General features: G+C 40.1%; 1 protein-coding gene and 1 long non-coding RNA gene across 5 annotated transcripts in view; one reads left to right on the top strand and one right to left on the bottom strand.

Moving 5' to 3' along the window:
* LOC102179243 lies at window positions 11,192-169,714 on the bottom strand. Of its 2 annotated transcripts, none has more exons than XR_001919955.1 (5): window positions 169,342-169,714; window positions 100,427-100,712; window positions 81,326-81,459; window positions 81,135-81,213; window positions 11,192-13,226 (listed from the first exon to the last, which is right to left on the bottom strand). It is a non-coding gene; the product is annotated as an uncharacterized LOC102179243 (long non-coding RNA). The 2 variants fall into 2 exon arrangements; XR_001919956.1 differs by lacking the exon at window positions 169,342-169,714 and adding an exon at window positions 101,690-104,780.
* Window positions 191,195-288,358, top strand: part of ADAMTS9 (ADAM metallopeptidase with thrombospondin type 1 motif 9) — a 162,397-nt gene continuing 65,233 nt past the window's right edge. For 2 of the 3 annotated variants that reach the window (XM_005695759.3, XM_005695760.3), the window contains exons 1-28: window positions 191,195-191,640; window positions 192,211-192,611; window positions 198,212-198,374; window positions 218,759-219,048; window positions 221,291-221,374; window positions 221,476-221,591; window positions 222,595-222,635; window positions 222,750-222,855; window positions 227,242-227,388; window positions 228,770-228,911; window positions 232,674-232,781; window positions 238,893-239,038; window positions 247,609-247,790; window positions 247,880-248,016; window positions 249,697-249,814; window positions 250,060-250,155; window positions 260,192-260,358; window positions 260,451-260,580; window positions 261,164-261,290; window positions 266,143-266,353; window positions 266,836-267,000; window positions 268,817-268,981; window positions 271,810-271,929; window positions 274,619-274,723; window positions 274,862-275,029; window positions 277,052-277,321; window positions 281,989-282,150; window positions 284,831-285,007. In XM_005695759.3, coding sequence (XP_005695816.1) covers window positions 191,526-191,640; window positions 192,211-192,611; window positions 198,212-198,374; window positions 218,759-219,048; window positions 221,291-221,374; window positions 221,476-221,591; window positions 222,595-222,635; window positions 222,750-222,855; window positions 227,242-227,388; window positions 228,770-228,911; window positions 232,674-232,781; window positions 238,893-239,038; window positions 247,609-247,790; window positions 247,880-248,016; window positions 249,697-249,814; window positions 250,060-250,155; window positions 260,192-260,358; window positions 260,451-260,580; window positions 261,164-261,290; window positions 266,143-266,353; window positions 266,836-267,000; window positions 268,817-268,981; window positions 271,810-271,929; window positions 274,619-274,723; window positions 274,862-275,029; window positions 277,052-277,321; window positions 281,989-282,150; window positions 284,831-285,007 — 4,359 coding nt within the window. In that variant the 5' untranslated portion in view covers window positions 191,195-191,525. The remainder of the gene's footprint in view (window positions 191,641-192,210; window positions 192,612-198,211; window positions 198,375-218,758; window positions 219,049-221,290; window positions 221,375-221,475; window positions 221,592-222,594; window positions 222,636-222,749; window positions 222,856-227,241; window positions 227,389-228,769; window positions 228,912-232,673; window positions 232,782-238,892; window positions 239,039-247,608; window positions 247,791-247,879; window positions 248,017-249,696; window positions 249,815-250,059; window positions 250,156-260,191; window positions 260,359-260,450; window positions 260,581-261,163; window positions 261,291-266,142; window positions 266,354-266,835; window positions 267,001-268,816; window positions 268,982-271,809; window positions 271,930-274,618; window positions 274,724-274,861; window positions 275,030-277,051; window positions 277,322-281,988; window positions 282,151-284,830; window positions 285,008-288,358) is intronic. The other variant, XM_013973544.2, reaches the window with a different exon arrangement.

Raw genomic sequence — 288,358 nt, forward strand, 5'->3', positions numbered from 1 at the left:
ACACCACAGAAATGGCCCAGAACTGCCACTGACAAACACAAAATGCAGTAAACTGATGGATCTCTCTGAAGCAGCCCATTTCTGGGTCTTCTGAAGGAAGTCCTTCTTTCAGTTTGAACTTGTTGGTAGACTCTTATGTTATCAGCACTAGGACGTGCTCTTCTGAGCCTCATGTTTTAGTGAGAGAGATGGATTTGTGCTGCTTTGTTGATATCTACCACCTGTTTCCCATGGTGACTTGTAGCAGCCTTTCAAGGAAAGCTTCCTGAAGTCTGGAGTCATGGTGAGCAAACTCTTTTGACCTCAATACATAGAAATACATTTTACATCATTATGCAGTACAAACGTGTATGCACACAGACTAAATTACACGAAGTACCAAAGTTTCTCTAGTTATCTCTTGTGTTTAAGCCTATATGCCAGTTCCTTCTGCCCAAGTCACTGTTTCTATTCCAGTCTCTCATCCCGTTACTTGTCTAGATGATGCCCACTTGTCACTCAGGCTGAGAAATGTACCCCACACTGGATTCCATGTCTTTGGTCCCTTTACAACAATAACAAAAAGTATATAAGCACATACAGAAACATGACAATGCCATAAAAGAACTGAAAGTTAAATGGCCTGATTTATCTTGCAGCATCCCAGTTTTTGCAAGCAAAAGGGAACCATAAAAATGATTAAGAACAGCAGTTGCCAACTTACGTTACTTATGCCACAATTTGTGGCTAAGTACTGTGGTTCAGTATTACAGAAAGCTCAGGGGGAAATCTGTCTACTTACTTTTGATTAAGGTTGCATAAGCAAATAAAATCATTTTTATATGACTGATGATAAAAAGTAGGAAGATCATGGATTGTTACTTGAACTAGTGCTGTTTGCTTTTTTAAAGAAAAAGTCTCTTAACTAATAGGAAAACTGATTTTTTTTAAAGTTCTTGGCAATCTAGGACATTTTTTGAGAGTCACTGATTTAGACCAATGCCTTAAGTTTTACAGATCTGGAACTGAGCTCCAGAGAGGGTAAGTGACCTTCCAAAGCCCATCTAGCATATAAGGGCACACTTAGGATCAATGATCACATCCTAAAACATAGGATTTTCCTCTAAAGGTATAAATAACTTATCTTCTCAATATGTTAAGAAGATAACAAATGATCCAGAATTTCAGTCAAAAGTTGAGTATAACATTCTAGCAAACATAAATCTTGTACAGTTTTGAATATATTATGTTCAAAACTGTAAAAGACTTATCAGAAACCACAAAAATGAATTCTACAGAAGCTTTGAATTCAGTTGTTTAGAATTAATAGCACATGCCTTCATTCTCTTGTTTAACCTTCACAAAAATTTTATCTGGGTAAATGCCACATTATTCCCATTTTGTAGATAAGAAAGTCCTATTGCTGCTAACCTGCAGAACAGTGACTCAGAGTCTCTGTTTTTGTTGCTGCCATGTGTTGCACAAGTATTTTGAGAATTCAGAGAAAGACTAATTCTGGTTAGAAGATTTGTGTAAGGCTTCTTGGAAAATCTGGATTTTTTTGTTGTTGTTGCTGTTGAGGTATAATTGATTTATGATGTGTTAGTTTTAGGCTCCTTCATGGATCACAGACTTGTCATAGCAAAAGGGGCTTGTGTAACTCAATGAAGCTGTGAGCCATGCCGTGCAGGGCCACCCAAGACAAACAGGTCATAGGAAAGAGTCTGACAACACGTGGTCCACTGGAGAAGAATATGGCAACCCACTCTAGTGTTCTTGCATGGAGAACCCTATGGATAGTATGAAAAGGCAAAAAAATATGACTCTGGAAGATGACTACCACTGCCTGGCCTCTGTCACCCACGTCAGAAAGTGTTCAGTACTACGGAAGAGTGGAGGGAAATTGCTAATAGATCAAGTAAGAATGAAACAGCTGGGCCAAAGCAGGAATGATGCTCAACTGTCGATGTGTCTGGTGGTAAAAGTTAAGTCTGATGTTGTAAAGCACATATTGTATAGACACCTTGAATGTTAGGTCCATGAATCAAGGTAAATTGGATGTGGTCAAGCAGGAAATGGGAAGACTGATCATTGACATCTTGGGAATCAGTGAACTGAAATGCATGGGAATGGTTGAATTTAATTCTGATGACCATTATATCTACTACTGTTGGCAAGAATTCCTTAGAAGAAATGGAGTAGCCTTCATAGTCAACAAAAGAGTCCAAAATGCAGTACTTGAGTGCAGCCTCAAAAATGACAATGATCACAATTTGTTTCCAAGGCAAACCATTCAACGTCACAGTAATCCACGTCTGTGCTTCAGCACTGATGCCAAAGAAGTTGAACATTCTATGAAGACCTACAACATCTTCTGGAATGAATACGAAAAAAAGATGTCTTTTTCATCAAAGGAGATTAGAATGCAAAAGTAGGGAGTCAAGAGATACCTCGAATAACAGGCAAGTTTATAACAGGCCTTGGAGTACAAAATGAAGCAGTGAAAAGGCTAAGAGTTTGGTCAAGAGAACACACTGGTCATAGCAAATACACTTTTCCCACAACCCAAGAGATGGATCCACACATGGACATTACCAGATAGTGGATGCTGAGATCAGATTCATTCATTATATTTTTTGCAGCGAAAGATGGAGAAGCTCTATATAGTCAGTAAGAAAAAAAAAAAAAAAGGCCTGGATCTGACTGTAGCTCAGATTATGAGCTATTCATTGCAAAATTCTGGCTTAAGTTGAAGAAAATAGGGAAAAACCTCTAGGCCATTCAAGTATGACCTAAATCAAATCCCTTATGATTATACAATGGAGGTGATAAATAGATTCATGGAATTAGATCTCTTAGAGTGCATAAAGAATTATGGACAGAGATTCATAACATTGTACAGAAGGCAGTGACCAAAACTATTCCAAAAAAAAAGAAATGCAAGAAGACAAAGTGGTTGTCTGAGTAGCCCTTACAAATATCTGAGGAAAGAAGAGAAGCAAAAGGCAAGGGAGAAAGGGAAAGATAGACCCAAATGAATGCAGAATTCCAGAGAATAGCAAGGAGAGATAAAAAGGCCTTATTCAATGAACAATGCAAAGAAATAAAGGAAAACAACAGAACGGGAAAGACTAAAGATCTCTTTAAGAAAACTGGAAATATCAAAGGAACATTTCATGCAAGGATGTGCATGATAAAGGACAGCAAAGGTAAGGACCTAACAGACACAGAAGAGATTAAGAAGAGGTGGCAAGAATAGATAGAAGAACTTTACAAAAAAGATCTTAATGACCCAGATAACCACGATGGTGTGATCACTCACCTAAAGCCAGACATCCTGGAGTATGAAGTCAAGTGGGCTTTAAGAAGCATTACTACAAAGGAAGCTAGTAGAGGTGATGGAATTCCAGCTAAGCTATTTCAGATACTAAAAGATGATGCTGTTAAAGTGCTGCACTCAATATGCCAGCAAATTTGGAAAACTCAGTAGTGGTCACAGGACTGGAAAAGGTCAGTTTTCATTCCAATCCCAAAGAAGGTCAATGCCAAAGAACGTACAAACTTCATATAGTTGTGCTAATTTCACATGCTAGCAAAGTTATGCCAAAAGTCCTTCAAGCTAACCTTCAGCAATATGTGAACAGAGAACTTGGAGATGTGTAAACTGGATTTAGAAAAGACAGAGGAACCAGAGATCAAATTGCCAACATTTGTTGGGTCATAGAAAAAGCAAGGAAGTTCAAGAAAAAAAATCTACTGCTTCATTGACTAAGCTAAAGCTTTTGGCTGTGTGGGTCACAACGAACTGTGGAAAATTCTTGAAGACCTGGTAGTATTAGACCACCGTACCTGTCTCCTGAGAAACCTATATGTGGGTCAAGAAGCAACAGTTAAAACCAAACACACACACACAAAAAACCAAACACAAAACAACTGTCTGGTTCAAAATTGGGAAAGGAGTATGACAAGGCTGTATATTGTCACTGTGCTTATTTAATTTATATGCAGAGTACATCATGCTGGGCTGGATGAATCACAAGCTGGAATCAAGATTGCTGGGAGAAATATCAGCCACTTCAGATATGCAGATGATATCCCACTCTAATGGCAGAAAGTGAAGAGGAACTAAAGAGGCTCTTGATAAAAAAAATTGCAAATCAATGCATACTCTAAAAAAATGGAAACAACTAAGGAGTATTGGATACATATTGGGTTTTAGGTGGCTTTAAGGTATTACAGTTAATTTATATCTTATAATAATGGCATGATTATTGCTTCAACAAAAATACCTTTATATGTTAAATACACAGTGAAGTATTTATGGGTGAAATTATTTACTTCAAAAGAATATGGTTTTTACAAAGATTAGATGAAACCAGAATGGCAAGATGTTTATAAATTTGATGAGTTGTATTCTTTTCTTGACTTTTGTGTATATTTGATATTTCGATAATAAAAAGTTAAAAATAAAATGAATGAGAGAGACATTAGGAAGGAATAGTCTTCACCCTCTTAGGTTGGCTTCCCTGGGAAATTGGCTTAGGGATTTGCATGCAGGTCTCTTGAGAGTAAACCCTGTGGGAGATTACAGGAAGTTATGCTGGGCCCAAGAAGATGCTGGAATACACGGTAGGGACAAGGAAGGTTTCAATAACTTCCAAGTAGAATGGCTCCTCAGGTCACCTGATGTCAGGGAGCCATGACTTTATACACCTCTCTCAGCCCTTCCCTTCACATATACATACACATATTGACCTGTCTTTGAATTGTGAGCTGTCTCCAGAGAACAGGTATAACCTTGGAAAAGATATTCTTTATATCACCTCACACTGGTCACAATGGCCATCATCAAAAAGTCTACAAGCCATAAGTGCTGGAGACGGTGTGGAGAAAAGGGAACCCTCCTGCCCTATTTGTGGGAATATAAATTGGTACAGCTGCTATGGAGAACAGTGGAAAAAAAAAAGTTAGTTGCTCAGTCATGTCCGACTCTTTGTGACCCCATAGACTGTAGCCCACCAAGCCTGCCAGGCTCCTCCATCCATGGGATTTTCCAGGCAAGAATACCGAAGTGGTTGCCATTTCCTTCTCCAGGGGATCTTCTTGACCCAGGGATCGAACCCAGGTCTACAGTATTGCAGGCAAACGCTTTACCATCTGAGCCACCAGGGAGGCCACTATAGAGAACAGTAAGAGGTTCCTTAAACTAAAAATACCATATGATCCAGCAATTCCACTCCTGGGCATATATCTGAAGAAAACCATAATTTGAAAAGATATATGCACCCCAGTGTTCATTGCAGCACTGTTTACAATAGCCAAGACATGGAAGCAACCTAAATGTCCATCAGCAGAGGAATGGTTAAAGATTATGTGGTGTGTGTGTGTATATATATATACATGATGGAATATTCAGTTCAGTTCAGTTCAGTCATTCAGTCATGTCTGTCTCTTTGCGACCCCATGAATCGCAGCACGCCAGGCCTCCCTGTCCATCACCAACTCCCGGAGTTCACTCAGACTCACGTCCATCGAGTCAGTGATGCCATCCAGCCATCTCATCCTCTGACGTCCCCTTCTCCTCCTGCCCCCAATCCCTCCCAGCATCAGAGTCTTTTCCAATGAGTCAACTCTTCGCATGAGGTGGCCAAAGGACTGGAGTTTCAACTTTGGATTTCCTTCCAAAGAAATCCCAGGGCTGATCTCCTTCAGAATGGATTGGTTGGATCTCCTTGCAGTCCAAGGGACTCTCAAGAGTCTTCTCCAACACCACAGTTCAAAAGCATCAATTCTTTGGTGCTCAGCCTTCTTCACAGTCCAGCTCTCACATCCATACATGACCACTGGAAAAACCATAGCCTTGACTAGATGGACCTTAGTCGGCAAAGTAATGTCTCTGCTTTTGAATATGCTATCTAGGTAAATTCCATTTACAGTAGCATGGTGGACCTAGAGATGATCATACTAAGTGAACTATGTCAGACAAAGACAAATATCACAGCTTATTTACAAAATAGGAACAAACACACAGATTTCAAGAACAAACTTATTGTTATCAAAGGGGAGATGTGAAGAAGGAGGGATGTTATAAACTAGGGGCTTGGGATTAACATACACAAACTACTACATATAAAATAGATAGCCAACAAGGACCTACTGCTTAGTACAGGAAAGTCTACTCAGTATTCTGTAATAACGTATATGGGGAAAGAATCTGAAAAAGAATAAGCAGATGTATAACTGAATCACTATGCTATACTCGTGAAACACAACATTGTAAATCAATATTGCAATAAAAAATTTTTTGAAAAGATACTACTTGGCTGATAATTCCCAGAGAGAGGGACTCCAACACATGCTGAGCTTTCAGTCATTAGAGTAATAAGAACCTCAGTCTTCATCCTGGGAATCTGGGCAGCTTACCCTGGTACCCATCACACTCTCCCTTTTTTTTAAATCCATAAACATTTACAATGATGACATTTTTCTCCTGTGTCTCATACACTTGATGAGGGTGTCCATGTTTTGTTTTGTTGGCTGTTAGAGAAGTGGTGTATTTGCATAGAGAGAGCATGTGTTGACATGCAATAGATCTATTGCTTTAAATGCATCTTGCAAGTGGTTTTCATTGAAATAGCAGGAAACTAATATCCTTTTAAAACTTTATTAAAATCATGTGGGTATGCTCAGTCTAATAAAAGCAGAGTACATGGCTGCTTGACTTCCTATAGATTTAGATATGGAGCAGAAAGAGGCTTAAGTAATATCCTACATTTGAAATTGTGTAGAAAGATATGTTATTGGCCTCAAAAAAATATGTCCCTTACGAAGTAGATTCACAACTAGCATCCCTGCTCCATTTCTGTTCGCATGACTTTTTTGAATGTCTCTAGCATTCTGTCCTACTTGGTATCTTCATTCTCCGTGTGGGTTCCTACACATCATTGCTATTCTAGAATTGCTGCCTTTCCTTTTTCAGTCTAAGACATTTCACCTCTCTACTCCAGAAAGGTCGTTTCTGAAGTGAACCTTTACAAAGAGCTGTATCACCCTGAGCCTCAGAATCATTTCAACTTTGTCCTCCAAAAATTTGACCCTTCATCATAATTGAATTCTACTTAGTCTAACCGTTTTCATGATTAATTATAGATGGGAACTCTGGGCAGAATGGGGCAGCCATGTTTAATGAAGTCACTCAGGTGGTCAGGATGCTTTCTAGGGCACTGTGATCTTTTACTTACTTTTGGCAAAAAAAAAAAAAAAAAAAAGCATCAAATAATTTATACTGTGTTGTTGAGTTACTTTAGAGAAAATGACACCAGTGTTCATTAAGGATGTAAATGCCTATAAATCCACTTAAACACATGCCATCTACATTGAAAGCCACCCTGGAACCTCGATTATGTTTGATTTTAGGGCTTTGAAATGCAAAGCAACACACTCAACACTGTTGGATGAAACTGTTCTGAAGTAGAGATCTAGGAGTAAGTCTTAAATAACATTACTCCAGCCAACATACACAAACTTAACATTGCTTTTTGAACCTATGGCCATGTGCATTAAAGATGAATATTTTGCCTTTGAAAAATTAATGTCCCAGAGCTCTTGCAACCATTGTTTTTTTGTGAAATGGAGTATGCAAAATGTCTTTTAAAAATGTGACCTTTTGGTGAATAGATTGTCTCTCCTCTATTTTGGCTGTGTTACTCATTGGAAAGGCCCCTAAAGGAGCATTAAGCAAATGAGCAAATAGCTTTAAAAGTCCTGTGACCATACTCAGAGGAACCTGGAGACGGATGGAGTCAGTGAGCGAGACCAGTTTTCGTCCTTGTGTGAAACAAATAAAGTGTCTCTTTCTCCTCTTTTCTTTTCTTGATCTTTTAAAAATGTAAAGGCTCACTGCTTTTTCTTGTTTAACAGATTGAAGTTTAAACAAAGAAGGCTTCTTTGAAAGGTCCAAGTAAGAAATGCCAAGCTAAGGAGAATGGAGCTGGCCTGGGAGCTTTGTGAGTTATCAGGTAAATGTTATGTCTGGAGTAGAGGCTAAGATAACCAAGCCTCATGGGGTCTTGGATCAATTTAATTTTGATAAATGACCAGTTTGGTAAATATTATTTACATTACTCCATAAGTCAGGTCTGTTTCTGATCCACTCATGTTTGAACAACTCGCATCATCGACTGTGGAAATAACTTCTCAAGTAATCCCCATGGGCTGGCTTACCCCACTGTTAGCCCACAATTAGAAGGATAATTAAGAATGAGGGTGCTTGGCTTTTGAACTAAAAATGAAAACATGAGCCAACGGCTTAGTAATCTAGATTTGAAGCAATTTTTGAGCCGCAAGAACTCAATATTCCCAACAATCTACAGAATTTTAAAATTCTGCAACTATTTTAAAAAATGACATTCTTAAATATTACAAGATTTGAAAACAAAAACAGTTTTTAAGCATAGTCCTATCCCTTTAACACTTTTATTTATCTGTATTTTCTACTCTTTATCTATGTAGGTTATATGTTTATTGATTCATTCACTCCTTCATTCTGCAAGTGTTTAAATACTTAGAATGCATCAGTTAGTAGTTTATGCCAGAGATTAACCAACATTTTCTGTAGTGGTCAGCCACATAGTAAAAGATTTAGGTTTTGAGGGCCACCCAATCTTTGTCACAACTGCTCAGGTCAGGTGTTACAGGGCAAAAGCAACTAAAGACAATATGTAAACACACAGATCTGATAGTTTCCCCATAAAACTTTATGTACAAAGCAGGCAGTAGGTTGGATTTGGCCAGCTGGTCACAATTTGCTAAACTGTGGCATAAAACCATGGCATCCAAGAGCCAGACAAAATAGATAAAGTCCCATTGAACATACATTGTAATTGGGGAAGGCAAATAGTAAATAGCAAATAAATGGTTTCAGTGAATAAATAGTATAAATCAAAGAAACTACTAGGTTGGTGCAAAAGTAATTACGTTTATGGATACTAAATTTTAAATCACCGTAACTAGGCTCAAACATATGTTTATTAATCAAAATTAGAACCATTATAATCAATACATTTTTGCCAATGAGAAATTAATTTGTTTATTACTATAGCATAAAAACCTATGCTTTGGAATTCAGCAAACTCTTGGATAGCTTTTTCTGCATCCTGCTGATTGTGGAAGCATTTTCCCTACAAAAAGTTGTCAAGATGTTTGAAGAAGTGGTAGTCAGTTGGACAGAGGTCACATGGATACTGCACCTGAGACAAAAATTGTGGCCCAGATTGTTCTTTTGAAGCATTGGTTGGGTGATATGCAGCCAGGTCACAGAAAAGAATTGGGCCCTTTCTGTTGACCAATACCAGTTGCAGGAGTTGTAGTTTTTTGGTGCATCTCATCGATTTGCTGAGCATACTTCTCAGATGTAATGGTTTCACTAGGATTCAGAGAGCTGTAGTGGATTAAACTAGCAGCAGACCACGAACAATGACCATGACACTTTTATTGGTGCAAGTTTGGCTTTGGGAAGTGCTTTGGAGCTTCTTCTCAGTCCAGCCACTGAACTGGTCATCACTGGTTGTCACATAAAATTCACATTGTTGTTGTACAGAGTAAGAGAAAATGACACTTCTAAAAGACTGTTTGTTTGATTTGCAGTCAGCTCTTGAGACACCCACTTATCGAGCTCCAATTTGCTTCAAATGCCAGATGACCATAGAATGGTCGATGTTGAGTTCTTCAGCAACTTTTCATGTAGTTGAAAGCGAATTAACTTCAATGATCCTCTCAGTTGGTCGTTGTACACTTCCAATGGCTAGCCACGGCACTCCTCATTTTCACGGCTCTAATCTACTTTGCAAAACTTCTTGAACCGCCAATGCACTGTATGTTCATTAAAAGTTTCTGGGCCAAATGCATTGTTGAAGTCACTAGTTGTCTCCACTGCTTTATGACCCATTTTGAGCTCAAATAAGAAAATCATTTGAATTGATTTTTGTCAAACATCATTTCCCTAGTCTAAAATACATATAAAATAAACAGCAAGGAATAATTCACTAGCCAAAAATAGAAGGCAAGAAATGCACATTAAAATAATGTATAACAAAACCACATTTATTTAAGAATGTATTCTAATATCAAATGGCAAAATTCAATAATGCAAAACCAAAATTATTTTTGCACCAACCTAATATTCCATTAAGTGGGAAACTATCCCACATAATCCTTCCTCTGTGTCATACATGCAGCTAAATCTAATTGATGAGCATATATATGAAGGAAAGATATCAAGGTAATAAAAGATATCAAGATAATAGATAATAAATTTTTTCTAAATTCTTTGTTTCTGCTCTGGACAGAGAAACCCAAGAATTTTAGAGTAGAAAAAAAATCACAAGCGAGGAATGTAAATGTAAAGAGTGTTTGCCTTGTGGTAAGAAAATTTTTGTTCGCTTTAGGCACCCAGCTTTCTGGGTAATCCTGAAAGTTGGGGTCTGAAGAAAGGGAGCAGACAAATTGGAACCTCGTACTTCCTGCTCAGGGCCTATGTTTTGCCACTCGACAGCAGCCCTTCATAATTAAGTCAGTTAAGAAGAAAGGTAGCTCAGACATAAAAGCTCATGTTCAAATCCATCACTCACTGATTGTAAATGGCACAGTGCATGCAAAGCATAGTACATGATAAAACATTATAGAGAGGATATACTGATGAATGTGACAGATCCCTGTCTCTGTAGTTGAAGGGAGAGACAGGGACCTGGCAGATAGGACAGATTCAAGGCCAAGGTATCAAGTGATAGAGTAGGGTGTGTGTGTGTGTGTGTGTGTGTGTGTGTGTGTGTGTGTGTGTGTGTGTGTGTGTGTGTGTGTGTGTCAAGGCCAAGGTATCAAGTGATAGAGTAGGGTGTGTGTGTGTGTGTGTGTGTGTGTGTGTGTGTGTGTGTGTCAAGGCCAAGGTATCAAGTGATAGAGTAGGGTGTGTGTGTGTGTGTGTGTGTGTGTGTGTGTGTGTCAAGGCCAAGGTATCAAGTGATAGAGTAGGGTGTGTGTGTGTGTGTGTGTGTGTGTGTGTGTGTGTGTGTGTGTCAAGGCCAAGGTATCAAGTGATAGAGTAGGGTGTGTGTGTGTGTGTGTGTGTGTGTGTTAGTTGCTCAGTAGTGTCTGACTCTTTGTGACCCCACGGGCTGTAGCCCACCAGGCTCCTCTGTCCATGGGATTCTCCAGACAAGAATACTGGAGTGGGTAGCCATTCCTTCTCAGGGGATCTCCCCAACCCAGGGATCAAATCCAGGTGTCCTGCATAGCAACTACCAAGGAAGTCCATGATAGAGTATATGGGAGGTCAGCTCCTACTCTTCCCTGATATTCAGCATAGAGGAAGGGCTTACCCCTCATCCCATGCCTCAGGAAGGCAATGCACTGGAAATATGTATTCCCTTCTCTTTCAGAAATATTTTCTCTTTGTATGCTCTTCCCCTGGGGAAGAACAGTAATCTTTCTGGTAGATGAGATTGGAAAAGTATAGAGTGCAGCGTTTTCTGTATTCTTTTTTTTCAGATGCTGGTCATGGCAAACATATATTTCTACATGCCAGATACCAACATTCTCATTTCTTTAATCCTTACAGCAGTCCTGTGAGGTAGCACTTTATCATCCTCATCTTCTAGGTGAGGAGATTAACTCATAGAAACTTGGAGGCACTTGTATGTCTGCTTGGCTGATGAATGGCACAGCCAGGTTCACTCACTCACTCAAACTCCAGGGTCCTCGCTCTCAATTTCTCCCCTCTCTGGTTCCGTGGAAGAGTGAAAGTGTACTGTTCACTTCTTCCATTACATAAGCACACCTGAATCAGGGCAGGGTCCTGGTCTTGCTCAAACCCTCTGTGTTCCTGATGGAGGCCCAAGAACAATTTTGAGGTGTAGATATGCAGGTTTACTTCAGTTAAGGGTATCCATTGCTAGATTTGGTGCAAGTGGGCAGAAAAGCCAATCATATTCTTAAATTCAGTGATATTGGTGATAAAGCTAATATTTTTATCTCTCTTCATTTAACTGCTGCATCTCTTTCCCAAAATTTTGGTGCCCAGCCAACTCAGAGGAAAAAAGGTGATTAACTCTCACCCCAGACTCCCATCATAAGTATGAATAAAGCAGTAGTAAAAAATACCCAACAACAAATATGGTACAGCAGACATTGTGATGAGTGCTTTAGGTATGTATCATCTCTTTGCATCTTCACCACAATCTCAAACGAGTAGATACTCCATGTTATAGAAGAGAAAAGAGGGATTAAATTTTAGGTTGTCAAATAGATTTCTGATGAAAGAGAGTGTAATGACTATTTTATTGTCATTATGACATATTAATAGGCAAACCCAACACTAGATTTCAATGGTCTTTGATGTTAACTTCAAATAATTCTGCTCTTCACAGAATCACTCACAACAGTTGATGTTTAATACTGTCTAAGAGCATGCAAAGGTCAAAATAATTCACACTAATGGCCAACAAATAGCAGAATGAAGTTAGGGTAATACATTTCAGTAGAAAACCTCTTTTATCTGTCTACTTCTTCCCACCTTTTCTAGCATTGCCCTAGACAAGCCACCATTGTCTCTCACTTGTTCTACTGAAAGAGCCCTCGTATCATCAGCCACATGTATTTATCAGTGTCACGTGTCTTCTCCATAATGCACAAGCATGACCTCACTACAGGGCCCTGGCCCCTGACTCCCTCTCCAGTCCTGTCTCCTCCATTTCCCAGCCACACTTCAATTCCTTGGCTATTCCATATCCTTCGTGATGTGATGTGTTGCTCTTGTTTTTCCTTTCTGAATATCCTTCCCTCTTCCTGAAACATCCTTTGCTAACCCGTTTTCACATCCATAAAGAAAGTTATCCTTTATGCTTCAACTTAAATATTGCTTCCTCTGAATTTCTTTCTTAGTAGCCCTTGTTAGAGGTCCTTGCGTATATCATCCCTATACTTCTACGACTTATCTCAGTTTATATTCATTTGGTTTTTGTAGCTACTCATTTTTTGTCTGACTTCATCTAAAGTAAAGCTTTACAGGGGTAATATCCAAATCTGCCATGCTCACTGCTCTATTCTCAGTGCCAAGCATGTACTCACCCAGTTTATGTTGTTGATCAAACTGAATATGGTTGTGAAGATTGTGTCCTGTACAGCTTCAAGGGCACTATCCACATACATGATGATATCACTGATGCTCCCTGGAAATGTGCAACACATCAACCCTATATTGAATGAAAGAATGAACAAATAAATAAGGGACACCATTATTACAGAATTGCCTTATTGAAGAAAACTATGTCGGATGTCCAGTATTTCCTAGAAACCATAAAATCCCATGTGGTCATATATGCCTGCATGTATGTCACACTGAAGTAGTAATTTTGGCATTTTATGTGTTCCAAGTGAAATCTCTTTTGCCCTTATTGAAATTCTGCATCAATTTTTTAATAATCTTGAACTTAGTCCACAACCCTCCAGGTGCCCATATAAAGTCCCACTTTAGCTTTTTAATTGTACAGGGACCTCATTCTTCACTTGCAGGTGAGAAAAAGCTGAGGCTGCATTCCATGTGTGAATCAAAATACATTTTTAATACAGTATTTTAATTCAGTGGAGCCCCTGAGTAAAACCTGCAGTGTATTATAAAATGCTGGTAAATATATATACAATCATAGAGGGAAGGAATGAGTGACATCCCAAAGAAGGTTATAGATCATAGTGCTGAGAGCTGGGTTACCTGGCACATGGGACTGCTCGTAACTAAGTGTGTATTAGAAATAATACATCTTAACCATGGTGCCCATCTCCAAGTCTTGCCAAATACATGTGTGACTCCAGGCTTTGCTGCAGTAGAAATTGAACTGTGATTACTACTGATACCATTTATTAATAAATTTAAACAAGGCAGCAGTTTAAAAATAGAATGGGAATTTGAATTGAACAAATCGTGGTTTCTTATAGGATATAATTGTTACATCACTTCCAATACTGCCATCATGTCACCTTGTAATTCACATTTGCACATTCCCCCAAGATGCTCTAAGCTCCCCATGGTTCTTTAATCTGTTTTACTATCTAACTTACGCACACTTGCCTTGCACATACAGAGTTTGCAGATCTTGGTATTCATAGGGTGACTGATTAAACAAATTATTAAACAAAACGGTTTCATTAAACCAGACTTAAAATTCTACACCACCTCAGAAACATCACTTTATTGGCTTTTCATACTGAGAACAGAACATTTACTTGGGCAAGTTTCTTACTGGGACTTAACCCATGAGAAGGTAGATGTCTTGATGCACGCCAAGAAACCCCTTCAGGAATGAAGGGCTTACCCATGAACTGCTGGGAGTGCAGTCAGATGGCAACCTTGGTTATTTGGCCCCCTTTGGGAAAAGACTGCTAGGGAGAGCCACCAAGCCCTTCCCAGGCGTTCTCAGCCCATAGGTGGTCAACTCTAGCATGTCAAGTCTGCAGGCTCTTCCTCCAACTCAAGTCAATGCTGCAGAGCCACCTCAGCTCCAGAGCTTTTCTTGGGGTCAGCTGAAGCCTGTCCTGAGAATACAACAGAGCTCAAGTTGTCCCTCTACCCCATCCTCCCTTTTACAGGTGTTGATCCCAAGAGCACACCCTAATAAATCTCCTTAATGCTAGTATTTGTCCCAGAGTTTGTTTCCCACAGAGCATAGTGTATAACCCATGCCTCTATGTTTCAGAGAGTTAAAAGACAAAGGAATCAATTCAAGGAATATTCCTCCTTACTAGAACAATCTCAAAACAAGTGGCATTATTATTTGTGAAAGCGACTGGGTCTCAGTAGCAGCTGCAGCAGAGAGCTGGGTCTGTGCTATTCGTGTCATGAACAGAAACACTCTCAGCAGCATTGGCCTTCATTGCATGGGACCACTGCTCCCAAAACAACACTAGGAATTTAGGAAATTATGGTGGTGGAACAAACAGACACTTAATTAAGGGCAGTGTCAGAGTTCTTGCATTTTTTAACTGACCTCCAGAAAACTATATTCCTCTGATGCTTGGTTATTGTTTGATTATATTTAATTTCCCAAAATGTGCGGTAACAAGACAACATTTGAAGAAATCTGTAAGATCTAGAGGATTAAAAAGTCATACATTTTCCTTAATAACTATTATAACAAATGTAACTCAATGATACTGTAGTATAATTATATTTAATAACATATCGTAATTACTGATGAGGCTTTTGTATAGAGGAGTCAGTGAACTACAGGTTGAGGGAGAAGCCTAGCGCACCATGGGCAGAATTTGGCCACAGCCATTCATTTAGAGATTGTCGCTGGCTGCTTTCATGTCACAGTGGCAGAGTTGAGTAGCTGGCGCAGAAACTGCACAGCCCACAAAATCTAATCCGTTTATCATTTAGCCCTTTGCAGAAAGACTGCTGACCCCTGCTCTCATGTAGTAACATTTAATGATCCCAGTATAGTATTAAATGAAAGGAGAAAAATTTGTTGAAGAAAAATAACATTCCATATGTACATATACACACATGCGTGTGTGCATGCGCACACACGCACACACAATATGTTATCTCTGGTCATTGAGATTAGAGGTGAATTTTTGTATTTTCTTCTTTTTGTTTTTTGTATTTTCCATAGGAAACATGCATTTTTCTAGTAATAAAACTAATAAATGCTATTTAGTGTGTAATTTTTTTCTTCAGAACCATTTAGAATTTTATTAGCTAGCTGTCTGTATAAAAAAAAAGTCATTTATCTAATCCAATTAGAAAGCAGCTCTGAATGTGTGCATACTGAAGGATTTGTACAAAGGATTTCATAATACTACTCTATGTCTAAGGAAAATATGCAAACCATGAAATTGCATATTCATAGAGATGCTTGCCCAGCTACTGGATTAAACATCCAGTTGGCGATCAGAAGCTTAAAAAGAAAAAAAAAAACAACAACAACCCTGGGTTATTTTGTGACAGCTGGCTCCATTTGGTAAGCCTGTACACATTGTGCTAAGAAATACGGTTTATTCAACTTCTGGTTTGTAATGCTTTTTAAACTCTCCCATCAATTTTCTTGTGTGTTTCAAGAAGAAAATGCCAAAAAAGCTTCCATTTTCCAAAACCAGGCCATTTCTAGACTATAAAAATAAGACAGTGGTCATTAAAATAATATAGCTAATCATTCTTGAACCATTTTCTTAATAAATAACAAGACTCGAGTTCAATGCTGTCTACCAGTATCCTGTTTTTTTTTTTTTTAATTGGGATATAGCTGTCTTACAACATTATGTTAGTTTCTGCTGTGAAATGAAGCACATCAGCCACGTGCGTGCGTGCATGCTAAGCTGCTTCAGTTGTGTCCCATTCTTTGTGACTCTATGGACTGTAGCTTGCAGGGATCTTCTGTCCAGGGATTCTCCAGGCAAGAATAGTGGAGCGGGTTACCATATCCTCCTCCAGGCGATCTTCCTGACCCAGGGATTGAACCATGTTTCCTGCGGCCCCTGCACTGCAGGTAGATTCTTTACCGCTGAGCTACTGGGGGAGCCCCTAAGTCAGCCATATGTGTGTGGGTATATGTATCTCCTCGCTCGTAGACCTCCTTCCCATCCTCCCCCATCCCACCCGTCTAGGTCACCGCAGAACAATGAGTTGAGCTCCTTGCCCTGTACCGCAGATGCCCATTAGCTATCTATTTTACACGTGGTAATAGATACACTAACATGTCAACCGCATCCTCTTAACATACAGGAAATACTCTTTCAACCTAGTTTCAGATGGGGAAACTGATCCTCAGTCAGGTTGAGTAGATATCCAAAGGCTCACCAGTCTAATACATGACATAGCCAAATGTCCAGAGGTCAAGCCAGCTCTCTCTGACTCTAGAAATCTGAGTCCTCACTCACCAACCTGTGTGGCCTTCTGACCATCTGCATGTTTCAAAGCATGATATAATCCTAGCACCCATTTCCGTGGGAACATGTAGTTGGTATTCAACAATATCTGTAGAATGACCAAAAGACTGTGCGGTTTAGTCCATTCAGTAAAGCCTGGCACAAAGAAGTAGGAGTTGTAACATTAAGAAATATCAGGAGATCTTGGTTTTTATGTATAAAATTATTTGGGGAGAGTATTTTCAGTGTGGGTATAAAGCACTAGCAGACTGCTGTGTAATATTAGAACACTTCTTATTGGAAGTAACTTCAGGAAACTTTTGTATGCACATTTTTATAAGTCCAAATTGATTTAATTCAAATAAATATTAAATTTTGTATAAAAACCATTTTTGCTTAACCTGATATAATATTACATGTCAGTATCACATAGAAAAATATCAGAATATGGTTTTTATTTCCATTTTCTTCCACTTTCTTAGGCCTTTATAGACTGCTATTCCAGTGCTTTGCTCACTGGAAAACTGAGGTTTTTCTGTTTAAAAAAAAAAAATCTATGAATTAAAGCAAATATTATTGTATTTCTGGCTTAGAAACTGTGGGTCTGTGTAGATGCTGAAAAAGGTATATCTTCATAATGCATCTTTTCCTGTTCCTAAATCAAAACAGAATGAATTTTTAAGATTTGGAAATTAGCATCACTTAATCACACCAAATAAAATTCAGTTGTTGCCAAATATATTTTCTAAATAAAATTATGCATTTTTTATCCTTCCATTGTGTATCAATATAAAGAGAAAGTAAAAGTATGGGCTTGGAACTAATATTTGAAAGTTGGCAATTACCCCCTGCCCAAGTTTTGGCAATTTGTATTTCCATTTGAAATACAGTAATTGGTGAATTGGGGCTTCCCTGTTAGCTCAGCTGCTAAAGAATCCACCTGCAATGCAGGAGACCATGGTTCAATTCCTGGGTCGGGAAGATCCCCTGGAGAAGGGATAGGCTACCCACTCCAGTATTCTTAGGCTTTCCTGGTGGCTCAGCTGGCAAAGAATCTGCCCGCAATGCAAGAGACCTGGCTTCAATCCCTCAGTTGGGAAGATCCCTTGGAGAAGGGAACGGCTACCCACTCCAGTTAAAATATAATATAATGTTTTTAAACCTTTACAAATGCCAGGCTTGACAAAATGCTATCCATGTAGATACTTTATCATTATCTTCATTTGACAGAAGAGAAATTTCTAAGGCTCAAAGAAATCAAGAAACTTACTCAAGATCACACTGCCATAAAAAAGCAGAGCTGGGATGTGAATTCAACTATCGCAGCATCTAGGGTAGAGTTGCTCAACCTCAGCACTACTGACATTTTAGACTGGATAATCCTTTGCATCGGGGTGGGGGCCTGTCCTGGGCATTGTAGGATGTTTAGCAGCATCTTTGGCTTCCACACATCAGATGCCAGCAGTACCTCTTTCTCAACAAGTTGCAACAACCCTAAATGTCTCCAGACATTGTCAGATTTTCACTGGGGAAATAAAATCAGTCCTGGTTTATAACCACTGCCCTAAGACTCCTGTCCTAACTGCTGTGCTTTTCTGCCTGCCTTTCAATTTAGGTCAAGATCACCCTTCCAGAATGAACCCCTAGCAAGCGTGTCATAGTCCATGCATGTCTGGGCCTCAGCCAATTTAGTTTCTCTCTCATTTTACGTAGGAAGGAAATGCCAGGCGCCCACAACCTGGAGTGATTTAGGATATGTACCCAAAGCTAAAATTAATTAAAAAAAATAATGAATTGCCTTGCTCTCATTACCAGAAATTTGAGCCAGAAATGGATCCGTGTGCTTGGGATGAGATTGTAAAAAGGGGAGGGGAATAGGAAGACTTATTCAATCTCAGAGTGCTCACTAATTTCACTCAGATTAATTTGATGAAGAACTAGAATAAGAACTGCAAAGTCATCAAAGATGATGGCTTTTCCTTTATGACCCTTGGCACCAGAACAAAGAGCCTATTTTTGTGGGTTTTGGGGTTTCCAGAGTAAAGGGAATAAAATGTTTAGGTAATGTTTGGATGGTTTAGAGACTGTATGTACATTAGTGATAGGTCAATTAATATCTGCACAGTTCAAAGAGGCAATTATTTTAATTTATAAATCACTTCAGAGGTAGGGAGCTGCCATCCATTAATGTGGTTTTTACAAATAAGAGTGCTCATTGTTATGTGTTTGTGTATGTGCTTTTCTATCCATGTCATTCTATCTGGCCTGAATTTTCCAACCAGATCGCATACCTCTGTGATTATGTATTTGTCTCTAGAGCACTGCCAAATACATAAAGCATTGTATCTGCAATTTGACCCTTGGCTGAGACCACCCTCTTTTTCGAGTTTTCACTGTGCTAAAAGGTACCACCACGCACAATGTTGCTTCCAGAAAAGGACTTCTTATATTACACTCTAAATGGCAGAGTCTGGGACTAAGCCTCCCCAGGGGGTGACAGTGCCTCTTGGTAATCATTCAAAAAGGAGAGAGGGCCAAAGTGATTCTGGGCATGGAGGGCTTATTAGACACTTTGACAACTGGCAAAGAGTTTCCAAGTGTCAACACAGAGATTTCCTTTAAAACCATGCCATAAGCATCCCTTTATTTTGTCTAATTTTTTAAATTACTAAATGACAAGAAGTATCAAGCATAGTGCTCAATTCTAGGGGAATAAGAGTATGTAAGACAAATACACCTGATGGGGGAGGCAAACTAGGAAGCTGGGATAAGAGTGTAGACTGATGGTTGCAGTAATTAGTAAATGGCTACACAGGTGGCTCAGTGGTAAAGAACCCACCTGACAATGCAGGAGATGCAAGAGACCCAGGTTCAATCCCTGGTTGGGAAGATCCCCTAGAGAAGGAAATGGCAACCCACTCTAGTATTCTTCCCTGGAGAATCCCATGGACAGAGGAGCCTGGCAGGCTACAGTCCATAGGGTCTCAAAGAATCTAACACAACTTAACGAATAAGGTGGAGAAGGCGATGGCACCCTCTTCCAGTACTCGTGCCTGGAAAATCCCATGGACAGAGGACCCTGGTAGGCTGTGGTCCATGGGGTCGCGAAGAGTCGGACACGACTGAGCAACTTCCCTTTCACTTTTCACTTTCATGCATTGGAGAAGGAAATGGCAACCCACTCCAGTGTTCTTGCCTGGAGAATCCCAGGGACGGGGGAGCCTGGTGGGCTGCCGTCTATGGGGTCACACAGAGTCAGACACGACTGAAGTGACTTAGCTGCAGTAGCAGCAGCAACGACTAAGGAGCAAGAAAGATACTAGAAAAGGTATTGTGGTTGGCAAAGCTTCCAGAAGGAAGTAACATCTTCTTCAAAACTGAACGATGAGCATGTGTTAGTTTGGTGAATTGGAAGAGGGTGTGTTCCAGGCAGAGGGGTGAAGCATGGAGAAAAGGCCCAAAGGCAAGAGAGAACACGGTGATTTCAGGAAACCAAAGAAAAAATGGAAAGATAGACCAGTGAGGGGCAAGCAGTGAAGCTCAAGATCTGAGCACAGATAGGATTGCAAAATGTTTTCCAAGTCATGTTAGTTGCCTTTATCCTAAGGGCACTGGCATGTAATGGATATGTTTTAAGCTGGAGAATGATATGGTCAGATTAGGAAAACCAACAGGAGGAGACATAAGTGGCAAGGGAATAGTAGAGGGGTTTGGTAGTACATCAGGGAAGATAGTATACCAGTAGGCTCAAGGTCTGGAAAGGAGGGATTTATCAATGATATTTAATGGAAGAGAATTAAATAAAAAAAAAAGATCTTGCTGATAATAAAGTCACTTTGATAACCCTTCCCATTATGTAATACTCCTTCCCCTTTAACGCAGCATACTTCTATTGCAGAAGAATGACAATTATATACTCAATATTTATGACTGGTTTCATAAATAAAAATTACAGATATTATTGAGCATCTCCTACATGCCTGGCATTAGTCTAGTTACTGAAGAAGCTACTATAGACCAGAGGCCATTCCTACCTTCAGTGAGTTTCATTTTAGTGATGGAAACAGACAGTAACCGGCAAGTCTGTTTCTATATCTGAATCTGTTTCTGTTCAGTTCAGTTCAGTGACTCAGTCGTGTTGGACTCTTTGCGACCCCATGAATCGCAACACGCCAGGCCTCCCTGTCCATCACCATCTCACGGAGTTCACTCAGACTCACGTCCATCGAGTCCGTGATGCCATCCAGCCATCTCATCCTCTGTCGTCCCCTTCTCCTCCTGCCCCCAATCCCTCCCAGCATCAGAGTCTTTTCCAATGAGTCAACTCTTCGCATGAGGTGGCCAAAGGACTAGAGTTTCAGCTTTAGCATCATTCCTTCCAAAGAAATTCCAGGGTTGATCTCCTTCAGAATGGACTGGTTGGATCTCTATGCAGTCCAAGGGACTCTCAAGAGTCTTCTCCAACACCACAGTTCAAAAGCATCAATTCTTCAGCGCTCAGCTTTCCTCACAGTCCAACTCTCACATCCATACATGACCACAGGAAAAACCATAGCCTTGACTAGACGGACCTTAGTGGGCAAAGTAATGTCTCTGCTTTTTAATATACTGTCTAGGTTGGTCATGAATTTTTTTCCAAGGAGTAAGCGTCTTTTAATTTCATGGCTGCAGTCACCGTCTGCAGTGATTTTGGAGCCCCCAAAATAAAGTCTGAGACTGTTTCCACTGTTTCTCCATCTATTTGCCATGAAGTGATGGGACCAGATGCCATGATGTTCGTTTTCTGAATGTTGAGCTTTAAGCCAACTTTTTCACTCTCCTCTTTCACGTTCATCAAGAGGCTTTTTAGTTCCTCTTCACTTTCTGCCATAAGGGTGGTGTCATCTGCATAGCTGAGGTTATTGATATTTCTCCCAGCAATCTTGATTCCAGCTTGTGCTTCTTCCAGCCCAGCATTTCTCATGATGTCCTCTGCATATAAGTTAAATACGCAGGGTGACAATATACAGCCTTGGCATACTCCTTTTCCTATTTGGAACCAGTCTGTTGTTCCATGTCCAGTTCTAACTGTTGCTTCCTGACCTGCATACAGATTTCTCAAGAGGCAGGTTAGGTGGTCTGGTATTCCCATCTCTTTCAGAATTTTCCACAGTTTATTGTGATCCACACAGTCAAAGGCTTTGGCATAGTCAATAAAGCAGAAATAGATGTTTTTTTGGAACTCTTGCTTTTTCCATGATCCAGCGGATGTTGGCAATTTGATCTCTGGTTCCTCTGCCTTTTCTAAAACCAGCTTGAACATCAGGGAGTTCACAGTTCATGTATTGCTGAAGCCTGGCTTGGAGAATTTTGAGCATTACTTTACTAGCACGTGAGATGAGTGCAATTGTGCGGTAGTTTGAGCATTCTTTTGCATTGCCTTTCTTTGGAATTGGAATGAAAACTAACCTTTTCCAGTCCTGTGGCCACTGCTGAGTTTTCCAAATATGCTGGCTTATTGAGTACAGCACTTTCATAGCATCATCTTTCAGGATTTGAAAGAGCTCCACTGGAATTCCATCACCTCCACTAGCTTTGTTTGTAGTGATGCTTTCTAAGGCCCACTTGACTTCACATTCCAAGATGTCTGGCTCTAGATTAGTGATCACATCATCATGATTATCTGGGTCGTTCTTCCGTGTATTCTTGCCACCTCTTAATATCTTCTGCTTCTGTTAGGTCCATACCATTTCTGTCCTTTATCGAGCCCATCTTTGCATGAAATGTTCCCGTGTTATCTCTAATTTTCTTGAAGAGATCTCTAGTCGTTCCTATTCTGTTGTTTTCCTCTATTTCTTTGCATTGATCGCTGAAGAAGGCTTTCTTATCTCTTCTTGCTATTCTTTGGAACTCTGCATTCAGATGCTTATATCTTTCCTTTTCTCCTTTGCTTTTCGCCTCTCTTCTTTTCACAGCTATTTGTAAGGCCTCCCCAGATAGCCATTTTGCTTTTTTGCATTTCTTTTCCATGGGGATGATCTTGATCCCTGTCTCCTGTACAACGTCACGAACTTCAGTCCATAGTTCATCAGGCACTCTATCTATTAGATCTAGGCCCTTAAATCTATTTCTCACTTCCACTGTATTTCTGTTACATAGTCATATTTTAGATTCCACATACAAGTGACATTATATGCTATCTGTCTTTTTCTGTCTGACTCAATTCACTTAATGTGATAATCTCTAGGTCCATCCATGGATTAATAATTAATTTATTATTAATAATAAATGGCACTATTCATTCTTATTTATGGCTGAGCAATATTCCATGGTATATATGTACCACATCTCTTTATGTACTCATCTGTTGATGGACATTAGGTTTTTTCCATGTCTTGGCTATTGTAAATAGTGCTTCTTTGAACATTGAGGTACATTTATCTTTTCAATTAGAGTTTTGTATGGATATATGCCAAGGAGTGGGATCACTGGCTCATATGGTAACTCTGTTTTTAGTCTTTTGAGAAACCTCCATATAATTTTCCATAGTGGCTGTACCAATTTACATTCCTACCAACAGTGTAAGAGTGTTCCTTTTTCTTAGAGGCCGTCTACTTTATGACTGGACATTGTTAAATCCATTCCAGTGCTTGGAATAAATAGTCCTTCCTGGAACTATGGCCCCTCCCAGGATTCACTGATGAAAATGTTTTATTTTGAGATTTCTGCTTTCTTCCTTGGGATGATAGCCTTGTCAGTGCAATACACTTTCTGGGGAAAACAGATCAGATGACCTAGGTAGAGCCTTCCCTGGAGAAATGATTATTTATGTCCAAAGACCAGGCTGCTGGACACTGACCAATTGTCAAGCCCTTTCTCAGAGGAAGAGCAAAACAATACTGCATGCTTTCCCAGCGCTCCACTTAGAGGGAACACATCCCACATGAGTGGGATTTTTGGTCTGTGCTGGCCAGCCACCTTGTCAATAATTAATTCAGTTCCTTAATCACAGGAAAAGTGTTTAGGAAACTGAAATAATGAGAGAGGATCATCCTCAGGATCATGAGTGTTCCAAGGACTCCCTGTGCACTGCCAAGTTTCCTTCTGCCTGAGCACAGAATGATGGCAAAGCAGTACCTTCACTAGCAGACGGGTGTGGACGTGTGTGCTCACTGGGTTCCGCTCCCTGTGGATTCTGTGGCCTTAGTTTCCTGAGTTTGTAAAATGGAAATCACACTTGGCTCTTATGTCTGTGATGATAGGGGAATTCATTAGTCTCCATAGAGTAAATTTTCTCTGGTTTATGTGGCAGCTTTGCTTCATCTGGGCTCCACTTAAAAAAAAAAAAAAAAAAAAAAACAGAATATCAGGCTTAATGGCTTCCCAGGTGTCTCCATGGTAAAGAATCCACCTGAAATATAAGGGTTGGAGCCCTGGGTCAGGAAGATCCCCCGGAGGAGGGCATGGCAACCTGCTCCAGTATTCTTGCCTGGAGAATCCCATGGATAGAGAAGCCTGGCAGGCTGCAGTCCTTGGAGTCACAAAGAGTTGCCCACAATCAAGCACACATGCACGTCAGTCTTTATAGCCTTCAAGGGCTGCAGTCCTTGGAGTCGCAAAAAGCTGCACATGACCAAGCGCGCATGCACATCAGTCTTTATTTCTTCTGCAGCCCCTGTCTTCGACTGGCAGTGTGAGCAGAATGTTATTAACATGGCTTCATCTTATCATCACCAAAGAGTGGCAGTGAATCAACATGCTGTTTATAAAGGAAACCTTGAGATTGTCTTTCTGATGAAAGACTTACCTAAAGGCTAAGGTTTGTTATTGAAGTAATATCAGTGCCTAGTAAAATTTAAAAATACAAAACAAGATGAGGGTTGGAGCAAGAGAAGGTAGAGAAGGAGGATTCTGGGAGAGGTTAAATTATACTTGGCTGGTCCTTAACATGTTACATCATATTGTTATGAAAACATCATGGTCTTATAAAACTTTTGTGAATGTACCATTAATTGTTTGTAATCTAATGGCACTATTTCAATCATATTAAAATGAAGAACATTTGCTGCTGTGACAGATATGATAATAGCTTTCTGCTGTGAAAGGCATTCATTTTGAAACTTTTCAAGTAATTATTTCTGAGGAGAGGGTACACGTCAGCATAATACCTTCCACTTTTTACATCTAAAGTTATATTTTATGGCAGCTAATCTCAGTAAACAGAGGCAGTGGGAGGCCATGTAATGTTGAAAGAACTATAGAAAAGGATTTGCTTTGTAATTAACTCTTAACACTTCATGAATGAAAATATAGTTGCACAGATGACATCTGGGCTCTGGAATTAGAAAGGCTGAGATTCCAATCCCAGTTCTAACTCTTACAGCCAGATTGCCTTTTAGGACAGATTGAACATTGTCTCTAAGCCTGTATTTCCTTATCTGTAAAATGGAGATAATAACAATACTATTTACCTTACAAGTTTAATTAAATTTAAATCTATAAGCCTTATAACAACAATTAAAATGGTACCTGATACATAGCAAGAGCTCAAAAAACATTAACCATTGTTGATATTAACTGTGTTACTTTTCGCAGGTTCCTTTAGGAACCTAAGCTTTAAATTTCTCACTTTTAAAATAGGAGATTTGGACTAGCATCAGTGTTTCCCAAAATTAATCATTCAAACATAAGTGTTCAAAGTTTTTGCCTTTTGGGGGAAAATATCATGAAATATAACCTGAAAAGAATAAAGCCGTACACACAGATATTCAGAATACCTGTATAAATCTGTAAATTTAAAATAAATCTGTAATTTAATATAGGTACATTGGTTTTAATTTAATTAGCGTAAGATATCATCATACCCATCCTTCCAATGTGATATGATAGAAGGTGTTGTCACTGAAGGCTTGACTTATTTATGAGCACATTTGGGTATCATATCTATACCAAATGGACTAGCAGCACCTTCTATACTTTACGCTTATCCAGAGTAATAACAGCTTGTTATCTTTTTGTTTCAAATATACATTGATAGATACATGTGAAACTGGTAGGTATGGTAGCTGAGAGCACAGACCTGGGAGCCAGAAAACCTGGGTTCAAATCCCAGCTTTGCGAATTGCTAGCTTTGTGATGATAGGCAAAACATTTAACATCTCTGTGCTCAGATTCCTCTTCTGTAAAATGAAAATAATAAGAGTGTCTAATCCTTAACTGTTATTGTGAAATTTTTAGATAAGTTAGTAATGTAAAGTGCTTGGAACAGTGCCCGATAGCAACGTCTGGTTAAGGAACTTTACCTACCGATATAGGCCAATATTGCACTTCAGTGAACATTGTCGTGTGTTCCCTGTATTTTCCACTGTGGTTCTGAATTCTTCAAGGGGTTCAGAAGGGAAACTGGATCCTCATACTTGGAGTAGACCCCTGATGCTCTGGCTCAGATTTTTCCTTCTATAAGATTATTATAGTATTATCTCTTTCTAGGTTCTTCCTAAAAATGGTAAGGTCTAGGGAGGTAATGAGTTGGCATTTGAATAGTTTTAAATTCCCCAACACTTGATGGTTTCTACCATCCTATTGTTAGCTGGTGGCCTGTGATTCTTTATCCTGAGCAGAGAGGATCAATGTAAGAACCAAATGTTGGTTGGTGACTCTCCACTGCTTCAGATAACCACAAGGGAAAAGAAAGCCATTTCTCTTGCTATGGCTTTCCTGCCAACAACATTGAAGAAAATGAGACATAATGTGAATACCATATGTCTAAATATATTACTCTTCCATTTGGTCATAAAAATATAAGTCTCTCTGGCCTACCATATTTAAAACCCAAATCATTTATATCTCAGACTCCAATCCTTCCTTTAAATCTTCACACACCTGCAACATGATGACATCCAAAATAAGCATGATTCATTGAAAAATGGGAAATTTCCATCTAAAAAGAAGCTCTACAAGGAAAAGGGAATTTCTGTGCCTAGAGATTGGAAGTAAAATGTGCAAATGGGGATAGTGTGGCGTAGATCCCAGCCTCTGTATGTGCTGGGAGAAATTCACAGGGACAAATCAAGTGTCTGAATTACTCAAGTAGAATTATTGTGTTTTTAATTATTATGTCTCAGGTGATAAAGTTTTGGAAAGTCACACTGAACTGGTAATTATGCTCTTAGATGCACTACAACCAGTTTCAGTAGCCCACAGAGACCCCTGTACCTCTCAGCTTGAAGGCACTCAGGTTTCCTCTGAGTAGCAGGCAAGTTCTTGGATCAGAGCTGTAAGCACATGGACAAGTCTAAACTAAGGCAACAAGAAGGGATGATGAGTAGGGAAACCAAGACAACGTATATAGTTAGGTTTCGCTTAATCTATTACCAAGCTGACCACCTTTGGGACAAGAATTACCTCCTCAGAGATTATCTGTATATCCAGAATCCATCTATAGGTTTCCAAGTGTGAACTGACCATGGTTGTGATTTGGTAATTTTTTAGATAGGAAAGTCATAGTATATATTGTCTGCATGCTAAGTCATTTCAGTCGTGTCCAATTCTTTGTGACCCTATGGACTGTAGCCCGCCAGGCTCCTCTGTCCATGGGATTCTCCAGGCAAGAATACTGGGGTGGATTGCCATTCCCTTTTCCAGGGGATCTTCCCAACCCAGGGATCTAACCCATGTCTGTTAAATCTCCTGCATCTGTAGGCAGGTTCTTTACCACTAGCGCCACCTGGGAAGCCCTAGTATACTTTATATGCTGTGAAATTAAAACCCATCCCCTAAATTTGACATCATATTGGTCTGTGACTCATATTGGGAAAGTGTAACACCCTCCTCCAGTACCTGCTTTGGAAACCAAATCTATCTTATAGAACTCTGTCAGATTATTAACTAGAATGACACTGTCTTTCAGTCTCAATGCTTCATCTTTTCACCAATTTCCTTTCTGGGATGACCTTCTCCTTTGCGCTCCCCATCTTTCAAGATCTGGGCAGGTGACACTACGAAGTGTTCTCTGCAGGCATCAGGTTCTCAACTAATTCTGAGAGGTTCTTCAAAGGCACCCTCACCACCCTTCTAATAAAATTCCTATTTTGCTCAACTTAAGGAAAGTTGATTTCTGTTTCTTGTACCCAAAGAAGCCCATCTAATATGATAGTAACCAAAATGACATATATATACATACATATATAATGTATATAGCATAATATATAATATACATTCAATTCAGTTCAGTTCAGTCGCTCAGTCATGTCTGACTCTTTGCGACCCCATGAATTGCAGCACACCAGGCCTCTCTGTCCATCACCATCTCCTGGAGTTCACTCAGACTCACGTCCATCGAGTCCATGATGCCATCCAGCCATCTCATCCTCTGTCGTCCCCTTCTCCTCCTGCCCCCAATCCCTCCCAGCATCAGGGTCTTTTCCAGGGAGTCAACTCTTCACATGAGGTGGCCAAAGTACTGGAGTTTTAGCTTTAGCATCATTCCTTCCAAAGAAATCCCAGGGTTGATCTCCTTCAGAATGGACTGGTTGGATCTCCTTGCAGTCCAAGGGACTCTCAAGAGTCTTCTCCAACACCACAGTTCAAAAGCATCAATTCTTCAGCGCTCAGCTTTCTTCACAGTCCAACTCTCACATCCGTACATGACCACAGGAAAAACCATAGCCTTGACTAGACGGACCTTAGTGGGCAAAGTAATGTCTCTGCTTTTGAATATGCTGTCTAAGCTCTTAACATGTATTAACTCATTTGTATTTACAAGTTTACAAAGGTATCCCTTCTCTACCAGCACTTCAGTACTTCCATTTTTATTCCCTGCTCTAATTTTTTTTCTGTTTTCAGTGTACTTCTCTCTTTGCAACACACATTATCATATTCTTATTAGGTTTATTGTGTATCAGTTTTCCTGCCACGCACTAAAATGTAACCTCACGGATATGTCTTAGGTGCCCAGGACAGTGTCTGATGTATGGTAGGGGCTCAATAAATATGTGTTTCATTAATTAAATAATTAATGAGCTCATGTTACCATATGGTTTATTATGAATATTCTTTTCAATCAGCAACCTCCTCCCACCTACCTGGCAGGACCTGCTTAGGTACAATATCTGTTCTCTTCTGTAAAGTTTTTTAACTTTGGGCTAGATTTTCACATACGTGCTCTGGTCCAGCAACAGGGGACTAGATCAAATGACCTCCTGAGAGCTGTCTGGCTCTTGACAATCAGATTCAATTCCACTTAAATGTTCTAAAAGCAATTTGTGGAGAAATTCTTTTCCTCCTTCTCTCCCCAACTGGAGTGCACATTTATCTAATTATTTTCTTAGGAGGTTGACCTAGCTTTAAAGGAGTCCCATGTCAGCTCTCCTGCATTTTCTCTAAGCACTCACTTTATAAAACTAAGAGACTAAAGACTCAGCTCTCTAGGGAATTAAATTTCATTCAAATAAGATTAAGGATTTTTGACTCACAAAAGCAAGGACAATCAGAGGCTAACTAAAACGAGGCAATTGTTCAGCAAACTAATCCAGACATGTTATTCACAGAGACTCTCACAATTGGCCAGGGAAGAAAAATGCCTGTGAAAGAATGGGTGGGCTGCACTGAGTTAAGGGAGCCTACTTCCTTCTAATGCTTAAAGCCCAGTCCCTCACTTCCTAGCTGGTGAATATGTTTATTTTCTAAATTTAGTTGATTGTAGCCCAAATCCTCCAATTGAACAGGATTAGATTAGAACCTGAGAGGCAGCCTTAGATTAGATCTTGAAAGTCAGGCATGCATGGTGGTTAGCTTCTCTATGGAAGCAGTGGATTGGTGATGTGGTGACGTGGTGTCAGGAGTGGAGAAAAAATGTTGATGTTGATTTACAGAAGTATGTCTGTCACCCCTAGGTTTAGAGCATGGGTTCTTAATCTCTTGTGGGGCATAGACTCTTTCTCAAAATGTTTTTGATTGTGTAAAAATGAGCATGAAATTGCAAAGCAAACTAATTACATTGAAATGCATTTGTCAAAATATTTTTTCAAAACAGCAGTAATTCATGTATTTATTAATATATTAAATATCAGAGCTGCAGTAGGCTTGATAATTACTGTAATTTTAAAGTGGTGATGAGTTTAAATCATATATCTCAATAGCTACAGTGTGATATGAAAACATATACAATTTATATAAGTGATAAAGTCACAGGTACAGCTAATAATTTTGTGGTTGATTCTTTGCAGTCATAATTGAAGGAAATGCTGAATTTCAATTAGAAGTTAATGAAAATAGTGTTATAATTTCTCAGATGCCCCCCACCATCTACCCCAGGTTAAGAACTCCTGGCATCGAGACTAAAGTGAAACAGTCCATGAATCACCATTATTAAATATTGTGCCCAATGTCATGGGCGAATGCCCACATTTGTGGGCATTTGTTTCAACTAATTCCTAGCTTAGGAAAATGTTCTTTCTGGCTCACATTAACAATGAAAAAGATTAAAAAATGGAAAAAAACATTACTATCTGCCACATATATTCTGTACCTAATGAAAAGATCTCTTTAAACTGGTGGGCAAGGGCCCCAAGTTGCCATAACAGAGTATTAGAACTCTGGCATTAGGGTGCCTAACTTGTTCCCATTTGCTCAAGACTGTCCCTGTTTTAAAATGAGAAGTCAGGCTCTAGGAACCCCTTAGTCCTTGGCAAACATGGATGGTTGTTGAGTGCTTTGGAGTCAGAAATAACATAGTAATTTTGATCAACTCGAGAGACGAACAAGTTGTCTATTTGTCAGAAAAGACCCTGATGCTGGGAAAGATTGAAGGAAGGAGAAGAAAGGGACAGCAGAGGATGAGATGATTGGATGGCATCACCAATTCAATGGACATGAGTGTGAGCAAGCTCCGGGAGATGAAGGACAGGGAAGCCTGGCTTGCTGCAGTCCATGTGGTCACAAAGAGTTGGGCACGATTAAGTGACTGAACCACAACAACAAAAATGTCTTTCTCGAGTCTCAGCATCTTCGTTCCCAAATGAAAATGAGAATATCTTTCCTACAAAGTTGTGATAAGTGTTAAATGAGGTTATACATATAAAATGCTTTGCCACATTATAAGCACTCAAAAACCAGTGACGACTATTATTATCATTGCCACTGCTGTTATTATAAAGTTAATTCCCTTCCCTTTACCTGACTCCGTCCTCTCAAAAGAATCTCACCTTCCTCTCTGCCTATGTACATTGTATACAGTCCTCAGACCTCTCCTGAACTCTTACTTTTTCATGAAGAATTAATTTGCTAATATCACATGCAGTGATGAAATGGTGCATTAGGTTGAACTTTTTGAAACTGATAGTTTTGTAAGTCAAAAACAAATACTGATATACAATTCGACCTAATGTGTGTACGTCCTAGGCACGGGGTGTGGCTTACACAAGACTGTCATTCATAAATGTTGTCCTTTCTTCCTCAATGACTCTGATATTCATGGGCCTCTCCTTAATTCTTCCTCCTGTAAGTGTCCTAGGTTTTCAAAGAGATTTGATTCCATGTCATTATATTATTTTAAATTAAGATGATCTATTAAATGCTTAAGTAAAATGATTTTTTAACCTTTCATAAAACTGCGTGTAAAAAATTCACAAATCAGAGGAAAACTTCTATAGTTTTGGAACCTTATATTTGCTCTAGATACAGTTGCTATTATATATCCCTCGCTTTTGGTGATATATAATATACTGCCTTGCCTTTATCTTATGTGCATGTGTCTTGAACCTAACCTTGACCATGTTATATTATCCTTTTATGATATCCAGTATTAGAAAGAAGCACATTAATTACAGATAATTGAAAAGGGGGCTTTAAATATCATCGAAACTAGATGGTAAGTTTACATCAGTAAGGTTTCAGACTCAAAGGAACATCATTAAAGAGAAGGGCCCCAAATAAATTTCTGGAGCAGCTGGTAGTCTCTATGCTTGTGTGGTTATTGAACCCTTGAAATATAGTTGGACCAGATTAAGATGTGATATAAATATGAAATACATACTATAACCCAAAAGCTTAGTAACAAATAAAGAACATAAACTATGCTCTTAATAATTTTACATGTTGAAATGATAAAAAGTTGGATATGCTAGGTTAAATAAAAAATGTAATTAAAATTAACTTCACTTTTTACTTTTAAATGAGACTCCAGAACATTTGAAAATTCATACATAAAATCACCCAAATGCCAGTCAAAAGATGAATGGATAAATTTAATGTGGTATATACATACAATGAAATATTTTTCAGCCTTAAAAGGAAGGAAATTCTGATACATGCAGCAGCATGGATGAAACTTTGAAAATATGCTAAGTAAAATAAAAGTGAAAGTGAAAGTGAAGTCATGTCCGACTCTTTGCGAACCTGTGGACTGTAGCCCGCCCAGCTCCTCCGTCCATGGGATTCTCCAGGCAAGAATACTGGAGTGGGTTGCCATTTCCTTCTCCAGGGGCTCTTCCCAACCCAGGGATGGAACCCAGGTCTCCCGCATTGGAGGCAGATGCTTTAACCTCTGAGCCATCAGGAAAGCCAAATAAGGCAGACATAAAAGGACAGATAGTGCATGCTTCCGTTTACATCAAATACCTAGAATAGGCAAATTCATAGAGACAGAAAGTAGAATTGGAAGTGACCATGGACTAGAAGTAGGGAGAATGGAGACTTGGTGTTTAAAAGGTAAGGAGCTTCTGTTGTGGGTGATGAAACAGTTCTGGCAATGGATAGTGGTGATAGTGACTACTTAGTACCAGTGAATTCTGCCAATTATAAAATGGTACATTTTATGTATATTTTACCACAAATTTTCAGCATTCTCATGTGGTTTACATTTCTTTTGGATAGAGTTTAGAGTTTAAACTGGCTCCAGAGGTTAATGAAAAAGTAAAGCAATACTGGTGGCATTTGAGAGCTGAATCTTTGCAGTTAGATGTAGATGTTAGGATTCAAGTTCCAGCCCTGCCCCTGACCACCTAAGAATCCTTGGTCAGTATCACTGACTACCTTAGTTTCTTCATCTGCAAGTGGGGATTATAAAGTGTACCACATAGGGTTGCTGTAAGTTTAAAAGATGATACATATACATTGAGTAATGTAAACATAAGAGGTAGTTGAATAAATGGTATACCTTGTTGCTATTGATGGAAGCAGGATCTTCCATTTTTATTGTTATCTAGCAATTTTGCTAAATCTGAGGCATAATCCAAAAGGCCAAACAGTATTCCATTCACCTGAGTGAAGCCTAGTCAGTAAATGTGATCCCCTTTCTGGGACTGTGGGAAAAGAAGTTAGTTCTACTCTATACAGTGTTCATTTAGAATGTCTCTTTCCTTATTGTCTCTAGGTATATAACTCAGTGTATAATATGCATTCCTAAAACATCCTCGTGGGCAAAAGTATTCACTGAAAATAGCTAAGACTATGAAGCAAATCGGAGAAGGCAATGGCACCCCACTCCAGTACTCTTGCCTGGAAAATCCCATGGATGGAGGAGCCTGGTAGGCTGCAGTCCACGGGGTCGCTACGAGTCGGACACGGCTGAGCAACTTCACCTTCACTTTTCACTCTCATGCATTGGAGAAGGAAATGGCCACCCACTCCAGTATTCTTGCCTGGAGAATCCCAGGGACGAGGGAGCCTGGCGGGCTGCCGTCTCTGGGGTCGCACAGAGTCGGACACGACTGAAGCGACTTAGCAGCAGCAGCAGCAGCATGAAGCAAATACTGTTAGGGGCAGATCACTCAAAACCTACACACTTTTGCAGCCAGAGCAGTAACAAAAAAAACTGATCCATTGGGAAACAACTTAGCCAGCTGAGGTGGGTAACTCAGCTTGGCTGGAGGTGGCCACAATGGATCTAAAAATTGCACACACACACATGCACACCTGCACAAGTAAGTAGGAATGTTGGCAATGCCTTAGCACTAGAACAGGACTGGAAGGTGTGGAGACGATAGAGATGAAAGCAGATCCCTGAGTAGTGGGGCTGCCATTAAGGGAGGAAGTACAACCTGCCCTGAATTAGGAACTGAGTAAGTCTGGTGGGTGCCCATGGCTGGTGAAGAAACCCAGGCATGGGGCTTACATTAAAGTATTCTTTAAAAATCCCTTAATGTTCTGCTTGAGGACATTTGCCTCTCTTACTGAAGGTTCTCATTGCTCTCCTGCTAGTTCAGTTGCCAGTGCCTAGGGAAAAAAGAAAATCACGTATGAACCAGTATGTCTTCTACATTACATAGGTAGCTGTCCCCTTTTTTAATAACATAGAGCCTAACTCATATTTCAGAACCATACATACCTGCATTCTCTTTGTGCCAGGGAGAGGGCTACATACACTGCCATATTTGGGGTTCACCTGGCATTATTACATCCATTACAAAGTTGATTCCCTTGCTCAAAGATCCCCCAGCAAGTCCATACCACTAGGATTTACATTGGGAGTAGTATCTCAAAGCTCATTCTCCTATCCACTACAGTCTATCACCTCATAATTTTAGGCTATTTGCTCAGTTGTGTCCAACTCTTTGTTGGACTGTAGCCACCAGCCCATAGACTGTAGCCCACCAGCCTCTTCTGTCCATGGGGCTTCTTCAGGCAAGAATACTGGAGTCAGTTGCCATTTCTTTCTCTATTGGCCTTTTAGATGTTGAAAAATGTAACCAGATACCTTAGCAGATTTTAGGCTCAGCCTTGGGTAAGCTCTCCCCTCAGAATACTTCATTTCTGCTTCTTGAAATTCACCTTGTGTAGTATTAGTAAACAGCGAAGAAGTGATCCAGGCATATTTCTTTTCAAAAGTACCTGGGAGAAGTGGAAAGTATAATGTCATTTTCTAAGATCTCTAGCTCTGAGGCTATAATTGTGAGTTTATCTTCTATCAGGTATGAAAATGAAAGTTATAAATGAAAGTTATAGGTTGTAAGTTTTCTTTGTCTTACTAAGGTTTCAAATGGTAAGAGTGTCCAAGAAAAACTGGTTATGCCCAATAGCCAGATCAGATACTGTTGGGATTCTTAGTATCAAAAGTAGTCTTGAAAGCTAGCACAGACTTTGATGGGAAAGATTCTTGGATGCAGCTCAGAACTTGCTTCCCCTCCTGGGACATTCAGTTAGTAAATAACAGAGCAGCCATACTGGTTACTAAGACATAGGTATTTCTGTAATGGGGGTGCTTCCCCTGTGGCTCAGTGGTGAATAATCCGCCTGCAGTGCAGAAGAGGCAGGAGACGCTGGTTCAGTCTATGGGTTGGGAAGATCTCCTGGAAGAGGGCATGGCAACCCACTTCAGTATTCTTGACTGGAGAATCCCATGGACAGAGGAGCCTGGAGGGCTAGAGTCTATAGGGTTGCAAAGAGTCGGACACAACTGAAGCAACTGAGCACTCACACATGCATTTCTGTAGTGGTGGGTAAACAGTCATGCCTGAGCCCTCCACATGCCTCTCTTTACCCTAACTTCCCTCCCCTCACCCCAGGTCCTTCCAAATCTCCTCACATTCCAGAAACTAATTGCCTAGTTTCCTAAGGGGGCTCTGGTTCTTCGACTGGCATCTGTTCTCACTGAAGTGCCTAACCATGCTGCCTCTTAAATATCTCCACATTCTACAGCTAAAGCATTAACTTAATTCCTGAGACTCTATTTGCCCATCTTTGTATTGGTGGAGTAGGAAGTATAGATGGAAATGAGAAACTGGAAAATAACCTGACTCTGCTGAATGATTCATCTATTATTTGAGTAAAAGAATTTCTTTTAAAGAGCTTGAACTCATTTTTAGAAAGTCTCTAAATCAAGAGTTGAAAATTCCTGTGGATTGGCCAAATTTGGACTGCAGATGATTTTTTTTTAATGGCCAGAAGTGTGTAAATATACTGAATTCAAAGATTAAGCCAAAAAAGAACTGTTCATCCAACTACCCTCTTGTCCTATTGCTCAGTTGTACATTTAAAATCCCAGCCTGTTCCCTGACAGCATTCAAATTTGAAACCTCTGGTCTAAATTCATACAACATCATCTCAATTCTACTAGTATTTACTCATCACCCAATCATACAGTCTATCACTTAAGGTGTAATGTTTCTATTTTGTTTAAGAAATGGATGCAAAGCTACTTTCAGAGGTAGCCAATTAAGATTAATTAAACATTTCACCAGACTTAACAGGTCTAATTAGATTTGATTCATCTGTAATTTTATTACCAATGAGATATCTGGATGACTAAATTATATTTTCTTAACTTCATGGGAGCCAAATGCTCATCTCTTCCCCTTGGGCTTTTTTCCTCCCTTTAAGGGATGTGATAGTGAGTCATCATCCATATTCTCCCTGCCTCCTGGTGCCATTAAGTAAAGCCCATCTGAGAGCCGATGATGGAATCTGGGGCTCTGGGGCAGCTTCTGGCTTTGGGCCACCTCCCTGAATTATTCATGTGGAGCCAGGGAGGGTAAATGTCCAGCCACAAAGATCCAGAACCAATGCCAAGGGGGAGATGCTGGCCTAAAATAATTGAGGAAACGACCACTGGCGCCACTGACTTGGAAGCTCCAAGTAGAACCACATGGCTTCAGCTCAGGTCTAGGTGGCCCTTGACCCCCCTCCACATCCCCCTCCTTCCTGCCCCAGCAATCCTGTTTTAACTAAGAAGGAGCTCTGAGGAGCCAAGATGTCTCTCTGACCCGGCATAAACCCTGTCCTTTGAGTTATTGCTCTTAGCAACCCTGCAAGAGGTTTGGGATTTTTCAGGGTAAAGAGCAATCCCCAGCCTCTAATTTTCCCCCGGCAGCACTCTTGTAATTATCCCATTGGTGTTAAGTTGATTGTATGTTTTTAGTATATTTACTGAGTATGTATTATGCACAGAGCATATGGTGGCACTGGTAGGGGGATGCAGAGGGCAACAGGGTACAGATCCTGATCTTTAAGTATAATAAGTAAGTTTCATTTGGAGTCAACTTCATGGTGGCTGTTGGAAGTGATGTCTTTTGAAGAATTCAAAGTCTCCAAGGAGAATCAGTGGGAAAGAGTGCTGTGATCAAGTCATGATGTCTCCTCTAGCAGAGTACAGAACGATTTCATTCCTGACCAGCAGTCTAATAAGAAAAATAATACTGTTTTCTAGTTGTCCATTTATCTATAATGCCTTACATAACAGAAAAAAAAATCACTGCCATTTACTTGGTCCTGAATATAAGCAAGACATTAGGTAGGTGCTTAATATACATTTACTCTCTTTTAAGAATATCTGGTATTGTTTTGTCTTGATCACCAGTGACTACTTTTAGACCTGCGATTTGGCCTACGTGGTCTATGTGGTTATCCCAGCTCTAGAGGCACAGACACAACAATTTACAGTGTGGTGTAGGAAGAGCAGTACATCAGCAGTTGGAAAGCTCAGATGCTACTAAGTGATCTTAAATCTACAGCCCTCGTTTTCCAAAATGTAATATATTGGGGATAACTTGATTTTTCTGGCCCCTTTTCAACACAAGTCTGGGGAAACCTGGCTCACTTCACTGTTGTATGTATGGACTTAAAGTAATTAACAGAAGATAACCCAAACCATACACATTTTTTCTCTTCCATAAACATCCAAAAGGATTGGTGCTTTGCTGTCATCCTGAGAAAGGAAAGAGATGCTGCTGGAGTGAAAGAAAAGTGAAACTGGTAGTTGCTCAGTCATGTCTGACTCTTTGCCACCTTGTGGACTGTAGCCCACCAAGCTCCTCCTGTCCATGGAATTTTCCAGGCAAGAATACTGGAGTGGGTAGACATTCCCTTCTCTAGGGTATCTTCCCAACCCAGGGATCAAACCCGGCTCTCCTACATTTCAAGCAGATTCTTTAACATTTAAGGCCCCAGGGAAGCCCAATAAAGGAAAGGGATGCTGTTGGAGCAAGCCCACACAATTCATCTGGGTAGATTTTGGAGTCTTCCAGATTTGGACATGATATAGTCAAGGAAGTTCCCTAGGGTATAGTGACTTTAGTACATAAAGTAAAACAGGAGATTTGTCTCTAGTAGCTGTGACCAGGTCACTGAAGGTATGCAAGGGGAATATGTTCTGATAAAGGCTACAAAATTGTTAACACTTTTAATTATGTTTGGGGCACACAGCATTATAGAACCAGCTGACTTGGCGTTATTGAAAACCTTGTCAGCTGCCATTCAGTGATTCAGCCAGCCAAGGAAGCTCTAGGGAAAGTTTGCTCATTTCTTTATTCAGGTTGTTTGTCCATCCATGTAATTTTAGAAGTATTCTTTCGAAGAATCCAGCAGCCGTTAATCCTAACAAACAATAGCTTTTGAATTCCAGTCCATCCTTTATCACATAATAGTTAAGGTAGAGAGAGTAGTGGGGAGTCTCCTAGTTATATTTTGCCATCCTGTCCAGAATACAGATGTGAGGAAATATAGAAGTATTTGACACATGGAAGCAGGAAAATAGTCATTTTTTAGATAAATGCCCTAGAGGGTTTTCATTCAAAGTTAAACTGTGTTGAAAAACACATTAAAACTTAAAGACATGGAGGTCATCGTTTGTTTTATTTTGTTGCATATTTTATTTGAGCTCAACTCACAATTCCTTATGTTTAAAAGAAATGGTTTTTAAATCTACGGAATTCCAAGTGCAGTATTAAATTTTGTAGCTAAAGGAAGTAAATGTGTACCGTTACTTATATTCTAACAGAAATAGGAGAGAAAAGCCCCAAAACTCGTCTTGGTAAAGCCACACATTGGTAATTGTGCCAGGGAGTTCATGCTGCAGAATGTCTGGTGTAAGTAGTGGCTGACCTGTGATGAAATGTTTAATTTCATATCACAGAACCCAGTGACAGCCCATTAAAAGATAATCCCTTGGTGTTTAAATCTCAGAAGTTCTCCTTTGCCAGTCAACTTGTGGTCGGGGTTGTTCAAGACAGATGGACCATCATCCCATTTTAACAGTGTATACTGATGTTTGCCACTTGCCAAATCCTTTCCCCTGCACACATCCTTTTCTATGAGATAAAAGAAATTGTAATCTCTGGACTCTCCCCTGCACACATGCTTTTCTGTGAGGTAAAGAAATTGTAATCTCTGGACTCATCTGATAAATTTATAAACCTACTTAGGATAAAGGAAACTTCAGAATTTGGTTCAATCCCTATCGGTCTGCGTTGAGAAAGAGAGAGAGACAGAGATGAAGACAGAGAGACAGAAGGAGGGAGGTGTCCATTCATATGTACCATACCTTCCATGGTCAAGCTAGTCATTTAATTTAAGATGCATGGACCTCTCCTGAAAATTTCCTCATGTGTATAATAATACCAGCAACAAGTTACATCAGTTGAGTGATTGAGTACTCATTGTATGCCAAGGAATGGGGGCTGAGTGCCTTGGGATGTCAGCATAGAAACTGTGTGTCTGGCTAGGTTCATGTTGAACCGTTAGCTCCCCAACGGATGAGGGAAACCTTCAGAGGGAAGTCAGAGCCAATGAGGCAGCCCTTAGGGACAAGGTCAGTGCAAGTCCTACTGCATTGTGGCAAAACAGAAAGAGACGGAGGAGCAATGCGATTTGCAGTGCTTCTCACGCTTGTGGGAGTTTTTCCCCCGGAAAAACATCTCAGTGTACAAAAGTTTGTACATAGTTCCAGGAATTGTTACAGAAACCTTGAAATCTAATCACAGGCAGTTTGGACTCCTGGATTAAGACAAAAAGAGATAGGAGGAGAAAGCATCTGATTCTTACTAGGAGCCTTCTGTATTGCAGACATTTGACATACATATAAACACACCTTGATAATGGCCATGAAAGATATGGCTTGTGGGCCCCATTTGGTAGATCCAGAATCTGAGATTCTCAAAAGTTAAACATCCACAGAGATCATGTGGCTAGCAAGCACTAGGCAGGCATTTAAAACTCTTTCTTCCTGACTTCCCAGTGTTAGCATTTGAGTCAAGCATGAGAGAGAGAGCGAGCCTAAAACACAACAGAGATGAACCTTTTTATAAAAGATTATTGATGTTAGAAACTGTACATATCTCATGATAGGTACATTAAATATACCACAATTCATCCATATAATGGAATATTATGCATCATTACAAGCCATATTTTCACAAATTTTTTAATGATATGAGGAAATGTTCACAGTTGCAAGGTCACAGAAGCAGGATTCAAATATGCATATTTATCATAGCCTATATATGTGTGTGTGTGTGCGTGCACATATATAGATACGAGAAAATTGATGATAAAAAACGGGAGTTTTGTCTTTTTAGTCATTCATGTTTGCATTATAATGATCATTTGTTAATTTTATAATCAAGAAATAGTCAATCTTTCTAACAGTTGAAGTATATTACTTAGATGTTAACTGTCTTAAAATAGAGCATAAAGGAGCTACGAGGGATATAGCACTATCCCTTTTTAAAAATTTTATTTACTTATTTATTTTTTAAATTGAGTAGTTGATATACAATACTATATTAGTTTCAGGTATACAGCATAGTGATTCAATATCCATGCAGATTACTCTCTGTCATAGGTTATTATAAAATAAGAACTATAATCCTCTGTGGTATGCAGTATATAGGGGCTTCCCTTGTAGCTCAGTCGGTAAAGAATCTGCCTGCAATGGAGGAGAACTGGGTTCGATTTCTGGATCAGGAAGATCCCTTGGAGAAGGAAATGGCAATCCACCCCAGGATTCTTGCTTGAAGAATCCCATGGACAAGAGAAGCATGGCAGGCTACAGTCCATGGGGTTGCAAGAGTTGGACACAGCTTAGTGACTAAAGCACCATGCGGTGTATCCTTGTTTCTCAGGTTAGTTTGTATCTCTTGATCTTATACCCCTAATTTGTCCTTCCTGCCTTTCCTTTATGCTTTGGTAACCACAAGTTTATTTTTTATATCTGTGATTTTGTTTCTGTTTTGCATATACCTTCATTTGTGGTTTCATTTTTTTTAGATTTCCACATATAAGTGATTTCATATGGTATTGTTTTTCTCTGACTGACTTAATTTTCTAAGCATAATATTCTCTAGGTCCCTCCGTGTAGCTCCAAATGGCAGAATTTAATTCTTTTTTATGGCTGAGTAATATTTCTGTGTGTATGTGTGTATGTGTGTGTGAGTGTGTGTTACATCTTAATCCAGTCCTCTGTTGATGGACATTTAGGTTGTATCCATGTCTTAGCTATTATAAATAATGCTGCTATGACCATTACAGTGTAGGTATAATTTCAAATTAGTGTTTTTTTACATATATATCCAGGAATAGAAAGCTGGGTCGTAGAGGATCTCTATTTCTAGTTTTTTGAGGACCCTCCACACTGTTTTCCATAGTGGCTGTGAAAGTGAAACTGACTCAATTGTGTCCAACTCTTTGTGCCCCCATGGACTGTACAGTCCATGCAATTCTCCAGGCTAGAATACTGGAGTGGATCCCTCCTCCAGGGGATCTTCCCAACCCAGGGACTGAACCCAGGTTTCCTGCATTGCAGGTGGATTCTTTACCAACTGAACCACAGGGGAAGCCCAAGAATCCTGGATTGGGTAGCCTATCCCTTCTCCAACAGATCTTCCGGACCCAGGAATCCAACCGGGGTCTCCTGCATTGCAGATGGATTCTTTACCAACTGAGCTATCAGGGAAGCCCTAATTGCTCAGTCGTGTCCGACTCTTTGCACCCCATGGACTATACAGTCTATGGAGTTCTCCAGACCGGAATACTGAAGTAGGTAGCCTTTCCCTTCTCCAAGGAATCTTCTCAACCCAGGGATCAAACCCAGGTCTCCCACATTGCAGACAGATTCTTCACCAGCTGAGCCACAAGGCTGTACAAATGTATATTCCCACCAGCTGTGTAGAAGAGTTCCCTTTTCTCCCTTTCCAACATTTGTTATTAGTAGATTTTTTATTTTTGTACAGCCACAAGGCTGTACAAATTTATATTCCCACCAGCTGTGTAGGAGGGTTCCCTTTTCTCTGCATCCTTTTCAACATTTGTTATTAGTAGATTTTTTGTTATTAGTAGATTTTTTTCGACCCAGCTTTCTATTCCTGGGTATATATGCAGAAAAACACTAATTTGAAATTATACATACACCTTAATGGTCATAGCAGCATTATTTATAACCGTTAATAGGTATGAGGTGATATCTCATTCTTGCTTTGATTTGCATTTCTCTATTAACTAGTTGTGTTGAATCTTTTTTCATATGCCTATTACCCATCTGTATATTTTCTTCAGAAAAATGTGTATTTAGATATCCTGCCCGTTTTTTGATTGGGTTGTGTGGGGTTTTTTTATATTGTTATATGAGCTCTTTGTGTATTTTAAATACTAGCCTCTTGTCAGTCCCATCATTTGCAAATATTTGTTCCCATTCCATAGATTGCCTTTTTGTTTTCTCAGTGGTTTCCTTTGCTGTGCAAAACCTTGTAAGTCTGATTAGGCCCCATTTGTTTATTTTTGCATTTGTTTCTTTTGCCTTAGGAGACTTATAAAAAAAATGTTGCTACAATTTGTTAAAGACTGGTCTGCCTATGTTGTCTCCTAGGAGTTTTATGGGCTCCATTCTTACATTTAAGTCTGTAAACCATTTTGTGTTACTTTTATATATGGTGTGAGGGAATGGTGCAATCCCTTTTTAAATGGTGGGAAGACTAAGATTAGATAAACATGGCCTAAAATTAAGTAAGACTTGCATAATATTGGTGGAGATGTTGTAATTCATAGTATAGCCTTTCATTTTTTTTTCTTCTTATGTGCTTTATGAAGAAGTACAACCTTATCTGGAGAAAAATGTTCTCACAGTGAAACAATGCTTTTGATCTCTGGTTACCATGTATATGTGAACTCTGAAGTAGGGCTCTGCTCAGAAAGACAGATTGCCCAGATCCCTGCAAACTGTCTGTCTTCTGTTCCTCAACACCTCTTGCCAAGGGGACATCTAGCCTTACCCCACCCAGGATTTGAAACCATGAGAACAGGGATTCCTACTTCTCTCCTGGAAGGTAATTTACTGAAAATGGCTCCTTCTCCTGGAATCTCCCTCCTCAGCTCATCTCCTAGAGCCTGAGCCAGAAGCCAAGTCGAACACCCCACTTCCTCAGCGGAACCCACCCACCAGAGACTTTCTGCCAAAGGTTTACCATGGAAGGATTTCAGCCTCTGAGGAATATTCAAATATATGTACATTTGTTTCCCTAATTGCCCATAATATTTACATTGTTGTTATCAGTAGATTACATTATATATTTATTTAGAACTATCATTTGCAGTGTTATCCCCTAATTAGGAAAGGAAACAGCTGTTTGGCATGTAAGAGAATATGTCATGTCCCCTTTGACTGATCACTTGAACAGAACAGGGATTATAGGTATTTACTTAAGGATTTCTAAAGTAGGGCTGACCAGATCTAGACAGAATGAAAATGATTTCTCAGGAATCTTCTGCTATAACAGATTATGGAAGGAGGGATGAATGAAAGAGCAGGTCTTTGGGGTTAAATGGTATTTGTCAGCAATTTTAATGGGATTGGACAGTGGTTTGTTTGGTGTTTCAATTTGAATTGTGCTGTTTACTTGATTAGGATCCTTGCTTTTGGGTATGTAATGGTGATGATATAAGTCTCAGAGTCACTCCTTGACTAGTTTGTCAGTGAGCTGCTCAGAGGAAAGCACTGCAAAATTGCCTGTTCATTTTAAAGGGGAAAAAAATATCTCTTTTAAGTCATTTTTTGCCATTAGTTCAAATTATAAAAATGTTTTTAAAAAGTCAATTTTTAAAAAATAACTAATTTTTATTATAATCTTGGATGCAAATGGAAAAGAAAGATTTAAAACTAGGTTTTTAAAAAATTAAACTAGTTGTACAGTCAACATTTCTGCTTATATGTACCTATAGGAACTATAAAATGCATGATAAATTTTGGCTTTTTCTGGCATTGCTCACATAAAATATGTTGCTTATATATGAAAAAATGATTATACTATAGGGGATAAACTTAGAGTTCACCCTAAGTGTAGCTGTGTTAATATAAGAGGAAAGACTGTATTTACTAATACCATTTCTAGTTAATAGTGTGTGAAGTTTAATTATAAAATGCTATACAAGGAACTTATTGAATACAATTGGGGTCAGTTAAAATAACTTTCTTAAAGCACAGCAGATTTAAATAGATTTGTGTCAACATAGCTTTCCAGTCCACTATCATTATCAAATTATTCCATATTATCTTCAAGGGGAAATGGTTTTAGACCCAGTGGTAAACATAGTTTGGTGCTCTACTTTGAAGGCAGGGGTCGTGTGTGAGTGCGGAAATAACTTAGCACTTTAGTTCACTGTAGTAGACATTTTTGAATAATAGCCAAAGGGTTCTTGTCAGTTTCAGGAATTTACTGAGTACACACTTTCACTTTTCAGAAGTGGGCCTGGAATCAAACTCTTAATAGAATGAGATAACAGTCAGTGTCAGAGACTCCAGAAATGACTTGAGGGTTCTTTATAGAATTTTCACATATGAGGAATGTTCAGAAGAGTCAATAAAATTAAACTGGAGCCAAATAGTCATGGTGGGAAATGTCCACTTATTAATTGCCAACAGAAAAGACAAGCATATAGATCTTCAAATAATGATCAAGCAATTAGGCGTGGGTCAAAGCATAGCGGACCCAGGGTTCTCAAGGGGTTCCAAGTCGATAGTTCTCGACCAAAAGCTGGACTTTTCTTCTTACTTCACTTGTGACTTGGAACAGATCACATCATTTCTCTTAAAGTGATTTATCTTTGCAATGAGTACAGTAGCACCAGGTGCTTTCTTTGGATCTGTAGCATTGAATGCAGCTGTAAATGCTACATTTCTTTCTGTGATACTTGCTTAAATATTTGTCTCCTCTTTTAGACATGAAGTTCCTTTGCTCACCCTTATATTCCCAGCATAAATCACATGCCTGGCGCACAGCAAGCGTTCAATGACAATTTGTTGAACAGGACCTTATTTCAATGGAAAATTATGGAGGACATATGAAACAATTCATGCGGAGTAGTTAGCCATGTGCTGACACTGAGTAAGTCTTCAGTGCATTTGAGACACCCTGATTGTTGTTATTATTATTATTTACATTGAATAAATGTTTTTAAATAATAAGTTCTAGGCTCTTTCAGGATAAACCTCAGCAGGTAACTCAAATCAGTGGGCACTGCTGCTACTGCTAAGTCATTTCAGTCATGTCCGACTCTGTGTGACCCCATAGACGGCAGCCCACTAGGCTCCTCCGTCCCTGGGATTCTCCATGCAAGAACACTGGAGTGGGTTGCCATTTTAAGAAACTACATTTTATTAGGTCATGTCATATTGGTCAAGTCTAAGGAAACCTCTAAAATTTGGCTTCTCAGCCAGAAAGGCAATTCATCAATTTACAATAGAAGATATTTTTCCCCCACCCCAGGGGTCAGGACTTCCTGCAATCAGTGTCTTTGGAACACAGAATTAGTTCTAAATGTTGCTTGTAAGCTCTGAATCAAAACAAAAGGAGCTGTCTCTGTGGTCCTGTAGGGTTTGAGATGTGGGCTGGAGACTTAGTTCCACCATTCTGGTACCTTTCTGGTTGCTAGAAAGGTGTGTAAAACATGTCTGTCAGCCTCTGTTTCTCACTGTTTCTCTTCCTTTAGAGAATGAAGGATAAATATGACAGTTCTTCTGTCTGTATCTAATATAATTTTGAAACTGAAAGAAACCTTGGTGGTGGTTTAATTGCTAAATCATGTCCAATTCTTGCGACCCCATGGAATGTAGCCCACCAGGTTCCTCTGTCCTTGGGATTTTCCAGGCAAGAATACTGGAATGGGTTGCCATTTCCTTCTCCAGGGGATCTTTCTGACCCAAGGATCAAGCCTGGGTTTCTTGTGTTATAGGAAGTCTCCTGCATTACAGGCAGGTTCATTACCAACTGAGCCACCAGGCAAGCCCTTAAAAGGAACCTTCAGTTCAGTTCAGTTCAGTTCAGTTCAGTCGCTCAGTCGTGTCCGACTCTTTGCAACCTCATGAATCACATCATGCCAGGCCTCCCTGTCCATCACCAACTCCCAGAGTTCACTCAAACTCATGTCCATCAAGTCGGTGATGCAATTCAGCGATCTCATCCTCTGTCGTCCCCTTCTCCTCCTGCCCCCAGTCCCTCCCATCATCAGGGTCTTTTCCAGTGAGTCAACTCTTCGTATGAGGTGGCCAAAGTGCTGGAGTTTCAGTTTCAGCATCAGTCCTTCCAGTGAAATCCCAGGGCTGATCTCCTTTAGGATGGACTGGTTGGACCTCCTTTGCAGTCCAAGGGACTCTCAAGAGTCTTCTCCAACACCACAGTTCAAAAGCATCAATTCTTCGGTGCTCAGCTTTCTTCACAGTCCAACTCTCACATCCATACATGATCACAGGAAAAACCATAGCCTTGACTAGATGGACCTTTGTTGACAAAGGAATGTCTCTGCTTTTGAATATGCTATCTAGGTTGGTCATAACTTTGCTTCCAAGGAGTAAGCATCTTTTAATTTCATGGCTGCAGTCACCATCTGCAGTGATTTTGGGGCCCAAAACAATAAAGTCTGACACTGTTTCCACTGTTTCCCCACATATTTCCTATGAAGTGATGGGACCAGATGCCATGATCTTCATTTTCTGAATGTTGAGCTTTAAGCCAACTTTTTTACTGTCCTCTTTCACTTTCATCAAGAGGCTTTTTGGTTCTTCTTCACTTTCTGCCATAAGGGTGGTGTCATCTGCATATCTGAGGTTATTGATATTTCTCCCGGCAATCTTGATTCCAGCTTGTGCTTCTTCCAGCCCAGCATTTCTCATGATGTAGTCTGCATAGAAGTTAAATAAGCAGGGTGACAATATACAGCCTTGAAGTCCTCTTTTGCTATTTGGAACCAGTCTTAGGGAGCATCTATTTTCCTAAACCCAACATCTTATTTATCTATATTATAGATGATAAATGTGAGCCTTGAGGAGGTGACTTTCCCTAGGAAATACAGATAGGTTGTAACAAAGCAAAGGCCTGACCCTGGTTTTCTGGAGAATTTTTATTCTTTCCAGTTCCCTATCCTGCTTTATCTAACATTCCCTATTGTTGTGTAGTGTGGGAAAGGACCCTCAAACATTATTCACTCCTGGTCCTGAGTATCTGTACATGTTGCTTTATATAAGAAAGTGATGGGAGATTATCCTGGATTATAATCTAGGAGCAATCACATGTATATTTGAGAACTAGGGAAAGATGAATCAGAAATACACAATGGAAAAGGTGATGTGAAGACCTGGCAAAGAGAGATTTGAAGATGCCGACCTGGAAGACTGGAGTGATGTGGCAACAATTCAAAGAATGCTGGCAGATACCTGGAGCTGGAAGAGGCAAGGAATGGATTCTCCCCTAGAGCCTCTGGAGGAAGAAAGACACTGCCAAGACAGTGCCTTTGATTTTGGCACACTGCTACTAATTTCAAACTTTTGGCCTCTAGAACTATGAGAAGATCAATTTCTGCTATTTTAAAGCACCAAGTTTGTGGTAATTTGTTATAGCAGCCACAGGAAACGAATATACCTATGAAAATAGAAGTCTTATTTTCCTAGTTAAAGATTTGATTTATTTGCTGCCCCAACCCCACCAATAACATTAGCAACAAGGTAGCTTCAGAATTAAAATTTAAGTGAATTCCTGCTTTTTTGGCAGCAGTTTAAACTAGATCCTACTGTTTCCCTAGTTTATTTGAGCAAATAAACTCTGGACTAATATGATTTCATTTCATTTGCAAAAAATTATGAATTTATTATATGACTACAGGGCAGATTACTTCATATATAGACCATCTTGGAAATTACACACACTTTTTTGTCCAAGTCACCTTTTATAACAATGTCTCAGTGTTAATTGGACTACAGTTTATTTTGTATTTCACAGATATTTTGAAGGGATTCATACTGATAAGATTTTTCTTTAGATGGCCTTAGGAAAGACCTATCTCTAGTAAGATGACAATCTGCAGACATAGAGTATCATTTGGTATCTAATTTTTTCAAAAACTAATTTCATGATCCTGTGTTGGTTTGTTTTTTTAGCTTTATGTTCAAAGAATGATACTTTTTTTTTTTTTCACTTTCTCCAAAAGCTAGACATACACCATTTAGGAGAACTGCAATCCCCAGACACTCCCCATAGCAATAACATTTCATTGTCTTCCTATGTATGGATTTACTTGTTGCATAATCTTTCCTTATATGTAATTGTCCTGTGTTTTTGTTTGTTTGTTTGTTTTAACCTTAAAGCCTACATCTCTTTCTAAGCTTAAATCTTCAAAGTGTATAAGATAGCACTGGAAAAGATGGGTTAATATTGACTGTAGATTAGTAGGCTACCCTTTAGTTTTATGAAGAAGCACAATTATTTCATGTAGATGGCAGAATAAAAGGGTACTTATTATTAAGACCAGATGTTATTTTAAATAAATGTTAACCAAAAATAGAATTTTCAACACCAACACAGTATTGGTCTAGAAGCTTTTGTGATCATTAATAGACAAGTATTTCTAGGCATTAGCTTCTAGCGACAGGTGAGTTCTTACCTTCTGGAGTTGGATTAATTTGTGTATGTGTTTATCAAAAATCCCCATCTAGTAAATTTAGTTACAAAGCCGTAACAACTCAATTAATTCAATAATAAAAAATTAAATATGGTGACCAAGTTTGTGTGCACATCTATCAGATATTTAGTTAGAGGAACTAACAGAGAAAATGTCTCATTTACCACTAAGGTAGGAGAAATAGCTCTCAAAGAACCAGGATATAAATGAAGATCATGTTCTCTTAAAAAACAGCAAGACTCATTTATTAGTTGAACCACAGGACAATGCCTTCCATGTGTCAGAAAACGGTGAGATGATAGCAGTTTCTTATGATTCAGCCTAGTTGTTTGCTTGCAGCTGGTTGGTCCTGGATGTTATAAAAGTGACCCAATTCAAAGACACCACTCCTTATGACCTATTTCCTCATTTTGTCCCTTTGAATAATTTTACCTTTTTAAAAAAAAATACTTCCCATCTAAATTTTTACATTGTATTTGTTTATTTTGTTTTTGGCTGCGCTGGGTCGTCATTGCTGCTCAGTCTTCTCTCTAGCTGTGGATGCAGGGGCTACTCTGTAGTTGCGGTGCACTGGCTTCTCATTGTACCGGCTTCTCATTGTAGTTACGGAGCATAGGCTCTAGGGCATGCTGGCTTCAGTAGTTGTAGCACATGGACTTATCTGTTGTGGCTCCTGGACTCTAGAGCACACAATGGTTATGGTACATGGACTTAGTTGCTCCACAGCATGTGGGATCTTTCCAGACCAGGAATCAAACCCATGTCTCCTGCATTGGCAGGTGGATACTTTATCACTGAGCCACCAGGGAAGCCCTCAAGCTTATTCTTGATGCCAGGGTTAGTCAGGGCTTCACGAGGAGAATCACAGTGTCGTCAAATTGGGTAATTTAAAGAGAGATTAACAAAGAAGCCATTAACGAAGATGTGGACAGAGTAGAGAGATTCCACAGGGTGTTTTGCCATACCATTGTGCTAGTGCTATAGACTGAATGTGTGTATCCTGCTAAATTCATATGTTGAAAATCTAATGGTCAATATGATCATACTTGCAGGCAGGGCCTTTAGGTAGTGCTTAGGTTATGAAGGTGAACCCCTCACCAATGGGATTAGGGTCCTAACAAAAGAGGCTCCAGAGAGATCCTTTGCTCCTTCCACCATGTGAGGACATAACCCAAAGATGTCCATCTGTGAACCAGTAAACCCTCACCACATATCAGTTCTGCTGGCATCTTCATTTTGGACTTCCCAGCCTCTAAAACTATGAGAAATATATTCTTTTGTTTATAAGCCATGCAGTCTATAGTACTTTGTTATAGCAGCTCAAATGAACTAAGACAGTAAAGGTCAGGGTGCTATGCACACTTCCCGGCCTGAAGAGCAGAAGAGAAAGAGAGAAAGGAAGCGGAGGAGATAGAATAGGAGGTGGGTAGAGAAGTCTGTTGTCTGTCAAGAGCTGTGACATCTCTACAGGAAGGAAATCTGGGGGAATAAAACTCCAATTTATTTTTTCCCCCCTCCATTTCTTTTTGGTTTATTTTGTTGAGCCTACCATTCCCCAAAAGAAAATCAGTTAATCAAACCTCTATATGCCAGCCTCCTAGAAGACAGGCAGAGTGGAGTGGATCTGGGGAGAGAAAAGGAATTATCCAGCGCAGCTCCTGGATTCTGATGATGTTTGCTTGAACCACTTGGTTTATTTAGCCAGGGCTACTCCGGGCTTTCCAAATATATGAGCTGATAGGTTACGTTTTCAGATACTTGCCATCATAAAAGTAGTCTAACTCTAAGTGCCTCACAGAGCATCTGGTAGACTGGAAGTGCTCAGAAAATATTCATTGAACTAATTAAATGGAATCCTTGCAAACTGAGGTTTGTCCATGTGCCAAAATCCTAAAACTCAAATCAAGAAGATGATCAGGTCTCACACCCTTGCCTTTTGTTTTAAGACAGTCCTTGAAATGTGTTTGCTGAAGACAGAACTTTCCCTTCTTCACCAGCACATAACCCAGTCAGAGGAAGATGCTTTGTGGTTGAATAATGCATGAGATAGCAAGGCCCACGCCTGATGTTTTCAAGGTGTTAAAAACTTACGATGAGCCTGTTGATTTTTTTTTTCAACCCATCTGCTGAGTTGCTCCTGAGGATCATTTGACAGTTTCTTTGGGGAGGGGTACGGGGAATGTTTGGAATATTATTCCCTACTCTGCAGGAAAAATAAGAATTAGACTTTTGCTTTTTCATGCCCTGTTATTTTCCCTTTTCCAAATTCATCTGGCCCTGAGCACTCCTACAATTGTAGATACTTTTTGGAGTTTCTGAGCTGCGATGATCATTCCTTTAGTTTTCATCTGACTTAAAGCAATGGACTGACAGCAGCCATGCTGGAATTTCACAGCCAAAAGGACCAGGAGTGAGAGCCTGAGGTGAACTAGATCAGTTTTTCCTAGGGATTTGGAATTAGAGCAAAGGGCTAGAGAATCAAATTGTTTATGTCCTCCCATCCAGGCATCTATGCCTGGAACTACAACATGTGGCCTTGGGAGCTGTGGGTGGGCATCTTTACTCCACCATGTGGAATGAGGAGCAGAGATGAGTTTTTGCTGAGACCAAATTTTAAAAAAATGAAGCAAATGTGCATATACAAACAAAGATGGAGTGAGTGTACTCCCTGCTTTCTGCTCTCGCTCAAGTTCATTCTTTTTAGTCTTTTCTGAGCCCTCTCTGCATTCCTGCATATCATTCCATTATTACATTGTTGCATCTGTATATTAGATCCTCATCTTCTGAGTAAAGTTACCTAATTTGATTTCTGTTCCAAGCAACCAGAGCAAACAAACAAAAACAGAACATCATACTTAGCCAAAAGCTTCTTAAGATGGGGAATTACCTAGGCTGGAAGGAATATTCCAGTTGAGAGAAACAAAACGAACATTATCAAGAAGAGTTGGAGACAGTCATTCTAAAAGCATTAAAAAGATGTCTCTCTTAACATGGAAACTTACATTACCATATGTAAAATAGATAGCCAACGGGAATTTGCTGTATGGCACAGGAAACTCAAACGGTAGGGATGGGATGGGAGGGAGATGGGAGCGAGCTTCGAAAGGAAGGGGATATATGTATTCCTATGGCTGATTCATGTTGAGGTTTAACAGAAAACAACAAAATTCTGTAAAGCAATTATCCTTTGATTAAAAAAATAATTAATTTTTCTTTTTTTAAAAAACATGTCTCTCAGCTCTGAGATGAGAAAAATAAAGCTTCTCTTTGGGCTTACATGGTGGCTCAAATGGTAAAGAATCTGCCTGCAATGCAGGAGACACAGGAGTTGCTTTTGTTGTTTTGGATTCCCCAAACAGTCCTCCTTTTCTTTGGGGAAATAACAGAACAGTTGACCCCTGAACAATATGGGGTTTGGTCCACTTATATGTGGATATTTTTAATAAAGGTATACTTAAAATACTACATCTATGTGGGCTTCCCAGGTTGTTCAGTGGTAAAGAATCTGCCTGCTACTGCTGGAGACACAAGAGATGCTAGTTTAATCCCTGAGTCAGGAAGATCCCCTGGAAGAGTAAATGGCAACCCACTCCAGTATTCTTGCCTGGAAAATCCCAGGGACAGAGGAGCCTGGTGGGCTACAGTCCCTGGGATTGCAAAGAGTCAGACATAACTGAGCAACGTTCACTTTTCAGCTAGCTATGCAGAAATGAAATAAAATAGCCCTGCTCCATGGAATCACATAATCATTAAAAGTGAATTTCTTTCTGAGGTCTTCAGCATGCAGCTGAACCCTGAAATGTATTCCTAGTTAAAAATTCCTCTTCAAGCCCTATCCCATGACTTCATGAAGTTCTGTGCGCATAAGAGCGACTCTCCAGCTCAGAGATGTCATGTTTGTATCATCACTGACATGGAGACAAGTGTTTAAATGGTCCATTAAGTAAATGCCCCTCACAAGTCTGGGGCATATCTGTAATTTGATAGCCCCGCCCTGCCTCTATTTGGTTGCAGATCCTCAGCTTGGCTTACTAAGAAGAAACAGGCACAATTATTATGTCAAAACACATTAATGTGTTGTATTCTGCCATTGCTTTTGCTTCCTGGTATTTGATGAAGCTAGAAGACTTTAGGTTATAAAATGTGTGTTTCCTCTTGGTCTTTGTTTAGAAAGTATGTGTGGTATAATGTGGATGAGGAACATCACTTAGGCTTCTGGCCAATTCTCACCAACCCGTAAATGGAGTGGCATCCTCAAAAAAAAAAAAGATCTATACCTGCTCCTTTTTTCTTGAGTATTTTCTGATCTTCTGAGCAAAGGAGCTATTGAAGAAAACAACATAAAGCCTGTCCCTTTTCATCCTTTCATTTGTTTTAATTGTAAAGTAATTATCTACGTTATTGGACATCCTTTGGAAATATTAGGACAAAAACACAAACAGCATGTTAATGAAATCTGCAGATGATACTAAATTGGGAAGTACTGTTTTCACTATTAATGACAATGGATCAGGCAGCCAAACTCGACACCAGCATCAGTAAGAGGGGAAGGAGGTAGTGGAGAGAGTTACATCGGTGGAAAAAGCAAAAGAACTATAGAAAATTGAAGTGATTCTAAACCCAGATGCAGTGTGAGTGGTAGACAGGTGAGCCTTGAATATTCATTTGTCAATTCAGCATGGACATGAGTGGAAGGCCAGCTAGAGATCCCTGAACACTGGGAAGTAAGAGCTATTTTTAGCTCCATAAGTAGAGGCATTGTGTTCCAAAACAGATAAGTCTTTTCTTCCCAAACTTTAATAAGACTGCACCTGGAGTAGGGTGTTCAGTTCTGGAACTGCACAAGAATGATTTTTAGGAAATACTCTTATATGTAATTTTTCAGGTGGTGTTTTTTTTTTTTTTTCCAGGAAAGAAATACAGCCACCTCAAATCTTTTTTTAGCAATTCCTAACAATATAGCAACTGTTTTTCCTGATTTGGACCATCCTTGGGTATTATCTAAACAAATCTGGATACCTAATAGGCATCCTAAAAATTAACATATTCAAACCTGATCTCTGTTCTCCCTACTGCTCCCAGCAAACTTGTTCTTTCCTGAGTTGTCTTTGTCTCAGTTATCGAAATTCATCCTAGCAGGTATTCAGGTTTAGAGTGATCCTGAATTCAGTTCTTTTTGTCAAATCACACATCCCATACATCAGCAAATCTTGTTGATTCTAGTTTCAAAATAGATCTGAAATCTTCCCATGTGTTACCACCTCCATGGCTACCCTGTAACCCGAGTCATCAGGCTCTCTTGCCATATTTATTGCAAAAATATCCTAGGTATAGACTCTCTGTGTCTGTCAAAATGAAGGTCAAAGCATTTCACTGATCTTCCCAAAAGTCTTTAATGGCTTTCCAAGTCAGTGTGTAAAGGCCAACAAGACCTTTTGTGGTCTGGCACCCCTTACCTCTCCGATCACATCTTCTCCTCCTGCCTTGCCCACTCAGTTCCAGCTGTACGTGCCTCCTGGCTGTCCCAGTAACATGCCAGGGATATTCCTCTTATGTCTTTGCAGCCGCTACTCCCTCTGTCTGGCATTCTCTTGCCCAGATATCCATATGGATCACTCCCTCAGGTCTTTACTCCAAAATCACCTCTGCAATGAAGCCTTTCCTACCTACCCTCATGAAAATGCAGCCATATTCATGTCACACATCTTTACCTCCCTGTTTTCTCTTCATTGTACTTAGTATCAGCTAACATGCTATATATTTTTATTTATTCATTGTTTGTCTCTTCTCTGATAGACACACCTAAAATACACATTAGTGCCATCATTCACTTTCATCTGTTTCCCATACCGCCACTCCAGTGCCCCAAGAGTCCTGTGGCTCTATTTGCTGAAAAACAGAATGCAACTCGATGCCTATTGGAATGTTGGCAGTGCTAACTTTCATAATCAAAATACTTGATCAGTCAGTCAGTTCTAAAAAAATATTTAATTCAAATCCAAAGAGCATTTCTAAATCTATAGCCGGTCTAGGTATGCTCTTTAAATAACTTCCTTTGTCCAGACAGTGCATTTAACCTACACTCGAAGACTAAGTAGCATGTTTTCTAAGCTGGCATCACTTCTAGCTAGAATGCTGCACTACTATGTTTTTGATCAGCAGGGACTATATTTGCAAAGGCTTGCAATGGGTAAGCTGAGGGACTTAAAAAATAAATATCAGAAATAAGGAAGATGATGCTCAGAAAAGTGTATCTAGTGGGAAGAACACTGGCTCTGGAATCAGACAAGAGCTAATATCTACAGGAAATGTTCTTAGAGTGTATCCTTACTAGCTTGTTTAGCATTCACAAGGAGATAGGAACTATTGTTTTCATCTGCATGATATAGATGGGAAAATAAGGCAGAGAGAGTGGGAATGATTTTCCCCGGATGCTTTATCTCTTACGAGATATTGGTGAGGCCAGGAAGATCTCGTCCTGGAATCTATCTTCTTATACCAAGTGTCCTTTCACTTCTGGACCTCTTTATACTCATAGAAAATATGTTAAGGATCCCAGAGTTCTTTGCTTCTGTGCATTGTGCCTATAGATGTTTACTGTATTCAAAATCAAAACTTAAACTATTTAAAAAATATTTCTTAATTCATTTTAAAATAATATCAATAAATTCATTATATGTTAACAGAAGTAATTATATTTTTCAAAATAGAAAATGTTTGGCAAAAAGAGTAACATTATATGACATTTAATGTCTGACTTAATAGCAGATAGTTTGATGATCATATTTGCTTCTGCCTTCAATCTGCTACATGTTGTTTTGATTGAAGTTCATAAAGGAAACCCAGCTTCACACAGATACACAATTGGGAAAGAAGGGAATAGTTTAACAGCTTTTCCAGATAATTATAGTTGTTCTTCTTTGATAGTACACAAAATTTGACAAGTATTATTTTCATCAATTTAGTTGTAACGTGGAATCTGAAACCGTATTGACTGACTTTTCAGACTTTGTTATAGTAAAATCCACAAGTCCATGTTGTATTTCCAGTGGTTCTTTTACCCATGCATCTAAAACAAACAAAACCACTCTGCACTGGACATTTGGAAGGTACCTAGTGCACTGAGTTTTGCAGATCTTCCAAGATCTTTTGTTTTAAAGGCTCATTAATGTCACAACTCTCATTTAAAAAGGGGGGGTGGTACTTTAGGAATTGGAAAGTTAACAAGCTAATGGCGATAGGTACAAGTTTTCAAAAATTCTAATTTTTCCCTGAAAGCTCAAAAACTATATTACGGGCAAGATATACTATCAGGTTATCATACCAGGGGCCTTTTTGATTATTGACATAGCACATGTTTCTAGACATTAGCTTCCAGTACAGTTACGTTTTGATCTTCTGAAACTTTGTTGATTTATTGTGACTGTATTTATCAGAAGTACTCATACACCTTGAGGAAAAAATGTTACTTAAACTTATACAATTAACATCACTAATAAAAAATTATTTGGAGGCTTTCCCTGGTGGTCCAGTGGTTAAAGTTCTACACTTCACTGTGAAGGGGGCACCAGTTTAATTCCTGGTTGGGGGACTAAGCTCCCTTCATACAGTGAAGCATGGCCCCCAACAGTAAATATAAATATATATATATGTTTTGCTAAGACACCAACAACTTTTTTCACCATTGCTTTTGAATCATTAGTGCAAATGTCAACACAGTATTAAAAGATAGATAACTAATATCTACATGTTAGTTAGTATACAAAGAGTTTTGATCCCCCGAAAAGGCCTTAGACATATGTTCTCCAGAAAACTTTGAGAACCATTGAATGATCTCTCCCATCCCTGGCCTAACTCTTACAAATTTTGACACTTTAACTTCTCCTTCAGTTTCCTCACCTATAAAACGCTGATATTAATACACAACTGTGATCTGACAAAAATTATCCTGAAACTTGGGGATAATCATATGTTCAGCTCTTGGCAGCATCTCAGGCACACAGTAGGTACTTGAAACGCGGCAGCTGTCATGGCTGTTGCCTAAACCCAAAGCCTATTATTGGCAAAGCTAGAATGCCAAATCCTGTTTTCTGATTCCTGCTCAGAACTCTCCCTGTGACATTGTGTCAGCAAGAGCAGAACAGATCTCACTGTGGCTGTTTTTATTTTTTTTTATTTTTTATTTTTGAATTTTATTTTATTTTTTTATTTTTATTTTTTTTTTATAAAATTTTTTATTTTTTTTTAAATTTTAAAATCTTTAATTCTTACATGCGTTCCCAAACATGAACCCCCCTCCCACCTCCCTCCCCACAACATCTCTCTGGGTCATCCCCATGCACCTGCCCCAAGCAAGCTGCACCCTACGTCAGACATGGACTGGCGATTCAATTCTTACATGACAGTATACATGTTAGAATTCCCATTCTCCCAAATCATCCCACCCTCTCCCTCTCCCTCTGAGTCCAAAAGTCCGGTATACACATCTGTGTCTTTTTTCCTGTCTTGCATACAGGGTCGTCATTGCCATCTTCCTAAATTCCATATATATGTGTTAGTATACTGTATTGGTGTTTTTCTTTCTGGCTTACTTCCACTCTGTATAATTGGCTCCAGTTTCATCCATCTCATCAGAACTGATTCAAATGAATTCTTTTTAATGGCTGAGTAATACTCCATTGTGTATATGTACCACAGCTTTCTTATCCATTCATCTGCTGATGGACATCTAGGTTGTTTCCATGTCCTGGCTATTATAAACAGTGCTGCGATGAACATTGGGGTACATGTGTCTCTTTCAATTCTGGTTTCCTTGGTGTGTAAGCCCAGAAGTGGGATTGCTGGGTCATAAGGTAGTTCTATTTGCAATTTTTTAAGGAATCTCCACACTGTTCTCCATAGTGGCTGTACTAGTTTGCATTCCCACCAACAGTGTAGGAGGGTTCCCTTTTCTCCACACCCTCTCCAGCATTTATTGCTTGCAGATTTTTGGATCGCAGCCATTCTGACTGGTGTGAAGTGGTACCTCATTGTGGTTTTGATTTGCATTTCTCTAATAATGAGTGATGTTGAGCATCTTTTCATGTGTTTGTTAGCCATCCGTATGTCTTCTTTGGAGAAATGTCTATTTAGTTCTTTGGCCCATTTTTTGATTGGGTCGTTTATTTTTCTGGAATTGAGCTGCAGAAGTTGCTTGTATATTTTTGAGATTAGTTGTTTGTCAGTTGTTTCATTTGCTATTATTTTCTCCCATTCAGAAGGCTGTCTTTTCACCTTGCTTATATTTTCCTTTGTTGTACAGAAGCTTTTAATTTTAATTAGATCCCATTTGTTTATTTTTGCTTTTATTTCCAGAATTCTGGGAGGTGGATCATAGAGGATCCTGCTGTGATTTATGTCTGAGAGTGTTTTGCCTATGTTCTCCTCTAGGAGTTTTATAGTTTCTGATCTTACATTTAGATCTTTAATCCATTTTGAGTTTATTTTTGTGTACGGTGTTAGAAAGTGATCTAGTTTCATTCTTTTACAAGTGGTTGACCAGTTTTCCCAGCACCACTTGTTAAAGAGATTGTCTTTACTCCATTGTATATTCTTGCCTCCTTTGTCAAAGATAAGGTGTCCATATGTGTGTGGATTTATCTCTGGGCTTTCTATTTTGTTCCATTGATCTATATGTCTGTCTTTGTGCCAGTACCATACTGTCTTGATGACTGTGGCTTTGTAGTAGAGCCTGAAGTCAGGCAAGTTGATTCCTCCAGTTCCATTCTTCTTTCTCAAGATTGCTTTGGCTATTCGAGGTTTTTTGTATTTCCATACAAATCTTGAAATTTTTTGTTCTAGTTCTGTGAAAAATGTGGCTGGTAGCTTGACAGGGATTGCATTAAATTTGTAAATTGCTTTGGGTAGTATACTCATTTTCACTATATTGATTCTTCCGATCCATGAACATGGTATATTTCTCCATCTATTAGTGTCCTCTTTGATTTCTTTCATCAGTGTTTTATAGTTTTCTATATATAGGTCTTTAGTTTCTTTAGGTAGATATATTCCTAAGTATTTTATTCTTTTCGTTGCAATGGTGAATGGAATTGTTTCCTTAATTTCTTTTTCTACTTTCTCATTATTCGTGTATAGGAATGCAAGGGATTTCTGTGTGTTGATTTTATATCCTGCAACTTTACTATATTCATTGATGTGGCTGTTTTTAAATACAACAAAAAGGAAAGAGCCAATTCATTAGATTCAATTGATTCAGTGATCTTCGTAGTTATTGTCCTAGGTGATAAACGGAAGCAGTGGAGTCATTGAGACTATGTATTATCTGCATTGGAGTCATGATTAGCTCTGTTCTAGCTGTGTGACCTCTATAGGTTCTCTGAGCCTCAGGCCTCTCTTCTGTAAATCTGGATAATCATAGCACCTACCTTACAAGGTTGCTGTGAGGATTCAATGAGATAATGCATGGAGATAGTAAGGTACCAGCCCAGTGTAAGTGTTGAGTAATGGGTGACTTCTTTCTGTGATAATAATAATGACTCTTATTATTCATTACTCAACTCAATGTCACTTCCTCAGGGAAGTCTTTTCTGACCCTCTAATAAAGACACCACATTTTAAGATCTTATCACCCCTGTACTTCTCCTTCATTGGACTTAATATAGGTGCAGTATTAAATTTCAGTATGTGATTATCAGATTAATGTTGGTCATATGTACTAGGGTCTTAACAAAGGGATAGTGTCTGTTAGACTCATCATTTTTTCCCCAATACCAGGCACAGACCCCAGCACAGCGCAGTTTTCATTAAATACTGATGGAAGGAATGAGTGAAAGAATTCATTTACTAGCCTAGCAAATCATAGTGTTACTCCACTCTACCATGTATTTGTAATGATGAAGCTTCCTCTAGCACATGTTACTCTAAGTATGATCTGCAGTCTAGGAAAGAAACCCTAATCTGGAAGCTTGTTGGAAATGCAGACTCTCAAACCTCACCCCAGACCTGCAGTATCTAAAGCTGAACAGAATCTCCAGGAGATTCATATGCTCATCAAAGTGTTAGAAATAAAGACCTCTGTCTACTCTTCACCAATCCCTGTGTGTGTGTTGGGGGATGAAGGTGGAGAATAAGGAGGAAGAGTGGGAGAGAGGAGCGAAAATGAGGGAAGAAAAGTGAAAGAGGAGGAGGGGAGTTAAGGAGGGGAGGGGATGAAAGAACAGACAGTCAACTAAATTTCCCGAGTAAAGCTGCACTCCCTTCCACAATCCACATCTCATTACATTCCCAATACAAACATTATTACAAATATTACCATTTCTAAAAACCAGATGCGTTTTCCTTTTTTTTCAGCCTCAGCCAGGTTGTTCTTATTTCCTATTCATATATGATTTTTTCCAGAAGACTATTTTGACCTCAGTTGAATAATTTATTTCAGAGACTTTACATCCTAAAATATTCTCTAGAGGAGACAGAAACACCGACTGTGCCCACTCTTGCAAAAACAGTCCCAAACCATGAAGTAGGGGTGTCATTTTAGTTAGAGTTGCAAAATCCAAATGCCTGCTTGTCCACCACAACCTCAGAAAAAGGAGAGAAAACTACATGTCAAAATTCCTTCTCCTATAACACCAAACCAGTCCCACTCCAACACCCCAGAGATTATAAAAATATGCATGGTACCCATCTGACCCCTAGAAAAATTACAGCCTAGCTTTTTTTTTATGAAGAGGGTATCATTTTTAGAATGTATCCCCATTTTTGAATAGTCAAACCCACGCATCATTTTTTAACAATATGCAAGAACTCAAAGAGATTCAGTGAATGATTCATTTGCCTGTGTTTATTCCTTTACATTTTGTGGGATCCAATTTTGAAATTCCCTTTGCTATGGTGTCGTCTTCTCCCAAGGGAAGAAATGGGCGGGTCAGAAACAACATAGTTTCACTCAGTTGGGTCCCCTCTTCTCCCCTCTCCTATCAGTGGAGTGAGCTTGTCAGGACCTGAGTCCGAGAGCTGATGGTTGCCAAATTGTATTTGAATTTGCTGCTATGTGTTCTCCCATAGCTTCTTACTTGCCCAGGACTTTCCTCTCTCTGTCTCTCTGCCTTCTGACTCCTACAGATATCGGTAAGATACAGATATACCTTGTTTCTCTGCCTCAAGAAATAATGTAGCTGCTAAATCTGTAGACTGAAACCCCAGAGTGAGTCTGTGCCTGTGGTCATTGTGTTCCCTCCCCTAGGGTCACAGGCATTGTTGAGAAAAAGCTGATTAGTTAGGGTATAAGTTAGAGAGCCATGCTTAAATAACAGTTGTCCTGATGGTCTAGTCTAATAAGATGGGCCAAGGGGTCCAAATGGGGTCTTCTTCCCCTTCTGTATATGCACAAAATGTAGTATCATGAGTCACTTGGAAGAAGGCATTTACCAGCCAAGCCCAGTGTAGTACAAATAACCTGGGCTCTAGAATCATCTAGCTCAGAATTTGAATCTTGGTTCTCACACTTGCTAGCTATGCCTCCTTAAGAAAATTGTACTTTACTATTTGATCCTCTTTTCCCATACATTTTTTTATTATTGTTTTTGCTACACCACACAGCTTGCGGAATCTTAGTTTCTCAGGCTCTCGTTAGTAAAAGTGTGGAGTCCTAACCACTAGACCACCAGGGAATTCCCTCATTTTCCTTATTTTTAAAAAATTATATGTAATAGTCCTTCGTGAGGTTTTGTGGGGATTAAAGGAGATTACATTCCATAATGCATGTGGCATGTAGGCAGTGTTTGTATCTGACTTGGTAGATTTGCGTGACCCTGAATATGCTGATAGGAAGACAAAAGAAGAAATGGGGCCCGGGCAAGGGAACATAAGAAAAGGAAAAGAAGGAACTAGGTGACTTAAAAAATTAATTGTCAAAACAGTTGTGGTTCTTGAAGTCCTGGTTAAAAAAAGTCTCCATATAAAGTCTACTGTTTCATTTTTCCCATTCACTATTTTAGCGTTTTTCACCCCTTGAAAGCCATTGGTGCCTCTGCTACACATTTACTATTGAAATAAATTGTCTGCTGTCCAGACACATCATTATTGGCTCCAACCAGAGTTTAGGAAGAGGATTAACGTGGCAATGGGACCCTCTCCCAAGAATCCACCACCATACCATCGTACTTGGGCTGCTTTATCAGAGAAGTGATGTCAGAGAGATTGATGGGGAGTCAGGAAAAGGAGTTTCAATCCACAGAGCTCTTGGTGCCAGGCAGAGACAATCCCTAAATTTTAGGAGAGAGAATAGCAGCCTCAAGATGTCAGTTGAATGTTTGAGCAGTTGAAAGTCTAGACTGATGTGGTGGGTATCTTCCTTTGGTCCTTTGGGGTTTGTGGGTAGATAAAGAGTGAAGACACCAGGAGGGAGCTGTGAAACTAACTTGAAAGCTAAGGGCAGCTCAGCAGCCACAAATGTATTGGATATGCTATTCCTGAAAGTTCTCTGTATCTTTTTGAATATCTGAAACATCTTCCTTAAAGTCAAATGTTTTATGGTGTCAAGTACCCCATGAAGTGTAGACAATAGATCATCCTAGAGCTTTGACCTTTTTCAAATTCTCACATTTATGTTCATGCTTTGTACACCAGGTGCCGTGCAGGTTGTTAGTGATATGATAATGATGATGATGGCGACAATGCTAATGTTGATATTATTATAATTAGCAATAACAACAAACATTCATTAAGTACTTCCTCTGGTCAGGTGCTGTGGCTGAGCACTGTACGCATATTTGTAATTCATTCACCTATTAACACAAAGTGCTACCCATGTTTTCTTACTATGAATGAGATTATGTGTGAAAGTCACTCAGTCGTATCCAATTCTTTGCGACCCTATGGACTGTACAGGCCATGGAATTCTCTAGGCCAGAATATTGAAGTAGGTAACCTTGCCCTTCTCCAAGGGATCTTCCCAACCCAGGGATCAAACCCAAGTCTGATGCACTGTGGGCAGATTCTTGACCAGCTGAGCCACAAGGGAAGCCTGTGAATGAGATTAAATACTGTTAAATAGTTTGTGCACAGTTGTGGGTTACGTAAGTAACGTGTCAGAGGTGAGACTTTAAGCCTGGGATTTGCAGTCTCATGCAAATGGCATGCAAAAATGAGTTGTATAAACGAGGCAGTCTCACTTTTTAATTAAGCTTTTCGTTATTTTATGTTGACATCACCAGAGCTAACACAATGATAAGCTTGTGATACTTTGTATGAACTATTTGCTGAATTAGACATTTTCCTATCCTCTCAGCCTGGTGTGGAAAACACATACAGGATGATTATAATATAATATATTAGTGGCTGTCTGAAGTGTTGTCAGAACACAAATAAGGCAATTGGTTTTGCTTAGTGGAGAAGATGGTGTCAGGAGAGGCTTACAAATAGAGTAGGGTATTTTTTGGAGGCCTTTAAAGACTGACTAGGAGCCTGCCAAGCTGGAAAGAAAGAAGCATATCAAATGAAGGGAACAGGAGGACCAAAGTCACAGGTATAAGAATAGGAATTGTGGAGAAATGATCAGCCTGTATAGTGGTTCTCAAAATTAAGTGTTCATTGGACTGTTGGGTCCAACCCTCAGAGCTTTGAATTCAGTAGGCCTGGGTGAGACCAAGCATTTGCATCTATAATGAGTTTTCAGGTGATGCTGATCCTTTCTGTCCAAAGACCACACTTTGTTGAGAGCCCTGTTCTACAGAGAAAGATCATCTGGAAACCGCCCCCCTCCCCCGCCACAGCGTGTGTGTATATGAGAGGCATGCCAAAGCCTGCAAGATTTACACCAAAAGAAAATTCCCGGAAGAGACGAGGATTTCTTCTTTTCCTGCAAGGAATGGAGGTTAAATTTCACTGTTGGTTTTGGGAGGAATTCATGCTGAAGCTGGCCAGTGGGAGGAAGCAGAGAAACCACAACTCAGGACTGAAATGAGGGCACCTGGGATTTTATTGCATTTCTGCCCCATCAGTGCCCCTATTCACGCGCCAGTGAGGGCCTGCAGCTACAGGAGTTGAAGCACACTGCTTCTTTTGTATTTGGGTCCAATTGGCTGGGAAGATGGCATTTTTTTCAGAGTTCTTCCTCCCGTTTTGTCCTGTGTCTGCTGACCAGAGGTGAGTTTCTGTGTTTATCACCCACGTGCTCTGTTGACCACCAACAGCCTTGAGAGGTGGAGTGGCTGAGTGTCAGGATGCTGTCACAGGCAGAGAACTGTGAGGATCCCAGAATGTCAGGCTCAGCTGATGGAGGTGGGACAGATGGCATCTTTGTGAAATTCTTCCCTTTGCTCCACTTCTAATGCATTACCATGCTTTGCTTCTCTTATTTTCCAGCATGGAAAAACCTATGTTGTATCTGCCCTTCCTTTCCAGCCTCTTCAAATGGGCTGAGTAGCCTTGACAGGCCTTCCTCCATTACTAGAATCACTCTCTCTCAACTCCTGACCTATGCAGGCCAGATACAAGCCAATCTGGAGATTGTATTTGTCCAATAATTAGGGAACATGAGGCACCTAGCTCAACATCCCTGCCTTTTTTTTTTTTTTTAATAGTTTGCTTTGCCAATGGATAGCCAACAGCTGTGTGTGACATTCCTGCCTGAGGCCCTTCCAAACCCCAACATTACTGCCAGGACTAGCAGAGACGAGTGGGAATCCCCAGTTAGAGAAAGAGAAAGGAAACAAGATTGTGTTGTTCAGATCCTGTGTGTTAGCTCTGCTCTTAGTTCTCATTGCAGTTCCCCATTACTCTATTGCAATCTCCTGAGAAACTTGAAATCAACTTAGTAGTCCAGTTAGTTACTGGCCTATGTGGTGCTGGAGATGATGCTCAGTTTTCATTTCAGAATTTTCATTTTCTTGTTCTTGGCGACAGGAAGGAGGAGAATGAGATGATGGTCTAGAAAGCAAATATGACCTGGAACCAATGAATCTGGTGCCAAGGGTGTCACTGGAGGCCTGTGTTCCATTTCTTTGGCTGGGGGTGAGAGCTTTATTATCAGTGTTACTGATGAGACTCGGGCCTCTTTTCCAGAGATGAAGTCTTTTTGTCATCATGTCTATTGTTCCCCACAAATACCCAATTAGGGAAGATTGCCTCAACAGAGGAGGCTGATTAAATTCACAGATTTATTGCAAAACCACTTGGGGAGTTGTGGAAAATGAGTTTCACTGCTGAACTTTTGCGTTAAAAAGGGAAAAAGAAAATCAAGCTGCAAGCCTGCGCCTTGGATGATCCATCTCTTGCAGATCATAAAACATCCACAATCTTGCGTGTACTTTACTCTTCTCCAGAGAGGGTCCAGATGCTTATTCCAGGTTCCCAGCACCTCCCCAAGGGAGGTGAGGTGATGGCTTCTGTGTTCATGGGACACAAGGGGAAACGGACCGAAGCCTGCTGCCCTGGTAGGGATCAAAAGAGAAAACTGCTTTGCAAATCTTGCAACCAGTTTGAACAGGCGGTTCTTATTTTTCACTGGGTCTCAGAAAGCTACTGTTAGTAGGCATGATGGAAATGAAATCTGATTTTCCACAGAAATGAGGGCAGCATGAAGATCTTCCTGACCCCTAACATGATGCCCCAAATGTTACAGAAATAGCCACAAGTACCACTTTAAAACTGTTCAATTTCTAACGAGAACCCACCTATCCAGCCTAAGTCTTCAGTTTGCTTATTTAAGGCAGCTTTTCCACACTGTTTTCTGCAGAACATTAACCTCACTGGATGCACTGGAATAGGAGGTTTCATGGCAGAAAAATGGGGCAACACTGCATGCTATGTGCCCTTTAATTCACACTCCTTATTAACGTATTAAAAATAACTGCCAACTCTTTTAATTCTATGTCTGTCTGAGCCAAGCATTACCAAGCACTTTTATATTTTATCTTAGCAAGTCTTTAAAAGATAATCCTCTGAGATTCATACTAATTCATCCCATCTACACATGAGGAAAGTGAGGTTTGAAGTGTCACCCAGTAAAGGGTAAATGAGCTAGATTTCAAATCCACTCTCATATTTAAGTTTATACTCAACCCCAGCACTTTTCTCCTCCTCCTCACCTTTCTCCCACCTCTCAACTAACTTATCTCAGTTATTAAGATCCCAATAGTGCGATCACTTTCCCACTAACTATATAGATGCGTTCTCACATTTTTTTCATGATTACTTTTTTACACAATTGAGACCATTCTTAACTGAATTAATTGGTCATCTTTTGTTGGTAACTTTAATATTTATTCACATCACCACACCAAGCTGGCTTGGTATCACTTTAGATAATATCTTCCCTAACATCAAGCTTCTGTGCACCAGTCTCATTTGGCCTTTGTCTAACCGCTTCGTTGCACACTTTAGTGGATTTTCATCTGTATCGTTGACAGTTTATGGATAAACAAAGATGTAAAAGAGACAGGATGTGTCTGAGTTTATTTATCCTGCCTTTGGCAAAGGAGTCTTTGTCTGCAAAATGACAGTGGTTAGAAAGTAAAAGTAGGATTAAAAAAAAAAGGATGCCCACAGTATAGATGTAGTAAGCTCTCGTGTTGAATGGGATTGGGATTTCTTGCACCATTAGGACATTAAAAACTATGAGATAAGTTATTGGGTTGAGGGGCAGGAGTGGTGAGAAGGAGAGACAGAAAATGATGCTCTACCCTTCAATTTTACCCGAAAGAAATTGTCCATTAAACCTGGGATCTGGGTTGTTCGCAAACCACCTCTCCAAAGCATGCATTTGCTCAGGAAATGGGCTTTCAGAGAGAAGAGAAGGATGTGAGTTATTAGCTAAGACCCTATCTCTCAACAGGGGCAGAGCCAAAAGGTAGCAGAAGTGATATTCTTGGTTCCATAAGATTGCACAGGGTACCTAATCTGCTCCATCATACTCAATCTCTATTAAGTCGCCTTCCTCCACTGTGTTCTCTGAGAGCTCTCACATGACAGGGTTACCCTCCGTTTACCCTCTTTATCAGTCAGAAATAATTTCATAAGCATCTACTCTGTACTCAGCATTTCCTTTATACACAGGCCAGTTGCCTGATGTGGCTTGGCTGATGTTTCAGGAAGTTTTCTTTGTTGTTGAAACTGCTTATTGCTCTCCCTGGATTATCTGTTTCCATATCCAGAGCAGTCTTACAAGAAAGAGTCTATTATTAATTGTGATTTACAAAAGAAGAAACAGACAGAGAGAGGAGAAATGACTTGTTAAAAAACACACAGCTAATCAAGGGGCAGAGCAGGGATGCTTGCCCCGCTTCCTTAAGTCCTAAAGCCTGTACATCTTATGACTGTCAAATAGCAGAAACATGAATAGGAACTCCACTGCCGCTGTTCTCGTGAACAAAGTGGATTCTATTGAGGAGATGTAAGTAAAGAAGAGAATTGCTTGGTCAAATAAAAATGAATGTCATTGCTTTGTTAAATAAAAAAAAATCTTTTTACTAATCAGGTGAGCAGGATCTCTAATACTGCTGGGGGGGAAAAAAGTCAGGAAATCATCTATTTTCAGAAAAACACTAATTACACACTTATAAATTCTTCTGAGTAAAAATGCCAAGAATACTAGTGTTGTCTGAAGCCTAAATAGTCCTTCTCTAGTTTGGCTGACACTGAAATATTAGAATTTGATCTTCATTCCTCCAGTCTTGAAAAAAAAAAAAGACTGTAATATCATCATTCTGTAATAATTAATTCTTTCAAATAACACATAGACTAAGTCCACTTATAAAAACTTTGGTGAGTACTAGTAATCTCTTAGGTTTATAAAAATGCCAATGAAGGATAAATAAGAGGTAGGACAGCTTTACTCTTGTAGGCTGAAAGCTTTAAATATTAAGCAGGAATTATTTAGCAATTAAAAAAAAAGAGCTCTCAGGCCACGAAAAGACATGGAGGACACTTAAATGCATGTTGCTAAGTGAAATACACCAATTAGAAAAGTTCACGTATTTTGTGAATAATCCCCACTATATGACATTCTGTAAAAGATGAAACTATGGGGACAGTAAAAAGATCTGTGGTTGTCAGGGATTGGAGAGGAGAGAGGGTTGAATAGTCAGAGCACAGAGCGTTTTTAGGGCAGTAAAACAGCCCTGTCTGATGTCGTAATGGTGGATACATGTCTTTATGCATGTCAGAACCCACAGAATGTACATTGCAAAGAGTAAACCCTAATGTAAACTATGGATTTTTGGTTATGATAATGTTGTAATCTTGGCTTATCAATTACAGCCGAAATACCACACTAGATACCAAGATACCACACTAACACACTAATGCAAGGTGTGAATAGGGGAAACTGGGTTGGAGAAAGCAGAGTGAGCGAGCAGATGGTAATTCTACTTTGGATTCATTTTTTCTGTAAATCTAAGACTCCTTTAAAAAAACTTAATTTTTTAAAGCAAGAGACTATCACGCTGTGTTTTAGCATCATAGCATCTCTGTAGATGATAGTCCCTTTGGGGGAATAAAAACAATCCCCTTGATGCATAATACCAACTCAGTGCTTGGATTGTGACAACCAAGGAATATATGAAAGGTCAATTTAAACGTCTCTGGATTGGAAGGACAAAGGGGACTTTGTGTCACAACAGTTCTCATCCCATGGAACCATGGAAATGGCAGGAGATAAAACAATACTCTTTATCACCAGCAGATTAACTAACAGGGGCATATTCTTTCTATTTATCCTATAGGTTCCTAAGGACAATCGGCCTTTTATCCTTACACCTGCTGCAGGGGAACGGAGCCCTTGACTGAGACCGAGTGGGGTTTACCTAAGGCCATGCAGTTCAGATTTCTTGTGTGTCTCTGGCAGGACATCCCATTTGCTAATATGCCTTCCAGCAAAGGAACTTAAAGATGGAGCCCTCAGCATTCAGAGGGAAATAAGCCAGTCTATGGTTACTTGAGAAGAATAGTAGGATATAGAAATCTGTGCTGGAGAGCAATACAATAAGTGTGTGGCATGTTCTGGCTAGGAGCTTCTAGCCAGAACATCCTGCTCTTTCCTGGTCTTTAGGTTCTAACTCAGCACTGGGCACAGAGGGAAGGCTCTATAGAGGTGAGGCTTTGCTGGATGAATGAGCCTCCAAAACGTTGCTGAAGAAAAGGAAACAGCAAAATGATTCATTAACATTAACACCTGATTTTTTTCAGCTCTTTCGCTACAGTGTCCAGATAAACATCTGTGGGCATGTGTGTGTGTGGATGGCTTTCTGTATTCTAAATCCTTGTATGGAGTGGGATCTGTTGAGTTTTTTGATTGCCTTCTTTTGAAAACAACATTCCAGTCTTCTTTGCAACAACCAGCCTTCAGCTTATTCTTAGTGTGTGAAGTTTGAATATTTCTCTTGGCTTGAGAAAATGGTCTGTGGCCGGTGCCCAGTCAGTCAGAGTGTTGTTTCCCTTGGCCTCAGTAAATCCAGAGACAGGCACATAAGTCAAGCTGGACCCGTAAGATTCCTACCTGGGATTTTGTTGGCATGACTGGAAAGAAGTGCTGTTTACCTGCTGGGGTTGAAAAACTGGCAAAACCCAAGCCTAGAGTTACTGGTGGATTAAGGAGTCACCACTTGGGAAAAGTCTCATTGAAAATAAAGCCAGAATAGAAGAAAAACTGAGCTGAAAGATAGACAAAGAACAAGTCTTGGTGGAAATATTTGAGCAACTTGAACCTGAAGCTTGGAGTCAACACGTTTCCTGGACCCTTCAATGAAGTGGGCTCTAAATTCCCCAGATTTCAACCACCTTATCACCAATTAAAATTCACTGATAGATTCATTGGGGGATGGGAGCTTTATTGTCAGTACCGTATATTGAAATTGTGAGTCTTTCCTTTCATATGTCCATGTCCTTCAGATTAGAATGGAGTAGGAAAATCCTATCTGGGAGATGTACTATCCAGAGCCTCCATCATTTCCCTCCACCTAATCAGACTGCCAGATGGAAAAAGATAACATCTGAAAGGAAGAGCCCTTGAAATACCTCTTCCACATCCCAACAAAAGGAAGAATTCTCCTTTGTTAAACATCTCCTTTCACCATAAACTCTAAATCTTTTAGTGGTTTAGCAAAAGTTGGCATGTGGCAGAGTCCTCCTGAACAGATTGAGACATCAGAGACTGGGCCCTTGGCCATGCCTGGAACACGTTCTGAAGACATGGCCCATGTCCCCTCTCCCCCTCACATTCAATGTGCCATTAACACTAGGAGTACAGCTCAAGAACTAAGGCAGCTTGGACTTGAAAAATAACCTTGCAGTTCATGGATGGGTTTGAAGGGTAAATAGGAACACTCCGTAGCTCTTTGCTCCACTCTGGCCATAGTGTAATAAAAAGTAACATCTCTTTGAGTGCTTCTGTACCCAAGCATGATTCTAAATTCTCTTCTTGCATTATCCCTTGTAACCCTCATCTACTGCAATCCTATGTGATAGATTGATTATACTCACCTTTTCACATTTAAAGAAATGGAACCAAGAAAACTTACAGAATAAGCCTGGGATCACTGAGGAAAATTTAACCCAAGTAGTAAGACCCAGGCTGTCAATCACAACACATTATGTTATGTTAAAGAATAAAAACAGTGCCTGGACCATGGCTTGAGAAATAGTGGGAATGAATATTAGGACCAGAAGGAAGCTATCGTGTAACCTGATAGAAAAACAGACTGAAGGAGATAAGCGACTTCCTGAAACTCACATAGTAAGTTAAAGAATCAGGCACTGAAATCCAGCCCTGATGCCCGGGTTCTGTTGGAGTGCACACCTGTCCTTCTACGACGTATACACTGCACCAAATATCAAGTTACTCAACAGACACGGGTTGTTAAAATTCTAAAATATGTCCAGACCAGTGAGCAAGTTGTACCAGCCTGAGGCTGTTTCCCTCTCCCCTCAGTACTCCTGGACCTCCCCTGCAGTTCACTAATTAAAGGGTTAATGTCTGTCTCTGTGACTGGCCTTCATTCTCATTAGCCACCTCATTCCCTTAGTTAGGTAAGTTTTTAAGATTTTTTTTTTTTTTTTTGGATATGGACCAGTTTTAAAGTCTTTGTATTTAATTTCTTGCAATACTGTTTCTGTTTTATGTTTTAGTTTTTCAGCCATGAGACTTGTGGTATCTTAGCTCCCCGTCCAGGGAACAAACCCACACCCCTACAGTGTAGATCAAACCTACATTGGAAGGTGAATTCTTAACCACTGGACTGCCAGGGAAGTCCCTGTTAATAGTTTTTTGTTTTTTTTTTTCTTTTCTGGGCATCAATTTATTTTTTAAATTAATTTATTTCAGTTAGAGGATACTTGCTTTACAATATTGTGATGCTTAAGCCATACATCAACATGAATTGGCCATGGGTATACATGTGTCCCCCCCATCCTGAACCCCCATCCCACATCCCTCCCCACTTGTCCCTCTGTATTGTCCCAGAGCACCAACTTTGGGTGCCCTGCTTCATGCATCAAGCTAACACGTGCTCTTCATGAGCACAGAAACCATCACACAAGCTGTTATCCCTCCACATAACCGAAGCTTCATAGCTGAACTGCAGGTGACATTTGGGATAACATTGCTATCTCAAATAAGTGATGTGAAAGTGTTAGTCACTCAGTCATGTTTGACTCTGCAACTCCGTGGACTGTAGCCTGCCAAGCACTCCTGTCCATGGAATTCTCCAGGCAAGCATACTGGAGTCGGTTGCCATTCCCTTCTCCAGAGAATCTCCCCAACCCAGGGATCAAAATCAGGTCTCCTGCATTACAGGTGGATTCTTTACCATCTGAGCCTAAAAGCTAATCATGCCAAGTATGCCTCAGACAGAATTCAGGGTTCAGAAAGAAGAAAGCTCAGCTGTAGCATTTGAAGTCTCTGTAGAGGTCTTTTCATGCCCTTCTAAGTGTTTGTTAAGAGAAAACTTCCCTGTAGAGATGAGGCATTCAGGCCATCGGAATTGTCAGAGGCAAGAAGAGTCTCACCCCCTCTCTCACTTCCCTTGTTTCCTTTTGGATTGACAGGGGCATCCCTCAAGTCACAGGAGCTCCACTGACAAACAAATGGGAAATACCAGGAAAGCAACGCTTGCCAGCTGCAAAGATGTCAGGCTCAGACTCCTTTTGAAGTCAATAGGAGGTAAGCTGTTCTTTCTCACCCTTCTTACCAGCAGAGATGGAGAAATAAATTGTTAGTGGAAGGGAGGCTCTGATACATAGACTGCCCAGCTGGAGTCAGCCATTGTGTACTGCTAGCCAGTCTAAAAACCATCTAGGTCTCAGTGACCTGCTTCCATGAGATGATGGTTTGCAGGAGACTCACTCAGGCCATTTAAATATCCACACCCCTGTATGCCTTCCCAGGGTTTGCAGATCACCAAGTAATTCTTAAATATTAACTGATATGCATCCAACAACAACATTCTTTTATGGGCCAGAAATTTATTTCAGTGGTAGCCGCAACTTCCTTGTGTAATGTTTGAAGTGAAAGATATTACAGTGGCTGATAGCAAATACAGAAAAAGCCAGAAAACTCCTCATCTGCTGATCTCCTTCTCATTTTCTGAATGTTTGTTTACATACTGTTTCGTATTCCAGGCTCCTTCCCCAGACTAAGCTGTCATTCCGTTAGCACCTTCTGGTTTCCTTTTTGTAGCATTTATTACTTTTATGATGCTTTACTTAATGCCTGTCTTCCCTATTAGACCCTCAGTACCCATGAAAATTGATTGCATTACCCTTATTCATAGATCCCCAGGAACTGGAAAGGTATTACGTGATATAGTGAATATTTACTGAATAATGAATGAACACTGCAGGACTTTGACACCAAGTCCTCACTATATATGGAGGGGGCCTTTTCTTATTGAAGTTGATTTACAATGTTGTGTTCATTTCTGATACATAGCAAAGTGATTCAAGTATACATATATATAAACATTCTTTTTTAAAAATTCTTTTCCTTTATGATTTATCATAGGATACTGAATATAGTTCTCTGTGCTATACAGTAGATCCTTGTTGGTTATCCATTTTCAGTATAGCAGTGTGTACATGTCCATCCCAAACTCCCTAACTATCCCTTTCCTCCACCCTTCCCCTTGACAACCATAAGCTAGTCCTCAAAGTCTGGTTGTTTATAAGTTCATTTCTTTCATTTATTTTTAGATTCCATGTATAAGAGATGTCATATGATATTTCTCCTTCTCTGACTTACTTCATTAAGTATGATACTCTCTAGGTCCATCCATGTTGCTGCAAATGGCATTATTTCATTCTTTTTTATGGCTGAGTAGTATTGCATTGTGGAGAAGGCAATGGTCACCCACTCCAGTACTCTTGCCTGGAAAATCCCATGGACGGAGGAGCCTGGTAGGCTGCAGTCCATGGGGTAGCAAAGAGTTGGACACGATTGAGTGACTTCACTTTCACTTTCATGCATTGGAGAAGGAAATGGCAACCCACTCCAGTGTTCTTGCCTGGAGAATCCCAGGGATGGGGGAGCCTGGTGGGCTGCCATCTATGGGGTCCCACAGAGTTGGACAGGACTGAAGCGACTTAGCAGCAGCAGCAGCAGTATTGCATTGTGTGTATGTGTATACGTGTGTATACGTGCGTGTGTGTATCACTTCTTTATCCATTCATCTGTTGATGGACATTTAGGCCCCAAAAAAGAGGGGGACTCTTAACCATTATTAGAATATGTGGGAAAGGCAGTTAAAAAAAAGAAATAAAGTCATCCTTGCATCCATCAAGTTCTTCAGCTTTACCAGTTTGCATAACACTTTTCAGTGTATCTTGTTTTTCCATTTACTTTTTGAGGAAGAGGGTAACATTTTTTATTGTCTTAACCTTGTTCTATTTTAAAGAAAATTCTTGAGAGCTTGTAAATGCAGATGCACACAATTAATACTATACTTTATAAGTATTCATTATTATTTGTTAATCTTTGAGATAGTAAAACCAAAATAAATGAGTGAACCAAAACTCTGTCAAAAAAGAAAAGATTGAATCTTATGAAGGATGTTTGATGGGCACTCAAAGAAATCAGAAAACTGCCTTGTTACTACCATGGTATGTTTTGTTAATAACTGACGTTTCACACAGAAGTTTGCATTAGTCTAGAGTGTAGAACATTGGATTTTCAAGGGCCATTTTTAAAGATTTCTTAATCTTGGATCAATCACAAAGTGAACTTTAAGATAAAAATTGATTTCATTACCTCAGGTAAATTATACATCTCTTGACTTAAACATTAAAAAATTCTCCCGACTATTTTTTTAATTTTTTTTTCTCTTCCTATTTCTTGAAGTTCATTCTGTCTTACCCCATGAGTTAAGGAAACCTTCATTCCATACTGTAATCTGAGCATAACTTAATTTTCCTCAAACTAGGGTCCACAGACTAGTAGGAAATGATTTACCTTTTATTGGGGTTCTGTGAATTCCCTCTGAAATGTGTAAAGGGATGAAAGCATGCACTGAATCGTGCAGATGAACATTTAAAAATGAAATATGGCCACATGGTGTCCATATCTGGAGGTTTTAAAATATATTGCAAGTTCACTCACACTCCTCCCTTTGAAAAATAAGGTTCTAAGTTTCCTTCCTTTAGATGCAGGAAGTACTTAGTGACTTGCCTCTAATGAGCAGAATGAGGTAAGGTGATCTTACATGACTCCCAAGGCTAGATTGGAAAGAGCAATATGGTTTCCACCTGGCTGGCTGTCTTGGGGCATGCACCCGGGAAAACAGTGAGGCACCATTTAAGAAATACGGCTTTCCCAAGTGGGACCTAATTAAACTTAAAAGCTTTTGCACAGTAAAAGTGAAACAGAGTGAAAAGAAAATCCTCAGAATGGGAGAAAACAATAGCAAATGAGACAACTGACAAAGAATTCATTTTCAAAATATACAAGCAACTCATACGACTCAATACTAGAAAAACAAATAACCCAATCAAAAGTGGACAAAAAACCTAAACAGACATTTCTCCAAAGAAGATATATAGATGTCTAATAAACACATGAATAGATGCTCAACATCATTCATTATTAGAGAAATACATATCAAAACTACAGTGAGATATCACTCACACCAGTAAGAATGGCCATCATCAAAAAATCCACAAACAACAAGTGCTGGAGAGGGTGTGGAGAAAAGGGAACCCACCTGCACTGCTGGTGGAAATGAAAATTGATATAGCCACTGTGGAAGACAGTATGGATATTCCTTAAAAAAACTAGGAATAGAAACAGCATATGACCCAGCAATACCACTTCTAGGAATACACCCTGAGGAAATCAAAACTGAAAAAGATGCATGTGCCCCAGTGTTCATTGCAGCACTGCTTACAATAGCTAGAATACAATAGCTGGAAGCAACCTAGATGTCCATCAACAGATGAATGGATAAAGAAACTGTGGTACATATATGCAGTGGAATATTACTCAGCCATAAAAGGGAACACATCTGAGTCAGTTCTAATGAGGTAAATGAACCTACAGCCTATTATACTGAGTGAGGTAAGTCAGAAAGAGAAAAACAAATATCATTTATTAATGCATAAATATGGAATCTAGAAAGATGGTACTGATGAACCTGTTTGTGGGGCAGCAGTGGAGATGGAGATGTAGAGAACAGATTTATGGACAAGGGCAGGGTGGGGGAGGAAGGAAAGGGTGAGATGAATGGAGAGAGTAGCATGGAAGCAAATACACTACCATATGTAAAGGAGATAGCCAGTGGGAATTCTCTGTATGACTCAGGGAACTCAAACTGGGGCTTCATAACAGCCTAGAGGGGTAGGAGGTGGGAGGGAGGTTCAGAAGGGAGGGCACATACATACATCTATGGCTAATTCATGGCGATGTATGGCAAAAATCAGGCCAATATTGTAAAGCAATTATCCTTCAGTTAAAAATAAATTTAAAAAGAGAAAAAAGAAATGTGGCTTTCCTAAAGCTATCATACCACAGAGATCCAGTGAAGATATTGCATAGAAGCTGGTAGAGGAGCCCCAGCTGTTTGTCTTCCCAGCCCAGCTACTGGGTATGTGAGTGATGAAGACTTCCAACTACAGCCAGCATCTAACTACAACCTCATGAAATACCCGCTAAGTCAGGACTACACAGCTGAGCCCCTGCTGGGTTCCTGACCTAAAGAACCCATGAGAGAGAAATGATTGCTGTTGTGAGCCACTGAGTTTTGTGGTGTTTGTTACAAAGCAAAAGATTAGTACTATGGTGTCTTTCTTTGCAGTTGGGTTTATGATACAAGGGAAACATATATTTATTAGAGAAAAGAGAATAGAGGCAATAAATGCATGTCAAGTGAAGGGTAAAGTAGTTCAAATGGAGGAAAGTGACAGGAAAATTGGTCATCACCCCCAATTTGATGTTTGAGGCGGGTTGAACTCAAAGGAGCCTTTGTTAGGTCAGTATCAGACTTGTGTTGCAAGCAGTTACTGAGCTTGCAGACAGAACAAGCTCAGCAATTCCATTTAACAAATGCAATCAATATTAACTGTATTGGCTTCGCTTCGCTTTTGTTTTTTCCTCTGATTCTATTTAACTTTGCATCTGCTCACATCTAGCTTTATATGTATACATTTTAGTAGTGTTATAATAAAGTCATTGAAAATACCAGAGAACCACAATTTTTCTTTCAAAGGAATCTTAAATTTGAGAATCAATCAGGGAGAAGTATCAGGAAGGCATGTGACACACTTTCATCTCATTAACTGTTGCCAAATGAAGTAATACCTACTACTGTATACCCTGTAACATTCTTCACAATTGTCCATACATGTAATAGTTCAGTTGGAAGGTTAGTGAATCTGCCTATAAGTCTCTCAGTTTAAGTCATGTTTCAAAATGCCTGTTAGTGACGATAATGTTTTTAGTCCTTGTTTCTTAGTATGGCATGACCTGACTTTTTTGATCAGCAATCACTTTTCCTATTTATCCATTTCAGCTTGAAAACTGCCACCTGTCTTTGTTGCTGCTGCTGCTAAGTCGCTTCAGTCGTGTCCGACTCTGTGCGACCCCATAGACGGCAGCCCACCAGGCTCCCCCGTCCCTGGGATTCTCCAGGCAAGAACACTGGAGTGGGTTGCCATTTCCTTCTCCAGTGCATGAAAATGAAAAGTGAAAGTGAAGTCACTCAGTCGTGTCCGACTCTTAGCGACCCCATGGACTGCAGCCCACCAGGCTTTTCCATCCATGGGATTTTCCAGGCAAGAGTACTGGAGTGGGTTGCCATTGCCTTCTCCACCTGTCTTTGTAGTGTCCTTGAATTCATGGGGTCGCAAAGAGTCGGAGACAACTGAGCGACTGAACTGAACTGAACTCCTGAACTTAAATTTTTGAGTGAGTGAGTGAGTGAAAGTCACACAGTCATGTCTGACTCTTTGCAACCCCATGGACTGTAGCCCACCAGCCTCCTTGGTCCATGAGATTCTCCAGGCAAGAATACTGGAGTGAGTTGCCATTTCTTTCTCCAGGGGATCTTCCCAACCCAGGGATCAAACCCAGGTCTCCCACATTGCAGGCTGATTCTTTACTAGTTGAGCCACAATGACATTCTAACCCAGAGCACAGTGAATGTACTTTTGAAATCTGGTACCCACTCATTTTTCTATTATTCTTAAAATATAGAAACTTAATATATAACTTAGGTTAATATATTTAAATGGATATTTTTGTCTTACGGAGGTGATTGATAGATATAATACATAGCTTTCTATTATATGCTGTGACAAATGTCTGAAGTATTTCAAATTTTTAAAAAATAAAACATTATTATTATATTAATAATAGCAATAATATCAGTCATCTGTTGCAGTCTTGAAATATTTGCACAGTACAGTGTTAAACATTTCATCTGTGTAATTTAATTTAATCCACACAATTTACCCAATGATTTACAACTGCCATTTATAAGAGACTTGGAGGAGTGGATGGTCATTTGTCCAAAGTTAACGTAACTGAAAACGGAAGAGCTGAGATTTGAACCCAGATAAAATTTGCCTTAGCACCTCAGTGTTGTAATTTTTCTTAAGTCTTTTGACTGTTCTTACATTGTTTTCCATATTTCAGTAAAGCTAAGTTGTCATAATGGAAGATATTCCATTCTTTATGAGCCAACATAACAAAGACTAGTAGTTAAACTATGACACAGCACTTTATCAATAAAACTTTTCGTTTTATATTTATTTGAAAGTGCTCTATTTAAAAAACAGAGCTAGTTAGACATATATTTTTATTGGACATTACTGTTGTGCATGTATAAAATGAAAAGTGTAAACAAAACAAATGGGAGGAGATCTTTCCTAGAACTTCCCATTCAGAATCTGGCTCTTCTGAATCAGTTTGTGGATGAGCGTCCTTAGGGATATTCTGTGATGTCATCCTCCATGTCAATGAGAACATTGATGATGCAGCGTTTCCAAAAAGAATGTTCCATTATTGGGTCTGGAGTTTTCTTCTAAGCTACTCTCATCCTTTCTAGAAGTTCTGATATGTACATGCAAGTAAAATCAAGACCTCACATTTAAATATTTTAAAATGTGTATGAGAGAGTCAATGGAGTATGATATTAATATGTTTCCTGCAAACTATGTTAAAAAAAATCAGCTATCCACAAATTTAAGCATTATACAGTGTTTTAGTTATACTCAGGCATCTAGATCTGATTTCAAGTCATTAGTCTGCAATGGATCATTACTAGACATTTACATTGCTTTACTTCATTATCTCCTTTTTTTGAAATGCTTTAACATACATCAGTTACCGGTTTAAATTCTTTGCATATGTTAACTCATTAAACCCAAGGAAGTGGCATAATGTCCATTTTATCAATGAAGAAACTAAGACTTAGAGAATTTAAATAATTTGTTCAAAGTCACATTGCTTCTTCAATGGCAAAGCCAGAGTTAGACTTTAATCTCAGCAACAGCAAATTGCATTCTACTAACTGTTTTGTGATATTATATCCACATAAACACACAGCTGCAGTATGAGAATTGTTAACTAATATTAATGATCCTTATTATGTGCTTTGTAAACAATTTCAACTTCACTGAGCCTTCCCTTTACTTGCACATGAGTATATAAAGTACCCTAAATGTAGATTTTTATTGACTACTTTCTTTCCAAGGCCAAATATTAACAGTAACCCTTCAGGGACTGATCTAGTGGTAATGGGCCAACATTTCTTACAGCCTGGCAATGCATCACTCTGTGGCCATCTTGCTTTAAAGATTTCTGAGGGAATTAGCTATAAAATGAACATACTTCTGGCCAGTCACTCTTTACATGGATATAGGTCCATGCATACCTATTTTGCCACTGACTGGAAAATGTCATCTTGACAATCATTCTCTAGGAAACTAATGTTGCATACACCGCATGTTTATGACCCACCATATGAAAGGAAAGAGTATGTGTAGTTGCTTTATGATGTACCTAAAGCAAAATACTATTATTACTAAAATACTATTAGGCACTGCTCAGTGGAGCCATGCTTAGGTAGTTATCTTGCTTTTAAAAAGAAGAAAATACTCACAGAGGAACTCCTACCTCATTTTATAATTGGGGAGTCAATGACAGCAATAGTTAGCCTTGCAAGTAACAAATCCAGGAATGACTTAGAAAATAAAGTGAAGCAGCTTTTGCAATGTTAGGTCATGGAGTTAGGAACTTTTATTTAGGCATTCCTCCTTTGAGGTACCTTGAGACAGCATCTTCACCAGCTCTGTCCAGGTGTTTGGAAACAAAAAGAGGATCTCTGTGTTTCTAGAGTTTGTGAGCCATGCTTTATTGAGAAAATGTCAGCTTCATGTGAAAAGGTTTGTGAAACCCTGTGAACCAATGCTGAGCCAAGGTCTTCTGCATTGTAGGCAGATGCTTTACTGTCTGAGCCACTAGGGAAGTCCGAGCCAAATGAAATGCATTGTAAAAGAAGGTAACTGTGCTTTCTCCCATGTTCTTAAGTCTCAGCATCCAGCACCACCATCCTCCCCACTACCTAAAGTCAAAATCATCATTGATTGGCCTCTCTTATCTGGTCCTTGTATTTAATAAATTTCTGAGTCCTCTTATTTTCCTTCCTCAATAACTCCCTACTCAGCCTACTTCTATCCTAACTGCCATTACTTCCAGTCACCACCATGGCCTGCCTGGACAGCTGCATCAAATATAATTTAACTGAGGTTTTCTGCTTGTGGTTCTGCTGTTTATGAAGCTGATCATGTGATGTCTTGGCTTAAACTCTTCAATGGTTTCTTGTGGCTCTTGAGATAAGGCCCCAAGTCCACAGTGTAGCTCACAAGGCCCCACATGATGAGACCCTTGTTGATTTCCAAAGTACTGTCTCTCTCCTTCCCATGGAGGGCATTGAAAGAAAGCTAAAATATCCTTTCCTTTCCACAGTTAGATTTTACACCTTCTTAAGATGACTTCCTTTATGGCCAGGCTTGTTTCATACCTCCTGCTTTGTGTTATCTTCTTTTTGACGATCCTATCCCTTAGTTAGCTCTGTTATGACTACCTGCTGTTTACCTTTTCTACCAACCATAAATTCATTGAAAGGAGAAACTGGAAGCTGTCTCTTGTTCAAAAGTCAGGGCAGTTGTTACCATACTGCATAGAACACTGATACAAAGGATGACTTGAAGCAGTACACAGATGTTCTCATTTAAACTTTTAAAAACTATCTTACTATATTTTTACATTTATACGCTCTTTGTAACAAATAGTTTGTTTTACTATAAACCTCAGATGCACAGGATTAAATTAACTATAATCTTTATTCTATGACACAGTAATCAGTGGTCTTTTCATAACCCATTTGTATTTATTTTGTTTGTTATTTTATACCTTAATAAGCATCCCCAAATTCATTGTGCAAAACAGAAGCTAAGATCATCACAAAAGGCAGCATCTAGCCATATGATACATGGATTCTTTTCTTCTACATCCTTGTACCTGGCCCTACATACGATGATCACTGTTCTCTCACTTCCTATTTAAATAGTTCACTTTCCTGTATATTTCTAAGCTTTATTTTTTTAATATTGTGGAACATAATTAACAATTCAATTTTTAAATATGTTCTGCTTTTTAAATAAAGTGCATATAATTGCATATCAAAACAATAAAAATATATTTCCTTTTTTAATTGAGATATAATTGATAGAGAGCACTGTATTAGTTCAGGTGTACAACATAATGATTCGATACTTGTATGTATTGTTAAATAGTCACCGGATAAGTCTAGTTAACATCCATCACTAAACATAGTTGCACAATTTTTTGTGTGATAAGGATTTAAAAAATCTACTCTCTAGCAATTTTCAGATTTCTAATATAATATTGTTAACTATAATCATGCTGCTGTATATTCCAAACCTCATTTTCTTATGTTACTTGTTTTTAATTTTATAAAAAGCATACCATGCTTTGGCAATACTGGGAGCTTTCTTCATTTAATAGCATGTTGCTGAGAGTCATCTTATTGTATGCTGTTGTAGTTCACTTGGTTTGACTGCTGTTTTCCACTGATGACTATACCATAGTATAAGCATCCACTTACCCATCAGCGGGCACTTGAGTGGTCATGACGCTTTTGCCACTGTGTACAGCAGTGCTCTGAGCCTTTGAGTACTTGCATCCTGTTGGACATGGACAAACATTTCACTGTAGAACACATATCATAGAGAATGTGAATCCATAACTTTTAGAGAGAATACCAAACTGGAATTTAATAAGATAGCGCCAACTTACCCTCTGACCAGTAATATATATGAAATCCTATGGATCCACGTCCTCTCTGTTTCTTGGTACTGTCAGCCTTCTTCATTTTGGCCACTCAGATATCAGGAAAATGGTGTCTCCTTGTGATCTTCATTTATATTTCCCTGATGAGTAATGATATTGAACATTTCTTTATACATCTGTTGTACGTATGTGTTTTCTCCTCTGTGAGACGTTTACTCCTATTTTCTATACATTTTTCTCTTGGATTGTTTGTGTTACTGGTATGTAGACGTTTTTACATATTTTGATAGCAATTCTTTGAAGACTGTGTACTTATCATAAAATATCTTTTTGAAGTTGGTGACTTATCTCTGTAACATCCTTAAGTTATCCTAATGAATAAAAAGTTCTTAAGATAACATACATATGACATTGAATACTACCAAAGTAGATTTCTGGATAACATGGCAAGGAGTGAAATTACCCAGTTTCATCACTCATGAAGTGAGTTGTGGTATACACTTTGCTCTGTATTTGTGCTGCTTTTGAACTAGAACTTACTGCTTTCCACACATCCATAAGGTATTAGACACATCATAGGCGTTCAGCCAGAATTTACTGGAAAAGGGCACAATAGTAGAACATTCACCCTCTAGGTTGATTAAACAGATGGCTTGCTTTTGAAAGAAGAAAAGAGTTTAAAGAAACTAAAGAACAGGACTGATTTCCAGTTGATTTTCATGGTGTATTTGGCAGACTAGTACATGTAGTTAGATTGGTCAAGTTTCCTCTTTTCCAAGACAGTATTTTGGGGACACACTTGTATAGGTATTTTGTACTGATTCATTGATAGGAGACTTTTGCATATACTATGGAACTTCTCTTTGGAGCTGATGAAAGGGAAGAAATAAGAAAGAAATACTGATCCTCTTACAAGTCATCCATGACCTCAAATTCCCCCAAGTGGACCCACTTATATTTATTTTTCACTCCTTAGCTCTTTCAGGCACAAAGCAGGATGTATCAATATGTACACTTTGATTTGTGCTGATTTTTCATCTTCTTTTTTAACCTACAATATGGTGTCAACCAGTCTCTCTGGGGCTCTTCCTATGACTACCATCCACCGTTTTACTCAGTGTTCCTGCCTCCCATGAAGGCCAAGGCAAAGGCAGGAATACACTGAGTCTGAGAGATGGGGTAAGGATGTCTGTTTTATATTTACATAGCTTTGCAATATGAAAGTTAAGTAGCATGTTTTTATTTTTAAAGAATATTATGTTTTACAATACAGAAAACTGCATCTCACGTATATGTATTATAAGGAACACTATTACTTGTACCCTGGCCAGCTTAAGTACCTGAACTCAACCAATCTGCTGCAACTCCCTCGATGAGCCCCTCGCCCCTCATTTATTTATTTATTCAAGAGCATTTATTTAAATGAGTATTACATATCAAGCACTGTTCTGGGCACTACAAAACAGTAAAATAAAAAAAGATAAAAAGCCCTGACTCATGGAGCTTACATTCTATAAAAGAAAACTACTATTTTGAATTTGGGTTTTACCATAAGATAGCTACAGATCTCTCCAAGCAGTATGTTAGTTTATTATCATGCCATCCAATTTTCTTCTAAGACTTGCTTTTTTTTACTTCATGTATCTATGCATGAAATACTACTTTGTCCATTCTCAATATTTCTAAACTTCTGTTTTATAAGTACTTCACAGCATCTCCATTTTTCTGTTTGTAGATATCAGGATTATCTTTAGATTCTTGCTATTACAAACAATTCTGCTGTGAAATGGTACCCTAAGACACATATCTTTGTGTCTGGATTCTTTTGCTTAACATGATGTTTGTGAGGCTCATTTCTGTTGTGCAAAGCAGTAATTCAGTACCATTTATCGTTGCATGGTTTGTTTGGATGTGTTTACACCAAATTTACTTATACTAATTTATTTCAACAATTTGAATTATTTCTAGTATTTGTTTAACACCATATTTATGTATATGTCTTTTGAAGCATATGTTTGTGTTGGGTATTGCTGGCTCATAAGATACATATAAGTATAATTATAGTAGGTACAGTCACATAATTATCCAAAGGGAAAATACAGTTTGTTCTACCACAGCTATTCTGCTATGTTTCACATTGTGCTTTTAATTTCTATTTGTTTGATGAGTAATGAAAGTGAGCACTTCCATAAAAGTTCATTTGTTGTTTAATATCATATTTATAAAGTACCATCTCTTGAATTGTCTGGCTATTTTTGTTGGTTTGAAAAACTATATACAAGAGTATTCCTGAAGGATAGGAATAAAGGATAAGACCAACTGTATGTCATTAAATAGAAGAGGTAATAATAGGCACATTTGTCTTATTCTCAGTCTGAGGTAAAAGTCAGTATTTCAATTAAATATATTATTGTAAGTTTTGACAAATGATTTATTGGAATAACGATGTTTCCTTTCAATACTGGTTTGCTATAGTTTTTCATGAAAGCATATAGACTTTAAGTGCTTTTCATGCAGCTATTGAGTTACTTATATGCATTTTCTCCTTCATGCTATGATATGTTGATTTATATTGATCAATTTTTGAATGTTAACCCAAGCATGCATCCCTAGAATAAATTCAGCATTTTTGTAGTGTAGTATCCTTTTTGAATATTGCTGAATTCAGGATTCTGATACTTTGCTTAGAATTTTTAAAATCTGTTTTCATGTAAAAGGTTGGCCTATAGGTTTACTTTCTTGGAACATGACTGTCAACTTTTGGTATTAAAGGGTATGCTAGCCTCAAAATCATATTGGGAGATAACACCTCTTCATTCTTGTGATCTGTCTCCCCATACCCTAATTCTCCTTTCACCTGTGTTAACTTCTATTAATCCCATTGATTGGGTTCTTAATTTCAGTTGTTACACTTTTTCCATTCTCCAGTTACCACTTGATCCCATTGTTTTACCGTTGTATTTCATTCATTAATACTTTTACCTATTCATCCTGATTATTTTACTATCCATGTCTGAATATCTGGATGTCCTGTGTGAGTCTATTTTTAATACTTATTATTTGCCCTTGGTTATTAGTTATCTCATCTTTTTGTGTGTTTTGATAATTTTTTGTGCTGAGAATTGACTTTGAAAAACTGTAGAAGTAGTTTGAAACTCTAAACTGTTCCTTTCATATCAGCAAATTTGTTAATGAGAAACGTAATTCAGATTTGAAGCTCCTTTCCTTGGATTTTCACACTCTCTCCAATCCTAGAATTGAAAATTCCTACTGTGTCAATGTTTTCAAGATTTTTTTAAAAATATTGAGTTTCTCTAGTTACTCTTAGAGAGAGAATTTTTCTAAAATTTGTTAGTATGCTATTGCCAGAAGGAGCACTGATTATGTTACTGGATTTTAATTTGTGTTTTCTTTAATTCAAAAGAGTTGAACATTTTTTAATAAGCTTATCAGCCACTGGGGGTTTTCATTTATGCATGTTACTATTAATTCATTTTTTATTGATCTATAGAAATTATATTATCATATAGATGTTTATTCTTGCTGTATTTTAAATTCTTTCTAGTTACAGTTCTTTTTATTCTTAATTTGCTTTGATGAACTTTTAAGTATTTTTAATGTAATCATATTCACCAATCTTTTCTTTTTCAAGCCTTTTATCGTATTTAGAAACTCTTTCCCTATATCAGTATTATAAAGATATTCTTCTATATTTTTCTCTAATAATTAAAATTTTTTTCTTTTAGCTTTTGTCTTAATCTATGTGCATTTCATGTTTGTGTGTAGAGTTAAGTAAAGAGCCAATTTCATTTATTTCCATTTGAATAAATATGTGTCTATCATATGTTTTTCATATGTTATAAACATACCATTTTATATTTTATAATATACCTTTTATTTTTTAATACTTATTATTTATTTGACTGGTCCAGGTCTTAGTTGGGGCACTCAGGATCTTTAGCTGAAGCATGTGAGATTTAGTTCCCTGACCAGGCATGGAAACCAGGCCCCCTGCATTGGGAACAGAGAGCCACTAGACAACAAGGGAAGTCCCTATAATATACCTTTTAATATAACACTGCATAAATATACCTCAGTGTGTTTATCTACTCATCTATTGATGGACGTTTAAATTATTTCCAGTTGTTGCCTATTACAGATAAGGCAGTTGTAATATTCTGGTCCAGATTTTTTCGTGGACCTAAGTCATAATTTCTCTTAGGTAAATGCCTAGGAATGAAATTGCCGAGTCATAGAGAGTTTAATGTTTTAAAAAAGCTGCCAAAGTGTTTTCCCAAGAAGAAGTACCATTTACACGACTGTCTGCAACGTATAAGAGTTCCAGTTGCTCTATATCCTTGCCAATACTTGCAGTTGTTAGAAATTTTAATTTTAGCCGTTTTATTGCTGTCCAGTGGTATCTCATTTGTCTTAATGTGCATTCCCCTGAAGGCTAATATGATGTTAAGTATTTTGTCATGTATTTATTAGCTATATATCTTCTTTTAGAAAGTACCTTTTCAAGTCTGTATTATGTGTTTTGATTGAATTGTCATCTTATTACTGAGTTTAAAAGGACTGACTATATTCCGGATTATATATTCTGGATATAAGGCTTCTGTCAGAGGCATGTGTTGATAATATTTTCCTCTAATATATAGCCTGCCTTTTCATTTTCCTAATGCTGTCCTTTGAAGAGCAAAAAGTTTTAATTTCAATAATGCCCAATGTGTCACTTTTTGATTTACATTTAGTCTTAGAAATCTTTTCCTACTCCAAAGTGACAAAAATTTTATCCTGTATTTTATTCTAAAAATACTGTAGTTTTGGCTTACCTTTAGGCTTTAAGATCTATGAATTCTGGTTTATGGCATGAGGTAAACATAATTTATTTTTTAATATGACTGTCCAGTGTTCCCACCATATTTAATGAAAACAATTCAGTTTACCATAGGTGTGTTAGTTTTTTTCCAGATTATGTTCTGGTCCATTGATCTATATGTCAATACTTTTGTTAGTATTGTATTGTGATTATTGGAGCTTTATAATAGGCTTAAAATCAGCTAGTGTAACTCTTCCAACTTTATTCCTTTTTTAAATCATTGACTAGGATGTCACTAAATCATTAACAAGTGCGAAAGCATTGACATCTTAACGATACTGAATCTACTAATCCATGAGCATGATATAGCTCACCAGCTCTCTTTAAATTTCTCTCAGCAGTGTGTAATAGTTTTCAGTGTAGAGATCCTGCACATCTTTCATGAGATTTATCCTAGATATTGCAGTTGTTTTTAATACAATCACTTAACCTTTTTATAACTTTTAAATTATTTTATAAGAGTTTTAGATTTATAAAAAAATTATAAAACTAGCACAAAGAGTTCCCATAAACCCCACACCCAGTTTGCCCTAATACTAGCTTCTAATCTTAATATGGTACATTTGTCACAATTAGTAAATCAAGACTGATGCATTATTGTTAACTAAAATTTATGCTTCACTCTGGTTTCCTTAGTTTTGAACTAGTGTCTATCTTCTGTCACAGGATCTCATCTAGGTACTATATTATATTTAATTGTCATGTCTCCTTGGACTTCTCTTGGGAATTTACTTTTTACTATGTTCATAATATTATGTTTTCTTTTTTCAAAATGGTTGATGTATTAGATATTCATATGTCAAAGAGTAGAATACATGTATCCTTTCAGACCATGTTTTTCTCTGGGTATATTTCCAGGAGTGGAATTGTAGGGTCATATGGTAGCTCTTGGAGAAGGCAATAGCACCCCACTGCCGTACTCTTGCCTGGAAAATTCCATGGATGGAGGAGCCTGGTAGGCTGCAGTCCATGGGGTCGCTAAGAGTTGGACACGACTGAGTGACTTCACTTTCACTTTTCACTTTCATGCATTGGAGAAGGAAATGGCAACCCACTCCAGTATTCTTGCCTAGAGAATCCCAGGGATGTGGGAGCCTCGTGGGCTGCCGTCTATGGGGTCGCACAGAGTCGGACACGGCTGAAGTGACTTAGCAGCAGCAGCATGGTAGCTCTATTTTTAGTTTTTAAAGGAACTTCCATACTATTGTCCATAGTGGCTATACCAATTTATATTCCCACCAGTAGTGCAGAAGGGTTCCCTTCTCTCTACACCCTCTCCAGCATTTATTGTTTGTGAAATTTTTGATGATAGCCATTTTGACTGATATGACATGGTATCTCATTATAGTTTTGATTTTCATTTCTATAGTAATTATCAATGCTGAGCATCTTTTCATGTGCCTTTTGGCCATCTGAATATCTTCTTTGGAGAAATGTATATCTTCTGCCCATTTTTTAATTGGGTTGTTTTGATGATGGTAAGCTTCATGAGCTGTTTATAAATTTTGAAGACTAATCCCTTGGAGAAGGAAATGGCAATCCACTCCATTGTTCTTGCCTGGAGAATCCCAGGGATGGGGGAGCCTAGTGGGCTGCTGTTTTATGGGGTCGGACAGAGTCAGACACGACTGAAGTGACTTAGCAATCCCTTGTTGGTCACATCATTTGCAAATATTTTCTCCCAATCTGTGGGTTGTATTTTTGTTCTGTTTATTGTTTTCTTTGCTGTGCAAATACTTTTAAATTTCAGTAGGTTCCATTTGTTTATTTTTGTTTTTATTTCCTTTATTCTGAAAGACAGACTGAAAAAGATATTGCTACAATTTATGTCAGAGAGTGTTCTGCCTATGTTTTCCTCTAGGAGCTTTATAATGTCCAGTCTCACATTTAGGTCTTTAAACAATTTTGAGCTTATTTTTGTGTATGGTGTTAAAGAATGATCTAATTTCATGTTTTTACATGTATCTGCCTAGTTTCCCCACACCATTTGTTGAAGAGATGGTCTTTCCAACATTGTATGGATCTTGCCTCCATGTCATAGATTAATTAACCCTAGGTGTGTGGATTCATTTTTAGACTTTCTATCCTATTCCCTTGATCTGTATTTCCATTTTTTGGTGCCAGTACCGTACTGATTGATGACTATAGCTTTGTGATATCGGCTGAAGTCAGGGAGCCTGAATCCTCCAGCTCTAGTTTTCTTTCTCAAAATTGCTTTGGGTATTTGGAGTCTTTTGTGTCTCCATACAGATCTTAAGATTTTTTTTGGTCTAGTTCTGTGAAAAATACCATTGGTAATTTGATACGGATTACATTGAATCTGTAGATTGCCTTGCATAGTATGTAATTGTAATACGTACCATCTTTTGTAACATGGTACCTGATCTAATCTAGGTACCATATTATATTTAGTTGTCTCCTTAGACTCCTTAGTTGTCTCCTTAGACTCCTCTTGGGAATTTACTTTTTAACTATGTTCATAATATTATGTTTCCTTTCTTCAAAATGGTAGATGTATTAGATACTCATTTGTCACAGAGTGGAGTTGGATGCTTACCTCACACCATGTACCCAAAATGCATCAGTGACATAAACACAAGAGCTAAAGTTACAAAATTCGTAGAAGACGACATAGGACTAAATCTCCATAAACTTTAATTTGACACATGGGCTCGTACATGACTCAGCAACGAGAGAAATAGTAGAGAAACTTGACTTCCATAAAATTAAAAGCTTTTGTTCATCAAAGGACATTATCAAGAAAGAGAAAAAGCAACCCACAGAATGGGATAAAGTAATTGCAAATCATATATTTCGTAGGGGTCTATAAAGAACTCTTAACCTCAACAACAAAAAGATTTTTTAAAACTTATTTAAAAATAGGCAAAGGATTTGTACAGACCTTTATCCAAAGAAGTAAAAATGGCCAACAGGCACAAAAAGGATGCTCCACATTGTTAGTCATGAGGGAAAACAAAATTAACAGTGAGGCATTACTTCACACCCACTGGATGGCTGTAATGAAAAATATAAAAAATAACAAGTATAAGAAAAATATGGAGAAATTGAAACCCTCATACATTGCTGGTAGGAACATAAAGAGGTTTAGCCAGTTTGGAAAACAGTTTGACAATTCCTTAAAAAGTTAAACATAGAATTTCTTTATGACCCAGCAGTCCCACTGCAAGGTGTATACCTTGGAGTGTATACCTTCAATTCTTTTCAAAAGAATTGAAAAAATACTCAAATGCATGTACATAGAAGTTCATAGCAGCACTATACACAATAGCCAAAAGGTGGAAAGAACCCAAATGTCCATTAGCAGAAATGGACAAATGCAGTGTGATATATATATATATATATATATGTACAATGGAATGTTATTCGGCCTTTAAAAAGAGGTAAGTACAACACAGTTGAATTTTGAAAACACGGTGCTAACTGAAAAAGGCCAGGCACCAAAGGTCATACATTGTATGACTCCATTTGTAGGAAGAATTCAAAGAGACAGAACCTACATTGGTGGCTTTCAGAGGCAGAGTTTGGGAAAGTAGGAAGCAACTACTTGGCACATACACCTTTTCCTTTTGGATGATAAAAATGTTTTAGAGCTAGACAGAAGTGGTGGTTGCACAACATTGTAAGTGTACTAAATGCCTCTGAGTTTTTCACTTTTATTTATTTATTTTTTTAAGTCTTTATTGAATTTATTACAATATTGCTTTTGTTTTTTTGGCCGCAAGGTATGTGGAATGTTGGCTCCCTGACCAGGGATTGAACTTGCACCCCTTGCAATGGAAGGTACTGGACCACCAGGGAAGTCCTTGAATTTTTCACTTTTAAATGAATAATTTTATGTGTGAATTTCACCTCCATAACAAAAAAAAGGGGGAGACTTTAAAAGTGGTAGGGATATTTATCCATCACTGCTCTATCTCCAGCTACTTTGAAAGAACCAAGCTATGCAATAGGTACCAAATAAATGTCATTGAGTAAATGAAAAACTGCACCTGTCTTTTAAGCACAGCAGTTGTCTCTCATAGCTGGGCTGGAAAAGTATTTAAGTTTACTTTCAAAAAGAGTTTCTGAGCTACAGTCATGGCTATAGTGGAAATACACAAAAGCCACAGTTTCCCCAAAGGACAGAAGACGGGCCCAGGTTTTGAAAGACAACATTCTCCACCATCTTTCATCTTTACTTTTGGTAGAGAGCTGAAATTGCTGACTATGTCTCACTAAGACCCCTGATACTCTTTTGCCTCCCACCTAGCACACTCCAAGAGTAGACTTTATTCATCATATTTACCTGACTAGTTACTATACAAACTCTATGTGCAGCAAAGCTCAGCTATTTGTAAACCACTGTGAGTGGTGTAGATTAACTTTGCCAAGAACCTCATGAATAGAATAAGAACACATAGCAATATAGTTATTCAAAATCCATAGAAAGAAGTATAGTAGGAACTTAATTACCTTCCATTCTTTGTTTTGTTCAGCGTTTATTATGTATCAGGCACTCTAAATGGTGCTTTTAATACATCATATAACTGAATTTTCACCCTGGTAGGCTTATATTTAGATGACGAAGCTGAGGCTTACAGAAGTCATGTAAGAAGAGGCAGAGTGAACATTTGAACTTGGACATTTAAACAATGAATATTGGCTTCATTCTGTTTTTTGCCAGTGTGCTTCTTCGCAGAGTAGAGCTCATAGTAACTAGTGGCCTCACTGCTCTTGTGCTGTCGGTTCCTTGACCAGAGCAAAAAAGATTTCAAGTTTAGACAAACCCAGGGAAGGTCTCTGATAGCATTAGCATGGGTCACATGCCAACTTCCTAGCCAGGTAACAGAATACTAAGATCAGACGTATATTAGATTAGGTTGACCCTTGAACAGTGTCAGGGAGGTTGGGGCTGGGGGTACCAAACCTCTGTGTAGTCAAAAATCTGCATAAAATTTTATAGCCAGTGGCTAGGTGATAAAGAATCCGCCTACCAAGCAGAAGACACAGGTTTGATCTCTGAGTCAGGAATATCCCCTGAAGAAGGAAATGGCAACCTACTCAAGTATTCTTCCCTGAAAAATCCCGTGGACAGAGGAGCCTGGCAGGCCACAGTCCATGGGGTTACACAAGGATCGGACGCAACTTAGCAGCTAAACAACAATTCCATATCCAAGTGTCCACATCTACAGATTGGTTGAATCTGTACTACATAGATGTATTATGAGTGCATGCTCAGTTGTGTCTGACTTTTTGACTCCATGAATTGTAGCCCACCAGGCTCCTCTGTCCTTGGGATTTTCCAGGCAAGAATACTGCAGTTGTTGGTATTTTCTCCTTCAGGGGATATTCCCAACCCAGGGATCAAACCTGTGGCTCCTGTGGCTCCTGCATTGGCAGTCACCTGGAAAGTCCACATAAATGTAGTAGTATAGTGCATATTATTGAAAATATCTGCATATAAGTGGACCAGCATTGTTTAGAGGTCAGATGTACTTTTATTTCCCCAAAGAAGGTGAAGACTGTTTGGGGAATCCAGAACAACAAAGCATGCTACCATCTCACTTCAGTTTCAGGCCATAGTTTAAAAGACATCTGCCAAATAACACCATCTGTTAAAAACACAGTATGATAAGCATAGGAAAAAGGCACTCCGTTTGTTGGTCAATAATGTAATGAAGAGGGCTCCATTCTATCATTAGATAATATGATAGAATGAGCCAAAAGTTAGGATGCAGTGGTTCTAATCTCAGCTCAGTCACTTTCTCTCTCTGCAGCCTCAGGTAAACCCAGTTTGGGCCTTGATTTTCTACTTAAAGTTATAACAATTGTCATAAATAGTTTTCAGAGGCCTTTTCAATGTAGGTAGCTATGATTTTCTTGGTCTAATCAACAAATTCGGAACACTCAGCAGTGGCCACAGGACTGGAAAAGGTCAGTTTTCATTCCAATCCCTAAGAAAGGCAATGCCAAAGAATGCTTAAACTACCACACAATTGCACTCATCTCACACTCTAGGAAAGTAATGCTCAAAATTTTCCAAGCCAGGCTTCAGCAATACATGAACCATGATCTTCCAGATGTTCAAGCTTCTTTTAGAAAAGGCAGAGGAACCAGAGATCAAATTTCCAATATCCGCTGGATCATGGAAAAAGCAAGAGAGTTCCAGAAAAACATCTATTTCTGCTGTGTTGACTATGTCAAAGCCTTTGACTGCGTGGATCACAATAAACAGTGGAAAATTCTGAAAAAGATGGGAATACCAGACCACCTGACCTGCCTCTTGAGAAACCTGTATGCACGTCAGAAAGCAACAGTTAGAACTGGACATGGAACAATAGACTGGTTCCAAATAGGAAAAGGAGTGCGTCAAGGCTGTATACTGTCACCCTGCTTATTTAACTTACATGCAGAGTACATCATGAGAAACGCTGGACTGGATGAAGCACAAGCTGGAATCAAGATTGCCGGGAGAAATATCAATAACCTCAGATAAGCAGATGATACCACCCTTATGGCAGAAAGTGAAGAACTAAAGAGCATCTTGATGAAAGTGAAAGAGGAGAGTGAAAAAGTTAGCCTAAAGCTCAACATTCAGAAAACTAAGATCATGGCATCCATTCCCATTGCTTCTTGGCAAATAGATGGGGAAACAGTGGACACAGTGGCTGACTTTATTTTTCTGAGCTCCAAAATCACTGCAGATGGTGATTGCAGCCATGAAATTAAAAGACACTTACTCCTTGGAAGGAAAGTTATGACCAACCTAGACAGCATATTAAAAAGCAGAGACATTACTTTGCCAACAAAGGTCCATCTAGTCAAGGCTATGGTTTTTCTAGTGGTCATGTATGGATGTGAGAGTTGGACTGTGAAGAAAGCTGAGCACCGAAGAATTGATGCTTTTGAATTGTGGTGTTGGAGAAGACTCTTGAGAGTCCCTTGGACTGCAAGGAGATCCAACCAGTCCATCCTAAAGGAGATCAGTTGTGGGTGTTCATTGGAAGGACTGATGTTGAAGCTGAAACTCTAATACTTTGGCCATCTGATGCGAAGAGCTGACTCATTGGAAAAGACCCTGATGCTGGGAAAGATTGAGGGCAGGAGGAGAAGGGGACGACAGAGGATGAGATGGCTGGATGGCATCACTGACTCGATCGACATGGGTTTGGGTGGACTCCGGGAGTTGGTAATGGAGAGGGAGGCCTGGCATGCTGTGGTTCATGGGGTCACAGAGAGTCAGACATGACTGATTGACAGAACTGAACTGAACTGAACTAAACTGAATCTACCAATTCTGGAGAAAGATTCCTAGATAGCCATGTACGGGAAAGCATTTTATTGCTGTTTTCAGTTCAGATACCTCTTTTCTAATCTTTGTTTGGCCTTACAGTGCTGGTTTTGCTTATAGTACCACAAATTCTTTAGTTTTAAGGTCTGATTTTCACAGTGATCACAGGGAATGTGTGTATTCTGTGCAGTGTCCAGCTTTACCCAGCCCGAACTTCACAGAGGGAAAGTGGAAGACAGAGTCATTGTTCAGTACATTGAATCAGAATAACAGAATGAAAACACAACTTTTAGGTTTTCTGGGTCAACAGAACTTCAAAGTAGTAGAAATTTGGCAATTACTGGCTTCATTAGATGGGAGTTTATTAACCTTTTACAACCCATCCCCTTTGATAAACCTAAGTATCCCACATCAACCCGCAGAGTTCCTGAAACAGAACCTTGGTTGGTCAGGGGAGGTGGGGAGAGCCTCACCTCTTCTTGCCTCTCACCATTCAGAGTCACTGAAGCCCAGAATTTAGACCCTACCTTCTGTAGATGACCACGTGGCAACATTTGTCAAGCTTTACTTTCCCTCAGTTGTATCATAAAATTTGTAATTTGCTTTTCAATTTCCAGTTATTAAACTCCAACATTGACCATGCTTTTATTAACCTCCTCATCCACTCCATCATCCTGCCCACAGAAGGGAGGTTCTGTTACGCCTCCCTAGAGAGAAATGTCTTGCAGTTGAGGACTACAAGTAGATCACACTTATTAGTAGTTTTCAATGATTGCAGCTCTACTTTTTCCTTGAAATGTTACTTTTGTCTAAATTCCTTAAGGTCGCTTCTGAACCTCAGTTCCCTTCATAAATTTGTTATGAAAATTGGGGAATCATTTATAGAAAGGGCTTGGCACAGTGTCTAGAATATAATAAGTATTCAGTGAATATTAGATAAAGTCAATCAAAGCTGCTGTGTACAGTTGTACAGGATGTGCGGTACACAACTCCAGGGGTTGCAAATCAAACCACAAAGTAAAAGACAGTCCCTGGAATTGTGATATGTAGAAAACAATAGATAAGTAGACAAAATACATAGGCATATGGGTTACATTATATATAATATTATGTGTGTGTGTGTGTGTGTGTTCCCAGTGATATCTGTGAATTGGCTAAGCAGAGGGTGTCTGATTTACTAAGACTCCTTCTCTGCTCCTGCTGTATAGTATCATCCGCAGAGCCAGGAAGTCCCAGGCAGCCAAGTATGCAGTCTCAGGCCAGCAGGATCAAATCCAGACGATCTCCCAAGCCAGCTCTTGAAAAGGAGCCGCGTTGGTGACCCAAAACGAAAGGGAGTATAGAACTGAAGCATTCAGGAAGAACCACGTGAGGTCTTCAGCAAACTTCCCAGGCTTCCAAGGAAAGTTTATGTCATTTTAAATATCAGTTGTTTAGGTTGGGATTACCAGAGAGCAGCACGCTGCCGTTATTGTGAAGACCAATGCCCAGAGGAGAGAAGCTCTCTTTCTGTTTGTTTGGACTTGAAGTGAATGCCTGCCTTGCAGCCTGCAGGCTGTAAGTGTTTCATAATCAGTGGATGCTGGATGCTTCAGTTACTGCTGAAGACGCGGGACCACAACAATAGGAAAAGATGGAATAACTTGAGGAAGCAGAGGCTTCATCACAGGCTCCCTGACCATGTGTTTTATGGCATGAAACACTCAAGGCAGAATGTGACATTAAAGGAAATAAAGGGAATCTGTGACCAAATAAATATCAGTGTGAAGGATTCTTATTGAGCTACCTAGTTAGAGAAGCTCACATACCTCCAATTAGTGAGAAGTGTATTTCCCAGATGCGGTACTCTATGCCCAGATGAACCACGTGTGAAATGATATCACTCACTTCCCTTTTCTACTCACCTAATTTGTTGCTACTCAATGGTTGGCAAGATTGGCCTTTCTCAGCAGGAAATACCTAAGCTGTTCAACACCATTGCAAAGGACATGTATTGCTTACCTACTATGTGCTAGATAAACCAGTGTGAATAGGATAAAAATAGAAGTAGATTCCCCACTTCAAGGAGCACACTGTCCAGTCAGAAAAGCAAGAAAAGGAAAAGACTGCAAAATGGGAACTAGGTACTCCAATAGGGATGCTAATATAGTTCTGCCAGAGTGATGGGCAGCAAGCAAGAAAGAGAAAATAAAACACCAAATGTCCAACTTATACTAAATTTAAACTGAAGAACCTGATGACATCAAGAAATTTTGGATTAAAGCAGAATATTTAATCCAGGGTATCTCCAAGGGAGAGGCTCATCTGTTTGAAAAAAAAAAATTGTGTTTTTCACTTACAGAGTAGTTATTTACTGTATCTATAGAGTAAAATCACTTTGTTTCAGTCACTAAACACATGATTAATTAGTCGATGAATTAGAAAATCATGCTTTAGTGGAATCACATTTATCTAATGAGCTCAACTTATTGGGAGACAATGTGTCCAGATAATATCTTTCTAAAAATCTCTACCTGCTCCCCAGCATTATTCTCTATAAGAGGATCCTTTTATCCTTCAAAAGTCATCATCAGCTTCAAATGAGAGTAAGCAAAAATGGTTGAATTGAGTCTAAGTAAATGGCAGGTTATCTACCTGGTTCATTATGCCCTCTATATTTTAAATAAAGATGTAGTTGAAAAGATAAGATTGGAAATTTAAAAATAAAGCTACCAATTCCAGGTTTAGATAAGGATCTGAAAACATAGCTCCTTCTATCCCCCCAGGACACTCATTGGTTTAGCCTGTTTTGCAGACTATCTCTTGTTCTCAACTACTGCTCCAAACAGTTCTAAGAATTCTGCGAACGATATATCCATATGCTCTCAGAACTTGCCACCTTTTGCCTGGACTGAGTGGCAGAACCTGGTTCCTTTCCTATGAACTAAGTTTTATACTTTGGATCTGAGGATGTCAAAGTGACTCAGGAAATCAAACTATTAGCTGGCCACTTTAAATAAAAATGTTAACCTTTATCAAGTACCTACTGTCAAACTAGGTAGTTTTACTCATTTATTTCTCAAAGTATAGCCAGATAAGAGTATCCTTAGGCCCATTTTTCAGATACAGACACTAACTTGTGCAAGTCAGATCGCCAAGAAATAGAGTAGGATTGAAAACCATGTCCGTTCACTTCTTGGAAACAATAAAGCAGGTGAAGGCAACAGAATTGAGATCCTGGTCTTTTTCATCCAAGGCCTGATCCCTAAAGAAAATAAACACTTCAACTGCTTTGAGTCCCTTCGAGATGCTACTTGGGAGAAGGCAATGGCACCTCACTCCAGTACTCTTGCCTAGAAGATCCCACGGATGGAGGAGCCTGGTAGGCTGCAGTCCATGGGGTCGCTAAGAGTCAGACACAACTGAGTGACTTCACTTTGACTTTTCACTTTCATGCATTGGAGAAGGAAATGGCAACCCACTCCAGTATTCTAGCCTGGAGAATCCCAGGGACGGGGGAGCCTGGTGGGCTGCCGTCTATGGGGTCGCACAGAGTCAGACACGACTGAAGCGACTTAGCGGCAGCGGAGGTGCTACTTAATATAAAATATTTGCTTAAACAAAGACTCTTCTATTAAAAGATAACTAAGTCTCTCCACTACCATCTATAGGTTGTCTATTATATACAAGGTCTTATGCTGGAAAACAATGGGTACAGACTTGGGAGCTCCATGATTCATACTCTCAACTAAAATTGAAACAATCATAGGCCAATGACTAGCTATCAACATATACACATGACAGAAGTGGGGCAGATTCATTTATTTAATTCAACAAATTTAATTATGATGTTTCTGAATATCTGAACCTGTATTTACTTACATGAAAAATAAAGACCAAAGTGTCCTTGCTTCCCTAGGCTGTTGCTAGGATTCATTTAAGAAATGTGTAAAATTATTTGGATGTTTATAAATTGCCCCACTACCACATGTTTCTTATTACACTGGGGCAATTCCACACAGAGGTTCAGATCTTCCAGAGTTTGCTTTCCTCTGCTGTGTAACCTAGGGCAATGTGTACTCGGGTAATAAACCACTGTCTCTCCCTAAATTTTTAAAAATTGAAGTGCATTTGATTTACAGTGTTGTAATAGTTTCAAGTATATAGCAAAGTGATTCAGTTATATATATATATATATATATATATATAAAATGTATCTGACTCTTTGTGATCCAGACTCCTTTGTTCATGGGCTTTTCCAGGCAAGAATATTGGAGTGGGTTGCCATTTCCTCCTCCAGGGTATCTTCTTGACCCAGGGATCAAACCTGCATCTGCTGCACTGGCAGGCAGATTCTTTACCACTGAGCCACCTGGGTGTGTATGTATGGTATATATATATATTCTTTATCAGATTCTTTTCCATTATATGTTATTAGAAGATATTGAATATAGTTCCTGTGCTCTACAGTAGGTCACTGTTGTTGATCTGTTTTATATATAGCAGCGTGTGTGCATATGTTAATCCCAAACTCCTAATTTATCCGTTCATTTGTATCATTTTTTTAGATTCCACAGATAAGTGATATCATATGATATTTGTCTTTCTCTCTCTGACTTACTACACTTAGTGTGATAATCTCTGGGTCGATCCATGTTGCTGCAAATGGCATTATTGCATTCTTTTTTATGGCTGAGTAAAAAGCCTCTTGATGAAAGTGAAAGTGAGTGAAAAAGTTGGCTTAAAGCTCAACATTCAGAAAATGAAGATCATGGTATCTGGTCCCATCACTTCATGGGAAATAGATGGGGAAACAGTGGAAACAGTGTCAGACTTTATTTTTGGGGGCTTCAGAATCACTGCAGATGGTGGCTGCAGCCATGAAATTAAAAGATGCTTACTCCTTGGAAGAAAATTTATGACCAACCTAGATAGTATATTGAAAAGCAGAGACATTACTTTGCCAACAAAGGTCTGTCTAGTCAAGGCTATGGTTTTTCCTGTGGTCATGTATGGATGTGAGAGTTGGACTGTGAAGAAGACTGAATGCCAAAGAATTGATGCTTTTGAACTGTGGTGTTGGAGAAGACTCTTGCGAGTCCCTTGGACTGCAAGGAGATCCAACCAGTCCATTCTGAAGGAGATCAGCCCTGGGATTTCTTTGGAAGGAATGGTGCTAAAGCTGAAACTCCAGTCCTTTGGCCACCTCATGTGAAGAGTTGACTCATTGGGAAAGACTTTGATGCTGAAAGGGATTGAGGGCAGGAGGAGAAGGGGACAACCGAGGATGAGATGGCTGGATGGAATCAATGACTCAATGGACGTGAGTCTGAGTGAACTCTGGGAGTTGGTGATGGACAGGGAGGCCTGGCGTGCTGCGATTCATAGGGTCGCAAAGAGTCGGACACGACTGAGCAACTGAAATGAACTGAACTGAACTGAATATCCCATTGGATATGTATACCACGTCTTCTTTATCCGTTTATCTGTCTGTGGACACTCAGGTTGTTTCCATGTCTTGGCTAGTGTAACTAGTGCTTCAGTGAACATTGAAATAAACCCCTGTCTCTTAAGTTAACTTGACTGAATGTTTATTTCTTCACAGCAATAGTATATGTTGCATACTATGGGCTCTGGATACAAATATAGCATCAAAACTATAATTTCTAAGATAAAATTCCCCAAGGTTCAATGAAAAGAGGATGCATTTGAACATCCAATAGACTAAATACTGGCTTTGCCACTCAACTGGCATGAGACCTTGGGTATATCATTCAAACTCTGAACCTTGATTTCTTCATCCATAAAATGGGTATATTAATATCAGTCTCATAGAGTTGTCATAATAAATGACAATATGCTATAGAGCCCTGGTATATTGGAACTTATCAGTTAAATCCTGTAAATGGAAGGTTGGATATGCATGGCTCCCGCCATTAATAAAACCTAGCTCTCCATTTCCACTATCTCTTTAAACTTAATTCAAATTAGTGAAGGTAATCTTAAAGCTGCAGAGCATGGGTAGGGAATGACTAGCTTTTGCCACCTCTTGCCTTCCCTGTCACCTTCTCTTTGTTAACTTCTGTCTCGTAGCAGGATAGAAAGGCTGGTACTTGGCCAGGCAACTTCAGCACTGGCAGAAAAGTAAAGCAATGGCTCTTTCAGATGGTCCCATGTGAATGTGTCCTTAACTGTTAGGCCTCCAGGGGAGTACATCCAAATCTACTTCTTCCTCTTGTCCTTCCCAGGCAGCCAAAAAGGCGGCACTTCCACACCAGTGCTCTCTCACAGGTCCCATATCTTATCCTTAGGAAATGCTCATGCATCCATTCCCCAACATGCAGCACAGCAGCCTTCTCCCAGAGCTTGTACCAGAGCAGCTGGGCGACCCTTCTCTGGCCTTTGGTTTCCCTGGAAGGAGGCAGTCCCTGGGCTACAAGCCATTTTTGTTGGGATTCAGACCTTTTTGTTTGTTGATTCAGCCCTGAATCAGACATCAGTCATCTAAATCTCCCAAACACAGGTGACACATTTCAAAGTTCGTTAACTGTATCATGAAACCTCCTTCCACCAGACTTCTGGTAAAACCAGAGGTCTGCAAACTTCTATAAAGATGAACCCTCCATTGTAGTGCCAAAGCAGCCATAGGTGATGTTATTTAAATATTGGGTGAGTGTCTTCAAGTAGCATTTTACTTATGGACACTGAAATTTGAGTTACAGTGAATTTTCATTGGTCAAAAATTATTTATAATTCCCCAGCACATTTTACATTTGGCAAATGTAAAAGCCATTATGAACTCATGACTGTACCAAACCAGGCAGTAGACCAGATCTGACCTGCAGATTGTAGTTTCTTGACTCTGGGTTAGATGGTAGAATGCCTTCCCTTCCTCCAAAAACAAAAGAAAACCACAAACAAGATGAAGAGTCACACAAGATGCAGGAACTCTCACCCAAAAAGCCTCTTTGTCAATGTGTTCACACAGTCTCATTCTCCATACTCTGGCCTCTGTTGATAACCTCAGAGGATGGGCTGGGGGAGGAACGGAGAGCAAGTCTGTCAAGAGAACTAGATCAGTTTATTGGACATGTTCTTTAAAAATCTTCATATACACATTTGTTTCACTTGCCTTATTCTCTTGAATCTGTCATATTGACACCTCAGTTGAAACAGACAAATGGAGGTCTTTTCTCAAAACTTGTTGCATTTCAGTCATTCTCATCGTTACTGCTCAGAATCTACCATGAAGAGGCAAAGAAAGAAATACATTTGGATAAAATAAATGGTGGAAATTGTTTTCTTATATTTCCGTGCTAAAGTTGTTGATTCATGTTGATCAAGAGGAAGCACATTTATTCTGTTTACCTAGCTAGGCATGTCTTCTCTGTCCTAGCAGTAGGTCTAAAGTGAAAGTCTGGGTATCTTTTTTTTTCCTTTCATCGATTCAGTCATTGTTCAGGAAAGTTGGCTTTGAGGAATAATGGGCTATCTTTCATGTTGTGGTTTTGTCCACAGGAACAGAATCTTGCACTAGCGTCAGTTGTCATAACTATTAATATTTATGGCCCCTAGATATTTCAAGATAATGTTGACTGATTTTTGCACATTTTCAACAGTGAGTTGGTTTTAAGTGTATTGAAGTGGCAGGTGTATATATACTCCTATGGAGGCCATTTTTACCATGCAGATTGCTTCAACACTAAGCATCTTTAAGCTTTGATTGTGTTTTTAACTTTGGAGACTGTAGGATTTACACTAAGGGAAAGGGAAACTCAAAGGGAAAATGATGAAGTCTGGGTTTTATAAACCAATGTCCTTTTCCTTTTGAAAGTGTTACTCTGTTGTAATAAAGTCATAGTATAGCAAATGGATATTAATGTGCATCACATTGAGAGAACATTTTTACATAAATACTTGTCCTTTAGAGTTACATAAGGTCTGCCTTCTAACAAGTTAAAGGTACTGATGAAACATGTCCTTATTCATTGGCTCCATATCTCAGAGGATCAGGAGAGTACAGAAATAATTTTTCTTTCATTTTTCAGGTGACTAAATTGAGGCCCAGAGAGATTTTGGTGAAAATAAGAGCACACAGCAGGTGAGAAAAGATTCAAATGTTACTTCCCTTACAGACCTGCGAACTCTTACGTGGGTGATGGTGAATATTCTTCAAAATAGGGCCATAGAGCAACTTCTCATACGTAAATGTACTTACTGCAAAGCATTTTTAAGAGTCTTATTAACATTCCAAACCTGTGAAGCAGTAATAATATTTTCTAGGTTAGAATCAGAATATTCAGACTCAAAAAGACCTAAGAGATCATAAAGTTCTGCTCATTCATTTTACATTAGAGAAAATGAGGGCCAGAGGGAATAAAAGATGTTCCTACGTTACCCAGCTAATTGGAGGCTGAAACACCATGTCTTCTGACACTCTGTGACCTTTTCACTGGATTCTGGATGGCAAATACATCCCTCATTTGGTGCCAGTAGCAGACATCAATAATCAATCACCCTACTCTGCCAAGCCTAGTCACAGTCATGCTAAACATATTCTAGGCAGTCATAACTAAAAATTAGTTAGAAATTAAACCTGTTTGTCATCCATGATATTAACATGCCTAATATAATTTTTAAAGCTTTTTATTGATAGGTGCATAGAATATAGCAAGCATGGTACCCATAGTATTTAATTGCAACCTCACAACAAGTCTGTGCAGTTGGCACAATTACAGTTATGGAAAATGAAGTTCAAGGAGAGTCACTCAAGGTCAAAGTAGTGACTTGTAGTCACCTAGAAGCTAGTCGGTAGCACAGCAAAGATTTAAATGTAGGTCTTTAAAAAATAGACATGTATATTTAAATATATATATATATATATATACATGTATGAATATCACTTAAAGGTTCTCCATATCCCATTTTACTCCCTTTAATTATTTTTAGTTTTTTAAAGAAAAATTGTAAATATTTCAAGTGTACAATATAATCTAATATAGAAATATATTGTGAAATCATTACTATAGTTGAGATAATTAATGTATCTTCCCATCACAGTTATCACTTTTCTGAGTGAGATGAGTGTACCTGAATCTATTCTCTCAGCATATTACCATTGTTCAGTACAGTATTATTAGGTATGGTCATCATTTTTCTATATTAGATCTCTAGACTTACTCATCTGGCACAATTAACAAGTTTATACTCTTTGACCAACATCTCCCCATTTTCCCTACCCCTCCCAGCCCCTAGTAACCATTGTTTTGCTCTCTGCTTCTGTGATTTTGACCTTGTTTTTGAGTCCACATATAAGTGAGACCATACAGAAATTTCGTTTCTGGGTCTGGCTTATTTCACTTAGCATATTGTCATCTAGGTCCAAGTGGCAGGGTTTCCATCTTGTTCATGGTTGTGTACTATTCCATAATGGATGTGTATGCGTGTTGTTTCCATGTCTTGGCTGTTGTGAATAATGCTGCAGTGAACATGGGGGTAGTATCTCTTTGATATACTGACTTCATAAAGTGTGAGTTTGCTGGATCATATGATAGTTCTATTTATAATTTGGGGGCATATCACCATACTGGTTTCTGTAGCAGCTGTACCAATGTACGTTCCTACCAGTGATATGCAAGGATTCCCTTTTCTCTACATCGTCAAAAACACTGATTATCTTGTGTCTTTTTGATAATAGCCGTTTTTACAGGTGTGATATGACATCTCATTTTGGTGTTGATTTGCATTTTCCTGATGATTAGTGATGTTCCACACCTTTCATGTATCTATTGACCATTTATTTGCCTTCTTGTAAAAAATGTCTATTCAGGTCCTTTGTCCATTTTTAAAATCAGGTTATTTTCTTGCTGTTGAGTTGTTTGAGTTCCTTTTGTATTTTGAGTATTAACCCCATATTATATGGTGGTGGTATTATTCAGTCTCTAAGGTGCATCTGACTCTTTGTGACCCCGTGAACTGCAGCATACCAGGCTTCCCTGTCCTTCATATGTGTGGTTTGCAAATGTGTTCTCCCATCTATAGGTTATCTCCTGACTGTTAATTGTTTCCTTGGCTGTTCAGAAGCTTTTTAATTTGATGCAAGCAATTTGTTTATTTGTTTATTGCCTGTGCCTATGTTATAGCACACCCTTCCCCAAAAAATCATTGCTCAGACGAATATCAAGGAGTTTTTCTGGTCTTACATTTAAGCTCTCCATCCATTTTGACTTGATGTTTATATATGACATGAGATAAAACCTAATTTCTTTCTTCTGCATTATATTACTCCTTTTTGAATACAACCTTTATCATCTTTTTTTTTTTCTCCTTCAGTTATCTTCACTTTGGAGAGATGGGTTACTTTTTCCTTGCTGAATTTAACAGTAAGATCAGATGCTCCAAGTTCAATGAATTGGAAACACAAAACAATTCCCTATCTTTGCAATCTCCATTCAGTTGTTAACTTGCTGCAGGTTAGAAATGGCCTTTTCTTGAAAGGCATATTTGGTGGAACAAATAAACTACCTTTTGTTAGGGATTTGCTGTGGCCCTCCCCCAGGCCCTACCCCCTCACCACATCCATTTCCAACTCCCTTACACAACTTCCTCTGCTTCTCTGTCCTCAAGTGAACATGAACAAATTCAGCCCTGCTGTGTCTGGCATTTTAAATGGAGCTGGGACCAGGCCAAAATAAAGTATTCCAGTTTCTTCTAGCAATTCACCAGCTAAAAGATTAAGAGGATTTATAGCATTTTTCAGTTATATGTAAATGCCACCAGGGTAGCTGAAGAGATGGGGCATACATTCAGGAATCTTTTGCCTTTATCTTGCTATGTCAAATGGGGAAAAAAAAATAAATAAAGACGCAGGAGAATTAAATATTTTACTGCCTATCTAGTTTTTTTAAAAAGCTGTCTCTAAATTAGTTAATGGTACATCCAAGTCTGTGTGAGTAACGCCCATGAAAGATCACAACAGTTTTGCTGGACACATCAGTTTATCTGGACACAGAAATAAATCCACTGAGATGATCTTTCTTCATCAAACATGACCAGCCTCTGCTGACCTAGCTCAGCTCATAGATGAGAACCTGGGAATTCCCTTGAATGCCTCATAATATTAGCACATGGTCTTAAGCCCACTTACTCACAAAAGGAACCCAGTTTTTAAGCATTACTGGTCCTTCTTTGCAACTTCTATTCAAAGTCAAAGGAAATGCTGCTGCTAAGTCGCTTCAGTCGTGTCCGACTTTGTGCGACCCCATAGCCGGAAGCCCACCAGGCTCCCCCGTCCCTGGGATTCTCCAGGCAAGAACACTGCAGTGGATTGACATTTCCTTCTCCAATGCAGGAAAGTGAAAAGTGAAAGTGAAGTCGCTCAGTCTTGCCCGACTTGTAGCGACCCCGTGGACTGCAGCCCACCAGGCTCCTCCGCCCATGGAATTTTCCAGACAAGAGTACTGGAGTGGGTTGCCATTGCTTTCTCCACAAAGGAAATGAATGGCCTTAAAAGATCCTCTTGACAGAGTAAACTACATTTGTCTTCTAAGTAAAGAAGATGAAAACAAACACCCTTAGTGTTTGCAAATTGAGAACCAAGATTCTGATCCCTATGGCAGAAATGAAACACTTGGCCTGTTTCTGGACTGTATTTGAACAGTTTCAGCTGCCTGGTTGTACCTGGCTTCTTAGAAAGATAAACAGTCTCCAGGCCGCCAAGGGTGTTGGCTGTGATGGCTTGCTTTGCCAGTGTAAAAATGTAAGCTACCGAGAAGAATTCATCCTATCCAAAGGCATAGGCTTTGTCAGCAAACAGTTTATCCTGCATCTTGTTAATACTGAGAGGTATTTAATGTAAACTCTGGATTATTCAAGCATTGTGCAGCATTTAGAAACACAGCTGCATCTCCTGGTGTCCTGTTGAAGTTCCTTTGTTGAGTCTCCATCGAAATAATGTAGCAGTAATGTGTTGGGAAGAAAAGGTAAATAGTTCTTCATTTCATAATTTATATACAGCTGTGTTTGTAAGCACATGGTAGTCTGAGTAGGCGAATGTCGCTTTTGATTTTTCGGTTCAACTGTGTGGCTGCCGTGATTCAAGAAGCACTGAGTCATGACAGACATTTTCAAGTGAAATTTGATCAGCATGGACAGCCAATCTAAATAATCAAAGTAGTTCATAGTAAGTGCCATAGGAACCTTATACTGACAATGTATTAACTTAGAGAAGAGAGAGAGCCCTTCTATCTGCCTTCGATGATGCTGAAAGACTTCTCAGAGGATGGAACATGAAAGGTGGATACTAGGTGGCTCTTCACTATGCAGAGATGACAGAGAAGACAGTTTAAGAGCCAGGCCTGATGTCTAACTGCATGTAAAGCATATGCCTGCACTTCCATCTGCATCTCCCCGGTTTTCTCCTGGCTTTTCTTTCTATACCAGAATATCCTTCCTGTACTTTAAAATCTGTCCTAAATCCTAATTATAAGAATTCTGTCCTTGGGGGCAGTAATCATATATGTCTCCCATGACATTTTACACACAATTATCATACCTGGTGTGTGGTTTAAGCTGAGTAAATATTTACTGAATTAAAACTCAGGCCACAGTCTACTACTTGTCCTCTCCACTCACAGCCTACCAGCCACTCATGTTTGCCTCCCATCTGCTGCCATTCACCATCACTTAGACATAAGAAGTGATTCACACATGTTTGATGGAGTGATGGATGGAGCAACTTGGTGATGTTGTTGACAGAACAGTGCCCATAGCTCTAAACATGCTCACCTTATAACAGAGCTGACCCTTACGTGATGGAATCATCTCAACACTGTCAAGTCAGGACTACCACCCTCATCATGCTATAGGTGATAAAACTAAGGCTCAGAAAGGGGAAATCGCTTGCCCACTGTTCAGTGAGATTGTACACAAAGGAATGCGGAGTTGCACGTCTGCACATGTCACTTCAGAACCTGAGTTCTTGAGTCTGTTCAACAATAAAGCCTTTATTTCATTCCATAGCAAACAGCAAATAGCATTCATTCATTCTTCTCCTAAGAACCTTCCTGACCCCATGTTGTGTAGAAAAAGAGGAGCAGAAGGCAAGTTGAGGGAAAAGGGTATAGACAAGGTGTCTCAGTCAAGGGTTGAAATTGGTTCATACATGCATAAATTTTCTCTGGGCTATTTTGTTGTTACCTGAATTGTTTCCCTACACCCCCAGTGGCTTAATGAATGAAACAGTGCAGGAAATGCAAGTTTATTAAGTGAAGTCTAAATGGCAAAGTCAAAGCTTCTAGGTGGTATATTCCAGAATCATTTCAGAAGGACTTTTACTGTTGGATATGGTATTCCTGCCACTGCTTGCCAACTTCTGAGCATATAATTGAGAAGTGTCTAGAAAATACCTTCCATCTCTCAGTGTCTGCTAGGGCTGTAGGGCTGTAGTATTGCCAGCAGCGTGGTGAAGACAGCTTAGTAAATAACAAATCTTGGCCAGGTCAGCAGCCAATTGTGATTCCATCCCCTCTGGATACCCATTTCTTAGAACTGGACCATCTTCTGTTGATATTTTCAGGTGAGGGTTCAGATCCATACTGGCTGGTACCTTTGTTATGACTGAATAATGAATAAGAATTATCAGAACCAGAGAGCTGAATGCAAGGTCTGGCTCATACCTAAGAGAGAGAGAAAAGAGACAGGAAGGTTCAGCTTACCTGTATACACCAGGCTTTGCTGCAGAGTCCTGCCTGGAATGAGAAGTTTAGGTTTTCAAGGTCTCTGTCTAGGGAGATGAGGATTTTAAAAGTCTTAAAGAAGGAATTTTCATAAATTTAAGTTTGGAAAATATTTAGTAACTTTACAAATAGAGGGAGTAAAAAATATGTCTCTATCAAGATTTTTTTAATAAAGAGGAAATAAAGCCCAAAGTATATTAAGGAATTACCTAATTCAGGTTGAAATTAAGAGATAGCTATTAATTATTTTGTAAAGCTGTATCTCACTTCCAAAAACAAACTGCAAACACATATTCTTTCCCTTCTTCCTCCCTCAGACCTCCCCTACCCACTTCTGATCTCTCTCTCTTTTTTTTGCTATATCTCTTTGATAGAATAACTATTAAAATTGCTTCTTGCAGTCTGATCTTCTTGCCAGGCAGAATCAATCCCTTGTGTTTCTCTGCATTTCTGATGGCCTTGCTGCATCACAGTGCATAGCAAGGAAAGTCACTTTGAGTAAAAAAGGACAATGAGATTCCTTGTATTAGGCCCAGTTCTTCTGTTACTATTAAACTGTTTATCCAATCACTGCCACTCACATTTCTGTCTGGAGGCTGAGGGCGTTGCACAAGCCAACTGGGAATATGGCCTCTTAAGCCTTCCATTTCCCATATTCCTTCCTACAAGGCATTGTGGGAGAGGTAGCCTGAGTGAGAAAGGACCAGGTCCTCCCAGAATGAATGGGCCATGAGGTTAGGAGGGTATCCAGGGCCAACAGGGTACAGACTAGATGGCTTTGGACATTTATATTGACTTGCTTCCAAGGGGCTGAATATTTTGAGAAGCGGAGGAAGGGAGACTAGGGGGAAAGGAAGCAGTCCTGTCTCATCCCATTTTTTCTACACTACTGCAGCGTGAGCTTCGAAAAATGGAAACCTGATGAGCCCCTGACCTGCTTATACTTTCTGGACTCCTCTTGACTTCCAAAGAATCTCAGTGTGGCCACAGTGTACTTCTCTGGTCTGGCTGTTCTTGTGGATCCCACATTCCAGCTGTCCCAGGACTCTCTGTGCGCTCTCTTATCTCCTCATCTTGGCATGAGGAGTCCTGCCTTGGCCTCCCCTGACTTCTCAGGCTTGTTTGGTTAACTCCTCTGCATCCCTCCTGTCTCACCTCTGATATTGCCTTCTCAGACCACCTCCTCAGATGCCATCACCACCGTCATATCTGGGACAGTTACTGTGGTCTCTGTCAGGGCTTGGAAAACTTTCTCTGAAGATATGCTCTGTGTTGCTCACTCCCTCAGTCACTCCAACTTTTTGCAGCCCCAAGGGCTCTAGCCTGCCAGGCTCTTCTGTCCGTGAGATTCTCCAGGTAAGAATACTGGAGTGGGTTGCCATTTTCTCCTCAAGGGGATCTTCCTGACCCAGGGATCAAACCCGTGTCTCTTGCATCTCATGCATTGCAGACGGATTCTTTCTCACTGTGCCACCTGGGAAGCTACAGACAGTAAATATTTTAGGCTACTCAATCCTACCATTGATGTAGGAAAATGAGCTACTGTGTGTTCCAGTGAAATTTCATTGACCAAAATAGATGGTGGGCTAGACTTGGCCTGTGAGCTGTGTTTTGCCAATTCCTGATCTCAATTCCTTGAGTTTCTTAAGCTTCAGTCTATGACGACCCCAATCAGAAACCATTACCACCTAGGAGACAAGGACTAAGTCTTTTATCTCTGCCTTCCCAGTGCCTGACACAAGGCCTAGAGCCTGCATGATGTGCAGTGGTCTTTGAGAATAGGTATGATTGGATTCAGGACTGGAGAAGGTCAAATCAGTCTATCATTCAATCTTCTATGACTGCTACGCTTTTTTCACAATCAGTCCTTTCTCACTTAGAGAGAACAGAAAATATTTTTTAAAATGTTTAAAGTTGTCTTTGGATTTTGCTGATGAGGAAGAGAGATTAGTTAGTATAAAGCTTATCTTTCTGTGTCTTTGAATGGGAAACAAGGACACGGGAAATGTCTTCCTCTTAATCTGTAGACCCTGAATAACTGACTCTTCTAAAGATTCCAGATTATAACTGGTAAGCCTTCCAGCTCCCAGGAAGCTGACGGAATCTGTTGAGCCTCATTCCTTGGGCCTGCACACGAGGGCCATCAGTAGTCTGACCCATCTAATATCTCGCTGAGACACATTTCTGTCCATTGCATCCTGCCACATTTCCAGCAAGCCTGGGCAGTTCCAAGGCAAGCATTTCTGGCTGTTTTCTAAAGCAGTGACAACTAGCTGTGTTGTTTGAAAAGCCCTGGATATCTATGGGGAGTGAGGGAATTCCCTTCCCTCCCCTAGTAGTTCATAATCCAATGAACTTTAAAATACTCTAATTCTTCAACAACCATTACAAGAACAAAATCCATATCCTGCAGCTGTTTGAAGATGTAGCAGGATGCAAACATGGGGTTGGCAAAAGAGTGAACTTTTGTTCTTTTTTCTGCCAAGTCCACACCCACTTTCTCCTAGTGTAAGTACCTTTGTTTTCATGGGGAGAAACTCCTCTTACCCTTCCTCAGTTCATATGGTCTGAATGAGAGAAGAGCTCAGAGGTAAAGAATCTGCCTGCAAGGCAGGAGACCTCAGAGGTGTGGGTTCAGTCCCTGGGTCGGGAAGATCTCCTGGAAAAGGAAATGGCTACCCATTCCAGTATACTTGCCTGGAGAATCCCATAGACAGAGAAGCCTGGCAGGCTACAGTCCAAGAGTGAGAGAAGACCAAATACTGTGGTGCATGGGTGGATGCAGTATTCAGGCCCTACCAGTCTCTGTCTTTCATCTCCCAGTCCATAAAGACTGTCTCAGAGGAACGATGCCTCTAACTCAGGCCAGAACCATTCCTGCTCCTTCTTATGGGAATCCTGGGCAGACTCAAGTGAGTTGAGAGGATAATATATAAGTCGGGAGCAACTGACAGCCACTTTGTCAACAGAGAGGGATGCAGAGCTAAGAGAAAGTTCTGATGACTCTGCTTGAGGCCATGACAGAGCCCCAGCCAGAGCTTAATATCCCCCTGAAATTTTCAGGATAGTGAGCCAATAAACTCCCGTTTTTGCATAAGTTTGTTAGAGTCAGGTTTCCATCTCTTGTGACTACAAGAATCCTAGTAGAAAAAATGCTTACACACTCAAATCAAGTATCTCATCCTGATACCTTCTTTTGCGATAAGCAAGCATGTAGGTGATGACCCACTTTCTTGCACTGGGGCCTTTATAGACTTCAAGATGTATTGAAACAATTTAGGTTCATGAATTTAAATGCAGGAGGACTGGCCTCCACTGATGACCAACATCTATTGGTACAAGGTTAGAGATGTCCCTTTCAGGTCATTACGAGTAAAGCTAGAAAAGGCCTCAGACCATATGATCTGGCCTTCTCATTTGATAAAGGATGAGAGTGAGGCCCATAGAGAGGAAACATGTTTACTGACGCTGCATCTGTGGTTCAGAGGCTGAGGCAGCATTAGAATTTGTATCTCCTGACTCCCATCCCTTTATTCTATGAAGTCTCTGGCCCAGCTGTTGTAACCTATACTCTTTCTCCACTGATGAGAGAATATGATGATTTCCTTGAAGAAAGATAGAGCCTGTAACCATGTGCTTTAAGAGGTGCCAAGTGAGGTGAAAAGAAAGCTGAACTTGGAGTTGGAAGAGGTATGCGTGACCTTGGGAAAGTCATTTGGTCCTTTGAAGATCTAGTTTCCCTGTTTCAGAAAATCAGGCGTGGAACGAGCCCTTTTAATGTCTCAGGATGTTATGATGATTGAGTAATAGCATGTGTGTCAAAGTGTTTTCTATGATATCATGTATGGCTGTCTCATTCATTCAGCACATTATTGGAGGCCTAGAGCGTCTAAAGCAACGGCACCCCACCCTAGTACTCTTGCTTGGAAAATCCAGTGGACGGAGGAGCCTGGTGGGCTGCAGTCCGTGGGGTCGCTAAGAGTCGGACTTGACTGAGCAACTTCGCTTTCACTTTTCACTTTCCTGCATTGGAGAAGGAAATGGCAACCCACTCCAGTATTCTTGCCTGGAGAATCCCAGGGATGGGGGAGCCCGGTGGGCTGCCGTCTATGGGGTCGCACAGAGTTGGACACGACTGAAGCGACTTAGCAGCAGCAGCAGCAGACTGTGCTTGGCACACATATGGCAGTTAGCAAATACTAATCCATGCTCAAATGAACCTTATGTTTTACATAGGGAGACAGAACAAACAAAACAGAAATGTAATTTGCACATCAGAGGGGAGAAGCGTTATGGAGGAAAAAAAGCAAGGGAGAGGTGCAGGGATACAGATGTACCTGACTGGACAGGGAAACCTCACTGAGGAGGTGACAGGTGAGCACCAGGCACCTAGCAGAGAAGAAGGACCAATCCTACAAGTGAGGGAAGTCAACTCCTAGCAGAGCCAACAGTAATCATTGAGCCCAGAGATGGAAGCCATCCAACCCTGCTTTGTACAAGCCATCTCCCTTCTGTGAAATCATGGTCTCTTTGAATGCATCCCAACCTCTTGTATCTACTTGGTCAGCTAATAAGCTGTGCTCAAATACATATCTGGTTGCATTTTCTGATGTAGCAAAAGCAATAAATGGAGCAAAGAAAAAGAGACAGTTAAAGGCCCGGGAGGATAATTTGGCATACTCTCTCTTGAAGGAAATCTAGCTATATCATTTCTATCTTTCCCTACACAATTTTTACTTCTAGGATCTCATACTAAGAAAATACTGTAATTAAGGATGTATGCAATGACTTAGCTAAAAAAATATTCATTTATCTCAGCCTATTTATAACAGTTCAACATTTGAAACATCCTAAAAATCCATCTGTGGAAATTGGCAATAAAGTATGGTGTTTCCACCAGAAATTCCAGGAATGGCTCCATTTGGGCTCACTTGGTTTATTAACCTATCCCTGAATGAGTCTCTATTACTAATCATTGTTTAGTAAGGAGCAGTTCTATGGAGCTATTAAAAATGATACTAGATGTTTTTATACATGTTTGTCAAAACACAATGCAGTTAAAGTGGGTGCTTTTTATTTTGTTTGCATTTTATTGTCAGCAAAGCGTATTAAAACAAAACAGAAAAATAGTTGTTCTATTAACGTGATAAATTTTTATTTGGAAAAAAATAAATGACAAAATGACTATATTACATTATCTGACATATGCCATATATGAGCTAAAGTAAAGCCCAGAATACTCCAAAATATTTTAACACATTTTCTGAGTAGTGGGCTTATAGATGATTTTGTTATGTTTTTATTAAGGTTTTTTTTTTTTTTTTCCCTGAAAAAAGTAACACATGCTCCTAGTTTCAAAAGATTACAATATAGAGTATAGCAAATCTTATCTCCTTCAAGTAACTACTTTTTTCACAGCTTCTGAAGTAGTCTTCAAAATTTTTGTTTGCATACACAAGTGTATATATGGGTATCTGGGGTTTTCATAGTATAAATGAGCTTTTTGAGACCACAAATAGAAGCAAACTAAGCTTGCTGTTGTGTACTTTGCTTTTTCCCCTTGAAAGTGAAAGTGAAAGTCGTTCAGTTGTGTCCAACTCTTTGGGACTACATGGGCTATACTGTCCATGGAATTCTCCAGGCCAAAATACTGGAGTGGGTAGCCATTCCCTTCTCCAGGGGATCTTCCCAGCCCATGGATCAAACCCAGGTCTCCCAGATTGCAGGAGGATTCTTTACCAGCTGAGCTACCAGGGAAGCCCCTTTTCCCCTTAATTCATCTTAAATATCACTCAACATCAGCATTTAGAAATCTGTGCCATCCTTTCCAATGATTACAAATTATTCCATTATAGAAATGGCCTGTAAACAAATCTCCCTGTAAATGAACATTGGGATGGTTTTAACTATTTTGCAGATCTCACATGATGACATTTGTCTTTCTTGAATGTGCCTCTTTGGGCACATAGGTAACTGCATTACCATGGTCAATGCCCAAAAATGGAACAGCTAGGTCCCAGGAAATATATATCCTTATCTTCATTGCACATTCTTAGATTTAATATTTTCTAAAATTCATGTTCCCTAAATATTTCCAAAAAGTTTCTTCAAAATGTGTTTAAGAGCCTCCAGTCCTTTCAAAAATCCTCATTAAGTTCAAGTATTGTTCCTTTGACCCTGAGATAGAAAGGGCCATGTGCTGGAGTTATTGCCATGCCCAAAGGACACATTCTTATTAGGTTGCTGAATCTGAGAGGATGGTGCCTGGCATCTGCAACAACAGCCTCAATATGTAGTCCATCTTATCATACCAGAAAATCTCAGGGCTCCTTCCCAATGATGTACACTTGTTTAATAAAGCAGCCAGCAAAGACGAGCTGCTGGCTGAAGCAAATGGAAATGTATGTCTGATATCTTTGGCATCAGAATGCCCAGAGAGAGGCAAAATGGCCAAAAATCCATAAAACTTTCATAGCCTATTAAGAGTGGCATGGCAGGCATGGTATAGGCTAAGAACAGAAGAAGTAAACTTACTCAAAAAAGAAAGGAAAAAAAAAATGGTTGGACTGAAATTCCATTGAGTTTATTGTTGGGATAGGAAAGCTTAAAGTCGTTTTAGAATCTAATTGCCAAGCAGTGTAAGTGAGCCAGAATTGAAGCAACATACAAGTGACAGACAGACAGCTTTCATTGCAGCTGGCATCTCAGTAGAAATCTGTTAATTGCGTGTTCAGGGATAACATCAAGGAAAGGGCATTACAACAACTGTCTAAATAGGGTAAAATGAAAACATATTTGGCAAGTTTCCTCAAAGGACAGAAGGGAAAATATTGGCAACTTTCTCCAAATGACAAGAGTTGAGTCTGCTTAGAACATTCAGACGTGGGATTAAAATAACGTGATCCAACTGATTATTTTCCATTCCTTGGTATGCTTCCTCAGCTGATAACCTTTTCTGGCTTGTTTAAAAATATATTGTTTTGCTTCGTGATTGCACCTCAAAAAATTGCTTGGTTTGCAGTATGTTTACATTTACACCAGAAACTAATCTGAGAAGATTAATTTACATGAGGAAATAACTCAGATATTGGATGAAATACATTTAGAAGCCAAGAAGTAGGGGAGTAGTAAAGGTTTCAAAATAGCTGATAGAAGGAAGAGCTTCATATTTGTGTATGTTTTCTACACTGTATACCGGCTACATGTAACTACATTTAAAGTAATTAAATAAAAATTAAAATTCAGTTCCTCAGTCACACTGGGCTTCCCTGGTGGCTCAGAAGTAAATAATCAGCTTGCAGTGCAGGAAACATGGGTTCATTCACAGGGTCAAGAAGGTCACCTGGAGAAGGAAATGGCAACCCACTTCAGTATTCTTACCCAGAATATCTCATGGACAGAGGAGCCTGGTGGGCTACAGTCCATGGGGTTGCAGAGAGTCAGACAAGACTGAGTGACTAAACAAGAGCAGTCACACTAGTCACACTAAGTGCTCAAGAGCCGTTTGTGGCTGCTGGTTCACATTCTGGACAGTGAAGGTCTCGAACATGTCTTTCATCATAGGAAGTTCTACCGGACAGCACTGGATTAGACCTTGGAGATAATTCTCAGAGACCACTCTTTGCCTGCCCAGTTTCCACTGGTTCCATCAGTCTTTCTGAATGGCACCACTAGTAAACTTTATCTTATTTTCTTGTTTTACATGTTACCTGGTGAAAAATAGGAACAGCAGTCATTTGAATTCCTGGAAGCCCTTGGAGGACAAAGCTATCTTTTATACCTAAAAAATATCTGGAACATAGATGGTGTTCAGTAAATGTTTGTTGACTGACTTAACAAAGAGATGAAGGAAGGAAGGAAGCATCTTGTTTTAGAACAAAGTTTACTTTTATAGACAAAACAGCTTATTGAAGGATACATACCAAATCGTAAATTAAGAGTTCAAGCGAGGAAATTGGACTTAAGAGAGTGTTGCTGTCAAGCCTTAGTATACCTTATTTAATGACACATCTGTTTTCCAAAGTCTTTCCGATATAAAAACTACATCATTTCCCCGCCAAGGAGAGGGAAATATATTGGCCCAGAATACTACTTTGAGTCTACTTTTTCACCATCATCCTATTGATTTTGTTATTGTCAGTCATCTTAACTTCAGCATGCTTTCATAAGAAGATATAATCTCCCTACTTCTAGATTGTAAGGTACCTGCTTCATGGTGTCATCTACGTTCAGTTCAGTTCAGGTCACTCATTCAGTTGTGTCCGACTCTTTGCAACCTCAGAACTGCAGGACGCCACACCTCCCTGTCCATCACCAACTGCCAGAGTCTACCCAGATCCATGTCCATTGAGTCGGTGATACCATCCAACCATCTCATCCTCGGTCATCCCCTTCTCCTGCCTTCAATCTTTCCCAGCATCAGGGTCTTTTCTAATGAGTTGGCTCTTTGCATCAAATGGCCAGAGTATTGGAGCTTCAGCTTCAGCATCAGTCCTTCCAATGAATATTCAGGATTAATTTCCTTTAGGAATGACTGATTTGATCTCCTTGCAGTCCAAGGGACTCTGAAGAGTCTCCTCCAACACCACAGTTCAAAAACATCAATTCTCTGGAGATCAGCCTTCTTTATGGTCCAGTTCTCACATCCATACATGACTACTGGAAAAACCATAGCTTTGACTAGACGGGCCTTTGCCAGCAAAGTAATGTCTCTGCTTTTTTAATATGCTCTCTAGGATTGTCATAGCTTTTCTTCCAACGATCAAGACTGACCCAAAGAAGGTCCTTAATTACTGAAAGCTACTCTTAAAATTGTGATTGATAAATAACTTGGATCAAACAACATGGTCTTCCTCATGTGAACACTTTTTTTCTAACTTTATCCTTAGATTTTAAATGCCAGCTTACTTTGGGATGTACCCATTTCCAACCACTATATGAAACCATCAACTTTATTTGTCCCTTATCCACTGTTTCTCCTTAGACTGAATAGTAGGATGTGGTAGGAAAATTCTGAGGTGGCCACCATGATTCTTACCCCCTAGTGTTACTCCTGTGATTACATAGTAAAAGGGATTTTGTAGATGTGATTAAGGTTACTAATCAGTTGACCTTGAAATAGGGAAATTATATGAAAGGGCCTAACCCAAAGTCAGTGAGTTTTTCAAAAGCAGAGAGTTTTCTTCAGAAAATTCAGTTTCCTAGTTTTCTTCAGAAAATTCAGTTTCCTTCAGGTTTGTCAAATAGATTCAAAGTGTGAACAGGATTGGATGCAAGACAGAAATTCTGTTTCTAGTTTTGAAGTTGGAGTTGATGATATGGAAAAGGGCCTGGGATATGCCTGTAGGAGCTAAGAGCCTATCCCCAGATGACAGTGCACAAGAAAAAGGTGACCTTGGTTCTTCAGCTGCAAAAAACTGGATTTTGCCAACAACTGGAAAACCTTGGAAGTAGGTTCTTCTCAAAGTCTCCAGATAAGACCCCAGTCTGGCTGATACCTTGATTTCAGCCTTGTGAGACCATAAGTAGAGGGCCTCTCTGAGACTTCTGATCTATAGAACTGTGAGCAAACAGACAAGTGGTAAGAAAGTTGCTGGTATTTTGTTAAATAGCAATAGAAAACCAATATATGGGAGGTGGATATGAGACTCTGGGAGAAGGAATCAGATAACAGCAGCCTGGGGCTGGCGTCAGAAGTGAGTTAGGAGAGAAGGGAAGACACTGAGGAAAAGAGGGCATAAAATTGATGTTGTAAACTTTACACGGTAAAAGACATGAAAGTGCCGAGAGGCGAGCATGAGAAGGCCTAATATTGCTTTAGACATCCCTAAGGAGAAAAAGAAAATAAAACAGCATTCCTTGTTTTATAGTATACAAAGGGATAGACATGTAGACACAGTTAAGAACACCTTTTGAACGTGAAGACAACCATTTACAAGCCAAGGACAGAAACCTGGAATAGATCTTTGCCTCTAAGACCCTGGGAGAAAGCAGCCATGCTGATGTACTGATTTTGGACTCCTAGTCTCCAGAACCGTAAGATAGTACACTTCCATTGTCTCAGCCACCCAATCTGTGGCATTTTTTTATGCAGCCCTAGAAGACTAATACCAAAATCTGTTTTTGTTTGCTACGGATGCTATAATAAAGTATCACAGACTCTCTGTGTTGAACAATAAATGTACTATCATACAGTTCTGAAAACAGGAATCCAAAATCAAGGTTGGCAAGGGGAGCTCCTTGTGTGGGCTGGGAGGGAAGAATCTGTTCCTGGCGTCTCCTCTTGGCTTGTAGACAACTGTCTTCTTCCTAGGTCTGTACACATTGTCTTGGCTCCATTCATGTCTGTGTTCAGATTTCTCCTTTTCCTAAGGACACCAGCATAATGGTTTAGGAGTCCTCACAGTGACTTCCTTTTAACTTGATTACCTCTGTAAAGACCCCATATTCAAATAAGGTCATATTTTAAGGGTAATACGTCACCTTTAAAAATATTGTTGGCTATACATGAAGGTTGTGGTGGGCAGAGCCTCATACTGGGATGCTGTGACCTAAAGCCAGCCCTCATAGTTCTGACTCTGTGACCTGAAGTGACACCACCTCTCCATATCTGTGCCCCATCTTTAAAACAATATCCTAACACTTAAATATTTTATCTTATGTTATTCTATACTTACTGTAGTTCTGTGCTTAAAACTATGCAGAAATGGGGCAACTTAATCCAGTGATCCTTGAATATACACCCTCTCTGGGCCAAGCACTCAGTCAGGTCACAAGGACACAGAAATGGGTCTGTAACAGCACTTGACCTCAAGAAGTTCACAATCTAGTGGACTCCAGGTGACATATTTTTTAATTGGCAAATCAAAGAATGCCCACCCGTTAACTGTGGGAACTAGGTGTATATTACATCTCCTTCTCACTCTAAACTCATTGCATGAATTTAGAATGATTTTAAGTCTTCAGAGATGAGGAGAATTGAAAATATAGCTGAACTGTAAGAGTAGAAAGCCAACAAAAATGTATCTTCCCTTTCCTCCTCTTTTCTATCTTCCTCTAATACTGGTGCAGGAAAGTTTAAAGGCAAATCCTAAGCAGACACATAAATAAGAGCCAAATAACCATTGTAGAAGATCAAGATTATATTTAGAGCTAAAAGGGCTGAAATCTGCCTTGGACATTTCTAATGTCTGCTGAACAGAAGGTAAGTGATCTATGTCTTAGTTCCAGACTTGAAGCTATACTGGCTCCATTAAAGGGTAATTTGGGAAATAATAGTGATGATGATAATGTTAATGAAATAGTAACAGCACTCATCTCTGACCTTGGCTAGGTTATGGTTCCAGCCATCTACCTCCAAGCTCAACCATTTAGCTTGCACTAGCTTTCAACTGCTCCTCACCACAGCATCTGTATTCATTCCCAGAGCTGACGGGCAACCTACCTTTGAACTGAGTAAATAAACAAGACAATGAGCCCTTCAGTGAATGCCCACCCAGGGTTATTGTAAAGAGTTTTGGCCATCTGTCCTAAAACTGTAGACAGATTTAAGATGTCTTTGCCATTTAATGGAAATCCATGTTGAACAGGAAAACTTACTGGGACCAGTGATTCTAAAATAATAAATACAAAAGACATGGAAGTCAGGTCCAAAGTCACACCAAATTGCCTGGCAGGTTTCAGAGCAAATCGAAACATACAGCCTTCTATAGGAGCAAATGTTGAGAAAAACCACCAAACTCTTGTCTTCCTAGCCCAACTATTTATAAATACTTGTAGCCAAGGTTTAGTTTTTAGCTCATTCTCATGTTCATGTCTACAGTTATTTGACAGTAAAAACAAAAAATTGTGTGTGTGTGTGCTCAGTGGTGTCCAATTCTTCGCGGTCCCATGGACTTTAGCCCGCCAGACTCCTCCGTCCATGGAATTTTCCAACAAGAATACTGGAGCGGGTTGCCATTTCCTACTCCAAGAGAACCCACATCTTTTGCATCTCCTGCATTGGCAGGTGGATTCTTTACCACTGCACCACCTGGGAAGCCTCCAAACTTTTCACCAATGCATACAGTCAAACCTAGGGTTGATTTTTTTCACTGCCTAAGAAAAAATCTGGGGTTAGAAGTTTAGAAATAATTTGAGGGGCATGAGAAATTTCAGGGATGAGAAATGTGACACAGTCCTGGCTAAGTCTGAGTAGCAGAGAAATGCACCATTCACCCTTTCTTATCTCCCTTCTCTATTCCTGAGTGACTTCATTTTTCCTGTGGTAAGACTTTTTATTTTGAGTTGCATATTCAAACTCCTTACTGTCAACATAACTCCTTACTGTCACATGCTCTTCATCTTCTATCAAAGGTTGGAAAAAGTACCAAACACACCCTGCACAGCTGTATTTGCCAATAATTTCTGGATCCATTTAGGGCTGATCTCATTCTTATCCTCCCTCCAGCACCCATCAAAGTAATGATGGTTACTCTCTGGAGACACTGGTATGAATAGTAATGTGCTACGGTAAGGAGTTTTTGCTTCTCTCTGATTAATAGGTATTCAGGAATCATAGTCCTTTCATTGTTTTCTTTAGATTGGGGAAATCCTGGTGCATAGGATTGGAATCTGGACAGAAAGAAGAGAGCTTCTCAGATCATGGTAGAAAGAATCTCCAGAGTTCACTTTTCTTGTATAGTTTCATCTAACAGACAGTATAATTGGATTGTTGAGAGCTTGGACTTGGGGTCAGACCAAGGGACTGAATTCTTGTTTGGTGAAGAGGGGAAGTCACTTAACCTGTTCTCAGGCTCTGTTCCCTCACCAGAAGATAGGAATAATATTAACACTAATAGGAGTAGGGTGAGGTTTAATTACCATAAAACTGGAAGAGGCATTAGCAATGTGCCAGCAACTTAGCAGCAGCAGCAGCAGCAGCCAAGCTTTAGATAGCTCTGCTCATACAGATACTATCAGAATGATTAGAAGAGAACTTGGTCTGTTCCCAAAGTCAGCTTTTCAATCCACCTGTGGTTAACTGGACACTAAAAGGTGGGGTCAGAGGACAGTTTCTCATTGTTAGAGAAGGAGGGGGAATTTTCTGTTCTAATACAGACAGAATAGGGATTTCCAGGAGGCCCAGTGGTAAAGAACCCACTGGCCAATTCAGGAAACACAGAAGATGAGAGTTTGATCTTTGGGTGAGGAAGATCCCCTGGAGCAGGAAATGGCAACCTGCTTCAGTATTCTTGCCTGGAAATTCCATGGACAGAGGATCCTGACAGGGCTACAGTCCATGGGGCTGCAAAGAGCTGGACACGACTGCGCACACGTGCACAGACACGGTAAAGAAAACAAGTGGGCACATAGATGTAAAAACATTCATGAAACTACTCTCCTGGAGTGAACTGATAGCTGATAATGGTGTTTACAAATTTGGAGTCGTACTTTCAAAAGGGAATGTTGGATAAATTCTAGCTGCTATCTCAAATTTTCAAATGGGATCATGATAGTACACTGCTTCTCAAAGCCTGATGCCTGCAGCAGCAGCAGCAGCAGCACAGAACTTATCAAATAAGCAAATGCCTAGGCCCTGCCTTTGATGTAACAAATCAAAAATTATGAGAGTGGAGGCCAGGAATTTGTGTTTAAGAACCCCATGTGAATATGATACATGTTAGAGAACTCTTATTTTCTCTACATATGTGGATCCCTTTTACTGGTCATCTTTAACAACAGTCCTTACTTTTCTAATCTCATTGTTGGCAGGATGAGATTGAGCCATCTTTGAAAAGTAGTTTTTAAAGTAGGTGTGAGTAAATACATATATACAATGAAATACTTGTTTAGTCACCAAGTCGTATCTGACTCCTCCACGACCCCATGGACTATAGTCCGCCAGGCTCCCTTCTGGATCCTTTACCATTGAGCCATCCAAGAAAGAATCCTCCTGCCAAATAAGAGACTCAGGTTCGATCCCTGGGTTGGGATGGTGCCCTGGAGAAGAGAATGGCTACCCACTCTAGTATTCTTGCGTGGGAAATTCCCTGGACAGGGGAGCCTGGCAGACTACAGTCCGTGGGGTCACAAAGAGTTGGACAAAACTGAGGATGTGAATAAGCACAGTTTCAGATGTCCACAGAGTAGAAGTGATTGGTTCTTAACACATTATTGACCAGGAGATTTTTGTAGAAACGAATTCCTGGTGGCCAGCGATTTGTTATAAAAGTGAATGTTGAAATGTTAAAAGACATTAATACATCTCTGGTCATAAGCTGTTAAAAAAGTAAAAGCATTAGTCAGTCACGTCCGACTCTAATCAGTCATCTTACTGTGGAGAGATCCTCCAGATGTGGTGCTAAATGCAGCTCAATAAACTTAATAATATGTTTACTCACCCAAGGTATCCTTACTTTGTAAGAGATTAGTACCACAAATTAGTGGAGTATAGACTTTTAGTCCCTGCAAACACTGTAGGTGCGAATAAAAAAATCGTGAAGTAAGAGGTGTTAATTTGCCTACTCTCAAGGTCTGAAATAAGCACCAGTGTCAAAGTTGAGAAGTGTGGAGTGCAAACTTCCCCACTAGATTGGAATAGTGGGATGCCTGAGGAAAGCACGGCTGCAGTGAACTTGGTTTTTGCATCTTCAATGTCATTTCTACCTGTGTCCTATCAGGTAGCAGCCATAGCATCAGATTTGCTTCACTCCCAGCTTTAGGGATGGGCCCCAAATGAATGAAAGGCAGGATTATACTCTGCCCCTTACCACAGTGATGGGTTTGGAAACCCAGTCTGGCCAGTTAGAACAGGCATTCCCCTGTTCACAGGGATTGAAGTAGTCCAAGCAGAGGGATTTCTGTTAGGATACAGAAACTTGTCAACAGTGTGTGAGGTTGGGAGCCGTGCTTGATGGTCACCTACAGACAAAGCTGACACATAGGACCTTGAATGTCAGTTGCTATTATTATCAATATTATTCTTCCTGTTACATTTACATGAAGAGAATAAGATGTCTAAAAGAACTTCTGTACAGGGTGACCTAGAAGAAAGAAATAACCTGCGGCAGAGATAGTTTCCAAGAAAAAAAGAATCAAAGAAACATGAGCAGGAAATGACTGTCTCTAGGTCTTATTGTGAAACACGTACACAAACACCTTGAGAGGTTAACTGGTGAGTAACATCCCATTGCCCCCCAAAATGGGAGGATTAGATAAGCCTTCAAGAAGAAATGAAGCTCTTGAGGTGAGATCCAAATAATCTAGATAAAGAGCAGAAGGAAAGAACCCTTTAGACATATGCACAGATGCCATAACAAGTGGAAATGAATATTCAGACGTGAGAAAAAAGCCAGAGAAACTGAAGAAGAGCAAGAATGGTATAACATGGTACAACACCTCGAGGCAGATAGACACTAAAAATGACCATGGAATTGCTCTCGTGGATTGAAGTGGCTCAGGGGGATGAGAATTAGATCACACAGGTCTTTCAGGCCATATTAAATGTTGTGGTCTTAAGAGCAGTGAAATGCTGCAAGTTGGCAGGTACATGTGGTACTAGGATGTCGATGGCAGGTTCTAAATCATAGCTATTAGAAGAGATGTGCCGACTTCACAGCACTCCATCCTCTTAGAGTCCAAGGGTTCCTGCTATGACTGTGGTAACACTACAGGCCAGTGGAGGAAGATAAGAAACAAATTAGCTTCCAGGCGTGGGAAGCAGAAAACAGACCTATACTTCAAAATCTGATGCTTATCCTCCTTGGTACTCAGGCCATGCCATAGGAGTAAGTTGGGAGTGAGTCCCATCTGATGGAAAGAAACTTTCCCCACTGGAAGTTCCCCTCTAAGGCTCTAGTCCATAGGCCTGCAGCTAGCATGCTAACCCAATGTTATGTTGTCTAACAAATCCATGTAATTTACTACCCTCAGTGACTGTTTTCCACAACTGTTAGATAAGCTTTCATTTTTCTTGACATATTCATGTTTCTAAAACTAAGATAGGCCTCAGAATCATTATATACATTTAATATACAATTTCTTTTTTCTCTTTCCCCCATTAAAAAAAAGCTGATGATAAAAGATATCTTATTTCACCAAGGAAATGCCACAGATTTGATGCTCATGATTCTTATTCTCTCTTCATTTTAATAACACTACACTTCTAATTTTTCTCACTGGAACATAATTGCTCACTCGTTTTTTTCCATTTTCCACTAAGCAGTGAGCTCCTTTAAGGACATAAGTTGTTTTATTCATCTTGGTATTTATTATAATTTCTGCCCCTTACAGTAAATGGTACCTACTAGGACCTGGCATGTAGTAGGATTTGAATATTTGTTGAATTAACGAATGAACCAGTAAGTGAAGAAATAAATAATGCCATATATATGATTCAAGGATATCTCTAATGGTCCCTTGGCAGAAAAAAAAAAAATACAGATTTATTTTCTCATCTATAATCTAGGTTGAACCTGGAAAACCCAATATTTTTTTTAGTATATATAATGAACCAGGCTCTGTGTGAGTTTTACATGCAATGTCTCATTTAATTTTGAAATGAACCCTCAGTTGATGGCATTGTTCTCTTAACCACTGAACTAGCATGTAAAGTGAGACAGCAAGCATTTGCCCCGAAGTAACCCATTTGTAAACCGAATGACCATTTCTTAGCTCTGCCAAGCTGATTCCACTGTTTGCCTTCCTAGCCAGTACACTGAAAGGTTTTAAACATACCCTTTCCAGGTTTGAAATTGGGAATAGAGTCCTCTGAAAGTCTACTGTTTGCATTTGCATCCTTTCCAATCCTTTGGTAGTAATGCTGCTATCTGCAGTTGTCAGGAATACTTCAGGATAAGGGAAGAGCATTTCCAATTCCTTTGTTGCAGGAGACTCAGTTCAAGAAAAGATGCTTATGTTAATAGAATCATCTGTATATTTTCCTCTACTAAGGGAATTTCTTTTATCTTATTTCAAGTGGTTGAGGTTTAGCCTCACATTTCAACTTTGAATATAGAAATGCATTCTTGCTAAATCAGACATCTCTTTTTCTTTGGAAAGAAAGGTAGAAAGAATTGCAAGATACCATAATGGGATGATGATGGTGCAAAATACTCAGCTTAGATTAACTTTAGTGAGGAGGTACAGTTGTATATTTAGACATGACAAATCATATTCCTTGAAATATGTTGTATTATGAACTGCTTATTTTTCTCTCATGCTTTTCCTTTTCTCTGTAGATATAAACCTCTGATTTTTAGCTGGGTATTTGACCACCCAAAACAAAGTCTGTACTTATCAGAGTAGGGACTGTTTGTCTAAATTCTGGCCAATACGCTGTAAATGCAAGTTATCATGTGGCAGCTTGAAGAATCTTCATGAAACGTATGCTGCTGTGCTTGCTTTGCTCCATCTTCTTCAATTCTTCTTTGCTGATGGCTGGGGTTTTATTGCGTTTTCTGCTCTGCTTAGTCGCTCAGTATAGGTACTCAATACAAACAAACACCAAAGGCTAAAAGGTTGGACCACAAAAGTAGCAAAAGGATCCTGGGGTCCACAATTCTGATGAACCAGAGGAGCTGGAGGACCAAGCAATGATGGCATTCTCTACAACACACAGACACATAAAGCTTGTATCCCAGAAGAACTGACCCCAATTTAAGTCAAATCCTAATATCAAAAAGCACCAGAACTGACCTTCCTGAGTCCCAGCAAATGATTGTTTCCCCAGCAATGTCCAACAGAACAATAGCCCATGATAAAGGCCATTGGGCACTGTGTTGGCGTTCATTGGAAGAACCAGCCTCTCAGCTTCAGGGAAAGGCTTTTGATAGTGATGCTTTCCATGGGTAAGGAGAGTGAGCCCAGGGTCACTCCAGCTGAGACCCATCTCTGAATGTGACTCCATTTCCCAGCAAAGGCCTCAGGAAGACCAACTGCCCCCATGTCCTCCTGCCAGTCTTTGCTTGTAATGCCATAAAATCCAAACAAACATGTCCTTTCCAGAAAGGTTACCCAGTTCATGCCAGGGAAATGGCCATCATGTGTTTCCTTTCAACTCACCCCTGTTTCTCTCCAAGGGTGGAAATAAAACACTTTGAAAGTCTGAGAACATTCAAAATAAGCCATCATTTAGAAATAACGACTGCTCGTGCTATGCACATAAATAAAAATCCATACTAACCTCAAACATGTTTATAAGGTCATTGTGAAGAGTTTGCCTTTTCTCTATAAATGTCCAGAAGGATTAATTAAGAACAGGGTGACTCATCCATCTAGACTGATTAAATGTATCTTTAAGGGTCAAACTGAAAACGAAGCCTAGATACATTAACATACAATTTGCCCACAGTGATTAGTCTATTTATTTTACTTGCTGACAATATTTCTGGAATTAAGTCATTGTTAATCTTTGTCTGGAGGAAGCGACAGGACCACCCTATTCCCCAGCCATCTTCCCCTACCTCCCAGACTAGCATTCTCTCTCCAAATGTGCAGGGTCCTTTAGAGCTTGGTAAGGGACCACGACAGCACAGAATACAGGGAGTGCTATTAAAGTTTCATCCCAAATTCAGCCCAATGATTCCCTCATTAGCTCTGACCAACATCTCTGCCATTTCAAAATTTCTTCTTTTTTATACCCTTTGCATCAGGACACATTTGCTAAAAAAACCTTTTGGGAAGTACTATCCTCTTTGAAAAAACAAAGCATTAATTATATGGTATTATCTAGGCCTAAAGAGTAATAGCTAACATTGGGTGGTAACCATGTGTGATAATATACTGTATTGCTTGCATTTGTTCTTTATTTCTATTAATATTCACAAAAAGTCTGAAAAGAGTTGAAGATTTAAGTATTCACCTCCCTATCTCACTGGTTAGTGAAACGGGGATACAGAGAAAAGTCTTTGGCTGTGTTCACCACTCCGCTGCTGCTGCTGCTAAGTCACGTCAGTCGTGTCCAACTCTGTGCGACCCCACAGACGGCGGCCCACCAGGCTCCCATCCCTGGGATTCTCCAGGCAAATATACTGGAGTGGGTTGCCATTTCCTTCTCCAGTGCATGAAAGTGAAAAGTGAAAGTGAAGTCGCTCAGTCCTGTCCAACTCTTTGCAACCCCATGGACTGCAGCCTACCAGGCTCCTCCGTCCATGGGATTTCTCAGGCAAGAGTACTGGAATGGGTTGCCATTGCCTTCTCTGTTCACCACTCTAAAAGTGACCAAAAAAACAGACTGAAGTGTGTGAATAGCTCAGTACATTGGATGGCAAACCCTGCTCTTAGCTCTTGGGCCATGTTGTGTCACAAAGGCCATGTTGAATCTGTCACTTCTGCTTAGGACTCTTGACTCCCCATGTACGCAGTTGAAGACTGAGGATAAACTTTCTCCCCTGAGTTGTATTACCATCCACATCTCTGGGAGCAACTAAATCTCATGGTGTGCCCCAGACATTTTTGTTGATAGTTTGAGCAAAAATTATGTTGGTTAACATTCCTTTGGCTGCTCCTTGGTGATGGTGGCCAATTCTCTGGTACTTATCTAAGCCATGTTTATTAATATAACTGCTAGGAGGTTTTTAGAGCCGATCATACTTCTAGACTGACCACATGGTTCTAAAAAGAGTCTACCAACACAGCCATAAAGAAAACAAAGCACTCTGAGTGGAAAGTAAAAGGGACCAGAATGCAGTCTTCCTCATCAAAGTGATGCAAGATTGGGTCTGGTGGGCTCAGCACACCACAACTGTTCTGGAGTGGTTAGATCCCCTCTCTGAGGTAGTTGAGAATATTACATGAAATAATGAAGGCAAAGCATGGTGGCTGTCTAATAAATGCTCAGTCAATAAGAACTATAATTGTTACTGCTCTCTGACTTACATTCTTTTTTTTTTTACTTACATTCTATATAACATAATGATGATGATCATTGCCAGCCATCTCCTTAAGATTATCTGTGTGGCAAGCACCATTCTAAGCACATTATGTAAGTTAGCTTATTCAATGCTCACAATAGTTCTGAGTGCTTTTGTATTCCCATTTTACAGATGGATATGTTGAGGTCCAGAGAGCAGCATTTATTTGCCCAAAGTCACCCTGCCAGTTATTCTCTATTGAAACAGAGACTTTAGCTCCAGAACACACTCTTTTAATCATCCTGCTCCATCAGAAGTGGTTACACAGCCACAAAGCCAGTGGATTACAATATGAACTACTGAAACAGAAGAGGCAGGGTAGTTTAGCCTCCAGGACAGGCGTATATCTCCACTTTTCCAGCTTTTTCCTCCTCCCTCCCCCATTTGCGTATTTAAGCAAACACATAGCTAAGGAGAAAACAGAAGATGTTTGTTCCACCAAAGTTACTGCTCAAGTGGAGCCTCTCAACAGTTCTAAAGATAAAATGATGATGTCATGGTTATTAAGACAACAAGAAAGAAATAGAAAAGTACCATGAAAGTAAAAGTGCTACAGGCAACAAGCAGTGGCTCTGGCTCTGCATTCCTCCAGTTCAGACCATTGCCCAGACTCACTCTCCCCATAAGAGAGGGCTCTCCTACATCCCTGCCCCGCCTCACTTCTAATCACCAACCTCCTACTGACTCTTCCATTCACCCAACTGATTCCTGCTCATCCATCAGGTTCCAGCTTAGACCTCACCTCCTCCAGAAGGCCTTTGTGGATCCCCCTGCCCAGCCCCATCCAACAGGATTAAAGGACTTTGGAGCTCCTGTAGCATCTATCATGATTTAGTAAGTGCTGCTGCTGCTACTGCTGCTAAGTCGCTTCAGTCGTATCTGACTCTGTGCAACCCCATAGATGGCAGCCCACCAGGCTCCCCCATCTGTGGGATTCTCCAGGCAAGAACCCTGGAGTGGGTTGTCATTTCCTTCTCCAGTGCATGAAAGTGAAAAGTGAAGGTGAAGTCGCCCAGTCGTGTCTGACTCTTAGCTACCCCATGGACTGCAGCCTACCAGGCTCCTCCATCCATGGGATTTTCCAGGCAAGAGTACTGGAGTGGGGTGCCAGTGGCCTATAAGCTCTATGTGGGCAGCATCTAACGCCAGCAAATATCTTTTTGCGTCCCCAAAGTCTAGCATTTTGCCTGAGATGTAAGTAGATACCTCAGTAAACATATGTTGTGTGCCTTTGAAAATCACAAAGCATGCCACTTCTTTTAAGGTTTAGAATCAGGTGATACAGTTCCTGAAAATGAATTTTTTTCATGACTCGAAAGGGATATACACAATTGCAGAAAAGTAACAGGCAGTGTCTTTTCCTCGGTCACTCTACTCAATGATTTAGAAACCTAGACAAAGTTTAACAGTACTCATTACTGGAACATTCTTCCCTAAAAGGATGCCTAAACCCTCTTCCTGTCATTTAAATTCATTTCTCTTCATTCGGTTCCCTGTGGAGGTAATTCTCAGGGGGTTCATGATAATTATGATATTTCCATTTAGCTTTGTCTTCTCTGGATTAATAACCTCGGCTGCTTAAATTTTTCCCTATAAAAATCTATTAATAATCTTTATTGCTTTCCCACTTCTCCATACTACTCATATCTTAATGCATATTGTTAAATCTCATAAATAAAGAAAATAACTTTCAGGTTCATATTCTTATCTTTGTTCTCCGAGGGCTTAAATAAAAGAAAAACAGTGATTATATCTACGAAGTAAAGAGTAAGATAGGGATTTAAACAATGGTCATCTAGTCTCAGGCTACCTAGTTTTCCTGTTTTCCTCTTTGAAGCATGCTATGTTTTCTACAAACTTATAGAAGCCAGAAATGAGGTGGCTTAGTATAAGCATACACATTAAGACATTAGAATCATTCCACGTTTCCCAAAATGGTCCCATTTCAAGTATTTGGACCTGTTTTCCCATAAGTAGAACTTGTGTTATATCTGTTTCCTAATTTGAAGATTAAGAAATGTGTTCAACTCACATATGGCATAGAATCTCTAGGTAATGATGTTACTATCAGTAGGAAACATTGATTGCAGCCTCCTTCCATAAAGGTGCTATGCTAGTCATTCAGAATCATTTTCTCTTTTAGTCATTTAAAGCATCTTTATGAGATAGATATTCTTTCATTCCCAATTTACAGATAAGGAAACTGAGGCTCAGAAAAAATATATAAAATCACCCATCAGTAGGTGGCAGGGCAGGGACTCCAAAAGCTGTGTCTGACAGTGCACTCATAAGCTTTAAGCACTTTGCTGAAGGCTCTAAAAGTATTGATTTTGCGGGTTTGTGTGTCTGTTTGTTTTTGTGAATGACCTGATCCACTGTCATGCACACAGTAATTTTAAAATAATTCTTCTATTTTTCTTTTGGCATAGGGAAGCAATACCTTTTGTGGTCTGTTGACAATACTCTTAATTGGTTCAAGTACTTTGGAGCATCTATACATTGGGGCATCTGGCCACACCTAGGAGCAACCACATCTGGCAGCACCCGGGGGTGTTGAAGATGTGTACATTGTAGGGCCCAGCCATGATTCCCTAGGCACTATGGCAAATGTCAATACCACTGGTCAATCCCCTCCACAGCCCTATGTTGTCCAGAAACTTTCCTGTAATTTGCTGACAGATGAACCACATGACCCTGTTCTAGCCAATGGAGTGTAAATGTAAATCACTGAGTAGGGCTTCTTTGAAGGCTTGTTTAAAGGGCTAGACTGCTTTATATTCTTCCTGATTGGAGCATGACACTATCCCTGGAATTGCTGTAACTATGTTGTGGTTATAAAACAGCAAACCTGTGGGTAAAAGTACACTCTAAGAATGACAGAGCAGAGAGATGAAACAAACCTGGATAGCTTTGGCATCAGTCAACCAGCCTGGCAGCCCAGGAATACCTCCCTCCAGGCTTGTTGCTATGTTAGAAACAATAGCCTCCTCTGCCACCCAATTCAGGGATTCCCTGGTGGCTCAGTGATAAGGAATCTACCTGCAATGCAGGAGACTCAGGTTCAATCCCTGGGTCAGGAAGATCCCTGGAGAAGGAAATGGCAACCCACTCCAGTATTGTTACCTAGGAAATCCCATGGACAGAGGAGCCTGGTGGGCTACAGTCCATGGGGTCACAAAAGAGTTGGACATGACTTAGCTACGAAACAACAAACCACCAATTCACTTTACGAGTTCTCTAGAGAAACTCACACATGCACAAGATGACATACATAGACATTTGTAATGTGATAAATCACAAACAAAGCATAATGCCTATCAAAAAAACAATAGATAAATAGCATATTCTTGCAATGATACATGGCGATTAAAAAGGTGTAAACTAGATCTATATATCTCCACATTATTCTTTTTTATTTTATTGAAGTACAGTTGATGGCACTAGTGGTAAAGAACCCACCTGCCAATGCAGGAGACGTGAAAGACATGGGTTCAATCCCTGGGTCAGGAGCTCTCCTGGAGGAGGGCATGTCAGTCCATTCCAATATTCTTGCCTGGAGAATCCCATGGACAGAAGAGCCTGGCACTCTACCCTAGTCCATAGGGTAAGAAAAAGTCAGACACGACTGAAGCAACTCAGCATGTACACATGGTTGAAATACAAATTGTGTTAGTTTCTGGTATACAGAAAAGTGATTCAGTTATACGTGTAAAATGTGTGTGTGTGTGTTACAGTTTGCATCTGTGAATCCCAAACTGTGATGATCAAAGTGGCATCTCCTGCATTGGCAGACAGATTCTTTACCACTGAGCTATGAGGGAAGCCCCATTTCCATATATACTGAAAGTATAAAAACATGGATGTGAAGTAACACACCAACTTTAGGGTGGGAGAAGGAATGAAATTGGGAAAGTGGTGCAGAAGCACTTCGGCAGAACCTGCAGTACTTTATTTCATAAAAGTAATTTGAATCATGTATGACTGTAACATGGCATTTGTTAAATTTGGGTGTGGATCCATAGGTATTTGCTACATGTATATTTTCTATAAATTTTAAATGTTATATATTTTTTAAAACTAGATGAAGCAAAGGAAAGAGATTGTTTCAAGAACCAGTAGTTATATAAAATTACTCTGTCAAGTGTAAGCTGACATGGAAAGCCATGTGCGTTATTATTATATTTACCATCATCCAGGAACGCTGTGTTGAGGAATAAACTTTCCACGAACCCTGAGCAAAGGACAGGATGGGAAGATTTAGGTAGATGGTAGAGGTGAAGAAGTACTACGAACTGAACTGTCTCCCCAAAGTGTATTCATTGAAACCCTAACACGCTCATTATGACTGTATTTAGAGACAGGGCCATTAAAAAGGTAATTAAGCTTAAGTCTGGTCATAAGCCTAGTGGCTCAAATGATAAAGAAGTCTGAATGCCTGCAATGCAGGAGACCCAGGTTTGATCCCTGGGTCATGAAGATGCCCTGGAGAAGGGAATGGCTACCCACTCTAGTATTCTTGCCTGGAGAATTCCATGGACAGAGGAGTCTGGCAGGCTACAGTCTAAGGGGTCACAAAGAGCTGGCCACGACTTAGTGACTAACACCTTAAGAGTGGGACCCTAATCTAATAGTACTGATCTTCTTGTAAGAAGGAGTATAGACACCAAGAGCACACTCATGCAGAGAAAAAGCTCTGTTCTGGCATAGTGAGAGGGTGGATGTCTGCAACCCAAGGAGGAAGACCTCAGGAGAAACCAGACCTAACAACACCTTGATCTTTCTGTGAAAAATACTTTTCTGTTTATGTCTATAGTATTCTGTTAAGCTTCCCTCGATGGCTCAGTGGGTAAAGAATACGCCTGCAGTGCAGGAGACACAGGAGACATCGGTTCATCCCCTAGGTCAGGAGGATGGGGAGGAGGAAATGGCAACCCACTCTAGTATTCTTGCCTGGAAAATTCCATGGACAGAGGAGGCCGGCTATAGTCCATGGTGTCAAAAAGAGTCAGACACGACCGAGCACATGACACATACCATTTTCTGTTATGGCAGCAAGAGCAGCTTAATACAGAGGGTGAGTCCAGAACTGTGGTTCTCAATGGTGGATGATGCTATATAAATGGAGGTATATAAGTTATTGGTTGGGGGAGGGAAATGGTTGGTGGTCGCAAAGCTGAGGAGCACAGGAGCCATTTAATGGGCAGTGGCCAGAGAGGCAAAACTTTTTTCAGTTACCACTTCAGTCCTCACAACAAAAAACAATTCTGCATCCCAAACAAAGGTCTTTAAAATATCCCACAAGCATTTAGAAGAGGAGAAAACTGTGTACACTTACCTAAAGCTAGGTAAAAATGCAAAAAATAAAAAATGTGGGGCTGTTTGGTCAGGTAGTATCATACAGTAAATTTCCATAAAAGTAACTACTATGAAGACAAAAGGAGGATTGTATTTTGTTTCCTTCAGAACTTTGCCAAAAGGTACTCATCAGTACTGTGGAAGATTCTTTCACCAACAATAATGCTAATGATATCTGTATTGTCTACCTGACATATCCTTATCAGTCTTCATTCATAGCCATCGTATCTGCTAGGAGTCTGCAAAGTCCACGCAGCTGGCCGAATCCAACCTGCCACCTGTTTTTGTACATTAAGTTATATGGGACACAACCGTGCTCATCCATTTCTGTATTATCTATGGCTGCTTTTGCAGTAAAAAAGCAGAATTGAGAATGGCTCGCAAAGCTTAAATATTAACTATCTGACCGTTTATAGAAATGTTGGCAATCCCCTGCTATAAACCTGATTCTGTATCTCGTATTGGCATCCATTACTTCAATACATGATCTAGTTTAATCCTAGAATATTTACCTACTGAAACACGCATGATTTTGTTATCCAACTTCTTCTTTAAGTTCTAGCAATTATAGTTAATTCATCATGTAGATTAATTTGGAGGTGTGCAGATATCTCTGTATCTGTGACATTCACTTCAGGAAGGAAATGGAATTCATTTCAGTAAAGAAGGGGAAGCATTTCTAAATATTCTCAAAAATTGAAAATCTACTCTAGACCTAAAAGAACAAAGACCATGAAGAATGAAGGAGTTATGTGACCAAGAAAAATATTGAAAACAAGCACCACGCTGAAGATGAACTGACCTTCAGGTCAGTTCAGTTCGGTTGCTCAGTCGTGTCCGACTCTTTGCAACCCCATGAATTGCAGCACGCCAGGCCTCCCTGTCCATCACCAACTCCTGGAGTTCACCCAAACTCATGTCCATTGAGCTGGTGATGCCATCCAGCCATCTCATCCTCTGTCGTCCCCTTCTTCTCCTGACCCCAAATCCCTCCCAGCATCAGAGTCTTTTCCAGTGAGTCAACTCCTTGAACTGACCTTAAGCTCCGGGAAAGAGGCTATTGTGTTTATCTGTTTATCACTTATTCAGGAACTGGTACACGGGACTCAATAAATACTTGGCTGAATGTTCCCATGAATGAAGGGATGGATGAGGCATATAAATGATTGAAGGACAAAGGACTGGAATAGGGAGCTTTCTTTCTCAAGAGGTCTCCAAACAGAAGTTCAGTGGTCATTTGCCAGGTATTTTATAGCAGGTATTCCATCATACAAGAACTAACCGAGTGGACCAGAGAATTCTCTAAGTCTCTAAAACTCCACTCCTGAAGTTGAAATCCAGTATTCCAAAGATGCAAAGTTCATTATTTGGAGCAACAAAAGCCTTTTTCAGATTTTAGACTGACCATGATCTACAACTGTCAAAGATCTGCCCAGCCTCCTGACCTCATCCCTTAACTAGTTATGTGAAATACCAGGTAGAGTGTGGTAGTGAAATATGCAGGATCTGGAGTCAAATACGTTCAGGTTGGAGGGTAGACTGTGGGAAAAGATGAACAGCAAAATTCCTCTCACCCTTGAGTGTACATTCCTTTGCAGTATGATACTGCAGAGCCTTCCATGAGAAAATGAAGTCTACCACTCTACCCTTGGATCTGGGCTGGCCTCACGTCTCACTTTGGGTGGTAAAATGCAGCAAAAGGAACATGGTGTAATTTCTGAACCTAGGTCTCAAGAGGCCTGGTAGCTTCTGCCTTAACTGTCTTGAAATGTACAGCCCCATGTGATGAAGCCTGGTCCAGCTCAGGGACTGGTGAAATATGGCCCATGGACCAAATTCACGCCACCACCTGTTTCTATAAATAAAGTTTTATTGGAACACAGCTAGGCCCATTTGTCTCCATACTGTCTATGACTGCCTTTACATTACAAACAGCAGAGTCAAGAAGCTATGTCCAAGACTGAATGCCCTGCAAAGCCAAACATGCTTACAATCAGGACCTTTTCAGAAGACATTTGCTGAAGTTTGTTCTGGCTGCTGCAGGATGAGACCGCATGAGAGAGAGGAGCTGTCCCAGCTGAGGTCTCCCTAGAAAAAGCAGCTCCCAATTAAACTACCGAATGAGTGCATCTACACAGGTTATTGCAGGTGTGACCAAGAGAAGAACAGTCCAGCTGAACTCAGCCCTAACTGCAGACCCATAAACTCATGACAGATGGGATGACTGCCATTTTATGGCAATGGGTGGTTGGTTCTGCAGGAAGAAGTATAGAAGGTCACCCATGGCTCTGCCACTCATGGTATGTATTAAACTGTTGTTCCCAGCTCATATTTTTGGAGGACTCACCCCCTTCAGTGCAGGCTGACTGTCTTCCAGTTACCAATATCTGGATCTTTCGACTAGGGGCTGGGTTTCTCCAAAGCCTTGCAAGGACTCTGTCCACACAGGGAAATTAACACTCCAACACTCCATCTGTACCCCGCTCACCCTTATTCAATAGTTAACAGAAGTTGGTGTGAAAATACACTGCAGTTCCTCACCTTCTGGAAGGGATAATTCTGAGGCATATGTTCCTACACTGTTTTCCATAGTTTCCCTGCAGGTAATACTCTGGTCTCCTCCTGGCTCATTGACAGTACACCCTTTATCAGCAGCCATCTTTTCTCTGTCTATATTCCTCATGGCTGTACTGGTATTTCCTGAACAGCTGCTACCAAATAAGCTACTTTCACTCAAATCCTGTTACAGATTCTGCCTCACATCAAAATACAAACCAAGAAGACACTGTATAACTGTAGACAAGTTTATCTCTCTGAACCTTAGTTTCCTTATCTGTAAAATGGGAATACAAGGAGCATCTGTAATCATGGTACGTGGTCACAAGGAGCTGAGAGACTGTAAAGCATCCAGCACTACTCTCATTGGCGACAGCTACCTTAACTAACCCCACCTCCTCTCTGCCTGGGCTCTGGTGATTGGCCAAGTCCCTGCACAGGGCACTGGTGATTGGCCAAGGACCCTCTAATGAGCCAAGCTCCCGTTGAAGGACAATTAAAGAAAACACACACACACAAAAAAAACAGCGTAGAGAGGCAGAAGGTACCTGAGGACAGCCCAAGGGAGAGTGCAGGGAATTACTGTGGCTTCCAGTCACGTCCCAGTTCGGAAGTCTAAGCCCTGTGTCACATATCTCCTTCTGGAGGACACCGAGGCTCCTTACCTCTGAGCTGGCACGCTGGGCTGGAGCCTGCTGCGTGCCTGACCCCAGGAGCCTGTCCCCAACAGGAAGGAGAGAAGTAGTCAAGGAAGTGTGGCTGACCTGACTCCAGACAATTAGAGAAACATTACCACGCCTCACAGTGGAAGATGAGCATGGCTTCAACGATGGCCTTGAAAAAGACATAGGGGTGCGAGAGGATGTTTTTATTTCTCCTTGAAGAGAGAAGTCTGTCTACCCAAAACCCTCCACTCCTTCTAACAGTCTATAAATACACACCTAAACCTGGAGACAAAAACTAACAGCACGCTTGTGCCTCCCATGCCAGAAAACGCATTCCGTTTGTTCTGGTCCCTTCTGTTCTCTTTGAAAGGCCTTAGTGTTTCTCCCTCATGACCTGCCCTAGGATCATGCAGGGATGTTTAAGGGAGCCCTGGACTCCAGAACATGACAAGAAAGCTCCACTGGTCCCCATATCCATAGGAAGGAGCTCCAGCAGACCTGGGGTGAGGCAGTGAGGTAATGAGAGTGGAGTTCTGGATCGTGGCCAGGCCAGGAATAATGGCACAGCTATAATTACCCTGTAGGACATTGAATGGAAGTGACTATTTTAGAACCTGAAAACATCTCAGCGACACCTTGGAGTCACATTCGGGAAAGCCCCTTTTTATCACTGCTGTCCTCTTGTCATGCAATAGGATGTTACCGTCGGGGACATTTCCTATCAGAAAACCATCAGGGGATCCATGTAGCACTTGGAAAAGCTTAAAAGGATACCATGATTCAGAAGCCTTGACTCTGGCTAAAAAATCTATCATTTTTTTCCTTCAGAGGAAAATATTTTTCATTCAATTGTTTGTTGAGTCAACACAATTCAGATCGTTTCTGGCCATGTATTTTCTAATCACAGAACATAATACTTTGTATACATCTTTGCACTACACACACATTTAACTCAAGTTCTTGAAATTATTAGATGGATGAGGATAACTGCTGGAAAATAGAATGTGCTTGGATAGGGAATCAGAGTCCTCCAAGGAGCTGTCTGACTGTAGGTTATCCTGCTTCTCAGAGCCTCTGTGTCCCTATCTGTTGATTCTACTGTGATATTCCTTCTCCCCCCACCCAAGACATATAGAAATATAAAAGGAGAAAAGTATAAAAACAACAACAAGAAAAGTCCCAGCACAAGGAACTCAAAGAATATGAATTCTTTTTTTTTTTTTAGAATATGAATTCTTATCAACAGAGCATCTCTTGAGGTTCTTCAACTTGGAAGAAAAATAAAATGTGAAAAATAAAAAGAGTGGGAAATCACATGTAGGCCACTGGTTGAGCATAGACTCTGGAATTACACAATCTGGGTTCACATACTAGCTTTGCAGTGTCTTCGAAGTATGACCGTGGAAAGTCTACTTCATGTTTTCCTGATTCAGTGTCCCTGACTGTAATACAGTATGAGGATCCATCTTCATGAACTCTATAGGATTGAATGAGATGATTCACACAAGTACAGCACAAAGTATGGCACAGAGAAGCCTCCAGTAGAAGATAATTTCTTCCATTTGTATCATAATTATTTTAAAGTTAGTATTATTGAAGATCAGGTTTTTTTTTCTTTTTCTTTTAACGCCTGGGAACATGGGCTGTCAGTCATTAAGCAATGTGTTTGGTGGTGATTCAGAAGGATGCAAGGCCTTTGGTAATAATTAGGGTGATTACAGGAGGGCACAATGTATAAGACCAGTACACCTCTATGAACTTGGTCTCATAGCACCCTGATGGGTCCCAATCAGCTGCACAAAGCTTGACAAAAGACAGCTGTTCCAAATTTTAGTTAAGGTATTAATGTATAGTAGGGCTTCTGTTAGGGTATACTAAGGTTCATGACGTTGTACAGGAGGTAGTGATCAAGAGCATCCCCAAGAAAAAGAAATGCAAAAAGGTAAAATGGTTGTCTGAGGAAGCCTTACAAACAGCTGAGAAAAGAAGAAAAGTGAAAGGCAAAGGAGAAAACGAAAGATTTATCCATTTGAATGCAGAGTTTCAAAGAATAGCAGGGAGAGATAAGAAAGCCTTCCTCAATGATCAGTGCAAAGAAATAGAGGAAAACAATAGATTAGAAAAGACTAGAGATCTTTTCAACAAAATTAGAGATACCAAGGGAACATTTCTTGCAAAGATGGACACACTAAAGGACAGAAATAGTATGGATCTAACAGAAGCAGAAGATTTTAAGAAGAGGTGGCAAGAATACACAAAAGAACTAAACAAAAAAGATCTTCATGACCCAGATAACCACGAGGATGTAATCACTCACCTAGAGCCAGACATTCTGGAATGTGAAGTCAAATGGGCCATAGGAAGCATCACTACAAACACAGTTAGCGGAGGTGATGGCATTCCAGTTGAGCTATTTCAAATCCTGAAAGATGATGCTGTGAAAGTGCTGCACTCAATATGCCAGCAAATTTGGAAAACTCAGCAGTGGCCACACGACTGGGAAAGGTCAGTTTTCATTCCGATCCCAAAGATAGGTAATGCCAAAGAATGTTCAAACTACTGCACAATTGCATTCATCTCACACACTAGTAAAGTAATGCTCAAAATTCTCCAAGCCAGGCTTCAATAGTATGTGAACTGTGGACTTCCAATTGTTCAAGTTGGATTTAGAAAAGGCAGAGAAACCAGAGATCAAATTGCCAATATCTGTTGGATCATCGAAAAAGCATGAGAAGTCCAGAAAATCATCTACTTCTGCTTTATTGACTATGCCAAAGCCTTTGACTGATCACAGCAAACTATGGACAATTCTTAAAGAGAATTTAAGACCAGAGGTCCTAAGAGATCAGACCACCTGACCTGTCTCCTGAGAAATCTGTATGCAGGTCAAGAAGCAACAGTTAGAATTGGATGGAACAACAGATTGGTTCAAAATCAAAAAAGGAGTATATCAATGCTGTATATTGTAACCCTGCATATTTAACTTATACGCAGAGTACATCATGCGAAATGCCAGGCTGGATAAAGCACACACTGGAATCAAGATTGCTCGGAGAATTATCAGTAACCTCAGATACGCAGATGACTCTACCCTTATGGCATAAAGTGAAGAAGAACTTAAGAGCCTCTTGATGAAAGTGAAAGAGGAAGAGTGAAAAAGTTGGCTTAAAACTCAACATTCAGAACACTAAGATCATGGCATCTGGTCCCATCATGTCATGGCAAATAGATGGGGAAATTATGGAAGCAGTGAGAGACTTTATTTCGGAGGGGCTCAAAAATGACTGCAGATGGTGACTGCAGCCATGAAGTTAAAAGATGCTTGCTCCTTGGAAGAAAAGCTGTGACCAACCTAGACAACATATTAAAAAGCAGAGACATTACTTTACCAACAAAAGTCCGTCTAGTCAAGGCTATGGTTTTTCCAGTGGTCATGTATGGATGTGAGAATTGGACTATAAAGGAAGCTGAGCACCAAAGAATTGGTGCTTTTGAACTGTGGTGTTGGAGAAGACTCTTGAGAGTCCCTTGGACTGCAAGGAGATCCAACCAGTCCATCCTAAAGGAAATCAGTCCTGAATATTCATTGGAAAGACTGATGCTGAAGCTGAAACTCCAATATGTTGGCCACCTGATGTGAAGAACTGACTTATTGGAAAAGACCCTGATGCGGGAAAGATTGAAGGTGGGAGAAGGGGACAACAGAGGATGAGATGGTTGCATGGCATCACCAACTCGATGGACATGAGTTAGAGTAAACTCCAGCAGCTGGTGATGGACAGGGAGGCCTGGTGTGCTGCAGTCCATGGGTTCGCAAAGAGTCGGACACACCTGAGTGACAGAACTGAACTCAGAGCTTCTGTTAAAAATAATAAGTTGGTCTGCAAACAAAGTTAACCAGACCAAACATTCTTTCATTTATTTGTATCTTAAATCTTTTTTTTTTTTTAAGTAAGAGACAAAGGGGTAGATTTTGAGCTAGCCACACCTGAAATTACCCAAGACCTCCTGTTAATGTCAGTGATAAATAATAATGATAGTATGGTAGCAGATGATATTCGCTGCTTGCTTGTGCTATGTGCACGACCTTCATTTAAGTACCTGCTCTTTATTTGATGCTCATCAATTTCCCTGTATTATGTCATTTGATATAAGGAGGAATGGTACTCTTATTATTCCCGCTTTACAGATGGGATGACCAAAGCTCACTGAGGTTAAGTAACATGTTCATGACCACCCAGTGGTGTGTGACATTTGGGGATTTTAATCCAATCCTGTGAGAAACAGTTTGATCTGTGCTGAAGCCCACACTTTTTGTACACTCCCACTAGCAGGGCATGGAACAAGGAGACAAGATGTGCAGAGAGAAGACTTCTTTTATGATTTCCTTTCTGTTGCCAGGGGCTTTGCTGATGGCTCAGCTGGTAAAGAATCTGCCTGCAATGAGGGAGACCTGGGTTCGATCCCTGGGTTGGGAAGATCCCCTGGAGAGAGGTACGGCTACCCACTCCAGTATCCTGGCCTGGAGAATGTTATGGACTGTAGAGTCCGTGAGGTTGCAAAGAGTCGGACATGACTTAGTGACTTTCAGTTCTGCTGACAGAAAATTTTGAGACACATGTACCCCAATGTTCATCGCAGCACTGTTTATAATAGCCAGGACATGGAAACAACCTAGATGTCCATCAGCAGATGAATGGATAAGAAAGCTGTGGTACATATACACAATGGAGTATTACTCAGCCGTTAAAAAGAATTCATTTGAATCAGTTCTGATGAGATGGATGAAACTGGAGCCAATTATACAGAGTGAAGTAAGCCAGAAAGAAAAACACCAATACAGTATACTAACACATATATATGGAATTTAGGAAGATGGCAATGACGACCCTGTATGCAAGACAGGAAAAAAGACACAGATGTGTATAACGGACTTTTGGACTCAGAGGGAGAGGGAGAGGGTGGGATGATTTGGGAGAATGGGAATTCTGACATGTATACTGTCATGTAAGAATTGAATCGCCAGTCCATGTCTGACGTAGGGTGCAGCATGCTTGGGGCTGGTGCATGGGGATGACCCAGAGAGATGTTGTGGGGAGGGAGGTGGGAGGGGGGTTCATGTTTGGGAACGCATGTAAGAATTAAAGATTTTAAAATTTAAAAAAAAATTAAAATAAAAATAAAGAAGGTAGGAGGTACCGAGAAGTCAGTAGATTGATAAGAAGTCTCAATTCCGTGGTCCATCACAACTAGAAAGCGGTTGAACAGGCAGAAGGGCAGAGTACACCCCGTGATGAAAGGGTAGTTAGAAGCCATCCTATGTGTCCAGGGATTTTTAGTTCACAAAAGACTTTCCCCATGTCCTGTCACTAGTCCCTTTAAACTGTCCTGTAGATGCAGAATGAGTACAAACACCACAGGAGACATAAGCTATAGAGGGACTGGCCATCAAGTAATGAACCTGGAAACCCTAACATGTAGAACTAGATGTGAGTGACTGTCCAACCCAAGGCATGACATGTGTGATAAATACACATTGATTCATTGAATAGCATTCTATTTCTTAAGGAAAAATTTAAAGGAATTCTAGTCATCCATGAATTGTATGCGTGCAGCACACTTTACAAAGTTACCCAAAGGAAACACTTCGTCTTGAAAAAGTTGCTGAATTGCTTGCATGCTGGTGAGCAGTCCTTGGTGTGCACCAGCATCTAAGGGGACACTAGCAGTAATCTAAGAAAACAAAAGCTGAGAGGTCTGCTGGACCTGCGGAGTTACAAGGCATAATACATTCCACATGCGTAACAGTAATATTTTTAAAACACCATTTAAAAAAATATTGCTACCAAAACAGGCCTTTTTATTTTAACACCAGTTGAAGACTCTTGAGAGTCCCTTGGACTGCAAAGATATCCAACCAGTCCATCCCAAAGGAGATCAGTCCTGGGTGTTCATTGGAAGGACTGATGTTGAAGCTGAAACTCCAATACTTTGGCCTCCTGATATGAAGAGTTGACTCATTGGAAAAGCCCCTGATGCTGGGGAAGATTGAGGGCAGGAGGAGAAGGGGACGACAGAAGATGAGATGGTTGGATGGCATCACCAACTCAATGGACATGGCTTTGGGTGGACTCCGGGAGTTGGTGATGGACAGGGAGGCCTGGCATGCTGCAGTTCATGGGGTCGCAAAGAGTCAAACACTACTGACCGACTAACTGACTGTGTCCACTAGCATAAATGGTCTGGAGCTAATCACTAAGTTGATGATATCTGTTGGAGGCAGAAACATGGAGACAGGAAAGAGATCATATGTGCTGGCCCAGTCCTTTTCAGAATATAGTCCCAGGGGTGGGGGTAGGGGTTGGGGTGGGGGTGGAGGGGAGCTTTTCCAGCCAAGGAACTGAGCTCTGCAAGGCTTGCTTTATGCCTGGCATGTGCAGGTAGGGAGAGGCAAGAGATGGCAAAGAGCTCTTTCAGCCATACGTCCTAAGGAGAGCTTGAATTTTGTCCTCTTAAGTGCTGGAAAATCAAAGAAGAAATTCCAGAATAGAAGTGGCAGGATTGAGTTTTTTTTTTTTTTTTTTCAGAACATTGCTCTAGCAGCAAAGAAAGAGAAAGCTGTCTCACTGCAGTGTTTGAAGACCATGGCCCAGCACTTCTGGCAGTCACAAAGAGCTTTGTAGAACTGGGGACTTCTATTGAATTCAGATCTAGTATAACTACGCCCAGCGTTTGTCTAGACCCCTTTACTTCTAAAACTATTTTAGTTCATCTAACACCAATCTTGAGAAATGGGCCAAATGGAATGATCCTCATTTAGACATGAATGGAAAACCATCTCTAAATAACTCAAGTGAAGTGAAGTAGCTCAGTGGCGTCCGAACAGAACAATTTCCCCTTAGACTAATTGCATTTTGGTGCTACTGCTGCTAAGTTGCTTCAGTCGTGTCTGACTCTGTGCGACCCCATAGACGGCAGCCCACCAGGCTCCCCTGTCCCTGGGATTCTCCAGGCAAGAACACTGGAGTGGGTTGCCATTTCCTTCTCCAATGCATGAAAGTGAAAAGTGAAAGTGAAGTTGCTCAGTTGTGTCCGACTCTTAGCGACCCCATGGACTGCAGCCTACCAGGCTCCTCCACCCATGAGATTTTCCAGTCAAGAGTACTGGAGTGGGGTGCCATTGCCTTCACTAAAACTGCATTTTAGCTTAGCCCATTTATGATTTAAATTTGATTTGTGTGGCTAGAAAAATGAAGCATGTTTAAAACTCCAGGAAAAAAAGACCTCAATGCCCATAGGTAGAAATCAATGGTATGCAATAATCTGAAAAATATTGACTTCAAAAATCGAAAGAACAACTAACAGAAAAACACAAACAACATACATGAAAACCAGAAGGCTGCTAACTGTGGGTATGCTGTGCAAAATTAAATGACATTGGCTGAAAAGTATTATAATCTCATGTATCTAATATGCATAGCCTTTAAATATGTTCAGATATAGAATTTAAGCTTGCCTCATTGTGCACATTTTTACAACCTTTATCAAACTGTACTTGAATTTAGATTAAAAACAATTCCAAAATGACTATATAATGCATGTTCTCCAAATTACAAAAGAGTGTTCTTCCTTCTCAGTGTGCTACCTGTTTCTGCATTTCCTTCAAGGCATGCATATATAGTCACAAATTTAGGGAGAGATAATCAAATATCATTCACATATAGTATAACGTCATGAACTTCCATTTTCAGCAGGAAGAGCCAAAAAAGGATTGTCACTTTTCTAACTTGGCTCTGCACAGTCAAGAGAAGTTTCCAGTGGACAAAAACCAGACAGACTCTTAACCATCTTACGCATCTTCCAGAGTGGAATCTCAGTATCTTTAGATTGGGCTCAGTGACTTATTTTCCCTCTCTCATTTTGTTGTTGTTGTTGTTGTTGTTGTTTGGTTGCTAAGTCACGTCCAACTCCGTCTATGAGATTTCTTAGGCAAGAATACTGGAGTGGGTTGCCGTTTCCTTCTCCAGGGGATCTTTTTGACCCAGGGATCAAACGCATAACTCCTTGTCAAGTGGATTCTTTACTACTGAGCCACCGGGGAAGCCTCAGTTACTTCATTGTGAAATGGCTCACAAGAACATAACTAATTCTGGCCCCTAGCTGTCCCTCCAGCTTTACCTCTCACCATTTTCTCCCTCACTCATTCATCTCTGCCCCAGGGCAGCCTACATGTCTCCTGGCACAAACCAAGCCTGTTCCTGCCTCAGGGCTTTTGCACTTCCTATTTTCTCTGCCTAAAAATAGCTCTTTCTTCAGGCATTTGCAGTCTCCCCTCTCAAGTCTCTAGTCAAACAACCTTGCTGTACCAAGGATTCCACTGGTCTCTAAGCAGCACTTGCCCACTGTGTTCTCTGTACGATCTTTCCTGACTGTTTTTCTTTATAGCGTTTATCTTTACCTGACATTTCTTGCTTTCCTGTTTATTGTTCCTGCCCTCACCATAATGTGTAAGATCCATGAGCACCAGAGCTTTTTCATCCTATTTTCCAAGTCTTCAAAGAATGTCAGCAAATAAGTAGAAGCTCAATAAATGTTTGTTTTCCTGATTTTTTTTTCTTCTTGGCATTTATCTCTGTCTGACATTATTTGTTTTCCTGTTTGTTGTCTCCACCCCTTGGTAGAAGGTAAGATCCATGAGCACCAGAATTTTGTTTCTCTCAGACTCCTAATCTTCAAGGAGTTGTCAGTAAATGAGGAGAAGCTCTATAAATATTTATAGATGAGAAGGAGGGAGAGAGGAAGGGAAAGAAATCTTGGTGTGTTTTTTTTCATCTAAATTCTGAATTGGTACCACAATTTAAAATTATTTCCATTAACTGGTTTACATTGGGCAATTAATTGATTTAAATGAGGAATAATAATTATCTCTCTTCTAAAATTTAAAAAATTTATTTATGGTAAAATACACGATTTAAAATTTGCCATCTTAATCATTGTTAATATATTTTAATGAAGTATAGTTGATTTACCAGGTTCTATTAATTTCTACTGTACAGTAAATATTTCAGTTATATATATATATGTGTGTGTATATATATATATATACATTCTTATGATCTTTTCCATTATGATTTATCACAGGATATTTAATATAGTTCTTGTGCTATACAATAGGCCTTTGATGTTTATCCATTTTGCATATAGTAGTTTGCCTCTGATGATCCCAAACTCCCAGTCAATCCCTCCCTGACTCCCCAGCCCTTGGCAACCATACGTCTGTTCTCTATTCTGTGAGTCTGCTTCTGTTTCATGGATAAGTTCATTTGTGTTGTATTTTAGGTTCCCTTGTAAGTAATAAGTGATACATGTTGTTTGTCTTTTTCTGTCTGACTTCACTCAGTATGACAATCTCTAGGTCCATCTGTGTTGCTACAAATGGCATTATTTCATTCTTTCTTATGGCTGAGTAATATTCTATTGTATGTGTATACCACGTCTTCTTTATCCATTCTGTCAATGGACATTTAGGTTGATTCCATATCTTGGCTACTGTGAATAGTGCTGCTGTGAACATAGAAGTACAGATATCTTTTTGAATTATAATTTTGTCCAAATATATGCTCAGGAGTGGATTGCTGGACCACGTGGCAATTCTATTTTTAGTTTTTTGAGGAACCTCCACACTTTGACAGCTTGAAATACAAACTTCAGCACAATGTTTTGGACTGGAGCAGCTTCAAAAGGAGTACCTCAGCCCAGCCTTTCCACTGTAGCAAAAGAATGCCCCAGTCCAAAAAACTGTGATACTTTCCTAAAGATTTACTTTAACCAGATTAATGCTATTAAAGTAGAAAGAAAATGTAGTGTACTTGTACTAAAGCAAGATAAATACAGAATTCACAAAAAAACACATATTAATCTGTAACACACCGTAAGTATTGTGATCTATTAATAAAACCATACATTTAAAGCAATACAATTAAATTCTTTCCATCTTGCCATGTGAAGAACATTAAATGAAGCCTGGTTTAGTGATGATGTCAAATACCTACACTTGAACCTCTTCATGGACATAAGACATGGTCAATGGCCCTGGTGATCCCAGTGTGCTAGGCTAAGAGATTTTATCCCTCATTTACAGAAGGAGAAACTAAGCCTCAAAGAGGTTACTACTTGCTCAAGGTCAACACAGGGAAAAGCAGATTATACTCAGGTCCATGTTTTCTAATGGCAAGTTCTGGGTTTTTTCACTATATCAGACTATGAAATGATATTCCTAAATGTAACAGGCTCATTTTTCCATCTCTCTTTACTATCAACTTTGCTATTCAGAGTCATTCTACACTGAAATTTCTTCCTTCAAGACACATATAAAATAGTGTGTGCATGTGTGTGTGTGTGTGTGTTTCCAGTCAGCCCATGAATTTTTTTAGACTAGCTTCTTAGCAATAAAAAACACCTTTCCTCACAAACTTGCCCTCCCTACATACCACCTGACAACTCAGGCCTCACTTTAGGAAATATAACTTAATTTGATGAGGTGCTAGGAAGCCGACTTGGGATGCATCCAGCATTTTAATATAGAATTTCTGACCAGATGGTATTCAGTTGCTCCTAAACTTATCCTTCTCTTCTTGTGAGAATGCTTTTTCTGATTACTGTAGCAATAACTGGAGAAGTAAAGGTCACCATTTTGATCCTTGTAGGGGTTAGTTCCCTTTATTCAAACTCTAAGACGTTTTTGCTACGATTGGCCCCATTTCATGGGCAGTCCCATTTCAAGTTACAGAGTAGAACTGGGTGGATGGACCAGTGCAGTTCCATTACCAGAGGCTTAGAAGCAGTAGGTTGTCAAATCTTCACTCAGCCAAAGGTCGTTGTGAAATTTCTAGAATATATTTGAGTACATGCTAGGTGTCCAGCACAGTGGATGGTTATAGAGTGAAACTTTAGTCCTAATTCATTGTTAATCACCTATTAATAATGAGTCCTTACTATATTCCTGACTCTGTGCTGGATACTATGAATACAATAACAGTTAAGGCACAGACATTGTCTGTGGAGTTCATAAGCTAACTGTATTGCTATAGTAATAAATTAATATCATCTAGTAAGTAGTTGAGTAGGTAGTTACTATTTACTAAGGACTATAGTGGCACCAAAATCACTGCAGATGGTGACTGCAGCCATGAAATTAGAAGACACTTACTCCTTGGAAGAAAAGTTATGACCAACCTAGATAGCATATTCAAAAGCAGAGACATTACTTTGCCGACTAAGGTCCATCTAGTCAAGGCTATGGTTTTTCCAGTGATCATGTATGGATGTGAGAGTTGGACTGTGAAGAAGGCTAAGCACCAAAGAATTTATGCTTTTGAACTGTGGTGTTGGAGAAGACTCTTGAGAGTCTCTTGGATTGCACGGAGATCCAACCAGTCCATTCTGAAGGAGATCAGCCCTGGGATTTCTTTGGAAGGAATGATGCTAAAGCTGAAACTCCAGTACTTTGGCCACCTCATGCGAAGAGTTGACTCATTGGAAGAGTTGACTCACTGGAGAAGACTCTGATGCTGGGAGGGATTGGGGGCAGGAGGAGAAGGGGATGACAGAGGATGAGATGGCTGGATGGCATCACTGCCTCGATGGACGCGAGTCTGAGTGAACTCTGGGAGTTGGTGATGGACAGGGAGGCGTGGCGTGCTGCAATTCATGGGGTCGCAAAGAGTCAGACACAACTGAGTGACTAAACTGAACTGAACTGATAGTGGCTGGAACGATAAAATACCATTCCTTCCTGTAAGATGTTACACATAAAAGTAAAAGAAAAACAATAGGTAAATTCTCAAAAATTATAACATGGGTGAGCATAAAATATTTAAATAATTGACTGACATTCTCTTAAGGGAATGGAGAAATGCTCAATAATGTTAGCTACTGTTATTCCTAAGTATATCTCTTCCCAATGTCTTTTTTATATTCCATGTAGAAAGCCAGGATTTATCTCCATGGTGTTGCTGGGTGTTAGATGTCTAAGAAGCAGTGTTCATTTTATTTGTAGGTGGGCATATACTAAGCTTGGTTCACTCTTTAGGGGAGTTGGACAGAAGTATGTTTCATAATGTTATTTTTTGAAGGCTAAGTTGGCAAGCTAACTGGGAGAATCTAGGTCACAAGAAATTGGGTCACTGTAAAGTTTTCCTCAGAAGAGTTTTAAACCTTTCCATAATAAAGTTTTTGTTAGAAAAAAATAACCTTTGAACTTAACTGGTTCAAAGGTGAACTGGTAGCCTGGTCACTCTGAGGTTAGCATATACGTGTAGAAACTGAGATCGTGAGGGCTTTCTCAGTGGCTCAGCAGTAAAGAATACGCCTTCAGTGCAGAAGATGCTGGAGACGTGGGTTTGATCCCTGGGCCATGAAGATCCCCTGGAGAAGGAAGTAGCAACCTACTCCAGTATTCTTGCCTGGAGAACTCCATGGATAGAGGAACCTGGTGGGCTACAGTCCATGGGGTCACAAGGAGTTGACTGAGTGACTGAGCATGATGAGCAGGACTGAGATAGTGAACTTGGGAATCAAAGACTTGGATTTGAATCACAGCTCTCAGATTCACTAACTGGGTGTTCTTTCATGTGCTGGGCAGTCTTTTAGACCCATGGTCTCTGTTAACTATAAGATGGAGATAGCCAAGGCTACCTCAAGAAATGGTTGGGAAGATCAAATGACATAATAAAGCGTTTAGCCCAGTGCCTTGCTCCTAATAAGAACATGAAACAGTGATAGCACTGATGAGGAGGAGGATGAAGCAGAAGACAAATAAGATTAAGATATGATAAGCGTGATGTTGACAATCTCAGTGATTCTCTCTCCCACCCAACCCTGTTGGCCTTTATATATATATATACATACAAGGCCAATTTTATATATGCATACACACTTGAAGACAGATAGAACTCTGTCATTAGAGGCAGAAACTCTTTAAATTGCATTTCTAATTGTACAAACTTGGAATGATTCCTCTAGAATCCCTAAGCCAGGTTGCCCTGTGAACAAGAACTTAAGCTGGTAAGATGGTTGTTTGTTTTCAGGCCCAGATAGGGACCCAGCTTGGATACTATCTTGGCCAGACTAGCACACTTTCACATAATTGAGCTACCTAGTCTGACTTGAAGGAAGAATGAAATCCCAAACTAGTCCCTGAGTTACTTTCTTTGATTCCACAATAGAACTGTCTGCAAGAAATATTTTTATTGTTTGGGTCCTTTCTAATCCTCAGTGAAGTTTCCTTTAGGATATTTTTCTTCCAATTACAATGGCTCTTTGGGTGAAGGCTTGAGAAGGAGGTAACATGCTTTCCTGGGACTTAAGAGTAACCACTCCATTTCATTGTGGTGATTTAAATGGCACAAAATTACAAGTGTCATAGAAAAATGAAGAAATCAGAACAATTTGAAAATCTAAAGGGAGAGAAGAAAACAGTGAAATCACAACTTCACTTTGTAATTACATCTTCTTTGCAGTGTGAAAAATATCCATTACTACTCTGTGCATGACAAAAAGATATCTGCAGGACACCAGATATTTTTCCTCATACTCTCTCTACCTAAGAGGTTTTAATTCCTTTAGATGGTAGAATTTCAGCATACTGGATGAAATGAAGCCTGTGAATGCTATGCAACTCAAAATACATTTGCTGAAAAGTATCAAAGCAACGTGTTAGCATTTGACACTTCTGAAACTTGGCTGCTGTCTTGGCAAAGGGATACACTTAACCTTAATCGCTATTCCAATTTAGTGAAATGGGTCATAAAATCTTCCCTCAGCAGTAGGACTTTCAAAAACCCTAGTAAATTTTAAATGGAGTCAAGATTGAATTTTTAGGTAAGGGTCTTATCTTATGACATTTTAATTTAGGAATCAGAACACCAGTGATTGACTTAAAATGAAGTTAACCTAATATTTTTATTGAACACTTTATTCTTCAAATCTTAGTCATTTTGTATTTTAAACTTGATCACATTTGGTTATGAGTTGGAAGTTATATGTTTCAGTGCAGATAGTGAAAACCCTGGGACATAGAAATAGAGTCTTTTAAGGAGAATACAGGTTAGTAATGGTTCTTCAGTTTGAACTACTTCCCCTAACCCTTTTATGGGAAGGCTGATAAGAACTTACTTTTTAAATAATAGCACTTACTGAGTACGTCTAAATGCTTAGTGCTGTTGTGCTAAACACTTTGCAGGGATATCTCATTACCTAGCACAACTTTTGAACTTGGTAATATTGTGAAGAATAGTTTGTCAGGATACCCAGTTCAAATGGCAGCATTGGAAAGACGCATCCAAACTTCTGAAATACTGTTAAAATTATATATTTATTTATTTAGCACCCCCTAGTGCTAAGAATGGGGAAAGCAATTCCCAATCAAAACTGCTTTTATATTTCATTTATTAATCAATCATTCATTCATTCCATCAATATGCATCAATTTCCTATTATGTGCAAGACACTGTGATGGTGCTGGTATTGAGTAAGGAGTAAAATAGACTGTCTCCTACCTTCAAGAAATGTATCATTTAGTATGAGCCAAACAACAAAACATTAAAAAATGTGCATTTGCAAATTATGGGAACAACTAGGGTTCTGTGACAGAAAGTTAGAGGGGGCCCCTACATGGATAAGTATCAAGTCAAGCTTCAGAGCACTCCTGATGGGGAATAGCTGAGGTGAAGGTGCTGAGGTGCACAGGTGGTTGAAATATTGAGGAAGAATTTCACTATGGCTGGCTGGAGTTTTAGGGACATGTATAAGATTAGGTTGGAGAGGGCCAGGACCCAGTGAAAATGGACATGGTTGGGGGTATCTGTTCATAGTGTGAAAAAAAGTAAGTCAGGGGTTTAGGATGCTGTGTGAACTGATGAAATTCTTATGGTGTAAAGACTTCTCTGTGGAAAAAAGCTTTATAGGGAGTGAAGGAAAGTCTTACCCTACTGGGGACAGAACCAGTAAGGAGCCTTTGTGTGAGCTGAAGTAGGAAATTAGGGTGATTTCAGTAGTTCTCCACTGGGACATTTTGCTCCCTGGAGAACTTTGGTGATGTCTGGAGACATTTTTGGTTGTCACAAATGGGGAGTCCCTCTGGTAGAGAACAGGGGTACTGCTAACAATTCTACAGTGCACGGAACAGCCCTCCATACCCAAGAATCTTCCGGCCTCAAATGTCAATAATGCAGAGACTGAAAACCCTAGGATAGAAGTTTAGCAATACTGATAGAGACAAGTGATCAATTATAAACCTTTTTAAAGTAGTTAATGAATGGGACTTAGTGATGGACAGTTATTGAGGGAGAAGGAAGTATCTTGTGTGACAAGATTTCTGGCTTGAACAAATGTGGGGTGTTGTTTACTAAGATGGGAAAGATTGTGAGAAGAGCCACATTGCAACTGGGAAGAGCCAGACTGCAATGGTGAAGAAATAAATAGCTCATCTTTGAATATGTCGATTTCGAGTGGCTGGGAGATAGCCAAGAGGAGATGTAAAATAAGAAGCTGACTCCCTGAGTCTCCAGTTTAATCATAATCATAATAGTCATTAAGTTATTGAGCAGTTATAATGTGACAGGCATCATTCTAAGAATTTTGGGTATATGGTTTTATTAATTCTACTGACAGTAAAGATCAGCATAATTTTGAGTCTTCTTGATGTATATTTAAGGCTGTATCATTCTAGTCTCAAAAATCTTCCTTCCACATAGCACACACATTGCTGAACGCTAACTGTAAATATTATGCCTTCTCCAATAAGACAGAATGTGTCAATAAGGTAAAACACCCTAAGCACCATGCCATCAAAGATATTCAAAATTATATTTGTCATTCTTCAAAAAGCTTTCATCTTCTTTATTTTAGAAAATATCCTAGAAATATTTATCTACCTTATTATCTCTGGTTTGGATGTGTTTAGTTGCTCAGTCATGTCTGACTCTTCATGACCCCATGGACTGTAGCCCACCAGGGTCCTCTGTCCATGGGGATTCTCCAGACAAGAATACTGGAGTGGGTTGCCATGCCCTCCTCCAGGACATCTTCCCAACCCAGGTCTCCCACATTGCAGGTGGATTCTTTACCATCTGAACCACCAGGGATAAGAGAGCAAAATTTTACCCCAAAGAGAATACTATTTAGGAAATACAAGTATGATGTCTAGAAACAAGCATTCCAAGCCAGCCTTCTGCCATTTAATATAATTTCAAAGCTATCCTGCTCTCTGTTTCCTTGGCCAAATGATACAGTGTCTTCAGAATACATTCCCAACATCAGCATATGCAGCTGACTAAAGTCAGGAAGCCTAAAGGAATCAAACCACTCCATTCTGAGTTATATGATATGTAAGTCGCTCTTGTGATACTTGGGGTAGATGTCTGGGAGTAGTTTTGCTTATTTAGTCTGAGAGAAAGAATCTTAAATAGCAAGGCTATGAAAGCTCATATTGTTACACTGAGCCCTACTGCACTTGTAAGGTTCAGCTAATTCCTCAGTTAAAAATGGGACTCCAGTTTGGAATTTGTTAACAAAGCCAATTCCTGGTAGAGTATATTTGTAACTTGGCCCAGGCCTAAAGTTTCAGGTCAACTCATATTAAAGTAGAAAATAAAGAACTTTGTTCAGTTGAGAAGGAACTACTCAGATCAGAATCTAGAAGTACAAACAATCTGTGATCCTCAGATGTCTTTCAGAGATTTTTTTTTCCAGTTTCTTTTATCTCCACTTTACTGAGAACCTGCTAGAATAATAGCAGGTGAGAGACATGAGTGATACGCTTGAATCCTTCCGGTCCTTACTGGAGGTACTCATCCAGATGTGGGAGGGTGAATAAGGTTTCCAGTTGGACCATTCAATTAGTTTTTGTTTTGTTGGGTTCTAGGTTTCTAGGTACCTTCAGAAAAATGATAGAATTTCCAAATTCTCTCGTTGGCTAAACCATATTGAAAATCCCTCTCTTAGAGTCACCAGCAAACATTTCCTGCACCTCATTACACAACTTCCTTAGCTGTTCTAAAAGTGGCTTAGGGATTTTTTTTCCTTTCCCCAGGGACAGAGAAGGGTCAGGAAGCTGCGAGAGGAAAGAGCACAGTTCTCAGAGTGCTGGTCCCAGTGTCAGTCCTTCTGCTGAAGTTAGCCATGCATGCTCAGTAATTTCACAACACCTAGAAATTCTCCCTCAAAGCCTTGTGTCAACATGCAGAGTCAGCATGATCAACAAAGCAGTTCTTATCTGTCTCAGTAGTACTTCAAACAGTTTTTTATGTAAAGTCTATATGATGCCTAAAGAATGTTTTGTTTTGTATTGTTTTCATCAGATCTCTTCTAACTTGCAACATAAGTTTTACTTTGCCACCCATCTTTCTGGAAGGGAATATCCTTTTTTGTGTTCTGGACGGAGGCACCTGTGATATTTGCATTCCACAAAAGTACTTAATTGGTACATTCTTAATAAACAATGTACATGTCTACTGTTGAGGAACATAGTATAGAACCAGTTCACTAAAAAGATTAAATTCTACTTGTGACCTACATCTCCTTCTACCTCCTACCCACATGTCTAAACTGTGTTGACTCTTGATTTTGTCTTGATTGTTAGAACTGAGTACCATGAGCTATTCCTTGGACACCTGTATCCTGTTGTATGGTGGGAAACTAGCCCATATGTAGACAAAGAGTACTAAACCTGCCTGAGCTCACAGTCTGGACCAGGCTATGCCAGGTGTTTACATCTGGTGGTTAGCTCATTTAGTTATTAAGTATAGTGAACTCATGCATTTTCACACTGATGGTGGACAGTTTTCGTTAATCATAAAAATAGTACGTGCTTATGAAACAAATGTAGGCAAAAAGAAGAATAAACTATTGGGAGGGGAGCTGTCATAGTTGTTTGTTGTTGTTGTTTAGACGCTAAGTCGTGCCGGCTCTTCGTGACCCCATGGACTAGCCCACCAGGCTCCCATGTCTATGGGATTTCTCAGGCAAGAGTACTAAAGTGGGTTGCCATTTCCTTCTCCTGAGATCTTCCCAACCCAGGGATGTGAACCCATGTCTCTCGCTTTGGCAGGAGGATTCTTTACCACTGAGTCACCTGGAAGTCATAAGAGTCATAATGCCATTCTCCAAGAGTAACCACTGTTCAGTATATTCCTCATAGTGCTTTGTCTATGGTGGGTTTTAGGAAAAAGCTAGTTATAATGATACAGTAGGTATAATTACAATATACATACTCTACATGTAATTATGCATAATTGCAATAATTTACATACAATTGGTTTAAATTTTTTTTCAGTTAACATTAAACATGCTTTTTAACATGGTGCTGCTACAGTTTTTTAAAACAGCAGCATTTTATTCCATATGTGGCTCTCTCATATTTATCTTAATTACTCTGAGCTTGAGCACGGTCATTTTAAGCAACTTAACAAAGGTCAGAAAAAAAAAAAAAAAACTTACACCATAATTTTAAGTTAAAAAGAAGTCCAAGTTTGGCCATGCAAAGAAATCAAAGCCTTATGAAAACAAGAATACATTAATATTCTTTCATTTTTAAATTATCCTATAGGTTAATACATGGTTCAGAATTTTACTAAGCACATTAAAATAAACTCAGATTAATAAATGTGACTGAAACACATTCTCACATCCCTACACCTCCCTGCCAAAAATGACCCCACTGAAACCTAAATTCCCTAATTCTGTATGTATTTTTAAGAGATAGCTAAAAATATATAACATAGACATAAGAAAAGCAAGCCACTATTTTTCCTCCTCAGATAAAGAGTTATCATGCCCCCCTGGCAATATCCTTTGGCAGAAATAGTCATTTAACTTAGAGTGCTAGTTTCTCAGGGCTTCCATAACAGAACACCACAGACCAGGCAGCTTAAACTTCAGAAGTTTGTCTCGCAGTTTTGCGGGCCAGAAGTCCAAGATGAAGGTGCTGGCAGGGCTGACTTCTGAGGCTTCTCTCCCCGGCTTGCTGACAGCAGCCTTCTCACTGTGTCTTCACACGGCCTTTGCTCTGTGTGTCCATGTCTGAGTTAAACTGCCTCTTCCTACAAGGACTTCAGTCATATTGGATTATGATCACCCATTTGACCTCATTTTATCATGTGCTGCTGCTAATAAGGTTCAGTTGTGTCCTCCTCTGTCCAACCGTATAGACCATAGCCTTCCAGGTTCCTCTGGGATTCTCCAGGCAAGAATACTGGAGTGGGTTGCCATGCCCTTCTCCAGGAGATCTTCTCAACCATTTTATCATAATCACCTCTTTAAAGGCCCTGTGTCCAACTACAGGCACATTCTGAGGTACTAAGACTTAGGAGTTTAGCATGTGAATTGGGGAACGGACCCAATTCAACCCATACATACTCTTGGCAAGATTAGCAATGACAAGATCTCTCCTTTTTTCTTTCCTGCTAAGATGTATGATTAACAACAACAACAAAAATCTTCCTTTGGAAAAAAAGAAAAAGGAAAGAAAAACAGATGCACCTTCTCTTTAAAACTCCCCCACCCCACTACCACCAAGAAAAAAAATTTATTTTGAGCTTATTTTCTTCATTTGAAGTCTCAGATCATATCTACATTGGGCACATTTTCAAATCTTAGGCAAGATCTCAGAATAGCAAGGGGCATAACTTTTGCACTAAATTCCTTTAAGAAATAGCCACAGTCTTGCTACAACTTCACAAAAAAGAAAGAAATGAAAATGCTAATAAAAATGCTGCTCCCAACATGCCCTGGAGGCTATACTTTCAAGCCAGCCTCCTGGTAACTCCACACCACAGAAACACTGTCTTTCTGCAGCCTCCTACCTGCCTGTCTAGCTGGGTCCCAAACCAAAAATAAACCCTATTTTCTTCTCAGGAACTGATCACAAAATTTCCTACCAAATTCAAACACCCCATAATCCTCCCTGGAATGTTTCCTAAATAAAAAGAAGAAGATAAAACACTTACCTTTGTAAAGATTTTGTTAAACACCAACCACCCAATTTCAAAAGTAAGAAAAAAGTAGATTTTAAGTGGAAACAGTCCAGAGAACGCTCTTCTTTGAAGAAATGGCCACTGGCTCTTTTGTTCTTTTATTTTTTCAGGGGACATGGTGAGGGATTTTGTATCCCTTCCCATATCTTTTTGTGAAATCTAATCCTCTTTTGCTAGAGGTTACCTTCCCCGTTCAGTTTGCCAGGCCAGTGGGGGTGAAAAGTTGCATTTTAACCTAACACAGGGCTTTCTCAAGTTTATTAACATGGTACTGCTGACAAAATTCAGTCCCCCAGTGACTGCCCTGGCTCCCAGATGAAATATTCACTTTCTCTCTGATATGTTATGATAAATAGAATACCAAAAGCTTGTTATATTTTGAACTAGGTGACTAATTTTGAATTAACTGACTCAACTGAAATGAAAATAAAAGACCCCTCCATCCTGTGGTAGGAACACATCTGAAAAGCCTCCTTTCCTTCTTGTGGATGGTGAAAGCATGGGGTGAAATGTAAAACCTCTGGCAGGCAGATGGGGACCTGGTTCCTCTGCATGGATCAGGCAGGGCCTCGCTTTTGGTTAGAAGCTGGCTGGCTGTGGGTTGGTCCATGTGACTGTAAAGAGGACCCTGCACTCTTTGTATCTACTGATTCATGAAAATGTATCAGTAAAAAGAGGAACCCCCTGACCAGACCAAACATGGTCATTTCAGGCTAATTAACTTTCTACTGCATAGCCAGAGGCTCTACTATAACCCCAAGCTGTCTAAGCTGTACGGAAACACAGATACAAATGGAAACATTTGAGAGTGGATGGATTTAGGGAAACCTCTGGAAAAACCACACATGAACAGTTGCCTGCTACTGACCCACTTAATGAGCTTCCCAGGTGGCATGGTGGTAAAGAATCCACCTTCAATGCAGGAGACATGGGTTTGATCCCTGGGTTGGGAAAATCCCCTGGAGAAAGGAATGGTAACCCAATTCAGTATCCTTGCTTGGGAAATCCCATAGACAGAGGAGCCTGGTGGGCTACAGTCCACAGGGTCACAGAGCTGGACGTGACTGAATGACTGAGCACACACACAGTACATTTAATGCAACAGCAATTTGAATTATTTGTAAGGTAGCTATTTAGTTGGAGAAGGCAGTGGCAACCCACTCCAGTACCCTTGCCTGGAAAATCCCGTGGACGGAGGAGCCTGGTAGGCTGCAGTCCGGGGGTCGCAAAGAATCGGATACGACTGAGGGACTTCACTTTCACTTTTTACTCTCACGCACTGGAGAAGGCAGTGGCAGCCGAGTATTCTTGCCTGGAGAATCCCAGGGACGGAGGAGCCTGGTGGGCTGCCATCTATCGGGTCGCACAGAGTCGGACACGACTGAAGCGACTTAGCAGCAGCAGCAGCAGCAGGTATTTAGTAAATGTCTGTGTCTTCTACGTTATAAACTCTATGAGGGCAGGGATGGATTAAATGAATGAAGAATTGAATGAAAAAAAAGAACAAAAGCACCATCGGAAAAGAATTGGATGTGGCTTTAAAAGCCTTAGATAAGAATCCTGAGGTTTAATTCTCTTAGGATAAATAAATGACTTTTTTTTTTTTAACAAAATACCTGTGTTCCTTACACCATGCTAAGTATTTTAATCTTCACCTTTCTCCTCTAAGACAAAAATAACTAATATTTTCTAAGAATGTTTGAGCTCCTGCCTCTTGGATAACCAGGCATCACAGCTTACCTGGGGCTGACCATGTTCCGAGGACTTTAAGGGGTTTATGATGCTAACCCCAGGGAAGTTCTAGGAAAACCTGGATGAGTTGGTCGTGCTGCAAAACTGAACTAGTTGCTTTTTATTCATTTTTATCTCAGCTAATCCTCACCAGAGCACTATTAAATAAGCAGATACTTTTATTACCCCATATTACAGCTGAGGCTGTGGGAGGTTTTATAGGTTAAACAACAAAATGGTTATCATGAAGCTACACTGCCTAACATTAGAAAAAAAGGGAACCATGGTAACCCTACCTCATGGACTTCATCTCGTCATTGAGATGATGATGATAAATTCATGTATAGCATCTCATTTTCTTCAAAGTACTTTCTCATTTAATGCTACAGTGAAGCAAGGCCATTAAAACTACATTGAGGTCAGTCACCAATAAAACTTCCTGATCTGGATCCAGAAAAGAAACAAACGATAACAACAATAAAAACTTATGTGGTGGTCAACCCAGGTTGGCTCTCCTTTGGGAACTTCATGGCTTATTACTCTGAACTCTGGTCAACTCTTTTCTCACTTCTGTTTTTAGAGAAGACACAGAGAAAATGGAGGGAGACAGAAATTATTCTTCATCAGCAAGATACTTCCTCCAAAGCTACCTTTTTATTCATTATTACAATGAAATATTTATTTTTCCAAAGTGTGTGCTAAGCTTGAGAGAACAACTTTAACTGAAGAATAAATGAGTGCCTTAAAAATGTAAGATTGTAAATTGCCCAGCAGGTTCAAGGATTCATAGTTGGTTGCATTCTTTGTATTTATCTCTAAGAGTTCCCTGGTCCTTCACCTGGGCTTGCCCATACTGATATGTATTTTTCAGTTTAGCCAAATCCCAAAGTAATAGGCAAGAAGGAAATTCAATAAGCTGGAGGAAACATGCATTTAACAAACATAATGAAACTTTTCCCAGTAGCAGGTCAAGCAGGCGTATATAGTTTAATTGAAAATAAATGCCTTATAAATGAAGCATATAACTACAAACCACAGTCTTAAAGAAAATGCAGAAAACTAACTGATTTTCAATTATACTTGATGATGTATTTATTATATATGAAATATGTGATGATATTTTGGGTTACTCTTTTGGCTCCCCTCTCCCTTTAAAATTAGGCTACACACACAGACACAGTGGAAGATTACTCAGCCATAAAAAAATGAAATACTGCCATTTTAGCAGCATGGATGGACCTAGAGAATATCATACCAAGTGAAGTAAGTTAGAAAAAGACAAATATCATCTCATACGTGTAATCTAAAAAAGTGATACAAATGAACTTATTTACAAGACAGAAACAAACTCACAGACCTAGAAACAAACTTGTGGTTACCAAAGAGAAAGGGGAGAGGGAGGGATAAGTTTGGGCATTAACAGATACACACTAATATATATAAAAGAGACAAAGAATAAGAACTTACTATATAGTACAGGGAACTGTATTTAATATATTGCAATAACCTATAACAGAAAAGAATCTGAAAAACAGTCTGTGTGTGTGTGTGTGTGTGTGTGTGTGTGTGTGAATCACTTTGCTCTAACCTGTTAAGTAAGGTTTATAAGTAACATGACATTATAAATCAACTATGTTGTTGTTCTTCAGTTGCTAAATCCTGTCCAACTCTTTGCAACCCCATGAACTGTAACACACCAGGATTCCCTGAACTTCACTATCTCCCAGAGTTTGCTCAAATGCATATCCGTTGAGTCTGTCATGCTATCTAACCATCTCATCCTCTGTGGCCCCCTTCTCCTTCTGCATTCAATCTTTCCCAGCATCAGGGTCAACTATACTTCACCTAAAAAAAAAAAAAAAGGCTTAAACACCTTATCCTGACACTCCAGCCTTTATTATAATACAGTTCCAGCTTAATTTTTCTTTCTTCCCCAACCTTTTTGTCAAACTGGACTCTCCTCTGCTGTCTTGGCTCTCTGCCTTCTTTCAGGTCACTGCCTCCACCTGGGCTTCCCTGCTCCTTCTCGTCTTGTGGCTCAGAGGGTAAAGCATCTGCCTACAATGTGGGAAACCTGGGTTCAATCCCTGGGTGAGGAAGATACCCTGGAGAAGGAAATGGCAACCCACTCCAGTACTCTTGCCTGGAAAATCCCATGGATGGAGGAGCCTGGTGGGCTATAGTCCGTGGGTTCACAAAGAGTTGGACACGGCTGAGAGACTTCACTTCACTTCACTTCACTTCTCATCTCCACCTGTGAAACTTGTGATAGGCCTCTGTTGTTCTTGACTATGCAGCAACCATTTCTCCTCTTTCTCATTTTAAAGCTTCCTTTTTAATTTGGGGAAACCATTCCTGCACAAAGTCAGTCCATGGGTTTAGGGGGCTGAGCCCATCTTTGACTCCTGACATGGGCATGCGATTGGTCCAAACCCGGCCAAACAGAGCCCTGTTTGTATATTCTGCCTCACTTATCGGGAGACAGGCACTCGCTTTATGCTGGAGCAGCGGAGCTGGTAACAAGAACAGTCTGAAGAGATGGTGGCCATCCTTTCTTCCACAAGAAATAAGCTTGTCTGTAAACAAAGCCAGTACAAGCTAGAACCTCTAAGAAATTGACAGCTTTCTTATTTTTTTTTCAATCAACAAATATTTATTAAATTTTTACTATATTTCAGATACTGTTCTAGGTACTGAGGATATAGCAGTGATAGAAACAGACTAAAACTTCTGCCCTCCTGGAGCTTCTAAAATATTTTATTGGAAAAATTGTTTTCAAATTTACATGGAAGGGGAAAGAATAATTTTTCCATTATTCAACTATAATAATTATCAATATTTTTTTTGTCTCCTGCATTGGCAGGTGGGTTCTTTACTACTAGCGCCACCTGGGAAGCTCTCTCTATGTATATATATATTTTAAAAATTTTTAAAATTTTATCTTTTACTGTGCTGAGTCTTTGTTACTGCATGCAGGCTTTTTCTAGTTGCAGCAAGCTGCGGTGCGTGGGCTTCTCACTGCAGTAACTTCTCTTGTTGCAGAGCACAGGCCCTAGAGTGAAGGCTACAGTAGCTGAGCCAATGCACGGGCTTAGTTGCTCCACAGCACGTGGGATCTTCCAGGACCAGGGATCGAACCTGGATCCCTTGCATTGGCAGGCAGAGTCTTAACCACTGAACCCCTAGGGAATCCCAGTTATCAGTATTTTTGGCAGCTCTCTTACAGAATCATTTAGATACCCTGGATTCACATTTGCCTGAAATTAGATACTCTTACATTTTTTTAAGTTAGCTAAACCAACACAGTGTTCTATGTTTGCTTAAATTAATTTGAGTTGGGCTTCTATCACTAAAAACAAAAACAAAAACAAAACCCAAATCTTGATTAAACAAAACCCTACGTATAACTATGGATTTGTTTCAAAGGTCATCAAATTCCTAAAGTTTTCCTGGCCTCAAAAGCCAGATGGCCTTTTCAATTTAACAATCTCCTAGTGAGATTGTTACACTTACATTTCTTCTCATCTCAGTTCGGTTCAGTCACTCAGTCGTGTCCAACTCTTTGCAGCCCTATGAATTGCAGCACGCCAGGCCTCCCTATCCATCACCAACTCCCGGAGTTCACTCAAACTTGCATCCATCGAGTCAGTGATGCCATCCAGCCATCTCATCCTCTGTCGTCCCCTTTTCCTCCTGCCCCCAATCCCTCCCAGCATCAGAGTCTTCTCCAGTGAGTCAACTCTTCGCATGAGGTGGCCAAAGTACTGGAGTTTCAGCTTTAGCATCATTCCTTCCAAAGAAATCCCAGGGCTGATCTCCTTCAGAATGGACTGGTTGGATCTCCTTGCAATCCGAGGGACTCTCAAGAGTCTTCTCCAACGCCACAGTTCAAAAGCATCAATTCTTCGGCACTCAGCCTTCTTCACAGTCCCAACTCTCACATCTGTACTATAGGTTAAAATTATTTATTAGTCTCACAGGACTATGAGCACCTTAAGGACAGGGGCTGAGACTCATTTGTTCTTGCTCTCCTCACAGTGTTGCACATAGTTGATTGTTCCTACCCTTCTGTGAATAAATGAATCAAATTTATTTAGCACTGAAACAGTTGTTTTTTAAAAGTGTAAAGGGCTTTCCTGGTAGCTCAGTTGGTAAAGAATCCGCCTGCAGTGCAGGAGACCCAGGTTTGATTCCTGGGTTGGGAAGGTCCCCTGGAGAAGGGATAGGCTATCCACTCCAGTATTCTTGGGCTTCCCTTGTAGCTTAGCTAGTAAAGAATCTGCCTGCAATATGGGAGACCTGGGTTCGATCCCTGGGCTGGGAAGATCCTCTGGAGAAGGGAAAAGCTACCCACTCCAGTATTCTGGCCTGGAGAATTCCACGAACTGTATAGTCCATGGGATCGCAGAGTCGGACATGACTGAGCAACTTTCACTTTCAAGATTGCTCAAAAGTAGCATTCACACCAATTTTGCTTGGAGTTCAGTAAAAAGTGAATTCAGGAAGAGGAGACATAAATGTGGAGAGAGAAGGCATAAATAAGTTTATCTCCACATTACTGCTGCTGCTGCTGCTAAGTCGCCTCAGTCGTGCCCGACTCTGTGACCCCAGAGACGGCAGCCCACCAGGCTCCCCCGTCCCTGGGATTCTCCAGGCAAGAACACTGGAGTGGGTTGCCATTTCCTTTTCCAGTGCATGAAAGTGAAAAGTGAAAGTGAAGTTGCTCAGTCGTGTCCGATTCCTAGCGGCCCCATGGACTGCAGCCTACCAGGCTCCTCTGTCCATGGGATTCTCCAGGCAAGAGTACTGGAGTGGGGTGCTGTTGCCTTCTCTGCTACATTACTAGTGTGTTTGTTGTTGTTGTTCAGTCCCTGGGTGATGTCCAACTCTTTGCAACCCCCCGAACTGCAACACACCAGGCTTCCCTGTCCTTTACTATCTCCCAGAGTTTGCTCAAACTCATGTTCATAGAGTCAGTGATGCCATCCAACCATCTCATCTTCTGTTTCCCCCTTCTCCTCCTGCCCTCAATCTTTCCCAGCATCAGGGTTTTTTCCAGTGAGTCAGCTCTTCACATCAGGTGGCCAAAGTATTGGAGCTTCAGTTTCAGCATCAGTCCTTCCAATGAGTATTCAGGGTTGGTTTCCTTTAGGATTGACTAATTTGATCTCCTTGCAGTTCAAGAAACTCTCAAGAGTCTTCTCCAACACCACAGTTTGAAGACATCAGTTCTTTGCTTTCAGCCTTCTTTATGGTCCAACTCTCACATTTATGTTTGACTACTGGAAAAACCATAGTCTGACTATATGGACCTCTGTCAGAAAAGTGATATCTCTGCTTTTTAATATGCTGTCTAGGTTGGTCATGGCTTTTCTTCCAGGAAGCAAGAGTCTTTTTTAATTTCATGAGTGCAGTCACCATCTGCAGTGATTTTTGAGCCCAGCAAAATAACGTCTCTCACTGTTTCCATTATTTCCCCATCATTTGCCATGAAGTGATGGAACCAGATGCCATGATCTCTGTTTTTTGAATGTTGAGTTTTAAGCCAGCTTTTTCATTCTCCTCTTTCACCCTCATCAAGAGGTTCTTTAGCTCCTCTTCACATTCTGCCTTTAGAAGGGTATCATCTGCATATCTGAGGGTTTTGCTATTTCTCCTGGCAATCTTGATTCCAGCTTGTGAGTCATCTAGCCTGGCATTTTACATGATGTACTCTGCATATAAGTTAAATAAGCAGGGTGACAATATACAGCCTTGATGTGCTCCTTTCCCAATTTTGTTTGTTGTTCCACATCTAGTTCTAACTTGATTCTTGTCCTGTTGTTACTGTGATTACTATGATTTATAATGTGTGTAAAATCTTATAATGTGTATAAAATCTTATCATATAATCAGCAAAGTAGAGATTTGAAAATTAAGGGCATATAAAGAACTATAAATTCTTCAGGAAAAGAACAATGAGAAAAAATGGGCTTTACTGTTTTAAATCAGACACTCAGGCTTTAATCAGATACTCACATTTGATCTGGACTTCACTGCTATATGACTCAGGGGTGAATTCCTTATTATTTGTGATCTCTTCTTTCTTAATATCTAAAATGACACAAATAGCTATTGCCAAAGAAAAGCTGTGCAGATGAAGTGAGGAGAAAGAGTGTGTAGTTGGCATACATATCCAGCTGCTGTCCAGAGATCTATAAAAGCACTGGCTTAAACAGAAAGATTATTATTTCTCTCCCATATGAAAAGAAACCAAGGCTTAGGTATTCTGGCCTGGTATGGTGGCTCCATAACATCTCTGATTCAGGTTCCTTCTTCCTTGTGGCTCTACCATTCCCACTGTTTTTTTCACATCTTTAATTGTCCAAGATGGCTTAACATTATGATTTCAGTCTAGCCAACAGAAAGAGGAAAGGGGAAGTGAAATGTATGCCCCTTTCTTTTCAAGGCAAGTTTTCCACACTGACTACTCACATTGCAGTGGACAGAACTTGGTCACATGTCTGTTAGGGGACAAGTTAGGAAATGCAGTGTTCATTCTCAACTTCCATGGCTCAAATAAAGTTATGGGTTTTTAAAAAAATTATTACTAGAGATAAAGGGGACAATAGTGGATTTATTTAAATCACCTAGCTGGTTTCCTGATATACCTGATATTACCTCTATCCATCCCCTGTCTGGCTATTGGTGTATTAAGAATTCTGAGTAGTATCTTCTCCCATTTTGGTGGCTTTGTTAATTGGCGGAATCCTTCCGGAAAGCAGCATAAAAATGCATAAGAGTCATGATAATATAACTCTTAGGAATTTGTTCAAATGAGATAATAAATGACAGAAGATGTGCATCCCAGTGTTCCTGGAAGAACACAGTTCTGTAGCATTTTGATGTTCCACAATAGCAGACCATAAGTTAACCCTTCCATTTCTCAGACCAGCTTTGAAATCCTCAGGTACTGGTCTTAGATACCATGATGTTACCTCAGTTGGTTGGACCAGTGCTGACTGGAGTAAAGACTTTAACATGTGGGGTTCCTGAGAAATGGGTCTCATTCAGATACTAGTGTGCAGAATATACTTTAGGGATCAGTACCCATGGGGAAGTGAGGTTAGCAGGACTGATAAGAGAGAAAAGTGAACTGTGGTACAGTCATGCAAAGGCTTTAGCCAATCTCACAAGCAGCTCTAGAGCTGGAAGGATCCCTCAGAGTTGTCCTGCATCACCCATCACTGGATGTAGGCTGCCTCATGGAAGGTGACATGAATGGGTGAATAAAGTATCTTTAGTCAAGGACAGGTCCTGGGGAAGAAGTCAGTCGAGAGCTGATAACACTGCTGGCATCTGGAGAGAGAATACCTGAGTCCAGAAGAGGAAGACCTGGGTTGAGCAGCTATGCATCCCCTGCAGGGGTCAATCCTGATCCATGCTGAGCTAGTAGGATACTATGGTCCCAAGAGTTTGAAATGTGAGGTGAGACAAAGAAACTGGAATTGAAGTGGCAAGTTTCCTGAAGTATTCAGGCAGAGTCCATGGACTCATGTGATTCCCAGAACACCTGGTTCCTGCTTTTTCTTTAATGCTTGGCTGTTGAATGGGTTTATTGGACTTAATTTGTTTTGGTTACCAACAAAACCTTCAATATTTTACCATTGATTCATGAATTATTATGAATGCGACAGAATATTATGCATCCCTAAGAATGATAGACTTCCCTGGTGGCTCAGACGGCAAAGCGTCTGCCTACAATGCAGGAGACCTGCGTTCTATCCCTGGGTCGGGAAGATCCTCTGGAGAAGGAAATGGCAACCCACTCCAGTACTTTTGCCTGGAAAATCCCATGGATGGAAGAGCCTGGTAGGCTACAGTCTGTGGGGTCACAAAGGGTTGGACACGACTGAGCGACTTACCTTACCTTACCTAAGAATGATAAGAATGCTATTCTGATAATAATGTCAAACACAACAAATATACCCAAGCATTTAAATATACCCAAGTTATCATCTGACTGTGAACTGACAGAACAGAAAATAATATTTCTCTAGGTTCAGTTCAGTTCAGGTCAGTCGCCCAGTCACGTCTGACTCTTTGCAACCCATGAACTGCAGGACGCCAGGCCTCCCTGTCCCATCACCAACTCCCGGAGTTTACCCAAACTCATGTCCATTGTCAGTGATGCCATGCAACCATCTTATCCTCTTAATAGAGTTTTGCCAAGAGAACACACTGGTAAGCAAACATCTGGTAAGCAAACATCTTCTTCCAACAACACAAGAGAAGACTCTACACATGGACATCACCAGATGGCCAACACTGAAATCAGATTGATTATATTCTTTGCAGCCAAAGATGGAGAAGCTCTGTATAGTCAGCAAAAAGAAGACTGGGAGCTGACTATGGCTCAGATCATGAACTCCTTATTGCCAAACTTAGACTTAAATTGAAGAAAGTGGGGAAAACCACTAGACCATTCAGGTATTAACTAAATCAAATCCCTTATGATTTATGATACAGTGGAAGTAAGAAATAGATTTAAGGGACTAGATCTGATAGAGTGCCATTTCTCTAGGTAAACATTACTAAATAAAAGTAATACATTGAAGATGCATCACATTATCAAAAAAGTGAAAACACAATCCATAGAATGGGAAAAAATATTTACAAAAAAGCATATACCTGATAAGGGTCTAGTATGTAGGCTATATTAAGAACTTTTAACTCCTATAACTCAACAACCAAAAAACAACCCAATTAAAAAATGAGAAAAGGACAGACGCTTACTCCTTGGAAGAAAAGTTATGACCAACCTAGATAGCATATTCAAAAGCAGAGACATTACTTTACTGACTAAGGTCCGTCTAGTCAAGGCTATAGTTTTCCCAGTGGTCATGTATGGATGTGAGAGTTGGACGTGAAGAAGGCTGAGCACCGAAGAATTGATGCTTTTGAACTGTGGTGTTGGAGAAGACTCTTGAGAATCCCTTGGACTGCAAGGAGATCCAACCAGTCCATTCTGAAGGAGATCAGCCCTGGGATTTCTTTGGAGGGAATGATGCTAAAGCTGAAACTCCAGTACTTTGGCCACCTCATGCGAAGAGTTGACTCATTGGAGAAGACTATGATGCTGGGAGGGATTGGGGGCAGGAGGAGAAGGGGACGACAGAGGATGAGATGGCTGGATGGCATCACTGACTCGATGGATGTGAGTCTGAGTGAACTCCGGGAGTTGGTGATGGACAGGGAGGCCTTGCGTGCTGCGATTCATGGGGTCGCAAAGAGTTGGACATGACTGAGCGACTGAACTGAACTGAACTGAGACCTTTCTCCAAAGTAGATATACAAATGGCCGACAAACCCAGAAAGAGATGTCAACATCATTAATCATGAGATGCATGTTAAAACCACAATAGGGTACCACTTCATTTATTAGGATTGTTATTATTTTGATGAAAAAAAGTAAAAAATATAAAGAAATACAGCAAGAGTCACCAAGGATATGAAAAATTGGGACTCTTGGACGTTTTTGTTGGGATTTAGAATGGTTCTTCTGCTATAGGAAAGTTTAATGATTCCGTAACAAGCTATATTTAGAATTACCATCGTGGTTCTTGTTCAGTCACTTAGTCATGTCCGACTCTTTGTGACCCCATGGACTGCAGCACAGATTCCCTCCTCACTGTCTCCTGGAGTTTGCTCAAACTCATGCTCATTGAGTTGACGATGCCCATCCAGCCACCTCATCCTCTGTCACTCCCTTCTCCCCTTGTCCTCAATCTTTCCCAGCATTGGGTCTTTTCCAGTGAGCTGTCTCTGCATCAGGTGACTAAAGTATTGGAGCTTCAGCTTCAGCATCAGTTCTTGCAATGAATATTTGGGGATGAGTTCCTTTAGGATTGACTTGTTTCATCTGCTTGCTGTCCAAAGGACTCTCAAGAGCCTTGTCCAGCTCCACAGATAGAAAGCATCAATTCTTTGACACTCAGCTTTCTTTATGGTACAACTCTCAGGAAAAAATTACCTTATGATCCAGCAATTACAAGTCTAGGTATAAAACAATTAAAACCAGGGATTCAAATAGATATTCACAAACATTCATAGTAGCTCTATTTATAACAGCCAAAATGTGGAAATAGTGCAAATATCCATCACAGAGAGATGGACAAACAAATTGTGGTATATCCAGACAATGAACTTATTAATCAGCCGTAAAAAGGAATGGAATACTGCTATATGCTCTAATACATATGATCCTTGAAATAGCTGTGGGGAAAAAAGCTAATCACAAAGGCCACATATTGTATGATTTCTGTGAAATTTCTATGAAATGTCCAGGATAGGTAAATCTGTTGAGAAAGAATACAGATTAGTGGTTGCCAAGGGCAGTGGGAAAAGAAAAATGGGGAGCACCTTACTTAATTTGTATGGAACTTCCTTTGGGGGTGATGAAAATGTTTTTGAACTAAATAAAGGTGGCGATTGTGTGACATTATGAATGCACTTAATGCCACTAACTTGTTCACTTTGAAATAGTTAAAATTATGTGACTTTCACTTCAATTTATTAAAAAATAGGTAGTAAAGAATAAATGATACTGTTTGATTATAAGTGATTTTAAAGAGCATTATATCATGTCATCCATATTTTATTTTTCAGATTCTTTTTGTTTTAGGATAAACACTTACTTCCTAAAGGAACTAAAAATAGTTTGGTATGAATGAAATAATTCTCACAGTACAAGTGATCCACATGGCCCACATGGAGATAGTGACCTAGGATAAAACAATCCTTCCAGTATAACTTGGGATATAAAGTGACTGGCAACTGGCTCTTGATCTATACAGCAGTCTTAGTTCTGTCACTTCATTAACCTCAGTGTAATACAGCCCTTCACTCTGTGCATTTGAATCTTTTCGGGCTGCACTTTGCATTGCCAGGATTTATTCATAGCACATTTTAAAAATATTCCCATTCTTTTATTGTAAAATTTCTAGTTTAAAACATAAGCATACTCTAGTTATTTTTGAAAATCCACCTAGGAATAGGAATAGAAAATTAGAATTCCCATAATTCTGTCATATAAAGTGAAAGTGTTAAACGTTGATTTTATACACATGTGTATACTTCCACATGTATATACAGTGGTATCGGTGCATTTTTTATCCGAAATAATATTATGCTGTATATATATATTTATAATATATTATAATATTTAATATATAGTATATTATTTATATTTTTTACTCCCTAATGTTATGACATTAAAAGATGCTTAATTTCAGCCATGAAGTTAAAAGATGCTTGCTCCTTGGAAGAAAAGTTATGAACAACCTAGACAGCATGTTAAAAAGCAGAGACATTCCTTTGTCAACAAAGGTCCATCTAGTCAAGGCTATGGTTTTTCCAGTAGTCATGTATGGATGTGAGAGCTGGACTATAAAGAAAGCTGAGTGCCTAAGAATTGATGCTTTTGAACTGTGGTATTGGAGAAGACTCTTGAGAGTCCCTTTGCCTGCAAGGAGATCCAACCAGTCCATCCTAAAGGAGATCAGTCCTGGGTGTTCATTGGAAGGACTAATGTTGAAGCTGAAACTCCAATACTTTGGCCACCTGATGCAAAGAGCTGACTCACTGGAAAAGACCCTGATGCTGGGAAAGATTGAGGGCAGAAGGAGAAGGGGACGACAGAGGATGAGATAGTTGGATGGCATCACTGACTCAATGGACATGAGTTTGGGTAAACTCCAAGAGTTGGTGATGGACAGGGAGGCCTGGTGTCCTGCAGTTCATGGGGTCACAAAGAGTCGGACACGACTGAGCAAGTGAAGTGAGTGAAATGTTATGAACAAGTTTATATCCTTTTAAAATGGCATTGTTAGTATACAGCTATACCATACTTTACGAGACTGACCATCTAGTCATAGACTTATTTTCCCCACTCCAGTCCTTTACTGTGCTCCATCGCCACCATTACTGCATTCGTTCTTCTTTCTGGGGTGGAGGGCAGCTTCCACTTTTCGTCAAAATGTTTACAGTTTTACTATAAAAAATAAGATGAAATTCCTGTGTATAAGTCCTTTTGTGTATCATTGATTATTTTCTTCAAATAACTTCATTTTGAGATATAATTGACTTACAACATTATATTAGCTTCAGATATATACCATGATGATCAGTACTTCCAGTGCTGAAATTTCCTTTAAGATGTACTTTCTTAGCAACTTTCAAATAAACAATACAGTATTATTAACTATGGGGCTTCCCCAGTGACTCAGCAGTGAAGAATATTCCTGCAGTGCAGGAAATGTGGGATCGATCCTTGGGTCAGGAAGATCTCCTGGAGGAGGGCATGGCAATCCACTCCAATATTCTTGCCTCTAGAGGAGCCTGGTGAGCTAAGTCCATAGGGTCTCAAAGTGTCAGACATGACTGAAGCAAGTGAGCATGCATGCACATACTTAATTAACTATAGTACCATGCTGTACATAACATCCCTTAGACTTATTTATTTTATAACTGAAAGTTTGTACCTTTTGACTGCATTTACTCATTTACCCAAGTTTGATCCCTGGGTTGGGAAGATCCCCTGGAGAAGGGGAAGGCTACCTACTTCAGTAATCTGGCCTGGAGAATTCCATGGACTGTGTATTTCATGGGATCACAAAGAGTCGAACGTGACTGAGTGACTTTCACTTCACTCATGTACCCAAGCCCCATCTTCCTCATCTGGCAACCACCAATCTGTTTTCTGCATCTGTGAGTTTGGGTTATTTTGTTGTTGTTTTTAGATTCCATAAAGAAGAGAAATAGTATGGTATTCATTTTTTTCTAGCTAACTTATTCCACTTAGCATAATATCCTCAAGGTCCATCTATGTCAGCATAAATGGCATGATTGTCTTCTTTTCTATGGCTAAATTATATATATATATATATGTACTACATATACATTATATATAACAACTTCTTTGCCCATTCATCCATCTGTGGGCACCTCTAGGTCTTGGTTACTATAGATAATGTTTCTTTGAACATGGAAATTGTATCTTTTTGAGTTAGTGTTTTCGCTTACTTTGAAAGTGGAATTGCTACATTGAGTGCTCATTTTACTTTTAATTTTTTGAGGAGTCTCCATCCTATTTTCTATAGTGGCTGAACCAACTTATGTTGTCACCAGTAGTGTTGTGCAACATTTCCCTTTTCTCCATATCCTTCCTGATACCTATTATTTCTTGCTATTTTAATAATAATCATCATAATGTATTATAACACATTATTATAATAAGGTGTTATAATGTATATAATAATTATTATATAATGAATATAATAATCATTGTAACAGGCATGTGGTGGTACCTCAGTGTGGTTTTGATTTGCATTTCCTTGTTATTTGCATTTATTATTTGCAAATGTTATTTGCATTTCCTTGTTACTGACATCAGGCACCTTTTCATGTAACTGTTGGCCATCTGTATGTCTTCTTTGGAAAAATACCTATTCAGATATAAAGATATAAAAATACCTTCTCTGCCCATTTTTTAGTTGGATTGTGTTTCTTTGCTCCCTTTGCTATTGAGTTCTATGAGTTCTTTATGTATTCTGGCTATTAACCCCTTATCAGATACATTATTTGTAAATATTTGCTTCCATTCTATAGGTTGCCTTTCATTTTGTTAAAAGTTTTTTTTTTTCTGTTGTGAAGAAAATTTTCAATTTGATGCAGTTGCACTTGTTTATTTCTGTTTTTGTTGCCTTTGCTTTTGATTTCAGGTCTAAAAAATCATTGGCAAGACCAATGTCAAGGAGCTTACTGTTTTCTTCTAGGAGTTTTATGGAATCAGGTCTTATAGTCAAGTCATACCTACTTGACTATAAACCTAAACCTAAACTAGACCTAAAAGTCTAGTTTTAGGTAGGTATGTGTGTGTGTGGTATATGATAGGGGTTCCAATTTCATTCTTTTGCACATGCCTTTCTTTTTTTCCTACCACCAATTATTGAGGAGACCATCCTCTCCCCGTTGCATATTCTTTGCTCCTTTTTCATCAACCAATTGATCATCTGTACATGGGTCATTTTCTGAATCCTCTGTTCCATTCCATTGATCTAAGTGTCTATTTTTATGCCAGTACACACTGTTTGAGTATTTGTATTATATTCGGTAGTTTAAAATCAGGAAGTGAGATGCCTCCAGCTTTGTTTGTCTTTCACTTCTTTCCACTTTTTATTTTCTTTGTCTATCTTTCACTTCTTTCACCTTTACTGCTTTGGCTATTTGGGCTTTCTTATGGTTTCATACAAATTTTAGGAACATTGGTTCTATTACTTTGAAAAAAATCACTTAGATTTTGATAGAGGTTGCACTGAATCAGTAGATTGCTTTGGGTAGTATGGTTATTTTAATAATATTAATTCTTTCAATCTATAAACATGGGCTATCTTCCCATTTATTTCTGTCTTCTTCAATATCTTTCACCAGCACCTTAATAGTTATAGTTACTTTCTTTAAAATAAATTGCTAGGAATAGAAATATGTAATTAAAAGGAAAATTTGAAAGTTTTTTTAAAATGTCTTTTGGCAAACTGCCTTCCTGTTAGGTTATTCCATTTTCCCCTTCCAGCAGTGCATGAGACTGTGCCTTTGTTCTAAATCCTTTGAAAAATCAGGGCTTTCTTTAAAAACCATTGCCAAAAATATTATTTATTCTTTAAAAATTTATTTTTGTTTTTTGGGGTTTTTTTGCTTTTTGCTTTTTAAAATTTATTTATTTTTTAATTAAAGGATAATTGCTTTACAGAATTTTGTTGTTTTCTGTCGATGAGACAATATATAATATAGTTTAAACGTCACTGGAACCAAAAGATATCTGGGGGAGTCTCTCCCTTGCCCATGTACACCAACCCCCTCTGGGTGCCAGCAGTATTAACAGTTTCTTGTGTATTCTTCAAGAAATCACTTATGTGTTCATACACCGTAGCAGCCTAGACATAATGACTGTACCTTGCACTTGCCTATATATCAGGAATGTAGCCTCTTCATTCTTTTCTAAGGTTGCATACTTTTCTATTGTCAAATGCTATATATTTTAAAGGGCTTCCCAGGTGGCTCAGTGGTAAAGAATCTACCTGCCAATGTAGGAGATGTGGGTTTGATCCCTGGGTCAGGAAGATTCCCCTAGAGGAGGAAATGATAACCCACTCTAGTATTCTTGCCTGGAAAGTCCTAGAGAGAGGAGCCTGGTGGGCTACAGTCCATGAAGCCTCAAAGAGTCAGGCACAACTGAGCACGCACACATGTATTTTACAAGTTCACTTTTGATGGACAGTTGAGTTGCCTTTAACTTTTTGCTGTAACAGACAATGTATCTGCGAGTTACCTTGTAATTCCTTTACTTTGTACATGTACAAGGGAATAGTTGACAAAAGAGGAGAAGGAAAAGGCAAAGGAGAAAGGCAAATGAATGCAGAGTTTCAGAGAGTAGCAAGGAGAGATAAGAAAGCCTTCTTAAGTGAAAAATGCAGAGAAGTAGAGGAAAACAATAGAATGGGAAAGACTAGAGATCTTTTCAAAAAAATTAGAGACACCTAGAGAACATTTCATCAAACATGGGCACGGTAAAGGACAGAAATAGTAAGGACCTAACTGAAGCCTTGGAGTACAGAATGAAGCAGGGCAAAGGCTAATAGAGTTCTGCCAAGAGAACGCACTGGTCATAGCAAACACCACCTTCCAACAATACAAGAGAAGACTCTACACAGGAACATCAGTAGATGGTCGACACCGAAATCAGATTGATTATATGCTTTGCAGCCAAAGATGGAGAAGCTCTATACAGTCAGCAAAAACAAGACCAGGAGCTGACTGTGGCTCAGATCATGAACTCCTTATTGCCAAATACAGACTGAAATTGAAGAAAGTGGAGAAAACCACTAGACCATTCAAATATGACCTAAGTCCAATCCCTTATGGCTATACAGTGGAAGTGAGAAATAGATTTAAGGGACTAGATCTGATAGATAGAGTGCCTGATGAACTATGGATAGAGATTCATGACATTGTACAGGAGACAGGAATCAAGACTATCCCCAAGAGAAAGAAATGCAAAAAAGCAAAATGGCTGTCTGAGGAGGCCTTACAGATAGCTGTGAAAAGAAGGGAAGCGGAAAAGCAAAGGAGAAAAGGAAACATATACCCATTTGAATGCAGAGTTCCAAAGAATAGCAAGGAGAGATGAGAAAGCCTTCCTCAGTGATCAGTGCAAAGAAATAGAGGAAAACAATAGAATGGGAAAGACTAGAGATCTCTTCAAGAAAATTAGAGATACCAAGGGAACATTTCATGCAAAGATGGGCTCAATAAAGGATAGAAATGGTATGGACCTAACAGAAACAGAAGATACTAAGAAGAGGTGGCAAGAATACAGAGAAGAACTGTACAAAAAAGATCTTCACGACCCAGATAATCATGATGGTGTGATCACTCACCTAGAGCCAGACATCCTGGAATGTGAAGTCAAGTGGGCCTTAGGAAGCATCACTACAAACAAAGCTAGTAGAGGTGATGGAATTCCAGTTGAGCTATTTCAGATCCTAAAAGGTGATTTTATTTGCCAGGCTATAGTACACTTGCGCTCATTTCACATGCTAGCAGGCAATGCTCAAAATTCTTCGAGAGAGGCTGTTGAACAGTACATGAACCACGAACTTCCAGATGAACAAGCTGGGTTTAGATAAGGCAGAGGAATAAATTTCCAACATCTGTTGGATCATAGAAAAAGCAAGGGAATTCCAAAACAACATCTACTTCTGCTCCATTGACTACAGTAAGTCTTTGACTGTGCAGATTACAACAAACTGTGGAAAATTCTTAAAGAGATGGGAATACCAGACCACTTTAACTGCTTCCTGAGAAACCTGTATGCAGGTCAAGAAGCAAGAGTTAGAACCAGACAGGAAACAACAATGAATTGGTTCCAAATTGGGAAAGGAGTATGTCAAGGCTCTATATTGTCACCCTGTCTATTTAATTTATATGCAGAGTACATCATGTGAAATGCCAGGCTGAATGAATCACAAGCTGGAATCAGGATTCCTGGAGAAGTATCAACAACCTCAGATATGCAGATGACACCATTCTAATGGCAGAAAGCAAAGAGGACCTAAAGAGCCTCTTCATTAGGATGAAAGAGGAGAGTGAAAAAGCTGGCTTAAAATTTAACATTAAAAAAGGAAGATTATGGCATCTGATCCCATCACCTTATGGCGGATAGATGGGGAAAAAGTAACAGATCTTATTTTCTTGGGCTCCAAAATCACTGTGGACAGCCACAAAATTAAAAGACGATTGCTCCTTGGAAGAAAAGCTATGATAAATCTAGACAGTGTATTAAAAGACAGAGACATCACTTTGCCAACAAAGATCTGTGTAGTCAAAGCTATGGTTTTTCCAGTAGTTATATACGGATGTGAGAGTTGGACCACAAAAATGGCTGCGCACCAAAGAATTGATGCTTTCAAACTGTGGAGCTGCAGAATTCTTGAGAGACCACTGGACAGCAAGGAGATCAAATCAGTCAATCCTAAAGGAAGTCAACTCTGAGTATTCATTGGTACTGAAGCTCCAATACTTTGGCCACCTGATGTGAAGAGCCGACTCACTGGAAAAGAGCAATCATCTTTTAATTTTGAGGCTGTCCACAGTGATTTTGGAACCCAAGAAAATAAAATCTGATGCTGGGAAAGATTGAGGGCATGAGGAGAAGAGGGTAACAGAGGATGAGATGGTTGGATGCCATCATGGACTCAGTGGTCATGAGTCTGAGCAAACTCCAGGAGATAGTGAAGGACAGGGAAGTCTGGCATGATGCATTCACTGGGTTGCAGAGAGTCGGACATGACTTAGCAAATGAACAACAACAAAAAGGAAATGTGTTTAAGTTAAACTTTTGAATTACTAGGTCCAAGGACTTTTTAAATGTCTTTGTTATTATTATCTTTAAAAGAAAAAAGAATAAGGGAGAGAAAGCAAAGAAAAAAATTAGAAAATTTAGTGAGTCTGGTGGTTATTAAATGGTGGAAACTGTCATATATTTACCCCAGTTGCTCATCTCTGAAGTTTCTGGTTTTCTTCCTCGACTGTTCAAGAGGTCAAAAATTTCAAAAGACTAAGGGCAGGAAGAAGAATAGGTGCTAAAAACCTAATAGCAGAACTGCCTGCAGTCCTGCAGCAGCTGTGTTACCATCAGCTGAATTCTGATAAGGAAAAGCAAATACCTTAGAAAACGGCAAGCTAAGCCTTTAAGCTTTGGAGGTGGTGTTACATATTTCCTCTTCAGAAATACAAAGTGAAAACTGTTTAGGGATAGAAAATAATTTTCCAGGGATGACATGATCTACGACATAAAGGATTAAAACTTCATAACCCCAGTTAACATACCTTTATTGAATGTTGACTTCTTTAATGGAAAAAGTCACTTTCTTTTAGTTTGCATGCGTGCCAAGTTGCTTCAGTTGTGTAAACTTAAAAAAAAATAATAACATGCATACAGCAAAGTGCACAATATTTAGCAAACCATTATATAAGTTTATTTTTACCAAATGAACACATCCCTGTAACCACCACCAAGGTCAAGCAGTAGAACACAACCAGCTTCTTAAAAGCTCCCGCTGTGTGTCCTTCCAATGCACTACCCACCAGCAAAGTAACTGTTTTCTATCACACCAATTAATTGTGTCTGTATTTAACAATGTATACATGGAAAATGTAGGATGTACTTTTCTGTGTCTGATTTCTTTCACTCAAGATTATATATAATTCATCCCTGATTTTGTTTTTATCTTTCTGTTATGTGGCTTCATTCATTCCACAAATATTTACTAAGCATCTACTGTACGCCAAGCACTGTATGCTAGACACTGCAGACACAATGGCAGTGATGCAGATACAGTCCCTGCTTTCTTTGAACGTATATAAAGAGATTGTCTTCTGACTCTGAAAATGAGTATCCAAGGATTTAAAAGTCATTGCTTCCCAGAGACACAATGACGTTTGTCAACACAGGTAGCTCTAAGGTACCCATTTGTCTAGAAAGTAACAGATATGGTCTGGCTAATGTGTACTTCTGTAGATTTCCAAATCTTTATCTCTAGAATCTCCCAGCATTGTTTACCTGCTATTTAAGAGTCAGAGGCCTGCAAAAATAAAAATCTCAGTTGCCTTTTTAGAGTTGCCTTCCAGGACAGTCCCTTGACTGAATAACTAGAATGTCTGCCAGGCAGGGCTCTGGGGAAGGAAGTTGTCTGTATCTTTGAAATGTTATTTCAAACATGCTTCTTTGGCAGAAAAATTCAGAGAAAAGTAACAGGCAGGCAATGGCTTTTTCCCTTTGAAGTTATAGTTTCTGCCCTTTTCTCAGTTTAGGAAAGAGGTTGGGAGATAATACTTCATGTGGTCAGTGAAGATTTCCAATTAGCCCAAAATCAGGAGAGGGATACCAGGAGTGATATATCAAGATCCCACATAAAGTAAAATTGTAAACTGCATGTATACATTAACTTTAGATGTGCTACTAATTACCGACTTCTGTAAATGACTTTTAAAAATTTAAATTATTACAACATTGGGGAAATTAAATATGTGCATTTATCAAAAGTCTTAACAATTTTAAGAGCATGAGGAATCTAAAGTCCCTCTACCCATCACCCTCAAATTTTTCCCCTCTCCCTTTCTCCAGGTATGAATTGAGTGCATGCTTGCAGCCCTCTTTTTATATATATTTTTCCAAATACATTTATGCATGTTGTTTTTCGCCTAAATAATACACACATCATGCCTCAGCTTGCTTTCTGCCCTTCAACAGTGTTTTTTGTGATCTTGCCAATTGCTGTCTACCTGGTTCACTCCTTTGAATTGCTGTGCAGGGTTCTGTCATGTAAGTGCACCACTTTCTATAATGTAGCCATCCTTCTACTGAAGACATGCTGTCTCCAGTTTTTCAGTACGACAAACAGTGCTGCCATGAATAGCCTTGACGTGCATTCTTAGACTTGGAAGCAAGTATTTCTCCAAGACACACATCAAGAAATGGATAGATGATGCCACTGCTTCTTTAAAAGAGCCTCTTGGTTCCTCCCTCTGAGGAAGCTCTTTGAAGGCTGCATAGGTCTTATTTGTATCTGTTTTGCCAGAACCCAGCACGGAGGCTGCCAGCTAGTGACTGCTTGCCACGTGTGGGGTCTCCTGTTTCCCTTTCATCTCTTCCCTTCTCAGTCTCTTGGTTGATTCCTCTTTGCCTCCAGGTCATTTCAAAGCAAGCAACCTAAGGTCTTCCTTCTTGGCCCTCTCTTGTTTCTCCAGTCTGTCTTTCCCCTTTGTCAGAAGCTCTCTTCCCAGGCTTACATTAGAATCAACTGGGGAGCTTTTTAAATTTACCAGTGCCCAGACCCACTTTCCAGAGGTTCTGACTTGACTGGTCTGCAATGCAGTGGATCCCAGATAATGTTTTATTTTTTCCTTAGTTTTCTGTCTGATACTAATAGGAGGCTACAATGGAGACTCATTGCCTTGGGGCATTGGTTCTCTAAATGCAGTTCCCAGCCAGAACTCCATGGGATTTATTAGAAGTATGAATTCTTGGGCTTGACCCTTTATAACTACTAAACCAGAAATTGGAGGATGGGATCCTGAAGAATAGTTTTGGTAAACCCTTCAGATGATTGGGAAGCATACTAAAGCAAATTTGAGAACCGCTGCCCTCCTATCTTCCCCTGACTCTGTAATCATGGAGAAGACATCCTTATTCTTACCTTGACTCCTCTCCTGAATGCCAGCTGCCCCACTGACATATCTCTAGGGTGCATCCCTACATCTCCAGTGCTCCCCATGCCACTCCCACCCTGCCAAGTGGTGTTCCATTGCATGTATATGTGGATAAACACACCACATCTTCTTTATCCATTCATCTGCTGATGGACACTTAGCTTGTTCCCGTGTCTTAGTAATTGTAAATAAGGTAGCTATAAATATTGGAGTGCATGTATCTTTTTGAATTAGTGGGAGTTTTTTAGGATATATACCCAGGAGTGGAATTGGTAGGTCATTCTTAATTTTTGAGAAACCTCCAACTGTTTTCCCCAGTGGCTGCATCAGTTTACATTCCTACCAATAGTGTACAAGGATTCCCTTTTCTCTACATCCTCACCACCAACTTTAAAATAGTTTTATTATTTAAAAATTTTCTTAAACTACGTAGCTGCCGATTCATTCTACATTGCATAGTGACTAGTCCAAGTTTTCCCAATCAACTTCAGACACTATCAGAAGCTAAATTCTCTCAAATCTGTTTCTGAATTTTCTAGTCTCTTCCATTGGGTTTTCTGTTCATTCATAATCCAGTATCACTGTATTTATTTACTGAGGCATCCCATTATATTTTGATATTTGGTATATTTTTTGGTTAATAATTTTGTGAAGGTTTTATTTGTTTATTTAGGTTCAGAAGCAAAGGAAAGTTTTATTCTTTGATCAGAGAATGGCAATATTTGGTATTACTAGAGTCTACACATAACTCATTTTCAAAATTTTCCAAGCTGTTTTTTATTTATGTTCTCAAGTAAAGGTTGGTTCAATTTTGTCTCAAACAAAAGAAAAATAACAGAAACAAACTGTTGGCATTTATATTGTGTTTCCAATAATTTTATAAACTGTCTTAGGGAGAATGGGCACTTTAGTGACACTCAGTGAGCCTAAGAATGTGGTGATTTTCCATCTACTCACATCTCCTCTGAAGTCTTCGTTAGTGTTTTAAAGTAGTATTCATATAGGCATTGCATGTTCCTTGTTGTTTTTATCCGCAGTGATTTTGTTGCTATTGTATGTGTTTTTATTCTTTTATATTTTCTCTCTGGTTGTAATATGTATATATCAAAGGCAGCAATTTCTGCATAATCACTTTGGGACTCATTCTTGACGTCCTCCCTTCTCATCCCTGTGATAACATCCTTCACCACGTCCTGTTTAAAATACATTTTCTCAGTATCTAAATCCTGCCACCTCCACTCCCACACCCTAGTTAAAGCCACCTTCATCCTCATTTGAACAACACAATAGCCTCCTCGATCCCATCATCCACACAGCAGCCAGAGGGATTTTTTTTCATAATGAAAGGAGTGTCTTGCCATCTCCTTGCCTAACGATTTTCTGTCTTGCCCTTACATTTAGAGTAAAATGCAAACTCCACACCTGAAAGGTCCCGTATCATCTGGCTCCTGTCTCACTCGCTCGCAGCCCCACTCTCCATCCCCTCCCTCATTCACAGAACTCCAACCACAAGGGCCTCTTTGGCTTCTGACACCCTTCCACTCCTTTCACTGTCTCAGACATTCTCCTGCTGTTCTCTCTGCCCAGAATATTTTTCTGCTTGTTCTTTAAAGGGCTGGCTCCTTCTTACTATCTGTTTATGTTGTTGTTCAGCTGCTAAGTTGTGCCTGACTCTTTGTGACCCCATAGACTGCAGGCTCCCCCGTCCCTGGCATTCTCTAGGCAAGAACACTGGAGTGGGTTGCCGTTGCCTTCATAGACTGCAGCAAACCAGGCTTCCCTGTCCTTTGTTTCCTGAAGTTTGCTAAAACTCATGTTCATTGAGCAGGTGATGCCATCGATCCATTTCATCCTCTGTCACCCCCTTCTCCTCCTGCTGTCAATCTTTCCCAGCATCAGGGTCTTTTCCAATGAGTCGGCTCTTCACATCAGGTGGCCAAAGGCTTCCATTTATCTAGCACATCTCAAAGAGCCTTTCTCTGTCCACCTAATCTCAACTATATGCCTTTTAATATCCTCTACAAAGAACTGTGTGTAATTAATATAGTTGTTCACTTATTTACTTATTTTGTGTTTCTCTCCCCCATTTGACTGTGAGCTCCTCTGCAAACTGCGTGGTACATAGTAGGTGTTCAATAAACACTTTTTAAATAAATGTCTTCCTTGTTTATATAGTCAGGGGCTGAGTAAGCATCTACTTTTTCCTGAGACTCAATAATTATTCTCCAATCATGTTCTAATTCCACAGTTACTATGTATCAAACACTTCCATTTCTATATAAATCACAAGCTCCTGTCAAATTTCATTCAAAAACCTGACTTAGCTATCAGAAATCTTTGTAGTGTTTGATCACATCAGTATATATGAGGTTCTTTTCAAATAGTGAAATACATATTGAATGTTACAGAAAAAGCTACCATTTGCATAATTTATGAAAAAACTTTTCCCTGAGGGTAGTGATAACACTATATCTTCTTTATATATTGTGTCTTTATTTTTAAAAAATATTGTTCTCATTAAGAAAGTACTATATTCTTATTACTAAAAACGGCAGATAATACAGGGGTGGGTATCACTGAAATGTAATAAGTATGGAAGATCTCCATAATTCCCGGTTTCAGAGATCACAGTCATATGGTTATAACATGATATAAATCCCTCTTTCTAGATTTTTTTTTCCTATGCAGATCCTTTTCAGGTTGAGATTTTGCTCTTTTATTTTGTTTTTAGGAGCCAATTACACAAACAACACTGTGACTCATTTACTTAATAATACAACTTGGACATGTTTATATGTTAAAACATACTGCTCTTTCTGACTCTGAAATAATTGCCCAATATTTCATTGGATTTACTGTTTCTTGATGGTTCTTTTCCCTTTCCACCTGATCAGTGAAGTGGGGAGGACAGGATCTTGAATTATGTCTGTTTTCAATTATTAGGACCTTTATCCTCCTGGACACGAGGACCAAAGTCACCATTCAGGGAGTCATTCTCTACCTCTGCTCTGTCAGAAAAGATGCTTAGAGCAAAAATAAGTTCCATGAGGTCCAGATTTGTAGTCAACATTAATGAACTGAATAATCAGCACAAAATAAGTGCTGATTTTAAAAATGTATGTGAGTGAATTTGTGTTGCTGACTGTAATTAGAATCCAGGCACCACCGCCACTGTGGTAAGTGCCCAGAAAAAAATGATATGTCCAAAGCCTTGCTGTTTGTAACTGCACCTCTAGCACAGAGCCCAACAGTAGCTAAACTTTATTCCAGTTATGCTTGCCATGAATTTCCCTGATATGTACCGTCAGACCTGTTTTTAAGTGGGGGAAGAAAACAAACGTTTTTCCTTGTGCCAGCTTCTGATAGAGACTTGACAAGGTGCTAATTGCCAGGCTTACATTTCAGGAAGCAACCTATTTTCTGTTATTGGTGCCAATTAACACAAAGACAGTGCATGGTGAATATACCATTTCCAACTGGCACTGATTTGATGTCATATAATCTCATTACCATGTCAAGCTGTTGCATGCAATGCATCTGTGTTTTTCCACATTAAGTAAAAAATGAAATTATTTATCCCTGCTTCTAGCCCCTCTCCATTGTCCTTGGTAGTCACAGTAGCTGAGATATTTTGAAAAGTTCTTTGAAGACCTTCTTTGTAGCAGGCTTCCATATAAGCTCACAGGGAATTCAAATCCTGAACCACTTTATAACTAGAAGGCAGGCCTTCTGGCCATATGCTATTTTAATAGCATAGTACAGCCTGAATAACACAAAGATACTGAGCTGAACTGAGGGCCGTGAGAGTTTATAAGGATGATTGTTGCTATGAGACCACTGAAGAAGAGCAGTGTTCACAAGGCCCAGTCTTACAGGTAGGTCACTGGGTGGTCTGGGTGTTGGAAAAGAATCCTCTTCATCAACCCCAGTTGGACCCATATCCAGAAGCCTCACCATTTGTGACTGACTCCCTAAACCAGACCCTCTATAGGCGTGGCTGGACTGATATCTGAATTTTTTCTAACATCTAGATTTCTACTCTTTGAGATTGTGTTCTTCACCATCAAAATTTATGCTATTTTAAGCTTTGCTGTTGTTGTTTAGTCACTGAGTTGTGTCTGACTCTTCTGCGACCCCATGGGACTATGGCCCGCCAGGCTCCTCTGTCCATGGAATTTTCCAGGCAAGAATACTAGAGTGGGTTGCCATTGCCTCCTCCAGGGAATCTTCCTGACCTGGTGATCAAACCCCTGACTCCTATATTGGCAGACAGATTCTTTACCACTGAGATACCAGGGAAGACTGTGATTTAAGAATACAGACATTGAAATCAGAAAGTCTACCTCTGAAGGCCCATTTAGCTACTCACTAGCTGTGTAACCTTGAGCTGGTTACTTATCCTCTCTGTGTGTTTATTTCTTCCTCTCCAAAGTGGAGCTCATGGCACTCCTATTTAATTGGGTTGTCAGAAGAATTGACTACAACCTTATCCATTGTTAGTTGAAGTAGTAAGCTATCACAAAGGTTAACCATTATGATGATTAATACCTTTATAATAGACAGCCTATTAAACATCTTCTGGCAGAGGAAATTACATTTTTGCATATGTAAATATTTTCTACCATATAAAAACATTTTTAAACTGTTCATTCAGTGGGGAAATCGGGTTCTGGCTAATGTTTTGGTTATGTAAAATATTCTGCCAGATAAAGAAAATCCAGTGTTTGGAAAAAATGCTAAATTGGACTTATTTAAGCAGGTAAAGGAGAAGCAGGTAAAGGAGAAATGAAAAGATACATCCTTCTGAATGCAGAGTTCCAAAGAATAGCAAGGAGAGATAAGAAAGCCTTCCTAAGTGATCAGTGCAAAGAAATAGAAGAAAAACAATAGAATGGAAAAGACTAGAGATCTCTTCAACAAAATTAGAGATACCAAGGGAACATGTCATGCAAAGATGGACACAATTAAAGACAGAAATGGTATGGACCTAACAGAAGCAGAAGATATTAAGAAGAGGTGGCAAGAATATACAGAAGAACTATACAAAAAGATCTTTATGACTCAGATAACCATGATGGTGTGATCACCCACCTAGAGTCAGACAACCTGGAATTCAAAGTCAAGTGGGTTTTCGGAAACATCACTATGAACAAAGCTAGTGGAGGTGATGGAATTCCAGTGGAGCTCTTTCAAATCCTAAAAGATGATGCTATGAAAGTGCTGTACTCAATATGCCAGCAAATTTGGAAAACTCAGCAGTGGCCACAGGACTGGAAAAGGTCAGTTTTCATTCCAATCCCAAAGAAAGGCAATGCCAAAGAATTCTCAAACTACTGCACAATTGCACTCATCTCACACACTAGTAAAGTAATGCTCAAAATTCTCCAAGCCAGGCTTCAACAGTATGTGAACCATGAACTTCCTGATGTTCAAGCTGGTTTTAGAAAAGGCAGAGGAACCAGAGATCAAATTGCCAACATCCATTGGTTCATCAAAAAAGCAAGAGAATTCCAGAAAAGCATCTACTTCTGCTTTATTGACTATGCCAAAGCCTTTGACTCTGTGAACGGGAACATCAAAGCCGCTCAGTCACGTCTGACTCTCTGAGACCCCATGGACTATACAATTCATGGGATTCTCCAGGCCAGAACACAGCTGTTCCATTCTCCAGGGGATCTTCCCAACCCAGCGATCGAACCCATGTCTCCCATATTGCAGGCGGATTCTTTACCAGCTGAGCCACCACTGTGTAGATCACAACAAACTGTGGAAAATTCTTCAAGAGACTGGAATACCTGACCACCTTAAACATGTCTCCTGAGGAATCTGTATGCAGGTCAAGAAGCAACAGTTAGAACCGTACGTCAAGGCTATATATTGTCATCTTGTTTATTTAACTTATATGCAGAGTACATCATGCAAAATGCTGGGGTAGATGAAGCTCAAGCTGGAATCAAGATTGCTGGGAAAAATATCAATAACCTCAGATACGCAGATACCAACCTTATGGCAGAGAGTGAAGAACTAAAGAGCCTTTTGATGAAAGTGAAAGAGGAGAGTGAAAAAGCTGACTTAAAACTCAACACTCAAAAAATGAAGATCATGGCATCTGGCCCCATCACTTCATGGCAAATAGATGGGGAAAAAGTGGGAAAAGTGACAGACTTTATTTTCTTGGGCTCCAAAATCACCGTGGACAGTGACTGCAACCACAAAAGTAGAAGACGCTTGCTCCTTGAAAGAAAAGCTATGACCAACCTAGACAGCCTATTTAAAAGTAGAGATATTACTTTGCCAACAAAGGTCCATATAGTCAAAGCTATGGTTTTCCCAGGAGTCATGTATGTATGTGAGAGTTGGACCATAAAGAAAGCTGACCTCCGAAGAATTGATGCTTTTAAACTGTGGAGCTGGAGAAGACTGCTGAGAGTCCCTTGGACAGCAAGGAGATCAAACCAGACAATCCTAAATGAAATCAGTCCTGAATATTCATTGGAAGGAGACTGGTACTGAAACTGAAGCTCCAATACTTTGGCCACCTGATGTGAAGACCTGACTCATTGGAAAAGACCCTGATGCTGGGCAAGATTGAAGGCAGGAGGACAAGAAGGATGACAGAGGATGAGATGGTTGGACAGCATCACCAACTCAATGGACATGAATTTGAGCAAGCTCTGAGATACGGTGAAGGAGGACAGGGAAGCCTGACGTGCTGCAGTCCATGGAGTCGCAAAGAGTTGGACATGACTAAGCAGCTGAACTGAACTGAACCAGAATATAAGAAAGAAGGCATAAAGCTGTTTAAAAATGAAAAAAAAAAAAGTTTTGAAAGGGTAGCTAAAGCAAGGATGAATGTGAAGAAATATACAGTCAGTGAAATATAACCATCACATGACATGTTTTCTTTTTCAATAGAAGTGTGCTTAGTCACATCCAGTTCTGGGTGTCCAACTCTGAGACCCCATGGACTATTGCCCATCAGGCTCCTCTGTCCATGGGATTTCCCAAGCAAAAATATTGGAGTGAGTTGTCATTTCTTTCTCTAGGGGATAGTCGCAACCCAGGGATCGAACTTACATCTCCTGAGTCTCCTTCTGGCGGATTCTTTACCACTGAGTTGCTGGTAGCTTTCAGTAAAACAAAAAACCTCCCATAAACTAGTGATGGGAGTAGAAGGAGGTCAACAGGAGAAGGAGTGCTTGGTGGCCAGTGCTGTTCTCTGTCAAACTGAATTGGGAACCACTCTTCCTAACTGCTGCTGCTGTTAAGTTGCTTCAGTCGTGTCCGACTCTGTGCGACCCCATAGATGGCAGCCTACCAGGCTCCCCCATCCCTGGGATTCTCCAGGCAAGAACACTGGAGTGGGTTGCCATTTCCCTCTCCAATGCATGAAAGTGAAAAGTGAAAGGGAAGTCACTCAGTCGTGTCCAACTCTTAGCGACCCCATGGACTGCAGCCTACCAGGCTCCTCCGTCCACGGGGTTTTCCAGGCAAGAGTACTGGAGTGGGTTGCCATTGCCTTCTCCGACTCTTCCTAACTAGTAGGTGGGTTAGTCAGCAGGTGAGAGGGCAGATTTGGGTGTGCCAGCCACTAAGCCAACATCTCGGTCCACTCATTTTCACAGCACCTCTTTGAAGCAGGCAACTGTGATTATAACTCTCTTTTCAGGATATGGGAAGGATACAGAAAATGCACTCTTACTTTCTATGCTCATAATCCTAAAGTAGGCATTGGAGAAAACCTAGCTCTGGAAATTTCTACTCTAGAAAGTAATAATCATGATAAGATTCTAATTAAAGCAGGATTTTTCTCCTAGGAGTAATGATACCATGAGAAATAGAGATTACCTCCATCATTCCTGGAGTTCTGTGTGTGTGCGTGTGTGTGTGTCTTTGTGTGTGTGTGAGACAGAGAGTAGAGAAAGGAAATGACTTTTGCAAATTAAAGGAAATACTGGCTCTGAAAACTAGAAACCGCTTTCAGTAATTATAATCTCATTCATTTAAGAAATATGTATTGAGTGCCTATTAGGTAGCACCAAGGGGATACAGTGAGGATGGTGAGCGATTTGCTGTTGCCCTCACGTAGTTTAAAGTCTAACAAATAATACCAAACACCAACAAGACAAAAGGGGTGAAACAAAGTAGGGCAGAAGTTCAGATTTCAGGAGGCATATAGCATCCTGGTACATCTCCCAACAATCCGAGCATTGTCAGATTCCATGCTAGCAAGGGTAGTAGCTGTCTATGTTGAATGTGGACTTCCAGGAAATGGTGAAATTGTATGTGCACAGACTGCAATGCTTTCTATCTTGGCTTCAGTTTAAGAGCGGTTTCTATCTGAGCACTTCTGAATCATTTGTAGTTATGATGTTGAAACCCCTGGTCTGGAGGTCTCATTCTACAGATACTGAAGGAGGCAGAATAAGGATCTGAGGCCCAAAGAGTCTCAAGCAATTGTTAGTGGGATTCACTTGGGGCTCCAAAGCCTGGGTAATAGCTAAAGTATGGTCTTCTGGAACGATAAGGAGGAAAGGAACACCTGGTACATAAATAACTTTGTAAAATTGCCATGAGCTAGTCATGAGCTAACTCAGAACATCATAAAGACCAGACTGGGACATTCCATGTAGGCTCAAAAGGAGTTATTTAGAACTGTAGATTCAGCTTTCAAATGAAAAGAAAGGATGTTCTTATAGATCATACTCATCAGGCCAGGTATAAAGGCCGAATGGTCAGAAACAATTAGATGGCCATCTTTCTGTCACTAAGCTGCTTTTATTTAGGGAGGTAACAAGTTTTGCAGGTAAACTGATTCCTGATTAAATCCCAGCTCAGCACATTCTAGCTCTGTAGTGCTGTATTGGGTCATTTAACTTTGCAGAGTCCAATTTTTACCATATGTAAAATAGAGCAGAACCCAGACAGCAGAACTGCTATGGTGATAGTTTAGTTGCTAAGTCATGTCCAACTCTTCTGCGACCCCATAGACTGTAGCCCACCAGGCTCCTCTGTCTTTGGGAATTCCCAAGTAATAATACTGAAGTGGGTTGCCATTTCCTTGTCCAGGGGATCTTCCTGAGCCAGCGATTGAACTTGAGTCTCCTGCTTTGCAGGCAGTCTCCTGCAGTTACGACCGGCGGCTCAGTGGTAAAGAATCTGCCCGCAAGGCGGGAGATGCGGGAGATGCAGGTTCCATCCCTGGGTCAGGAAGATCCCCTGGAGTAGGAAAATGGCAACCCACTCCAGTAAACTTGCCTAGAAAATCCCACAGACAGAGGAGCCTGGCGGGGTCACAGTCCATGGGGTCACGAAGAGTTGGATGCGACTGAGCACACAGGCGCACATGCTACCCAGCACCGTAGACTTGCCTACCCCTGAAGCCACTTACTGCTGCCCACTCAGGAAGCAGTCCATTAGATTTCTGCCTCCTGGAGTCTGCCTCTCATTTCGGAGTGGGTTTTCCCTTTCTATGGAAAGAGATGGCCTTGCTTCAGATCTCCTTCCTGCTGTTTTCAGTGGTGTTCTGCAAAGTCATATGTGACGTCATCTTTCACATTTCTGTTGACCAGACTGTCTCTCCCTAGTGACTCATCTGCATCATCGCTCCTCTGAGATTTAATTTTCATGAAGAAGCATCCACAGAAACCTCCCATTTAATCTACAATAACATTCAATTCCAGTAAAGCCTGGGAGAAGAAAATGGGCTAAAATCTGTCCTTCCGTTAACTCCAGGTGACCTCAACAAGATGTTCTTCCTTCAGGGAAGACTTCTGTAGGGGGCCAGTTATTACAGAATCTAGTCTCCCTTCCTGCGTTCAGGTATATTTATATATTCCAATATAGAGAACCAACTTCCAAACTGCATACACATACGTTTTCTTTTATAATTTACATTTTATTGGTTGTTTTGAGGCTCAGTACACATACATTTTAATTTTTAATGTATGTGCCAAAAATCTAAAGCAATTCATGTTAACTGTGATTCTTTTCTAAACAGTTATTCCAGACAGTTTCCAGCCAAAAACTTGGTGACAAAGATTCCTTTAAAGGATACCAAATATAAAATGTTTTATCATTTATTAATTTCTCATTTATTTATATCACATATTTATGTACATTAATTTGATATTTGCCTTATTTAAATATGATAAAGTCACTTTAGGATTGCTGAAACAAAATAGAGGTTTATATTTATTCATTCATTTAATAAATATTTCTTGAGTTCCTACTATGTGCCAGACCCATACTAGATACTGAGAGAAACACCCTGAAATATCAGTGAGATAATTAAGATTATCATGAAATACTCAGCAATAGAAAATGGAGTAAGAGAGCCAAAGATATGTCATACATAGCAAAGACAGTTGAGACAATTCTCTTGATGATTTTAGCCACCCTCACCCAAGCCAACCCCCAAAACTTGGCAGCATTTCAGATCAATGATTTAAATCATTGATAATTATGATAGTTATCAAAACACTGATAAACATGTATGATAATTATGAACTAAGACTAAAGCACTGAAACTGAATTTGAACCATATCTCTGACTTACTAGTTAGGGAACCCTTGTCAAATTATTTTACCTCTTTCAACCTCAATATCCTTATCTGTAAAATGGAATTAATATCCTGCCGCCTCATAGAGCTGCTGTAAAAATTAAATGTTGTATTAAATGCACAAGGGGTAGCACATGGTTCTCAAAGTTGATTATCATCAATATTATCGTTCAGACAAAAGATTTTGACTTGAATTGTTTAGCTCGCTCAGTTGTCCTATTCATTTATTATGATTTCAAATATCTTTCTAAGATTTTTGTTTTTAAGACTTGTTTATACATGTAAATTCAGAGGTAAGCTAGTAAGGTAAGAAAGGGTGAATAAAACTCCCTGAGGATGAGAAATTCAGAAAGCCAGACTCCTGATCACTTCAGGAAGTTCCAAGAGAAACTTTGTATTTTTAGTCCCTATCAGCTGTAGAGATGGTTATTTGTATCAGGAGCAATGTTAAAGAACCATAAAAAAAGTTCATCCTTTAATGCCAAGTCCTAGAAAGAAAGCCACTGAGAAAGAGCACACAATGAAACCTCTACCCTTACATATAGTCATTGCTCTACTGTTAAGTTCTTTATGGGAGGGATTCAAATTGAAAAAGAGGGCAATTGTTTAATAGGAGATACTATGACGTGCCACATTTTTGAGTAATTTTATGGTGGCAGTCCTAGACTATTTTCCATAGGAATCAGCTAAGAGTTTGATTTCTTGATGTTTTTCTGTTTCCTGCTAAACTGTCAGCAAACCTCAGACACTGTGATTGTGAGGAATTTTTACTACATAATGATAAGAAAGATTGTGTATGAGAAGAAATGTCTTTTAGTCAATACCTTGAAGGTTTAAGAAAAAGTTTTAAATATTATTCTTTAAAAATTTGATTGTGTGCTTATCAGGGGTTTCTATTCTGCTGTCTTTACATGGTGTGCACCAATCATAAATTCCAGTCAAGGCAACATTGGTCTGTTTGGGTTCACAGCTTCTTTAGGAAATTCTATTCTTGCCAAGTCATTTCTCCCTGTATCAGGAGAAGTATTTACACTAATATTTCCAGAGTAGTGGACACTTATAGAATATTGCTTTAGTCCCCCTTCCCCCAGCCCTAACCCCAAGTAGGCAGTCTTTGATGTTTTCATCCCTGAGTGCCAGCCTTCCAAGCAACAGAGAACTCTGGTTCTGGACTTTGGGGCAAATATTCATTTTTTACAGAAATTGTTCAAAACATCCGGAATTAAACACCTCTTTCACTCTCTCTCTCTCTCTCACACACACACAAACACACACACACACACACACGCGCGCGCGCGCGCGCACACACACACACACATACATACACACCGTCCCTCTGGCAGAATTTCCAACTTTAAAATATGCATCCCAAGTCAGAAGTAGGTATAGTTAAAAGTGTCAGCTTTAAGCTGTTCCAAGCATCTCTCTGGCAAAAAGCAAACGGAAGTGGTTGAGAAATCTCTGCCGGCACTGGTGCTTCCCCTCGAGTCAATGACAGTCCCCTCTCTCTCTCCCGCTCCCCATATCTCTAAAACCCGAGGCACTTGGGGGCGCCGAAATCCCCGCCTCCTCTTGTTGCCCAGAGCAGTTCTTAACCTTTTTTGGGCCGGAGACCTACAGAAAGCTATAGACACTCTCTCGATGGATCTGAGGTTGGGGCAAGCACAACGGAAAGGCTTTGGGAAACTCTGGGGAGATCATGAATTTGAAACGCATCCTGAACTGCCAGATGAGAACCCCAGCTCCCAAACTCTTGACCTGGGGCGGTGAAGCCAAGAGCAGAGCTCAGAAGCCAAACCGCCTCCCTCAGTGAGAAACTGTGGGACGAGAAGGCGCTCCTGCGCTGGGCCACTTTCACTTGTGAGAAACCAAAAGGAGATAGGGACAGAAATTCATAAAGAGAGAAAGAGGAGAGAGAGCGAGATGGGGACCGTGTGGAAAGAGAAGAGGGCTGGGGGAGATGCGGGAACTAGAGAGGCGCACAGTGGGACGGGGAGGAGAGACCGCAAGCGGGGAAAGGGGCCGAGGGCGGACTGGCAGGGCGAGGGAGAGAAGAGAGTCCGCAGGGAGAAAGAGAGGATACGGGAGAGAGACTGGGAGCGCCAGGGAAAGGGGAGAACGTTCTCTACGCGGTCTCGCCAGGGCAGGCAGTCTCAGAAAAGCCCGTCGCGGGGAGATGGCGGACCGCACTCGGCGCCCCTGCGCTCCCGGCGACTCTGCGAGCAGCAAGTACCGCACAGCAGCCGAGGAGCCGAGTGGCAGGAGGCGGTCCCCTCTCACTCCGCTTTCTCCTCCCCTCTCCGAGAGGCGGGGACCTGAGTATTTGAGTAGCGCCCCCCCACCCCCCGCCCCCCAGCCCCCCATTCAAGAAGCCGCTCCGCTATCCCCGCCAGCACAGGGCGCCCGGCGCGCCTCGGAGCGCACGTTCCGCGCTTTCTCCTGCCGGCTCCCTGGACATTATGCGGCCAAGCAGCCGAGCCCCAGTCCTCCTCCTCCTCCGGCTCCTCCTGCGGCCCGAGCGGCTCAGCTCTCGGCAGGCGGCGGCGTTGCTCAGCCGAGCGCAGACGGGACCCTCGCCGCGAGACCTCAGCGACTCCTAAAGTCAAAAGTTGGCGGCGGGCACCAGGCTCCGCGCGCTCTCCGCAGCCGCAGCCTCGCAGCCAAGGAGGGCAGGAGGGGAGGGGGGTGGGGGCGGCTGGGGAGGGGTGGGGAGCACCATGCAGTTTGTATCCTGGGCCACACTGCTAACGCTCCTGGTGCGAGACCTGGCCGAGATGGGGAGCCCAGATGCCGCGGCGGCCGTGCGCAAGGACAGGCTGCACCCGAGGCAAGGTAACGAGAGTCGGCCACGGGGACCCTTCCGCCCCTGTCGCCACCTCCTTAGCCTCCGTGTCCGACGGCGGACACCCCGCAGCAGAGGCCTCTCTCTCCCCTCTCCTTTTCCTAGAAAGAATTATCTCCCGCTTTGCAGCTTCTCCCTTCTTTAGGTCATTCCCAGACAATCTCTCAAGAGACACTATGGAAAGAACTTAGTCGCCCGCCCCCTTCTTTTAGCCTGATCTTTCTCCTTACCCACGCCAGGCCCCAAGCTATAGTTAGTTAGTAATTGGGGGCACCAGCTCGTCGCATAATTCAGGGTATCTGTCAGGATCTATAATCATGTTATATATTTTGTCTTGTTCAGTGTCTGACTCTGACAGCATCTAACACTTTCTGACACATAGTAGGTGTTCAGCAAATATTTGTCCAGTGACCGAAGGTGAAGGGATTGACTTGAATGGGGAGGAAAAAGCTGGAAAATAATTTAGGAGAACCGCCCCCCTCCCCACCACACACACACTTCAAATTAAAACTTGCAGAAAACTATATTATTGGTTCATGTGCCTCTGCTTCTCTCTACAGTGAAATTATTAGAGACCCTGAGCGAATACGAAATTGCATCTCCCGTCCGAGTGAACGCTCTTGGAGAACCCTTTCCCACGAACGTACACTTCAAAAGAAGGCGACGAAGCATTAACTCTGCCTCTGACCCCTGGCCTGGCTTCGCCTCCTCCTCTTCCTCCGCTACCTCCTCCCAGGAGCATTACCGCCTCTCCGCCTTTGGCCAGCAATTTCTATTTAATCTCACCGCCCATGCTGGATTTATCGCCCCAATGTTCACTGTCACCCTCCTTGGGGCACCCGGGGTGAACCAGACTAAGTTTTATTCCGAGGAGGAAGCGGAACTCAAGCACTGTTTCTACAAAGGCCATGTCAATACCAAGTCAGAGCACACGGCCGTCATCAGCCTGTGCTCGGGAATGGTAAGTAGACGCGCGCCCCCTCCCCTGCCCTGCCCTTTCACCTCCTCACCCGCTTCTGGAAGACTTAATTGCTCTCTAGCCTAGGACCCTCACTGCGCCGTCTCTCCTCTCTAGCATTAAACGTGGGCTGTTAACTTGTTTGCGTCCTACGCTTTGGGTGGCTACTCCGGCGAGTGTGCTGACACTTGAAAGAAGCTCATCCTCCCCGACATCCCCCACCCCTCACCAAGTCCCGGGAGGGGGGAGTTCTGGATGTTTCGGAGCTTTCTGGGGTCCAAATTCAGCTCAACTGTTGAACTGCGTGTTGCCCCAAAACCAGTAGGTGGCTGGGGTGTCGGTTTCCAAACTCGAAGAGACTTGTCCTTGCCTTCTGCAAACTCGGCCGCCCAGGAGTGGAGCAGCTGAGCACTGGGAGAACCCGACTCCTTATTGGTGCATCTTGAGTCGGGGGTGTGGGCTGAGAATGCCCGGCGTCCGGTACGGGGAGTTCCTTCTGTGTGTCTTGGAGGGCGGTGCGTAATCTAGAGTCCCCACGTTCTCTCAGGGTCCTTTTTCAAGCGCCAGGAGCCCTGAGGCTGAACTGGATTGACAGGGAACAGGTCCGGTCTCAGGAACGGAAGGGTGGGCCCAGGGCTCAGGGGGCGGGGAACAGGGCGGGGCCTGTCCTAGACGCTTTGCTTCAGCGAGGAACTAGGAGTGGGGGTGCGTCGCAGTCCGACTCTGCACCCTGCTGGCGGGGTGGCCCCAAGAAGCAGAAATCCTGGGGAGAGCTTGGAGAGATTTCAGTTCTCACTAGCCATGGGGTGCCAGAGAAGTCTAAAAGGGAGCCTGAAGTGCACATTTCCCTAGAAAGGGAGCGCGAGAAGGCGCGGAAGTCACCTCCATGCGCTGCAAAATACGCACTTAGCAGGGAAGCCAAGCTGGTACCCCTACCCGGTGTTTATTTACTCACCACCCTCTTCTCTTTCCCCCTCCCCCTGCCCCACTCGCCCTCTTGTCTGCCCTATGCGGCCTCTGCCTTCTCCCTTTTGTGAGATTTGAGGGTCCGCTGTAAGGTTTTGGCCCAAGTGAGAGCGGTTCTAGGACTTCCCAAGCGACGTGCGTTTCTGCCACGCGCTCTGACGCAGAAACTATCGTGGGTCAGGATCTCCCAGCGCACAGGGGCTGTGCGCCCTGCTCCCCAGTGATGCAATTACTTTTCTCCTGAGCACCCATACTCCCCACCGTTACCTTTTCTAAGTGGAAGCTTGACTACTTACCCAGGGCGCTTGGCTGCCCCCTTTTCCGAGCGCTGCTGTTCGTGGCTCGCGAGTCCCAAATGTTGATGTCGCATCCATCTCCAGTGCTCAACCGAGGGGTCGGGTGGGAAGGGAGGCAAGCTTGTAGACTGAGAGGAGGGAGATTTAGGCTGCTGGGATGTGAGGAAGAAGATGAACCCCCTTCAGCCCCCCGCAAATCTCCCAGAGTCGCGGTGCGTCGTTGAGATTGTTTGGGGGTGGGCGGAGACGGCAGTTTGGCGAAATGGGAGGGGGTGCTGCATGAGTCATCGCTGCCCCGGGACGCCTGGAATCCTTCTGTTCTTGGAAAGGTTGTTTGATCTGGGTGGGTATAAGTCAGGTGCTGGAACCCAGAGCATCAGAGTGTGCCCAGATCCCAAGGCTGTAACCCACAGTTCCAGAACCTTACTGATAGGGCTGCGTGTGTAAGTCAAGTTTGTAAACAGCCTTTACTCCTCCTCCCTCCCCGCCTCCACACCCTGCTGAGTGGCCCCAGCAGTGGTATAAACTTTTTGCTGCGCAGGACCTTAATTTCTGTTGGCAATTTTAGGTGGTAACTCGCACTTGTAACTGCAGAGTAGTAACTCTCTTAGGGAACTGAGGGGCAGGATGTAAGAAAGACGAACTCCCTAGACCTTGAGGAGTCCATTTGTATTGCGCCTAATTTGCAGTCTGGCTCTTTTTTTGGAGGGGAGGGAGGTACAGAAGATCTGGCATGTTATCTGAAAAATATGTGAGGTAGCCCTTTATAGCTGGAATGAATCTAGCTCCAAAATCCTTGCCCCTTTGTCTTCCTTTTGGGATTTATCTTTCTTGGAAAGATGTCCCCATACCCATTTGGTACTTGTAGTATCTTGGCGCTCCTCCTGGCCCTCTCAGGAAATCTTCCTGGAAATCTGGAAATCGTTCATTCTTCAGACTGGGCCGTGCCAGCCTTCCTCCCTTCCCTCACCCTACCGGTCAGTTATTAGTTTCCCTGAAATCCTTCTTAGATGTGTTTCTCACCTGTTCTGAGCATCCCTACTCTACCTCCAGACCTCTTTGCTTCTCTCTTCCTCTCTCACTAGGGCTGATGTCTAAGAAATATTTCTATCTGGCTTCTTCTCCTGGTCTTTTCTCTTTAATCCCTGCCACACACTGCTTGTAGATTAATGATGACAAGGTGCAAAATCACATCGCTACCCTGTTCAGTTACTGCACAGACCTCCCCACTGCCTAATGAATGACTATAAATTCTTCCGTCTGGCACTTAAGGCCATTGCCAGTGTACCTCCTCACCCCTTTGTACATCCAGAGTGTCTGGTCTCATCTGTCAAGCTTTGCTTCACAAATCCTACATTTCAGACAAACTGTTTTTGCACATTTCATTTCCCTCCCATCTCATAACCTTTGGGCCTTTGGATTTACTAGGTGACCTCAACCAGCTTCGCATGCTCAAATCACACCCTTCTTTCAAAGTGTAACTAACATATCTTGTTCCCAGAAAACCTCTTCCTAATCCTTCAGACTGCTGCCATCTCTCTCCACTTTCACAAACATATACCTCTCTCCCTCCTTGAGGTTTAGTGTGCTCTCCCTTGTATTATGGCTCTTGCAATACGTGTTCTATCCCCTTTTCCTGGGAGGCAGGGTCAGCATCAATTCATTTCTCTCCTGCAGTAGAACCTTTTATATATTGTAGTAAGTACTTACACCCTATATTTGAATAAATGGTCACCTTAGCCAAGAAAGGGTTACTCTTCATTCAAACACCTGTGTTGTGAATCAGCCACAAATGAATTTGGTCTCATTTATATTCCTTTTACTGAACTCTTATTCTGTGTCTTGTACTGAAATAAGTGCTTTATGTGCGCAGTATTTCATGAAAATCCTTACAACAGCCCAGTCCTTGAAAGAGCCCATTTTGTAGTTGAGGGCACTGAATCTTCGAGAGGTGGGGACTTGCTTGTGGTTTCACAGGTAGCAAGTGACAGAGCTGAGGTTCCCATCCAGTCCTTCTGACCATACTCTTAACCATGGGCCGGAGACTGAATCTGTATTCCTAAAGAGAATTTCAAAGTTTTGTTTGTTTTTTTTAAAGGCTCTAGACTAGAATCAGGGTACCTGAGTTCCCGATTTAGCAGGAGAACTGTTCAGCTGCTTATGTATCACTGAAAGGGACAAGTTAATTCCTGCCTCTGGACCTCAGTTTCCCCTTTTAATAATCAAAGATGCCAGACCTTCACCAGATGGGCTCCCAGATTCTTTCTCAGTATTTGCGGCCTGTCTCTAGTAGCTTTCACATGCTGTAGTCGGTTTCTTGCTCTGTGCTCAGAGAGCACCAGAGTTGTGTTTTGAAAATAGGGAGAGGTGCCTGGGTAAAAGCAAACTTGTTAAATCACTTCTTCTCTGGAAGCCAGTTACTCTCTTATTCTGACACCAGACTGTGTCAGAGCTATTTTGTCTTTAAGTCAGGGATGAACCACATGGAGAGTTTTTTTTTTTTAAATACAAATATTAGATCTTACCATTAGAAATATCAAATCTGCATACATAGGGTAATTTCTCAAATCTAAATTTAGTTTTCAACTTCCAAGGAAATTTTGACACTTAGTTGGGTTTGGGAACCCCAGTGCTTAGCCAAGTACTTTAAAAACTTTGTCATGCCTAAGAATTCTAAAATGTCAGTACTTGGGCCCTACCTACCCCCCAGAGATTTCAATTCAGTAGATTAGAATTTGGGTGGAATGTGATACTTCAGTGCTGATAGTGCCACTAATGTTCAAGGACAGTCATTTTCTGGATCCAGGAGAAAGTTAATGGCCTTTGTGTTTTCCCCCACATTAAGGGAAAAGGAACCACAGAGAAGGCAAGAAGAGCTTGATTTTTTTCCTTAAAACACTGCCCACTGGCATGGCATGGGGAACTTTTTATCGCTCCTGCAATGTTTCCTTTGGGTGGTTCAACTTTGCAGCTTCATTTATAATTTGCAAAAATTGTGGGTATATGGGAAGGGGAGGAGAAAGAGTTACCGTGAAACCCTTAGAGTGATTGGCAAACACAAATTATATCCTGGTGGTTAGAGGCTGGCTCACTCTGCAACACCAAAAGCCACTTCTGTTCCAAGCCCTGACAAGGTATCACTTTGCTAAGCACTTTACACACATTTTGGGCTTCCCTTGTGGCTCAGCTAGTAAAGAACCTGCCTGCAATGCAGTAGACCTGGGTTCGATCCCTGGGTTGGGAAGATCCCCTGGAGAAGGAAAAGGGAAAGGCTACCCACACCAGTATTCTGGCCTGCTGCTGCTGCTGCTGCTGCTGCTGCTGGCTGCTGCTGCTAAGTTGCTTCAGTCGTGTCCGACTCTGTGGGACCCCATAGACGGCAGCCCACCAGGCTCCCCCGTCCCTGGGATTCTCCAGGCAAGAACGCTGGAGTGGGTTGCCATTTCCTTCTCCAGTGCATGAAAGTGAAAAGTGAAAGTGAAGTCGCTCAGTCGTGTCTGACCCTCAGCGACCCCATGGACTGACTGCAGCCTACTAGGCTCCTCCGTCTGTGGGATTTTCCAGGCAGGAGTACTGGAGTGGGGTGCCATTGCCTTCTCTGAGTATTCTGGCCTAGAAAATTCCAAAGAGTCAGACATGACTGAGCGACTTTCACTTCACTTACACACGTTATCTCATTTAATCTGCACAGTGACAGTAAATATTTTTATCCCTCATTGATAAACAAGGAACGTGAAACTCAGAGTAGTTAAGGAGCTTACCCAAGGTGGGCGAGCAAGTGGTGGCACTGAGATTGGAACCGTGGGCAGCCTGACTGGAAAGTCTTACCCTGGGTCACTCCCTGTGGTCAGGGAAAGGGTTGATAAGAGGCTCCTCTGCCATTGTCCCTGGCAGCACCGCCTTGAGTGCCTTCTGGCCAACATGTGCTTCCTGATTTTGAAGTCAGGATAAGGCTTTCTAGAGTAGGATTTTCTCTTTGGAACTAATACTTGTCTCTGTTTCCAGGCTGTCTTAACACACAGAAACCCTCTTTCAGCAGCCTGGAGGAGTGAATATAAATCAGCTTAAGCACCAAGGAAATATTTCTTAGAGACTGATTTGGATAGCAGGTTCTATAGAGTCCACTCAGGTTAAGGTACTGATATGGCAGAGAGTGCAAAAAGAAAAATTAAAAAAAAAAACTACTTCTCCAAGTATATCAGTAAGATTTTCAGCTTAAGGAGCCCTCATGGGAAAGGAGTTGGGTAAGATGGCACCACTTACTTGGCATTGTTCCACTGTCCTTTTCCTCCCAGTGGCTAAGTTATATTAAATCAACCTCTCATCTCTCTTTATTTGCAGCTGGGCACATTTCGGTCCCATGATGGAGATTATTTTATTGAACCACTACTGTCCATTGATGAACAAGAAGATGAAGAGGCCCAAAACAAACCCCACATCATCTATAGGCACAGCACCCGCCACAGAGAGCCAGCGACAGGACGGCATGCATGTGACACCTCAGGTATTTGCGTCTTGCTTAAGCAGAGATCCTGGCTGTGTGAGCTGGGTTACTTGCCAGGCCTCAAAGAGGTAGCTATTTCACAGGCTACAGAGAGCTACTGTTCACAGTGTCTTTCCTATTCAGTCTTCAAGCCAGGTAGGTATATTCCCATTGTATAGATGTGGAAACTAAAAAGAGGTTGAGTAACTTGTCCAGTGTCGCACAGTTAATAAGTGACAAGTGCAGGAGATGAACTCATACAGCAGCGACGTCAAGCCCACTCTGGGCAGATCCACCTCTTGCTGAAGTTGCTGATTTTTAGGATTAAGCTTTAGTGATGTCTTGAGGCTATTGTTATTGTATTCATTAGGACTTTTTTTTTTTTTTTAACAATGTACAAGTATGAGAAAGTCTTACAAATGGAAGGCACAAAAACTTCTGTATGTTTATTGGAATTTTTTTCAATCAACTTCGTTGTAACTAATGTTCTGTGACTTCAGGAAATACAGGAACAGAGCTGTGGCTTGCGCTCTCAGGTGTCAGCTGAGTGCATATATACCTTCCATAGATTTTCCTGCATCCTGGTCAGATTCTTGGAGGCTTGGTGCTGACACGCTTGGCTGTTGTCAGTTATATTTCCCCTGGGCACACTGGAAAGCTTATGCTGGTGTATGCTTCTCAGTCTCCAGTCTGGAAGCACACTTTCACTGTCTCTGAAGCCTACTTATTTCTCTCTGATGGTCCTGTTTCTTTAGAAACCATGTATATGTTTGGTCCTGTGTTTTAGGATGTTTGTTAAAATAACCATCTTTTTTATTGTTTCTAAAATTGTATCCCTCCCCCGATTCTTTATTTTTTTAAGTCTCTTCCTCAAATTAAGTGATCTCTCAGGGTGTTTCTGGTTTCTCCAAATAAGACCAAAATTCAAGACCAAGAAGGTCTTCCTAAAATGATCGCTTGTTTCATCTTGTATCTATATCAGGTTCTTCCACTGTGGCAGAGTGTGATGTCCTCTTCTCTCCCAGAATTATTAGTTCTAAAGAGAAACCTTTAATAAAAGATTACACTGGCTTGTAGCGTGGTAGAGCCGAGTTGTAGGGTGTGTCATCCAGCTTTATCCCATTCAGTCCTGTGTTCTTAACCACCAGGGCTAATTGGAACATAACTGAAATGTTCTGTCTAGACTCTCTACAGAGCCAAGGGGTAGAGATGGGAGTCTGAAGTCAGAAACAGTCGTCAGGGTACCAAGACTGCCAGCCAACTGCAAGTTGAATGGCAAGATATTTATTACATCTTTGTGGCCCTGCTAATAAGAATATAGACCTTAACTTCTGACTTTCTAAATCTGAACTGGGAAGTGCCTATTTTATGCATATATGCTGCGATTCATGGGGTCGAAAAGAGTCGGACACGACTGAGCGACTGAACTGAACTGAAAGAAAGGAAATATATCGCTTCCACTTCTATCTTATATATTGTACATTCAAAAGATAAATAACATTTTAATTGATCAATTTGTTGAACATCAGCACTTTGTGACACTCTTCTCCCTAAAGTGAAAGCGAACCACTGTTTTTTAAAAACTGCCTTTTATTATTCATTATGGTCCTATTTTTTACTGGCATTGGGCAAAGCACTTTGCCTACACGACTTCACTTAATCATTACCACAGCAACCCTATGAGTCAGAAACCAGTCTCCCCTCCATTGTGTCTGGTAAAGGAGCTGAGGCTTTCAGAGATGAAACAGCTTGCCTAAGATCTCACAGCTAGTCTGTGATGACAACCCATGATTTCCTTTCTTACCTTGCAGCCTTTGCTGTGTGCAGCTGTGATGTACATGAGTGTGTACATTCAGGTGTGTATTTGCGTGAGAGAGAGAGAGAAGTCTTTTTGAATACTGTCATTCCAAAAATCCTCTGGGTTCATTTTCTTAAATTAATTACCAGAATAAATAGACATTTGGTTTTCTGGACCAGAGGACAAGTCATAGTCAAGTTCAGTTAAAAACACAAAAGAGAGGGAATCTGGAAAGGTAAGGAAAGAGGACAGCAAAAGATGCTTTTGTTGTCTTTACCATTTTTTTGAAAAAAAAAGAAAAAAAAAAAGATTTTTCAAAACCACTTAATCGTGTTCTAATTATCTGTACTGGGGCCTCCGAGCCATCTTCCAAATCACCAGTGCCAACTTTTAGTTTTCTGTCTGGTTTTTTGCTTGCTGGTGACCAGTCTGGCAGACCCTTCCCTTACCCTGTGTGATGATTCAGCAGGCTGGCAGTTTTGATCAGCTCTTTCAAAGGTTGCTGTTGGACTGTGCTGCTCTGGTTTTTCTCTCCCAGCTGCTTCTGCACGCCTTCTTTGCGTTCAGATACAGGAAGCTCAGAGCAATTGGAGAGAACTTTGGAACATGGCATGTTTCACCAGCAGCCATTAGCAGCATGGACCAGCAGATCAGAAACTTCCAAAATCTAGGGAGCTTTGGCACAGGGAGTAAAAGTAGGTGGGGGTGGGAGAAGTCCCTCTGGCCAGGGATTATCTGGCCAATGCAAATATCAGTTCATTCAGGTTCAGAGATTTCCCCCAAAAGCAGTGGTTGGTAATCAGAGGTAAACTTTCAAAGTGCCCTGGGAGCCTCATGTAGATTCTTTAAACAAACCCCTCTTGCAGGAAGTGAGATGGAGCAAGAAAGAATCAGTGGGGTTTAAAAAGCATTCCAAGTGACTTAAAAGTTCAGTTCTATGTGAGAGTTCCCACTAAAGTGGGATTCCGGGCAGTAAGCACTGTCCATAGCTGGCACTGTCTTTGCATCTCCATCACTGCTTTCCATCTTTACTTCTCATAAAGTGATAGATGATTCAAGCTAGAAGAAACTAGCTCTAGGTCAACATGCTAGCTCTACCCAGATGAGCAAACTGTAGGCCTAGGGTGTTAGGTTACTTGTTTACAGGAGTGATGCTTAAATATTCAACAAGAAACCTGCAAAATTTAAGATGGCCCAAGCCTGGAAGCAGGCACCTGGAAGCCCTCTGCTGAGCTAGGTGTAACCCTTCAGTTGCTGGATTATGAGAGTCTTCCTGGGGGCAGGGCACTGTGGCTGTGACACTGCTTCCTACAGACGGAATAGAAGTCTTGCTCATTTTTGATTGTTAATATATGTTGAATTTTCAAAAAGGATTCTGAAATAATTTCTGTTAAAAAGACATGTAGAAGGAGTCTTATGGAGTAAAAATGTTATGGAATTAGAAAAGAGTCTACAACATAATTTATTCATTAATGTGTGCATTTATTCATTCAGCCATGAGCTATTTATTGAGTAACTCCTCTATGCCATGAGGATTAAACCATCTTTTTACAGTTAGACATGTGACCTGAAGCACATTTAGAACATAAAGTAAGAGTAACATATCCCTTCCAAGAGGGTCCGTTCAGTTCAGTCACTCAGTCGTGTCCGACTCTTTGCGACCCCATGAATCGCAGCACGCCAGGCCTCCCTGTACATCACCAACTCCCGGAGTTCACTCAGACTCACGTCCATCGAGTCAGTGATGCCATCCAGCCATCTCATCCTCTGTCGTCCCCTTCTCCTCCTGTCCCCAATCCCTCCCAGCATCAGAGTCTTCTCCAATGAGTCAACTCTTCGCATGAGGTGGCCAAAGCACTGGAGTTTCAGCTTTAGCATCATTCCTTCCAAAGAAATCCCAGGGTTGATCTCCTTCAGAATGGACTGGTTGGATCTCCAAGAGGGTAGGTAGGACTAAATAAGTATGAAATAATGAAAACTCCAGGGACAGATGGTAGACAATCACTGAATGGGAGATTTTTTTTTTAATGATCATAAAAATAGAAATTAAGACACCATAGCTAGGTATGGTGACTCAAAATATTTGGTATTTAGATTCAAAATACCAAAACTCAAAGTTAATCATATCCCTGTGGTTAAGCTTAGAGCTTCTTGGGAACCTGATCATAAAAAGCCAATAAGAGACACCCCATGGTGCCCCTGCCAGTGAGTAAGAGCTAAGAGCCCCTTCTTTGTATTTATCTCTACCTAATGCAGTATTTTGACGTTTTATTTCTTGCTACTTTCCCTTAGCTCAGTGTCTGTGCCTCTGTTTTCCCATCGTTGGTTGCATCTACCTATGTGCCCGTTGGGCACTTGAGTGTCTATGCTTGGTTTGTGGTTTCCATCCTGTTTGTAGGTTCCTCAGGATTCAGGATGGGGTGTGGGGTAGCTTCTTTTTCTTATGGCAGGTCCTTGTGACTGGTGTCCCTTGCCCACTGGATCCTTAGTAGAGGTCTTTGAGGTGATTGCCTGCCTGCCCTAAACGCCAGGGGGGCCGAGTGGTAGACTCATGGGAGCTGTTTGGGAGAGTTTGTTGCTTTTTAAAAAGCAACAAACTTTGCTGCTGATCCTTTGCATTGTATTTCCAGATGACACCCCAAGTTCTGTTTCACAGACGCCTGCTATTTGCCTCTGAATTTTATGCAAGAGGATTTAGTTGTTTTTGTCAGTGAAAGAGATGTGTTTCCCAACAGGTGAATGAGAGGAAGGCAGGAGAAAAGACCAACAGAAGGTTTGTTTGCCTGGACCTAAAAGACAGACTCTCTGTAACTAAAATGCCCCTCTCACCCTCCCATCTCAGCAAGGCTCTCTCTTTTGCTCTCCCTTAAGGGAGTTAAGCGTTGTACACTCACTAACCCATCAATGCCGCTTCTAAGGAAGTAATTGGACATTTGTGTAAACAGGTTTATATACTGCATCTGGTGTTGTTTATTATAGCAAGTGACTGGAAACGACCTAAGTGCCTTTGGTTGAAGGATAGATCAATAATTGATGAAGTCTGCATTTGGTGGATTCTTATGCAGCCATTAAAAATGATGGCATAGATTTAGGTTAACAAACCCAGAAATAGATATATTAAGTGTGCACACAAGTGATGAAGTAATATGAGGGTATGATCTCATTTTTTAAAATAATGACAGAGTGTGTGGGAGAGCATGCGTGTATAAAGAAAAAGATCTGAAGCAGTAGGCACAAAAATATTAAAAGGGACTATTTCTTGTTGGTTGGAACATAGGCAATCTTTATGTTTTTAGCTTATATTCTTATATTTTTGTCATGGTTCTATAATAGTTCATAATCAAAAAATGTAGTTTAAAATAAAAGGGGGAGTGGCATGTAATTATTTTGTAATCCCAAGACACTTGTCACCAGGGACAAATAGCCAAGTCAGGACCCCACGTCTTTTGTCTTTGGGATGAGATCATCTCAGTACTCAGGCAGATAAAATTCCTGCCTTGTGGCTACTTCTTTGGGACACCAGGGCTGGTCAAAGCTGAGACTCCATTCCACCTAGCTAAGTTGCCTTGTGCCTGCTGTACTAACTAACTGTGGGACTATAATGGGATTACCATTATATTATGGCTTAGTCTTAGGTGCTGGGGCCTCTGCCTGTCACCCCTATTAGAGTGTACTGTCACTTCTTGGTTGGGCTCCCAAGGATGCAATTGTAAAGCCTGGAAAATATAGGACGCCTATGGAATCGCTGTGCTACGCACTTTCCATATATCGTCATACGTAATTCATTCAGCAATACTTTGGGTAGTTATTATTAGCCTATTTTATGGTTGAGTAAATAACATCTCAGTGAGGTTGAGCCTCTTGTCCAAAGTCACACAGCTGGTAGGAAGCTGGCCTGACACTTGAATCCAGACCTGATTCCAGTTTGCTCTGCTGTGAGCCGAACGTCACTGAAAACACAAATGGAAGCTGCCATCTAAAAAAATCCTTTTTCACTCAAGTTTTCAGAGCATCCTCTTTGACTTCTATATAATCTCATCTTTAAATAATACTAACAGTGGCTAATGTTTGTTGAGTGCTTATTGCATGGCAGACACTGTTACAAGTGTTTGCCATGGATTAGATTTAATTTTTACCTCAATTTTCATTTTTGCAGATAGGAAAACAGAGACATAGAAAAAGTCCTTGCAGGTTATAGTGCTCCTAAACATACCATTTTCCACAACCCTTTTGTCTTGGTCTGGCTAAAGTAGTTTTTCGGCCTGTCTCTTTGTTGATTGGATTGCATTTGTGATGAATTATTTTTGCTGGAACTTTTTTTTTTTGCTGGGATGATTTTTTAAAATGCATTCCTAGAATCTGATTTGTTATGGAAGAGGATTGCCTGCTGCCTGGAATTCCCACCAAGGTTCTGATGACTCATGAAGCCTGTGTCTCCAGCTTGCTTCTGTTGGAGTATACACTTGTTACACATTAACCTCGTGTATCCCATTAATAATTTAGCATAGATTAGCTGATTAGATTAGCTTCCCTGAGAGTAGGGCCCAAATGGAGTGAGAGACAGAGGTAAGGAACAGACCTCAGAAGGGGTCTTCAAGTAAACAATTCTGGAACAGCTTGAGGGTTCCAGGCAGTAACAGAAGCTTTGGTTGACCTTCTACTTCTGCCTGGCCCTAAGCCTGTCTGGTGTTTTGTGTGTGTGTTTAGTATTTTTAAAGTTTGTGTTGAATTTGTTGCAATATTGCTTCTGTTTTATGTTTTGGTTTTTTGGCTGAGAGGCATGTGGGATCCTAGCTTCAACAGGGATCGATCCTGCAACTGCTGTATTGGAAGGTAGTCTTAACGCCTGGACCGCCAGGGAAGTCCCCTGAGGTTGTTGGTTAATTAGTGATTTGTGTGAGAGGCCAGCCTGCCACCACTTTCCCACAGCCTTTTTCTCTCCTTAGATCCTTTCCCCTTTTAGCCTAAGAACAGGCCACACTGAAGGGACCATGTGCTGGTCAATGTGAAAGTGCATTGTGGGGTTTTTCATTTAGTCCTATAACAGCTTCCCGGGAGGAAGATGTGTCAGTTATTCCCATTTTGCAACTGAAAAAACTGAACTCAAGAGACATGAATGAATTTGTGTAAAGATGAAACAGCTGACCCTCAAGCCCGAGGTCTATTGGAATCTTTAAAGATGGATTTTTTTCAGTTGGGGTTTATTGTTTTGGCTTAATTTCTTTTCATTTACCTCTTTTTGTTCCTTATCCATCTTTATATGCCTTTCCCCCCTTTATTACATTTTTTGATGGATCTTATTATGTCTATTAAACAGTCAATAACAGCAATGACTTCTAAAATCCTCTGTAAATTACTAGAAAAGTACTGTTTTAAATAATTGAATTCTTGAGCTTGTTTTCTCAGCTGTATATTCTTTGTGCATTTATATTAAAATATTGCTTTTATTTTGATTTAACATTAGGATTAATAGTGCAACACACCAGTAAAATTGGCAAAGGGTAGTAAAACAGAAACATAATACAGGACCTGTTCTCATCTAATTTTTTAAAAATTTTCATCATGTTTTTTAAAAAGCATTTTATTATGAACATCTTCAAGAAAAGTACAGGCAGAAATAAAGTGAACCACCAGTATGTACCATCTACATTTAATGATGAGAAGTTTTTTCCCCATATTTGCTTCTTATTTTTCCTTTTTGTTAAAGTAAACCTAAGTATCATGTCATTTTCTAAATACTCTATGTTTCTGAAAATGAAGATACATTTTCTAACATACCTGTGATAGTGTTTGTCATGGTGAATAGAATCAATAATAATGACTGTGTATCATCTAAACAGTATCTGTGTTAGCATTTTCTTGATGGTCTCCCAAATGCCTTTTCACGTTTGTTTAGATGATGCTCTCAACAAGGTCCGCACACTGAAGCTGGTTGTTAGGCCTCTTAAGGAACTTGTCTTTTGTTGTCATTGTCATTGTTGTTAACAATCACTGTTTTCTTTCTAGTTTTAGTTTTGCTCCCTATGACCCTTTGTATCTTTTCCATTTCTTTCACTCTGACTCTTCTTTATTACCCTAAGATCGGGGTGCACCTGCAGCAGTTTGAAAGAGCAGGGTCAGCCCCTAAACCTAGAACACAGCAAGAGGAAAGCCACCAGGGATGAGCCACTTATCAGAATAATTTCCTTGAGCACAAAAGGTGGTGTATTAGATTGTTTTCCTGACCCTTTGTCTGGAGTCTCCTGAAAACCTCCTCCCCTCTTTATTTTAAACTGACCAATAGAAAGATCTTCAGGTTACAATATTTACTGAGACTACCTTATCTACCATTCAAGAATTTCACTCACTTGTGTTCTGAAACCCAAAAGAGCCAGTTTGCTGTTGTGAAAGTGAAATGGCAGGTTAGGTTTGGATGTGAAATAAGGTCTCCGTGATGTATGACACACTTTCCTGTCCCCTCCCGCAAGCCCTTTTGATAAACTTCTGGATTCAGAGATAGCCCGAGGGTAGACCATTTCACCTTTGGTCCCAAACAGGGCCTTTCCCTGTCACCTGTCATCAGATCTCAGTTATTTTCCTTTCTGCAAAAGCCCATTCATTCTCAAGGAAAAGGGTCAGACAGATACTTGCTAGTTTGTTCATCTTCCCAGGAAACCCCTGAAACGGTTAAGATACATGTCCTTTAAAGAAAGAATGTAAGAAACGACAGAAACCTGGGACAGAGGGCAGCCATCAGATGTACAGGCTGATAGTGGCAGGAGGTACTTAGGGTAAATTTGAGGGCTTTCAGACCTTCACCTGAGCAGGCTGTCTTTTCAGAGTAAGACATCGGAGAAGCTCATGGTTCTCTTCTTACGAGGGTTTTCTTCATCTAAACCCATTTGTTTTAATAAAGTGCTATTTACTCATACAGTTGAGGTTTAAAATATTCGTTTCTTGCATCTTTATTGAGATATAATTGGAGGTTTAAATTCCTGAACTTTGTATATGCAAAGTTAGGTTCTTTGTAATGATTAGATTATTATAGAATCTTTGTCATAGTTATTTGTGGGTAGCTAGAGTCTGCTTGTGTCTGGACCAGACTTCTGCCTGGAAATGCTGTACGACCCCAAATCATTAGTAAGTACAAAGCATTCTGCATGTCACAGAAAGGACCAGGAGGAAATTCAAAATACAGTGGTTGTGTACTTGTGAACAGTGGACTTTGAGAAGCAGTAAAAATAAATGAGTGGCAAATATTGGCAAAATGCTTCCTTTTTTTTCATCAATTCCCCAAATCTCACATGACAGTAGAGTTAGGGTAGGGTGTTAAAAATGCACTCGGCCTGTGATGTGTGAGAAAAGTTTAGATTAATGGGATAGACCTCAGAATTTCCCTGCTAAGATTTTAAATTTTTACAAATATTTTTATTTTCCATTATATTGGAAAATATATAATATAGTTTCCATTATATTAGGAACTATGTATATACCACATATGTATATATAATATATTCTAGTATTTTCTTCATTTTTTCCTATTAAGATATTATTTATACTCAGAAAACAGTCATCTTTTTCAGTGTACAGTTTTTCAAGTTTTGGCATACAGTCAGGTAACCATTATCACAATCAAGATAGAGAATGATTCCTGCTGTGCTTTGCAGCACCCTCCTACTTTCTGTCTCTCTAGTGTGGCCTCCAGAATGTCATATCACTAGAATCATTAAGCATGGTCATTGGGGGTTCATACACACTGTTGCCTACATCAGTAATTCATCCCTTTGTATTGCTGAATAGTGTTCCACTGTATGGGTAGACTTTGATTTGTTTATCACCCAGTTGAGAGATAAAGTTTGGCAATTAAAAATGAAGCCTCTATAAACATTTGCCTGCAGATTTCAGGGTGAACATACGTTTTCAGTTGGATAAATACCTAGGAGTGAGATATCTGAGTTATATGGTAAGCATATGTTTAAGTTTATAAGAAACTGCCCATCTGCTTTTCAAGGTGACTATACCATTTTGTAGTCCCAATGACAGGGTATAAAAGTTCTGCTGCATCTTCACCAGCACATGGTTTGGGCAATATTTTATTTGGCTGATTTTGGTTTTTAATTTTAGCCATTCTAGTAGATGTGTAGTGGTATCCCATTGCAGTTTTAATTTGCATTTCCCTAATGACTAATGATGTACTTATTTGCCATCTGTGTATTTTCTATGGTGAAGTGTCTGTTCAAATTCATTCCTTAAAAAAAAAAAAAAATTGGAACATCTGTTTTTGTGTTAGTGAAGAGTACTTTATATATTCTGATATAAGCCCTTTATCAGAAACGTAGTTTGCAAATACTTTCTCCCAGACTACAGCTTGTTTTTTTCATTTTCATTTGCAGACCCTTATTTCATATATGTCTTCCTTATTTATTGCGAACATTTCATGTTCTGTGGATTTCATGCTGTCACGGGATGACGCTGCAGCAAAGCATAGTAGACAGAGCAGTATAGGGTTTGTCCAAGACACAGGTGCAGAGAAATGGACTCAGAAAGACTTCTGTAAGTCTAGTTATTCAAAGCCATTGTCTGTGCCAACGGAAAGGGACATTGTTGTGTTTCTTTCTAGCTGATATCTAGAAACATACCTTTCAATTTCAAGCCCGTGTAGTTAATGATAGGAATAGGTTCCTCTTGCCTGATGGATGCAGACATTTACAAAGGAAACCCTGAATTCCTAAGGAGGCAGCTGTGTTCTACTTCACATTATGTGCACACAGCAGAGAAAACCAGAGGACAGTGAGATGGAGACACACAGAGCAGAAGTTAGCAGTGTGAGATTCAGCTGTGTGTGACCACACATTTTTGGGGAAACAGGAATGGGAGACATGACTCCATTTTCCTGCAAAGTTCCTATTCTGTGCTTTGTGGGTGGTATAATGGTTTTTGAAAGGTAACTTGATTATGAGCTTTTTTTTTTTCTTTTAAGTCTATTTCCTAATCCTGACATTTTATGCTATTCCAGTGAAACAAGTCAAATTAGAGAATAGAAATGGTTTTTAGAAACTGTCACCTATGTTAGGAGTTCCAAAATAAGCACTTTGCAGTGAGAAATGGAGATACATATATGGTCCCTTGCTTGATATTTTTTTAACATCACGCATAGCACATTTCTTTTTTCTTGGTCTCTCTCCATTGCAGTTATTCTGTCTCCTTCTATGTGCCCACCCTATGTATCACTGGTCATTTTTTTCATATGCTCTCTGAGTGGCCAAGAGAAGAGTGTTGGGTTTTGCAATTTTTGAATCTTAAGACTTCATTTTCAGGATTTTTCACTTTTATCTTATAAAATATGAGAACTCATCAGTTTTCAATATTGGAATGAACTTTAGAGAACTTCTTTTCTCTGTCTGTGGATAAGAGGATCGAGGCTCTGAATTTTTAAGGGATTCATAATCTTGGAGCCAAAGTGAATGGAAAAATGAGCCCTGGACAAACATAGACGTCTTCTTTCCTATACTCTTTCCAGGCTGGAAATCAGGGAAAATTTAAAAATAAAATATAAATCAATGCATGGTGCCTGAAAAGAGAGGATGTTCAGAGGTGCAACTCAAATGGGATTTTGGTAGTGCCACTGGGTGTATTGTAAGTGTAATAACTATGAATAAACTATTGAGAGCGTTTAAAAAGCTATATCAAGGCTATAGAGAAAGACATTAGGCTTTTAATTCACTTAAAGGATTAAGTTGTCACAGCAAGTGCTGAATATATAGCAGTTGAATATATGAGCTGGGCCAAGGTGCTGTGGGCTGGTGGCCTGTGGTTGGGAGGGCCCCTGGTGAGTTCAAGCTGTGAGCAGAGTACAGTGTGTCCTTACCAGCACTCAGGACCATGGTGGCCAGAATATGGACATCATGATGAAGAGTTTCTGCTGCGGGCCTAGTGGGTAAACTTGTCCTCAGTTGCCTGGAAACTGGGAGACTGGTGTATCAAAGGAATGTGGGAGATATGCTCTCTAGGAGTTGTTTAGAAGCCTTTTTAAAGGACTCCAGCCCAACTGCCTTTTAGTCTGTGATATGGGAGCCATACCTAGACCTACTGTGGGCATCACAGGGCCACCAGGAGCTACACAGAAATGTTAGCAGAAGCCCCTTTATTCCAGCAGCCCTAAAAGGCTGCTCAACCTTAGTAATGAGTTCCCGTGGCCAATACCTCTATAGCGCTTACTCTGCACCAGGCTCTATTTCAGTACTTTCCCTGTATACTGAGTGATTCAACCCTTCCTACCACCCTGGTGAGGAAGAATCATCATTATCTCCATTTCACAGATGAGGAAATTGAGGCCCAGAGGGCTTCAGTGACCTGCCTAAGGTCCCAGATTAAATGCACAGAAACTAGGATTTCAATATAGGTCTCTCTGACTCCCAAACTCTTAGCAGCACATCACGGTGCCTCCTGTATTCATACTGCAAACACTTAATGCCTAGGATGTACCAGCCTGTACCATAGGCAATAGTTCCACGTGGCTCCAGAGCCCTTGAAATGGCGTTGGTGCTGCCTGTTGAAAGGATAATATTGGGTTGGCCAAAAGATTTGTTTGGGTTTTTCTGTAAGATGGGCTGGAAAACCCGAATGAACTTTTTGGCCAACCCAGTATTTTTGGATGTATTAGGTTTAAAGAATATATCATTAAAATTAATTTCATCTGTTTCTTTTGACTCTTTAACATGTGGTTGCTGGAAATTCTTATCTTCCATGAGGGGCTCACATTTTATTTCTCCTGGAGACTGCTGGCCTGGAAGATCCCACGTCATGTCACAAAAGAAACAACCATTGGAAGCAGGCTGCAGAGAGTGCATGGTGACTGTAGACAGCTGGGACCCTGCTGGGCAGAAGGGCCCATCTCCCCTTATTGCTCAGAGATGGAATGAGTCAAAACCAACATTTCCCTAGGAGTCTATTTCAGGATATTAATAGCAAAACCAAACAAACTCTAAGACCTATAAAATACAGGCCTGGGTATGTTCAGCATTGTGCTATTTCAAATAGATGTGTTTTAAATATTTTCTGAAGTTATTTCAAGGGTGCCTCAGTTTGATCATTTATGAGATGGAGCTAATAGTGCTGTGAGGAACGATCAGGTTAGTCCATGTAAAGTGCTTTCAATAGTGCTTGGCACAGTGGAAAGCTTAAATGTGAGCCAGGATTATTGTAATAGTGTAGTCAGTGTTGTCGTAGTTACTGCATGTAGTTGAAGGAGCTGGGGGATGCTGAATATGGGAGGATGCAGCAGGGCCTTTGGGGCAACAGTCTCAGCTTCTGCACCTGTGCCAGCAAATTTACCTCCCCAGAATAGGGGAGGCACTCGGCCCTTGGAAGGTGGTGTGATGACCCTCAGATATGCCTCCCACCACTCACCACCAACCACTCATCACAGCCCCTTGAACTGCAAGAAGCTTCTAATTGTCTTCTCTCAATGGCATTTCCTTCTCTCCCCGAGAGGAAGGTCCGTCAGTACACTCCTCTTCATCTTGTTCTGTTTTCAAGGACTTTCAATCTCCTCATAAATTGGCCTGGATCCCCTAATTTTCCTGATTCCATGGATAAACAAAGTGTAGACTGGTTTCTTTTCTGCAAGACTTCTCAGAGCTCTTAAAATGCTAATGTGTATGGAGAAAGTCCCAGATGTAAATGCTGTATAAAGTATTTTGCAAACCCACTTGGCTTGTTTTGGGGAATATCTTCTGGGACTAACGTTCCGTAAACCGCTACTGGGGAAACATTGTCCATAAAGGTTCTGGCCAGCCAAAAGGGAAATCTCTGCCGCCACTGCCCTTTGCACCCTTGTCCCCCTAGCCCTGTGTGTGGAGCACACAGATGTTGGACTGGGCATGCCATTCCTCCACCCCGCCCCGCCCCCCCCCCAAAACTAACAGTTTGTCTGGAGAAATGGGACACATTTGGGTATGTGACTCTCTAGAGTATCTAGGAATTCACTGTTATTTTTTAGGCTATCAAACTGAGTACCCTTAAAAAAATTAAGTCTTGATGATTTTCATTCATATGCTTTAGAAATTTATATACACAGAACAATTCCTTCCCTTAGTTCCTTCCCCATCCAGTTTCTGGAAACACATTGTTCTTTATATTCATTGGTTTTATGGCTATTTTTGTTTTATGTTTTATCTCTTTCTTCCCTACATTGTGCTTGTTTACCCATCTTCCTCCGATCCCAGTAGACTGTGGTTCCTGTCTCACCGAGTCTGTCTCTGGCGGTTTCACTGAGTAACTCTTTGAGGGTAGATCTTAAACATGACTAGAACAGAGGGCAGGAGCTGCCCTCAGCTTCCACTTTTTGTTTGTTGTATGCTATCAGTCTTTGGAGCCAGATGAGAGGCGGAAGTGTTTGTGGCATGTTTGCATCTCATTACATCTTGGACTGGGTCTTCCCACGTCAGTCTGCATGCGCCTCTTACCTAGATTGCAAGTTCCAAGGGAACAGGGGGCTGGTCTTTATGACTTTCCTTCCTTCCTCCTGTCCCTCCCTCCTTTCCTTTAGAAGACTCTTCCAAAAATAAAGTCGTTTTGTTTGAGAAACTCTGATGTCAACATTCTAATTTATAAAGAGGAGCTGTTTTGCATACTACTAGTAAAGCAATAACAACTAATAATTCCTGTTACAGTAAGTATTCAATGGAGCTTTCCTATGAGCCACATTCTGTGCAACAGGTATTTTTCGTATTTTCCCTTTTAACCGTCACAGTTACCCGTTAAAGTGTGTGCTGTTAGTATCCCCTTTTTACGGATGAGAAAACTGAACCTTTAAGATAGGAAATTGCCCAAGAAGGGGCAGCTAGAGCCATGCTAAGGCAGGACCATGAACCAGGGCTGGTCTGGCTCCAGAATGCAGGTGTGGAACCTCTGCAGACTCCTGTCCACTTCCTTCTGGCTGTCACGTCCTGGAGAAGCAGAAAGGAGACCTGCTAAAGTCCCGGCACTCCAGCCTTCCCTTTGGTCCTGTGCTGTGATTCCCCTGCCCACTTAGACCATGAAGTCAAAAGGTGGCTCAGTGCCTCAAGGAAAATTCAGTTAAATTTTGATAAACCATATAAACATAGAGAGCAATGATTAACTTCCCAGCTGTTAATGTTAACATTCGAGACTCCTTAGCTCAGCCCCAGTGGGAAGCACTCAGTGAGTAACTAACTCAGAATAACCAGACCTGGATGTTATTTTCTAAAATAATTCCAGTTGTTTAGTAATGTCATATGCATTTTATGGCATGGCAATGTGAAATGAAGTTCATTTAAAACATTTTTGCCAGTAAATAAGCAAATATTTTTAGCTGTCATGTTTTTTAATATTGATACTGTCTTAAGTTTTCATGATACTTTGTTTTTAAGGATCCTTCCCAAGTCTTATTTCTGTTTTGTTGTTGTTTATTTCAACTTACTTGGCCAGTGCTTTGCACAAAATAGATACAAAAAAATAAGATTTTAAAATTCAGTTTGTAATTTGGAAGTAATTTTTTATACACTTTCTTAAGTCCCAAAATACCCTTAAGGGTGTAAACAGCTATTCATAGACCCATTGAAGAGGTCAGAAAACTAAGGCCAAGAGAAGTGATTCAGAAAAGATCATTTAAGGGTACAAACAGCTTGTCTTCAGAATTATTTTTAAGCCAGAAAAATGTTTTTTAAAAGAACAGTCATTCTCCCTAGAGAGAAATCCAGTCATAGTCACAGAAAGAAATTGTACATGCTTATTTAAGGCAACATTATTCAGTTGAACTGTAGAACCCAAATGCCCACTAATGAATGAATGAATGAACAAAAGGTGATACATCTATATAGTAGAATACTAGATGGCAACAAAAAGTAATGCGTGCTGATACAAGTTACAACATGGATGAACCTTGAAAACATTGTGCTAAGTGAAAGAAGCATGACTGCATTTGTATTAAAAGCATGACTGCATTTGTATTAAAAGCGAATCCATAGATAACAAAATATAGGTCAATGATTGCCAAAGACTGAGGGGAAGAGGAAGAATGAGGAGTGATAACTTGATGGGTACAGGGTCTCTTCTTTTGGCAATACAGGTATTCTAAAATTAGGTAGCAGAAATGATTACACAGGTCTATAAATGCACCAAAAACCATTGAACTGTATACTTTAAAAATACTAATTTTATAGTATAAAATTATATCTTATTAAAAAGTGATAATATAAAGCTTTATGTGGGTGAAATGAAGAGCAAAAATACACTGATCATTTATACTGTGCTTTCTACTAGGGTGAAATTTCATTATGTAGCTCATTCTGATAAAACTATTAGCAAAGTGACATTGCAAATTTGAAATACTAAGCTTCATTCCATTATGCTATCAGGTCACTAAAGAGAAATGTGAATGACTTACTTTTTATCCTGGCAATGTGTGTCCCTTGGTGAAAATCGTTCTCTGATATTAACAGTTTCTATTCAGAGGCAAGAGAGTTGAGCAGATATACCAGTTAAAACGTCTGGTTTTTCCATTCTCAGTAAAAATGTTCTTGGATTTGTAGTCATAGTGAATGTTTGAATCTTTAAAGCTCTTAGTCTTTGTAAAGCCAAATTCAAAACTGCCTGCTAAAATGGTTAATGTGGTAGAAATTAGTTGGGCTAATTAGGTCAATAAATATTCTAACTCATAAAAGGTCAGATGGGTAAAAGACTGGGGAAGTATGTAACAGAATATGTTCTTTTTGATTCTGAAGACATAATTTTATTCCTGGATTTTTATACCATATATAGCATACTAAATTGTTTCTTTGATACAAAGATTAGTTGCGAATGAAATGTCTTCCAGGTGTATTAGGATTTGCATGAGTTATTCTCCATTATTTCTGTTCTTTGTTAGAAATCTCTTTTAGTGATTAATGCCTTAATTTTTTCAACTTTGCTACTTAAGTGTACTTTTTTTTGCAATTAGTGCCTGATTTATTCACAGGTTTTCCCATGCCCAAGTACCCCCTGATGATTCTCTAGAAATGATTCTTCTATGTGGTCGAAAGAGTGAATTCTATATGGTATTTCCTTAGTATTTTTCTTGCTGTAGTTATACTTCTCTCTAAATAAATCTTTTAAGTCAAAATATTTATGGAAGACAGTAAGTAAAGATTATTTGCTTTTCACAAACTAAGTAACATATTTTCTTTTCTTCACAGCTTTATTGAGATATAATTCACATACCATACTATTCATCCGTTTAAAGTGTCCGGTGATTTTCAGTGTGTTCACTGTTATGTGCCAACCACCATCACAGTCAATAATAGGACATTTTTATTACTCAAAAAAGAAACCCTGTACCCATTAGCTATCAACTCCCCTGCCAAGGTCCCCACCCTGCCTCCAGCACTTAGCAGCTAATCTACTTTTGTCTTTATAGAGTTGCCTGTTCTGGAAATTTCATATGACTGGAATCATGTAATTTATTGGCTTTTGTGACAAGCTTACTTCACTTTACTGATATAATAAGGTTTATCAAAATGTTTTATAGTGGTAAAAGGGTCCATTCATTATAAATATTTAGCAGTTATAAACAAATATGCATCTCATATCAAAGCACTGAAATGTGCGAGGCAAAAACTGATATAAATGAAGAGAGAAATAATTCAACAGCAATAGTTGGAAACTTCAATACTACTTTCAGTAGTAGATAGACTAGCTAAGGAGAAGATTAACTAATAAATAGAAAACTTGAACAACATTGTAAACCAACTATATACCTAACAGATATTTGTAGAACACTCTACTTCAGAGCACACATTATTCTGAAGTACTCATAGAACATTCTCCAGACTAAACCATATGCAAAGCTATAAAACATATCAATAAATTTAAAATCATAGAAGTAATGCAGAGTATCTTCTCTGACTACAGTAAAATTAAACTGGAAATCAATAACAGAAAAAATGGGAAACTCAAATATATTTGGAAAGTAAATAGCACACTCCTGAATAATCAAAGAAGTTGGGAAGTACTTTGAGATAAATGAAAATGAAAGCACAACATATCATGCTAAAGCATGACTTGGAAGAACATTTATAGCTATGTGTTTTACATGTCTCAAACTGTAAAGAATCCACGTGCAATACAGGAGACCTGGGGTCAATCCTTGGGTCGGAAAGATTCCCTGGAGAAGGGCATGGCAACTCACTCCTGTATTCTTGCCTGGAGAATCCCATGGACAGAGGAGCCTGGTAGGCTACAGCCCATGGGGCCGAAAGGAGTCAGACATGACTGAATGACCCAACACACACACGTTAAGAAAGAAAGATCTCAAATCAAAAATGTAACCTTCCACTTTAAGATACTTGACAAAGAAGAGGAATCTGAAATACAGTACAAACTAACGTCCAGTTTTCAATGTGGCTTCCGTACACCTGTTATAGAAAGCTAGTGTTTGTGAAAATATGTACCAGATACTATTTTCCACTATGGGCTCAGTTTAGAAACTGTCAACCAAATCATGAGCCCATTTCAGGTCCTAGCTCTTAAGTAGTCTTATGTGATAGAAAGAGCACTGTTTAGGGTGTTGATCAAATCCATGCCTGATTCCTGATACCACCACACCCTCTATGTGACATTGGACAAGTTGCTTAATCTCTCTGAGACTTACTTTCCTCATCTGTACAGTGGACGTAATTTTGTCTGTCTGAGGATTATAAGATAACATGTAAAAGGGCCTAGTTCAATATCTGGCATGTAGTAGGTGCTTGATTCATATTTATTTATAATCACTGGTGAATTAAAATTGGAATGACAGCCTAAGTACCTATATGGCATGGATATACAAATATGAATGGGGCTTCCCAGGTGGCTCAGTGGTAAAAGAATCTACCTGCTGATGTAGGAGACAAATGAGATGCAGGTTCAATCCTGGGTTGGGGAAAATTCCCTGGAGGAGGAAATGGCAACTCACTCCAGTATTCTTGCCTGGAGAATTCCATGGACAGAGGAGTCCGGCCGGCTACAGTCCATTAGTTCACAAAGAACTGGACACGTCTAAGCAACTGAGTGCACACACATACATATATGAATGCTCTTGAAAGAGAGACTGGAAGAAAAGTAGTCTGATGTCGAATCCTACTGTGTACCAGGCTTAGGGCTGGTCACATTATCTAAAGCTGCACCACACATAACTTGTTTGACAGTTTGGACTGATATCGCTGTTTTAACAACCACTAAAACAGTCTACTTAGGCAAAATACACATGCTGGCCTAATTGATTGTTTTAGAAATAGCTTATAATGGTTAAATATTTGAGCCCCTCAAATATGAAAGGACTAAAACTTTAACTTGTTGTTATTACTGGTGTAATAAATTCCATTAACTGTGTTTTAGGAAAGCATATTTCTTAGTTGTGCAATTCTGTTGCCTATTTGGACTACAGATTAGTGGCATTAAAGCTTTGAAACACATTTATGATTTGATTGGCAAGATAACTGATTAAGTTCTGTTTTTACTCAAAGGATATTTTGGCAGGCACTTTTATGCTTATTTTGTTTATTGTGTGGTTGATGACTGAATATTTTCACCAGCAACACAAGCCTCAAACCAGGTTCAAAACTAGTACTTGTCAAAACTGTAACATGAATATAAATCACTTAGAGATCTTGTTAAAATGTGGATTTTGATTTATCAGGTCTAAAGCGGGACCTGAGAGTTTATATTTCTAACAAGCTTCCAGGGGTTGCAGATGTTGTTGGTCCATGGACCACACTTTCAGCTGCAAGATTGTGTAGAATCCAAGAGGTACTTAGGCTAGAATCAGAAATGAGGAGAGCCCATCTGGTATTACACAGTCCCAAATACCTATTCATACTCTCTGAGTATAATCCACTTCCGTAACTGAGCCCTGAAATAATTAAAAATTTGTAAGCATTGAACAGCAGTGACTCTGTTCTTACATTTCATGTATTACAGTGATTGAATATGGTAATAGAATAATACCCTGTCATGCATTTTCAGTAGTTCTTTGTACTGTCTATTACCTTGCGTTCTGCTCAGGCCCCTTCACACTGCATCTCATTGACTGTGAAAAGTGATGTACATGAAGCATCTCCATCTCCATTCCCTAGAGCTCTATAGCTGCCTTGTCGGCCCTTACTCTGTGAATAGCAAAGAACAATGAATACAAACCACTTAAACCCCAGTCAGACTTTTGTTACCAAATGAAGAGAATAAGCAATTGTTTCCCCTAAACTCAGGCCTGATTTTCTAATCATTTACGTGAGCATTTGTGGAAGTTTCCTTGGAGAAGGAAATGGCAACCCACTCTAGTATTCTTGCCTGGAGAATCCCATGGACAAAGGAACCTGGTGGGCTACAGTCCATGGGGTTGCAAAGAGTTGGACATGACTGAGCAACTAACACACACACACAACATGGAAGCTTCCAGGAAGGCTGATTTCAAGTCTTTAGTCATTTAAATGAGAGCACAGATTGAGTTTTACCTGGAGAGTCCATAGCGGGTACAACTTGATTTTTGTATGTAATTTGACTACAGAGGCATCATTTTAAGACCTGTCAAATTAAATTTAGTATGAAATAGATGTGGCTCGAAATGTAATGCATGCCATCTGATTTGTTGCAGAACACAGAAATAGTCACAGTAAGGACAAGAGGAAAACGAGGACAAGAAGATGGAGAGGGAGGAGCAGCCTGGCTGATGACATGGCCGTGTTAAATAGCAGCTTCACCACAAGCACGCTTCCTGCCAATGGTAGCAAAACAGACAGCACAAGGCAAAAGGGGACCCACAGAAGAACAAAACGTTTTTTATCCTATCCACGGTTTGTAGAAGTGATGGTGGTAGCAGACAACAGAATGGTTTTATACCATGGAGCGAACCTTCAACATTATATTTTAACTTTAATGTCAATTGTAAGTATCTTCAAAAATAGGTGATTTATGATGTTTCTAAATGTGCCTTTGGGAATGGGTTTCCACCCAGTGCTTTGGAGGATCATTCAGGGCTGGCATTTCCACAATTCAGGCAAGTGACTGAAGAGAACATAAGATTATTCATTGACTGCTGTTGACAATGACAATAATGAGTATAAATAGTGTTTATTCTGCATTAGACAATGTACTTCTTACTTAAAAGGCATCATTTCTAATCCTCCTGACAACTCCGCTAGGTAGATTGTCATTCCTTTTTTGTTGATAAGAAAACTGAACCTCATAGGAGTTGAGTTGCTTGTCCATGATCATGTAAAGCCAGAAACGTAGCTTAGAGACTGCATGTGACCTTCAGCCTGTCTGCTTCTCCAAATCATTGCCCTTTGACATGTGAACCGGCACAGCCAGGTATGGGTCACCAGTAAGACATTTATTTGGTCCCTGGTTGTGAATCAGAGTCACTGATGGAGCTTAGTAAAATGGCTCTATCCCCTGCCCCCAGGATTTTTAATTAAGTAGTTTTGGGGTGAGGCTTAGGAATCTCTCACTTAAATTTTGAATTTTTCTGTTCCCATTTTGAATTGAAAAAGTAATAAATTTGCATGATAGAAAAACAGACCAAGCAGATCCAAAGACTAGGGGAAAAGCCTAAGTGCTTTCTCCTACCCAGTCTCCCAGAGGCCACCTATGTGGCAAGTTTATTTGCCCATGCTTCTAACCAGCACTGTCCAATAGAAATATGATGCAAGCCATGTTTAAAAACATAGGTGAATGTAATTTAAAATTTTGTTAACCACACACACAAAAGAAACAAGAAAAGTCAATTTTAATCATGTATTTTTTTATATCTAAATGTTATTTCAAAAATATTAATGAGATGAGTTTTCCTCCATAGTAAGACTTTAAAGCCCGGTATGGGTGTCACACTCAGAACACATCTCAGTTCAGACAAGCCACATTTCAGTTGTTCAGTGACCACTTGGCAAGTGGCCACCATGTTGGACAATGCAGCTCTAGACACTTCTTAAGCAAACATGTATGGGTGTATTTTTTCAGAGATGGAGCATATGTAATATGGTTTTACATATTCCTATTGTCTTGAAATATTGGAGATTGTCCCATAATAGTCCATATGCTCTGCCTTCATCCATTTTAAGCCTCAGGCTAGCATTCCTTTTAATAGACTGACCCTAGTTTATTTGAACGGAAATCTACTTGTATTACATTCCCCAAATGCATATGAAAAGCTGCCCTTTTGGAACATCCATTTAGAGTTTCTTCTTTCCTCTCTATGGCCTGTGGTTCTCCTTGTGCTTTCCCTGTGAATTCACCTGTGTTGTGAATCACTCTGCTATGTTCCTCATCCCCCCACCCACCTGCCTCTTCCCCCCACTCTCCCTCACCCCCTTCTTCAGGTTCAGTCCCTTGTGCCCCAGCCCTCTCCTATTCTGGTGGAGGGAAAGAAAAACCTAGTCATGCCTTTTACAGACTCAACTCCATTTCTACCCCATAAGTTCAGATCTGTCAAGAATTTTAATGACAAGCATGGACTTAAGGTCAAATTAATCTTGCTTGAAAAATCTGGCTCTGCTATTTACCACTCTCTGTTTAGTCTTGGACAAGTTGCTTAACTTCTCTGAGCCTCATTTTTCTCATTTGCTAAGCAAAGATTGTGGTCATACCTGGTTTGAGTGTTGCTATGGGGACTAAATACAAAGGCATATGCAGTTTTTAGCAAGGATCTAGTCCACAGCAAGCATTCAATGGGTGTAGCTCTAGTAATTAACGGTAATAATGGAGGAAAAAAAAAGTTACCAGATTATGGAGAATATAAATGGTTGGTACATCAACAGTATTAGCAAGCTTGTTGCCCATGTGAGATTGCATAAATGGCAGTCCAGCTTCCACTGGGATGAAAATGCTCGATCAAAAGTTAATATCCAGTGTTTTGGGACTGAGAACTGCTAAGTTAGGTGACAATGTGGTTTCCTTGGAAAACACCTTGAAATTTAAACTTGCTCTCATTTATTTACTCTCTGAAATTGCCATCTATGCATTTTACAAAGAGAGTTTTAAGAAATATTTGTTGACTGAATGAAAATTTACAACTCCAAAATGCATATGTTTATGAACCATAAAAAGCCATGGAGACCAGCGTAAGAAGTGATTTGCTTATTGCTTACAAAGAATTCACAATTAACTGAAAAATTTATCTCGGTTACAGGTAGCCTCTATCTATAAAGACCCAAGTATTGGAAATTTAATTAATATTGTTATTGTGAACTTAGTTGTGATTCATAATGAACAGGTAATAAAGTTTTATTTCTTTTTTCTTCTCTCTGTATCCTAAATGGCATATCTAATTGATGTTGGTACAGTGGATCAACCATAATTCTTGTCTGTATTTAGGAAGGACCTTCCATATCTTTTAATGCCCAGACAACATTAAAAAACTTTTGCCAGTGGCAGCATTCAAAGAACCATCCAGGTGGAATCCAGCATGATACAGCGGTTCTTGTAACGAGGTATATGGACGTCTTATCCTTCCAGTCTTTTAGTTTCTGGTCACGTTGATGGGATAAGATTGTGTATTGCTGCTAGCCAGCCCCTAGTCCAGAGTTTTTCAGCTTTAGCACTACTGGCGTTTTGGATCAGATACTGCCCTGCCCTGCGGGGTGGTTGGCAGCATCCTTTGTCTCTACCTATTGTATACTGGCAGCTCTCCCTCCTCTTAACTGTGACAGCCAAACTATTGTCCAGACATTGCTAGATGCTCTCTGAGGGTGCGTGGGGGAGAGGACAGTCACAGCTGCTTGAGAACCACTAACCCATAGTCACCAAGTAGGCAATAAGTGTGTTAGACAGTCCTGAAAGTAAATGCCCTTATAGAGGGGCAGCTGCCATTCAGATTGAGCTGGTCATTACTGTGCAGAATATACATACAGTCTTGCCAGCTTTTGTGATTCGGTAAGAAGCCAGAAATGAGTTGTTTTTTTTTTTTTTTTTGAAAATGTGAATGCTTCTAGTTTTTAAATGGTAGCTTCTAGTTCAAAATATTTAAAATGCTATGCAGGGCAAAAAAGAAGTATGCTGGCCTTGGGCTTCCCTGGTGGCTCAGACAGTACAGAATTAATGCTGGCCTAGTTGTGTCTTCCATCAACCATCTTTGTTATGGTCAAAAACATTAACTAAACTTAAGTGAAAGGCATTTCTAACCTTCTCAGAATGTTTTTTCAGAAAGTAGAATCACTTGTTTCAAGGTATGAGGAAAATCCTGGGTGGAGAGATTTTCATTTGCCCTTGGCTACCCTGGTTGACAGGAGACTACTCAATGTAGCTTTTAATCTATAAGCCAGTGATTCATAAATTTTTTGATGCAAACCCCTGGCTCTGTTAACTAGCTTTTGGTCATCCCTCCCCATCCCTAACGTAGTGGTGGTGTGAATACCTGAAAGGCTGGAGTGTTTGCTTGTATTGGTGTTTACTGTTGGGTGTCAAGGCCCTAAAGCAAGTGTGCTTTGCTTTCAGACAGGATATCTGCAGAGCCCATGACAAATGCGATACATTAGGTGAGTCTGCTGTGCGTGTCCTCTCTGGCTTCAACACTTTATGACATGCTTTTCTTCCAAGCCACAAATGCTTTCTAAAGTAAATCTTTCTTTGTTTGTTTTCCTTTCTAATAGGTCTGGCTGAACTGGGAACCATCTGTGATCCATACAGAAGCTGCTCTATCAGTGAAGATAGTGGACTGAGTACAGCTTTCACAATAGCCCATGAACTGGGCCATGTGTATGTTTCCTTTCCATATTTTCATTTAATCTGCAGTGACCTAAAACTTTTGTTCCTTCGCATCAGTGAGCATTCACTGGACTTTAAAAGGTGTAAGATACTTCTCAAGGCATAGTTGAGTTTGCAGGGTTGAAAAGCTTTGAACCTTGTTGGGAGAAATGACTTTGACTTCAGAAAGCTGAGTAAATGCAGTGCACCCTGTTCAGCCTTAGCTCCTGTGTCTCTTTGCTTAACTGAACAGGTTTACCAGGCAAGGTCTAATATGCTCCTTTCCTACTTCAAAGTGCTTCTACTTTGAAGTAGGAAAGGAGGTCTTTCTACCCCTTCCACTGAAGCAGAGAGTATATCAGCCCCGAAAACTTATCTTTGTTTAGTAGGGTCCTCCAACATTGTTGTGGCCTGCACAATTTTCCCAAACCCAGATCATTCCTGATTCTGGTTATACAAGTTTGTCCTTCAGATACTAGCCTCTGAGAACAGAGGTGACCCTCTTTCAGGGGAAAGAATGAACAAAGATACAGAGAAGAAAGAAACCATTTCCTATTTATGATCACTAAGTGTCTGGTCATTATGAAATTGGTTTTTCGTTTTTGTTCTTTAGCGACAAAGCCTTATTAGAATGTGGGGCAAAACGGTATAAATTTACTTAAAATTATTCCAGTTTTTTATCTGTCATCTTTTCTTTCTACAGTGATTAAATTACTTATACCTTTTTGGAATAATTTTCAAAAATAGCTCTGTATCGACCTGCATGTCAGATGTTTACTTTAGAGATAGCATCATCTATTAAGCAAACTCTTTCGTGTGCCAAACGTTTTCTGAAGACACTTTATATGCAGTGTACTACGGTAGGTGTAATGCAATATGCATATATAGAGGAATCTCTAATCCCAGTTCCACAATCTCTTATCCCAGTTCCACATATAATGAATATATTTCAAGCATGTTTTAAGAGCACATTCCTTTTATTCTCCAATGGAAATATCAGAAGGTGCTCAATATTTACAGAATAAAAAAGGCATGACTTTCAGTGAAGCCTTGGTGATGGGTCAGAGTCCTTCTTAGTCCATCGTCTCTCTGTCCCTTGATTTCTCAAATACCTTCATGAAACTCAAGGATTTCTTGGAACTAGATTTGAAAATTACTGATTCTGCCAGCATTTCCCAAAGTTTGGTACTCTTACACTGATTCCAAGAGAATAGTCTATGGGACGAAATAAGAGTGTTGTAATCCAGTGATTTAAAAAAAAAAAATTTCCTAGCCATGTTTGGAGTGCCAAGGCCAAATACCATGAAGTAAAGGTTCTGACAAGTCCTGTATTGATTTTAACTGAGGTGTTGATTTTAGCTCAGTTCCCCCATACTTATTTTAACAGAATCTTTGGAGGATTTTCATTTACTTGTTTTACATGAAACCTAGTAAATTACTTTAGACCTTTAAATAGGAGATGTAGATTTCATAGTGAGGAATAGGGTGATGTTTCAATGGGGCAACTATTCCTGCCCCAGAACACGGAACAAGGAGAGTTACAGAGAGAAGAATGTATTCCAAGGGCAAGGGTGTATTTGATTAACAGATTAACACTTCCCCCAAAAATAGGGCTAACAAAAATATACTGTGTAAAGAAATATAATTAATTTCCTATTAATTCCTTTCCCCCAAAGAGTTTATAAACCTCTTTTAGATAGCCAGGTTATAAAATTGACATTTTAAGGAATGTAAGAATTTTAAATAGCAACAACAAAATATGTATGCCATATAGAAGTCTTAATTCACAGTTAACAGACGACTCCCCTGTAAAAACTGTGCTGTTGATGTGTTCCTAGGAGCTTTCATTTATATTATCTCCCTTAATCTTTATAATCCCCACAAAGTAGATATTATTAAGTCTGTGTGTTTGGCTTAGAGATATTAAGTTAACCAAATTGTAGTAGCCAACCAAATTGTGGTAGCTAATGAAGGCATAGGAGCATATGATGTTGGAGCACCAGTTCTAGGGTAGAAGTCAGCAGGTAGCCAGATAGCCAAGATCTGGACTGAATTGTTACAACATTCCCTTTGACTTGAGGAAAATATATGCTATTTTCCTTCCTATAAGATGGAAACAACATATACACCCTATCTCAAAAGTGTCAGGAAGTAAGAAATCAAGTAATCGGTGAATGATGTGAGTTGTGGCTTAAACAGAAAGTTGTATTCCTAGCCTGTTAGTGAATTATTTTTGTTTTGGCACTTTGTTTCCTAGAGGTAACTTTGTTTTTATGTTAAGAAAAGTGAAAATCTTTTTTTTTTTAATTTCCTACCATATTCTCTGACAAATTTTCTAATTAACTTTTTCAAAATTAAATGTTAAGTTGTTATGGTCATGACTTTCTGATAAAATCCGAGAGCTGCTCGGAGGAAAAAGCAACCAACCTTCTATTTGTTGAGCATCATTGGATGCTTCAAAAATAGCTCCTGCCTTCTTGTACCAGCTTCATAGACACTGAGAATCTAAGAGTCAGGAAGAATTGGGGAAGTAATTGAGTCTCTACTGAACACAGAAATCCTTACACAGTGTTCCTGAAAAATTGTCCATATCTTGCCTTACAAGAGAGAATGCAGTTTGTATATATTCCAAAACAGGAGGTATTAGACTGAAGTAAACTCCAGTTCTAGCTCACTTAATAACCATGTGACCTTGATCAAATAGTTAAACCTCCTACTTCCCAATTTCCTCTTCTGTAAAATGTGAATAGTAATAGCATACTATTCATTGGGTCAAATAAGTAATTAAGTTAAATAAAACATCAAATGCGTTTAACACACTGGCTAGTACATTGTGAATGCTAAAAAAAGTCTTGTTAATTATTTTTTAGTAAGTGCTTGATGAAGGATTATTGTTATACAACCCCTGCTATGAAAAAACGTGCCTGACATTTGAATGAAAAAAAAAGTTTTCTGTTTACATGATGAAATAAACTGGATTTTACCGAGTCATGTTGGCATGGGGAATAAACACCAGCTCCTTTGCACCAGAGAGAAAGAAGCAAGATTTGAAAGCTTTTCTTGTATTAGGTTTGTTGATGGAGGCATTACACTGAACCTGCATCTGGGCTTTAGAATTCTGGGCAGTCATTTCTTTAAGAAAATAGACTCTTACACATCCATTACTATTAAGTCCAACCAAGAGAGTTGGAGTTTTCCCATCTGGCAATTATTGAGGGGCCTAAGGTTTTAAAAGAAAAAGGAAATAAAACATGAGAAATTACTGGGATGGACCTCACAGACTTTTATTCCAGCTTTTATTTTTATATAAAGCAAGTCAGTTTATTTCTGTCTGACTTTCTTGTTTTCATATCTAAAGATATGAAGTAAAGTCAGGGGAATTTCTCCCTAAATGCCAAGTTAGTCAGATACATCAGTTTTGTGATTAGGAATAGTCATCCAGAGAGGAGAGCCTTGTGAGGTTGTTGCCCAGTGGATAATTATCTGACTGAGAAAGGCATGTGGCTCGTAGAACTGATGTTTCTGGATTGAGAAATGCTTCCTGTCATTTTTTTCCCCCACTTCCTTTCTCTAAGCCAAGAATGGCAAATATGTGTTAATGCTGCTGCTGAGTTCCCTCCCAGACCCAAGAGGACGTTGGCACTCCATCATAGCCGTTTTTTGGGGTGGAACCTGGATTAGTTTAAGAATTCTTTTGTGTCCAGATTTTCAGGAAGCCAGTACCAATCAATTGTCATTGGCGTGAAGCTTGAAACTATTTGCCATCTCTGAGTTAAGCCAACTGCATTGGCACGCCTCTGGTTTCCATGCTTGCAGCTTTCCTTAATGGGTTTTATTGTGCACGAACTTTGTATAGCTCTATAGTGGTATACTTACATGGTTTTAGCGTCTGTCAACCTGACCCAAAAAGGAGATGCCAAGACCCACCGTGAGCCTCTCATTAGAAAGCTTTTGGCTTCAGGTTTTGACACTTGACTGACTCTTTATGTGAATAGTGTTATCATAACCTGCCAAATTCTTGACTCTATAAATTGGCCTTTAACAGCTTGTTAGGAATTCCAACTACTGTATTCTAGCACCAGCTACAGCACATGCAGAGCCTCTGCAATTCCACAAAATGCAGCTAAGCCAAATAATGGCCCAGTTCACATCTTTTTCTTTTTTTTTTTTTTACATCAAAGGCACTTTACATTCAGTTGAGTCAAAAATATGTTTTATTCTATTCTCTACCTTTAATCCTCTAGTAAGTTTTGTTCTGCTCACCAGGATTCAGGTTCTTATCCATAATGCAGTAGTCTGTTAAATTTTTTCTCTTAGCTGCATTCTCAGAGCAATTATAACAGCTCAGTCCCTTATTGTTTATTAACTTTTTTTTTATCATTGTCTTCTCGGCCTTAGGTTCAACATGCCTCATGATGACAACAATAAGTGCAAAGAAGAAGGAATCAAGAGCCCCCAGCATGTCATGGCCCCAACATTGAACTTCAACACCAACCCCTGGATGTGGTCAAAGTGTAGTCGAAAATATATCACTGAATTTTTAGAGTAAGACTCGAACTTTGAGTACAGCCTTCATGCTAGTATCTGACCTACATGCAGTGAACTCATTGTGGGAAAGAAAACGTAGAGTCAAGCATTCCTTTTGAGTTGTTATTTTTGTTGACATTCCTGGGAGGAGGGAAAAGAAAAATACTCTCTGACATCTGTGTAGTTCATGTCCTCGCCAGCACTTAGAAGACTGCAGACTGAGCTGAAGAAAATGTTGAGATCTTAAAAAGAATATGTAAATGTTGCTTCATTCTTGGTAAAGCTATGAAATCTGTTCAGGTCTTGGGAAAGAGACCATGAATGCGATAACATGATGAAGGAAGGCAAATATTTATGTGCTTCTAAGTTAGTAATTTGGGGTTGGAAAGAGATAGGGAAGTGAGACATCCCCAAAGAACATTACAGGGTGGATGAAAATTGCACAGACCTCCATGTTGTTGAATTAAAAACATCCTCTCTCTGTCTCTCTTTATCTCCTTCCCTCTTTCTCCTTTTTTGCTTTTATTTTAAGTTTCCCACCAGGATGCCCAAGGATACAATTACTTTATACAATATCCTTGTGTCACAGATTTATTGCTCTTCTCTCCCAGATGTACAGAAGGTTAAGTGATTATCCCAAGGTCACTGGGTGTATATTTCCCCAGCCACAGGGAAGAGGGGGCTTGTTAATCAGAACTCACTGGGTGTGAATTTTCCAGAAGATGTGTTTGCAGAAACATGGAAGAACTGGCAGGTTGCTGGGTTTTTTTTTTTTTTTTAAATGATCTAAAGTGTTTCTTACTGTAGTCATTTATTCACTTACCCATTCAATCAGCAAATATTTACTAAACACGGATTGCTATGGACAGGATCCCATATTTGGGTGAAAAACAAACTTTTTCACCCAAAACAAGCTTTTACCCCTAAGAAGCTTATACTCCATTGGAAAAGATGACAAAAAATAAACATTTTAGAGTAATTGCCCTGAGATGTGATAAAGGCTGAAGCAGGTATATATTTCCCCCTGGTTGTATACGTGGAGAAGGAAATGGCAACTTACTCCAGTCTTCTTGCCTGGAGAGTCTCAAGGACTGACGAGCCTGGGGAACTACAGCCCGTGGGGTCACAAAGAGTCGGACACAACTGAAGTGAGCGAGCATTCGTGCATGCATACGTGTTGTATGTGTAGCCAGTGGTTCCAAAACAAGTATACACCAAAAAGTAGGACTTCAGCTTCTGGACTCAAGTTTGGATGAAAAGAATAGAGCAAAAGCAAAACAACAAAAGAATGATCTTTGCTACCACTAACATGACAGAATGACCTGCACTGTCTTCTGGAGACTCTGACAGTCACATCTTATCACTGCCCTTACCGCCTGCATTTTTCTGCTTCCCACAGCACTGGTTACGGTGAATGTTTGCTTAACGAACCTGAATACAGACCCTATCCTTTGCCTCATCAACTGCCAGGCCTCCTCTACAACGTGAATAAACAATGTGAATTGATTTTTGGACCAGGTTCTCAGGTGTGCCCATATATGGTAAGTGTCTGGGGTCTCTATCTACCCTCATAACTGGATTGTGAACTTTTTTTTATTCATAGTTTTCCACTGGATTCTCATGCTAACATATACCACTCATTGAGTGGTCCATTGACTATTAAGAGTAATAGTAATGATGATGATGGGGATAAACAGCAATAGTTCTCAGCACTGGATGTTTCCTGAACTTTGTCATTTCACTCTCAGCCCAAAAGGAAGATACCATTATGGTTTTTATTTTGTAAGTGGGCAAGTGAGACTCAGTGGGGGACAAAGTCACAGAGCTGGTAATGACAGAGCTCAGCCCTTTTTCCTCTGTGTCTCCTTTTTCTTCCCACCAGCTGTCCAGAAGACTTATTATAGGGACTCTTCTAGATTCAGTAACTCATGAGACAAAACTGTTTCCCTGTTTTAGCTTGTCAAGACCATGTCCTATGACTGCCTGGGGCTTGAAATCATTTCTGGTGGTAGCCCAGCTGGCAAGTGTGTGATTCTTTGATGTATGTGTTATGAACATTTGGACCAATGATATGATCCAGTGGTTAACAAGAGGCTTAGCAGAACTGTTCTTCTATGGGATGCCCCATTCTATTCCTTTGGGTGTTTTTCTGGGAGAAGTTCAGAGATAGCTGGTGGGCAGTGATTCCATGGAAATCACAAAATATTTTATGTAAAATGTATCCATGATTATGTTCATTTCCCTGTTATTCATGATAGCAAACATTAGGAGTGACCTACAAGCACAAGAATAGAAAGGTTAAGCAAACTTAATGTGTATGCTTGCTCAGTTGCATCTGACTCTTTGTGACCCTGTGGACTGTGAACCCACCAGGCTCCTCTGTCCATGGATATCTCAGGCAAGAATACTGGAGTGGATTGACAGTTCCTCCTCCAGGGCATCTTCCTAACCCAGAGACTAAACCCGAGCCTCTTGCATCTCCTGCACTAACCGGTGGATTCTTGACCACTGCACCATCTTCATTTAATGAAATATTATTATACAAAAATTGAAAAGTGACTATACATGGGAACATGCTCCAGCTATAATTTTAAATTAAAATACAAGGATAAAGAATTATTTTACTGAGTATTTTCTCAGTGTACAAGGGGGAGAAGAGCTTCAGAAAAGACTGGGTAATTTAAACCTTTTTTTTCTATTTAACAAAAAAATAGTCCCTTCTGAATTTTTCTTCTGTGACTGTGGTTTCTTCTTATCATCATGGGAACAGTTATTTTTTTGGCTAAGGACATTTGTGTCCCTGGGGCTAGTGACATGACACCTGTGCAGGCTCTCGCTGCAGACTCTTCATCTCTGAGCCAGGCCGCTTCCTGCCGGGCGCTCCTGATGTTCCCAGCTCCTACACAGATGCCCCGCTCCTGCCTGCCCTCCGTCTTCTCCCTTTGGGTAGGACATGATGCCTGTGTGTGTGTGCTCATTCACTCAGTTGTATCTGACTCTTTGCGACTCCACGATGCCTACCGTTCAGTTAAACTTTCTTCATGTCCTCTATCATCTACGTTCCAGAGAAGAGAGTGAAGTACTTTGAAGTCTGTACTTGAAAACTGTCTGAAGGCATTTTCTCGATAGAGTTTGGTTTTCTCCCCTTGTCCCCAGGTGAAGCACTGGGATTCTTCCATGTGGAAACCCACAACCTGAGAAGCCCACCTGGTCAGCTCCAGGTTGTGTAGGAGACCCTGGGCCTCTGCAGTGTATTTGAAGTCCAACTCCTTGGTTTCCTACCTTGCTTTGGAGTTGAGTTTTGCTCTTCCATGTTTTGCGTGTTTCTTGTTCACTGTCCTCAAGAGTTGTGCTTCACTTCACTGCGGCAGAGCAGAGTACATTCTGATTCGCTACGTTTATATGTGTCTTGAAGCTAAATGTATATATGAGTAGTTTGCCTTGAGATTACACAATGTAAACAGAGTAGACACCTAAAAATTGTGGTTTCTGTGTTCTCTCCATTTGAGTATTTTGTAATTTCTCTGAAATATTTGTGGCATAAATAAAACAAGCTACACTACAAGAAAAAAAAATTGTATGGCCTGAAATAGAGCTAAATATATCAACTTGGACAACTCTAAAAATCACAGTGCATAGAGGAAACAAATAGCAAATTGTAGGATGCCTCTGTATGTTCTGAAATAGCGAATAGCATTGTTTGTTTAAAGCCAAAGTATTGTACATTATCGGTAGATATTTAAACATTTGTAGTGAAAGCAGTGGGCTTCCCAGGTGGCTCAGTGGTGAAAAATCTACCTACCAATGCAGGAGATATGGGTTTGGTCCCTCAGTGAGGAGATCCCCTGGAGGAGAAAATGGCAGCCCACTCCAGTGTTCTTTCCTGGAAAATCCCATGGACATGGAAGCCTGGCAGACTCAGTCCATTGTGTCGCAAAGTGGGACATGACTGAGCACATGTACACACACACAGTAAAAGCAATGGGAATGGTGAGACGGTGAGCATCACTAGAACAATGGTTACCTATGTGGAGAAAGAGAAGGGATTGGGATTGAGAATGAGCGTGCAAGGCTGGGCCCATGAAGTGTCTTCTTTCTTAATTTGGGAGGTGGACATATGGGTATCCATTATGTTATTGTTCATATTTTTTACATGCCTGCATTATTACTGATATTTTGTCCCTTCTTTCTTCTGACATAATATGTATGGCTTAGTAGGAAAAAATACCAGTTTTAACATCAAGTCAAACCAAAACTAATCACAACAGAAATCAAAACCTTCTCTCCAATCATCAGTTCAGTTCAGTTGCTCAGTTGTGTCCGACTCTTTGTGACCCCATGAACTGCAGCATGCCAGGCCTCCCTGTCTATCACCGACTCCCGGAGTCCACCCAAACCCATGTCCATCAAGTCAGTGATGCCATCCAGCCATCTCATCCTCTGCCATCCCCTTCTCCTCCTGCCTTCAATCTTTCCCAGCATCAGGGTCTTTTCCAGTGAGTCAGCTCTTCGCATCACGTGGCTAAAGTATTGGATTTTCAGCTTTAACATCAGTTCTTCCAATAAACACCTAGGACTGATCTCCTTTAGGATGGACTGGTTGGATTTCCTTGCCATCCAAGGGACTCTCAAGAGTCTTCTCCAACACCACAGTTCAAGAGCATCAGTTCTTGGGTGCTCAGCTTTCTTTCCAACTCTCACATCCATACATGACCACTGGAAAAACCATAGCCTTGACTAGACAGACCTTTGTTGGCAAAGTAATATCTCTGCTTTTTAATATGCTGTCTAGGCTGGTCATAACTTTCCTTCCAAGAAGTAAGCGTCTTTAAATTTAGTGGCTGCAATCACCATCTGCAGTGATTTTGAAGCCCAGAAAAATAAAGTCAGCCACTGTTTCCACTGTTTCCCCATCTATTTGCCAGTCATAGCTCACTGCAAACCTAAACTCACATCATGAATTTTCATTGTGATACTGACCTGCCCTTTGTTCTGCCAGCTTCAGTTTCCTCATCTGTAATTTGGGGAGACATTACTAGGACCAAATGGCATCTTGTATGTTCCTGTTGCACAGTAGTTCCCCTCTGACATCCCTGCAGACCCTACCAGGCATAGAAGTGTGTCTTGTGGGCTGCTCTCTGAATCCATTGGAATATTTTATCATTTATCAGACCAAGAAGAAAAAAACCCTCTCTAACCTATACTCTACATCAGCGGCAAAACGTTTGTTGAAAGCAACCCTTGCCTTGCTTGATATCACTGAATCACATTGTCACTGAATTGTCTTCAACTGAATTGCGCAGATGCAGTGTAGACGGCTCTGGTGCAATAACGTGGATGGAGCGCACAAAGGCTGCCGAACTCAGCACACGCCCTGGGCTGATGGGACCGAGTGTGATGAGCCTGGAAAGGCAAGTAATGCCCCGATCTGTTCTTCTGTCTTGGGGCAGATGTGGGCAAGATCTGGGCTGTAGGCTCAGTTACCATTGTTGAGAACATAAGATAACGCAGTGTGTTTCAGCATGCATAATACTTTTTTGAGGTAGGAGGTTCAACTTTGCTCTTGAAAATTGTGCAGACTTACCTTACACCCTAATACTGACACAAGGGACATAGCTATCATTATTTCCTCAATTTATTAGACATATTTTTCTCATTTTAATGTTTTTGAAATTCCAATGTGCTTTTCAATTTATGGGAACATTTAATGTGAGGTACATACCTTTTCTCTCTCTCTCTCTCTCTTAGAGTGGCAGTGGAAAAGGCTGTTAAGTTGTTGGAATATCTTAAATTCAAGAAAATACAGAAAGACTTACTGTGTTCACTACTTGCATAGTAGGCTTTTCCCAGGCAGTACTGATCACTTAATGGAGCTGTGATGTCACCCGGGTTATTTGCAAATCCAAATTCTGAGTTAGTTATAATAGTTCCCATTTATTTGTTAGTAACCAAACAAAATCTGCTTCTTGTATAGCCTAGTGATAACAACATCCCAACAGCTACAAGTATTTTTAATGTAACATTTTGCACCTGGTGTCTATCTTTTAAGAAAAAAAAAGGTAGTATGTTAAGGATTTACTTACCAAAAGTTTTAGATATGAACCTGATTTTTAAATTCATAAAGAAAATGGTATTCTGTCACTTCGCTGTGATGCAGTCCCTGTACTATATCTGAGTCTCATGTCCTCCTTACTTAAGTTTTTTGCTTTCTCCTCACTTTTCTCATCGTCCACTTTACTCACTTTGATTATTTTGTTCTCATCTGATTTTCTGTTTTTCTTAGGAATCAGTAGCTCCCAGTGTTTTCATGGAAACGGTTCTCAGAGATGAGGAACTTACCTATCCCATCCCTGATTTTATAGATAGGGAACACAGAGGAGAAGTGACTTCCATTCAGTTCAGTCGCTCAGTCATGTCCATCTCTTTGGGACCCCCATGGACTGCAGCATGCCAGATTTCCCCGTCCGTCACCAATATTCAGGACTGGTTTCCTTTAGGACTGACAGGTTTGATCTCCTTGCAGTCCAAGGGACTCTCAAGAGTCTGACTTGCCCAAGGTCATTCAGCCTCACTCTGGGTGGAGTCCTCACACGTACCCCTCTCTCCCTCTCCATTTCTCTTCTTTGTTTTCTGTGTCTGAAGGTGTTGCAGGCTCCGCAGCTGCAGGGTGTGGCTATAACTCAAGCTCACCAAGCTCTTGAAGTCTCTGTGGTCAAGTAGGAGAACTAATAGCTTATCCACTCATCTCTTAGAGTAATTTCAATTTTTTTAAATTTTATTAGAGTGGTTTTATAAAGTTGCAGTGAAGATGATTTTGTACTTGACCTAGCTTGGTTACTCTGTCAGCTCTGGTCTCACTTCTCTACAGCTAGGACCTTAGCATTTGAGAACACAGCTTTCTGCAAGAGCAGCCTAACAAAACTTTGTAAGGACATTAGCATAACAACTTTTTCACTGCCACTTTCACTCACTTAGAAAGAAATATATCTACTTGGTCAGAGTGAACCTTTCACTTTTTGCAAAACATTTAACTCAGTGTGTTGTTGATGGCCAAAAGAGTCTTAGGTTTGAGTGGAAATATGGTTCCCAGGCTTCCACGTCAGCCATCAGAATTCACTCGTTCTTCCTCAATGAAGATGTAGCTTCAGCGTCCTTCTATATGTGGTCACCCATACAGCTGCTATCAGTTGATGGGAGATGACAGTAGATATGGTTGACAACTTAGTTAGTTGATCTGAGTTGGAACCAGCCAACTATTCATTTAAATTGAGTCTGTTTGAGCTCAAAGATATCACTGGTATTGTGTCATGGTTCTTAGTCAATCTGATATATCCACCTATTATGTCTAAATCTGATACATATTACTGATGGAAAAACCTTAACAAAGAACTGTCAATCATATGATGACATGAATTGTATTTAGTAAAATAGTCATGTACAGGCTACCAAGCTCCATGTAGTACTTGAGATGTCTATTGTGTCTTTTTCTAATCTTCTGTAACAGTAGCAGAAGATAAAAGATTATAGTATAATCTCATACCTGATAAATGGGGGATTTGGGGAGATCTTTCAAAAACACATTTACCTTGTAAGCGTTTGTTCAGCAAAAGCAAGAGACTTCAAGGCATTGCAAAGGGCAGAGTCTGAACACTTTCAGAAAAGCAGCTATGCAGAGAACATGATGGGTACATTTTTAATTTCTTTTAGTAAAGTGGCTAAGGCTAGTAGCTTATATTAAAGACATGGCTGTTTGTGTGTTTATTTCCCAGAAGAGCATTTATACATTTTACAAATAAGATGGTGAATATGTTTGCACAAATGTTCTGTGTTTCTCCATTCTGTTTTGTTTTCATCAAATTGGCAGTAAAACCTTATCCTTTTCTCTAGCAAATTCTGACTCCCTTTGCTGCTAGGTTAAATTTTTTTCCTTTCTCTTCTCTCTGCCCTGCTCCCTCAGCAGTAATCTGTCTTGGACTGCTGACACAATGTTATTTTGATGAATGGCTCTCTCATGTCCCTTTATTTTTTCCATTCTCTTGTTAAGTCCATTAACATTTTCATTTTAACCCTGTTTGTAAATCTGAGGTTTGAAACTCTTGTATTTTAAGCTTCTTTGGGACAAAATTGACCTCCAAGTCCTTCTTCCAGTCTCTTTAGAAAAACATTTATGTAAAATATCATTTAAATGATTCTGGGTGCTTTTAGGAAACACCGATTATGTTTTGGCTGCAGCTCCACCAGTTGCTTAATGCTTTGTTATGATATAATGGTTTTTCTAGTATATAATTATTGTTTGTTTAGTTTCTTGGTAAAATAGATTAACTTGATACGTGTTTGCCAAACAGTCCCCACTTCCAGCCTCTTTCACCTCAGGTTCTTCCCTCTTCCTCTGAGGTTCTCCCTTCCCTTTGAACCCCCATCAGTGGTCATATCAGTAAGAAATATTTAAGTTGCAGATGAGTTTTATTTAGGTTTTCTTTTAAGAAGGGTCCCTATAAGGACATTTTAATCCATTGTTAACTAACCTATGCTCTTATTCTGCTCTGGTTTATGGTAATACTTAATGAGAATTATGGTCACTTTGAAGAATATTGTTCTTGTGTGAAGGTAGAGTCTATAGAATAGAGAGGCCAACAGACTAAAGACTGAAGTGTTGTGAGGAAAAAAAATATATTTCCAAACAACTTCTCATTATTAGAGTCTATGACTAGCCATAGGAATATTCTCTTTAGTTTGTAGAATTTATAAAATGTGTATTTGATATCAAGATTTGAGGGCTGAATTTGGGCATTGGCTGTAATCTCAATTGTATATTAATTAAGAATTTTGTTCAGGTCAGATTGAATTGTAGTAGTATAAGAAAATTGGCTTTTTTTCTGACACACACACACACATGCAAAAACTAGTCAGATGTAAGCAGGTCATGGAGCTGCCATTGTAGGTGTACAAAATAAGAGACACAGGCTCCTAATTGCTTTCTGTTCTACTATCATATGCAAATGGCCATCATCCTCAACATCACAAAATAGCTGCTATAGCTCCAGCCATTGAATCTGAGTCCCAGGCAGAATGAAACCAAAGGACAAGGTGCAAAGAGGCAAAAGTACCATCCCAGAAATCTTATCCAATGAATTCTGCTAACATTTCTTTGACCATTTCTACCTATACAAGAATCCAGGGAAATGTAGATTGTTAAGAAGGATGAAGAACAGAATGATAATGGGTAGACACCTCAGACTGTCAACGTCACCTCACCATCTCATTAATCTTGGTTTTAAATCTCAGTCTGTTTAAGATATCAAAAATTGTTCCCATTTGCTAACAGTAGGAGGACAGCATATATCACAGTTAACAGTGTGTACTCTGGAGCCAGATTGTCTATGTTTCAGTATTAGCTCAGCTCCTTAACAGATGTTTGACATTAACCCCCTGTGCCTCTGTTTTCTTTTCTGTAAAAATGGGATAATAGCAATACCTATTTCATACTATGCTATGAGGATTAAGTAAGTTAATACGTACATAATACTTAGAGTAGTAGTATGTATATGTAGTATTATTATTGAGTGCCTAGCAACTATTAAGTGCTATTAAGTGTAAATATTTGCTGTTATTACTACAAACCTTTTTCAAGTTGGATCTCCTGTGTCCTCAGCTGTATATTAGATGCTTTCCATACATTGTCTCATGTTAAACTCAAAACAACTTTGGCAGATAGGTTCTCATTTTTCAGCTATGGAATTAGAGTTCAGTGACTCATCCGAGGTCACAATTTATTTGTAGAATGGCCACCCCACGACACCAGACCATTTGCCTGCTAAGCTATGTCCCCTTAAGATCTGCTCTGTCCAATAGGGCAGCCACTAGCCACATATGATTAGCAAGCATTTGAAATGTCATTCTGAACTGAAATGTGCTAAAATGAAAATATATACCACGTGTTAAAGACCTAGCATGAAAAAAAGTGTGGGAAGAAAACCTTACTTATAATTTTATGTTGATTATATGGAAAAATAATAATGTCTTGGATATTTTGAGCTAAGTAAAAGATATTAAAGTTAATTTCAGTGTTCTTTTTACTTGTTTTAATGTGGCTACTAGAATTTCTTAAATTATATGTGTGGCACAAGTTATGTTATTAGATAGTGGTGCTGTATAGTACACCAGGCTGCCTCTCTCATTGATTTTTTAAAATTTTTAATTGAGGGATATTTGTTTTACAGTATTTCATTGGTTTCTACCAAACATCAACATGAATGAGCCATAGGTTTACCCACGTCCCCTCCCACTTGTCTCACTGATTTTTATGTGCATAGAGTCCAAGGAATGTTCAAGATTGCTATAAAGAAAACTGTAAAATAATTTTGGGGAGTGATGTGGTCACTTCTGCCTCTGCCCACATTTCTCAGGTGCAGAGTTGTTCAGGAGTCTTTGGATGCCTAACCTTTAAAGCCTCAGCCAAACAGCCCAAAGGGAGGGATGTGGCCCCAGTTACTCAAGAGGATAATTATAAGGAAGAAGGCATAAGGCAGAGTAGAGAAAGCCTAACTGCACTCTTAAATAATTGTGTGCCAGGCTTTTGCTGGGACTGGCCGCTGACAGGGGCTTTACCAGTCTCTTATCTGTCCCGTTTCCCTGCGCACTCCCCCACCTCCTGACTCTGCTTCTAACTTGAGTCCTCCCTGCAGATAAATCACAGTGGCCACCACCAGCTCCGCTTCAGAGATCTGAGCAAGCGGCGGGGTGTCACTCTCCTGCTGCCCCTCTTCCTTTGTGCGTTGCTCAGTGACCTCAGCTTCTTGTCAGGCCCTCACACCCCAACAATGGCAGAGGGTTGAAATGGGCTTCTCCACTCCCTTGTCCTGCTGGGGAGTTTTACTTTGTTTTACTTTAAAGCATCAGGGCCTTCTTCCTGCTCCAGACTGAAGAATCTGAAACCATTAGCAACCCAAAAGTAATAAAGTTTAGGGCTCCCTGTAATGTGTCCATTTTTGCTTTAGTCTCATCTTCTGCTAGAGTGAGTTTATAGTAATCTTGTAACTAGCTTTTTTTCCCCTTCTCCCATTTAATTAAAATTGGGTTTTCAAATCCATGAGGAACCGTAAAGCATTATATTTTACCAGACTCACAACATCTCTAGGCCTTGTTAATGGAGATGCACTATGCAGATCCAATAACTCATTTCAAGCCTGTCTACAACCAGTAGACAGCCCATTTCCACGCCTCATTTTTCCAAGTAGACTAATTGAGGGCTTCGAGGCTGGCAGTTGGACTTTCCCTGTCAGCCTGGAGCCAGCCACTCATTGGCCTGTTTTATTCAAGCCAGTTGTAAATGAAGACACAGCCTAAAATCACTAAGAGGTTAAAGTCCCTACCATTTCCATTACTCACAGAGATAATTAAATTGCAGCATTTCAAACCAGCACGTGGAAAACAATGATAGTACGGTATATTTAAAAGGACAGCGGGTCCTGCAATACCTCAAGCACCGAGCTCTCCCTCACTGTTCCCCTTATTAAATACAGCACTGCAAGTTTGGATTTTGTGTTCCCAAAGAAATGGAGGTCCCTGTGACTGATGGATCCTGGGGAAGTTGGAGTCACTTTGGAACCTGCTCAAGAACATGTGGAGGGGGCATCAAAACAGCCATTCGCGAGTGCAACAGACCAGAGTAAGTCCACGAGCTTATCGCTCTTACTGCTGGGACGGTTGGGGTGGAAAATTCCTAGAGGAAGTCATTTAAATTGAGGCAAGTGAAGAGCTCTTTCCAAATTATAAAATGAGTGGACTTCTAGGACTGCCCAGACCAATGGTATCTATGCTCTATCCCTCTGTATTATTTTTCTGCTGTGACCCTTTATTTTAAAAGCTTTATCTGTTAAATGGTAGATGCTTTGTGTTGCTTTGACATTCAGGAATGTCTCACTGGCCCCCACCCCCCACCAAGGGCTGGGGTAGCATGCTAATAAAGCAAACAAGTAGATGTTCATTAGGAAACAAAGAAATTGGACATTTCCACCCAGATTGTAGATAAATGTTAACTTTCTACTTAGTAACTAAAATGCTAGAAAGGGCACACAGACCCCCAAGGTGGCATTAGTGAACCCCAAGGGACCTGGAAGCCTAAGTCAGGATTTACTTTTGAATCAAAGTATTTTTTCCCTGACTCTTGAGGTCCCATCCTACAACCGCTTTTCAGGGTGATTCTCAGCGAGTGACCATAGTGGTCTCTACCAGACAAACCTTGTTGAAACTTACATGTTCAAATAAAGTCCACAGGCTTTTCCCCCAGCATCTCATTATGATAGACGTGTTTTTGGGGAGAGGCTATTTATAAGCGGATTTTAAAAGTTGCTATCTTCATTATAAGGAGTAATATCAAATTTTGTCTGGTTCTAAGATGTATAAAGCTTAAAGGAACAGAAAATAATACATGCTTTTATTACCATCAAAGCTGTATAGCCCAAGAGGTTGTCCCAGATTAGTTTTTAGATATGCAGACTCACAACCATCTTTAAGAACCAGCTGCTTTGGGATTATGCAAAACGGTTTGGCTCAGCAGTACTCTTTAATTTTTAACAGCCTGTATTAGGGATAACAGACTGGATAGGAGAGAGAAGCAAGCAGGTTGAGGAGCAAAGTGGGCTAGTGCAGTAGACTAGGTTTTACTGCAGAGCCTAACCCTGAAGTCCTGACGTAGTAATAGCTACTCAGGCCAGCTGATTCTCCCTGAGTAGGAAAAGGGCCTCCTGTTGACAAAGGTGCCATTTTTTAATAATGAAAATCTGAATTGTGTACACAAAAAAGAATATAGCTTTAGCCTGTCATTGCAAGCCCTGGTCACATAAACACTCTATATAGTCCAAATCACAGATGGCGATCAATTTATTTTATTTTTGTTCATAGTCCAAGATTGTTTCATATCCACATAATATAAATGTTTAAGGACAAGTCTATAAGATAAAGACTGATCTGTAAAACTAACCCTGTAGCTATGTATATAAACTAATATACATTAGATTTTCCCATAAAGTCTATGTTTAGTATTAGCTTTTAAAATAATAATGTAGAGAATGGACATATGTGTATGTATGGCTGAGTCCCTCTGCTGTTCACTTGAAACTATCACAATATTGTTAATCAGTGATACCTCACTACAAAATTAAAAGTTTAAAAAAATACAATGTAAATATAGTAGGTGTTTTCAAAAAAATCAGATACAAAAGTGTATGATATCAAAACTTACTGTCATTATTATTCCTACTCCCCTACTCCCCACTAGAAATAACCACCAAAAAATAATTAGAAAGATTATCGATCTAATATGTATTACATAAAATAAGTATCACATAACATAAAATATAAGTCATCCTATATATATTCCACAACTTGCTTCTTAAAATCGATTGGTTACGTAATCTTAGCTGCTTATATTGTTGAAGTTTTAAAACAGAACATTTTAAGCTAGCAGCAAATATGATGAATTTTTTAAAAATGTAAAATATTTGGCTACATTGAACCAAATTGTTTCTATCATGTTTTTGTTGCTGTTGTTATTTAGACACTGAGTCATTTCTGACTCCTTCGTGACCCCATGGACTATAGCCTGCCAGGCTCTAGTCCATGGGATTCTCCAGGCAAGAATACTGAAGTGGGTTGCCATTACCTTCTCCAGGGGATCTTCCTGACCCAGGAATTGAACCTGCATCTCCTGCTTTGGCAGGCGGATCCTTTACCACTGAGCCACCAGAGAGGCCTTGTTGTTATCATAATAAGCTATTATTATCATGGGAGTGTGGATATTGCAAATAGTAGGCACTTTTAACATTTTGACTCAAGAATATTCCATTCAAAAGAAGTGGGTTTTTTGCTTTTGTGCGTGTTTGTTTTGTTTTTACAGTGTTAGAGCAATTCTAAAAGTAGTGTGGAAAGAGATAAATCACACCATAACTGGAATGTGCCAGGCAAAGAAAAGCACCCAGTGTAAAGATCTCAGCAGGGAAAGATCTTGAGCTTCAAAGCGAAGCAGAGATCCTCGCCTTCAGAAGTTAGGAACTGATCTTTAAAGACTTCAGTTAGATGTTCTTGTCCTGGATGTTTGCTATGGGAAGTTTTAAAATAATACAACCCACCTAGTTGAGTGTCAGCACTGACATCATTTCATTAAACTCCTCCAAGTTATGTGTACTTGGGGATGTCCCTGTGAACTACTAAGGAAGGAGTCTGCCTCTCGTAACTGAGATTACGATGACGCTGGGGAAGTCAGCTAGACAAGAAAGAGGGACACTGAAAAGAGAAAAACAGGTCCAAATCAGTTTAAAAGCTTGTTCAGAGAAATAACAGAGCAGATGGTTTGTTATGTAGAATGTGCCAGTGATTGCTGTCCAGATTCTCAAGAAGTTTGAAAGAACGGAACTCCTGGCCCCCACGTTGGCTGGCAAAATGCTCTTCTCAGTTTCAGAAGCCCTTAGAATATAATGAGGAACTTCATTTTTAGAATATGTGGTAGGCCTCTCTCAAGAACACTGGATTGTTCTTAAAATTTTCACTGTATTCATGGGATTCAATAATATATTTATTTAGTATCTGGATACTTTAAGCTATGTACTTTTTTCTTTGTGTAAGCTTAAAAAGGGAAGCAGCCTTGCCATGTACATGGAATTACACTATACTAGAAGAGCAGACTTTAGAAAGCATATCCTTTCTAATTTCATATCCGCAAAATGTGTTTGGTCCCAGTCGGTACACCATCATGACAATGGAGCCCTAATGTTTTGTCTTCACATGCTTTACTTTTTTATTCCCTTTTTTGATTGATGTCCTACATATAAGATAAGCGTATGTTTTTGTCTGTAAGGATGGTCCCCATTTACATGTGTTATCCTGGAGAAGTTATCAATAGCTCTCCTTTCAATTCTCAAAATGTCCTGAATTAAACAATTACATGGTCACCTGATCTATAAGAAACATGCCATAGGATGAAATTTTAAATCAGAACCACCAAAAACAGAACTTGGGGTCCCAAAACAAGACAAAGCTTTAGATATAGAAGATGCATTACCAGGCCATTGGGCCATATACTTATTTTGTGCTCTAAATTTGGCTCTGAGGTTCCTGGTGACTAGAACAAACTGAATTACAGAATTGTTATGGTCTATCAAACTAAAAAATCATGCAGATTTTTTTTTTTACGAAAGGCAAAATATTTCCTTCTTCTTATACTTCTGTTTTGCTTTTAAGTTGGTAGGTCAAATTAAAGAATAAGCTCATAGATTTGAGAAAAAGACAAGATTGTAAACTGCATATTTCCATTTAGGCTTTGACTCTAGCAACTGCTTATGAAATCTTCCATAAATAGAATAATAAACATGTGTATATTTCACCTAAGAAAATTAGTCCCTCATTTGGCTGTGAAGTTTTTTTGAGGTATTGAGTTGGATGAATTTACAGATGGTCCCCAACCTATGTTGGTTAGACTTAAGATTTCTCTACAATCATGCAAAAGCAATACGCTAGGATTCCCAGGTGGCTCAGTGGTAAAGAATCCACCTGCTAATGCAGGAGACACAGGAGACGAGAGTTTGATCCCTGAGTTGGGAAGATCCCCTGGAGAAGGAAGTGGCAACCGAATCTAGTGTTCTTGCCTGGAAACTTCCATGACAGAGGAGCCTGGCAGGTCACAAAGAATCGGACATGACTTAACAACTGAGCAGGAGCACATGCAGAAGAGAAAAAGTGCTTCAGAGTTTGAATTTTGGTCTTTTGTCAGGCTACTGATATGCAGTATGATGCTTTGATAATGCTGGGCAGCAGCATCCACTGTACCTCCCAGTCAGCCATGCGATCATAGGGGTAAATAACTGATATGCTTCTAACCATTCTGTACCTAGATAAACATTCTATTGTTTGCTTTCAGTATACATTATGAGATAGTCAATACTTTATTATAAAGTAAGCTTTATGTTTGATGATTTTGCTCAACTGTAGGCTAACATAAGTGTTCTGAGCATATTAAAGGCAGGCTCTTCAGTAAGTTAAGTGTATTAAATGCATTTTCAACTTTTAAGATATTTTTCAAATTACAATGGGTCTAATCAGGACATAACCCCATACTGAGTCCAGAAAGATCTATCTTTTGAAATACTGAGAATTGGCTGCTGTGGGAAAGCCATTAACTAATGAATGTATAGAGATCCAGTCCCATAGACTATTCCATTTGACAAAGTTGTTAATGATTGCTAGTATGGCTCCTTGGTCCATCCCATCTAACCCTTGAATAGTCTTGCAGCATTCCTCATAATTGGTCATTAGACCCCTTCTTAAAACTGTCCAGATATAGAAAACACATTTACCTTCTCATGCTGCCTGTTGTATCATTAGAAATTTCTTCCTAGTGCTAACCCTAATTTGTTGTAAGTAAACATAAATGTTGAGATTTTTGTTCAAACCCATTTGCAGACCAAAGTTTAACTTTCCTTATAGGTAGAATATGCCTACAATGATCTTTGCAAAATTCTCCCAAAGCTTTGGCCATGCAGCATTGTGAATTTTCTTTGTATATATGATTCAACTTGCCTATGCTGAATACAGTTACTTTCGTAGTAATTAATCAGCAATTTCCTTAAGTTCTTACTATCCCTGTTTGAGAAACAATATTTTTAAAAGGATTTTAGTAGTTGGAAAATGTGACTAATATTATTTTTAAAGTTATATTTCCTATAGTTTTTAGTATTTGCCAAGGGGGGAATAAAACTCCCACTCAGCTAAATTATTAAATTAAAACAAGAAGTTTTCCATGAAATTCAGTTGTCTGAAGCCCTCCCCATTACACAGTCCATGTAGATTCAGTAGAGATCCTATTGTCTAGGATATTTTTTTAAAGCTATATATTTTAAAGGGCAAATTTATGCTCATTCATAAAATACCATTTGCCTTCACACAAAAAGCAAATAAAGTCATGGAATGAGTTTTGAAATGGGAAGAGACCTGTCTTAAGAGCGGCACTGTGGCAGGGAGGCCAGGTCATGGGCTTTGGGTCAGGAAGGCCTGCTCTGGTCTCTCAGCCAGTGTGTCTCACTTAACTGGCATGGGAACCTGCCAGGTTAGTTAACATTTCTAAACCCAGTTCAAGCAAAGGTTCAGAAACAAGGATGTCGCTACCTACTGCACAGGATGGCTGTGCACAGTCAGTGACCTATCTTGGCAAGTGACATGGTGCCTTGTATGCTAGACCAGCTCAGGGCTCAGCAAACGTTTTCTGTAAAAGGCCAGATAGTGAATATCTTAGATTTGGGGAGCATCAGCTGTCTACAACTTGAGAAACATACGTGGATAATATGTAACATGTGGGTGTAGCTATATCCCAACAGAACTTTTATAGACATGGAAATTTGAATTTCATATAATTTTTATGTGATCCAAAATATTCTTTTTATTTATTTCTAAATCATTTTAGAGTGTTAAGAACTATTCTTAGCTCACTAACCATATAAAAACAGACAGTAGGCTGGATTTGGCCCATGGACTATAGTTACAGACACTTGGAATAACTTAACATTTACTGTGTGGGTGGCCATGTTCAAGTGCTTCAAATCTATTAACCATAAAACCCTCACTCAGCCCCATGAAGTAGATATTAGCATCATCTCCCTTTTATGGATAGGGAAACTAAGACTTAGAGAGATTTAGTGATTTGCCTCAGATTGCACTGTTGTTAAGAAACAGGGCTGGGGTTCAAACCTGTTTCCAGGGTCTGTATATAACCTTCAGCAATAGTGCCTCATACATGGAGTGTTTTCTATGTGTTCTTTTTTTTTTTTTTAATGTCAGTTATAAAAAGAAATTTAAAAATGCTCTTTTGGTAGTGGTCAGAGCAAGCAAAGGTGGACAGTGTTACTATGTGAAACGGGAAGCCACCTGCAAATGGTAACTGTTTGCTGCTCTTGTTCAGTTTCAAGAGTCAGAAAACACTTGTTATATAAGAGAATTGGAAGAAAAAGTCAACTGTAAAAGAAATTATTTTCAAAAGGGAAGAAATATGAGTTACTTTCAGGCAACAGGTAAATGACCTGATGGATCCGCTGTAGTTAGTTGAAACATGAAAAAAAAAAAATTCCATGAAGTTTGTTTCAATTTGAGAAAAAAGTTGAAGGGGATCTTCGTTATAAATGGAAAAACAGATTTTACAGCTATCTGAGCCTGCTCTGTTATTCATGTGTCATCAGTGATATTTTATGCATGAGACTGGGTTGCTTTGGTACTGATACTTGGTATCCAGGAAACCAAGACTGCATCTCTACATGGTACCAAAAAAGAAAAAGACAGGACTCTGGGCTGTAGCTCCTGGGTAATGAAACAGAAAGAGCACAGGGAGAATCTGGGAAGCTTGAATTTCAGTCTGGTCTCTGCTCTTTTGTTAGCTGTGTTACCTTGGGCAAAGTTCTTAATTTCTCTGAACCTTCTCTCCCTTGGTATAAAAGTACCTCAGCTGGCTTTCCCTTGCACAAGATATGTGTGAGTACGGGCTAGTCAAGCACACAAGGCAGATGTAAGTCACATGGGCTTAACGGGGAAATGATCATACATAGATGTTGCTGGATTATGTGCTGTTTTGCATCCCTCGATAAAGCCTTCATGATAAATAACAATGAATACTTACCATACTCCTTATTGAACTCTTCATTTATAACAAGCCTTTCAGGTGAACAGTATCACCTCTGTTCACTTGGGCAGAACGAAGCTCACAGAGGCCAGGTAGCTCACACAAAGTTGCCCAGCTTGTGACTGCAAAGCCCACGCTCTTACCTCCCTCTCCACTGCGGAGGGAACATGTTTATAAGAGTATCATAGACAGGCAGCCCTTCCTGAGACTCAGGCACTCAGCAAGGCCAATGAGACCTGACTCACCCATAACAAACAAACTGCTGGATCGGATTGGGTTGGGTTGTGCTGAAATATGACGTCAGAGTCGCTAACATTTTTAGGCATCTGCTGTGTGCACTCATTTTAGAGAAGAGGAGAACTGAATCTGTGGGAGGCTAGAATGTTGTCTCTAGTCACAGAGCGAGGCTAGGGCCAAGACAGGAAACCAGATCCAACTCTTAGCCTCTGCTGCTGCTGCTAAGTCGCTTCAGTTGTGTCCGACTCTGTGCGACCCCATAGACAGCAGCCCAGCTCTGCTAGACTGCCCTTGATTCTGTATTTTACGTCATGGATATAGTTCCCATTTCCCAAGTCCTAGTTTAACAAAACAAAACAAAGGGGGGAAAAAAAAACACAACACTTCTTGTTATCTGAATTACTCTGAAAGATTTACTCTAAAGACAAAAGGTAGAAATCTTTCAGCTTGAGAGGTGCCTTAGAGTAGCTACAGTATCCAGGCTGCTCTAGCTGTGGGTGGGTGAGTCTGATTTCCTCTGATTCTGTGATCTTCCCGTTTCCGTGATGCACTTGGCAAGCTGTTGACCGTTGGGAGATGGGTTATATAATTTACTCTCTGGGTCACATCTGGAAAATCCATGAGCGGGGTTGCATGCTGAGATTAAATTGTTCTGTGGTGCTTTGCAAGGCATCCTCCACACTCTTGTCACACACAAGTTAATGAAACCAGTACACTCTCTCCTGCTTCTCCTATTAAGTTTAGTCAAAATATGAGCACATCCTATCCCATTTTATTTATAAAACAAAACAAAAAGCAATAGTCATACAGGGAGAGAGAGAGAGAAAGAGAGAAGAGGGAAAGAAATAAATGGAAATGGAATGGGGCAAGTTTTAGGATGATCACCCATGAGAATACCATGGTACAGAAGTAGACAGGAGCATTCCATGTATTCATTTGTACCTTTTCTCCTTCTGTGTCTTTAAAGGAATGTGGATGTTCAGGGCATGGAGGACAGAAAATGACCTGATAGACCCCAGGTTTTATATTTCAAACTTTAAGTTAAATGCTGTCTCATTTTATCCTCAAAACTGCCTTACCTTATCAGAATGGTGCTTTCCCATTCTACACATGGAAGGGTTGAGGCTTGCAGATACTCAGTGACTTGCCCAGGGTTGAACACTTAATGATGTTGAAGGCAGAGTACAAACTCAGACCCCCAGAGCCCTTGTCCTGGCCACTGGCACTGACCACTTCACATTTGCCTCCCTCCAAGACAGGAAGCCACATTATAACATACAATATTATAATACACTAGAGAAATACAGTATAATACAGCCTGTGTGTTCTTTACCTTTCATCAGGCCCAGAAATGGTGGCAAGTATTGTATAGGGCGCAGAATGAAATTTAAGTCCTGCAACACAGAGCCGTGTCCCAAGCAGAAGCGAGACTTCCGAGACGAACAGTGTGCTCACTTTGATGGAAAGCATTTCAACATCAACGGTCTGCATCCGAACGTGCGCTGGGTCCCAAAATACAATGGAAGTAAGTTCATCTGGGGAGGTGCCCACGGCTGCAGGCTGGCACAGGGTCCAGGCACAAAAGTCACGTCGCATGGTGTTTCTCCTGTCTAGTTTTGATGAAGGACCGCTGCAAGCTGTTCTGCAGGGTGGCAGGGAGCACAGCCTACTATCAGCTCCGTGACAGAGTGATAGATGGAACGCCGTGTGGCCAGGACACCAATGACATCTGTGTCCAAGGCCTGTGCCGGGTGAGTCCCAGATGGCGCTCTCTTCACTATGTTGTCCTGCTGCCAAACTGATGTGTAGCTTCCTCAGTACAATAGCAGCTGCTTGTGTCTGTGCATTATCTCCAGGGCAGTGGTTCTCAAAGTGGGGTCCTCAGACCAGCTTGAGCACCATCTGATTCTCTTTTTTTTCTGTGTTTTATTTTGTTTGATTTTTTTAAATTGTAGTGTAATTGATTTACAATGTTGTACTAGTTTCAGGTGTATGGCACAGTGATTCAATTATATTTATCTGTGTGTATACATATATATAGATATATATATATATCCTTTCTTTTCTCTTATTGGTTGTGACAAAACATTGAGTATAGTTCCCTGAGCTTGGGCTATATAGTAGGTCCTTATTGATTATGTATTTTATATACAGTACTGTATATCTGTTAATCCCAAACTCCTAATTTATCCCTCCCAGCACTACGTGATTCTGATGCATGCCAAAGTTTGAGAACCACTGCCCTACATTTTTCTGACACTCTCTGTGGGGGCCTGCAAGAAACTTCCCTGTGAGGAAATTATAATCGACACTATACACAACTTCTTTACCTTAACCATTGTGCATAAGGTTAAACCCAAAAGCTTCCTGACAGCAAGTTTTAGAAATTGAATAACACTTCAGGCAGATAGTAAAGCATCAAAGCACTGATTTATTGAGGTTTGGCACTATTTTTCTGTTCTCATCAGTCAGAAATCAGTTCTTACACAGCCAGGCTCTGGGATGATGCATTTGTTCCTTGCAAGCAGTCCAGAGCACATTGAAGCTCCTTACTGGTAGGATTTGATGGAAGAGTCTCTGAGCTTCACCCAACTCCTGACCACAGCTACAGTGAGGACTTCCTTGTCACTCCATGCTAGAGCAAAACATGGAGTTTCTCCTCAGAGACTGATTCATTCGAAGGAGCAAAATAGATGAGAATGTGAACTCTGACCTCCTGGTCTTCTGGTAATTGCCACTGATGTTTGCAGGCTCTCGTCTACTCTGCTGTGTTGCGTTAAGATAGGAAGACACTGCAGAGGCCACTTGGAACCTGAAACCTCAACCTGGCAGCCTGCAGTCATGCTTTAATCCTCCATTTATAGCCAGTGTTTAAACATAAGGGATTTCATATAAAATCAAATTTTTAATATCTTGGAAAATTGAGAAATGTCAACACTACCCTCCTGTTTCTGCATGGCAGCAGTAGCCTGGATTAGACAGGGACTGCTACCTTAAGATGGGGTGTGAGCTCTTCAATGGGATAGCCCTCAGCCACTCAATTTTTTTGTTTTTTTTGTTTTCATTCCTGAGCTGTTTTTCACATTTACTTTACTTACTTGTAGGCCAGCGCTTCTCAAACTTTAATCTCTAGATGAAGCACCTGAGGATCTTATTTACATGCCAGGAAATATACTCTGACTCAGTGAATCTGGGTGGGGCCTAAGATTCTGCATCCCCAACATCATTTGGGATGTTCATGGTTGCTGGTCCGAGGACCACATTTTCCCATAGCAAAGATAAGGACTATTTGAGTTCACCACACTTAAAAGTTTACAGAGACTTTAAGTTCTTGTCATTTTGAATGCTCCTCTTTCAAAGAAACACATTACCTAAGAATTTATAACCTCTCTAATACTTACCATGTATTTCAACTGTTTTCTTTTTAAAAGCAAGCTGGATGCGATCATGTTTTAAACTCAAAAGCCCGGAGAGATAAATGTGGGGTTTGTGGTGGCGATAATTCTTCGTGCAAAACGGTGGCAGGAACATTTAACACAGTACATTATGGTAAGAATTTGTTCCTAAGAGCTGTGAGAAGAAAAATAGTCAAACTGTTAACATTATTAACCACATGTAATATGTAAAAGTATTTGTGTAAAACATAAAATCAGTCTTGTTAAGGTATATTACCCATCTGGCTATAAGACGCCTAACAGAATTCTGATATATTCCTTTGTCGCCACCCTTTACGCCATGCTTAGAGAAAATGAACCAGTCTGTGGAATGCTCAATTGCTGCTCAATTCTTTTCAGGTTACAACGTTGTGGTCCTAATTCCAGCTGGTGCTACCAACATCGATGTGCGGCAGCACAGTTTCTCAGGGAAATCAGAGGATGATAACTACTTAGGTGAGATGGGTGCCCCTGCCTTTTGTAGGAATTCTGGTTCCTTTCCCCTGTAGCATGTGGAGAGCTTTCAGATTTCATAAAAGACGTTGATTTTGAAACTCATTATTTTATATTCCTTCATACATTATACCCTCAGTATATTGATTTAAGAGTCGTGTAGTTACACTAGTCAATATCAAGCAATTGACTCTGGATCTTAGAAAATAGAAATGCCCCAAATCAAATTTTGAAAACACTAGCCTTGTAAGTTTAGCATAAAATCATTGCTGTCTTTGAGTCATTAAAAAAAAAAAAAACCTGTCCTTTGAGTAACTGACATGCCAGTGTTTTCATAAAAGTGTTACTTAACCAATAGCAGACCACTGGTGGACTTATTCAATATTTCATTATGCTTGATCATTCCAAAAGGTTCTATACTGGCAATATTTTTCTTAGGTCATTACTAACATGGCCCATCTTGCTTTTCTATAGATTCTCCATCCTTCTCTCACCATGGCCAGGATCATGAGTAATTCAAATTTATTCCTGTTTTCTAACCACAACTCACCAGGAACTTTGTGTTTTGTTTTGTTTTTTTAAGCTGGTGGCTCATCCCAGTTCCACTTCAATTTATTATTTTGTAAACTTTCATAAATGATTAAGAAATTCACCCAATCATTTTTAATTTAAAAAAAGGACATGGGGACTGGGATAATGACAGAAAAGGATTGAGCTAGTCACTTAGCACAACTAGACTCTTCTTAGCTGTGAAAAACAGCAGGAGTTGCACTTAGATCTAGAAGAAATCAGGGTAGTCTTGCTGGGCTGCCAATTTTTGAAAGAAATGAACGGACTTTCTTAAAATTCCCAGACAGGGACTCTACTTAGCCATCTTGAATACAGCCTCTGTAGAGGCTCTACAGCACATTCCTCTGTTGTAGCATTTTCTGCAATGTCTCGTTGTTCATTCAGTCAGCCACTTATTTAGTATGTGGCAGGCCCTGTTCTAGGCATGATAAGCAAACTGAACAAAAACATTAACAAATAAAAATCTCTGTCTTCTTAGAACTTACTTTTTAGTGGGAAGAGATAGACAATAAACAATAACTTAATAGATAAGCAAACTATATTCTGTTAGAAGGTCATAAGTAAAATTAGAAAATAGAGGAAATGGCGATACTGAGGGTGGAGCAGGAACAGTAGAATTGAAAATACTTGAATTGTAGCAAGTGATAATGGATATCTGGGGAAGAGCATTCTAGGCAGAGGGGAATAACCAGTGTGAAACCCTTGAAAGAGTAATGCGTCTAATTTGTTCCAAGGATAGAGGGAGGCCAGTGTGGCTGGAGCTGTGTAAGCACAGAGGAGAGTCCTGCTGCTGCTAAGTCGCTTCAGTCGTGTCCAACTCTGTGCAACCCCACAGACGGCAGCCCACCAGGCTCCCCCTCAGATGAGTTTAAACACGTATCAGGACTAAATCAGAGAGGGCCATACATAACTGTTGAAAGAACTTGTATTGTAAGAGACAAGGGTAGCTATTGGATATTTTGAACCAAGGACTAGCATGATAGAGTCATATTTCTATTTTCAAAAGAGTACCCTACTTGTTACACTGAGAATGAGGGGATGGTCGGGGGAAAGGGTACCGGGTAGAAACAGACCTTCCGGTAGGTACCGGAAAGGTCAGGGTAGAAACAGAAAGACTGGTTAGGAAGTTATTGAAATAATCAAAGAGTTGCTAGTGGTTTAGCTCCAAATGGGAGCTGTAGAATTGGCAGTAAAATAGTCAAATTAGTCAAAATCTGGTATCTTTTGAGGGTGGAGCCATGATGACTAGTGGGTGGCTTGAATATGGTATGTGAGAGAAAGAGAAGGCTCAAGGGTGACTCCACAGTTTTGACCTGAGCAGCTGGAAGAATGGAGTCACTATCAACTCAGCTGAGACTTGTTTCTTTTATATTCATGTGACCACTACTGTTTTAGGATCAGAAGCTGTGATTTTGTATCTTTAGCTCAAGATATAAAGCCTTTACATAATATGAACTGAGTACATGATGGCTGAGTTATTGAATAACCATCGTTCACGCTATCTTTACTGAGTGCCTGCCATTAATGGGGATGGAATTATGATGGAAATATATAGACTCTTCCTACTTTTATTTGTTTATAGTTTATTTCTTTCTTTATTTTTGGGTGTGCTGGGTCTTTGTTGCTGTAAGGACTCTTCTTTAGCTGTTGAGAGTGGGGGACTACTAGTTAGGGTGCAGAGGCTTCTTATTGCAGTGGCTTCTTCTTCTTGCAGAACACAGGCTCAGCACGAGGACTGCAGTAGTTGGGGCATGTGGGCTCAGTAGTTGGGCCTCCTGGGCTGTGGCGCACAGGCTCTAGAGCTGTGGCTCACAGGTTTCGTTGCTCTGCAGCACATGGGATCTTCCCAAATCAGGGATCAAACCCATGTCTCCTGCACTGGCAGGGAGATTCTTTACCACTGAGCCAGCAGGGAAGCCCTCCTTCTTTTAAGCATGCATGCTAAGTTGCTTTAGTCATGTCCAACTCTGTGCAACCCTATGGACTGTAGTCAGACAGGTTCCCCTGTCGATGGGATTCTCCAAGCAAGAATACCAGAGTGGATTGCTATTTCCTTCTCCACTTCTTCTTTTAAGAAAGACTATTAAATCTTTCTTGGAATCAGTTCTCAGTGATCACATCAGCTTTTCCACACCCTAAATACTCAAAGGAGTGGTGCCTTTTAAAACAGTTAACAAAGTTATTGGGGATCCTTTTCAAATTATTTTTGGGGAATCCCACATTTTTCCTTCAACCACTGTACAAAATGGGTCAGACATTTTTCTTCGTGGACTGGGTTATAAATTAGAGCCTGTGATTTCTGTGGTCTTACTACTTCCTAATTAAATCCAGCAGCATTGCACGCAGCCTCCTTTATTGGTTAATTTCCTGAGAGCCAAATGCCATGTTGAACCATTCCTTTCTTCTCAAAAAGGAGGTTTCTCTAGTGTTCTTCTCCTTCTGGGGAAAAAATACCCTTTTAAGCAGTGCCCTCAGTTCAATTCATCAACCAGTTTGGGCACCTAAATTAGGGAGGACCTTCCGATATCCTTTGATGTCTCACTAGAGGTTTCTTAATCTCCTTGTAAAGAATAAAAGCAAAATTAAAGAAGGTTTGTCATCTGGGACGGGCAGTTTGAAGTAGTCATGGCTCTTTAATGGAACATTATGGGAAAGTTACCTGTTGGTCAAAGAACGTCTCTCTGGAAGCAAATGAAAAGTGCAAGCAAAGATGGTACGTCACAGTTCACCGAGTGTGAAGGTTAAGACCTCAAAGCCTTTGAACCTTACAGTGGTTTCTTAACAAGTTAGGAAGAGTATGATGTTGTTATCAAATCTGGCGTGTGTTAATGTTTACTTTCGGTTTGAAGGAAGGCACAGCAAATGCTCTAAGAAGATTTTAAAGCCCCCAGTTGAGTGTTGCTGGAGTCCAGCCCCAGCTGTTTCGTTGCTAAGCAATCATCATCCTTATCCCTCATATTTTTTTTAAGGTCAGTCAAGGCATACTCTTTTTGCATGTGTTGGTGAAGAAGCAATTTCCAGGAGGGCCTTTGTATCCGCCCAGCTCTGATGGGTGAAATGGGGGGGAAACCAACCCAGGAAATTAGCTCCCTAATCGCATTAGTGGGAGGTTGGGCAGTAGACGTATGTTTTCAGGAAACTATTTGTTTCACGAGGTACTGAAGCAGAAAGCCTCTGTGTCAAAGGTCGTCCTTTCAACATAGACCCCTCCCTCCAGTTGGGTTAAAGCCAAGTTGCACCCAGTGCTACCATCTTCGTATTTCTTAAGGAGAAAAAAGGAGTCATTTCCATGGTGTTTATTTGTCTCCAGGATACTAACCTTTGATGAATAGTGTCAGCGAGAAGACAGGAATCGATTCAGTTCAAGATAAAGCAGGAACTCCATTTCACTTGATTTTCCTATCTCCTTTCCTACTCACCATTTGCTGGGATAAAGAGCATGCAGTGAAGGGTGAAATGCCCCCAAGTCAGCATAAGCATGCGAGGAAGCCTGGAGATGTTGGAAAGGGTCCCCAGAATTAACCTAGGATAGATGATTGCTCTTTCAATACAGACAGAACTGGATTACCGCTTAATTTACAGAACTGGCCTTGTGACATCTCATTTCCCCATTTTCAGTGACGCATCAGCTGTGTAGCTAGCCTTCGACTCCACTTGAAAGCACTGGGTGATTTTGCTGGCAGCACATCCTGCCACTGCCACGCAAGTGCCCGCATCAGGAGGCAGCCTTAGGAGGCCTGAGGTGCCACAGAAACAACCTCTTCGCCAACCAGTGACCCATTGAAACTCCTGCATCTTGCATGACTGGTGGGTCTCATGCTGCAGGAGCTGTGGGGAGACGAGGTTGTCAGAGGTTTATACTGATAGGAAAACAGTTATTTGGCTGAAAGCTCTCTGTGCTTCTTGTCACAAATGTCAGGTTCAATCGGTCACTTGTTCTTTCAGTGTCGTTGATTGAGCACCTACTATGGGCTGGGATCTTTCTTAGGCTTATACAAGCACCTTTTTAAGTGTTGACTTTACTTAAAGAGGTTCATGCAATCTAGCAAAATCAACAACTTAATTAAAAAAAATCTATAGCTAAACATATTTGCTTTCAATTTGCACATAAGGTAAAGAATACCTGAAATCATTCACTGATTCATGAACATTTGTTGGCTTTCTTCTTGAAAAACTGGTGGTTGACAGGCTCTGGAGATACATTTCCATGATTAGAAGTCACCTGGCCTCAGAAAATATCTTAACAATATTTAAGTCATGCTTTTCTTATCCATAAATTAAGCATCTATAAAAGCGTGATGAGAAGACAGTGCATTTGAAGGCATTTTGATCTGCCAGCTACCAAATCCTATATGCACTATCTTTTTCAAAATTTACAACTCTGTAAGAAAGCTGGGCTTTCCTGGTGGCTCAGACAGGAAAGAATCTGCCTGCAACGTGGGAAATCCGGGTTCGATCCCTGGGTCGGGAAGATCCCCTGGAGAAGGAAATGGCAACCCACTCCAGTACTCTTGCCTGGAGAATTCCATGGACAAAGGGGCCTGGTAGGCTACAGTCCATAGGGTTGCAAAGATTCCAACAGGACTGAGTGACTAACACTTTCATTTTCACTTTGTAAGAAAGCCGTTATCCAGAGAAAGAAACTGAGGCTTAGAGAGGTTGAGAAACTTTCCCGAGGTCACACAAGCAAAGTGGGACAAATTAAAATCCTTATGGGTCTGACTTCAGATATTATACCTTTAACCACTTCAGTTTATTGCCTCCACATAGAAATATGTGTAGCTGAACTGGGGATGAATATGACTGGAAGTCAAGGTTTATTGGTGGGAGTGAATGGTGAGGTTGGAAGAATAAGTCAAAATAAGAGAGTGATGCTGAGGAGTTTGAACAACATTCTGTTGGTAGTAGGGACAATCAAATGATTTTGAATCAAAAAGAAACCAAGATCTTGGATTACCTTTTTTAAAAGATTGTGTTTTTGAAGGCTTTGTTTCCTGTGCCACCACTCTCTTCCCAACCATTTCAAGTGAAAGCATCTTACTGTTCCCTCAGGGCCAAGATAAGGCTTATAAGGGTAGAAATTCTGGTAGGTGAAGCACTGCTTTAGGGACCAAATTTGATGCAGTTCATTCTTGAGCCTGCAAAGGATAGTCTTTGCATCCATATAGTGTCCAGTGTGGTGAACTCTGTGAGGTTCCCGTGTCTACAAAAACAAGGGCCCTGCTGCCACTGAGGCATGGAGTCTATTCAGAGCTACATCACAGCCTTCATTCATTTCCACATAAAAGTACGATATCTAATTTCCCTAAATCCTTTCAACCTCTTCTGCATATGCATTGCTTCTGGTCTGCATGGTGAAAGACAACACATCACCTGCATCAGTGAAAGACATGTTAGGATGTGGCAGATACCTGGGATAACTTGGCTTCTACCCATCCCAGAACCAAAACAGATGTCACTAATGATGCTGAGACATGATGCTGGAAAGAAATCCTGTTCTCCATAGTTTCTTGAGTGACTAGTGCCAAATGATTAACATTGGTGTCTGGGAAGAAACCTATTTGCCAACTCTGAGTTAAGTTTCCACATTCCTTTTATTCACCTAAGTGTTTATGTGGCCTGTGTGTTTTAAGGGTTCCTTCCCTGCTGAGGTATGCTGATTGTGTACAACTTACTAAAGAGAAGGGGCCTCTTTCTAATATTTTATTCAGAGCTCAAATGTTTTGTAGTTCTGCTTTCTTGAGTACTTGTTACATGTCAGGCTTAAAACATGGAATAGTTCATTATTCAAAGAGCAGTTGTACTGGGGAAAAAAAAGGGGGGGTACTTAAAATTTTTTATAGTAACTGAAAGTGAAAGTTAGTTGCACAGTTGTCTCCAACTCTTTGCGATCCCATGGACTGTAGCCTGCCAGGCTTCTCTGTCCTTGGAATTCTCCAGGCACGAGTACTGGAGTGGGTTGCCATTTCCTTCTCCAGGGGATCTTTCCGACCCTGGCATCAAAGCCAGGTCTCCTACACTGCAGGCAGATTCTTTACCAACTGAGTTAATAACTACTAGGGAGAAAATGTGATTGGGATATTATTTGAAATTAATCAAAAAGTATGAAAATAAATTTTATTTTTTCTTATGTTCAACAAAATTACATTTTGATTTTACCCATGCCCAGGTTTTTAGAATGGAGAATATGTCAATGGATAAATATTTTTGCCTAAGTTTTTGAGTCAAGTTATATAACATCAGAGTGGTACATTCTTTGCTTAAATTTGAGCTCAACAGTAAAATCTGAAAAGGAATCATTTTTAAAAAAGCTTCCTGAGATTTTTTTATTTACTTTCCCAACAATCTCTCTTGACATTTGGAGAACTAAATTATTCCTTCTGAAGCAGCTGTCCTCTCATCTTCTTTGTCCATTTTCTTTCCTTTCCTTAAATGTCTGACTGGTCTAACTCTGTCATGTTGGCCAGTGTTTTGGCACTTGACTCAAGCTGTTCTCTAACATTACTTTTTCAGCTTCACTGATTATTTCATCTTTTGCAATATTTGCAGTAGATTCATTCATTCTCCCTCCCCCCTCAAAAAAAACTATTTTTGAGCATCTACCATGTGTTCTTTCAGAAGCTGAGATATAACTGTGAACAAAACAGTCCAAAAATCCTTGCTTACATTCTTTTTCTGGAATAGTGGAGACAGCATAAACAAAGTGCTATGGAGAAAAATTAAGCTAGGATAGGATAAGAAGTTTGGATGGAAGGGATTTGAAGGTTTAAAAAGAATGATCCAGGTAGGCTTTACCATGCAACCAATTATCTCATGATCTAGTGACTTAGAATAACAAGTGTAAACAGTATACATGTTTCCATGTGTCAGGAATCTGGCAGCAGTATAGCTGGGTGCTTCTGGCTTGCGGTCTCTCCTGAAGTGGCTGTGAAGACTTCAGTTAGGGTTGTGATTCTATCTGAAAGCTTGACTGGGGCTAGCAGGTCCACTTAATTGCTCTTGGTAGAAGGCTTTGGTTCCTTGCTGCCTTTTGCAGAAGGCTTCTCAGTGGAGCTGCTTGAGTATCTTAACAATTCAGCAGCTGGCTTCTCCCAAAGCCAGAGATTCAAGGAAGAGCAAGGTGGAGTCCTAATGCCTTAGACCTAGCCTTGGACATCACAGTATCCTAGTGATTATACAGTCAGTGCAACTCAGTGTAGGAGGGGACAGCACAAGGTGTGATTATAGAAGGCAAGGATTGTTGGGACCATATTAGAGGCCGACTACCTCAGTGGGTCTTGCCAAAGAAGTGATATTTGAGCGTCATAGTGGTCATGGATTTTCAATTTCAACATCTGTCAAAACAGGACAACTAAGATTCAATAGGTTCAACTATTGAATGAAATATAAAGAGTTATTTGGGTGGGAACCAGTTTTATAAATGTTCATTTCATTAATAATATATTTTTAAATCATATGCTTTCTTTTTTTAAATTGAGGTAACTTTGGAAAAATGGTTTGGGTTCTCAAGATCATGGCTGAAATTCTGGAACAGGAACTATGAGGTCTCTGTGTTTATGTGTTCATATGTGTCTGTATGTGTGTTATAGATGTGTGATATTGCCAAAAGTTAATTCATAAAGGAGCTCTATTTAATTGACTTAAAGGAAATTAAATACTCATAAATATTCAAAAATACAAAATAATCAGGTCAGAATAAATTTCAGGCTCATATTATCTGAAAAATGTTCAGGACAAAATTGATATCTGGTATTGAAAGTGGTTTAAGGTTTTTGGTGGGAGAAAACTAAGATCATGGGATCTGGTCCCATAACTTCATGGCAGATAGATGGGGAAACAGTGGAAACAGAGGCTGACTATTTTTCTGGGCTCCAAATTCACTGCAGATGGTGACTGTAGCCATGAAATTAAAAGACACTTACTCCTTGGAAGGAAAGTTATGACCAACCTAGATAGCATATTAAAAAACAGAGACATTACTTTGCCAACAAAGGTCCGTCTAGTCAAGGCTATGGTTTTTCCAGTGGTCATGTATGGATGTGAGAGTTGGACTATAAAGAAAGCTGAACACCAAAGAATTGATGCTTTTGAACTGTGGTGTTGGAGAAGACTCTTGAGAGTCCCTTGGACTGCAAGGATATCCAACCAGTCCATCCTAAAGGAGATCAGTCCTGGGTGTTCATTTGAAGGACTGATGTTGAAGCTGAAACTCCAATGCTTTCGGCCACCTGATGCGAAGAGCTGACTCATTGGAAAAAACTCTGATGCTGGGAGGGATTGAGGGCAGGAGGAGAAGGGGATGGCAGAGGATGAGATGGTTGGATGGCATCACCGACTCAATGGACATGGGTTTGGGTGGATTCTGGGAGTTGGTGATGGACAGGGAGGCCTGGCATGCTGCAGTTCATGGGGTCGCAAACAGTTGTACATGACTGAGCAACTGAACTGAACTGAAATATAGACAAAGAGTTACACATGGGCAGGATTTTCTAAGATTGGATTAAATTTGGTTGGGTAAATGGATTTTGTTAGGAATGGGCTAAGACAAGACTGGATTTGATTTGTCTCTCCAAAGTATTCTTGAAATGCTACTTTTGACAGATTGAGATGAGTTTCTTCAGCTGTAATTGATTTGTATTTGCTTTTGAGATCTTCCCTGATAGCTCAATTGGTAAAGAATCTGCTTGCAATGCAAGAGACCCCACTTTGATTCCTGGGTCGGGAAAATCTGCTGGAGAAGGGATAGGTTACCCACTCCGGTATTCTTGGGCTTTCCTTGTGGCTCAGCTGGTAAAGAATCCACCTGCAATGTGGGAGACCTGGGTTCAATCCCTGGGTTGGGAGGATCCCCTGGAGAAGGGAAAGGCTACTCACTCCAGTATTCTGGCCTGGAGAATTCCATGAACTACAGTCCATGGGGTTACAAAGAGTTGGACACGACTAAGCGACTTTCACAATGTTGGCTTCTAACATTATGTAAGTTTCACATGTACAACATTATATTTCTACTTGTGTATATACTACAGCACACTCACTACAAAAAATGTAGTTTCCATCCATCACCATCCAGTTAATCTCCTTACTCTTTTTGCCCTACCCTTGCCCACCCCCACCACTTCTCCTCTGGTAACCACATTCATTAGTTCCATCTGTAACCCTGTAACTGCAGGGCTTGTATCACAAACCCCAGTCTAATTAGCACTGTTGTGTTATATCTCAGCTAATTTTCAAAGGCACCATTAAGGGTGCGTGTCTTTATCTCCGCTTTAGAGATAAAGAAATCAAGACCAAGAGTAGAAAAGTGATGTCCCAAGGCCATGTACTTGGGAAGTGGCAAAGCTCGGATTTGAGTCTGTGTGTGTCTGACTGAAAAGTCCACATTCTTCACACTATCAGCCTATCAATGTGTTCTTTCATTTTGCAAACAGAAAAATGGCAACAAATCAATGATTTCTTTTCTCACCACCAGCTTTATCAAGCAGTAAAGGCGAATTCTTGCTCAATGGAGACTTTGTTGTCACAATGTCCAAAAGGGAAATCCGTATTGGGAATGCTGTGATAGAATACAGCGGGTCTGACAACGCTGTGGAAAGAATCAACTCCACAGGTCGCATTGAACAAGAACTTCTGCTTCAGGTAAAAACTTGGCCATGAGCCCATGCCCCTTTTCTAATTCCATGAGTTGCCAGGCCCACATCCATCCTCTCCATTTTCTCTGTGCATTCCAGGTATTGTCGGTGGGAAAGTTATACAACCCCGATGTGCGCTATTCTTTCAATATTCCTATTGAAGACAAACCCCAGCAGTTTTACTGGAACAGTCATGGACCCTGGCAAGCATGCAGCAAACCCTGCCAAGGTATCTACTTTTAGGTTGAGTTCAGGGGATTTGACATGTTTTTTAATTCTTTTATTTCTTTCTTTTTGTGGAGGCAGCCAAATGTATGTAATCTATACAGTTTTCTGTCTGCATCCATTTTCTAATCTTTCTCTACCTCTGTCTGGTTACTTTGGGCTGGCAAGTTGAACTATGTAAGGGATTTAGGACATGTTTGGTTTCCTCAGCATGTGTGAAGCCAAGCAAAATCAGCTCTGCCAAATTGACTTTCCCAAGACATAAATTTAGTAGTCATATTATATGCAATTTATCTGGTTTCCTTTTGTCTAATTTATGAGTTGGCAAACTACAGCCAGTGGGCCAAATACAACTCACTTCCTGCTTTTATAAATAAAGTTTTATTGGAACACAGTTTTTTACATCTGTAAGTGGCTGCTTATGCCCTATAACAAGAGTTTAGTAGTTGCAATAGAGATCATATGACCCACAAAACCAAATATATTGACTATCTAACCCTTTCCAGAAAATGTTTGCCAGTCTCTGGTCTAGATAGTTGATGGAATAGGTTACTTTGTCTGAAAAATATTTTTTCCTCCTTGCTTAGGGGAGCGGAAACGAAAACCTATTTGCACCAGGGAATCTGATCAGCTTACAGTTTCTGATCAAAGATGTGATCGACTGCCTCAGCCGGCACCCATTACTGAACCTTGTGGCACAGACTGTGACCTGAGGTGAGGCCGGTGTTTCCTCTTGGTCTTTATTACTGAGTTGTGAAGGTTTGTAAGGAGCAGGTGGGATATTAGTCTTTAGGCCCCTTTCTTGTGTTTCAGTGAAAGAAGCATTAGTTAATTTTCTATCCCTCTGAAACTGATTATCTAAGACATATGCCTGCAAGATTTCTTGTTCTTTTCCCAAGAATTAAAAAAATAGCTAATAGAGTGTGGCAGCTGCCCAAGAAAGTGCTCATTGGACCCTCGCAACTTGCTGCACAGGTATTATTATGACTGAGTTACATTGAATGCAAAAGTTTGTGGTTTTTTGGGGTTTTTTTTTTTTTTGAAGTTTGTTTTTTTTCTGTTTGAAAGACTACAGAAAAGGAGAACCTCATCCATCAAAGTACCTTTAATAGTCAGTATCCACCCAGAATGTTTATCACCAGTATAAGAAGTTTTATATACATGAAAGTTGCAGTGCACTAAGGTAGTCATGGAAAGAACTAGAGGAAAATTTATATACAGATGGCAACCCGCTCCAGTAGTCTTGCCTAGTAAATCCCATTAACAGAGGAGCGTGGTAGGCTACAGTCCATGGGGTCGCAGAGAGTCGGACATGACTGAGTGACTTAACTTTTCACTTTCGTGTAAACAGTTCAATATTTAAGAAAAGTATGAAATTTGAGGCAGCAAATGGTGAGTGAGTAGAGAATTATAAAGCTTTTCCATTTTCCTGCAATTGACCATGTCATGTTTGAATGTTCACCAGCCTGGGGGTTGCATTGTATAGTCTACATGTCAGTTAAATGCAGGTAAGATAAGCTGATGCTTGTCCTCCTTTCAGAGAAGAAATTACCAGCAGGGAAGAGTTTGGGAAATTGTTAAGGTCTCATCATTCATAAATAGCAAAATGAACACAGAAATATTTTTTAGGTTCTGTGTCACCATGCCAAATCCTATCAAGTGGTATTGTCAGCTCCTAGGGCTGGAGTAAAGATTATTAAGTACCCTCAAGGCTCTGAGAGAAGAGAGGAGTGCTGTGATTAGCTAGTTATGTCTGGCAGTATTACGTTAGGCAGTATTAATTCGTTTTGAGTTATGTTCGTATAAACCCATTGCTTCAGTCAGTGGAGTTAAATTAGTTAAATTAGACTTTAAGTCTTTTCATAAAATAATTAGCTAATTGCTGAACTGCATTAATCACTAAAACAGGGAAAAAAGATTGAGTTGGTAAATAGATTGCTTGATTTAACCTCATTAAATTGGGAAAGATGATATAAGATTAGCCTTATTTCAAATTATCACTGAAAATAATAATTAACTAGTATTAATTAGTACTGTGAATATCATTCAGCAGTAGAGTGGACCATTTACTAAGAACCATATTTAAATATTATGTTTTGATTCCTTGCTTGGGAGGATCGCCTTGAGGGGAAAATGGCAACCCACTCCAGTATTCTTGCCTGGAAAATTCCATGAACAGAGGTGCCTCGTTGGCTACAGTCCATGGGGTCTTAAAGATTCAGATACAACTGAAGTGACTGAGCAAGCACGAATTATCCTAATATTTGTATATTGATTGTTATATAATCTTAACTAACATCCTACTTATTTGTATATCCTATAAAATTAATACAGTAATTCTTCAAACAGCACAGTGGTGTAAGTAGTATTATTATCTCCACTTCAGAAATAAGGAAAACAGAGTCTGAGAGAGGTATATCAAAGGTGATATTCTAAATTCCCCATTTGGAGAAAGTTACCTTTTTTTTTTTTAATACTAACTTAAAAAAACTAAAAACCTAAACTGTACTGATACCAAAGGAGGAAAGTAGCTCAGGAACAGGCATGGATGATGATGGCACCTCTGGCTGATTAAAGAAGAGGAAGTGAAGGAATTTTAGCCTTGCTTTTTGGTACAAGTATCTATGGTAGAAGTGACACACCTTGAGGATAATAATTTAGAAATAAAAATAAAAAATTATAAGTTTACTGCTAGTTTTCACAGCCTTATAACTAGACAGGTATATCCTCACATCTTAAGTAGAAGATCATGTTTGTTTTTTGGCTACACTGCAAGGCTTTTGGGATCTTAGTTCCTCAACCAGGAATTGAACCCAGGCCCTCAGCAGTGAGAGCAGAGTACTAACCAGTAGACCATCTGGGAATTCCCTCGAAGATCATGTTCATTTGTCAGCATTCAAATGCATATCTTGCTGGTGTTTACAGACTGTTGGAAGAATAAAGTTATTCATTGAAAAATATGCAAATGCAGAAACAAAGTTCAAATAAGCATTACTGTCTTCTCTCTGTCAACCTGAAAACTGCTATTAATTGTGATTTATATTAATTATTGCCAAGTATCTGTGTGCAAAATGGAAAAATAGTAGAGAGGATTGCCCTGGTTGCTCAAACGCTTAGTTTTCCCCAAAACATTTTTATGGAACACTAGTTCAGCAAGTTGATCCAGAGCAAACCAATATGTGAGAAGAATTACTGTCTCCTCTACTATGTGAAGATTTGTAGCTTGGATTAACGATTTGAGGGCCCTGAGAAGTTCTGCAATAGAAGAACCTACTTATATCAGTAGTTTCCCAAATTATTTAATGCCACAATGCCCACACACACCCACTGCTGCTGCTAAGTCACTTCAGTCGTGTCCGATTCTGGGCGACCCCATAGACGGCAGCCCACCAGGCTCCCCCGTCCCTGGGATTCTCCAGGCAAGAACACTGGAGTGGGTTGCCATTTCCTTCTCCAATGCATGAAAGTGAAAGGTAAAGTGAAGTCACTCAGTCGTGTCCGACCCTCAGCAACCTCGTGGACTGCAGCCTTCTAGGCTCCTCCATCCATGGGATTTTCCAGGCAAGAGTACTGGAGTGGGGTGCCATTGCCTTCTCCGCCACACACCCACAGAGAAATACAATTTTTTTCTGTTCTCATTTATTAACAAACACTTTGCCGTTCTGCAATATAAATTGTCACATGACATGAATGAATAAATTCAAAACACTGAAGGTGAGATGACTTTCCAGGTGAGAATAAATGAAGTGAGTAATAGCATTTTGAGACCTTTCCTAAGGCAGTATTGTGACCTTTCCGCAGACTACATTCTCTGCCCGAATTCCGGGGATTGTGCGAACATCAGGGAAACTCTAGCACACTGTTCCAGCCCAAGCTGCTGGTGTGCTTTCTTTTGGGGAGGGAAGGAGGATTCCTGCCTCCCTTTTCCAGGATGGAAAATAACCTTTCCACAAGGAAGTGATGATGAAGGCAAAGAGAAGGTAACCAGGAATCAAAGGGCAGATGGAAGTTTCAGATGCCTCTATTGAACTGGTCCACATTTCTTGGCTCACTTCCTTAGGGAAGTGAGAGTTTGCCCAGATTAAACTTTGACAGGATGAGATAAAGCATTGTCGTACAATCCCCATATAACATCTTCCGGTTAGAACAAATCCGCCAAATACTGTGTCACTCTCACAGAACATCTCAGTAGCCCACTTTATATGCCAAATGTAGAAGTGGGTCAACTCTGACCTACTTTTGAGCATTTGTGAGAAATTCCAAGATAAGCATGTGTCCAGCGCTCCTCTTCTTCCTAAGTGTAGAAGGGAGAACTCTTAGGGCTTTGGTATTTGACAAACCACCGAGTTTCTGAGCAGGAGAAAATTAATGATCAAGAGTGAAATCATCCTTTTGGGATTGCTAAATTTGATCGATGTAACATGTCTCAAGCTCATTTATTTAGACTGTTCTATTCAAGTAATTTTTTTTTTCTTTTTAAAGCACTAGCCCCATTGCTGGAGTGTTAAAAGAGCCACTTGATTTATCAGTACATACTGAGCACCTCCTGTGTGCCGAGAAAGGTTTATTATATGTGCTAGGGATACAAAGTTGACACAAGTTTGTAAACTCAAATCTAATTTTAAAAGTGAATAATTGTGGGGCCGGAAGGGATAGATAGGTGGAGCATAGAGGATTTTTAGGTCCATGTGATACTATAATGGTGGATATGTTTCACTATACATATGTCCAACCCATGGAATATACAGCATCAAGAGTGAAGTCTAAGGAAAGATTTCAGTGATAATGATGTGTCAACAAAGATCCATCAGTGTGATATATGTACACTCTGGTGGGGGTGTGTTGTAATCAGGAGGCTGTGCATTTGTGGGAGCAGGGGTGTATGGGGGCAGGGGTGTTTGGAAATCTCTGTACCTTCCTCTCAGTTTTGTCATGGAACCTAAAACTGCTCTAAAAACATTAGTCTTTAAAAAAAAAATGGTAATTGAGTTACATATATGGTCCATACAATCTTTATTCATCAAGTAAAGTTTATGATACTTGAAATTCAGTTATAGTTCCAATTAACTATTTAATTCATTGCAATCCATTCCTTTATTAATTCATAGAATGTCCATTGAGCATTTTCCAGCACGTGGCCACCTAGAAGTTTCCGAGAGAATGTTTCCAACAGTCGTTCGTTCTCTGTTAAAAAGCAACCTACTTGACAAACAAAATGCTGGGTTGCATGAGTCTTTTAAATATAAAAATTTTTTTTTTTTTGCTCTGTTGAATTCCTTTTTTTTTTTTAATTTTTACTTGCTTGAATTTCAGATTGACTGTATTGGGGGAGAATCTTCATAAAGATAGAACCTCTGACTGTCATTCTGTGACTTTGATGTATGTTGGCAATGATGAAAAATACATGGAAATGTCGGTTTCAAATTGAATTTCGGTGACTGACTGTGGTTTTGGGTTCATGGTATTTAAAGAAGAAAACAGAATTCAGCTCTTCCACCAGTTGAGTCTAGACAAGACATATATATTTAACAGTAATATTGGTTTCTCCCCCATGGTTTGTGTGTAGGTGGCACGTGGCCAGCAGGAGTGAATGTAGTGCCCAGTGTGGTTTAGGTTACCGCACATTAGACATCTACTGTGCCAAGTACAGCAGGCTAGATGGGAAGACTGAGAAGGTTGATGACAGCTTTTGCAGCAGTCACCCCAAACCAAGCAACCAGGAAAAATGCTCAGGAGAATGTAACACTGGTGGCTGGCGCTATTCAGCTTGGACTGAAGTAAGTTGGTTCTCATTCAGAGAGTCTTCTTGAATGTTAAATCTGATTAGCTGATGATGACTCCTTACAGAGCTGCATTGAGGAAACCTCATTAAGAGTACCATGATTGACTTATAATGCCTGCCCTCATTAAAACTACAGAAAAGAGTAATAAAATCGATCTGTGATGTCTGGTGTGGGCATAGCGTATGGAAAATTGGAAGTAGTGGAACAACTTAGCCAAACACTTTTTTCATATCCCACAGGCCATTTCTGATTTTGTTGTCCTATACCAGTTTGCTAATATTGGCTTTGTTATGAACCTGGTAAATAAATTGATACCATAAACATATACCCTTAAAAGAGCAAGTAGAACTGACCAGGCTTTGTTGGGTGGTTGTTTCCTTAGAATTGGAAGAGACAAGATAGCCTAGCCAGTATCTTAAGCATGCTTGATGAGAAACTTAGCAACACTTTGGCTTCATTTTTTTTTTTCCTTTCAGTGTTCTAAAAGCTGTGATGGTGGAACCCAGAGAAGAAGGGCTATTTGTGTCAACGCTCGTAATGATGTACTGGATGACAGCAAATGCACTCATCAGGAGAAAGTCACCATTCAGAAGTGCAGTGAGTTCTCCTGTCCAGAGTGGAAATCAGGAGACTGGTCAGAGGTGAGATGGGAAGGCTGTTAATTCCCCAACAGGTCATCTCTGATGCTCAGTTCTGAGCCTCTCCAGGTCAGTCCAAAGTTAAACCAGCTGCACCTTTCTCCCACCTCCCATTGAAGAAACAACTCTTCTTCCACCCACCCTGTGATTGTCTTACTGGACATGACTGATCCATGGGTGATCTCAGAGTTGCAGTGGATTTAGCTGGATCACCCACCATAATAGCTTCTATTGGGGATTTTTGAAGTTCTAGTCCCTCACCTTCTTTCCTCTTTCAGACCTGGCTAAGTTGCTATAAAGGAAATCAGAGCTTTATTAATTATAAAGTTGCACTGGTTTAGATTTGAAGTTTAAAAAAAAAATGAGATTCCCTGATTGCTTATCTTTGAAATTAGAGAATTGAACCCTAACAAGTGACCTATTTGATTACCCATCCAGTTGCTAGTGGAAAACTTGGGGAAAAAGAAAAAGGACCAGGCTGAGTGTTCCAGGTTTATTATGCTTTGCTTGTCTCTTATTTGAGGAAGCATATCAGATTGTTTAGAAAGGTGATCCTGGGACAACAAGAGAAAGAAGATGAAGCCTCTTTCTCAATTTTATAAACAGTGCTAGTATTTCCCAATGAGACTGTCTCTGAGCAGGCCCCCCCCTCCACGCACCGCCCCCAATGCACCTTCCTTCAGAGGAACACATGGCAAGGGAACAGAAATTGTCTTATTCATTGGGCCGAGTCAGGAATGTGGGGGGAGAGATATTTCTGCAGCTTCTGTATCCATTCCCTTATCTCATTCAGGTAAGTGAAATATTAACTGTATACTTTCAACATTAATTAAAATTTCAGTCTTAAAAGAATACTGTTAATGTCTCTAAATGGCAGAAAAGTAACAGTACATGTGATTAACAGTGTCTGTCTCCTGGACAGATTAACAGGAAAGCTAGTGCTTGTGTTTATGTTAAAAGCAGCCTTAGCTTCAATCTTGATCCCATATTTGGTTTAAAAAAAAAAAAAATGAAAGAAGGCATTGGATTTAAGTTCTACCTAGATAGCTAATACTAGATAAAGTATCATATCAAGTTATGTAACAAACCTTTCCAAAAACAGATAATGAAATAGAGGTGGGAAATATCAAAATATATATTCAGTATGATCTATATGTTCTATAGCTAAAAGAGGAAAAGAGCAATATTTTAATAACGGTATCCCTAGGTAGATAGTGAGACTTGGGGCTTATTATATTTTTCTCTTTTATGTTTTTCTGTATTTTTCAAGTTTTCTACAATGAATGTAGATAACAATGATTATTATATGTAAGACTCCTTAAATGAACACGCGCTAAGCATTTCACTTGGGTTTTTCTTATTCAGTTTTCATAATTGCTGGCCATTAACACTATTGTATTCCCATTGTACAGCCAAGAAAACTGAAGTACTGGGAGATCACTTAACTTAGTATCCATGGTCAATTGTATTAGGTTAAAACCCAAGTTAATCTGACTCGTAAATTCCCTACCCTTAACTCGTATGCTGCCAAGCCATGGATGCTGTTTTTCAGGATTTCAGAGCATGATGCTGTGTGAAATTTGTGCTGTGCTTGAAACTGGCCCAGAGCCTGGGTAAATACAGAATGAATGAACGAATGAGTGACAGAGCCGAAAGCGTACGGCTTGATACGTTTACAGATTGCGATGAGAGAGAGAGAGAGAGAGAAGAATCGCTCTGGGAAAAGAGCACACCTGGTTTTGCTAATCGATGACTAATCCGCAAGAACCAGAGTGCATTGTTCAGAAATGACCCTGACTAGCTGTGCCTTTTCTTACAGTGCTTGGTCACCTGCGGAAAAGGGCATAAGCACCGCCAGGTCTGGTGTCAGTTTGGCAAAGATCGATTAAACGATAGAGTCTGTGACCCTGAGACCAAACCAACCTCCATGCAGACCTGTCAGCAGCCAGAATGTGCGTCCTGGCAGGCGGGTCCCTGGGGACAGGTATTTTGAATGATAAAGTTCTTAACTACATTCTTTCCTTCTTATCTGGAGCAGGCCTGCAGAGGGGCATTCCAGTGGCAGGGATTTCACCACTGTAGCATGTGGCAGGCACGGTCCCTCTGTGGCGCCAAGCGCTGGAAACCCTGTAAGCGTTCTGCCACACTTCTGAGGGTTGTTGTTCCCCTCCTGGAGCTGATCATTCCCTTTCCAGGCCCACGTGTGGGCATTCGCCCTTGGGTTAAAACTGTAGATTGAGCACACGCACATTGGAACAAATTCACAACAGATCTCCTCGCGCCTGGCTGATGCTATCTACTAGCATGCGGCTGTGGGTCTGTAACAGAATGTGACCCAGCGCCAGTGTCTTTGGCAGGAGGGTCTGGGCTGGGATTTGAAAGGGATGTTTTAGCTCCCAATGTCATGCTTCCTAAGCCCACCTCTTAAAAATAAGTCAGGCTTTTCAAACAAAATTAATTAGATCAAAGTTTGCAGGCATCCTCTCTCTTTGAAAGAATCTCTTCCAAGTCCCTATTGTTGGTTTCACAGTCATTTGAACTATTCTGAAAGGAGAGAGTGAGAATCTCCCTTGGGCTTGCATTAAGAAGTCACGACTCTTAGAATTAAGTCTTTCCTAATATAGAAGCAAAAGCGTTCTGGGTACTATTTAAGTAGCACTCCACGTTCCCTAGAGAAGTAGAGCAGCTGTTTGCTGTCACTTACGTAATCTCTCTAAGACTGCCTCTCCCTCCACCCAGTCCAACCACAGCCACAGCCTCGTCAGCCCCCTGGCTTATGTCTTCATTTCCAGCATGCGTGAAGTGAATGAGAGCAGCTTTATTACTGCACCCTTACAGTTTCTACCATTCACACTGGGGCTCTTCCAAATATGCCCTGTTAACACAGCATCCCTGGTGGTCAGAATGGTTGATCATGTTTGATCACACTCAGTAAATGGGTGGAGTCTGCCTACACTCCACACCTTGCCTCCTTTTTGTCTACATCTGCATATCTCTTGTGGAGAGTGCATCTCAGGGCCACTGTTAAGATTTGAAGATAACATCTTGTAGAATTAACTGACCTTTTTTTTTTTTTTTTTCCCATGTCTATGGCATGTCAGTCTTAGCCAGAGATTTGTCCTTCCTCTGACTAAACATACAGTTCACGGCAACCAACTGTTCTTTGTTGTTGTTTTTTCTCCCTTAATATTAGTGAAGTTTTACAAAAAGCAATTTAGCAAAAAGGAGATAGCCATACTCCTAACTCTGTATTTCAGAGTTAATACATTTATGATTTTCTTCTGTTTTAAAAACTAGTATTAGAATTGTACTTATTTTGTTAACTGAAGTAAAACGCATGTAACAAAATTAACCATTTTGAAGTGAGCAAATCAGTGACATGTAGTACACTCAGAATGTTGTGCAACCTCCACCTCTGTCTAGTTCTAAAACATTACATCACGCTGAAATACTCATCAAGCTGTTAGTCCCCATTTCTCCTTCAAGCCTGTAGCCAGCATTCTGCTTTCTAGCTCCACGAGTTTACCTATTGATTTCATATAAATGAAATCATGCAATACATGATTGTTTGGGTCTCCAGCTTCTTTCACATAGCATAATGTTTTTGAGGTTCATCATACTGTAGCACACATCTCTACCTCATCCTTTTTATGTCTGCATAATATTCCATGTGTGCATATATTGTAATTTATCCATTTATCCCTCTAAGGATATTTGGGTTGTTTGCAGTTTTTGGTCATTGTGAATAGAGCTTAATTCTTCTATAAATGTTTGGTAGAATTTACCAGTGAAGCCCTCTGGTCTTAAGACTGTTTTTATTATGAGATCTTTGATTGGTGAGTCAATATTTTTACTTCTTTTTCGTTTCTTCTTAAGTCAGATTTTGTGATTTGTGTGTTTCTGGATAGTTTGTATGGGTTTGGAAATTCATGTGTTTCATCTCGATTGGCTAATATCTTGGCATAGAACTGTCCACACTACTTTCACTATCCCTTTTTATTGCTATAGAGTCAGGACCAGTGCGCTCACTTTCATTTCTGCTTTTAATTGTTTGCCTCTTCTCTATTTTACTTTTAATCAGTCTATGTAAAGGTTTATAAATTTTGTTATCTTTTTAAAGAACCCTCTTCTTTAGGAAAACCTGATTCTGCCACTTTTTGCCAGTTTGATAGCTTTTACAGAGAGGGGGAATGGATCAGTTCTTTACTCTCTGCCCTTTCCATGACATTACTCCCTCTACTTACTGTTTTTTTAACCACTTTTAAATATAACAGTTAGCCTTAGTGGACATATTTCCTTTATGATCTGTTTGCTATGGTGCATTGAATTGACTTTGGTTCTTTCCTATTTAGGTGGTTTCTAATATTTTGTCTTTTATAAATAATATTGTGATGACCATTCTTGTATAGAAATATTGATGCAAACTATATTTCTTTAGGGAAAATTTTCAGAAGTCAAATAAGAACTTTGCAAAGTACCTATTTTAGCCACAGCATTCTGCTAGGTATAGTGTGAAAGATGTAGAAATGATTGACATGTACTCTCCTCCGTCCAGGGGTTCGCAATCAAGGAATTAAACTACAAACATCATTCCTATGGGAGGTAGAAGTAATTCCATGTGATATCTCGATAATTAATCAGTGTAATTTGTACAAAGTAGAATTACCTGCTCTTAACTAATTTCTTGGGGTGCCAGTCCTCTGGCCCACTATGATGGAAATATTTTTTCTCTTGTGAATGTTACGGGTGAAGTTAGGGAAAGAGAATATTTGCTAGATTGTATATCCTTTCTGTCTTATTTCTTCCCCTCAGTGCAGTGTCACTTGTGGACAAGGATACCAGCTAAGAGCAGTGAAATGTATCATTGGGACTTACATGTCAGTGGTGGATGACAATGACTGCAATGCAGCGACTCGACCAACTGACACCCAGGTAAGGCCCCTTTGTCTAAATCAGTTATTGACCTTGGGCAAAACTTCCCAGGAGCTCAGTCAAAACAGAAGTCCTTTCATAGGTAAGTATGTAGGTAGAGGAAACAGTAGATTAACTAAATTGTTCTGGATTTACTTATGTGTTACATTCTGGATCTCATTTTTTGATGTAGTACTTTTGTCTTCTCTATTTTTTTGAATTGTATGTAGATTCTGATTCTGATTCTGAATTGTATGTAGATTCTTAATTCTGATTCTTCCTAGGTGGTGAAGATTGACTCTTTGTGCTGGTTTTCTTGAACTCAGATTTTTTTTTTTTTAATAATTCCAATGTCAGTCAGTTCAGTTGCTCAGTCGTGTCCGACTCTTTGCAACCCCATGAACTGCAGCATGCCAGGCCTCCCTGTCCATCACCAACTCCCGGAGTTTACCCAAACTCATGTGCATCAAGTCGGTGATGCCATCCAGCCATCTCATCCTCTGTCGTCCCCTTCTCGTCCTGCCCCCAATCCCTCCCAGCATCAGGGTCGTTTCCAATGAGTCAACTCTTCTCATGAGGTGGCCAAAGTATTGGTGTTTCAGCCTCAACATCAGTCCTTCCAATGAACACTCAGGACTGATCTCCTAGTTGGATCTCCTTGTAGTTCAAGGGACTCTTAAGAGTCTTCTCCAACACCACAGTTCAAAAGCATCAATTCTTCGGCGCTCAGCTTTCTTCACAGTCCAACTCTCACATCCATACATAACTGCTGGAAAAACCATAGCCTTGACTAGACGGACCTTTGTTGGCAAAGTAATGTCTCTGTTGTTTAATATGCTATCTAGGTTGGTCATAACTTTCCTTCCAAGGAGTAAGTGTCTTTTAATTTCATGGCTGCAGTCACCATCTGCAGTGATTTTGGAGGGTTCCAAAATTCCAGTGTAGGGTTCAGCAAATGGTATCATATGTTCAGGCCGCATGTGTTGGAGCTGTCTTGCTGCAGCTCACAAGTGATGGTTGGTAAATTTGCAGAAATTTTGCAAGCTGGTTGTTATATACTGCCATTGTTGAAAATTGAAAATAAAAACCTATAATTAAATAGATAATATTAAAAACAGGTTGAGAAATAGAGCTTATCACTTGCTAATTATCTTCCTATATTTTACTATTTTATTTCTTATTACTATGGTTTACATTACATTTGTATGTATTTGCATGGTGAAAATACTGTATAATGGTGAACCATTGCACATCCTTTCCCAGTCTGTGTTCACTGATATTAACTTGTTAAGTTGACATTGGCCATAGTGAGAGTACTTATACCACAGAAATCAGCAAAAGCATGTTAACTGGGAAGTATTAGCTGTGACATCTGAACAATCAAGAAATGAAGGCTTAGCAACTCCCTTAGAAATTCACAAAGTATATTTCTAAGTTATTCGGTAATAGTCATGAACTGACTATAGGGAAGCTTCTGCATTTGTAGCATGCGAATAAATTTTTCACTGTGTGCCAAGTTCCCTGTGCCTTTCTTTGGACCCAGGTAGAAGAATCAGCAAGCTGGTCCACTGGAGCAAGCTAACAGAATTTCTTGTTTGGTCTGTAAGCTTCCTAAAGGCACTTCAGCCCCAAGCCTCTAGCACTTTGCACTGTGCCCAGGGCTTCCTGAGAATTTAATGGGTATGCATTTAATCAAAGAACATTTGATAACCACTGATGCTTGGAATGATAGTGATCAGATGTGGACTTTCGTTTTCCCATTGTAAATCTGGGAATATTATCTATGCATGGATAACCTCAATCCATTATAGGAATTTCCTCTGATTGAGGGGTGTGATACAAATTCTAGGCTTTGGGATATTGAACACACCTCTTAATAGCTAGATTTGACCTTCTTCAGGGCTTCAGGAGGTATCTTCAGGTACACTTGGAAAGCACATTCATGGCTAGCAAAATCTGGCTAGGAAACGAAATGTAGGAACGGAATTTGGCATTCAGAATTTGTTTTTAAGTAACAATAATTTTAAAAGGGCATATTGCTTTTTCATAAATTATGTGCCATTTTATAATATTTTTCTTCACACAAATAGGTAAATCAATATGCTTTTGAAAATCATGAAGTAGGGAGTTCCCTGCTGGTCCACTGGTTAAGACTTACTGCTTCCACTGCCGGGGGCACCGGTTCAATCCCTGGTTGGGAAACTAAAATTGCAAGTGGCATGAGGCATGGCCAAAAAAAACAGAAGGAAAATCATAAAGTAAACTCCTGCTCTGTATTAAGGCACCCACAAAGGGACTCAGATTATATCCCATTTTACAGTTGAATTTGTGGTTGGAACTGAGAGATGTCATGTGAAAATAAAAGTGTTAGTCACTCAGTCTTCCCCGACTCTTTGCAACTCCATGGACTGTAACCCACCAGGTTTCTCTGTTCATGGAATTCTCCAGGCAAGAATACCAAGAATGGAGTGGGTTGCCATTCCCTTCTCCAGGGGATCTTCCCAACCCAGGGGTTGATCCCAGTTTTCCCACAATGCAGGCGGATTCTTTACCGTCTGAGCCACTAGGGAAGCCCAAGATGTACTGTGACTTGTCATGTGACTTGCCCCAAATCACACTGAAACCCGAGATCTTAGAATTATCAGTAGTTATATTTGTATGTGCCATGGCTGAAAAGTAACTTTGGCTCTTTCTTCTCATCCTCTTCTAGGACTGTGAATTGCCATCTTGTCAGCCTCCCCCAGCTGCCCCGGAAGCAAGGAGAAGCACACACAGTGCGCCAAGGACCCAGTGGCGGTTTGGGTCCTGGACTCCAGTAAGAAGTACAATGGAAGAAGTGGAGAGGGTGGAAGGAGAGGCAGATATTCTCTGACATGACTTTAGGAAGTAGGTTACTATCCAGTGAATGACCATTTCAAATAACCTGTCTACATTATTTCACCCCAACACCCAGTGCTCAGCCACTTGTGGAAAAGGTACCCGGATGAGATATGTCAGCTGTCGGGATGAGGACGGCTCTGTGGCTGATGACAGTGCCTGTGCGACCCTGCCTAGACCAGTGGCAAAGGAGGAATGTTCTGTGACTCCCTGTGGGCAATGGAAGGCTCTGGACTGGAACCCTGTAAGCAAGTGAATTCTTTGGAATTGGGAGAGGACTGGGGGAGCCGTAAGAAGGATGACTAGTCATGGGTCAAAAAGGTCAATCAGTACTATTTCAGAATTGGACTTTGGTTTGTGAGTTATTTTTCTCTATGTATGTGCAGCTGGTATGAATCGTAGCCAGATGTGCAAGAAGTGCACATTTCTTCAAAATGTGTAAATTAATTTACAGTCTACTTAAGCCCACATCCTGTTGGGCTGATTGAAAAATGCAATTTTAATTGAGCCAAGCCACATTAGAATGTAGCAGGCTTGTGGAGTGCCAGAAGTGGCAGGGAGAAGTAGAGGAGTAAAGCGGAGCCTCAGCTTGAATCTGGGTGCCTCCTGCATCCTATGGTTCCCTGAAATCCTGTGCCTCTGCTTCCCTGCCAAGAGTAAGAAGTGGGAATCCTCAGCTAACACTATGGATCCAGCCTCCTGTGCACACTGAGAATCACCTGTGGACTTTTATAAAAATAGAAAAAGCCTTTGTCTTCAGGTAGCTGCTGCTTTCTGCTTTGCAAAAAGCTTCTGAGTCCAGGAAATCCAAAGCTCAGGATAGGTAAAGAGAATGGAGGTGAATATCTCAATAAACATCATTAATACATATGTGAAATCTGAAAGAAAATCCAAAACTGTGCAAATCCAAATCTTTGGATCCAGAGAGAGCTGTGTAAACATCCAGACCTTGACGTTAACTGGCTGCATGACCTTGAGCAGTCTGGTGTAAATCCTTGAACTTCAGTTTCTTCTGCTCTCAAAAGAGGCAAAAAAGAATAGCTTATAAGATTATAAGAATTGTTTGAGAGTCTGTCTGTCAAATGCTTAGAATGAAGAAGATGCTCAGTAAGTGGTAGCTAACCTCACTCTTGTGCACTGAGCTTCCAAACATACACACACAGATGTCTTTCACATCCATCAGTCTACTCACCAGGTATTTGTAAAACTTACTAAGAAAGGGCAGTGACTGACAAATAAGAAAGTCCTTGCCTTTATGAAGGTCATGACAGTGGCAATTCCAGTCAATGAGCAAATAATGATATAAATATATGATACAGCACCAGATACTGATAAGTACTAGAAAAAAGGTCAAGCACAGTGATGGTGGAGAGAAGGAGATGATGTGCTTTTAGACAAGGTAGTCAGAAAAGTCCCCACATTGCTCTGACCAGCGCTTGCATGAAGTGAAGCAGTGAGCCACATGGATATCTGTGTTGTGCAATGGAAAGTAGAGTGGCTGCAAAGACCCTGAGATTGGTGTGTTCTTGGCCTAGTCAAAAAACATCCATACGGTCACTGGGGCTGGAGTGTAGTGTATAGAGAATAAAAAGAGATGTGTCAAAAAGGTAGCCAGTGACCACATCATGAAGGGCCTACCAGGTCAAGGAAAGGACTTTGGACATGACTCACAGTGAATTAGGCAGTCACTAGATGAATAACATGATCTGAGTTTTGTTTGCAAGGGTCATGGTTTATGATATGGTTAACATATCTGTGGATAACAGACTTGGATTGTGGGTGAAGGCATCAAGATTACAAACAGGACCCCAGCTGAAAGGCCACTGCAGTAGTCCTGGCGGGGGAAGGTGGTGGCCTGGACCAGGGAGGCAATGGCAGAGATGATGGGAAGTGGCTGATTGGGGGTGTATTTTGAATATCCACAACAGGCATTCTCCATGAAATGGCCTTGTGGTGGGAAGAAAAGGGGAGAGACTGGGATGTGAAAAGTGAAAGTGTTAGTCACTCAGTCATGTCTGACTCTTTGTAACCCGATGGACTGCAGCCCTCCAGGCTCCTCTGTTCATGGGATTCTCCAGGCAAGAATACTGGAGTGGGTAGCCATTCCCTTCCCCAGGTGACCTTCCTGACCCAGGGATGAAAACCGGGTCTCCCACAGTGCAGGCAGATTCTTTACCATCTGAGCCTCCAGGATATATGCCAGGTTTTTGGCCTGAGCAACTGGCTGAATATCCTTTCTCTTTCCCTTTCTGAACATCCAATGTAGTGCTCCGTGACATGTGGGCAAGGTAGGACGACCCGGCAAGTGGTCTGTGTCAACTACAGTGACCACGTGATCGATCAAAGTGAGTGCGACCCAGATTATATCCCAGAAACTGACCAGGACTGTTCCATGTCACCATGCCCTCAGTGGACCCCAGACACAGACCTTTCTCAGAACCCTTTCCTGAATGAGGACTATCACCCCAGGAGCATCAGCCCTAGCCGCACCCACGTGCTCGGAGGAAATCAGTGGAGGACAGGCCCCTGGGGAGCGGTAAGTATTCCCTCAAGTCTTTCCCAAATTTGCCTTCTTCTCTTTCGCATGATATAGTGCTCAAAGAAAAGCAGACTAGAAACACCTCTGGAACATTTTTATCTCAGGAGGGATTGATGTGCATTTTTCATTTGTTGGGGTTAATTGTAGTCCCAGAAGAGGTGTCACTTGAGACAACTCTAAGCTACCTTAACCTCTAACCAGGTGGAGGAGGGGGTGTCACTGCTGGGTGACTTGATCAGGCGGCTTCCTAGAAGGTACTGTGAAGGCCATGATGATTGATCCTGGAGATGGCAGACGGCTCCTCCTTACCTGAAGGAAAATTCAAAGGGCAGAAGAACTTCTCTGAAAGGAAATTTTTAATGAAAGTCATTTTCCTTCTTGCTATTTTCCAGATGAGTGCAGTCTTAAAGTGGCACAATTGCTATGCCATTTGTAGTAGCGGATTAGGAGAGAAACACTCAGCTGGGTAAAAGCTGGGCTTAGAGGAAAAATACCATTGGTATTTTTAACTGCAAAGGTTAAAAATATTAAAATCTCTCATTTAATGGTTAATTGCAAAGGCTTTGAGAAAAGTTGCCTCTGTTTGATCCAAGGACTTACACTTTCCAATTTTGGGGTCTTCAGCTGGTCCTCTTTCCAATTTGAGCCTGTTTCATCAATCTCTAAAACAAAGTTAATGATAGTGGCGACTTTGCTGGGTTGTTGTAAAAATTAAATCAAGCAATGCAAATACTGTTTCACACTCTCCCTGCCATAGAGTGAAAATTAAATGTTGATGATTATTGTTACCATTATCTTTATCCTTTAAATTAGGAAGAACTTGACAAATAGTATTTAACATTCAAAGGAAAAATATGCTCTTAAAAGTTCTAGAAATTTTTACTGAACAGTTTTCCAAAAAATAATTATATTCTGGAATACTGGACATGTCTAAAGGAGCTACAGGAAGGGTAGGGCAGCAGGAGATCCTGGGGGAGGTTTGGGGAATTTGGTGTTTATTAATCTCTCATGAAGTCTTCTTTTTAATTGTTTATTATTTGTTTCTTTCTAGTACTGCTAACCGTGTTTAATTATTTCTGGACTAAAAAGCTTTAGAAGGAACCGGTTAGTTTTCCACCATAGTTATGTTTCAATGAACTAGGCTTACTTTCCTGTGATGTTGATGGGCCCTAAGGGTTTTTATACACTGCACCTCTTGATTGTAAGCAGAACATCTGCCCAGGACCTTCAACACCTCATTCTCCTCCCTTTCTTTCCACTTTGAAGCTTCTTTTGCCTAGGTTAGAAGAAATTTGGGTTCTATGAAATTAAAGAGTGATCAAGCGAGGTCATCACTGAGTGTCCCATGATTTTTCTAGTTGAAAAAATTCACAGCTCAAACATGTGTATTCTAATGATAAAATTAGAACTTAAAAATTGAAGGCTATTCTTATTTAGGACTACATTTGTGGATAATGCATTCCTTTAAGATTGAATGATTCTGCCCTTGGGCAGAGTTCCCAATTAAGGAGGATTAAGTAACCTTTTTGCAGCAATGGGCAATACCATTCTTCTCCTCATTGTGCCTGTTTTTTGTTTGGGGATTTTTTTTTTTTTTCTAAGTTAAGTGAGGCTGAAGGTGGATGATGAGATTTTTTCAGCTCTTGCTTGACGTGCCTGACTTACTCCCAAGAGTGTGTGGCATGCATATGCATCTCTTCGTGGTTTGGGATGTTTGATTCTTCCTGCCTGCAACAGCAGGAAAGGCAGCAGAGAATTATGAATGCTAGAGAATGGGAATCTAGCATTTTCAGTAGATTCTGGAATCAGAACTTCATTTTCCAGGATGTGTTTGTGTAAACTCAAACCTTCTATGAGATTTTCAGTGTTAGCGACTGGGGGTCTCTGGTTGCAAGCAAAAGAAAAGGAACTGGTTCTTTCAAGGGAAAGCAAAACTGTTCATTTAGCCCCAGCAGAGACTGAGCCCAGAGCATCTTCAGGGATCTCACTGGGGCTTGGTAAATTTTTTCTGCAAAGGGCCAGATAATATTTTCAGCCATATGGACCATACAGCCTCTGTTGCAACTAGCAGACTCTGCTGTCTTAGCACAAAAGCAGGCATAGACAAAATGTAAACAAGTGGACACGGCTGTGTTCCCATAAAGCTTTAGTTATAAATGCAGCTGGCAGGGTGGATTTGGCCCCGAGGCTGTGGTTTGCCAGTCTAGATGGAACAATATCTATAAGATCATTTCTTAAACCCTTTTCACTCTGAACCACGCCCAGGTTGCTCTGCTCAGGATTCAAATTCCCAGGAAAATCTGATTGGCTCAGCCAGTTCTACTTACTCCTTGATCAGGAAAGTGTAGAACTTCTTAAAAGATAGTCCCACTGGGACTTCCCTGGTAGTCCAGTGATTGAGACTCCGCACTTCCACTGCAGGGGCACAGGTTCGATCCCTGGTCAGGGAACTAAGATCCTGCATACAGCATGGCATGGCCCCCCAAAAATACAGTCCCACTAAGGTGAGGTCCATTGATGGATTTCTTAAAGGAAAATCCAGCCTGCCTGATATCAATGGGAAATACACGAGGCAGGTTAAAAAAAAACAGATATCCATCATCTCTTGCTTCCCTAATGGCCATTCTCTCTTGTTTTGTAGAGTGTGGATGATAGATACAGGGTTTGTTCAAAGGAATGTTTACCTAGGAAAATATGTTGTCTAAAAAGGGTAGGAAAATTGTTAACAAAAATAGTCCAGAGTGAAATTCTGCAACATGGGAATGGAATGAAGAATCCCTATTAATTTTTTTTAAAAAATGTGGCAAAATTGGACTTGGAGAAAGATCATGTACAATATTTCACCTGGATATGGGAGTATAAAGACCCTGGCTGACCCTGGGTTTAGACTGGTGCAGTGCGAGTTCTAGACTGTGCTGTGCAATTGCTTGGCCCCCAGCTGAGCTCTGTCTCTGGTCAGATTCTCTGTAGGAAGCTTTGGACTGGTCACTGGGCAGCCAATGCATTAAGTTGACCCTGGATCCGTTGTGCTTCCTTGCTCCACTCAGCCGTATTGAAGGGGGGATAGCCTGTGGTTTATGAAACTATTCCTTCCAGAAACTCTAATCATGTGACCATCACTGTGGAACCTACTAGGGATACAAGTATGATACTGAAGTTCTGAGGAGACATCATTTTATTGGGGACAATAACACAGGTGAGATTATTATCTCAGATGAATCAAGATTTTATTATCAAAGGAAAAATCCAAGGGCCAAAGTATATATTCCAGATCTCTTTATACTATTGAAGGTCCTTCCTAAGATTTCGAGTTCTTGGCCCCAAACAAAGCCAATTAAAATAATAGTTCTCTGTGTTTCTTATGTATTAAGTTGTTTAAAAGTAGAAAAGTATTTTTAAGTTTAGAGTAACTATAACAGAACCCTCAGAGAATAGGGGTGGGATTTTTTTAAATCAAAAATTTCCTAAATAATTGCTCAGACAGAATTAATAAATCTCTTTTCCTGCTCTGCATTTAAAAAATTAAGCTCAGTATATTTGAAAATCATTCATAATTTGACCAACATTGGCAGGGAAATTGAACTTAAGTCCAGTACAATAAGTAAATAACTTTTTCACATCTTTATATAGAAGGTGACCAGCAACTAGCAGTATTCACAGTTATTTTTAAATAACACTAGTTTGAGCTGGAGTTTGATAGCACATGTCAACCATTGGAACCTGGAACTCAAAACAATGTTGCAAATACAGTTTGAGACTTGATAAGTTGTGGGAATTCCACTGCTTAGAGGACTTGATGGTTTTTTTACTGGCAAACAGATTTTACAAGTTAAGGGTCAGAGTGAAGGAGACTGGCAAACACATTGGGTTTAAAAGATAAGGAAAAAATGGAAAGAGAAAAAAAACACTCAAGATGCAGATAAATAAGAGAGCTATGAGAAGCTTGTGTGGGAAATAAGCTGAAGGCCAAACATAATTCTGTGACAACTATGGGAGACATGGCTGGGCTCATGCACCTGAAGAGAAGTTGGTCAATATGGAATTCAAGTTCATTGGGGAATAAGAATAAAGAAGAAAAATAAGTCTCGCTACATTAGCTAGGTGAAGGGAGAGAAGGGAATGTTAGCTGCAAGGAAATGATATGTAAGTGACATTCCATGATGCTTTCCTTGGATACTTGAAGGAGTTAGTATAGAAGCTTAATTTCAACAACTGGCAATTTTTAAAGTGATTTGACCCCTGTGTTGAAAAGGAGGTTAAACGTTGGTTCTAAATAAGTGCTAGCAGTTTTGAAAAGAGAAAGAATTTCCCAGTAGACTGTGGTGTCAGTCAGTACGTCTGCACCTCTCAGAGTTGCAGAGGAGGAATCTGATCACTCTGGAAATCACAAGACATGATCACTCATTAGGCAGTTCCTAAACACCTACTGAGACCTAACATGCACAAGGGGAAGTGGTGTTTCTGCCCTCCAAATATTGCTAAGACCTGAACGTTAAGCAGCTCCATGGAAGGGAGATGCTCAGGATTGCATTCTGTCCATTGTGGACGACTTGAGAGTGGTTCTGCCACATTTGTCTCTGACCCTTCAGCCAGCTGCTTTCTGGGTCCTCGAGGTGGAGCCTGAGGTGGGGATTAACCTGCTGACCGATGTCTGCTGTGTTCAGTGTTCCAGTACCTGTGCTGGTGGGTCCCAGCGGCGTGTTGTTGTGTGTCAGGATGAGAATGGGTACACTGCCAACGACTGCGTGGAGAGAATCAAACCCGATGAGCACAGAGCCTGCGAATCTGGCCCTTGCCCTCAATGGGCTTATGGCAGCTGGGGAGAGGTGAGCACAAACTCCACTTATACATCCTTTGGGAAAAAGCAAATACCAAACAGTGCTGTTGTTCATAGTTTATTTGAAGGAAGAAGAACTGGCTCTAGTTAAAGCGTCTTGATTTCAGATTAACTAGGAGATCTATCTTAATTCTGGACTATTTTAAAAGTGCATTTATTACCATATAGAGATGGCTTGACTACATAGGAGAGATGTTAGGAAAGAATACAGATAATGCTAGTTTAAAATGTTAACCTCTGCTGATTAAAACATGGGTGCTTTTAAAGTGACTGGAAGTGTGTGTTAAATGAATCAATAGAAGTTTTGCCATCTTCATAATTTGGAGGTGTTTGTGGTGCACCATTGTTCTCATGGCATTGTGTCTCCCAATATTTCAAATTCGTAATGAACCAGCTATTGTTCATCAGGGATTAGGAGCTGTTATTCTTATCAGGGGTGATGCATTGTAATCATAGAAGTGAGTAATTAGCTGTATAGGCTCGAATAATGAAATTCTTCAGCTCTTAACCTTTTAAGAATTGCTTGCTATGAAAATAGAGACGCAGGGGTAGAGAACAAATGAATGGATACCAAGGGGAGTGGGGAGGAAGAATTGGGAGATTGGGATTGATGTGTATACACTACTGTGTAGAAAGAAGGTAGCTAATGAGGACCTGCTGTAGAGCGCAGGGAGCTCTACGCAGTGTTCCGTGATGACCTACACAGGAAGGAAATCGAAAAAGAGGGGATATATGTAAATGTGTAACTGATTCATCCCATTGTACAACAGAAACTAACACGAAAGCTACTGCTTTTATACTACTAATTGTAAGGCAGCTACATGCCAATAAAAATTAATAATAATAAAAAAAAGGATTGTCAGCTATGATTGATGAAAGGCCGTAGAATATTTGGAGCAGACAAAACTGGGCCCCCGTCCCAGCCCTGGCTCTTACAAGCTTTGTGGCTTTGACAAATAATATAACTTTGCCAAATATCTGTATTCTCATCTGTACATAAGAATAAATAATGGCACCCACTTCATAATATTCATGCCATTATATGAGATAGTGCACGTCAAAACCTAGCCCATAGCCTTCAATCATAGCTGCTATTATAATAATGATAATCAGTATTATTACTAGTAATAATAATTATCATTAGTATGACTGTATTATTGAATGAGTTTTAAGCCACTATCATGTGTAGGACTTAGATGTTTTTTGTTTTGTATTTAGTTAAAAAAGAATATATATTTCTACTCTGGAATCCACAGGGAGAGCACGTACTTAGAGTTTGTTGAGTTGTTCTGTCTTGACTATAAAATTTATAAAATAAAACACAAGGATTAACATCATGGAGGCCCCCTACGCCCACCAAGAGGGGAACAGAGACACATGAGATGGAAGGGCATGTTAGTCTACACCCCTGGCTAATCGAAGTCCCGTGTCCACGTTTCATGCTTTCATTCACGTAAAGCAGTCATAGGCACTCATAACAGAGTTTTGTTAACTTTTGTTGATAGTATGTCATTCTGGAGGGCTTTGCTGAAAGACCGGAAAGGGAAGTCAGGTTTGGAGACACATATATCATGGGTTTCCTGAAACTCCTCATAAAGCTCTATCCCATGGGGCCTGTGCGTAAGCTTCTGTAATTGGATTGAAGCCAGGAGAGTACACGCATTTGCTGGGATGCTGGCTGTCAGCACGGACCAGATCATTCCAAATTCCATGGGAGATCTGGCCTTGACACAGCAGGGGAACAGTCAGTGTTCCTGGATGTGAGCTCTGTGGTACTGTCCAAGAAATACAACTTGTTCCTGCCTCAGAAGCGTGGGTCCAGCCAACAGTCAGAACCATATCCAGCGTTCCCACCACACTGTTGACTCATCCTAGGGGAATGCCATCATTATCCTCAGATTCAGAGATAGCATAAAATATTTGGACGTCAGAAAGGTCTACGGAGACTGGAGTCACAGAATAGCCAAGAGGTTGGTGACAACTTCCTAGAGGTTGTCACCAGCTCGGTCATTATATCCTTGATTTAGTACTAAGTGGTTTTTAGATTTTTATGTGTTTCTTTGATTTTGGGTTTTGAATACCTGAAAGAAAAGGCTGTAATCTTATCCTGGACACCTGCTGCTGAATTGACCTTAATCAAGTTATGCTCCCTTAAGCTCAGTTGCCCCATATAATTATACTCTCCTGTTGATGAGATAATATTAGCATTTAGTACAGATGAAGAGCAAATGCTTAATAAACAATAGCTACCATGCAAGGGGGCTTCCCTGGTGGCTCAGATGGTAAAGAATCTGCCCACAGTATGGGAGACCCAGGTTCAAACCCTGGGTCGGGAAGATCCCTGGAGAAGGGAGTGGATGCCCACTCCAGTATTCTTGCCTGGGAAATCGCATGGACTGAAGAGCCTGACAGGCTACATACAGTCCATAGGATCACAAAGAGTCAGACACAACTGAGCAACTGACACACACACACACGCACATCATGAAAGGACAGGACTCCATTCTGCTGTATATATTACTTTTGGTAATTCAGCTTCATTCTCCTATAGGCTGATCTTGCCTGGTGCCATAATTTGTCTTGGCTAAAACATTTTTGTCACAGGGAAAGAAAATTTGCCACTGGCTGTTCAGACAGAATAACTGCAGCCTTCCCTTCTCTTCTTCCAGTGTACTAAGCTGTGTGGTGGAGGCTTGAGAACAAGGTTGGTGGTCTGTCAGAGGCCCAGCGGGGAACGATTTCCGGATCTGAGCTGTGAAATTCTTGACAAGCCTCCAGATCGAGAGCAATGTAACACACACGCTTGTCCTCAAGATGCTGCCTGGAGTGCTGGCCCTTGGAGTTCGGTACGGCCCTAACTATTCATGTTTGCTAACTAAAACTAACACTCCAATTCCAAGGTGCTCTGGGTCACTCCTTTGAGACAGATTGTCCTCCTCACAAGGGCATCCCTGGAACTGTACCATACACAGTCTCTTCTTTTCTTCATATTGACATGCAACAAAATTCATTTTTTTTAATGATATTGCCAAAGTGACTTTACAGGATATATGTACCTCATACAGGCCCTTTGCCAATGCCAAAAAGTAGCATCCTTTCCTAGAACTAGACTATATATGTTTGTGTTTGTGTGTGTGTGGTTTTTGTTTTTGTTTTTTTTTTTTCAAGAAACTCCATGCCATTTTTAAACTCCAAAGTGATTTAAGCAGACAACTCAGAAGCAGATACTCTTTCCTTTTCTGAGCTGGTGGTATTGACTTTGGCGGGAAGATACCTGCTTATTGAGGCCAAAGCAATTTTTGATTCAGTGACTATACTTTGCCTGTGTGACTCGGGTACAGCTCTCAACACAATCACCAAAAAGGCTGTGCCCATAAAATCAAGTGAAAATTCCAAAGACAAACAGTGGACTCAGTGACCTGATGCCATTCAAGGCATCTAAAATGTTCTCTCTTCTATCAAGACACAAAGCCCATTTGAGACCGGTTTTTCCTTTGGTCCTAGGCTTCCTTTGTCATCTGCTTTTAAACAACATTGTGAGACAGATTTGGCTCTATAAATACTATGCAAACTTCTGGGGCAAATCTTGGCAAACAGAAGGATCAGCTGTGTCAAAACAATACTGTGGCTAAATGGTGCCACAGGTAGGGAGCCATTAGGGTTGTTTCATGTAAATAGAGTAAATTTTCCTGTGAATGCATTAATTGCACTGAAGCTGAATTAATATTATGTGAATTCATATCCAAAAGCCTCTTTTTGTTCTATAGGGTTCTGAGAAAAAACCTTAACCATTCCTGAAAGCAGCTAAAGAGCAGATTAACTGATCTGACATGGCTACTAATCTGTTGACACTTCTAAGAGTCAAAGGTTTCAAGGCTGGAGGTTGTATCTATAAGTAGAATACTAGCTGCATAACTACTATACTCTGTGTTAAGTAAAAATCTAGAAGAATTAGCACATTATCTCAAGTAGTACTGTTTATCTGGGCTGTAAGGATTTTATTCAAGGGCAGTTCAGATGTACTGTTCACCAAGAGTATTTTGTCTGCAATATTGGCACTCTCCCTAAATGAACGTTTGGAAGAAGATCAGAAATAACCTTAGAATGTCAAGAACATCTTCTGACATTCAAGCTTCCCTAAGTCACCTGTCACATATTATTTTTCATGAAATTTTCCCTCTTGAGCCCATTATAGTTTCATCCTTTTCACTTAGCCAATACCAACGCCACACTGTAGTATATATCAAAATATATAGTAGCTCTCCAAAAAGTTGTGTTTCTTTAATATTCACCAGAAAACATCTCCTAACCCTCAGAATATGTGTGTATATATAATATATAATAATATATTATTATTATACATTATATATTGTATATAATATATATACAATATATTATATCATATATATATATATTTGTTACCATGGCATTCTCTTTCTTGAACACTTTCTAAACACAGTTTAATTTCTTTTCCACTGGATTGCCACCCTCTCCCATAGATACTTTAAGAGTTTAAATGCTCAAGTTTTAAAACATGATCTTCTAAATCATTTAACCAAAGATTTTAAGTTTTTCTTATTATAGTGCTTGTTCTTGGGGCTGCACATAGTTTTATGCAACACACAGTGAAAAGGAGAGAGAGATCCTAAATGCTCTGTAATGCACCAAAGCAAGTACATGGATTTTGAAAATGCTTTTGCTGCCTATATGATTTTAGCACTTCCTTTATAAAGTAAATGGGATTCCCTGGTGGCTCAGACGGTAAAGCGTCTGCCTGCAATGCAGGAGACCGGGTTCAATCCCCGGGTCGGGAAGATCCCCTGGAGAAGGAAATGGCACCCCACTCCAGTACTCTTGCCTAGAAAATTCCATGGATGGAGGAGCCTGGTGGGCTACAGTCCATGGGGTCGCAAAGAATCGGACACGACTGAGCGACTTCGCCTTTGCCTTTATAAAGTAATCATTATTCAGATATATATTCAAATGCCTCTGCAGCGTGGGAGCAAGACCGCTTTTACAAGGCTTTTCATGGTGATTTTTGAAAATCAACTAAATCAAAAGCGTTTTATTTAAATAGATCCATTTGTAATATATGACTTAAATTATGCAAGGGCAGCCTTTCAGATTCTTATGGTAGGATTTGTATTTTACTTGTATGTTGATTTTTATGGATGCTTTGGTACCATTTCTTAGTCATTCTAAATTGAAGCATACCTCAGTGAACTGTGTTGATAGCCATAAGCCACTTCTATGGTGCTTCATCATTGTAACTAACAGTGACATTAACAACAAAAAAAACTATATTGGAGGTGCTAACATGTTGCTTTCAAGAGAAAGCAAACTAGATTTATTAGAGACCAAGGGTAGGCATTAGTCCCCCTCTGGCCGAGTTGCTTTCTTTTCCCAAGTACCCCTACACAGGAGATAGTGTTGAGAAGCAACTACTGCTGTGTGAGTAGGTCTTTTCCAAGGTCGAAATAAAGATAGCCTAGTCTAACAATTGTTACTAAGGAGCAATATTTAGGAAAGAAACTCCAAATGGCTGTTAGCACAGTTTCCAGACTCTAAAATGAAGCTTCTGTGAATGTAGGGTTCAAGTACCCATTTTAAGGCTGTTAGTTCTGGCTCAAATCACCAGAAATTTAGAATCATGATTGTTGAAAACTTCTTCCCTAGATTTTGTCTTTTCTGTCCTGTTTTGAATGCATCCTTGCAGTCTGACTTGGCAATGTTTTGTTTTTGAAATAAGGTTCTTAACACTGATTTGCCTATTGCATGCACACATCCTGTGGCTGGCTAGAGGGATAAATTGGAAAGAGAGCTGTCAAACTATAGTGAGGAGTGGGTTAAAACTCTGTAGCATTCTAAAGTAAGCCACTTTGAGATAATGAAAGTTGAAAAGGTTGCTAATCTGTCCAAGATGGTCATCTAGCTTTCCTTTTTTGCATTGCCCCATTGGCACTAGTGGTAAACAACCTGTCTTTCAATGCAGGAGACATAAAAGACCTGGGTTCAATAATCCCTGGATCAGGAAGATCCCCTGGAGGAGGGCATGGCAACCCACTCCAGTATTCTTGCCTGGGAAATCCCATGGACAGAGGAGCCTGGTGGGCTACAGTCCATAGGATTGCAAAGAATCAGACCTGATTGAAGCCACTTACCACAGGTATATCTGTTTGCTGACTGCCTTGGAGTCC

The sequence above is a fragment of the Capra hircus genome, chromosome 22 (genome assembly GCF_001704415.2).
Source record: "Capra hircus breed San Clemente chromosome 22, ASM170441v1, whole genome shotgun sequence".
NCBI lineage: Eukaryota > Metazoa > Chordata > Mammalia > Artiodactyla > Bovidae > Capra > Capra hircus.